Source organism: Diaporthe batatas, assembly GCF_019321695.1.
Source record: "Diaporthe batatas strain CRI 302-4 chromosome Unknown Contig00011, whole genome shotgun sequence".
NCBI lineage: Eukaryota > Fungi > Ascomycota > Sordariomycetes > Diaporthales > Diaporthaceae > Diaporthe > Diaporthe batatas.
In genome coordinates, this window is record NW_025408558.1 from 2,452,406 (window position 1) to 2,655,000 (window position 202,595).

The 202,595-nt window shown below is 51.8% G+C and overlaps 58 protein-coding genes across 58 annotated transcripts; 25 read left to right on the forward strand and 33 right to left on the reverse strand.

Moving 5' to 3' along the window:
* Positions 1 to 5,946: 5,946 nt before the first annotated feature.
* KVR01_009522 (uncharacterized protein) lies at positions 5,947 to 7,008 on the forward strand (the record flags this gene model as incomplete). Its single annotated transcript, XM_044791505.1, has 2 exons — positions 5,947 to 6,010; positions 6,074 to 7,008. The coding sequence occupies 2 exons, from the start codon at positions 5,947 to 5,949 to the stop codon at positions 7,006 to 7,008; spliced, it is 999 nt and encodes a 332-aa protein (XP_044642024.1).
* A 341-nt stretch (positions 7,009 to 7,349) lies between these two features.
* Positions 7,350 to 20,989, reverse strand: KVR01_008940 (uncharacterized protein). Its single transcript, XM_044784563.1, has 2 exons — positions 20,393 to 20,989; positions 7,350 to 20,202 (listed from the first exon to the last, which is right to left on the reverse strand). Exon 2 carries the CDS (start codon positions 20,006 to 20,008, stop codon positions 7,556 to 7,558), a length of 12,453 nt encoding a protein of 4,150 aa, XP_044641442.1. The 5' UTR covers positions 20,009 to 20,202; positions 20,393 to 20,989; the 3' UTR covers positions 7,350 to 7,555.
* Positions 20,990 to 22,234: 1,245 nt separating this feature from the next.
* On the forward strand, positions 22,235 to 22,705 carry KVR01_008903 (uncharacterized protein; the record flags this gene model as incomplete). The annotated part of the gene is made up of 2 exons (XM_044791471.1): positions 22,235 to 22,522; positions 22,619 to 22,705. 2 exons carry the CDS (start codon positions 22,235 to 22,237, stop codon positions 22,703 to 22,705), a joined length of 375 nt encoding a protein of 124 aa, XP_044641405.1.
* A 501-nt stretch (positions 22,706 to 23,206) lies between these two features.
* Positions 23,207 to 24,398, forward strand: KVR01_009052 (uncharacterized protein; the record flags this gene model as incomplete). The annotated part of the gene is made up of 2 exons (XM_044794242.1): positions 23,207 to 23,677; positions 23,772 to 24,398. The coding sequence occupies 2 exons, from the start codon at positions 23,207 to 23,209 to the stop codon at positions 24,396 to 24,398; spliced, it is 1,098 nt and encodes a 365-aa protein (XP_044641554.1).
* Positions 24,399 to 25,212: 814 nt separating this feature from the next.
* KVR01_009165 (uncharacterized protein) lies at positions 25,213 to 27,219 on the reverse strand (the record flags this gene model as incomplete). Its single annotated transcript, XM_044793546.1, has 3 exons — positions 25,213 to 25,227; positions 25,285 to 26,835; positions 27,052 to 27,219. 3 exons carry the CDS (start codon positions 27,217 to 27,219, stop codon positions 25,213 to 25,215), a joined length of 1,734 nt encoding a protein of 577 aa, XP_044641667.1.
* A 1,479-nt stretch (positions 27,220 to 28,698) lies between these two features.
* KVR01_009065 (uncharacterized protein) lies at positions 28,699 to 30,729 on the reverse strand (the record flags this gene model as incomplete). The annotated part of the gene is made up of 4 exons (XM_044789148.1): positions 28,699 to 28,838; positions 28,923 to 29,369; positions 29,530 to 30,113; positions 30,368 to 30,729. The coding sequence occupies 4 exons, from the start codon at positions 30,727 to 30,729 to the stop codon at positions 28,699 to 28,701; spliced, it is 1,533 nt and encodes a 510-aa protein (XP_044641567.1).
* Positions 30,730 to 32,043: 1,314 nt separating this feature from the next.
* Positions 32,044 to 32,787, reverse strand: KVR01_009541 (uncharacterized protein; the record flags this gene model as incomplete). Its single annotated transcript, XM_044790092.1, has 2 exons — positions 32,044 to 32,343; positions 32,569 to 32,787. The coding sequence occupies 2 exons, from the start codon at positions 32,785 to 32,787 to the stop codon at positions 32,044 to 32,046; spliced, it is 519 nt and encodes a 172-aa protein (XP_044642043.1).
* Positions 32,788 to 35,161: 2,374 nt separating this feature from the next.
* On the forward strand, positions 35,162 to 38,591 carry KVR01_009479 (uncharacterized protein; the record flags this gene model as incomplete). The annotated part of the gene is made up of 8 exons (XM_044788497.1): positions 35,162 to 35,252; positions 35,343 to 35,555; positions 35,910 to 36,109; positions 36,248 to 36,790; positions 36,850 to 37,390; positions 37,493 to 37,830; positions 37,955 to 38,132; positions 38,222 to 38,591. The coding sequence occupies 8 exons, from the start codon at positions 35,162 to 35,164 to the stop codon at positions 38,572 to 38,574; spliced, it is 2,457 nt and encodes an 818-aa protein (XP_044641981.1). The 3' UTR covers positions 38,575 to 38,591.
* An 864-nt stretch (positions 38,592 to 39,455) lies between these two features.
* Positions 39,456 to 40,855, reverse strand: KVR01_009188 (uncharacterized protein; the record flags this gene model as incomplete). The annotated part of the gene is made up of 3 exons (XM_044793643.1): positions 39,456 to 39,734; positions 39,911 to 40,674; positions 40,747 to 40,855. The coding sequence occupies 3 exons, from the start codon at positions 40,853 to 40,855 to the stop codon at positions 39,456 to 39,458; spliced, it is 1,152 nt and encodes a 383-aa protein (XP_044641690.1).
* Positions 40,856 to 42,364: 1,509 nt separating this feature from the next.
* On the forward strand, positions 42,365 to 43,744 carry KVR01_009626 (uncharacterized protein; the record flags this gene model as incomplete). Its single annotated transcript, XM_044781771.1, has 3 exons — positions 42,365 to 42,451; positions 42,755 to 43,394; positions 43,515 to 43,744. The coding sequence occupies 3 exons, from the start codon at positions 42,365 to 42,367 to the stop codon at positions 43,742 to 43,744; spliced, it is 957 nt and encodes a 318-aa protein (XP_044642128.1).
* A 2,904-nt stretch (positions 43,745 to 46,648) lies between these two features.
* On the reverse strand, positions 46,649 to 48,272 carry KVR01_009416 (uncharacterized protein). Its single transcript, XM_044781257.1, has 3 exons — positions 48,022 to 48,272; positions 47,421 to 47,903; positions 46,649 to 47,359 (listed from the first exon to the last, which is right to left on the reverse strand). Exons 2-3 carry the CDS (start codon positions 47,879 to 47,881, stop codon positions 46,915 to 46,917), a joined length of 906 nt encoding a protein of 301 aa, XP_044641918.1. The 5' UTR covers positions 47,882 to 47,903; positions 48,022 to 48,272; the 3' UTR covers positions 46,649 to 46,914.
* A 230-nt stretch (positions 48,273 to 48,502) lies between these two features.
* Positions 48,503 to 50,171, forward strand: KVR01_009353 (uncharacterized protein). Its single transcript, XM_044787652.1, has 3 exons — positions 48,503 to 48,563; positions 48,639 to 49,008; positions 49,309 to 50,171. The coding sequence occupies exons 2-3, from the start codon at positions 48,753 to 48,755 to the stop codon at positions 49,863 to 49,865; spliced, it is 813 nt and encodes a 270-aa protein (XP_044641855.1). The 5' UTR covers positions 48,503 to 48,563; positions 48,639 to 48,752; the 3' UTR covers positions 49,866 to 50,171.
* Positions 50,172 to 50,604: 433 nt separating this feature from the next.
* On the forward strand, positions 50,605 to 52,490 carry KVR01_009263 (uncharacterized protein; the record flags this gene model as incomplete). Its single annotated transcript, XM_044784813.1, has 5 exons — positions 50,605 to 50,924; positions 50,980 to 51,265; positions 51,333 to 51,718; positions 51,778 to 52,401; positions 52,454 to 52,490. The coding sequence occupies 5 exons, from the start codon at positions 50,605 to 50,607 to the stop codon at positions 52,488 to 52,490; spliced, it is 1,653 nt and encodes a 550-aa protein (XP_044641765.1).
* A 569-nt stretch (positions 52,491 to 53,059) lies between these two features.
* On the forward strand, positions 53,060 to 55,102 carry KVR01_009608 (uncharacterized protein; the record flags this gene model as incomplete). Its single annotated transcript, XM_044782633.1, has 3 exons — positions 53,060 to 53,420; positions 53,489 to 53,680; positions 53,745 to 55,102. The coding sequence occupies 3 exons, from the start codon at positions 53,060 to 53,062 to the stop codon at positions 55,100 to 55,102; spliced, it is 1,911 nt and encodes a 636-aa protein (XP_044642110.1).
* A 300-nt stretch (positions 55,103 to 55,402) lies between these two features.
* On the reverse strand, positions 55,403 to 57,397 carry KVR01_009073 (uncharacterized protein). The gene is made up of 3 exons (XM_044786366.1): positions 56,637 to 57,397; positions 56,070 to 56,551; positions 55,403 to 55,983 (listed from the first exon to the last, which is right to left on the reverse strand). Exons 1-3 carry the CDS (start codon positions 56,805 to 56,807, stop codon positions 55,476 to 55,478), a joined length of 1,161 nt encoding a protein of 386 aa, XP_044641575.1. The 5' UTR covers positions 56,808 to 57,397; the 3' UTR covers positions 55,403 to 55,475.
* A 1,299-nt stretch (positions 57,398 to 58,696) lies between these two features.
* KVR01_009161 (uncharacterized protein) lies at positions 58,697 to 60,348 on the reverse strand (the record flags this gene model as incomplete). Its single annotated transcript, XM_044785263.1, has 2 exons — positions 58,697 to 59,382; positions 59,457 to 60,348. 2 exons carry the CDS (start codon positions 60,346 to 60,348, stop codon positions 58,697 to 58,699), a joined length of 1,578 nt encoding a protein of 525 aa, XP_044641663.1.
* Positions 60,349 to 61,768: 1,420 nt separating this feature from the next.
* Positions 61,769 to 62,446, forward strand: KVR01_009402 (uncharacterized protein; the record flags this gene model as incomplete). Its single annotated transcript, XM_044784681.1, has 2 exons — positions 61,769 to 62,191; positions 62,261 to 62,446. The coding sequence occupies 2 exons, from the start codon at positions 61,769 to 61,771 to the stop codon at positions 62,444 to 62,446; spliced, it is 609 nt and encodes a 202-aa protein (XP_044641904.1).
* A 150-nt stretch (positions 62,447 to 62,596) lies between these two features.
* On the reverse strand, positions 62,597 to 64,366 carry KVR01_008953 (uncharacterized protein; the record flags this gene model as incomplete). The annotated part of the gene is made up of 4 exons (XM_044794960.1): positions 62,597 to 63,148; positions 63,205 to 63,792; positions 63,827 to 63,964; positions 64,142 to 64,366. 4 exons carry the CDS (start codon positions 64,364 to 64,366, stop codon positions 62,597 to 62,599), a joined length of 1,503 nt encoding a protein of 500 aa, XP_044641455.1.
* Positions 64,367 to 68,231: 3,865 nt separating this feature from the next.
* On the reverse strand, positions 68,232 to 68,666 carry KVR01_009356 (uncharacterized protein; the record flags this gene model as incomplete). The annotated part of the gene is made up of 2 exons (XM_044785987.1): positions 68,232 to 68,539; positions 68,567 to 68,666. 2 exons carry the CDS (start codon positions 68,664 to 68,666, stop codon positions 68,232 to 68,234), a joined length of 408 nt encoding a protein of 135 aa, XP_044641858.1.
* A 2,260-nt stretch (positions 68,667 to 70,926) lies between these two features.
* Positions 70,927 to 74,790, reverse strand: KVR01_009262 (uncharacterized protein). Its single transcript, XM_044790422.1, has 2 exons — positions 74,316 to 74,790; positions 70,927 to 74,239 (listed from the first exon to the last, which is right to left on the reverse strand). Exon 2 carries the CDS (start codon positions 74,121 to 74,123, stop codon positions 72,273 to 72,275), a length of 1,851 nt encoding a protein of 616 aa, XP_044641764.1. The 5' UTR covers positions 74,124 to 74,239; positions 74,316 to 74,790; the 3' UTR covers positions 70,927 to 72,272.
* On the forward strand, positions 71,092 to 71,799 carry KVR01_009374 (uncharacterized protein; the record flags this gene model as incomplete). Its single annotated transcript, XM_044791484.1, has 1 exon — positions 71,092 to 71,799. One exon carries the CDS (start codon positions 71,092 to 71,094, stop codon positions 71,797 to 71,799), a length of 708 nt encoding a protein of 235 aa, XP_044641876.1.
* Positions 74,791 to 80,013: 5,223 nt separating the features above from the next.
* On the reverse strand, positions 80,014 to 81,582 carry KVR01_009602 (uncharacterized protein). The gene has a single exon (XM_044792903.1). It carries the CDS (start codon positions 80,988 to 80,990, stop codon positions 80,016 to 80,018), a length of 975 nt encoding a protein of 324 aa, XP_044642104.1. The 5' UTR covers positions 80,991 to 81,582; the 3' UTR covers positions 80,014 to 80,015.
* A 3,809-nt stretch (positions 81,583 to 85,391) lies between these two features.
* Positions 85,392 to 85,712, forward strand: KVR01_008906 (uncharacterized protein; the record flags this gene model as incomplete). Its single annotated transcript, XM_044786035.1, has 2 exons — positions 85,392 to 85,544; positions 85,629 to 85,712. The coding sequence occupies 2 exons, from the start codon at positions 85,392 to 85,394 to the stop codon at positions 85,710 to 85,712; spliced, it is 237 nt and encodes a 78-aa protein (XP_044641408.1).
* Positions 85,713 to 86,641: 929 nt separating this feature from the next.
* KVR01_009174 (uncharacterized protein) lies at positions 86,642 to 87,508 on the reverse strand (the record flags this gene model as incomplete). Its single annotated transcript, XM_044788658.1, has 1 exon — positions 86,642 to 87,508. The coding sequence occupies one exon, from the start codon at positions 87,506 to 87,508 to the stop codon at positions 86,642 to 86,644; it is 867 nt and encodes a 288-aa protein (XP_044641676.1).
* A 1,379-nt stretch (positions 87,509 to 88,887) lies between these two features.
* KVR01_009162 (uncharacterized protein) lies at positions 88,888 to 90,860 on the forward strand. Its single transcript, XM_044789269.1, has 4 exons — positions 88,888 to 89,741; positions 89,807 to 89,870; positions 89,923 to 90,544; positions 90,625 to 90,860. The coding sequence occupies exons 1-3, from the start codon at positions 88,963 to 88,965 to the stop codon at positions 90,211 to 90,213; spliced, it is 1,134 nt and encodes a 377-aa protein (XP_044641664.1). The 5' UTR covers positions 88,888 to 88,962; the 3' UTR covers positions 90,214 to 90,544; positions 90,625 to 90,860.
* A 5,196-nt stretch (positions 90,861 to 96,056) lies between these two features.
* KVR01_009335 (uncharacterized protein) lies at positions 96,057 to 97,271 on the forward strand (the record flags this gene model as incomplete). Its single annotated transcript, XM_044793396.1, has 1 exon — positions 96,057 to 97,271. The coding sequence occupies one exon, from the start codon at positions 96,057 to 96,059 to the stop codon at positions 97,269 to 97,271; it is 1,215 nt and encodes a 404-aa protein (XP_044641837.1).
* Positions 97,272 to 97,390: 119 nt separating this feature from the next.
* On the reverse strand, positions 97,391 to 99,340 carry KVR01_009147 (uncharacterized protein; the record flags this gene model as incomplete). Its single annotated transcript, XM_044788569.1, has 4 exons — positions 97,391 to 97,564; positions 97,648 to 98,523; positions 98,580 to 98,985; positions 99,051 to 99,340. The coding sequence occupies 4 exons, from the start codon at positions 99,338 to 99,340 to the stop codon at positions 97,391 to 97,393; spliced, it is 1,746 nt and encodes a 581-aa protein (XP_044641649.1).
* A 572-nt stretch (positions 99,341 to 99,912) lies between these two features.
* On the reverse strand, positions 99,913 to 101,039 carry KVR01_008975 (uncharacterized protein; the record flags this gene model as incomplete). Its single annotated transcript, XM_044784269.1, has 2 exons — positions 100,929 to 101,039; positions 99,913 to 100,837 (listed from the first exon to the last, which is right to left on the reverse strand). The coding sequence occupies exons 1-2, from the start codon at positions 100,964 to 100,966 to the stop codon at positions 99,913 to 99,915; spliced, it is 963 nt and encodes a 320-aa protein (XP_044641477.1). The 5' UTR covers positions 100,967 to 101,039.
* A 1,528-nt stretch (positions 101,040 to 102,567) lies between these two features.
* Positions 102,568 to 104,214, reverse strand: KVR01_009085 (uncharacterized protein; the record flags this gene model as incomplete). Its single annotated transcript, XM_044787827.1, has 5 exons — positions 103,790 to 104,214; positions 103,385 to 103,725; positions 103,041 to 103,204; positions 102,822 to 102,981; positions 102,568 to 102,764 (listed from the first exon to the last, which is right to left on the reverse strand). Exons 1-5 carry the CDS (start codon positions 104,119 to 104,121, stop codon positions 102,568 to 102,570), a joined length of 1,194 nt encoding a protein of 397 aa, XP_044641587.1. The 5' UTR covers positions 104,122 to 104,214.
* A 473-nt stretch (positions 104,215 to 104,687) lies between these two features.
* Positions 104,688 to 106,739, reverse strand: KVR01_009105 (uncharacterized protein; the record flags this gene model as incomplete). The annotated part of the gene is made up of 1 exon (XM_044782306.1): positions 104,688 to 106,739. One exon carries the CDS (start codon positions 106,737 to 106,739, stop codon positions 104,688 to 104,690), a length of 2,052 nt encoding a protein of 683 aa, XP_044641607.1.
* Positions 106,740 to 107,767: 1,028 nt separating this feature from the next.
* On the forward strand, positions 107,768 to 108,211 carry KVR01_009444 (uncharacterized protein; the record flags this gene model as incomplete). The annotated part of the gene is made up of 2 exons (XM_044788883.1): positions 107,768 to 107,999; positions 108,081 to 108,211. 2 exons carry the CDS (start codon positions 107,768 to 107,770, stop codon positions 108,209 to 108,211), a joined length of 363 nt encoding a protein of 120 aa, XP_044641946.1.
* Positions 108,212 to 108,436: 225 nt separating this feature from the next.
* KVR01_009548 (uncharacterized protein) lies at positions 108,437 to 109,231 on the reverse strand (the record flags this gene model as incomplete). The annotated part of the gene is made up of 2 exons (XM_044787587.1): positions 108,437 to 109,117; positions 109,181 to 109,231. 2 exons carry the CDS (start codon positions 109,229 to 109,231, stop codon positions 108,437 to 108,439), a joined length of 732 nt encoding a protein of 243 aa, XP_044642050.1.
* An 812-nt stretch (positions 109,232 to 110,043) lies between these two features.
* Positions 110,044 to 110,903, reverse strand: KVR01_008936 (uncharacterized protein; the record flags this gene model as incomplete). Its single annotated transcript, XM_044790672.1, has 2 exons — positions 110,431 to 110,903; positions 110,044 to 110,376 (listed from the first exon to the last, which is right to left on the reverse strand). Exons 1-2 carry the CDS (start codon positions 110,845 to 110,847, stop codon positions 110,044 to 110,046), a joined length of 750 nt encoding a protein of 249 aa, XP_044641438.1. The 5' UTR covers positions 110,848 to 110,903.
* A 1,266-nt stretch (positions 110,904 to 112,169) lies between these two features.
* KVR01_009283 (uncharacterized protein) lies at positions 112,170 to 114,781 on the reverse strand (the record flags this gene model as incomplete). The annotated part of the gene is made up of 4 exons (XM_044793222.1): positions 114,338 to 114,781; positions 113,545 to 114,236; positions 112,782 to 113,484; positions 112,170 to 112,715 (listed from the first exon to the last, which is right to left on the reverse strand). The coding sequence occupies exons 2-4, from the start codon at positions 113,931 to 113,933 to the stop codon at positions 112,170 to 112,172; spliced, it is 1,638 nt and encodes a 545-aa protein (XP_044641785.1). The 5' UTR covers positions 113,934 to 114,236; positions 114,338 to 114,781.
* A 2,160-nt stretch (positions 114,782 to 116,941) lies between these two features.
* On the reverse strand, positions 116,942 to 117,724 carry KVR01_009180 (uncharacterized protein; the record flags this gene model as incomplete). Its single annotated transcript, XM_044793967.1, has 1 exon — positions 116,942 to 117,724. The coding sequence occupies one exon, from the start codon at positions 117,722 to 117,724 to the stop codon at positions 116,942 to 116,944; it is 783 nt and encodes a 260-aa protein (XP_044641682.1).
* Positions 117,725 to 119,486: 1,762 nt separating this feature from the next.
* KVR01_009502 (uncharacterized protein) lies at positions 119,487 to 121,361 on the forward strand (the record flags this gene model as incomplete). Its single annotated transcript, XM_044783671.1, has 4 exons — positions 119,487 to 119,666; positions 119,741 to 120,237; positions 120,300 to 120,414; positions 121,329 to 121,361. The coding sequence occupies 4 exons, from the start codon at positions 119,487 to 119,489 to the stop codon at positions 121,359 to 121,361; spliced, it is 825 nt and encodes a 274-aa protein (XP_044642004.1).
* Positions 121,362 to 122,293: 932 nt separating this feature from the next.
* KVR01_009002 (uncharacterized protein) lies at positions 122,294 to 123,743 on the reverse strand. Its single transcript, XM_044791101.1, has 3 exons — positions 123,525 to 123,743; positions 123,078 to 123,401; positions 122,294 to 123,002 (listed from the first exon to the last, which is right to left on the reverse strand). Exons 1-3 carry the CDS (start codon positions 123,545 to 123,547, stop codon positions 122,660 to 122,662), a joined length of 690 nt encoding a protein of 229 aa, XP_044641504.1. The 5' UTR covers positions 123,548 to 123,743; the 3' UTR covers positions 122,294 to 122,659.
* A 1,664-nt stretch (positions 123,744 to 125,407) lies between these two features.
* On the forward strand, positions 125,408 to 128,307 carry KVR01_009588 (uncharacterized protein; the record flags this gene model as incomplete). The annotated part of the gene is made up of 5 exons (XM_044793878.1): positions 125,408 to 125,614; positions 125,712 to 126,075; positions 126,147 to 126,264; positions 126,355 to 126,810; positions 127,191 to 128,307. Exons 1-5 carry the CDS (start codon positions 125,429 to 125,431, stop codon positions 128,305 to 128,307), a joined length of 2,241 nt encoding a protein of 746 aa, XP_044642090.1. The 5' UTR covers positions 125,408 to 125,428.
* Positions 128,308 to 128,781: 474 nt separating this feature from the next.
* KVR01_009551 (uncharacterized protein) lies at positions 128,782 to 130,821 on the reverse strand. The gene has a single exon (XM_044790090.1). The coding sequence runs from the start codon at positions 130,542 to 130,544 to the stop codon at positions 129,108 to 129,110; it is 1,437 nt and encodes a 478-aa protein (XP_044642053.1). The 5' UTR covers positions 130,545 to 130,821; the 3' UTR covers positions 128,782 to 129,107.
* A 225-nt stretch (positions 130,822 to 131,046) lies between these two features.
* Positions 131,047 to 133,146, reverse strand: KVR01_009446 (uncharacterized protein). Its single transcript, XM_044793174.1, has 2 exons — positions 132,913 to 133,146; positions 131,047 to 132,847 (listed from the first exon to the last, which is right to left on the reverse strand). Exon 2 carries the CDS (start codon positions 132,709 to 132,711, stop codon positions 131,473 to 131,475), a length of 1,239 nt encoding a protein of 412 aa, XP_044641948.1. The 5' UTR covers positions 132,712 to 132,847; positions 132,913 to 133,146; the 3' UTR covers positions 131,047 to 131,472.
* Positions 133,147 to 133,876: 730 nt separating this feature from the next.
* Positions 133,877 to 135,546, forward strand: KVR01_008910 (uncharacterized protein; the record flags this gene model as incomplete). The annotated part of the gene is made up of 2 exons (XM_044788154.1): positions 133,877 to 134,030; positions 134,177 to 135,546. 2 exons carry the CDS (start codon positions 133,877 to 133,879, stop codon positions 135,544 to 135,546), a joined length of 1,524 nt encoding a protein of 507 aa, XP_044641412.1.
* A 42-nt stretch (positions 135,547 to 135,588) lies between these two features.
* Positions 135,589 to 139,377, forward strand: KVR01_008905 (uncharacterized protein). The gene is made up of 5 exons (XM_044794763.1): positions 135,589 to 136,176; positions 136,268 to 136,871; positions 136,930 to 137,030; positions 137,089 to 138,702; positions 138,773 to 139,377. The coding sequence occupies exons 1-4, from the start codon at positions 135,773 to 135,775 to the stop codon at positions 138,407 to 138,409; spliced, it is 2,430 nt and encodes an 809-aa protein (XP_044641407.1). The 5' UTR covers positions 135,589 to 135,772; the 3' UTR covers positions 138,410 to 138,702; positions 138,773 to 139,377.
* Positions 139,378 to 141,479: 2,102 nt separating this feature from the next.
* Positions 141,480 to 146,787, forward strand: KVR01_009468 (uncharacterized protein). The gene is made up of 6 exons (XM_044785012.1): positions 141,480 to 143,445; positions 143,653 to 144,396; positions 144,464 to 144,613; positions 144,713 to 145,483; positions 145,567 to 146,211; positions 146,277 to 146,787. Exons 1-5 carry the CDS (start codon positions 143,386 to 143,388, stop codon positions 145,798 to 145,800), a joined length of 1,959 nt encoding a protein of 652 aa, XP_044641970.1. The 5' UTR covers positions 141,480 to 143,385; the 3' UTR covers positions 145,801 to 146,211; positions 146,277 to 146,787.
* A 675-nt stretch (positions 146,788 to 147,462) lies between these two features.
* Positions 147,463 to 148,785, reverse strand: KVR01_009231 (uncharacterized protein; the record flags this gene model as incomplete). The annotated part of the gene is made up of 2 exons (XM_044793858.1): positions 147,463 to 148,382; positions 148,467 to 148,785. 2 exons carry the CDS (start codon positions 148,783 to 148,785, stop codon positions 147,463 to 147,465), a joined length of 1,239 nt encoding a protein of 412 aa, XP_044641733.1.
* A 2,239-nt stretch (positions 148,786 to 151,024) lies between these two features.
* On the forward strand, positions 151,025 to 151,903 carry KVR01_009115 (uncharacterized protein; the record flags this gene model as incomplete). Its single annotated transcript, XM_044794892.1, has 1 exon — positions 151,025 to 151,903. The coding sequence occupies one exon, from the start codon at positions 151,025 to 151,027 to the stop codon at positions 151,901 to 151,903; it is 879 nt and encodes a 292-aa protein (XP_044641617.1).
* A 122-nt stretch (positions 151,904 to 152,025) lies between these two features.
* KVR01_008971 (uncharacterized protein) lies at positions 152,026 to 152,790 on the reverse strand (the record flags this gene model as incomplete). The annotated part of the gene is made up of 1 exon (XM_044794865.1): positions 152,026 to 152,790. The coding sequence occupies one exon, from the start codon at positions 152,788 to 152,790 to the stop codon at positions 152,026 to 152,028; it is 765 nt and encodes a 254-aa protein (XP_044641473.1).
* Positions 152,791 to 154,073: 1,283 nt separating this feature from the next.
* On the reverse strand, positions 154,074 to 156,078 carry KVR01_008912 (glutamate--tRNA ligase GUS1; the record flags this gene model as incomplete). Its single annotated transcript, XM_044784349.1, has 2 exons — positions 154,074 to 155,601; positions 155,690 to 156,078. 2 exons carry the CDS (start codon positions 156,076 to 156,078, stop codon positions 154,074 to 154,076), a joined length of 1,917 nt encoding a protein of 638 aa, XP_044641414.1.
* A 124-nt stretch (positions 156,079 to 156,202) lies between these two features.
* Positions 156,203 to 157,985, forward strand: KVR01_009357 (mitochondrial 54S ribosomal protein MRPL1). The gene is made up of 2 exons (XM_044787224.1): positions 156,203 to 156,732; positions 156,806 to 157,985. The coding sequence occupies exons 1-2, from the start codon at positions 156,482 to 156,484 to the stop codon at positions 157,467 to 157,469; spliced, it is 915 nt and encodes a 304-aa protein (XP_044641859.1). The 5' UTR covers positions 156,203 to 156,481; the 3' UTR covers positions 157,470 to 157,985.
* Positions 157,632 to 158,861, reverse strand: KVR01_009013 (uncharacterized protein; the record flags this gene model as incomplete). The annotated part of the gene is made up of 1 exon (XM_044794051.1): positions 157,632 to 158,861. Exon 1 carries the CDS (start codon positions 158,607 to 158,609, stop codon positions 157,632 to 157,634), a length of 978 nt encoding a protein of 325 aa, XP_044641515.1. The 5' UTR covers positions 158,610 to 158,861.
* Positions 158,862 to 159,306: 445 nt separating this feature from the next.
* KVR01_009510 (uncharacterized protein) lies at positions 159,307 to 162,886 on the reverse strand (the record flags this gene model as incomplete). Its single annotated transcript, XM_044794666.1, has 6 exons — positions 159,307 to 159,719; positions 160,569 to 160,739; positions 161,189 to 161,288; positions 161,358 to 161,699; positions 161,871 to 162,384; positions 162,450 to 162,886. 6 exons carry the CDS (start codon positions 162,884 to 162,886, stop codon positions 159,307 to 159,309), a joined length of 1,977 nt encoding a protein of 658 aa, XP_044642012.1.
* A 4,393-nt stretch (positions 162,887 to 167,279) lies between these two features.
* Positions 167,280 to 172,317, reverse strand: KVR01_008974 (uncharacterized protein). The gene is made up of 3 exons (XM_044783578.1): positions 170,474 to 172,317; positions 168,576 to 170,383; positions 167,280 to 168,519 (listed from the first exon to the last, which is right to left on the reverse strand). The coding sequence occupies exons 1-3, from the start codon at positions 172,129 to 172,131 to the stop codon at positions 167,684 to 167,686; spliced, it is 4,302 nt and encodes a 1,433-aa protein (XP_044641476.1). The 5' UTR covers positions 172,132 to 172,317; the 3' UTR covers positions 167,280 to 167,683.
* Positions 172,318 to 172,503: 186 nt separating this feature from the next.
* KVR01_009514 (uncharacterized protein) lies at positions 172,504 to 175,365 on the forward strand. The gene is made up of 4 exons (XM_044785752.1): positions 172,504 to 172,967; positions 173,031 to 173,088; positions 173,229 to 173,758; positions 173,832 to 175,365. Exons 1-4 carry the CDS (start codon positions 172,635 to 172,637, stop codon positions 174,876 to 174,878), a joined length of 1,968 nt encoding a protein of 655 aa, XP_044642016.1. The 5' UTR covers positions 172,504 to 172,634; the 3' UTR covers positions 174,879 to 175,365.
* Positions 175,366 to 176,641: 1,276 nt separating this feature from the next.
* KVR01_009277 (uncharacterized protein) lies at positions 176,642 to 178,483 on the reverse strand (the record flags this gene model as incomplete). Its single annotated transcript, XM_044788552.1, has 5 exons — positions 176,642 to 176,828; positions 176,891 to 177,272; positions 177,337 to 177,565; positions 177,769 to 178,082; positions 178,390 to 178,483. 5 exons carry the CDS (start codon positions 178,481 to 178,483, stop codon positions 176,642 to 176,644), a joined length of 1,206 nt encoding a protein of 401 aa, XP_044641779.1.
* A 5,034-nt stretch (positions 178,484 to 183,517) lies between these two features.
* KVR01_009431 (uncharacterized protein) lies at positions 183,518 to 191,310 on the reverse strand (the record flags this gene model as incomplete). The annotated part of the gene is made up of 6 exons (XM_044793393.1): positions 183,518 to 184,642; positions 184,679 to 184,827; positions 184,932 to 189,896; positions 189,961 to 190,446; positions 190,505 to 191,134; positions 191,190 to 191,310. 6 exons carry the CDS (start codon positions 191,308 to 191,310, stop codon positions 183,518 to 183,520), a joined length of 7,476 nt encoding a protein of 2,491 aa, XP_044641933.1.
* A 1,490-nt stretch (positions 191,311 to 192,800) lies between these two features.
* KVR01_009044 (uncharacterized protein) lies at positions 192,801 to 193,391 on the forward strand (the record flags this gene model as incomplete). The annotated part of the gene is made up of 1 exon (XM_044785882.1): positions 192,801 to 193,391. One exon carries the CDS (start codon positions 192,801 to 192,803, stop codon positions 193,389 to 193,391), a length of 591 nt encoding a protein of 196 aa, XP_044641546.1.
* An 804-nt stretch (positions 193,392 to 194,195) lies between these two features.
* On the reverse strand, positions 194,196 to 195,243 carry KVR01_008891 (uncharacterized protein; the record flags this gene model as incomplete). The annotated part of the gene is made up of 3 exons (XM_044790681.1): positions 194,196 to 194,441; positions 194,499 to 195,005; positions 195,157 to 195,243. The coding sequence occupies 3 exons, from the start codon at positions 195,241 to 195,243 to the stop codon at positions 194,196 to 194,198; spliced, it is 840 nt and encodes a 279-aa protein (XP_044641393.1).
* An 837-nt stretch (positions 195,244 to 196,080) lies between these two features.
* KVR01_009331 (uncharacterized protein) lies at positions 196,081 to 197,394 on the forward strand (the record flags this gene model as incomplete). The annotated part of the gene is made up of 3 exons (XM_044789829.1): positions 196,081 to 196,409; positions 196,470 to 196,814; positions 196,944 to 197,394. The coding sequence occupies 3 exons, from the start codon at positions 196,081 to 196,083 to the stop codon at positions 197,392 to 197,394; spliced, it is 1,125 nt and encodes a 374-aa protein (XP_044641833.1).
* Positions 197,395 to 199,654: 2,260 nt separating this feature from the next.
* Positions 199,655 to 200,549, forward strand: KVR01_009251 (uncharacterized protein; the record flags this gene model as incomplete). Its single annotated transcript, XM_044783515.1, has 2 exons — positions 199,655 to 199,916; positions 200,155 to 200,549. The coding sequence occupies 2 exons, from the start codon at positions 199,655 to 199,657 to the stop codon at positions 200,547 to 200,549; spliced, it is 657 nt and encodes a 218-aa protein (XP_044641753.1).
* Positions 200,550 to 202,595: the final 2,046 nt, after the last annotated feature.

A 202,595-nucleotide genomic window follows, 5' to 3' on the forward strand; every position in this document is an offset into this window, starting at 1 on the left:
TTAAACTTATAGGCTTTATTATTATAAATCTAATATATTCTAATATTTATAAATATTTTTATTAATTATATTAATAGATATTACTTAAAATATAGGGGGTACAAACTTATTATAGTTATATAGTTACTAAACGATTTTAATATTCATTTTAGCCTTATATTTAATAGCCTTTTAATTTTATTAAATTTTATTTTATATATTTTTATTATATTTTATAAATATTTTATTAGCTATAACTACTTTTTTTAAAAATATTTTATTTTAATATTATAATTTAAAGCTAGTTATTTTATAATATAAAAGGAAAGCTTTTTCTAAAAGTCTTTAACTAGCTCCTTATTTATTTAGTTAAGTTTATAAAGTAATTAATTATAGCTATAAATTATATATTATAGGGAGTTAATACTAATAATAAAGTAATTTAATATAAGTTATTTAAATTACTAATTAAAAATATATTATTAGCTAATATTTTTATTTTAAAATATATTTTTTAATTAAGTTTTTTAATTTGCCTAGCTACTTATATTAACTATATAAAAATTAATTTTAGCAGCTATTTTTAAAAAGGCTGCCAAACCTTTTAATATATTTAAAGCTAGTTTAAATAATATATTTAAAAAAAAGCAAGTATTATTAAAGTATTTTAAATAATTTATAATATTTTTATTTATAAAGAGTTTAAGTTTAAAATTATAAAAGTTTACTTAAATAGGTAAAGACTATTATACTCTTATAATAGACACTTATTTAAATAGTTATAATATAGGCTATAACAAATTGCTATTATTAAAGTTATTTTATTAATAATTATTTTCTAATATTAATAGTACTAAAAGTATTAAAATTAAAAGTATTAACTATTTAGGTAACCTTAATAAGCTTTAGCCTGAATTTACTATTATTATAGGTAGAAAATTACTAATAGTATTTTAAAAAAAGGAATTAAATTACCTATATTAATTTTAACCTTTTTTAAGTACTAAATTACATATATATATATAAATATTTATATAATAGCTTATTTATTAATAAAATAAAGAGTAAATAAATTTATTTAAAGTAAATTTCGTGTTAATTAACCTACCTAATAGTTTTATATAAGTAAAATAAGGTTAGCATTTTAATTAAGTTTATAGTTTTAGTATTTTATATTTATAAAGCATATTATAAGCCCCTTATTACTTAAATATTACTACTTTTAAATTTTTTAATAAAAGGTTTTATTTTTTAATTATTTTATGCTAAAATAGGTAAAAAATTACTTTACCTTTTTTTTAAAGTTTACTAGATTTTTATTTAAAAGCGCTTTAAAATTTTTTAGTATTTTAAATATTTTTTTATACTAATAAATTATTTTTTTTTATATTAAAATAGCAACTACTATTTTTAGTTAATAATTACTTTTAAATTTTTAAAAAGCTTGCTTTAATTTTCTTAATATATATAAGTAAAGCTATATATATAATTAGGTTATAAAAATAAGCTTTTTATTAATAGCTATTAAAAGACCCATAATTAGAAACCCATTTTTAATAGTTAGAATATCTAGTAAATATAGCTGTTAAGTATAAACGCATATATAAACTAGATTTTCTTTTTATATAAAAGGTTTTTTTATAGTTGTTTACCAATAAATTAAAGTATAAGTAGGCTAGTTAAACGCCTAACTATAGGCCCAAAAAAGCGCTTACGCGAAATAAAGGGAGATAGTAAAAATCTCTTAATTTAGACGTATTTAAAAGAGAAATAAAAAAGGATTGAATTCTTTTAACTACCTAAAAGAGGGGTAGGTAGGTATTTTTTATATAGGGTGTTTATAGGTATAAAGGCCCTTATTAACTTAATATAAATAACTAAAAAATAAATTATTAAATAACTATAATTAATAAACTTTATAAATAAAGTTAGTTTACCTTTTAATTAATAAAATAAAAATTAACTTACTTTAAATTTACTATTCCTCTCCTTATTTATATATTTATAACTTCTCCTTTTAAGAGCTTCTATAAATACTTAAAAAGTTAAAACTTTAAGGTAATATTTTATTACTTAGCCCTTATAAAAGTAATTTAATAATATCTTTATATAATATATTATTAATAAAAAGGCTAAATAATATTAAAAGTTTAAATATTATTTAAAACTATATATTATTACCTTTTACTTTAAAGCCTTAAAGTATCTACTATTAAACCTTTAATAATAAATTATTAAATAAATTAATAAAATAAAATAATAAAAAACTATAATAAACCTACTTTTATAAAGTTAATATTTAAACCTTTAAATACCTTTATAAAAATAATACTTTATAAGGATTATTTATATAAACCTTTAATAAAATATAACTTTAAAAGTAAGTTAATTTCTTTATAAATTATATAGTTATTTATTAAAATCTTTAAAAAGAAAGTTAAATAACTTTATAGTAACTTTAAAAGACCCTTTAATTAATAAGAGTCTTATTACTAAGAATTTCTTTTAATAAAAGTAATAATAAATAAATTACTAATTATTAACTTTAATAACTAATATTAAATTAAATAGATCCTTTAAAAATACTTCTTTATTAACTTTTATTAAACTAACCTATAAAATAACTAATTTAACTACCTTAAATAATTATAAGAGTATTTTTATAATATCTTATAAATATTAAAAGCTTATAGTAATAAAAATCTATTTATAAAGACCCTTTTAATAAAACTAATAAAAATAAAGATTTATAAAGTTATTATAATTAATATACTAATTATTATATCTATTATTAAATTAAATATAATTATATATATATAATTAATTAATTTATAACTTTATACTTTAAAATTCTTATTATTAATACTTTATAATTAATTAATTATAATACTTTTATACCTATACTTTATAAATAATTAATAGTTTAATAAACTACTCTATTAGCTTTTAAGAAGTAAATAATATAAATAACACTTATAATACTCTTTTTAAAGAGTAAATTAACTTTTAATACCCTCTTTAATAACTAATTAATTAATAATAACTTAAATATATAGATTAAATATATCCTTAATATAACAACTATATCTTTATTCTCTATATTATAAACTATTAATTATCTATAAATTAATCTAATAATAATAGTATTAATTTACTTCCCTTTACTAATAAATAAAAAAACTATATATAAACTTAATAATATATTTAAAGTTATATTTAATATAACCTCTTTTTAACTATAATTAATCTCTAATAATAATTATTAAAGAGAATATTAAAATAGACTTAATATTATAATAAATATTATATATTTTATTTAAAGGGGTATAGCTAACTAAAGACCCCTTATTGGGGTTATAGGAAAAGTAGGTAGTAGAGGATATAAGAAAGGTTAGAGAAAAGGTGTAAAAAAGCTTAATACATCTTGGCATAGAATAGGGGCCGCTTCCGGAATTGGCGATACGCTATTACCACGGTCAGTCCAGCCCTGGAAACGCCGTGCACACTGTCACAGGATTCTGTGAGAAGCCTGGGACAAAAAGCCCTGCGTTTTTATTTACTAACGTAATAGTTTGCAGACAACTATTACGGTGTCCCGAGGTGTCCCACATTTCGCCCTCCACAAGTCCATCCATGTTCACCTTTCAATACCCAAAGCGTCTTGTTTGGTGAAGTTTTGATCTTCCCGATAACAACAGGAACTGAGCACCCAACGAGTACTGCAATACGGTCTCCCACCTATGTCCCGACTGGTACAAATCCCAGAGACATTTCCGTTGTCGCAAACTTCCTGCTGTTTGATAACATAGGAAAGATAGAGTTGGACAGATGATTCTAAGCTTGACCCTTTGGTTTCCGCTTGTTGTGCTTGTGTCTGGCTTGATGATCTGTCGGAGGCCGTCCAAGTCGTCTGATATGTGACAGACTCTACCATTAACGATTCTCCTGTTACCTGTGACAGCCTTGACAAAGTTACATCCAAACTGGCCATCACTATTCATACCAATCTCCTTGATTCCTGGCAGATCCATCCATTCTTGCAAAGGCAGTTCGATTTTCGCGACGCTGGCATTGCAGAGGATCGTGCCTGTCTGCCCAACAGTTGGGCAAACTCGAGGTTATGAATATAACGGCATATGATGTCCAGCAAGCCACTGCTTCTCATGATATGAAGAACGGCTTGGCTGTATAGTTCTGTGACTGTGTTGTCGCTCGAGTAGTATGGTTTCCAATCAGGTCCGTCCATATCGCTGGCCATAGATAGGAACGCTAAAATGCCATCCCTAGGAACACAGGACCCAAAGGGAGAGAATTTGTCGAGCAGCATCTTAAGAATGAGAGCGTCAGCCTCAACCCTTCCTGACGCCTCGTAGACTTCCCAGAGGGTATCGATATTGTCTATGAGATCGAGAACCAGCGCGGGAAAGCAGTGCAGACAGGCTTCGGGGTTGTCGATAAACTCTCGACATATATTATCCTCATGTTCGTCCTTGCTTACATGGAGAGAATTTAATAATTATATATAATTATGTTAATTATTAAATAATAGATTTATATTGTTTTTAATTAGTAGCTTGAATTTTCGGTACACCTTCCTAATGTTCCATAGGCTGTGGAAGTGGTCACTTCTGTCGTCTCGCGAGGGCTGCTGTTGATGACGGCAATGTGTCAACTATTGTAGAGACTGTGGTACGGGACCATGCGCGCAACAACAAACTTTCATATCTAATAGTTCGCAGAGTGTTATCATCGGCCATCACAATGACACTATACCTCAATTGGGATCTATGAACTCATGTCAAATCACCGAGGGAGCAATTGAGGCTTAAGTCAAATTCTTCCTTGTCAATGGCATCGGAGCTATTTTTGGGCATCGCCTGCCGAAATCATTATTCTCACAGCCGTTCCCTTCGGGCCGGTCGGCCTGCAAGATGGACATCTCTTGTGCTCTGTGCATTGAATTTCGCACACCCACTCCAAAGGCATTGTTGCTCGTTGCCGCTGGTCTTTGCCCGAGCTACCCTGAACAATATGATTGTTTGATTCCTGGATACACCCAGTCCGTCAGATTCATGAGTTTCTGAAATCTTTAAAAGGCCTGCTGATTCGCACAGGAGAGATTGATTCGGATTCGACACACCGGCATCACTGGTAACCAATCATCCTCACTGGTAATCAATCATCACCACTGAAGACTACCAAACACCACTGGTCCGCCTGCTGATACAGCACACAGAGATGGGGAACCTAACGTCAAGAAGCTGGGCCGAATGGGCCGAGCATCGAGAGCGCCATCTGAACTCGACGATAACTGCCGACCGTTTCGATTTCCTGGGTCTGCCAGTTGAGATACAAGTGATGATCGTGGGTTTTCTCTGTCCAAGTTGCGCTTTTGGCATTGGTGAGATCCCATCGGCAGGTGAAGCACTGGCGCTTCAGCGCGACGTGGGCAACCTAGCACGTTCCAGCCGGCACCTACGCGCGGTCGCAGATGACCACCGCTTCCATTCATTCATCAACACCCCCGACCCAGGCTTCCGCGGCCGTCCTACTTGGCCCAGTGACGACCGTTCGAGGGACATCGCATTGGCCCATTCCTTCAACAACAAGGCCTTCATCGACTTGTTGGAAGCTTTGTTGAACTCTGAACAGCTCAGAAAGAATCTGAGATTCCTCTCTCTTCGGGACTTTACCCTCAGATTCAAAGCAGGGGTGAATAAAACAAGACTACGTCTTCTCATCGACGGCAGCCGGTCGTTCAATCTCCCCGTACCTAGCTTCGTTCCCGAGTTGCTAGATCTACCTGAACACTCCACAGAAAACCCCCCGGCTGTGCACAACCGCTCATACTGGTTGGATGGAGAACTGTGGCTTGCGGGCACTCGACCCGGAGAACGGTCAATGGACTTCGACATCTGGCTGGTCAGGCTACTTGTTTTCAAGCTAGCCCATCGGGTTGAACGTTTGATGATGGACTCAGAGTTGGCCGCGGAAACCTTCAACAGTGGCCCTTCTGCAGGAATTCTCTCCTGTGTGTCAACCTTGGGCTTGGGGATAGTAGCGGCGCCCAACGGGGGAAGAATGAGAACCTCAGCAAGCGGATCCGTCGCATTCGACATGGAGACGCTGCTCTTGAGCTTCCCCAACCTCTGGGCATTCCAGAACAACGAGGCGGCCCTCACGTGGTACCAAGCCCTCAATATCCCTGCCAACTCGCCACCGCTGGGCCCAAACATCCGTAGGTTGGTCCTGTCATCACACCAACCCAGACAGCTGGAATACATCACCCGCATGCTGCGCGAGTTTCCCAACCTCGAGTGGTTCTACTTTGACCGGAAGCCCCCGCGTGAGATACTGACGCAGTGGCAGCCAGACGACGAGTTTTCGAACGCAGACGTGTTCGGTGCCCTACATGACAGCCTGCGCGTCCTGAGGTACACCGGTACCGTGGTCACACAGCATGTCAACGGCGGCCCAGGCAACCGCCCCTGGGTCGCAATCGATTCCTTTTCAGAGTCACACCTGTCCGATGTGCCCCGGTTTCGGGGCTTCCGCAGGCTCGAGCGCCTGTCCGTTGACCAGGTGCTCCTGGGCCGCATGGCAACACTTACGGATTACAAGGACTGGCCCGTCGGCCCACATTTTCCGGACCTGGACTGGAGGCTGCCCGAGTCCCTCCACAGGCTCACGATCAGGTACGTACATGACTGGCCGACGCTCGCGGGGCAGCTTGTCCCTCTCGCCATCGCAAAGCGCGCTGGGGGCCAGTTTCCGATGCTCAAGGATATCTTCGTCGTCATCGTGGATAGCACCACCGTTGAGAGCACTGGCACCTGGCCGCTTGAGATCCCGCTGCGTGGCAGCTACGAGCCGGTGATCGTATCAACAGGTCTCCTCTTGAGGGAGGCCGGCATCAAGCTCTCGGTCAGCACCGAGCAGATAGGGCCCGATGTCCTGGACGAGTTTGACGAAGACCCTGCGGATTTGGGAACTCCCATCGAGATCGTCTGCTTCCAGTCTGAATTTTAAAATCCTCGTGCGCAAGGACCTGAATCTCGGTCCTGGAGTTTGTTTTGAGCTTTCCCCGGTTGTTGCCAGTGTTTTTCTGTAGATTGGAATTCGTAATTAGTCTCAGCTTTTATAGAGTGTCTGAACATATTGTCCATCCCGACTTCTCAAATGTTGCAGTAACCCTATACTTTTACACCTTTAACTTATCCCCTATGGTCTTGAGCATTTACCACGGTGTCAGGGCGCCGTATATGTCCTCGGACGTATACGGAATGGAAGCAAAAGCACATTGTTTAAGGGAAATTTCCCATATGAACAACCTCGCGTCCGTACTTTCAAGTACAACCAAGGACATGAGCTTACTTTATAACATATGATAATATATTGTACATGATAATAAGAGTGCTTACCACCGTATGAAGCCGCCATGTATGTCCTCGGACGTATACGGAATAGAAGCGAAACCACACATAACAACAGAAACCAACCTAACCGATGCCTCTACCCTATAACGCCCCAGCTGATGCTTAATATTTTACAAAGACATGAAACAAGAAACCACAAGCTAACACCAATCCCGCAACAAGAGCAGCTGCGCACCCATGGTAGGAGCCCGCAGCAGCTCCTCCAGGTCAAGAAAGACCCCGAGGTCCTCATAGATACCCATGAGCTCCACAGCAACGAGATTATCATCCCACACGTCGAACATGGAACAAGCCGCCCCCAGGGCGACACGCACGCCCGGGTGGGCCTTCAGCAGCCGGCCCCAGGCCTCGCCAACCACAGAGCCCTCCAGCTGTCCCGGGGACGGGGACGGGGACGGGGCCGCAGGATCAGTATCACCATCATCACCACCACCACCACCACCACACCCTCCCGACTCACCACCGCACGGCAGCACCGGCGCGTCCCCCACACACTCAACCACAGTCCGCGGCAGAGGCCCCCCACAGCCCCAGCCGCGCCCGAGCTCCCGCACCGCGACGCAGAGGCCCCGCAGCAGGGCGTGGGCGACGTGGGCGGGGACGGCGTGGCGCGCGTAGTACAGCTCGACGCCGAGGACGCCGTCGCGCGTGGGGCTGGGGGTGGTGATGACCCAGACGGCGGCGGCGTTGGCGTTGCGGCCCTGGGCGCCGAGGTCGAAGGGCAGCAGCCCACCGCCGCCGCCACCGCCCTCAGCCCCGGAGGACAGGGCCCCCAGCGACTGCGCCATCACGGCCGCCTGGTGCTGGACGACGGACGCGCCGGCAAAGTCTGTGCGGGCGGGCCAGGCGGTACACTGCGAGATGATGCGCCGCAGCCCAACGTGCTCGTGCTCCATGCTGTCGACGTGCTGCGCGTGCGCGGCGGCGACGAGGTCCCGCGTCGTCATGTCCGGCGCGACCCTGACGCGGACGGGCACGATATTCACGCACGGCCCGACGACGGCGTCGGCGCCCGGCACGACGGGCATGCGCCCGGACACCATGCAGCCGAAGGTGACGTCGGCCTCGCGGGCGTGCTGGGCCAGGACGACGGCCCAAGCGGCCTTGAGCACGGCCGGGAAGGTCAGGCCGCCGGCGCCGAGGTCGGGCGCGGGGATCTCGGCCGTCAGGAGGCCCTCGTCGCCCTCGTTGGCGGCCCTCGCCGCGGGGGTGACGACGGGCGTGAGCGCCGACCCGGACAGCAGGGCGCGCCAGTAGGCGAGGGAGCGGCTGCTGGGGAGGACCTGGGCGGTGAGGCTGAAGTCGGAGAAGGACAGCTCGGGCGCGGGCGCGGGGGGTCCTGCTCCTCCTCCCTGCTGGTGGTGGTGTCTGTCGGGGTTATTACTAGTACTGGTATCCGAGAGGCTGCTGGCCAGCGTGTCGAGGACGCGCGGGAACGACAGGCCGTCGTAGTGGGTGTGCGCGAGCCGCAGGACCACGCACGAGACGGGCCCCGGCGCCGGCGCACCGGCGGGCAGGCCGGCGAAGAACTTGACGGGCTGCTGGGCGCGGGCGCCGAGGCGGCGGGCCTCGTCCATCTCGACGATGCGCCCGGGCAGGGCGTCGTCGCTTATCACCCCCCCGATACTATCACCACCAGCCCGGTAGACCTCGACCACGGGCGCCGCGGCGGCGGGCGGGGCGACGACCTGCCACAGGCGGCCGTTGGCGATCCGCAGCTCCGTCCGCAGGATCGAGTACCGCAGCAGGAGGGCCGTGGCGGCGGCGTGCACGCGGCCGAGCCCGACGGGCACGCGCAGGCGCAGGACGAAGTAGTTGACGAAGCCGCGGCGGCGCAGGTGGGCGTACTCGAAGGCGAGGGCCTGGAAGTCGGTGGCCGGGGCGACGCGGGCCTGGCCCAGGGTGCTGGCGCCGTTGCTGATGTCGATGCTGAGGCTGATGTTGTACGTGTCGTCGTCGGTGAGGGGCGTGAGGGAGGGGGACTTGGAAGGGGTGGCGCTGCCTGGAGTTGATAGTCTTGTGCTGTTGCTGTTGCTGTTGATGCCACTCCCGAGTAGTCCGATGTCCCGAGAACTGTCACTGCCCTCGACCGACGACGGTGGTGACGGAGAGGGGTGGTCCGTATCACCAGGGGAAGGAGGGTGAGAGATAACAGGCAGTGTCTCGTGCGCACCACCGGCCTCTTCCACCGGGTCCTGCCCCAGTCCCACCCCCATATCTCCCTCCATATCCGGCCGACACTCGGGCTCCGGCAGCCTCTCGCAGAGCTCAGCCAGCACGGGCGTCCGGAAGACATCCGAAACACGCAGCGACGTGAAGCCCAGCGCGGCGGCGACGGGGACGAGGCGCATGGCGAGGATGCTCTCCCCGCCGAGGTGGAAGAAGCTGTCATGGACGCCGACCTCTGCCGGCTGGGCGCCCAACACCCGCACCCACGCCGCGTGCATGAGCCTCTCGGAGCGTGTCCGCGGCGGCTCCCTGGCGGCCTGGGCGTTCTGGAGGCGCTCCAGGTCGGCGGCTGTTAATCCCGCCGCGACGGCGGCCAGCACGCGGCGGTCCGTCTTGCCCGAGGGCGTCAGGGGCAGTCTGGTCATGGGGACGAGCAGGCTCGGGACCATGTACGAGGGGAGGACCTGGCCCATCTCGGCAGCCTTGTCGGCCCACGAGGCGACGAGCCGTGTGGCGGCGTCGTCGGTGGCGAGGGAGGGGGCTGTGGTGTTGTTGTTGTTGTTAGGCTCTGCCCCTTTTCCAGTCCCACGCCCCGGCGCCACAAACGCAACAACAGCCCGCGAGTCGCCCGCCCCCCGCTGAGGGAGGCCCACCACGTCGGCGGCCACATCGCACTCAGACAACAGCCGGCGCAGGTGGTGCTCGACCTCGCCCAGCTCGATGCGCAGCCCCCGCAGCTTGACCTGCGTGTCCTTGCGGCCCATGAAGACCAGCGCCCCGTCCGGGTCGTACCGCACCAGGTCCCCGGTCTTGTAGAACCTCCTCGTCCTCCCCGCCGTCCGTCCTGCTGCTGCTGTTGTTGTTGTGCCGTAGAAATCCGGCCGGGGCATGTCCCTCGCCCACGCGGGGTCCTCGACGAAGACTTCTGCAGTCTTGTCGTGCTGGTTGAGGTACCCCCTCGCGAGACAAGGCCCCTCGATCAGTAACTCCCCCGGCGCACCAATAGGGGCCAGCCGGTCGTGGTCGTCCGGGTCCACAACCCAGGTGATGGCGCCGACGCCCCTCCCGATCCGGCCGGGCCGGTGGTCGCGGGCCTCGAGGACACACACGACGGCACACTCGGTCGGCCCGTAGCCATTGCTCACGCGGCGGCCACCGCCCCACCGCTGTATATCAGCCGGGTGCACCGTCTCTGCGCCGAGGGCAACCGCCGTGACGGCCGGGAGGGCAGCCGGGTCGAGCAGCGACGCCACACGCGGCGTGAGGGCAACGAAGGTGACGCCGTACCTCCTCGCCGCGGCGTTGAGGTCGGCGCCGCACTCGTCGCGCGACGGGACGCACACGCACGCTCCTGATAGGAGCGACCCCAGCACCTCGAGCACGCTAGCGTCGAAGGTGTAGGCCGCGAACTGGAGGACGCGGCTGGCGGGCGTGATGCCCATCGCGGGGCCGTGGGCGAGGAGGCTCGAGGCCGCCGCGGCGTGGGGGACCAGCACGCCCTTGGGCACGCCGGTGCTGCCGCTCGTGAAGACGACATAAGCCAGCGCGTCGCCGGGGTCGCTGCCGTCGGCCCTCGGGAGGCGAGGCGGCGGCCGGGCCATCTCGTCCGGGCCGAGGACCAGGTCCGGCGGGCACAGCACGCTGGCCGCCCGCACGTCGTCGTTGATACCAGCACCGGCCAGGGAGGTCGTCGTGACGAGGACCCGCACGCCGGCCTCCTTGGCGATGAGCCGCAGCCGCGGCGCCGGCTGGGCCGGGTCGAGGGCCACGAAGGCGCCGCCCGCCTTGAGGACCGCCAGCACCGCCACGGGCACCCACTTGGACTTGTCGAGGCTGAGGGCCACGATGGCGCCGCGGAGGTGCTCCTCGCCGACCGCTACTGCTGCTGCCTCTCCCTGGCTGCCGGCGCCGGCGCCGACGCCGACGCCGCACGCCCGCAGGCGGTGGGCGAGGCCGTTGGAGAGGTACTCGAGCTCGCGGAAGGTCAGGTCGCCGTCCCACGCGCTGACGGCGGGGGCGGAGGGGCGCGAGGCGGCGTGGCGCGAGACCAGGTCGTGGATGGGCTCGCGGACGGCCCGCACGGCGGTGTTGTTGTTGGTGGTGTTGTTCCAGGTGAGGATCTGCGCCATGTCCTCGGGCCCGGCGAGGCTGATCCGAGCCAGGGGCTTGTCGGCGCTGCTGCTGCTGGTGCTGGTGTCTTCATACAGCAGCCTCGCCGCGTGGGCCACCTGCGACAGGATGCGCCGGGCCTGCACGCCGTCGAGGACCTGCTCGTCAAACGTCGCCGTCAGGCGCAGCTCGCCGCCGCCAGACACGCTGGCCTCGATGCCGAGGGCGTACGTCTGGGCTGGTGCTCCTCCTACCCCTTCTTCTTCTTCCTCCTCCTCCCCCTCCTCCTTGCCCTGGACGTGTCGAGACCGCACCGCAACCTCACGACCCTCCCCAAACAGCCTGCTCACGGCACCGCCCTCACCGTCCCCGGCGGGCTGGACCACAAACAGGCTCTGAAACCGGCACGCCTCGCCGCCGCCGCCATTGTCGAGCGCGGCAATGCGCTGCAGGCCAAACTGCTCGTGCGGCATCATCGCCCCGGCGTCCACCTGCACCCGGCGCAGCAGCCCCCGCGGCGAGGTATCCTCCCCCCACCGCACGCGCACCGGCACCGTGGCGATGGTCGGCCCCGTCATGGCCTCGACGCCGGCGACGGGGGCGCTGCGGCCGCTGAGCGTCGTGCCGAAGACGACGTCCCTGGACCCCGTGTGCGCGCCGACGACGAGGGCGTACGCCGTGCGCAGGACGGTCGACACGGCCACGTCGGCGGCCGCCCCGCTGCTGCTGCTGTTCAAGTTGTCGTCGTCGTCGTCGTCACGGTCCCCCCACAGGCGGTAGGCGGCCTCGACGGCGCTGGTTGCGCGGTAGCTCCTCGCGAGGCCGTCTGCGCGGGCTGTTGGTGTTGCTGGGAAGGGGGAGGGTGTTGCGCCGTCGAGGTAGGTGGTCCAGAAGGCGTGGGCGGCTGGTTTGTCGGATGAGGCTAGGTGGTTTATGAAGCGGTTGAACGGGGGGGATGGGACGAGCTCGTGGGTTGTGTTGGGGCTGGCTGTGATGGCCTCGTATGCCTCCGCGACGGCTTCCTTGAGGATGGGCATCGTCCACCCGTCGTAGATGGCGTGGTGGATGGTCCAGACGAGGACTAATGTTGCATCATCTCCTGCTCGGCTGTTGTTGTTGTTGTTGTTGTTGTTCTCGTTCTTACCCGTGTCATCCGAGACCAACGCGAGCCGGCACAGGGGCGAGCCCAGCTCCCCGATCCCGCCGCCCTCCTTCTCATCCGCAGCGAGGTACTCACTCAGGGTGCCCATCCCCGCCCGAGCTGTCTCCCCCCCGCGCCACCAGAGCCCTGCCTGGCCGGGGCTCAAGACGGCCTGGTAAAGAGCCCCTGGCCCGCCGCCCTCGCCGCCCTCGCCGCCCGGGCCCAGCTGCAGGTGGACGACCCGCGTGCGCAGGATCGGGTGGGCCCTGACGGTCTGGTCCCACGCACGGCAGAGCGCCCGGGTGCTTATTGTTCCCGTGCTGCCCAGGCGGAACACCTGCCGCATGACATACGAGCCGCTGCCCTCCTTTGCCGTGAGCGAGACCAGGCCCTGCTGGAGCGGCGTGCACGGGTACAGGTCCTCGACCGCGTCGGGGGCCACGCCGCACTGCCTTGCTGCCTCTTCCCGGGCCTTGTCGATGTCGACCGTACCAGCTGCGCCGGGGAGCAGTGCGAACGGGGGTATGGCGTCGGGGTCGGGGTCGGCTCGGGCAGGCTGGGGGCGACTGTCACGGACAATATCACGGGAAATGTCTGCAGGCTTGGGGTCTGTCTGGGCTGGACTCTCCGCGGCCTCGCCCCTGCTGCCGCATAACTCGCCCAGGACCGGCGTCTGGAAGATCCTCGCGACGGTCAGGTCGTCGATGCCCCGCGCCCTCGCCGCGGCCACGAGCTTCATGGCCGAGATCGAGTCGCCCCCGAGCCGGAAGAAGTTATCCTCGACCCCGATGTCCTCGTCGTCCAGCCGCAGGACGCTTGCCCACGCGGCTCGCATCGCCCGCTCGGCCTCGTTGCTGGGGGCCTTCTTGATGCTGTCGTTATTATTACCTTCCCGGCTGCCCTTCAAGTTCTCAGCACCAGCAGCATCATCCGCCACCGCCACCGCCTGGCCCCGGCCCCAGCGCAAGACCTCCAGGTCCCGCGCCGTAAGCCTCGAGGCCATCTCCCGCAGCCGCAGCCGGTCCGTCTTGCCCGACACGGTGAGCGGCATCCGGGCCACGGGCACGAACAGGGACGGGACCATGTACGACGGCACCGCCCTGGTCAGCGCGGCGGCCGCGGCCTGCGTGGCCTCTCTGAACTGGACCAGTCCCGATGACGATGATGATAACAGCCCTTCAGCTTCCTCCCCACCAACCGCAGCACCGCACCCGGGGAGGACGACAAACGCCGCCAGGGCGGCCACCTCGCCAGAACTTGAACCCTTGGCTCTGCCCTGCGGCGGGAGGTTGACGACCTCGGACCGCACCTCTGCGCCCGCGGGGAGGGCGAGCCGCAGGTGGTGGTCGACCTCGGCGAGCTCGACGCGCTGGCCGCGGAGTTTGACCTGCGTGTCCTTGCGGCCGATATAGGTAAGGCTACCGTCCTCGTCGGGTGTATATCGGACAAGGTCTCCCGTCTTGTAGAAGCGACGTGGGGGGCCTCCTGAGGAGCGTGCCCACGCAGGGTCGTATATAAACGAGGCTGCCGTGCGCCCCGGGTCCCCCATATAGCCGCGGGCCAGGCTGGGGCCCTCGATGAGGAGCTCGCCCGCCGCGCCTGTCGGCAGGAGGACGTCGTGGTCGTCCGGGTCGACCACCCACGCGCGGCACCCCACGGCCTGCCCGATGACGCCGCCGTGCCGCAGGTCCCTGTTGACGACGCACACGACGGTGCACTCGGTCGGCCCGTAGCCGTTGAGGAGCCTGCGGCCCGCCTGGCCATCACCATCACCATCACCCTCGCCCCGCCACCGCCTGATATCGCCATCGGTAACCTGCTCGGCGATAAAAATAACACTCCGCACGCCAGGAATAGCCTCAGGGTCAATCAGCGCCAGCACGGACGGCGTGAGCATGACCGTGTTGACGCCCAGGTTGTTGATGGCACCGGCCAGGTCGTCAACCCGCCCCGCGTCCGAGGGGATGCAGACGCAGCCCCCCGCCGCCAGCGTCGTGAAGATCTCAAAGACGCACGCGTCGAACGTCAGCGACGAGAACTGCAGCGTGCGGCTGGCGGCGGACACGCCAAACGCCGCCCCGTGGGCGACGACGCTGGCCGCCGCCGCGCCGTGCTCGATCATCACGCCCTTCGGCACGCCCGTGCTGCCGCTCGTGAAGATGATGTACGCGAGGTCGCCGGGCCGCGGCGGGGGGGCCGGCAGGATCCGCTGGGGCTGGTCGCAGCTGTCGTCGGGGGAGGGGGAGGGGGCGGCCAGCTCGGCGGCGCAGGCGATGCGCAGCGGGGTGGGAGAGGAGGAGGAGGAGCTCAGGCTGCGGGACAGGTCTTCCAGGCGCGCCGAGAGCCTCGGGGACGTCAGGAGGACCCTGGCGCCCGACAGCCGCATGATGCTCAGCAGCCGGTCGTCGGGCTGGGCCGGGTCGAGGGCGACGAACGCGGCCCCGGCCTGCAGGACGGCCAGCATCGAGACGATGGCCCAGCGGGACCGCTCGAGGCAGAGCAGGACGACTTTCTCCTCCCCGCCCCCGTCTCCCCCGCCCCCGTGTCCCTTGCCGACGTCCATCTGGCCCAGGCGCCGGGCGACCCTCGCGGCCGCACCGGCCAGCTCGGCGAACGACATGTCGCCGTCCCAGGCGCAGACGGCCGGGCGGTCGGGATACGCCGCCGCCGCCCCCGCCATCAGGTCCTGGAGGGTCCTGGGGGGTGGGCTGATGTCGCTGGCGCCGTTCCACTGCGCCATCCTGGCCGTGTCGTGGGCGCTGACGAGGCTCAGGTCCGCCACTGGGGTATCCAGGGCTGCTGGCCGTGTGCTTTTCTTCTTCATGTCGACGTCGTCGTCCTCCTCCCCCGCGAGGGCCACGAGCTGCGCCAGGATGTGCTGGAACCGCGCCAGCAGGGACGCCGCCCGGGGGTGTGAGACCACGCTGGAGTCGTAGCTCATGTGGATGTCGACGGGGGCGTCCGCCGCGCGGCCGAGGGTGCACTCGACCAGGAGGGCCTGCGTGGTCTCGCGCGCGCGGTCGCCCACCTCGGGGCCGCTGTTCCCGTCCAGGGGACGCATGAGCCCGTCGTTATAAAATTCGTCGTCGTCGTCGTCGGCGGGCTGCACGACGAAGAGGGCCTGGAACCGGCACGCGGAACGGGCGTCGTCGCTAGCACGGGCTATGTGCTGCAGGCCCGTCTGCTCGAAGGGGATCACCCCGGCCGCCTGCCGCTGGACGCCGTCGAGGAGCTCCCGGATGGTGGTGGGGGTGGCGGTGTCGTTGTCGTTGTCGTTGTCGCCGCCACGTTCCCGCCACGACACCCTCACCGGGACCGTCGCGATGGTCGGGCCGGACATGTCCTCGACCCCCGGGACAGGAGCATTCCGGCCCGTCACCGTGGTCCCGAACGTGACGTCCGACACGCCCGTGTAGCTGCGCGTCAGCAGCGCCCAGGCCGTCCGGAGCACCGTCGCGGGGGTGGCGCCGGCCACGGCGCGGACGGGGAAGTCTGTCCGGGCCGTGAGGGAGCTGTCTGGCTGCGCGGCACCGTCCTCCTCCTCCCCCCCGGGCGCCGCGGGGAACATGCTCGTCGGCCCGGCGAGGTACCGGGACCAGAACCCCGCCGCCGGCGCTGGGTCCTGGCGCGAGAGGTGGCTGATGAAGCGGCTGAAGGGCGGGACGGGAAGGGGCTGGAGGAGGCCGTCGTAGGCGCGGCGCAGGTCCCGCAGGACCAGCGGCAGCGACCAGCCGTCGTAGATGCAGTGGTGGAGGGTCCAGACGAAGATGTACCGGCCGCCGTGGTGCGGGATCATGGCAAACCGTGTCATGGGCGCGCCAACCTCCACAAGCCTGGACTCGTCCCGCCGCAGGTACGCCTCCAGGTCGGTGGCGGTCTCCCACGGGAGCCGCGGCCTCGTCACGGCCTGCAGGAGCCTCGGGTTGCTGTTGCTGTTGCTGTTACTGTCGCTGTCGGTGACGGCCAGGCTCACGATGCGCGTGCGCAGGATGGCGTGCGCCTCGACGACGCGGTCCCACGCCGCGTGGAAACCCGCCAGGTCGACGTCCCCCGCGAGCTCGAAGGCGAGCCTGGCGACGTACGACCCGGGCCGCCGGGACGAGAGCGCCAGCAGGCCCTCCTGCAGCGGCGTGCACGGGTACATGTCCTCGATGTCTGCCGCCTGGCGCAGGCCGCACTGCTCTGCCGCCTCCCGCCGCAGGGCCTCGATGCTGGTCTGCTCGTGGTTGCTGTCGAGGCCGAGGAGGGAGAAGGGGGCGACGTCGAGGTCGTGCTCCGCCCCCTCGCCCTCGTCTCTCCTGCGGCTGAGGGTGTCACTATTCCCGGCACCATCATGATATGGTCCAGCTGCCGCTGCCGCCGCCGCCAGGTTGTGCAGCTCCGGGGCGCGGAACACCTCGGCGACCGAGATCTGCAGTCCTACTTTCCGGCACAGCGGGACCAGCTTCATGGCCGCCAGGGAGTCGCCCCCGACGCGGAAGAAGTTATCGCCACGGCTGATAGACCCCGCAGGAACGCCGAGGACCTGGGCCCACGCATCCCGCATCTGCCGCTCAGCCTCGGTCCACAGGCCAGCCTTGTGTTCCCTGTTGCCGGCGTCAGCGTCCTCAGGATCACTCCGGCCCTGCAGCATGGCGACCTGGTCGGGCCGCAGGCCCTGGGCGAGCGCGCGCAGCTTCCGGCGGTCCGTCTTGGCCGATACCGTCAGCGGCATGGCGGATATCGGGATGAATATCGACGGCACCATGTAGCCGGGCAGGGACCGGGCCAGGTCCTGGACCAGCCTGGGCCTCATCGCGAGGAGGCGGTCCACCGCCGCCGGGCTGAGGTCTATCGATGCGGTGGCCGCAGACGGCATATCGAGTCCGTCCTGTGCTGGGAGGACGATGAACGCAGCAAGCGTGGCCTGGGACGGGCCCGACGCGCCGGCCCCGTCGTCGCCGGCATGATCGTGATATAGGCTCCGCATCACCGGCACCTCGGCGGCGACGCGGCAGTCCGGCAGGGCCCGGCTCAGCTGGTGCTCGACCTCGCCGAGCTCGACGCGCTGGCCTCTTAGTTTCACCTGCGAGTCCTTGCGCCCGACATACATGACGGCGCCCTCGTCGTTGTAGCGCACGATATCGCCCGTCTTGTAGAAGCGCCGCCCTCCTCCTGCGCCGCCAGCATCCACAGACCAGCGAGGGTCGACAATAAACGACCTGGCTGTCCGCTCAGCATCCCCCAGGTACCCACGCGCCAGCCCGGGCCCCTCGATGAGCAGCTCGCCCGGTGCTCCAACAGGGGCGAGGCGGTGGTGGTCGTCCGGGTCGGCGACCCACAGCCTGCAGCCCACGCCCCTCCCGATCGGGGGCTCCTCGAGCGGGTCACGGCCATTCAGCGGGATGAGCGTCGACGTGACGGACGCCTCGGTGCACCCGTACGAGTTCATGAGGGCCGTCGTGGCAGGCCAGCGGGCCACATCGCTGCCGTGCGACCGGTCGCCGCCCAGGATGATGGTCTTGAGATCAGGGACCTCCCCCGGGACCAGCAGCGACGCCACCTTGGGGTTGAGCTCGGCCCAGTCGGCCCGCGTGCGTCGTAATACTCCAGCCAGGTCGTTGACGCGCGCCTCCTCAGACGGTACATGTAATGTTGCCCCCGCCATGAGCGCGCAGAATATCTCCTCGAGGCTCGTGTCGAAGCTGTACGACGCGAACTGCAGCACCTGTCTGTCTGCGTGCATCCCCGCCTCCTTGCCGAACGCGGCCATGCTCGAGCAGAAGGCCTGGTGCGAGGTGACGCAGCCCTTGGGCGTCCCCGTCGAGCCCGACGTGAAGATGACATACATGGCGTTGTCGGGCCCGAGGCCGGGCGGGGGGAGCAGCGCCTGGCCGCCATCACCCCCCCGCTCAGAAGGCGATGGCCACGACCGCACGGCCTCGTCGCATATCAGGATCGTATCCACACACCCAGGCGGCATAAGAGCCGCCGCGGACGCCGACGCCACGGCGACGCCCGCGCCCAGCTGCGCCGCGATGGCCTCCTTGCGCCCCGCCGGGTGCGCCGGGTCGAGCACGGCAAAGGCGCCGCCCGCCTTCAGCACGCCCAGCATGGCCACGACGGCCCACAGCGACTTGCCAAAGGAGATGGGCACCAGGGTCTCGGGGCCGACGCCGAGCCGCCGCAGGCGCAGCGCCAGCCGGCCCGCCGCGCCGTCCAGCTCCGCGTAGGTCATCGCCCCGTCCCAGGCGCTCACCGCCGTGTGGCCGGGCCGCCGGAGCGCCTGCTGCCGCACCCGCTCGTGCGCGAGGTCGCGGGCCACTGCTGGCTCGTGGGCGTTCCATGCCTCGATCTCCGCCCTGTCGGGTGCTGATAGCAGTGGCAGGGAGGATACGGGCTGCTCGAGGCTGGCTGGGTCGCTTAGGAGGCGGACGACCCGCTCCAGCTGCGTCATCACGCGCCGGGCGTGGGCCTGGCTTAGGGCTCGCTGGTCGAAGCGGGCTGTGACGCGCAGCCGGTAGGATGATGGCATGTCCGAATCGTCGTCCTTGTCGGGCACGCCTTCGGTGATGGGGAGGTAGGAGCACTGTAGAGAGAGGGCACGTGCGGCTCCGTTGTCTCCTCCTTCGTGCTCATCTTGTTGTCCAATATCCTGCTCTTCATGTCCTCCGTCAGGGCCGGGCCCGACCGCGAACACGCAGGTGAACTGGCACGCGGCAGCGGCGTCCTCGCTGGCCCGGGCAATGGCCTCGAGCCCGACCGGCTCGGGCGCGGCGCCGTCGTCATCCTGCGCCCGCACGGAGCCGACGAGGTCCCGCACTGTGGTCTCGGGCGCCCAGCGGACACGGGTGGGTACGACGACTGCACGAGACTCGGGCCCACCACCCGGCTTGGCAGTGCTTAGCCTGCTGCCAAATATAACGTCTTTCGACCCCGAGTACGTGCCGGCCACGACGGCCCATGACGAGCGCAGCAGCGTGGCGAGGTTCTGGTTCTGGGAGCGGTTCTGCCGCACGTCAAACTCCCTGACATGGCTTGTGGGCTGTGGGGGTCCTTCTAGGTGTGCTGTTGTCGCGGGGAAGAACGAGAGGTCGGGCCCCTCGAGGTAGGAGGACCAGTGCGCGGCGGCGGCGGCCGGCATGTCGGGGGGTGATGCTGGCGCGAGTTGCGTGGTTTGTGTCTTGTTGTCCATGGTGGTATTTGGTAGATGAGGTTGGGGTTGTTGTAAAGAAGGGACAGGGGAATTAAACCAGTGACGAACAAAGTTACTTGAAGTACCAGGGGACAAGTCTGAAAATTGGAGGAAGGTGGGTGCTTTTATTGCTCAGAGTCTCACAGCACGGTCTCGGTCTTCATGTGTTGTTGTGATGAGTTGCGGCCGCGGACCTGGAAGACTGCTTGTCACTATGAAGAACCTCTCTTTGGTGTGAGCAGGTGAGACCCAGCTTCGGTCGACCCATCAGACGCATCAGGGGGAGATTGGATTCATGTACACTACCTAGGCACGCCCAGGAATGAAACAATCCCGGATCCCATCTAGGAGAAGCTCAGACCACAAGAAAAGGTTCAAACTGACCATCCATCTTGCAACACCTCTGCAAGGTCAAGGCAGCCCTCGGCGATTCGGCGCTGATTCTGTACCCGGGAGGAAGGTGAGCCTCTACCAGATGTCGTGATGTCGGTTGTCATCCGATCCACGCCGTGTGGGGATCTGACTAGCATCAGACAAAGACATGTGCAGCCCTAATCACGATGGTGGGAAGGAGAAGTGGGACGCAGGCACAACAGTACCGGTGCTGCCGATTCGCTGGGGCGGGACCAGTTGACGAGACTCCTACAAGTCCCTTGGATGCGAGGGCGTATCCATCCTGTCGGAGCCATCGAGTTCGACACCGGCCACGAGCTCCACGCCCTGCAGCTCGGCCTGATTCAGACGCACGAAAAGACACTTGATTAGCATGGAGCGCTGGGGATGTCGTGTCCGAGGTCAGCAACTCCCCTGTCCATCATGGCCATCTCGGGCAACCAGACGTTGAATCAAGAGAAGAAACACATACAGTGCATCCTGCCATTGGCGGGGCCAGCGGATACAGGACGCAAAAGGAAAAAAAGTGGCATCACCGTGCGTTGGCCGAGCGAGCACGCGGCTTGGGCACAACGTGCTCGAGGCCACGGTGCTGTGTGGTCCGCGTTTAGAAACAAGCTTTTAGAGCCTCGGAGGCCCGGGACAGCGGGATCGGGGCGGGGCGTTCATGCAAGGTCAGCACCCCACAGGGCCAGGGTGGGTACATGCCGTGCATTGCCCTACGCACAGTATTAACCATTGTGGAGATGCCGGGCCCAAATGACAAACTCAATTCTTGGTGGTACCAGTTGCTTACCTGCCCAGGTGGGTTCCTCTACGGTGCCCAGGCCCTGCTTGGGTGATTAACCTTGTATCTGTCTGTCTTCCCTTCTATTCCGCATTGCCCGGGGACATGCATGGCGCTTTCATACAGTGCTAAACCTTTTACTCAGGACCGATGCAAAATACAGAGAATCGCTTATTCCATTGCCAACCAGGCGACCGAGTTCAACGTGTTACCCTGGTGCCCTATATACCAGAGCATCTATTCATCTCAATTATCCCATTTGATTTTCTTTAATGAGATTTAAAAATGGTTGAGATAACATCGTGTTAAAGGTTCTACTTTGAATTGCATAGAGTAATATAAATGTTGCGAAATAGGTCCCAAGGCGCATTTTTGGTTCAGAAATACATCTCACCTTGAGGATCTGCCCCATGACTACCTAGGTAGATACGCGGGTTTACACACATATTTAGGTACATAGGACTGTAATCTGTCGTCTGCCTCACATCAAACACTGGCCTGCCTGACTACACGCAAACTATTTCTCTTCCCAGCACCCATGACCGACCTGGACTCTTGCTTACCCACTTCCCATCTTACTCAAACAGGCAGTCCTCAAACGACGCGTCCCGGCAAGTCAGGCTTATCCGTGCCTTGAACTGAAGGGTGCACGCCATCCGGCATGCGCGGGTTTGCCACACGGACGACGTCCACCTAGAACAACCCGCGATATCATGAATCTGCGGTGCATTCGTGTCTGTCCTTGGCATTGTATTTTTAACCGCCGGGCCTTGAGGTAGATTTCAACCGCTGGGCCTTGAGCGTGGACCACTGTAGAAGGCGCCCACATACGTTTTATATGTATGGGCATTAGAAACGAGAACCACCCCCCATGTTCTGTCACCTCCTCGCAAACCCCACGGCACGCCTCCCTCCCAGACTGGTCTCTGGAGTCAAACCTGCCTGCCCTCCCGGACACCCCATCCCACAGCACAACCCCTGAGCCGGCCCACCGCCTCGTGTACACAGCAAAAGCTGCCCGCACATACCCCCCATCCGACCCAACCATGGCAGCAAACGACGATGTCGAGTACAAGTCGGAACGGCGCAGCGGCGGCCACATCGACGAGGACGACGCACGGTGGCTGCAGATGGACGTCTACCAGAAGCCGGAGACCCCCAAGGACGCTGAGGACGTCGGTCCGGCTCCCCCGGTGACGTTCGACGGTGTCGAGGACGACATCCCCGCGCCGCCTGCGGCGCCGGCCGCGCAGCCGGGGACGTTCTTGGGGATGCCGTCCTCGACATGGGCCACGTCCCTCGGTCTCGCTGTTGCGATCCTTCTTATCGGCCTGGTATGTGGGCTCCGGCCCGTCCGGGTCCATCTCGCGGTTCCGTCTGTGCATCTGAAGCTCCGGGCTGACCTGACATCCCCTGCTGCTTTGTTCTAGGACGCCACGATTGTGAGTGTTGCTACGCCGCAGATTACCGACGACCTCGGCGGTCTTGACGATGTCGGCTGGTTCGGCTCCGTGTAGTACGTCGAAGATACCTTTTTCCGACTTTCCTCCATCCTCGATGCCGTTCGTGTCTAGGCATATCTAGGCGAGGCTCAAGCTACGCACCTGCCCAGGTGTTTGTAATGCTGACGGCGAGATGAATACAGCTTTTTCGCCGCGGCCACGTCTCAGCTTATATTTGGGCCACTGAATCAAGTCGTACCCCACAAGATTGTATTCATTGTTGGGCTTTTTCTCTTTGAGCTCGGCTGCCTCCTCTCCGGACTTGCGAATACGATGGCCATGTGTCTCGTGGGCAGAGTGTTTACAGGACTAGGCTGCTCAGGGGTTGTGTCAACAGCTATGGTGTAAGACCCCCCCCCCCTTTGCCGTTCTCCTTTTCTTCCAAACACAACATGGCACCTCGGCGCCCCCTCACTTCCCTCCCAATGTGCATGTTTCCCTATGTGATGTTGACCACGAGATACGTCAACCAGTCTCGCGACACAAATCATCCCCCCGAATCGTCTCGGTATGATGATGGCGTTCATGGGTGCGATGGAGCTCATCGGCCAGCTCATCGGGCCCATCATCGGCGGGAGCCTCACGGACAACGTGTCCTGGCGTTGGTGTTTCCTGCTCAACGTACCCATCGGCGCCGTCTGCGGCCTCGTGCTCGCGTTCCTCATCCGCACCAACAGGCAGCCTTGGGTCGAGATCTTGCACCGGCTCAGGGGCCTTGATTATCTCGGGATCGTTATCCTGTGTCCCGCAGTCATCTTCGTCCTCTTTGTCGTGAACACGGGCGGCACATCATACGCGTGGAACAGCGCCCTCATCATAGCAATGATTGTCCTGGCCGTTGTCCTCATGGCGGCTTTTCTCATCTGGGAGAAGCGCAAGGCGGACAGCGCCTTGATACCGTTCCGACTGATAAGGAATCGCAACATTGTCTGCGCCGCCATCTTTGCTTTTAGCAATGGTGTGGCGGTAGCAGTGTATGACTACTACGTATGTGCCCCCTTCTATCGCCCTCCCAATAAATCATGTTCCGTCTCCCAGGCGTCTGTCACTCCGTGCTAACGATGGCCCCGCCACGCCTCAGATCCCATTATGGTATCAGACCATCAAAGGCTACACTGCCGGCGACTCAGGTGTACTGCTCCTGCCGCTCAACGCCTGCACCGCCGGGGGCATTATCCTCGGGGGCATAATAGTGGACAAGATCGGCTTCTTCAATCCCATAATGATGCTCGGCGGCACTTTAACCTCCGTCGCTTCAGGCGTCCTGACTACTATTAGCCTGTCGACAAGCAAATCACGCCTGATGGGCTATTCCGCCCTCGCAGGGCTCGGTGGCCTGGCCCTGCAGCAGCCACTGACCGCAGCACATAATGCTGTCGGGAAGGGCCCGCTGTCACCGTCGGCCATGTCCCTTATGCTCTTTAGCAACATGGTTGGGAGTTCTGCCGGCCTCGCCATCGCCCAGGCCATCTTCATGGGCCAGCTCAAGGCCACGTTGTCGTCTGTGCCGGGCGTCCGGGCGGAGGACATTATCAACAGCGGCGCGTCGGAGCTGCGGGACTTGGTGGATCCTCAGCAGCTGCCCAGGGTGATGCGGCTCTACAACAAGTCCCTTACCAAGGTCTTCTTCATAGGTGTGGGCACTGCCATTTGCATGTTTGGGGCGGGATTGTTCGCGAGATGGCACCGCACGACGAACAAGAAATGAGTAGGCCAAGTACACGGAGACAAATCCCCCAAACCCGAATCGATAGAAAATGGAAGCTTTTGGGCCTTTCTCATCATCAAAGTCGCAACTTGGCGTCCTACAATGTCAGGTCACCCAGACCTGAGGGCATCATCTACGCCAATGCAGCACCTTCCACTGCCGCATGTTATTCAATTTCAAGTTAATCATTTAGAGCATGAGACACGCATGTAACGTAAATGGTTTCGCAAGCAATATTATATGGTACCTCCATACAGTGCATGTAATTCCAAGCTGTTGAGGATGGGAATCAGACATACACAAGGGTTTTTACTGGGCAATTCCACTAAATGGGATTACGTAGGGAGCAGGAGAGTCGACGTATACATGGTTACACATGCCGCTTGCCTCTTCATGATATTGAAAAGAAATCTCACTTGCTACACGTGTTGTTTGACTACAGCTCTTAGGATAAATGGAGTGGGATTCAACTATGAAAACGAGTAGGAGAAAGAATGTTTTATAAAGACAGTTGTAAATATCTCAAGAAATGAGATGTGGTGATATATGATATGTGACTGCAGCTCTGCACTTCGGCAGGGACAATCTTTCAGCTGCCAGTGCCGCTACTCCTTGAAACAGGCACTAAATATGAAGCCAAACAATAGAAACCAACCAAATATGTCACGAGAATTTCATTAGATATCACACCTCACGCTCAAGCCCCAACCGGCTGTGACCTTCTGGCCCCGGCGGGAAGACTCACACTCTTTCGCGTTGGTTCCCGCTGCGTCGAGGGCAGACGAGCTCGATAGAGGTGCTGTAGGGTTTGGAATTAGCAGGTATATTCCTAGATAAACCCAACAAACGATTCTGGTTCGCTATCGCATTCAAGTGAAGTGCTTACCATGATTGCGGCTAAGACGGCGGAAGCCTGGGCGCTCTCGCTGTTCGAATTGACTCCGAACCCCCAAAACACTTCTCCGTCAGACGAGCAGGTGGCAAGTGCGCCGATTTGACCCGATCCGAGGTGAGAAGAGCGGAGCGGCTGCTCGTGGTTGATCGTAGGTACAGAAGCATGCAGTCCCTGGGCGAGTGGGAGCCCCGCAAGCACGGCAGAGGGTATGTCGTCCCCAAAACCGTCCAGGGGGATCATTATGCTCCCGTCCGGTCGGACAGTGCCCGAGACGTGGTATCTGGTCCCAACGCGAGAGACAACCATGGCGGGCGTCCTTGCATCCGCGAGACCAGCGGCCGCGCCAGCGGTCGGGGAATAGCTGGAGACAAAGAGATCAAGTACCTCCCGGTGGCTGATCTCCCTCGCGAGCGCCTCGCAGAGGCCTTGCACACGCTTTCCAAAGTCAACCTGCAGCTCGGGAGGAATCTCGAGTCCCCAGCGCCGGCTTAGCACCCACGCCGCCGCTGCCTTGCCGCTCTGCGAGTTGACGCGGATGATCTCGTCGAGGGGTAGTCCTATGTCCTCTGGATCGAGAGGAAGATATGGGATGTCCCAGAGGATATTCTCCCCAGCCTGTGCCGCCTCGACGCGGCGAGCAATGCCTTTGCGGATGATGTTCTGGTGGCTGCCACTGAACGCTTGCAGGGCGAATTCGCCGGCGTATGGTGCTCGTTGCGGCACGGTAAGCCCGGTGAACTCCTCGAACTTCTTCTTGACCTCGGGGAGTCGGGAGAAGTCCAGGCCAGGGCTGACTCCTCGTGAGTAGAGGTTGAGCGCCAGCGTGACCAGGTCGGCGTTGCCGCAGCGCTCGCCGTTGGAAAAGAGGCAGCCCTCAACCATGTCAGCGCCGGCGAGCATGCCCAGCTCGGCCGAGGCCACGGCTCCGCTTCTATCGTTGTGCGTGTGGATGGAGATGAGGACCTTCTCCGGCTCCGACAGTGACCTCTTGAATAGCTCGACCTGGTCGGCGAACACGTTGGGGGTGGCCACCTCGGTGCTGGACGCGATGACCGCCACCATGGGCTCCTCGGCCGTGGGCTCCCAGGCGTCCTTGACAGCCTCGGTGATCAAGGTCGCAAAGTCTAAATCGGCCTCGTTGAAGGACTCCAGGCCGAACGCCATGCTCCACTTGGTCTCCGCGGCGGCTTCAGGGTCATCCTTGGTGATGGACCGAAGAAAGCGTACCGAGTCGACGGCCTGGTCGACGGCCTGCTGGCGGGTGAAGCCCTGGTACTTGAGCTGCTTGTCGCTGATACAGATGTAGGTGCACACTGAGGCGGTCTTGGCCCCGCGCAACGCGGCCACTGTCCTGGCCAAGAAGTCGCGCCGGGTAGGGCTCAGCCCTCTGAGGCGAACCCCGTCCGGCACTGCCCCAGGCGTCTCGACGAGGCGGCGAGTAAAGTTGAACTCTACTTGAGACGCGGCCGGGAAGCATACCTCGAGTTCAGTGTAACCAATAGCCACAAGCATTTGGAAGAAATCCCACTTCTGCTCGAGAGTCTAGTTCCAGAGCAAGCGGCAGAATGTCAGCAAGGTTGTTCCTTGATGCTGTGGTGGGGGCGAAATTGAGAGCAGGACCCAAAGACAACACTCTTTTCATTTTCGTTACTTCCCACCTGGGCATGTAAATGTTTTTTCTTTCTCCTCCTTTCCCATTCCTGACCCTTTCTCAACATACTTGAGGTGAAAAAAAGAAAGAAAAAAAAGAAGACTTACCATAGGATTTACAAGTGACTGGTTACCATCTCGAAGATCCGTAGACAACCAGATTGGAGGTTTTGTGAGTGCTTTGTCTGGCCACTGGCGGTTGGGGTTATGAAAGCGCCGCAGCGGCGTGTACTTCAGCTCCGGTCTGGCAAGCCTGTTTGGGTCGTCTATTAGCATCACTCTTGGGGTCTGGCATGTGACAAAAATGCCGAGCTGGTGCGTATTTGATGTCTTCGCAATCAATCCCAAGGCGACAAAAGTTTGGGCAGACCCAGGGAGTTGTGATTGGGCTGGGTGAGGGGACTACTAACATGTTGGTGGTTATTCACTCGTATCGTGTATCACTCTGGCTGCTGGCACAGTTGGTACAGATCGATGCAATATCTCGAATTCTTGTTCAACGATGTCCGAACCTTGGTTATGTTGTCGCTTCTTAAAGGAGCAGCGTCGCGGTGTGGCCTGCCCGGGAGATCCAGCTCGAACACCATCAATCTTTCGAATTGTGTCGCGATATCTTCATGTTGCACCTACCCCTGCCTCCTCCCCACACACCCATCGTTGTTTGCCCCTGCTATGGTGACGGCACCCCTAGAGTGCCACACTCGGCGCCACCGTCGCCGACTTCAGCCCCTGTGCACCGTATACTGCACACCTGGGCATCTAAGCACTGAATCCACCATCGCGTCATAGCAACTCGAAGTTTGCTGACCTTGCATATAGACCCACACTCTGCCCTACCTGTGGGTCTACCTGCAAGGCCCCGATTGACTCGTCTTTTTCGGGTGCGACACTGCACAGTGTACAACTCCACAGTGGTAGGTAGTAAACCATAAATGTTCAATTCTCCGCCCGAAGTCACTTTTACTGTGGGGATTGGCGAAGTGTGACCTGGTGGGTCAAACTGACCGATGAAAAAGATTACCACCTTGTTTAAGGTTTAGTTCCCCTTGCATAGGTACCTAGGTGTTCGCAACGAATGGCGTGTCCGGGCCGGGCTCGCGATCCGGGGCCCCGGAAGCTAGTAGGCAGCCGCCTTGCAGGACGTCGAACATGATGCCCTCGTCGGTTCCAGTCCGATGCATTCTGCGTTCCCGTAGATCCAGACTCCACGATCAGAGACGACTCAGTTGGAGCCCAGGTCGCTTACATCGAGCCGACGCCTCCGGAGTGGCCCGTCAATTCATTCTTTGTGGGCAGCTGAACAACATCCACGATGTCAGCAAATTAGTGTTTTTTTTTTTTTTTGATATTTGAAGTTGAATTTATAACACGGTTGATTGATGTGCGACTCCCACTACAAAATCAATAGAACCAATCATACAAGAAAAAGACACGGGAAGTGTTTTAGCACGGAGGTCAGAAATTGATTCGGGATATTAGTGAATCCAGTCATCGACAATTCACTTCAGTCGCTCAGGAACAATAGTCTAAGTAATTGATGAAATTAAGCATTGTTTTGATTCTAACGGAATAACGGACATATCTGCGGAAAAGACCAGAGAACTAATATACATTTGATACCAATTAAGAAACACGATGACATATGAAATTATGTTGTACATTTTTCAAAACTAAGAGCCCAAAATTATTCCCGGGTATTTTAGAGTGCTGCAGTGACTTCAGATTTGCGTCTGGTACGTTATGTGAGTTCCATATTCACAGGGCGGCCACAACAGGCTTAACTGTAACATATATCTCGTCCTCCAAAGTGCCAGGGGAGTGACGACCGTACGTCTCCGGACGAGCGACCTCAAAAGTGAAGTTGGACGACATGACAGAGAGCATGTAGTTGAAGACTAGTAGAGTGTAAAGCGGGACTTAGTAAAGCAGCCTTCAGGTTTTGAGCACTATGGTAGAGCTTGATAGGTCTTTAAACTTACAGTAATAAGTCAACTGCATGCCGATGCAGGCCCTTGGTCCCGTGACAAATGACCAGAGAGGCGGCATGTCGCGCCTCTCCTTGCCATCAGCGTCAAGCCAGCGCTCTGGAACCCAGCTGTCTGGCTGTTCCCAGACTTCAGGGTTACGGTGAAGGAGCCACTGGAAGCAGTTGACTCGCGTGCCTGGAGGGATGCCGTCAACGCCGGCGATGCTGACTTCCCGGTCATGTGGAGTAATTCTGGGGAGAGGAGTGCTGTTTGGGCGCATCCGAAGTGATTCCTTGATCACTGCCTGCAGGTAATCGAGTGACTGCAGTACGTCCGGCGGTGGAAGCGCATCCTCGCTGTCGTCAAGATGCTCCCCGAGGACAGAGACCTCTTGTCGGAGTCGATCCTGCTGCTCCGGGTGCTGAGCTAGATAGTAGATCATGTATGCGAATACCATGCCTAGCAACTCGGTGTCAGTACGCCATAACAGATATGTGAAGAATTATATTGATGATAAGAGACTCACCAAATACCTCTCGGGCGCCAGCTATCCGTGTACGAGAGAGAATTATTAGCCATGAGTCTAAGCCTGAAAAGTCGGATGGGGCCCTGAACGTACACATGTGGTCGAAAAGCTCGCTCGCAATCGATTTCTGGATCAGATCCTTCGTCAAAGGTCTTCCGAGGAATTTTCCGTCCTTCGCCCGTGCCATGGAAGTTCTGATTTGCTGATAGACAGATGGAAAGTCCTCTATCTCGGGCTCATCACCTTGTTCGATCTTCAGACACACCTCTTCCGCCTTCCTGCAGTGCTCGAGCATCCAGTTCTCAATCCACTCTGTTGACTCGTAATGATAGCGCGGCATGACATCGAGGCCAAGGCGTTGCAGTCCGCGCGCCACAGATGGCATCTCCTGCAACCAGAAGGATTCTTTGCAGTAGCGGTTCTCGTAGTGGTTCAACCATGCCTCGAGAAGCTGTGGGTTTTGCGTGAAGTTGGGCCCGCTGGAAACGCCAAAGATGTAGCAGTTGAGGGCATCTAGGCTGATGGCATAGCACAGCCGGAGGAGTTCTACCGGTTGCCCGAGGTTCGCGGCGTTCTGAAGCTCTGGTACCAGGCGTTCGAATAGCATCTTCTCCGTGGTTCGCTTGAGCTGCTTGGAAGCGAATAAAGTGGTCTTGGAATAGCACGAAGACACTCGCCTGCGGCATGCAGAATGCTCTGCCGCGCTTTGGCTTGCGAAGGAGTTTACTTCACTAATCCGAACATATGGTAAGCCAGGGATTAAGAGAGTTGAAGAAGGAAGATGAAACAAGCAAAAAAGGGAGAAGTCATGAACAAGGGAGTAAGCGGCGAGAGTAGTAAGAGCAGTAGACAAGAAACGTGATATGAGATTCAGCTTCACATTCCTCATCTTTTGGTCAAATTAGACAGGCGAATGAAATCAAGGACTCACCCATAATACTGGTAAAAGTTGAAGTAGTGTGGCTTCTCAAAGCCAGCGTTGTAAACTTGGCGGACTCCGGTCTGATAGTCGCTTATGCTGAGATCCTGAGGACCTACGCGAACGATGGTTCCCAGCTTCTGGTGGGCTTCCCTGATAGCTTTCAACTCGTTGCCATTGTAGCGCTGCCACAAAATCCAGAAGGGACTGAACGAACAAGACCAATGAGCAGAGGGGACCTTGGCTAGGCGGTCAAAGAAAATGGCACGAAAGAGGTGGTATGCAAAGAAGACAATGAGAAACAGGATGACTCCACGACGCAGAGCATCTGGCGCCAACACCTGCGAAACGATCGTTTCCTGAACCTTCGACATGTTGCAACGTATGGACGCGGACCTTCTCGAGAATCGATCTGCTTTCCGCAGGACACACTTTGTACAGGTAAGCAACACTGCGATGCAACCCTGCTCCTTAAGGCCAAAATCAACGAGGAGATATCGATTCGAATTCATAAATAAATAGAGTTGCTGACCTTGCATCCACCTCCATTTCACACACTCAAGCTGACTCTGGCTAACACCTGGGGCCAACTACTCGTTCGTGCCCACCAAAGTCTTCGCATCGTGTTCTTGTTCCAGATTGTCATCGCCTCACGAAGAGGATATCCGATTCAGTCAATGGGACCATTATGGACGTGGAACCAATACGTGTGCTGATCCCAACATAGACACTGTGGTACAAGCCCCCTGGAGTTGTACCTGCATGACAGGTGTTCCTGGCCTGTGCGTGGTGGCGGAGCTCCCAGCAGCGAGTACCTTTTCACTGCCACATTCTGGGAGGGAGACAGAAATGCCCCATAAATTCCGACCCGCACGGTACATTACAACCCACAATGGCGGTAAACTTGCAAACTCCGCACAAACACAGTACCGAAGGCAAGGGTCATGGCATCATAGAGCAAGCGTGCGACGATGCCATCAAACATACGACGTTGCCCTTGACGGCCCCTGGGAATTTATCCGCAAGGGGTCTTTGGCGAGGCCGAATTCCGACGGTCTTTTTTGGCCTTCAGCAAGATCACTTGCGTGAAGGATACAACCCACTGGCACGCGCCGGGATCTTACAGAGAGCTATGCCGACAATCCCATACGCGTGGCATTACTGAACATGCTTCTGGAGCCTGTTTTACTTGGAAATGGTTGAGAGGAAGATGATGAGGCTTTGATGAACTTTACTTTCAATACGTATGCCGTGGCTCATCGAAAATCAATGAACATCGTGCAACTTATTGTTGTTATCAATTTTAACCTGTTGGTTAACCGCCCGGGTGGTCTTTAGAGTAATGAGAACAGATCCGATCAACAAGTTTTTGTGATCATGTATAGATCGACGTGCAGTAGATGTTCCCACTTGCCTGCATGGAACGTTGAGGAACCATATGCTTCCTGTGCATCATGTTGAGCCGTGTTCAGCCTTGTGGATCACAACAATCGTGTTCAATGCATCTCTGGGTCCCAGGACCAGTATGTGAGCGATGCAACGCTGAATTGGCGCATCAACAAGATAGAATCATAAACAATGATTGAGTTTCGATTGTACAGATATATCATCCCTAAAAGCTATTTTTCGTGCTCCCCCACCACAGATATTTACAGTGGAACAGGCAATTCTTGCATAACTAGCCATCGTCATCGCAGCCTTGCGCCGTGTGATAGCAACCTTTCTACCATGGCATTGTTGCCGGTCTCTGCGGCACGGTAGAGCGGCGTGCACCCATCCGCGTCCAGCGAGTCGACATCGGCCCCATTCTTTAAAAGCTCCTCCATAACCTCCGTGTGGCCGTTCCTCGTTGCGTAATGCAGCGGTGATAGGCCGGCCTTGTCGACGGCATTGACATCTGCCCTGTGCCGTACCAGTGTTTGTGTCACTGTCATGTGCCCCAATGCTGCCGCTATATGTAACGGCGTCCCTTGGACGGGTTTGTATAACTGCGATCAGTGGAGTTAGCAACGGGCCATGATGTTATCAGTGATAACTGTGGGGACCTATGGTGGTTGTGATTATGATACATGCGAGCTGGTGTAAGGATACATGTACATCAATGATGTCTCATGAGATCAGTTGGAATGGTAAGGGATTGCAGTCTCGGCAAGTGACAGGATGCAGTCAAGAGAGATCGAGAAAAGGCTTTGGGGAAGAAGTTGAATACGAACCTTCTGATTCATCCCAATCTCAATACTCGACTTGCACACCTCCCCTTGGACATCGCTGGCGGACGACATGTCTAGCCCGCTATCTGGAGACCAGAGGCCAAATTGTTTGTATGACAGCCCGTAGTCAATTTCTGCCGGATGCACGGCTTCACCAAATCTTGGGTTGGGGTGGTACTCTGGAGTGCATGAGGCTTGTTCGTTGATCTCTGCCGCATACATGTTGCCTTGTAGGCCGGCAGGTGAGCTGAGCCTCTGCCCTGCCGCAGCGTGATTGTTCAGGGCCCCGTGTCCGTTGGGTGTGCTGTTTATATGAGTGTGGCCAGCTGGATATGTTGGCACAGCCACTGGTGGCGATGACGTGTTCTGCGTAGTGTTTTGCATATTGTCTCGAGGCGTGCTAGTCAACTGGACGTTGCTGTAGCAGCTGCCGGGCAGTGTACCGTTTGACTGCAGATCATCCAAGTCAGACATAGGTTTAAGCAAACAGCAAGCTTCTTTGCCCGCGGCTCTGATGGGTTCGGCTGGAGAGGCAAACCTTACCCGGGTTCTTGGTAGCCTTGTGGTGGCTTGAGTGGCTGAGGCGGTGGCTTCCGATTGATTAAACGCGGCAGCCTTCTTCTGCTTCGCCCCTAAACTCTAGCTGATTAGGGCCCGGCCAAGCAACTGTGGTGATACAAGTTGACAAAGACAAGAAACGATAATTCTGAAGAGCTCATCGATAGGTGAATACTCAGAAGGGTATGGATGTGGAACTAGATGCTGTGTAGATATGCAACGGAATCACTAGACGTGAATACATACGGGACCTTCGCTTGGCCAGCCGGTTTTGTGCTTGCCTCACTTCCTTCCGACCGACGCTTCCTAACTCGCAGAAATACATTTCGGGACGATCTATATTGTGGCCTGGCAAGGGATCGTGTCCTGACTGCCGCGAGCGATACCCGCGCTCGCGTTCGTGAGTCCGAGTCCTTTCTCAGGGTTAGAATACGACCATGGTCAGCACTCGTGTGGGCTGACCGGAGCGACATATGCAGGATACTGAAAAATTGGGGAGAGTGGTAACGGTCGCATGAGATCGAAACTTTGTGTAAGGGGTAGATGTTGAAGGAATCGAATTTGGAGGACAGTCTCAAAGACAGTCTGGAAGACGAAGCCGCTTCGAGGGAAGACAGTCGAGCGACCCACCTCCTGAGATCCCCACTGACCCGACCCATACCCCGGTTTTCACCACTTTCCTATTTGGCAGTCCGCAGGAACACGAAACTACCGGGGGCAGGGAGGTAAATTGAGTTCATAGCGTCATCATTTTAGTAAGATAACGGCGACATTCTATTAACATAACTGCAGCATGTGAACTGGTGTCCGTCGTATGATGCATTCACCGCTGACATGTTGTCAAGCCCTGACAGGAGGGTGAAACCCGTTACTCTTTAAGCTCCTTAAAATTTAGAGATGTAGTTTTAATCAGTTGAAACGCTATGGTAAAAGTCGACAGATTTATTACTTTCTAATCCTCGGCAACGTAGAGTACGGTTTCTTTGTCCAAGTAGCCCTACCCTAGGGTAGCCAAATTTCACCAGAACTTGAAGTCCCTTTAAGACTCCACTTAAATGTACAATCGTCACGAATCAAGGCACCTGCAATTAGATCGGGTTTCCTCAAAACAGAAGGTCCTCGGCCAGGTCAGCATCAAACGCCGAAATGGTACCCGGTGGACACGTAGGACATCTGGATCTCAGCCCCACACCGGTATCTCTATCCCCAGTACTTCTTGTTCTTTCCCATCCCTCATACCAGAGGAAGTGCATTTTTAGAGTTCTCGGATGCAATCGCTTTCCCGTCCCCACCTGCTTTGTTCCCGCTGGGATCATGGACGTACCTTTCCATGCAAATCGTTTGCTTGATAGGGACTAGGTGGGTATGGGTGGGGACACTCTCCCGCTACTATGTAGTACAAAATGATCTGCGGTTTGCACGTGCGCTGCCGCGGCGTCCGTCATCAGCCGCCACGTCTTGTTCACTGATCTCATCGGGTGCCTACATGTACCCGGTGGTGGTGTACGCGAAGAATAATACGGTACTGTGTGGCTGACTCGGGCTAGTCATTCAAAAAATCGAGGGAATACGGCACAGCTGTGACCTGCAGGCCCTTGAGTAATGTTGGAATGGCGTGAAGTGGGGACATGAGCGGTGTATGTGCGCATGCAAACAAGGGATCGTAAAGCTTATCCAAGTCTACCAATTCGGTGTTTTCCCTTCCGTCCGAGGACTCTTAATTCAGAAGGACGAGCGAGTGGGGGTAGTTTGCAGTGGTCGTTGTGGGTCTCATTTTTGTTAAACCTATCATTGTGTATTTATTTCCCATCTTGTGCCACATATCTTTCACGTCTAGGTGATGAAATAGATGAGTTGTGATCGTCTCACACAAAGACCTGGTGATAGACACAGAGATTTGGGTATTTTCCAACACGAAGAAGTTGTTCCCTGCAACAAGAAAGAAGGGGGAGAGAGAATAACACCCAGCTTTGCAAGTGTCGTCGACCTTCCTGATTCTCTTTACTCCCTGAAAGACCCGCCAGATTTTTCAGACACCATGGCGGTGACCACCTTCTCATCCCAGCTCCATGAGGTCCTGAGGACCGTCCGCCCAGCTCGGCATCAGGTGGAGTCGGCCACTGAACGAGGTTTGTTTCAGATCTTCTGAATGTGCAACCGTACCATTGTAATGTTGGAGTAGCATCACTACAGTGGTGTACTGACTCAGGCTACGACAGAATCCGACACCATATCCGAAAAGCACCCCCTCACGGCTTTGTCGGCTCTTGCGGCTCAGCTTCAGCACCGAGGTCGAGAGAGCGAGGCCAACGTTCTGCTGCAGGTAGTCAGCATTGCAACTGCATCTCCGGACTACGGTGGAATGGCACTTGCCTGGGGACAGTCTGTACCGGAGGAAAGCCAGAAAGACCTGCTCCTACTGGCATCTGCATGTGAGTCGGACCCGAATGCTTGATTATCTATGTTTCCGGCTCTTGAGCGCGGGAATTGACCCTGCCGCCAAGACGGATGCCCACTCCAGCCCTACCTAGGTCCAGACCTACACACCCCTGGATTCTGGGCCTCATCCTTGTCAAAGTCGCTCTTGGCGCCGGGAGCGGGCCGTCCTATTTGCGGACGTCACATTTTATTCCCGCCCGTCCCCACACTTAAACCCCCCCCCCCCCCCAAAAAAAAGAAAGAAAATGAATGCATAGAAAAAGAGAAAAGCCCAACGTCTTGGGAAGGTGTCCAGATTCGTGTCCTGAAAGATCCTGCCTTGCTGACCTCTACCCATCTGCACGTAGGGCTCGAGTCTTTGAATTCTGCTGAGAGATGCGGCAAACCTCTGACACTGCTAAAGACGAAGCCGGCAACACGGCGTCCTATGAATGTCACCGAGAAGATTTTCTCTCTACATGATGTTACCCACCAGGGCTCTGTGTCCACTGGAGACACCATCAGAGTATCTGTGGACTGGATCATGGCTAGTGAGGCTAGCTGGCATGTAAGAGAACATCACTGCTGCCTCCCACTCTTCCCCAACTTCGTCCGCAACCAACGGCGATGGAAACCCATGAACCTGTGTCTGTATTAGTGACCATTCTCGCTAACAGCAGCCGCATTTGATTTGCCGTTGGAACAGGGTATGCTCCAGGTCTACAACAAGCTTGGCGACCCAGGAATCTTCCGCAATGACCGATTCTGGCTGGCAGGGGATCACGTCGTGGACCCTCGGCTGATGGACACGCCGCTGGTGCAGAAGCTGGTCGGCGAGATGGACGTGGCTCGGAAACGGTTCAAAATGACCCAGTTCCAGGGCAACAACTACACCATCATGCACACAGAGTTCCACAGGGAGCGAGCCGAGCCCGGCCAGATCATCATCGGGTCCGACTCCCACACATGCAGCGCCGGCGCCGACGGGTGCCTGGCAATCGGCCTGGGAGCCACTGAGGTCACCATGGCCCTCGTCACCGGCGAGATCTGGTTCAAGGTGCCCGAGGTGGTCGAGATCCGCCTCGTGGGCCGCCCTGCGCGTGGAATCGGCGGCAAAGACACCATCCTGTACATCCTCAAGGAGCTGAAGCGCAACACCGTCGCCAGCGATCGCGTGGTCGAGTACACCGGCCCCGGCTGCCGTTGGTTGAGCGCAGACGCGCGTTTTGCCATCGCCAACATGACTACCGTAAGTGCGGGCCATTCCCGCATTATCAGTTTGCGTCAGTATGATTGACTGGCCATCAGGAATTCGGCGGTATCACTGGCATCTTCGTGCCAGATGGCGTGACAGAGCAGTTTGTCAACTCTCGCAAGACAAGCCACCACCGATCCAACTCACGATACTTCCGCCCCGACCCAGGCTGCAGCTATGCGGCATCGCACACGATCGACCTCTCCAAGGTAGAGCCTTTTGTTGCGAAGTATCCCAGTCCCGACGACGTGGTGCCCGTGTCCGAGGTGGCCGGCGTCCATCTGGACGGTGTCTTCATCGGCGCGTGCACCACGGCCGAGGAGGACCTGGTGGTGGGAGCTCTCGTTCTGCAGGCTGGGCTGGACGCGGGGCTGAAGCCTAGCTCGCGAGGCCACCGCCGTGTTGTCCCCGGGAGCAGACCCATCGCGGACTTCCTGCGCCGCACTGGGCTTGCCGATGTCTACGAGCGCGCGGGATTCACCATAGGCCTTCCCGGGTGTAGCTACTGTGTCGGCATGGGCGCCGACATGGCTGCCCCCGGCGAGGTCTGGCTAAGCAGCCAGAACCGCAACTTTGAGAACCGCATGGGCAAGGGTGAGTCCAAGACTTTAAACATATTTCTTCTTACCAGTGCCTCCTTTCTTCCCCGCCAGTTGAATCCTGAGATTGCTATGTGCTCACTTCTGTCTGCTGCAGGATCTTTCGGCAGTCTGGCTTCTGCTGCTACTGTTGCAGCCTCTTCGTTTGATATGACCATCACGTCTCCAGATTTCCTGGTTTCCCTTATCTCCGATTCTGTCTGGGAGAAGGCAAAAGGTAAAGGGTCATTGCGTGACAGCATTTCGCCCCCTGACCCTCACTGGGTTGAGCCTCCAGGGCTTGATGCTGATGAGGGACGCCAACTCGATTCATTCCAGGCTTCTGAGGGGCCTGATGGACCCGAGAATGGAGATGAGCCTGCTTCTGGGACAGCTTCGTTGGGAACCATCAAGAGCAAAGTTTATCGGCTGGGAGACTTCGTCGACACAGATGCGGTAAGTAAAGGAACCACACGCGCCTCGCTCCCCCTCTCTCCACACCTCCAACCCTACCAAAGCAAACAAGCGCGTGCGAAAACCTTCGAAGGCCCAAGTTGCTGACGATGATCAACCCTCATAGCTTGCACCAGCGCAGTTCCTCCTGACGTCCAAGGACAACCAGGAACTCGGTGAGCACTGCCTCGAGCGCACAAACCCCGAGTTCCGGCAGCTCGCCAAGGAAGGGCATAAGGTCATTGTCGGTGGCCACGCCTTTGGCTGCGGGTCTAGTAGACAAGAAGCTGTTCAGGCCCTGCTTGGTGAGTACCATTGACTAGGACATCTTCAACCGGTAACGCAGAAGATCACCTTTGACTGACGTACGGGCTTTTGTCCATGACAAAAACAGGCATCGGCGTTGAATGCGTCATTGCTCAGAGCTTTGCCTTCATCTACAGCCGTAACCAGCCGTCGCTGGGGCTGTGGGGGCTCACCCTACAAGACCCGCGCTTCTACGAGCTGGCTGAGACCGGCGCCGCCATCGAAATCGACCTTGACGCCAACGAGGTCCGGATAGGCGGTGAAATCTTCCCCTTCACCCTGTCAAAGATGGAGAAGAGCCTGACCCGCCTCGGCGGGATGACCAGCGCCTTCAACAAATTTGGCAAGCGTGTCTACGATGTCCTGACGAGCGGTAGTGGAGCAAGACCCAGGGCCAGAACTGCGAAATTGTCTAATAAGGCTGACAACTTAGCCTGGTAGTTTCGTTGAGATGGGAAGGGGCGTCCGGGAGTGGCTAGTACCTAGATACTGATCTATCATTCTAACGCAACTGAATATGCTAGATAGACGGTATAATATTTCATTGTTTCATTCACGAATTTCAGTTCAATTTGCAGTTTGTATTTGAGTTTCACCCCAATTCTATTCTTCTGTATTTTCAATGTGCACTCTTCTTGCATTACCCGCCTCGAGCTTTATACATTGAATTGCGTGGCCACGCTAGGGTGGTTTCGTTTTTAATCCCCATACATATAAAATGTACGTGGCGCCTTCATTCAGTGCGTGGCCACGCTAAGAATATCTTGTCATGGACAAACCGTTGGCCATTTATACGAATCCTTGTGCTTTCATGTAAATAGCTGAATGCATGCCCTGATATTTCACCAAGTCCTCTTGCTTCGATTCTCTTTGGATTCCCATCTTCTGCTACCACCTCCGAGACCAAATGAGGGTACACCAGGTCTCAGAAAAAAGCAGACTGATTCACGGCCTGCAAGTACTACAGCGAGAATAGCCAAGAGGAGACCTTATGAGTTTATCTAGTGGATGAAGTCTCTTGTACACCATCCTTCTGTCTAGGTTGTTTGGACATTATATTGAGTGGCCAAATTCTCTTCAACCTTTCTCATTTAATGTGAGAGACAACATTGAAATACAGTATTGTACTTGGGACCATTTTGGTTTATCAATACAAAGAGCGCGTACCAACACATGAACCTTGGAAGGCGTCATGCATGTCCTCGGACATATACAAAACCACTTATCAATACAAAGTTCTCCTTTCTCTACACAGATGTGAATAACCCTTGCTCTATATCCTCATTTGCTTCCCGCCGTCTTCAAAACATCTAGTTATTACATCAGTCATGGCTCTTACGCGCCACGCCCTTTGCATCGGTCAACAGGGTATCCTGGTCAATGGTCTCCAGCCAGCCCCACGGCTCTGGATAGATACTCCGCTTGATTCCCTCTAGCCTGTCCATCAACTTGTAACAGGCCGAGTCCGGAGAATTCTGGTTGACATTGTACTGGAAGTTCTCGCCTGTGGACTCACGTGTGATCTCGCGCACGGTGACAAGCGACGAGGCCGTCCCGACAGTGAAGACTTCGGAGAACTCAGCCAACTCAGTGACCGGAATCTGTGGCAAAGGCGAGGGGAGTTAGTGTTACTGGCCAATGAACCGTGTGTTCGACACACTGAGCACTAATCGGGGTATATATGTGCAGAGTGATATGCAGAGGGACAGACAGAAGAAGAAGCCATAAGCAAAAACAGGGGAGGCACAGATTGGAACAGAGCTAAAGAAAGATTTACCTGTCGACGCTCGACCTTCCATCCCAGCGACGTCGCTATCACAGCTGTGCTGTCGACAGTGATACTCGGCAGGATGTCCGAGTCCTTGGGAATAACGACTACATGAGAGCCATCCTGCTCACGGCGGATGCCGATGAAGCCGCTGGCGGAGAACTCGTGGATGAAGCTGTTGGTGGAGGAGTCGAGATGCAGGGTGAGGTTGTACCCCCTCTTGCGGGCCCGGTGCATGATGGGCAGCGTGGCACCATAGTTGCCCCCAACCTTGACGGCGCCGGTGCCGCGGGGCGCGGTGCGCCCGAAGTCATCAATGACGAGGGCCCGCAGGCCAACGGGGCTGTAAAGCCTGGAGACGGGCGTCACGAAGACGCAGAAGACGAAGTGGTCGGGCGCATGCATGTTCATGATGGGGCCCGGTGCGTATGCGAGCGGGCGCACGTACATGGAGCAGCCGCCCTCGAACGGCGGCACGAACTCGCTGTTGACCGCGACGGCGAGGCGCACCGCCCGCGCGAACAGCGCCGCCGGGACGTTGGGTATGTCAACCGCAGAGGTCGACCGCGCGAACCGGGCTGCGTGCGCTGCCATGCGGAACAGCCTGATCCGCCCGGACTGGTCGCGATGGACGCGGAGGCCCTCGAAGGCCTGCTGCCCGTAGTTGAGCGAGGGCGACAGCCCGTGGACCTTGACATGGGCATCTGCCACCACCACCGGCTCGCCCCAGGCGCCTGACTTCGCGTGATATTGGCACTCAATGTGCCCGTTGACTGTGAGACATTTGGGATGAGTCATGGCTGGATGTACATGGCTTTTGAGGGGACAACGTCGGCGAAACTTACCTTCGGAGGGTGTGAAGCCCATAGTCTCCCAAGCCACACCTGGTTTCGGCGCTTGAAGCTCGTATATCGGGATGCCTTCTGTTTGGGGGAGACCATCTACTGAACCCATTGTTGATGATTTGATTGTAACACCGAGACTCTTAAGTGTGGAGAGGCAGGAGAAGCTATCCGTCGAGATTTCGTGAAATACTTTTGAAAGGTTTATAAGTAGTAAGCTGGTGGGTCCTTGCGTCCACAGCTAGCTCAAGGTAGAATAAATGTAGCAGAAATGATCGACGACTGGTTTGCTGAACAAGTCAATGAGGTAAACTCGAAAAGCCAGACGAACATAGATGTCTGCGTGTGTGTGATAAGCTTTTTAACAACCAACTACACGTACGATATTCAAACGAGACTGAGAATCAGTAGGCTGTTTAAATACAAGGCACAGGAGGCTTCTGGGAGCCCACGGAAGCCACTTCGTTGCACACCCCTCCGAGTCACCGTCCGCAAGCCTACTAGTAGTCCACGACGGATTCGACTCCAGCCCAAATGATAAAATCACGCCGGACTATCCGGGCTTGTCACAAGAAGCACTTTTCCACCTCTTGTAGAGCCTGGTGGAAGACTAGAACGCGCGCAGTTTGTCACTGCTTAACCACACGACGTCGTGAACCTAGACCCTTGCAAGCGAAACCGGCCACCTGGGTCAGTCAGTTGACTCGGAGAGTTTACTGAGAAGCGGGCCGAAAGTAGAAGCATAATATGTGGAGAACAATCCCGGCACCCGGCTTGCCCCTGCATGTATACAGTGCAAATGTTTTCACTCTAGACGTATACTGCGTACATTGTGGCGGGCGCAACCGAGATCTGATTGATCTACAGGGGCAATATTCGGCGCCAGGAGATGGTCAGAATGCGCGAACACGGCAGGGCTCATTTAAGCTTTGTGCCTGATTAAGGGGTCATGCAAGGTCAGCAAGCACGTGGGGAACAGACAGGGTCGATGCTATTAATCTGATAACGAGGGCTGACCCTCAGTTTCACCGGTTTCTCGGGTCAGCATATGCGAGTCAACGAAGGCCACAATCCCTTGAGTGCAGAATGCCGTTGTACATCCGGGTCCTCACTACGGGCCCCACATTCCGCCGGGATCCCGGAGTGTTTGTCTCGGGATGTCACGGTGGAGAGCTCCCAGGGAATATGGCTTGCCATGAACCAACAGGTTAGAGGGCAGGGCAGGACATGGTCAGGCCGGTCTTTTTTCCACATCCGAGGCCGACACAGACACAAAGAAGTCGGCAGGGGTGAAGACATGCCAGTGGCTTACGATTCAAGGCTATCGTGCTGGCGCGCGCCTGCACTCTGCCTCTGGGTTGGAAAAGTGTGCCGCAAGGTCAGGTCCCAGACGTATAAATCAGATTATCCAATGCGCTGTGCTTGATACGCAACCAGAGTGTCTCTTAACGTCCGTATTTGGCTGAAAAACAAAGACAAGATGGGTGTAGAGTTGGACATTGTTGTTTTCCCTGGAGACTGTGCCGGCCCTGAGGTGTGTTTGGTTTCCTTTCTACAGCTGCTGAACTCGTAGCAATCGGTTGCGGCCTGCAGCTTTCTCACCGAATTTTATTCTTAGGTCATGGCAGAGGGCCTAAAGGTCCTCGATGCAGCTTCGCGTCGATATCCTGATGTGCGACTCAACACAACAACATATCCGATTGGCGGGGTGAGTTTAATTCCGCACCTGTTGCCACCTGCCCAGGAGAGGCACCTCGCCTGGTAGAAATGGACATCGTGGTTAGCAGTCTGCACAGTGACTAACTAAAAGGCTCTCTGTGTTGGAAATATTAGACGTGTTTCGATCGTTACGGCGTCGCCGTTCAACCCGAGGCACTGGAACATGCGAAAAGGGCCGATGCTGTCCTCTTGGGCGCAGTCGGCGGTCCGGTATGAAAGTCCTCCATCTTCATCGAATCTTCCATCTGCTTGATCCACTTCAAACTATGTACTAACCAAGACGATCATATAGAAATGGGCGGGCCAGACACCGTCGGTTGAGGTGGCTAGCCTGGGTGCCCTGCGCCGAGGGCTTGAGGCGTTTGGCAACCTGCGCCCCGTCAGCTTTGCCGCGCCGTCGCTGGCCCTGACGTCGCCCATGAAGCCAGAAGTCTGCGCCGGAACCAACATCATGGTCGTGCGTGAGCTCACCGGCGGCATCTACTTCGGCGCGCACAAGAGCGACGCTCGGTCGGCCAGCGACGTGGACCAGTACACGTACGACGAGGTCGCGCGGGCTGCGAGGCTGGCCGGCGTCTTGGCCACTCAGGGCCGCGGCTCCAACCCACTCCCCATCATCAGCCTCGACAAGAGCAACGTGCTGTCGGCCTGCGGCACTTTCTGGAGGCGCGTGGTGAGCGAGGTCCTGGCGGCCGAGTTCCCGGGTGTGCCGCTGCGCCACATGCTCATCGACAGTGCCGCCATGACGCTCGCCTGCAGCCCTGCCAAGCTCAACGGCGTCGTGCTCACCAGCAACCTGTTCGGCGACATCATCAGCGACCAGTGCAGCGCCATAGTCGGCAGCATCGGTATGCTCCCCAGCGCGAGCCTGCGCGGTGTTCCCGATGTCGCGGACCGCGGTGCAACCAAGGGTCTGTACGAACCCGTCCACGGTGAGCCTCCCTGACCCCTCCACATAAGCTAAGGGTTCACATTGGATTGCATTGCGTCCTCGTCCGCTGGCTTGAATGAATACCTGCCATTGGGGACTTGCTGATAAATCTTGTCCTCAGGCTCGGCCCCCGACATTGCCGGTGAACAATTGGTAAATCCTATCGGCATGATACTCTCCGTGGCCATGATGTTCCGTTATTCCCTCGGCATGCCTGATGCGGCGCAGCGGATTGACCAGGCTGTGAGCCAGACTATAGAGGCTGGGATCCGTACGCCTGACCTTGGAGGGTCCGCAACAACAAGCGAGGTCGGAACTGCCGTAGCAAAAGCTTTGGAAACCCTGGTCTGAATAGTCTTCCGGGTTGTTAGCATATGTCATATAGGTAATAGACTCGTGAACCGTGGCTGGTATAAGAGTGTTTCGCTTCAGCTTTCGCACTTATTTGAAAGGACCACGGCGGCATCAATTAAAGGTCCAGCCTCGAGGACCCGCGACCCGCGTCTCGGTCTCGGCCGGGCGGTCGCGGCTTCGGCGGAACATGTTCCTCAGTCTCTCAGAGCTGCGCTGGAAGACGTTAGGCCGACGACCCTTACCCTGCCCTCCCCAGTCCGGTGCTGGTGGCTCGGGCGCACGATCTTCTGAATCGATGATATAAAGCTGTAGCCCGAAGAGGAGCTCTGGCTGGCGCGGCCACAACAACGGCGGCCGCTGCCTCTTCAGCCAACCTTGCCTATCGCTTAACTTGCCTCCCGTCTTGCCAGATTTGGGTACGAGTACCTAGGCAATGAACAATCATGTGACCAAAGTCAGATCGTAGTCCGTGACATTTCGAGGACAGTCGATTCTCTGCCGTGTGTCCTTACGACCGAGGCACAACTGCAGGCAGGGAAGACTTAGATGCCCACCGCAAACGGTCAAAAGTATATGGTCATGGCCGATGGTATTCTCGTGTCTAGGAAAACCACCCTTTGACTCCCCATTCTCTTGCCAATACCTTGCGAGGACTCTCGAAAAGCGTCGGAATTAGGAGAGCTGCAATAAAGTCGAATCCTTCCTCATTATACTCAATGATGCCATTGAACTAGGACGGCAAGATTGATGTCCTTTGTCTTCAAGCCGGGTTTCTTTCAAGTTTCTTCATTCTGAGGTAGAGATCGGTAATCAAATGTATAACAATGTCTTTGTGCTCTCTTGTGCAAAAGGCCACGGATTCAATGATCCCTCAGTGACTCGCAACACATTGGGCTATAAATATCATCGAGCTGTTCACGTGCTATGTGTGTTAAGCTCCTAAGCGATTTCACCCATTTGCAACAGATAAAGGGCCCAGAAGAAAGCAGAAACTTACGCAACCAACAACATATGCATAACTTCAACATGGGCAATACTGAGTCCCAAAGCTCGACAGTCGGAGTGGCCGGAGACAGCATCCCCAGTCCCCAATATCTTGGGCGTCCCAGTCTCCCACGTGAGTTGCATATACTCATTGCCTCTCATCTCTGTCCACACTGTGCAGAAGCAGATAGTTTCCCGCGACCTGACGCTGCGGAGGAGTTACAACTAGACTTGGGATGCCTGGCTGCCACGTCAAGATATCTACGAAATGTTGCGGATCAACACCGGTTCCACTCCTTCATCCTCCCGGCCAGTCATGGTGACAGTCCCACGTTGTTGGGCTTCGCGCACCAGGCGAACATCAGATCGGCATATCGGCTCAAAACCGCGGCGATTCCCAAGCTCATCGAACGGCTCATCCAGTATAAGCAGCTGCGTCAGGAATTGCGGTATCTTTCTATCAACAACTTCACGCTGGCGTACAAGGCTGGCGTTACAAAAAAGCGGCTCCAGCTTTTCATAGAGGCGAGCTCATGCCACGGCGTCCCGGTACCCCCCTTTGTCCCCGATCTACTTCAAGCACCGACTACCACCATGGAACGGATAGACTTTGAAACGGGCACTACTTTCTGGGTCGAAGAAGAGCTCTGGTTCAGGTCTGCGAGTTTTGATGCGTGGCTCCTCAGATTGCTCTTTGGTTTAGCTCCGCGCCTGGAAAAGCTCCGGATCGATCCAGTTATTGCCGAACAGGTCTTCATGGGGCAATTGTCGACCCTATTTACAGTCCCTTCGGTGGCAAGCCTATTTGTGCCACGAATACCATCGCATCTGCCTGAAATGAGAGCACTCTCGCCTCTATTTCGCACAGAGGCCCTACTCCCCAGCTTTCCCAACCTGCGTCGCTTCCAGACTCATGACCCTGCTCTAATTGCATTCCCTGTTGACACGAATGCTAGACTACCGCCTCCGTCGTTTCCCACAATCAGAAAGCTCACTCTGGTAGCCAGTCAGGCTGAACGGCTGCAACACGTTACGGAGATACTCTGGGAGTGTTCCCAACTACAGGAACTGGTTTACCACCGCTCTCCGGCCCACAGCTCGCTCGGAAGCGGCGGTGACCTCGACTTTTCAAATGCCAATCTGTTTGATGGTGTACACCACTGCCTGCGGAAACTGACCTACTCCAGCACCATGGTCAACGTCTCTTGGGCAAAGAGTTTTACGAGTGAATTCTATCGGATCTCGATTCGCTCATATGCCCAGCGTCGATTCTCTGATGTGCCGCACTTTGGAGGGTTTCAAGCCTTAGAGCATCTGAGCATCGATCAAGCCCTAATGGGTCGCCTCTCACCTGTAACGGAGTACCCCGAGCCGCAAATCGGTCCCAAGTTTCCGGAACTTTCATGGAACCTTCCACAGTCTCTCCGCAGTCTACATGTTCGCTACGTCTACGACACGGACCAGTTGGCAGCCCAGCTCATATCAGTTGCCCGGGCGAAAGTTAAAGAGGGCCACTTCCCTCACCTGAGTCACATCTACATCACACGCGTAGAAGATGGCACGCACGTTTTTGACCAGGATTGGCTACCCCAAATTCCACTCCTCCCCACAAATTATGTGATACAGCAGGCCGAGAAAGTGATGATGGAAGCTGGCGTCAGCCTTAGGTCTGTAGGCGCAAAGATAGCGCCGCATCCTGGTGAGGCTGACCCGTACCCGCATAGACCCATTCAAGCAGGTACCCCTATCAAGTTTTCCGTTGAGCAGCATTTCTTCCATGGACTGTAAGAAGGTCTACAACCAAGGACATTTCAGTGTATTTCGACTCTAAATAAAACTGTCTGAGATTTAATTCAGACGATTTGTCACCTCGTAAAGTGCATTCTTGTGTGTGTATAGTAACTAAATATCTGGACCGCTGTATGAAGGCGCTGTGTATGACATCGGGCGTAAATTGAATAGAAATGAAACCAGGTATAGTAACTAACTGTTCGACATTATTTGAGCTTGACTAAAGGGACGGAAGCTCATGGATTCCCTCATGTGCCTGATCCCACCTGATGTCATATTCAATCGTTTTCGTGTCCGATGACATCTGGGCTCCCAGCCAGTACTCCTCACCACCCGTATCACAGTTTCCAACGCGCTATTGTGGCGTCATCAAACTGGTACCTCAGGGCACGTCATGCACGAACAGCACGCCTCTCCTGCGTCCAAGCCGCCCTGGCAGCCCGCTTGGCCTGCTTCCTTTCTTTCCAAGCTTCCCACTGCATAGCCTTCTCTGCCTCTCTAGGATCCCGGCTCTTCGTTTCCTCTACTGCCGAGCACCTCACTTTCTCCTGAACTTGTATCATGGTTGAATCTGGGTTGTTGAGGGGCTGGCGAGGAGTCGTGATGGGACTCGAGCTTGAGTCATCGACTTCGGTCAGGTTGAGTTGCACTATGCTTTGCTCGGCTTCTTCCAGGGCATGTTCCGAGCCATACAGTGGTCGTTCATCTTGATATTCGTCTATGATTTGACACAACGGTGGAGAGTGATCATCATTTACTTGGCTGACCACAACTAGAACCGCGTGGGTGACCTTCGATTGATCAGGGGGTGTTACAGAGTGATTGACGTTTGGTTCGCTGCACAGACATTAGCACAAAGAGTCCAAGCTGAACTATAATATGAAGCATCTCCACTAACTGTAATCGGTCTCCACCAAACATTTGGACGTTGTGCAATAAGAGGCTTAATTTCATCTTGAGTGAGTCGAAGGAGGCGTGCCTCGCCGCGAACTTCGGCTTTTGCAACAGCCATTTGGCAATTTGCTTGATATCCGATGTGCTTTCTCGTTGGCCGTCACCCCTAAGCGGGGCCAGGTTCCGCTCTAGGTCTTCAATCTCGTACCTGCACAGCTCCAGGACCTCGGCAAGCACATCCCGGGTGTCTTCATTTAGTTCGCGAGACGAGCGCTTGCCTTCCACCAGCTTGACTTCGATGTCCCTCAGAATGATAGCGACGGTCTTTATGTCAACAGCAATCGACATGATCTGTGCACTCGCCGTTCCGAGATCGTCTGCAACGGTTGATATCTTTCTGGCCACATGGAACCCGGCAGCCGCCAGGGGGGCGATGGAGGAGACCAGACCTAGTGACTCGGCCATTTTTGAGTGTTGATGATGAGGCCTTGTGGAAGCGTTAGGCACGAGAACGACTGAACACTGCTATCGTCCGCACCCTGAAGTGATGGGAAGGCCATCAGTTATATCAGACGGCGAACTGGGCAGTGCTGCGTCACACTTACACAAATCAGAAGCTTTTTCGATGCCGAAGGCAAGGTAGCTCTATCGGCCTGAGAGCCGATGTTTCGTGACCCCATGAGTCGCGACAAGGGCCCTTGTGAAACAAGCCAGTCAACAGCCTCAAGCGGGCCGAGCCTGGGATGCCTTGTGAACCTGACATGGTTCCTGCAATCGCACCGAATGGTTTCCCTCGGCACCTGTGAGTTGACTAGCGGGGAGCTAAAAGTGTGCACAGACTTGACACAGTGCCGCGTTTCTCCTAAGGGATAGCTGCCAGTATTATGGATTTGCCGTGTGGTGGAGTGACGCGCTATTCACAAAAGCTTGAGCAAGCAGTGCTCTGTTCGATCTCATTGGCAGGCCTTATGAGAGCTCGGTGTAACACCATCTAGCCCTTTTGGGGCTCGGCCTCCGCCTCACATCTGCCATCGAACTGGCAGGCAGGTCTTGTGCACATACCAGATCTAGTGTACTGCTTAAGACGTAGCGTAGCCTGGATCGCATCATCACTGGTGATTGGTCTTGACTGGCCCAACATACTCAGGTAAGATTGTGCTGGCACGCGTCGGGAGTCACGTCGATCTCACAGCTCCAGAGCTTACCATGTAGTAACGTGCAGCTCCGTTAGGAACCGTGCTGACTGCTCGGTGTATCATCTGAGACGATCTGATAACCACCCAAGCTGCACTGAATAAACCTTGGCAGCAGCACTGGCAGTGCCCATCACGCCGCTATGACGAACAGAATCCAATCCCCGAGAGCAACACTTTCGATCTCGGCAGAGGCTGCTGCCGCATCGGCTTACCCGCCCGATGCCCTGCCAGGTGGTCGCGATGTCGAGACTTTCTACGGCTCTATGCGAGTCTACGAATGGGGGCCGTTGGATGGGAGCAAGGTTCTCTTCGTTCACGGAGATGCCACTCCTTGTCTGGTATTTTCTAAGATTGCTCAAGGCCTGACGGATGCCGGATACCGGGTGATGCTTTTCGGTGAGTCAAGGGTGATCCCGGGGCAGCCGGAGACGTTCTTTTCTCAACTAAGCTGACAAGACCACACGTGACAAGATCTCTGGGGTCGGGGATATAGCGACACTCCACTCGATTGTCCACATGATGTTCGGTTGTTTGCAACCCAAATTCTCCTGGCAGTCACGACTTCCCCCATTTCCTGGTTGGGAAATGGCACAGCCTTCTCAATCATCGCGTTCTCTCTGGGCGCACCAATCGCGTTTGCATTTGCCGCTGCTTACCCCTCATCGATACAATCTTTGGTGCTTCTCGGTCCAGCAGGACTTCTTCGCAGGCTTCCGGATGGCTATGACGACCAACTGATGCATCATCCCGAGCTTGCGCCATCGCGAGAAGCCATCCGCGAAAAGATTCGAGAAATCCTTGGGGTTGCTCCTTCTGGCCCAGCACTGGACATCACACGGGATGAGAGGGGATCGGTAACAGCACGGAAAGCGCCTTCTCGTGTTGAAACGACCTTTGATATGGCGGCCCTTCTTCAGTGGCAGTTCGACCATCATCAGGGCCACGTTCATTCGTTCCAGGACACCATCCGTCACGGCCCAATACAGGCATTGGGGCTGTGGAGAAAGGTTTGCGATATGATTGCCGGTCGAACACCACTAGACACACCCCTGTGCAACTCCAAGTTGCTTGTCTTCTTTGGCGAGGACGATGGCGTCGTGGTGGGGAAGGAGACTACTGAAGACATCCTGACGCTGCTGCCTTCCAGTCTTTTGCAGACTGAATATCTAATTGGAGGGCACGGGTTCCCTTACCCGAACAGCGAGAAGATTACGCACGCCATTCTTTCGTTTTGGAGCCCTGGGCACTCGTAGCTGCACATGTGAGGATGATGACGATTCCGGGAGAAACACACCCTACCTCTCTCATCGCAACAGAAGTCCCGATGTGGTGACACACTACTACGTCCGTCACTGTATTCGCAGAGAATGAACGGGTATGTGGCAGCAAGACAACTCTACGAAACACTAGGGAAAGTAGCAATGATGGTCGTGTCCACGTGTCAAGAAAGGCAGGCACATAGCTCGATGGCTCAAGATGAGATCCCCGGCAAGTGACATAAAGGCGAGCACAAGAACTTCTAGTCATTATCACCAATTCAAATTATATAGACTACCACGTAGATCATCCTTATCAATATGAATGCTATCTGTCTCCTTAACAGACGGAAGTCGCCCTGGCCGGAGCGGTGGAGTTTGGCTGGGAGACGATCTTCCGATCCACGTCATCACTCTCGCCCTCCTGCTTCCAATTTCACTGAACCTCGACTCGCCTAATGTGTCACACTTGCCCCTTCTTTTTAAGGACAACAATTCTCCAGACTGAGCACCGAGCAATGACGTTACCGCGGGGAAGGTGTCAGGGGTGCACCCCACGACGGCTGACAAGAAGGGGATCCCCAGTTCATGAGCATCAGACTGAACATTGTGACGACCCTCGGTCTGAATCCTAGCACAAACCTTATATCCCGAGCTGCCTTGGGCTACACCATCCTCCACCCCTGTCAAGCATATCAAGCTCTCTGGTTGAATCCGAGCACCGCGACCGACAACAATGGAAGCCGACCACCAGATCCCCGGGCATTCTGACCCAGCCAGACTCGAGAAACAGATAGCGTCGGAACACGCATCCACTGCACCGTCACTCCGCTACGCCGCCGGCGAGGCTCCTACCGGCGGAGAGCGACCAACAGTGCCCGACGAACGAAACCTCCTCTCCGAGGCAGAGGCCATCCAGCAGGCAAGGCAACATCCTGACGACGAGCGACCCATCTTCCTCACCTACTCGTTCAACGACAAAGATAACCCGCGAAACTGGCCAGCATGGAGGAAGTGGTACATCACATGTTTTGTCAGCATGTTCAATGTTCTGACGTACGTAACGAATCTACACTCTATCAAGAATTATCTAACCAAGAGCCATGAACAGGTGCCTTTGTGCCGGGGGTTACAGCTCTGGCAAGGAACAACTCACGGCGCATTTTGATGTCTCCCCTTTGATTGGCACGGTTGGTCTGTCCATGTACATTCTCGGATTCGCCGTGGGACCGCTTCTGCTTGCCCCAATGTCCGAGTTCTACGGCCGCAACCCTGTCTACATTCTGTCATGGTTTCTACTGGTCATCTTCCAGATCCCGCTGGCACTTGCGCCGAACATCGCCACCGTCATCGCATGCCGTCTGCTCCAAGGCTTCTTTGGCAGTGCGCCATTGACTGTGAGCTGTTTCTTCATTCCCATCTACCGACAACCCAAGGCGTGGAGGCTGATAATGCACATCACAGAACACAGGCGGTACCATCAGCGACTTGTGGGCAAGAGACGAATGTGGTCCACCCATGGCCGTCTACGGCCTCTCCAGCACCGGCGGTCCACCCCTAGCCTTGGTCGTCAGCGGCTTTGTCGCAACCTACATGGGATGGAGGTGGCTCTTTTGGGTGTACATGGCCATCCTTGGTGGCTTCTGGGTCCTGCTCATCTTCACTGTTCCCGAGACCCGCCATACCACTATTCTTGACAAAAAGACCAAACGTGTTCGCAAGCTCCTCCGATCCGAAGGACTTGCTGCCGCGCGAACAATACTGGACGCTAATTCCGATGAGAAAGAAGGGCTGGCCACTCTCTTCTCCGTGGCGCTGACTCGGCCCTTTCGGTTCTTGTTTACTGAGCCGTGAGTATTCCACACCACGTCCCGTTGTTGGTCCATCACTGAACCACATCATTTCCTAGGATCACGATGGCCGCAGCGGCCTACAATGGCTTCATTTACGGAATCGTCTATCTCTTCAACGAAGCCTTTCCTCTCGTCTTCGGACACGGCGGACACGGATTTAACGCGGGGGAGTGGGGTGCTGCGTTTGTCGGCCTGCTTTTCGGGAGTCTCGTCGCCGCCATCTTCCACCCAGTTCAGGAATCGTACTACTTGAAACAGGTCTCTCACAATGACGGCAAGGGTGTGCCAGAGGCCCGCATGTTTTTGGCCAGGTTCGGGACCTTCTTCATCCCCATTTCGCTTTTCTGGTTTGCATGGACGAGCTTCCACAGCATCCACTGGGTCGTTCCCATCATCGCTAGCACGTTCTTTGGGGCCGGCATTTACATCATCATCCTGGCCGTCCTCAACTACATCGTGGATTCATACCAGTCATACGCCGCTTCTGCCTTGGCTGGGGTTATCCTGATCCGGAACTTGGTCGGCGCTGGTTTTCCCTTGTTTGGCGTGCAGATGTACGAGTATCTCGGGTTGGAGTGGGCCAGCAGTCTGCTCGCGTTTCTGAGCTTGCCTCTGTGCGCCATTCCGTTTCTCTACTTCTATAAAGGAGAATACCTGCGGCTCAAAAGCCCGTGGGCTAGGTATGCACTCTTCCTTGATGCCTGTGGCACACAATACTCATTCAGACCCCAGGGAGCATTTCGCACAGGATGAAGATAGTCCTCACTGAGGAATGGATTCAACCTTTGGCCTGTATCTTGGAAGCCTGGACGATGATGTAAGCTTGGACTGCATCTCAATCGGCGGAAGTAGAAGCTGCTGTGGATTTGTGCGATCAACGAGCCGTTGTCAAGCGGCTTATAGTTAATAATCTGCTGTAACTATGCATCCCTTCAGCCACCTCAGTGAACCCACTGCTTCGGATTGTAACGTGAATCCTGTCCATCACCTCTACAATGAATCTCGGGAAGAGACGCCAGTGTGGCACCGTACTACGTTTGTTTCTACAGGCAAACGGTGAAGCCTGTTTATCTCTATGTTCTCGTGTTTACATACCAATGTGAAGGATGATACATTCACTTCCTGGTTCCCCAACACCACTTGGCCACCTTAAAAGGTGTCCATCCAACCTCATCCACATCGAATCCAATCCTCACCATCCTCACCATCCTGCATTGCCAGTTCTTTCTGCTCTGGCGATCTCTGGCTTCCTTACCCTCATAAGGAAAGCCCTTGCTATCCTCGTACAAATTACACATCTCAAAATCGATCCAGCGCCTCCCTTCGAAGCCATTCGCCATGCCGCCCAACAGCGACCCTCGACACCGCGTTTGGAGTGTCCATCGCCAAATTCTTGGATACCAGCTCGTCGAGAAATACAACCTGTCTGATCCCCAACTGGGCATCACCACCAAGGATGTCGAAACTGTATTGACCGACATCATACGAGGGTTGGCTCAGGGCTGGGACCAGAAGACGTTGCGCAAAGAGCTGACTCCCCCGGTTTGCCTGCCCTTGCACCGTGATATCCTCACGGATCTCAGCAGTTGGGTATTCGCGACTCAGGGTGTTTTGTCCCACATTTACCAGCCTATCTTCACCCCGTCTGCTGCAGAGGCAGGCCTTGGCGCTCTACAGCGGAGTGGCGTCGTCGCTCAGTGTATGTCTCTCTACCTCTCCGACCTCTACTCACCCCAAGTATTCATTGCTCTGGCTGACTGAAAACAGTGGACGACCAGAACTGGGGCCCTCCCACGTCTCAGAGTTCCTCCCTTCTTCAGCTACCGAACGAGTTGTTCGACAAAGTCCTGAAATATCTGCCAGCTGAAGATGCAAACGACTTGCGCTTGACCTGCAGGGAGTCCCGACAGAAGTCCTTCGACTGCTGGTCCAAGACTTTCTTTGGAGAGCGACAATTCAGTAAGTAGTTGTAGTAGACTACTATATCAGGACATCCACCAGACTGACTATGCTTGTGAACTAGTGATCGATGCTTACAGCCTTCAAACGCTTCTCGATATCTCCCGCCACCCAGTGCTCCGCTCCGTCCTCACCCACCTCATCATCGGCGTGGACGAGATCAATACAAAGGACACACTAGCCGTCATCCACCGCTCGTACGATAGAAACGCAGGTAGAGCTACCGCGATGTTTCGGTACTGGCGAGACGCTGCAGCTTCCCAAGAAGCGCTGCTACGAACAGGAAGGGCCATCGAGCTGTTGTCAGAAGCCCTTTCAAACCTTACAGAGCTTCAGGTTGTCAGCGTCACCGGATCCACGATCCCGCGCGACGCTCCTGACTACCCGCGCGCGGTTTACTACCCGGATCTGGGTTTGCACAGCTACGGGGCTACGGCGTACCAGATGCAGCCCAGGGACGGACAGTATCTCAAGCCGAATTCCAAGGGCTTTCCGGACAAGGTCTTCAGCTGCGTCCTGAACTCGGTGGTGCGATCCTCGCCCCCAAAGCTGGTCGGCCTGCAGACGTACCTGGACAATCACGGTTTCCTTCCACACTTGAAGGATGAGGCGTTCTACCTGCCTCCCTTGGTACCTCCCTTCCCGGGGAGGCTCACCTTTCTCGACAGCCTTACCGACCTGCACCTCGATGTGAACTTGGAGTCGAAGTCAATGCGCAGGATCGTGTGGCGTGCCGACCATCAGCACTCCTACGACCCCTGCAACGCCAGCCTTCGACAGCTCCTGTGTGCTTGTTACAACCTGGAGAACGTCACGTTGAGCGTTTTCATGACGCCCAAGTTTGTCAATCATTGTGACTTCACAGCTTGGCTCGCTGAGACCGACAACACTCAGGGCGACCCCCTGGTGCGCTGGCCCTCCCTGCGCAGGCTCGTGCTCAGGGGAATGTACATGTCACCCACCACACTGCGAAAGATCTTCGTCAAGTTTGATACCCTGAAGTCGGCCGCACTTGACTGCATTGTCCTTAGGGAGTGCTTTGAGGACCACCCGATCGTCCAGGAGGACTCGCAGGAGCCATTGAAGAACCACTGGGCAACCTTCTTCCGCGAGTCTGGACATAACGCCCTGCTGTCGAACCTGGAGAGCCTCAATTTGAAGAACCTGGAGGTCGGGAGATATCGGAAGCATTCCCTTGTGTTTGTGCAGCAGACCGACGATGATACCGACGGGGTTGTCTTCGTTCTCCAGGCGCCACAGCCGGGCGACGAGGTCCCAGTCGCACTGGAGGTGACCGACTTCCGCAAGGAGGCGCTGGAGACTGTGGCGGAGCAGACCTGGTTTCTCAGTCATTGGAAGTTGGCCAGAGACCCCCCGGAGGATCCTGCAGAGCCATCGGAGTCAGAGGCGATTGAGGATTGAGCTCTTATCCCGGTCACGTTGGGCGAACAGGAGCAGGGGCACTGTCAGCACTTTCTGGTCACACTGGCCGCTGAAGACCTTGGGTTGACTTCCACACAGTCTACCTAGGTAGAGCTGCTCGGGTGCCCGCTCCCTACGCAACCACGGTATCTCCTCCCTGCCCCCCTACACAACACTATGCTATGGAATAACGCTCTTTAGAGTCTGTCACACAGATTACTGAGGTATCAAGTGGTCCAGCCAGACCTCGGTACACTCTGCTATGGGGTGTTGTCATGTTGAGGGTGCGGCGGTGATACGGTAATAGTATATTTTATTAGACCCGGTCTTTTAGAGACAGGACCAAGTTGGACCTTTGAGGTAGCTAGTCTAGCTAGCCAATCATGCTTGACGTCCTCCGATCATAGTTCACAGTGATGGTCTCCATCTTGACGATGCCACCCGCAGCTCCCACAGCAGCCCTGTCCACATGAGCCCCAAAGGCGTCGCCCTCGACGTCCACGGACTCGGAGCTGCTGCGGCTCGCCCATCCCAGGTCCGCGAGCTTCGTGCGCCCGCGCTTGCTGCTCGCCTTGCGGACCATGTCGTTCCCGCCGCTCGTGATGGTCGTCGTGGTCGCCATCATGGTCATCTTGGACCGCTGTTGCTGCTGGTTGAGCACGCCTCGCCCATCGAACGTCCCGTCTGCGGATGAGATGTGGTATCGTGAGTGCGCCCTGACCATGGTCTTCGTCCACAGCCGGAGCATGGGTATCGACGCAGCTATTATTGTCGTGGCGATCTCGGCCGCTGACCATATTGAAAGCTGGCCTGATTCGGATGTGAAATCGTCGGTCATGAGGGGTATCGTTACGCAGCGCATTATTGATGTTGCTCCGGCGCTGGAGGGGGGTGTTAGCCCGTCTGATGTTTGACTGACATGTCCGTGCTGAAAGTTTGTTGGACTGGGATGGATGATTTCACTTACACTATCCCTAGGCTCATACAAATGCCAACACCGATCTTTTCCTTTAAATTCATCTGCATATTCCAGATGAGCACCCACGGGATGATGGCCAACGCAAAGTCCGCAGCGGCAGAGTACGCCCCGCCGAAAACGGTCAGCGTCAGCACCACCGTGCGGTCCCAACAGTTACCATCGACCCGGGGGTCAAATCTCTTGCCCACCGGCGTGCACGAGAACAACGGCAGAAAGGCGGTGAAGGTGAGGAAGATGTTGAGCGAGATGATTATGAACCAGACCAGGTAGCGTACGTGCGAGGCGACGGTCAGCCGCAGCAGCGTCACGGCGAAGGAGGTCTTTGACCAGGCGGCGCCGAGGATGGACAGTGTCTGGGCCACCGTACTGAGAATCATCGTCCGGATGAGCGTATCGCCTGGCACGCTGTGTTTTCCAAGGCCGGCGTCGACGGCCACGGTGGTGACGATTACATCTGCTAGGAGCATGACCTACAGTCTCTCGGCATCAGTGACCCAATTCACGCAACACTTCCTTCGAATCCAAATTCACTCTCAAGGACAGGCTCATGCTCACCCAAGCCGCAATTACGATGTAGTCGTCCCACCACAGACCCTTACGGGCAGATAACTTGGCCCATATCCGAGCACCAACAACGATGCCTGCCAGGGACAAGAGCAGCCATCCGATGGCGTTGATGTATGCTCCGAACCCTTCATCGTTGGGCCGAGACGGCTGTGGATCCATGATTGGCGATCCTGAACCAAGATCGGACTCGCTTCTGCGAGTGTCGGGCAGAGTCGCCGTTGAGAACAAGTCGGGGTGGATACGGCGATCCGCGGCCCCAGGCCAAGGCGGACAGAAAAGGCACTGATAGGAGTTTTTAATTGTTGATCCTTTAGAGGCGGACCGAGGAAGAATTGAAGAAAAAGAAGTCTATTCAACTCGGGAGGGCCGGAAATAGGAACGAAGTTTACTCAGAAGAAAGCCAGCCCGACATGCCAGGGAACGAACGGCAAGGGCATCGAGAAGAAGCTTATCCACAGCCAGAGCGACGGGCACCTGGGGCCCATGGCACTTTGTCGCCTGTCAACCTCGGGTTTCTGATACAACAAGCGGGCTGTAATTGTAAAACAACCAGTGGTGTGCCTGGCATCATACGGGCCACATGCACGACACCACGCGACCGGTTTCCTTTTTTCCCCCGTCAGCCGGGGCCTGGGGAACCGTGTCGAACAAAGGGGACGACGGGGTTTGGGCTTCTCGAAGCGGAGAGCAGCTCGCATAGCGAGTCTGCTATGTGCTGTTTGCACATGAGAGCCAGCCGGGGGCCCAGGGTATATGATGGACCAGGTATACCGGGTAATTTACCTGACGGGCGCCAATGGCGTTGCAAGTGCCGTCCACTGCCCCCTCGTAGGGTGGGTTTGCGCCGAAACCTTGGAACCAGACTGGGATCAGCCGGAAATAAAAGCCGGCCTATTGGTCGGGCGGCCGGCTGGGATGGGCGGATCGAAGATCTAGAAGGGCTGGAAGGCCTGTCTTCTGGGGGGGCTGTGGAGCCCGGCAGACTGCGCGCGCACCCAGCTGGCGCATGAATAAGGGTCCCTCGAACTGAAACAGAAGGGCGGCCACGGGTGTGGAGAATTGCGTGTTGCAGAGGGCACACGCAAGAGGCACCAGTCAGAAACCCGAATGACCCAGGACTGCCACGCTGCCGCACAGCCTGCACTGCTACGTCTACGCTGCTACGCTGCTAATAACGGTTCGTACATGACATCGCAGGGCGGTGGGCGGATCATCCAGGGGCGCAGGGGCGACGACACTAAGCACTAGACCAGATAGTTCACCGCGGAATGGTTGGTTAGCTGTCGATCATATGGCTCGAGGGCCTCAGGCCTTCGACGGAAAGCTCCGCGATGATCACCGCCGTCGGTCGCACTGATTTCCTAATACATGTTCTGTTTTTCTCTCTACCTTGAGGGCGCAGCTGGACGGGCCGACGGGGCAAACGACGTCAAGCTCGCCCTCGCTACCTACTTCGGGGATGTGACCGATCCCGGAGACCCAGGGACTGCCTGCAAAACAAATCCTAGTTGCCTATTTCCCCTCAGACAATCTCGCTACATCCTGTCATTCGGATCTTTCTGTCAGACCCCGCGTTGATCTCGTACCCCATAATCTGACGGCGAGGCGCCCTTGGACCCGGGAGTAACTATCAACCTAATTCGATAGGTCGTTTCCAGAAGAGGGAAGACGTGGTCGCGGACCCGGAATTTCAGAAGAATCGTCCAGGCCATATCGTTGTGGCAAGGATCTCTGGCCGGCATCGAGGTGCCCGTTCGCTGGACCGACGTTCGGCAGTGCCTCCGAGCCGGGGCGATGTCAGCTGCGTCGCTGGCTGGAGGATGGCAGTGCCGTGGCGCGCGGTGGTCCAAAACAGTGAGGCTTCTCGTGCTCCGGCAGCATCTCGAACACCGTCTCGCTTCCCCGAGTCGAAAACATTCACGCAGTAGTGAAAGTTCACCCTGCCACCGTTTTCGATCCGTGCCGATAACAGATACACGTGGTTGTTGCGATGGAGTGACAACTGCTGACGGTATCATAATTACCGAGGCATCCCTCCAAGCTTCATGCTAGTCCATGCTCGAGTCTGCTCGAGCCGCTTCCTCTCCAACTTCAAGTTGCTTGGATCGATCAGCAAGGGTGAAGACCTTGTTCTGGCGGTAATGCTCAATGTGGTAGCAGACGTCGACCTTGTCGATATGGGGAAATTCGACGAGGAGAGTAGCTGCGAGCTCTTGCATGAATTCTCTGGTTGTCCCCTCGACGCCGGACTTCCTCGTAAATTGCTTTGCCAGCCTCTCCTTGCATGCCGAATGGAGAAGCAGAATGACACGGCGTAACGAACCGGGAAGAATTGCCGTCGCCTGTTGGATAAGGCGGTTCTCTCCCTCTGTGAAGTAGGCGAAGAAGTCCAGTGGCACCACCAGAGTTTGGAGCTTCGGCAACGCAGAGAGGTCTACCGTCTTGTGCCATCCCGTCGTGGCTGCGCTGAACCTCCCAGATCCGAGTCTGAAGGGATAATTGTCAAACACGAATGTGTGCAAGTTGTCCGATCGCATCAGAGGATTGAATGCCTCCTTCGGGAGTCGTATAACCCACATACGAAATATTATATCGCTAGATATGTAGCAATCATCTTCGATCGTGAGAGCCTCCATTGAGGGAAAGGCTCTTGTGAGGGCCTCAATGTTGTCGGCTACGATTTCAATGCCTCGAAGATTGATCTTCTTCACACTCGCGGACACCTGGTTAAATTCTACAGGAAAAGTTTGGAGTTAGAATGAAGCCAGGGAAGAATTCCTGGAGACCCCGTTATGAGGGCCGACTTACCAGGTCGTGCCACGAGTAAATCTACTGTGTTGCTCGTGAGCAGAGGGGCGTCCCAGAATTTAGTCGTCATCCAGCTGGGGTCTCGAGTCAACCCGACCCAGGACACTTCAACCAGATTAGGAGACCGGAGCAAGCTCTGAAAAACCCGGATCAGGTCCTCAAATACCAACGACTTTCGGAGGACCGACCCACCACCCAAGATTCCCACCGTCTTGAGGCGAGGTAGCTTGGAAATTGAAGTGTCCAAACGCAGCCCATCCAACTGCTTAGAGAGGTCAAGACTGCCCCGGGTGACTCTTTGATCGGCATGGGGAGCGTAGCCATGGGGGTAATCCCCAGGAAGTCTGATGTACACAGCCTGCAGCGCCGGCGTTCGTGACAGGGTCTTGTAGAGCAAGTTGTAGACCATCTTGTCCCCGGTGATGGCTGGCATCTCCACCCTAGCTAGATCCCCGCCTGTTGTCCAGTATGCGAAGTCGGGATCGTTCAAGGAACGCAGGGGTGTCAGGTCGACGAACAGGCTGTCCTTACGCGTCGGTTTCTGAGAAGGGAACAACAAGATGGACTTGACATGGCCTGTGAGCTGTGGATTCGTCAAGAGCATCGCAAAGATGCGAATGGCACGGTCGATGCTGTACATGCGGAGGTCGCTGTACAGCTCCCCTCTGGCAAGCGCGTCCATCTTCTTGGAGACCAGGCAGAGGTTGCGCAGAGCAGCCCTGTGCGCCTGGTGGTCTTTGGTGTATTTGAGGGTAAAATGGGCTGGGGCCAGGTGTTTGAAGACCTCCAGGTGGATTTCGCTGGGTAGCAGCTCAAGGAGACTCTCTCCCGGCGGGAAGGCTGCGATGGTATTCATGCTCGCGCGCTTCGGAGTACAGCGTCGCTTGGCCATGATGCCTTGAGTGGTATTCAACTTTGAAGCAACAACCGCGTGTCAAGAAGGCTGGCAGCTGTGCAAAAAAAAGGTGGTGGGGTCGCTGCGAGGGGGACGTAAAATCGCGTTTGTTGTGAAGCCACCAAACAACTACGACTTCACCAGGCTCAGACCACGTGCCCACCCATCTCAAGCGGTGGCGCAGGGGGAGTGAATGGCGTCCAAGGTTCTCGCCGTGCCGCCGAGGCAATGGAAATTCCATACCTACCTAGGTACCTAGGTACCCTACCTCCTCCTTCCTCTTCTCCCCCCCCCCTCCCATTTACATCTAGACTCACTACATCACACTGATGACACCAAGTGTACTGGGCGGCAACACTGCTCAGGCATCGACATCAGTCAGAGGCAAGCTGTAATGACCTCTACATTCCTCAATGCCAGTGGTGTCCAGATTGCAGACTTCGAAGGCGTCGCAAGTCTTGCCACTTTACTCCCGCCCGGGGACCTACGACGATCGCATGACCGACCTGCACACCGTCTTGCAAAATAATTTTACCGTGCAGCCCGATGATACACACACTGCAGAGACAACACTTCAAATCGGACAGCTTTGCTTTGACGATGCGCGTGTCCAGGCCGTCCACCCTGGGCAGGCGACGGAGCCGCAAAGCATCAATCCCGTCCCCTTTACCACTTAGAATTCGAGGGTTAGATATTGGAGGAAGCCAACGCGGACTACGATCCAATTGCGGAGTGTGTGCAGCTAGGTGACAACTTGCAGGACGGGCTGTTCCCAGAACGGATTGCCCTAATCAGTGCTGACGAGCTTAGGAGCAACCATTCCTCGAATTTGACGGCTGCGGTACATTACTATGAGACTGGTGGTTTTGCTGTGGATGGAAGTGGCAAGGGGCTTCAGCCATCGAATCTGAATGCACCATAATTCCGATTGATTGCCGGGATAACAGGCAATTAGGCGAGTGAACCTTTAAAGCTGGCCAGATAGCGGAGAAGGACTCCGTTTATGAGCCTCAGACGTTCTCCACTTCATTGACCTTCCCGTTTCTCCCCTGTCTGACGAATGTGCAATATCCGCCGAAGGACATCACAGGGACGTAAAGATAAGCAAGAAAAGGCTTGGTACTTTTGACTCTCTGGACTGGAGCACTTTTCGTGTGATCGATGCTCCGAACATAGTAAATAAGCTCGCTGGCGCGATAGCGAAGGAATCGAGGCTAATGTAAAGCCACAGTTTGGTCGAGTCACACTGCTTATCGTGCCTCATCCCCGACTTTGTGACTCATCCATATCTTCCAACCCTGTGTCATACGAACTCGACAAATATTCACCAAGCCGATTACTGTTGATAAAGAGGGTCTCGTCACGGCACGCAAAGCTCCCGGTCAGCCATTCGTTACCCCTCTCACAACTTGCAAGCATGTCGTCTGCACACGCCGCTTCGGCGGCCTCCGGCTTCGCAATCACCACCCCCCGCTTGACAATCCGGACCGCAGTCCCACCCGACGGCGAGGCTCTCGTGGCCTACTTCAGCAACCCAGCCAACTTCCCATGGCCGGCGGAGAAAGACTTGACCCTCGAAAAGATACTGCCACGGATAGATAAATGGGCAGACGCCACAGCGGCCGGTAGAAGCGCTTTCATGGTCATTGTGGTCCGGGAAACGGACCAGCTTATCGGTTTCGGCGGGTTCAACAGTTTGCCGCGGACAGAGCCGCTGGGAGGCAAGCCCACGTGGGCGATCAGGAAAAGCGAGGGTGAGGGAGAGGAAACGGTCCTAGTGGCCGATATTGGTGTCAGTATTGATCACCAGCACCAACGGCGGGGTTATGCCCGGGAGGCAGTCTGTGCTGTCGTGGAGTACGGATTCGAGCATCTGGGCTGTGGCTATGCGCATCTTGATACGCAACAGTCGAATGATCCCATGAAGGCGTTGCTGGCTGGTCTTGGAGTGAAGGGCATTGAGGGCGACGGTAGCGAGCCCCTGCCAGATGCTGCTTTCAGTTTTGCATCCAAGTCGATTAATTACGACGTCGACAGGGCAGGCTGGGCAGGTTTGAGAGACGAGTTGAAAAGGAAAGGCGCTTGGCCTTTATGAATGAGGACACGCTTGTTGGAGATTTCACCTCATGCTGAACTAAAGTACATAGACTGCGAGTCAGAGAAGAGTGGGAAAGAAACACGGGGGTGTATTCGAGGAGCTCTCCTGACGTCTCAGACATAACTTTACCTAGGCAGCTTGATGAGCTCAATCTCCAAATTCCTTCACAAGCTGCTCTTGTATTTTCTCCCACGCTCCCTTCAGCTTGTACGCAGACGTCCAATAGTTGCCCAAACTATCTTTACCCAGAACGAAAAAGCCATCTACCGGCTTGATAGGCCCGTGATTCTCTTGCGCGTATACAGGCTTGCAAGGCCGCGGCATCGCATCCTGTCCCTCGTCTTTCCCCTTGCGAGCGGGCGCAAAATCAAGATCAAACAAGCCCGCCTTCGACAAATTCGAGAAACCAACTTGGGCCATCCCACCGTCACCAAACACCACGATGGGCAGTCCCGTGCCCGAGGCCTTGACCAGGGCGTAATACGCCTCATGTTGTGCGCGTGTCCCTTGCGTATTGATGGCGCGCCGGACATGGCGCGCGAGCCAGCTCAGTGGGTTCGAAGTGACATCTCCAGCTCGGACGAGGACGTGTGCCCATCCGAAGGCATTCCCTACATAAGGGTGGTGCGTGGACAAGGGAATTAGGCCATCCGCTCCCTCAAAGGCCTTCCGGAGGGACATGGCAATAGAGCCGTTTACCTTTCACCAATGTTTAGCGGAGAGGGCCTCCTATATGGAACCGCAGAAACACATACCAGCTGATCAGGATCCATAGACGCCGCAGAAACAACACATCGCAGGATGAAGGCAGTGATGATATCGTTCTCGGTCAGGAACACCTTGGCCGGGTCCTCTCCCTTCTCGACAGCCTCTCGGCGCAACTCCGTCATGGCCCGTTCCAGCTGCGGCTGCCAGTACGACGCCGGCACGCACATCATGCCATTTTCCTTTGCGCGCAGCGCCGTATCGATGCCATACCCGAGCCCCCACATAGCGATACCGAAAATCCCAACCCTCCTGTCCGCAAGAACGTGCTGCTCACCCGTCGCTGGGGGCAAGCCCTGCGCCAGAGTCATGCCAAAGGGGTCGCTGCCATCGCTGCCTTCTTGTCCGCCGAGCGGCGTGGGGATATCGTCGGGCCCGCTGCGCCCCCAGAGCATGGCGCTCCAGGCCTCGAGCACGTACTTCAGCCCCAGCGCGTCGAAAGCGACATGTTGCCACTGAAGGGCGACGAGGGTCGCGTCGTGGAAGGTGTGCACACGAAGGCCCAGTACGGGGGCGTCTGTGTCGATGTAGTCTTTTGATGCCGTTGGGGCGGTAGCCGTCCGCCCAGACCAGGTCGGCTAGGTCGTCTGGGTCTGCGACGACGGCAGGCACGGTGCTTGGTTTAGGAATACGGGAGGCGGCCGGGTGGGCTGCGATGGGCATGTCGTGGGCTACGTGGGAATATGTGAGTGCTGGCCTGGATGGTGTGAACTCGGAGGGGATGTGCCACTCGATTTTGCCCGTGGACGCCTGGTGGCCAGACAACGTCGCGTGCGTTAGTGGTGAAGCAATACATCAATGGATGATAAATATCAGTTGTATGCTCTCATGGGGCTTCAGGTAGCAGACTCATCGTCGGAACCAGATATTCCAAGAAAATCCGCTGGAGGGAAACCACAAGAGGCCAAAGAAAGCATGGATGCTTACATTCCTTTTCAGCCGTCCTCCAAGCCTCTCCCACCCTGGCCGCTTGACCACACCCTCCAATGCCTCCCGAAGCACTTCTGGATCGAGCACCTCGTCGAACACCGCTAAACCAGACATGTTGTTACCTTGCACGAGCAGATTGTTCTCGAAAAAGTGCAGTGGCCGCACCCGATCACCTGGTATCGTCTCCGCTGCTGGCTTTCGCCCACCAAAGAGATAGTCCATCTTCAAGCTACCAAACCACAGGCCTTTTTTGTTTTGGGCGAGGCGATCAAAAATGAAAAATGAAAAGCTGCTCTGTCATGTCTCACTTTCCGGACATATCTCACCTCCGATGCGTCAGCTGACGGTGGGCCCACTAGGTTGGAGACTTCGAAGCCAATAGACACCAACTTAAGTGGAACGACACCAGTGTGAACACCCCTGAAAGTGAAAGAATCGTAGAGGTAATGCCCTGCGTGGCACTCGAGTTGCGTCAAACAAGAATCAAATATGACGAGACCGCGGTCTGATATCTGGCATGATCTGTTTGTCTGCTAGATTAGATGGGGCCTTCATTCTAAGGTTGTCTTGAGGCCTTCTATCTATTTTCCGAAGCCTTACACACCAAGTGTCTATTGGCTCAAGATAAGCTGGACATGTGGAGTGCAGGTACTCCTCTGACCCCTGTGAGAAATCGAGCCTCGGCCTGCAAGGTAATGAATCCTCTGTGCTGACTGGCGTGAGATACCTCGCATCTGGGCTTACTAGATCGATGCATATTGACACAGTCCTGAAGTCACACGCAACCAGCTAGACACTAGAAAGGCAGTTGACACTGGCTTCGGAATTGATAAGCGTTCAACGTTGCAGACGCTATTAATGCGCATTTGAACCTTTAGACAGCTTGTATCCGGGATTATAATGTGCGCGAATGTCCCCACAAGCACAGGTGGAACTATTCTAGCCCACAATTGGTGCCTATTTGAATCATCAGTCATTAATTACTGCTGGCTATTTATACGGCGTCCTCTTGAACACCCCCCACTGGGCAGACATCCTCGAGCACCACACAAGCTGGTTTGTCGAGTAGAGGGCAGCCACAATGTTTGAGTTTCTGTCGTAATACTTGAAGCTCATCTTCAATCATCTGGATGTCATCAATAACCGCCGGATCTTCAGCTGAAACATCCGTCCCGCGCCAGCGTGGGGTCCGCCATGGTTGTGGTACATTCTGACCTTCACGTCCCAAGTAACAACAGGTCGGAAGATGAAGGGCACCCGACTGATCAAAGGCGAAGAACCGCAGGACTGCTTCCATCTCGGCCAAATAGTGGCCTGGTGGTGGCGAAATCCTCTCCCAGAGTTGTGGCAACTGAGAGACTGCGTCATAAATGTCCCCAAATCGATGATAGCATTCAACACCATGGAGCCCTTTGAGAAACACTGTCACAGGTCGACAACCCCCACTTGAACAAATGCAAGAACAAGAATCTCGCCATGCACTCTCATCCGACGACAACTGGGTCAGACAGGGCTTGTCGCAGGGGACCTTCGAGACTTCATATCGGAAATATGCTCCAGGATATTGAAGCCTATGAGCATAATGGTGTAAGCCAGAACCTCCTGTGGAGGCATACTTGGAGAACAGCGAAGCCCCTTTAGCTAGCATCCAATGCAAGATGCCGAAGTCTGCGTTAAACCAGGCATCTAATATCGGCGATAGTGCAATACCCAAACCTCTTGTATCGTATGGGACCTCAAGTTCCTGAAACCCGCCCACCCAGAGTTGATCGGCTATGGTTATTGATAAGCGAATTAATGCATCCCCATTTGCAGTTTGATAGTGTCCTCTGCTGCCGAACTCTAGTGCGGTCGGGTATTCATGACCTTGACGACGTATTCCCTTGGCAATTTCAGGTACTAGTGACAGCTGAAGTTTTCCTGGGATTAACGATTTCATAATTTTAGATGACCGCGGAAGGACGGATGAAGCAAATTTCAGGAGCCGTGTATGGCGATTAACCAGGGCTCGGACGATGCAAACTGATATCTGATGTCGGAGATCCAAGTCTCGAAGTCCTAGAGACTGTTGGAGCAGGCTTTGGTACGAGCCTGCGACTGAGAGAGTGCAATTTGCCTCTATCAGTAATCGAACAGACTCTTCTGATCCCAAAGCCACAGCTAGCTGTATTGGTCTTCGACAAAGGTGATCTGGTATGTCGATGTCTGCGCCAGCTAAAATCAGCCGCTGTAGTGCTGCAGGCCAGCTCACTGCAAAGTGAATAGCACATAGGCCATTTGCAGGAGATCTGTGATTGATATCACAATGGTTCAGAGCTTTCTGTAAGCTGGCTTCGCATTGCCGCAAGATTGCATAGACCAAGCCATTGTACTCGCAAACTGGGTCACGTATAGATCGAGTCAGAGAAAAGCTTTCTTCATGAAATATTGAGAATACTCACGGTCAAGCTGTTCTGGAAACAGAGCTAACGCCCGGAGCTCTCTTTGAAAGTCACGGCAGATGCAATGCGGGTGTATGAACTTGTTGACTCTCGCAGGGCGCGAGAATTCGCCACCGGCCGCAATAATCTTGTCACGAACAATATCTCCGCCCGTAGGACGTCCGAGGACAGTGACTGATGAAGACAGTTCTCCTGCAAACATATCCATCGCCGTCCCTGCTACCCTTGTGAATTCTGATTCGATGATGAGTATGTCAGGGTTTGAGCAGAGGACATTGGGGTTGGATCCCGTCTCGAGGAGAAAACATATTAGCGACACAAACTCCGCATTGTTATCCCCCAGTCGCTGGGTGAAAAATGATTGATTAGCATCTCCCGACCCCAGCGACATGTACAGAGCAAGGACTGTCTGAACGCGAGTCAATACGTTGAACGGTCTGCCACAGCTACAGCCGGAGATATAATTGCCTTACATGAAGAATGGTCGTGCCAATATCGTCCTCATCCAGTGGAGAGCTGAGACCGTTGTCGAAAAGGTCTCTCAACGACCCCTCTAGGTCGCTCACCATTTCGGGAGCACGGCTAGTGTCAACGTCACCATCACATTCCCAACGAGCCTTTTCTTTGAGTTCGCGGTAGTCGTCCTCAAAATTTTGAAGTAGTTGAAAAGCAGGTGATTTCCGCTTATCGATGATACGGCTCATACCCAAGACCATTGGTGCAATGGAAAAGCTACCGTTGATAGCTCTGGTATCGATTGACAATCCAATATGAATAGCATAAGCCAGCAGCCGCCTAGGCGGGACGAATCTCATCATGTACTCAAGGCGGTGCTCAGATGTTTTCGACTTCGGACAGCTAGCAAAGTGTCTTCGTCGGAACACTCGATGAAAGCGCAGAATATGCAGGGGCCTGTATTCAGTGCTGCGCCTGTAAGGTCTGCAGGTGCATTCGTGGCGTGATGCAGCACTTTGAAGGAGGTGCATGTCCTCCTTCGGGCCCAAATGGATTCTCTGAAGTGACTGGCACATGTTGCGGACACTAGGTTCTCCCGCCGGTAGGGATTTATCGTGAGCGACAGCACGGGAAATGGCATCTGAAAGATCTGGGTTCGAGCTCAGGAGGGCGTTAAACTGTGCAAGCTATAATGACCAGTGGTAAGCCCATTTCCCCGCTCACAAGAAAACAAAAGAAACCTGGAGCATACCGAAGTCCCCAGCCTTTGCCATTCGTCGATTAAGTGCCTGATGTCAAGGCTCGTCTCGCGGGCGAACGCCAAGGTGTCTTGCGTTTCTGAACACATCCTTACGGCTATCGACCTTGTCGCTGAAGCGTTATCCTCGATAAAACTGACCCGGCGCTCAATTCCGTCCAGCCGGGACCATAAATCCCCCGGCCTCAGGATGACGCGGGCTGTGGCAGCTGCTAAATTCAACGAGCTGTTGCAAACTACTTCGTTAATACCATCCAATATGCTTCGCATCTCTACTGTGGCAGTGTCGAGCTTCTTGGACAGACTCGTGTTTGTATTTACACCAGTTGTCACGATATCCTTGATTTGAGTTGACAGTGTACTTTGGGGCGCGGTTAGTAAAGGAGACAACCCGAGGTCTGTTGTTGGATGGGCTGGGTGAAAATTCGATCGCTTACAGATTGGTGTTTGCAAGGCATGACGAGAGCAGACTCGCTTTGGCCTGGATCTGCTCGCAGACGAACTCCATCTCTTTCTTCTTGTCGATCGCTCGTATGCCATTCCAAGCACGACGAAAGATGCCGTCGCCGGGTAGATTTGTGACAGAATTGATGAGATCGAGAAGACACTCCATAGCTTGGCGCTGATCTTTGAGGATTGTTTCCAACAGGGCCTCGGAGTTGCCACCTAGGGCGACAGATCCCCCTAGGATCGAGGCCTGTATACGGGACGCCACCTCGATTTGTTGCTTGACATGAACTTCTAGCATCATAAGTTTATAGGGCACACCGTGCACTTCATTGCAGAAGGCGTGCAATTTGAGGCAAAGACGTAAGCCTATATCGACGAATTGCGCCACGGCAGCGGAGATGCCCAATGCTTCGGCCATGTTCAAGACGGTCTCTGGTATTGGAACAACAAGAGCTTAACAAGAGGTATGGCATGGACAGTGAACGGAAGTAAGGACTGAGACGATAGGAGCTGAAAATCGACGCCCCAGAGGAAATTACCTGGTACAGTGTAGGAAGGAGGCGTCTCGATTTTACCAGCAGTATTTGACGTCAGTGGAAATAAAGGAAGCACATCCTCGCATGAACCCCCGCAGCCTGTGTGTGCCCGGAATATGGGCCTAAATGGATGCCTAACCGTTGTGTCGCGAGGGTCAAGTGGCTGCAGCTAACCGTGAGAAGGTTACTCATGTGATCATTCTCTCAGGGCTGTCGTGTGTCGTGCCCATCGACAAACAAACACTGTATCCCACCATCTCGAATTTTAAGCAGGATAACTTTCTATGTGAATACCGGTACAGATACGCCAGTCAGAATCGGAAGGCCGCATGCTATCATGTCGATTTATTTCTCAAATAAATGAGCCGGAATATCTGATCGGCCTGAACACGGAGTCAAAGGGATTGGGAACTGGTGTGGTCCCTCAGAGTCCTGCGCACGTGTATCCACGCCTGGTGAGTTGTTGAGTGGATGCAACGTGAATATCAGGCAACCAGTGAGAACCATTATCCTGGCCGGCACATACAGTATGGTTGTACAGAGGAGTAGAGTCGGGGTATGCCGTACTGAGCATACCTAGGTACCCTAGGGTACCGTAGCAGTACTATAAGACACCCTATAACTATTACACACCTGCACAACAGTTACGTGATGTGTAAGACTTAGTACCCTATACAACGAATAAGCATTTTTAGGTGTAAAAACTACATGATAACTCGAAGAAGTTATTTATTTACTTTAGCGTAAAGAATAGCTGAGGAGAAATTTATTTTTAACGCTATTTTAACCTCTCCCTCTCTTCCTCTCCCTCTCTCTCTTCCTCTCCCTCTCTCTCTTCCTCTCCCTCTCTCTCCTAAAAGTCTATAAGCTAATTTAATATCTAGCTTAACGTCTAACTAAGTCCTAGTTACCTCTTTATAATTATCTCTTCTTAATTACTTTTATAACTATTTTTATAATAAATCTTAAATTTATACTATTATATTAATTAAAGTTTTATTATATAACTTTTACATTTAAATTAAATAATTATTATATATAATATAATTATTACTTATAATTTTATTTTTATTTTATATATATTTAAATATTTATATATTACTTTTAAATTATAATAAGTATTTTAAACTAAAGTTTAAAAAATATTATATTAATAATTATAATTATAATATGTAAATAAAATTAAAAGTAATATTTTAATAATATTATTAATTAAAAACTATAAAGAATTATATAATAAAATTATATTTAAAAATAAATATTATAGCTTTTATTTAAATATATTATTATTAATTTTACAAACTTAAAATAAAAATTATATTTATAATATAATATTTTTAAAACTTTTATAAAAATCTTAAAAAAGTTATAAAAGTTTTAAAAAAATATAATAAACTTATCTTTTTCTTTCAATTTATACTTTTATTATTAATAATTACTAACTTATTAATAATATAAAAAAGTATAATAAAAATAAAAGAAAGAAGGGATTTAAAGTTCCTTTATAAGAGAATATAATTATTATATTACACTATAGAAACATCACCTAGATAGCTAAACGCTTCTCGACCTCTACACCCATCTTTAACGCGGCTTCGTCAAGCCTCTGCTCGGGCTTAGGAATGGGCCGCCATACTACCTCCTAGTCCTTCATTCACTTTTCATTTTCTTTCTCTTACTATATATACCGTAATAGGACTTATAGGCACACTATAAGGCTTAGATAAGTGTAATAGTTATATATTAAATAATTTAAATTTAATATTTTATAAATAATATATTTATTTTAAATTAAGTTTTAATAAAAATAGAATTCTTATTTAAATTTATTCTAATTTATTTTTATTTAAAAGCTTATTTAAAATTTAGTTTAGTATTTCATTAAGGTCTAGCTACCTCTTTATTAATGTTATCATACACTACACTACGCACTAAACCCTTCAATGTGACGCGCTTGCGTATAAGCGCCTCCCACTGGAAAACCCTAGGGGGGTGTGTTGGTGCATGCCTAAAATTGAGGGGCGGGGAACAGAGTGATGCGGGCAGGCAGTGTGTGCACCATTATTTTTAGAAAGGCCGCGAAGAGAGCGATTTCTCAACATTGGCGCACCGTCTTTTTCGAGGGGCCAATCGTTCATAGCAGATCAACTTGTGTTTCTTTTCAACCATTTCGCAGAGACTTCTTAGAGCACAAATGCTCAGACCCAGTTGAATGCTCTACGCTATAACCTCAGGATTCATTTCAAGGCCAAGAACCAAATCTCCCAGCTCTGATTTCGCCAGCATCCAATCTCCGCCGGCGTCGCGATGCCTGAAAAGCAAGCGACACAGGAGGAAGGGTGTTTTGCGGTCACATTTGAGAGAAAATACTACCACCGTGGAGGATCCTTCATCAAGAGAACCTTGAGGCCCAGGGAGTTCCGCACCGGGCATCGAGGTCTTCATATACCTCGCTTTCGGAAGGAGAGCGTTATGAATGAAGCAGAGTCATTGCGGTATATTCGCCAAAACACCAACATTCCAGTCCCGACGGTATACTGCGACTTCGAGGACGACGATGCTTATTACCTGGTCACGGAGTACGTCGAGGGTGTGAGCATGTCGGACCTGACAGAGGACCAGAAGGCCGTCGTGCGTGAGGAGCTCCGGGGCCATCTCGCGACGCTCCGGACCCTCAGGTCCAACAGGCTTGGTGGGCCGTTGGGGATCGTGATCCCCCCGTATCGAGTCCTGCGGCACACAGAGACGGACCGCTGGCGCTTGAAACCCTCCGATCATGACGAATATGTGTTCTGCCACAACGACTTGTCCCAGCAGAACGTCATTGTCGACCCGGAAATGTTGAGGATTAATGCCATCATCGACTGGGAGTACGCGGGGTTCTACCCGGCTCGCTTCGAGTGGCCGTTTTACACTAGACTTGGCCCTTCTGTTGCTGGGAAGGACGAAGTTGATGATTCCATAGAGCTGCTTGATTTCCTCAAATCACAAAGCGAAAATAGAGACGGGGTCTGAATCAAGATCCAAGCGAGTTTAATCTAAGTTGAACGGAGCGAGACATTCCTGTCATATGGTCTAGCTTTTAGGAAGCAATGAGAGCCAGATGTCAATCGATATTATGTATGAGAGTTCAGCAGTTGGCCATGAATTTGGTGAGACTGTTTAACACAGACGACAGCTTAGAGCAGTGCGTGCATGGATGAGTTGAACCCCGCTTGATAATATTAAAGTTCGCCTAGTAAAGAGCAAAGACCGGGGACGGAGCGAGAAACACTACATGTATTCATACCGAAGAAACACACTAGTAGCAGACGTGTCAAAGCTCGCATATTCTAGAACGGGTCTCCCAATGCAGGTTCTCACGACACTTCCCGGCACTGAATCAAGTATCGTCCGAGCCCTGTCGCGAACCAAATAACCAACAAGCCTCTGCTCCACTCCCCCACACCTGCGTCGAAGCACCCAACTAGCCCCTACGACGTCCCTCCTCAGTCCCAGATGATCTCCATACCGGGGGCCCCAGGCGGCGTGACGCCGTCCGTGCTGCCGCTGCCGCCGCTGCCGCCGCTGCCGCCGCTCTGCACGCTCGACCCAGTGTGGTGGGACGTCGCGGGCGAGAACTCGGTCGGCGTGGTCAGGTTGCTCGGCTTGGGCGCCGCGGGAGGGGACGCCGGCAGGTCGCCCCCACCACCACCAGACCGCAGCGAGGCGCCGTCACTCCCAGCATCATCCCCGTCCTCATCCTCGTCGCCACGATGATCAGGGAACCCGGCGTCGAACAGCCGCTGATAGGCCTCCATGCTGTGGAACCCGGGCGGCATCATGGGAGGGGCGCCGCCCAGGCAGTTGTAGGCGGACGAGGGCAGGCCCCGCGGGGACTGGGGCGGGGACGAGATCTCCAGCGGGTAGGGGTCGATGGCCTGCGCCACCGGCGGGGGCGGCGGTGGTGGCGGCGGGGGCAAAATGCCCTGGGGCATGGGGAAGTGTTCGAAGGGAGGCAGGCCGAAGGGGGGGTGGTGGTGTCCTGTCAGGCCTACGCACGGCGGGGGAGGAGGGGGAGGAGGAGGAGGCATGAAGCGTCCCGGGGTTGGGGCGTAGCACGGCCCCGGCGTGGGGCAGTAGTATGCGGTGGGCGTAGGCGGCAATGGCGGGAGGCCGCCTATGCCCAACGGCAGGGGCACGAAGGGGTTGAGGGGAGGACGGCCGTTCCTGACTGGTGAATAGGCTGGGCTCCGCCGGCGATACATGTACGGGCTCCGGCTGCGGCTGCGGCTGCGGCTGCGGCTGCGGCTGCTCGGCCTGCCGCGCTCGCGCTCGACGATGAGCGGTCGCCGTCCCAGGTCGTGGTCACGGTTGTTGTCCTGGAAACGGGGCTGTGACGGCTCCCCGTAGGGATCGTACGCGGGCGACGGCGATCTCCTCCTGGGCCTGGGGACCGGGTCGTCGCCGAGGTACCCCTTGCCGTACTTCCTGGCGCCCCTGGCGCGCTCGCGCGCGATCCTCTCCTCCTCGTCGACCCTCGACCACGGGTTGTCGAACTCGCGCGGCTGGTGCAGGACCTTGTCGGCGGCGGCGACCTTGCCCTCGGCGCCCCTGAGGACGAAAAAGTACTCGACGCGGCGGGCGTCGCCCCTGCCCCTGAAGAGGCCGCCCTTCCTCTTCTTCTTGCTCACCTCCTCGGGCGCCGCGCTCGCGAACCGGTAGCGGTACTGCTCGCGCATCACGGCGACGGTCCAGTCGCGGCGGCGGAAGCGGCTGGAGGTGGCCTCCTCGCGGTTGCGGAGCAGGGCGTTGAGGTTGAACTGGAGGGCGGCGGGGAGCCTGCGCAGGCGCGCGTCCAGGTCCTGCTCGTACGTCTTGGGGGTCCCGCGGAGGAGGCGCGCCGCGAACCCGCGCCTGTGGTCGGCGCCGTAGCTGGCGGCGGCGGCGAGGGCCATGTCGCTCAGCTCCTGCTGGTCGTGCGTCGCCGTGCTGGTGACCACGAAGGGCCGCTCCTCGTCGTGGGTGGAGAGGATGTCGATGCCGCACGAGGTCAGCTTCGTGACCTCGTAATCCGTGTCGTGCGACAGGCTCAGGACCCAGGCCTCGTAGACGGGCTGGGAGGGGCCCTGGGACCTGCGGACGCGGTATGACGGGAGCTGCTCGCGGTGGGTGAACGAGTCGTAGGACTCATACGAGGACCCGCTGGTCCAGCTGCGGGCATCGTCGTTGTAGGCGTCGTCCCCCGGCAGTGTGTGCTCGTCCGAGAAGTAGCTGCTCCCAGAGTACGCAGAGTATGCGTCGTCATCCTGGGCAGGGGGTGGTGTAATAGCCCCCTTGGGCTCTGGCATGGGCGACATTGCGCGACCTGTTCACAAGGACCAGATGCCTCTTTCTCGGGCAGGAGAGCCGACGAGGATGTGCTGGTTCGGGGGAAGGATGGCGGAGGGTAGAGAAGGGGGGGAGCCAGAAAGTGCTTTTGACGTGAGAACTGTCAGCCTTAAGTACAGGAAGCAGAAGTACCAGTGCCGGATGAGGCTCTGCTCACACACCCCCGTCTTGTCAGTCGCCAACATCTCGACCGGATGCAACCAACCTCCCTCCCTCCTCCCATGCTCCCATGGTGAGCCAAGCCGCAGGGAAGATCGAGGCTGCCCATGCAGCTCGTCGAACACGGCAGCTCTAGCGCTGTGAATAGGCAGAACTCGGCGTGGAAGGCCGGCCCCAGGGCGACCCAAGAGGCCAATGGGCTACCCCAGGGTGGTATTCGTCCAGGCAGTACTGCTGGCCACGGGAGGATGGGCGTTTCTGCCTGGAATGCCTTGCGCCAAGCCCCGGGGGGCCGGTGCAACAGCCCTGCAGCCCTCGCATTGGCCGTGCTACGCATCCGAGTGCTCGAGTGGTGGCCCGAGTATGACGGAGGGGGCACAGCGGGCAGTGGCTTGCTGGTAGGGGTCCCGTTGGGATCCCTCCTTGCCCCGGGTGGCCCTCTCGGAGCCTCCTCCCCCCTCCCACCCCTCACTCTCGTCATGCAGGCTGCCGGCGCAGCAGAACTTTAGAACCCACAAGCAGGCGGGAGGGTGGGATATGAGTGGGCGGCCGTGGGCTCGCGTGGCCCCGCCATGTCAGCAATCATCTGCCGCCAACCGACGCATTGTGAGGCATGCTCTCCCACGGTACAGCCTCTTGATTGGGACGATTGCGTGCATTGGTATCGCCTGCTGCGTGGCTGGGGCTGCTTCTCATTGGGGGCGTGTCGGGTCTGCGGCGCAGCCTGCATTCAGCTTGCATGCAGCTTGCATCTTCCCAGGCTTTCCCCACGCCCGGGAGATGTGGGCGTGTCACCTCTTGTCACATGCCTGCTGGCCTCAATCGACGACCACAGGCCCGCGCAGCCAAGGGCAGCCATCAGCTCTCGTCGTGCAGTATGTGCACAAAGGCCATGTGATTATTCGCTAATTGAGCGGTCAGCTTTGGCCATATCTTGGAACTGTATTGGCCGGCCGGCCCATCGATGCACCCTGCACAAAACTGACGGGTGCCATAAGATGGAAATCATATTCTTTGCAGATACTTATGCCGACTGTTCAGCGTGGACCAACGTATGGGCATATCGCATACTCCAGTATGCGTTCAGATGTGCACGATTTGAGACCGAAGCCAAATAAATAGAAACTCAGAAGCGTATGCATCGCGGTAACGCAGGGAGGACTGGCTGGAAGGACTACCGAAAAGATCAAAAGTCTGTCTTGTACATCCCGTCTCAGGCCATCAGACTGTCTCGGATTGTGCCAGTCTCATGTTGTCCCTAATAACTAGTCAATTCAACTTCGCATATTGAGAAATCAATGTTAGGGCAGCTACTTAAGTACACTTAATGGCTTGCTCGATCGACTACCTAGGCAAAGACCTGCCGGAAGACACTGTATATTGCGGGTGCCTGATAGCGATATAAGAACATCAATATCATTAGCCCAAGAGGGATACTATCTTCGCAGGCACTAAACACTTCATGCGTCGTTCATATCAACCTGACCCGTTCCAACCTCACCGCCGTCACTAGCTGTTCGAAGCGCTGACACGCTGCTACGGCCCAGAATGGGTACTAGATTATCTCCAACACGAATGCCTCGTGGTAAAAGACCAACGTCACCCCTTGCGCACAGTGGTACGACCCACCTGGTCTCGCACTTGATGGCAGCTCTATGCACAGTCTTGACCATATCCTCGGAGTGCTCATCCTTCATCTGATATCCAGTGTGCCGGCTATCAATCATGATTTAGAGTTCCTGCCACCTATCGTATTTTAACCATTGTTATAGACATCATATGCCCAGGTGTTTTTTAAACGCTAGGTTTTAAGCGTTCATTGCCGTATCAGGGCGCAATGTATGTCCTCGGACCTATGCGGAATAGAAGCGAAAACAGTTAGACTTGCGGTAGAGCTTCAAGCGCTGGGGCGGGCGGCTCGGCTGGGATCCAGTTTTCTCTGAGGTCCAAGCATGAGGATGGCAAATGGCCTCGTAGTAGTTTTAGTATGCTATGCGGACTCGGATATACAGCTTTCTTCCTAATGTCTGGAAGCGGATATGATCCGGAACAAGTCCCCTCAAGCCAGAGATCAGTCCTCGGTTGGGTCAAACCGGAAAATCGCCTGCATGGCGGTGACCTTGAGCCCATAAACCCGCAATATATTATCTTGGTCACTTGTCTCTGGCGAAACCTTCCAGTGTGCATAACCTGATATCAATGTAATCGTGAGACGCGGTACGGATCAGTTAGGCACCCGTGTAGGCCTCCAGTTAGCCTCACCATGCACTGACTTCGGAGTTCCCTAGAAAGCTCAAGATGCACGCTGTATTTCAGAATCTGGAAGCATGCATCATCGCGATACATGAGAACCTGGGCAAGACTCCCTAGCTTGGCAATATTCCCTGAGCAAAATCTTTGTCAAAGTTAGGGACCGTGCCAAGCGCGCCGGACAGCTTGCCTCTCGGGTCCACAGGACTGCATAGCTTGCCCTGTGTCGACCGGGAGCAGGTACGAAGCCAACGCGCATAAATAATGCGTCTATAGGCTGAGATTGCAAACGCTGATTCTCTCCCCTCTGAGGATCCGATCTGTCGTCGTCTTCATCAAAATCTATGATCGATTCCGTTTCCTCCAAAGCACAAATCGCAGTCCGCAACACCTTCCGAGGCAACTGTAAATCTCCCACCATAATCACAGCATCAATAGACGATTTTGGGCGATTTTGGGGGCGATAGGGGGCATAATGGACGGCTGGGCGGATGTGCAGTGCCTGACTTACTTGATGGAACAGGATGCGAGACTATAGATTTGGTCGGTTACTTCGACCTGCTTTGTGTGTTTCCTGATTTCTTCCAGCTTTATTCATCTTGAATCGATCTATAAGACGCGAGTTGTGTCGCTTAGCGCAGTTGTCGGAAGGCGGAGAGCAGATTGGGACTTGTTGGGAGGTGGTAGTCCGGGTCGTCTTCCCCGATCCGACCGCTGTCTAGAAGGTGAATCATGGTGTCTCGTTCGTTTCGGCAGCCTCAAATGTAAACGATTAAAGCCTCGTAACGTGGAATGTTGTTGGAGTGGAGGGGGAGGCGTAGTTAGACCTGTGTTTGCATGTCATGTGAGGGCTTGCCGGGCAACGAATGCAGCAGACAGATGAATTTCTTCTCGGCTCTGATTCAGCAGCTTCCATTTATACATTAGTACATTTTCGAATGCAGGTCTCATATACTATTGATGTTCTCGAGAGCAGCGGCTCTAATCCAGATAGGGGAGGATATTCGCATAACGTTAATTGTCGTGATTAGTGGGACGTCACGCATCTTTTGCTTCTTAAACAGCGCTGTAGGTTTAAACTTTATCAGAGACCCTCTGTGGTTCTGTTTGGAACTCTTCACGGGTATCCCATGATAAATTAAGTCTGGTCCCGGGCCGCACATGTGGACGATCTGCTGTAGTCAAAGCAGGCAGCTGGAAAAAAGAAAATAGGGCTGGTTAGGGCGACACTCAACGGACGGCAGTTACATGACTTTGATCGACAAGCCCACCATGCAGATCTCGGTCCGGAACAAGAGCTCCAGGAGTTTATTTCGGAGCTTATTTCTAATCAAAACCCAATCCCGATACTCACACTACGTTTACGTTTTCCCTTGAAGCTCTTCAAGGATAGTCGAACCATAGGCCCACACGCCCGTTCTCACTTTGTCCATGATTCAGGTGCCGGACCCTGGCCCTTTCGGGAATTAGATAATACTAGTGAAGCTCTTGATTCGAGCTAGACAATTGAGAGGAGAGACGCATACTATAGGGCTTAAATTGGAACTCTATCCCGGTACTAGGGGGAGGGGCAAAGTAGAAATAGGGGGCCAGTGGATTTTGTTTTCATTATTTGTAAGTTTTGTGATAGGTTCTTTCAACATCGAACTGCACTGTTGAGGGAGATAGAAGAATAAGGAGGATGTTTCCGACACTATTTTCCGGACCTAGACTGGGAGCTACAACTTCTTCTTTTTGCTATCTTTGCCTGTTCAGGCATACAGGGCCAACGTACGCTAGGAACCTTGGGAGGCTGAATTGGTGACGAAGAAACAACAAGGCGATTCATTTCCCACCCCCATTGCAGTCGCTTTCTACCTAGGTATGTCCACGCTCTTGTAGCGCAAAGTCAATGAGGACAAGGTGTAGGCTCATGCTTCCCCATTATTCTCCCCGGACCTCAATCATCCCCCCTGGCCTGGCCAACCCAAATTCAGCTTTACTGCAGGATCACGGGAAAATTGCAATAAATACGCGATGTTACTGGGACCCCAGGCTCGGCAGCCTGGGCAATATAAGCAATCAGAGCTCGTACACAGGTATACGAAGGACTTGACCTCGGGAACCCAGTTCCGCTTCCCGTCCGGAGCCGAACCCCACAGCCGAGCCCCACAGTCAAGATCACGGAAACATCTGGTCCCCGTTCCGGCGGATGTTAAAAGAGAGACAGACAGTATTTGTGTCGGCCAAGATGATGCCTGCGGATCCTGAGCATCTCGCTTGGACCCCCTCTTTCAGGCACTGTGGCTGATGTAGATCACCGTCGCCAATGACCTTGGGCCTCAAGAATAGACGCCCCCCACATGCCCGACTGTCGATCGACATGCAAAAGAAGGTTGGCCAGTCCCGATCCCGACGGCCAAATCATCCGTATCTGCATCGTGACATGACACGCTAGGATGGCAAATTCCAGTTCCCGAGTGGAAAGACATCGTGCACAATCCCTGCGACAGTCTTCTGAGGTACCCATTCGAGGGGTGTATACCGGTCCTCTATTGGAAGGGGAACACGGGATCACCTCGGCCCATCCGTCGACATTGAGATCCACGCGCGATCTAGCTCCGCCTTTGTGGGTCTCATGGACAATATTGCGGTGGCCCTTCGTCATTAACCGTCGCCCCGGGAGGATTTCGGCGCCGGCAGGCTGGATGATGGGTTGCAATGCACACCACAGTTGCATTGCCGGACGGGAGCACACATGCCCAGATGCTCACATGTGCAATGTACACGTGTATATAGCTGGAACTGGCATGCTGACGGTTGAGACATCATCTCGTTGGGTGACACTGCCCGTGCCACATGCTTGCATGCTGACAGGTCTCCACGTGGGGTGGCCCAAGGTACCGGTGGATGCTGTGCGACCGGTTAACATCGTTCATTCAGTATGGAAGACATCGAGGTACCTGTATCGCAAACCACAGGAAATTGGCCCGCATCGTGTCCAGGACGACAATCGAGGCACGCTCACCCTGAGAAAATTTATTTTGGGAGCTGAAAAATTCCCGGGGCCACCTCACCGTGGGCCCCAGTGCCCCGGCTGCTAAGTCCCAATGGGAACTTCCGGCATTGGTTTTTCAATAGCCTGCTTACTGCCTGGATAGCGCCAAATCTGCCCGACGTCTGTAGGGCCGATTCGATGCTGCAGGGACGACTATTCGCTTATCGTCGTCAGTAGCGGATTCGGTGTGTAGAAACACATTTGTGACCTCAGTGCAGGCTCGAGTCGCGCACAAAAAGAATTATTGAAAATACAGCTGGGTATTACCTGCAGAAAATGAAGCCGCCTAAGTTAATGATGATGATGTGATGATGATCGATGCGCCGTGTACAATGAACCCCCCCCCCGTTCCCACGATGACTCCCGATAATACAATGTACAGACATGAGCGTAATATGATACCCTCAATTATCCCTCACTCCGCCTGTGAAATAGACACCGAAACGCTCTCTGTGACGGTGATGTTCTGAAAGTCAGGCCAGGGGCGGTCGTCTCTCTTGATCCATCCCATATCTTCATCTCTATCCCCATTGCACACGACATACAGCCTGAGCTTGTCTCCGACGTAGTGTGGCTCGACCGCCGTTGGGCTGTACAGATTCTCCTTGACGACCGAGGTCGTCGTGGTGATCTTGTCGCCGTCCTTCTTCAGGTCTATCCGCCAGAGCCAGTCGTTGATCACGCTGGCGGTCCACACGGCGCTCGCGTCGGCGGCGAGGGCGAGCCCGTCGCAGTGCTCCACGGTGTCGCAGATGGTCTCCACCGGGCCCGTCGCCTTGACCTCGCGGCCCTCGACCGAGACGGGGAAGCGGCACAGGGTGCCCGCGCTGGTGTTGGTGAACCACACGAAGCCGACGGCGATGCGCAGGCGGTTCAGGCCGAACGGCGCCCCGTCCACGGCCGCCATGCTGGGGTCCTCCATCAGCACCTTGCTGGTCCCCGTGGCGATGTCCAGCGCGCAGATGCAGTTGCGGAACGTGTCGGCTATCAGGAGGGTGTGTTCGCTGGCCGGCATGACGCCTATCGAGAACTTGTATTCACTCAGGTCCGCTATCTTGGTGACGGTGACGTCGGTTGTGGAGCTGAATGCGACGCGCCATAGTATGTAGTTTGTCTGGTTAAAATGCATTGCGTCTAAGTCCGGCGTGCCGCTGATGACAGCATACTCGTCGTGTCGGCCCATGATCGGACATATCTGGATTAGGCCTGTGGCGTCGGCGAATGTGTGAACCTCCTGCGGCTCGGCTGACCTGTCCTCGGCATCGAAAGTGTAAAGGATCGGCTCGTCCAGCCGCGACACTAATATGTAGCCATTGGGCCGGATGGCAAATCCCTCGAACCACGCATTCTGCGGGAGCTGGGTGACGAGATGGATGTCTTCTTCAGACATGTCGAACCGGTGTCCGTGTCTGTGGTATGGCGATGTGATGCTCTAGATTGCCCTGGGGGCTGCAAGGTGCATATGCTGCGGTCAAGCGTCCTGGATCCGAGCTTGCGCAGCCCTTTCTTTGTTGGGTGAGACGGATCACAACCTGGAATGCGTGCTAGTGAGCGTGGAGCACACGAGAAGGTCCCCGGGGTTCTGTTTCAACAAGCCGCTATCGTATAGACCGTGAGGGTTCCTGTTGATGTCATTCTAGTCGCAGAAGTAGACAAGGCAACGGCGCAAGGCTTTCACGCTCTGGCTGGTGATATGAGATGGAGAACAGAACAGCAAACTTGAGATGAGGTGAGGTGAGGTGAAGTGAAGTGAAGTGAACCTTGGAAGCCAGGCGGAAGCCAGCGGAGAACAGACCACGGTCTACCCTGCGTTGCTCGGGCACCAGTGGGAGATTACCCAGGGAGCAAAGACCGCAGACGAGCGGATCGGAGAGGAGGGCGCGAACGGAGCGGCAGGATTTTCCTGGGCTTGTCAAGCTTGGAAGCTCTACCCTGTGCCGGGAATCCTTTCCGCCAGGTCGCTCCCCTCCCCCCCTTTCTGCCGTGTGCATCCCCACTGAAAGGAATTCAAGGTTCCAAGCCAGCATCAAACGATACTAGCCTAATCCAAACTTCACCTCCCGGACCCACATCCGTTGCACCGGTAGCTTCCGCGACGTGTGGATGTCAGGGCTGTCAAGCCGTCCTGGCTGTCGCGGCTGTTGATGGTGCCTGTGGTGTCCTTCTTGGCACCCTTCTTGGCTGCAAGTACCCTACTCCGTACGCATTGTGCACACGTACAGTAACGCCTCTCTCCCCGCCTTTACATACTGTGGTGGGCTACCACTGGTAGCTGTCCCAGCACAGTACCCGCCGAGGTGGTTGGCCCGCGCAGATCGGCCTGGCCGTATGGCGACTTCAGGTGCGATGTAACGCTGCAGATGTGCCACGTACAATTCCGCGGGACTTCCAGGAACTTATCCACTCTGTCGGTATTCGGTCCATACCCTTTGAAGCCACGTACGTTACCGACAGGTTGTCATGTTTGTGGTTCGATGGGTGGCTGAAAGTACCTGTTCGTGGGGTCGATCAATGTCATAGAATTGCAGCCAATGCAGGTGGGATTGAAGAAGAGCAGGATGCAGCCATGAGGAGTAATAAAAGAGAAGAATTATGCGCATCGGTACTTGCAAGGCCGGGAACATGGGTGCGTCGGATAAGCTTCTTTGCCAGACTAATGTAATGAGGAACGTGGCTCTCCAGCATTATCATGCTCAATTATTACCTGCACTGTCCCTGGAATCCTGTCACCCTCTGTCGTCCATTGTTACATCCTCCAGCCATCATTTCTACCAGGCGAAGCTTTTCTTTTCCTTATCTTTGGTTGGGCAATCCTTGTCCAGCCACGTGTGACTTCGGTTGAATTATATGGCGAGTATACGATAAGGTGTAGCGTTTTATTCATACAATGCGACTGACACCTGCCCTTCTAACTCTTCTTTGACTCCGGAACCGATGATCATATGCAACCTATCGGAATTGGAGGACATTTGAGTCATGTCATTGTATATGTGGCTATTGGTTGCATACATGGGCGAGTCCCGAGGATGCACCATCGCCACATTGCCCAGGTGGCCCTTGGAAATGTATCAAGAGACAGACAGCTCTGTTTGAGATGCTGGGGTACCAATACAACATTGACCGTATCCACATTTATCACCCAAACGGTAAAGATCCAGACACACACATACAGGGTTCAGTAACGTCAGTGACTGGCCCGCTAACTCACCAGTTTACTTCTTTACAACACTATAAATACAGAGTGGTTTCGTTTTTAATCCCCATACATATAAAATATATATAACACCTTTATATAGTAGTAAACACTTAAAATTTAACGTTTAAAAAATATAATATTAATAATAATAGAAAGAAAATATAATATATCTATAAGTATATAATTAAGCCTTATACTATATAAATAAGGTTAGAAGGTATTACTTTTAATAATACTATATTAGAAAGTTAATAAAGTAGTTATATAATAAGATTAAAATAGTTTTAAAATAGCCTCTATAAGAAGAAGAATTCTATAATATAAGACTTAATAAGCTAACTCTTCCCTATTAATATATTTATTATATAACTATTTAAATCTACCCTTACTAAATAAGCTAAATATATTATAATCCTTATTTTAAATATATAGCTATTAATAGAATAATAATATTATAATAATAAACTTATTTAAAAGCCTTTTATATAAATTTTATAAAAGATTAAAACCTTTTAAAAGTTAAATAAAGTTTATTTACTATATATTAAATAAATATTATATAAAGAAAGTAGAAGTCTAAATATTTAAAAACCAAATTTTCTTTCTTTAAATATATTACTTTATTATTAAACATTTATTTACTTTTATATAATATATAAAAAATATAATAGAAAAAGAAGCCTTATAAGGAAAGCTAATAACTCTATATATAAATAAGTTTAAGGGTATATATTAAGTAATTATTAACTTTATACTTAAGGTATAAGCTAATAGCTAGTCTAAAAGCTGAGAAGATAACGAATAGATAAATAGTTAAACAAAAAAATACAATGTGGCCAAAGCCCGCTGCAAATGCAGTTGCTCTCGAGACAAGGCTGAAATTGCGACGCTTAAATGCTCCTCCCCCCCCTCGTTCCACAAATTCACCGCCTGGCCCAAGAGGCCCAGGCCAGTGAGCCTGCCAAGAGGATTGCCTCCCGGGTCCGGAACTAAGTTACGGTACTCGGGCATTTATACGAATCCGCACTAGGCTCCTTGTAACCCGCGTGTTGATCACCGCAGCTGGAGTCCAGATGTCTCGGTTGAAGCCATTGCCGGGTCATGGACGGGGTTGTTACATCGCGACATGTCTGTGTAGGTGATTGCGCGAATCCGTATGTTCCACAGGCCCGCATGATCGACCACAAAGTTTGAGTCTGGTTGTGGGGGTGGATTGCTTGACAGCCCTGGAGAAAGTGCCTATGCACCAAATACCCAGTAGCCAACCATCCCGAGGTCTAATAACCATCACCGGGCCGGTGGAATCATGTGAGCTGATATAGACTCCAAGTGCATGGGATGGTTTGTAATTGGGAATGCACCAGCATCCACACGTACCCAGCGTGTCCTCCGATGTTCTATTATAACGCCCTGGAGGGAAACATACAGCTCAGACAGCGACCGTGCATCGGAAGCCCAACGCATTCAGTTGTTATACTTGGGCATAAACCCCCGTACAAGCCACAAAGTCGATGTTGATACCCGATGCGGCAAAGCATCTTAGCTCGCCGGCACCACTTCAAGTTGTGCCAGATTCCAGGGACGCTATAGCATTTGAGATGGCCAGTAATAAGCCAGTACCCCTATCGGCTATTACCCTCCGACAGCCTGTCACCCCCCTTCCTGTCCGCGGATGCTGTCAGGCTGTTTCCGCTACCCTGTTAGCAGATACCCGAGCGTCGTATCCTCGGCAGTGGCATCATGGATGTCGCACATTGCCCATTGGACGCCCCGTCCGACTGCCACCCACCCCCGAGTATTTTCAGGCGTTCCGATATGCATTTCACAATCCGAACTGCTACATTGCAGCAGATGGGCACGCCCGTGCTAATTGTGGGTATAGCATTCTTACTCGATCCCGGCAAATCTTGACTTCTTTCAAGGATCATGAGGGCTCCCGAGCCGTGATTCGCGGGCTTTCAGGACTGTAGTCAAACCATGAGGGTTCTGACCCATGACTTGAATTTGCCGCCTACATCTGGACAAGAGGCTTTAATTGTGTGTGGTTTCGCTTCTATTCCGTATACGTCCGAGGACATACATGGCGCCTTTAATTGTGTGCACGTCATTATCCCTTCAGCCATGTCTTTCCAGATGGTCACATTACTGTACACGCCAACTCATTTTCACCATCCCTCATGTCTCGCGGATGCGGACCCTGTTGTGCTTCAAAGGTCCTGTCAATAACCTTTAAGCGACTTAGCGGCCATAAGCCATTCTTCAATTATCTTGAATCATACGAACAAAGGACGTTATAAAATGATTGTACAGCATTTGAAAGGTACAAAAGTACGAAGAGCCTGACAAACAATTGTTGTTGGCCAGCACGACACAACACAAAGACAACATTGTTCTCTCAAGTCAGCTCTATTGTTCACAGTTCCTGGTGGGACCGAGACCTTTGTTGAGACCACGAAGTAAACATTATATAAGACCTGACGTCCAGCTCTGTAGACCACTCTCCTCATCTGCATTCATCAACACACACACACACGGTTCAGTGCCACTCAACCGAGAAAAGAAGAAGCAACTAGTAACTGACACCAAAACCGCAAAATGGCCCAGAATCCTCAGAAGTCTCTGAACAACCAGGCCATTCCCAGCCAACCTTCGCCATATTCTCCGGAATTCGACGAGGCGGTTGTGCAGTGTCGGAGGGCGGCAAAGGACTCTATCCAGCAACTGCAGGCCAAGGCTGCCAAGGCGGATGTGCAAGAGAAATCGGAATACAACCTTCGAGCGAAGGCGGTTGAGATTCTCCTAGCTCGTCTTGAAGGCCTCTGTGGGGGGAAGCGCAGTGATATGCCCACCGAGGAGGAGGTTGAATGGGCGAACAAGCTAGTTGCTGAGAGAAAGCAAATGGGCATGGATACGTAGGATAGTCCTGCTGTGACGGGGAGTAGTAAACATTACCTGGTACCTGTCTAAACCTATCCAGGCAGCAATGCGTTGGCGTCTCATTCCTGGAAGCTTCGACTCCAGCATCTCAGATTGCTTAAAAAATATGGTGTTCCTGCCCATAGCATTTTCAATAACTCATTCATTCTAAATTGATAGTTTCTCAATATCATCACTCGTTCTATTTAATATGCAGGCCCAGAGGGCTTTTCCTATACTCGACTGATGAACCCTACTTCGAATCAAGAAAATTCCAAGTTGACATTCATTTCAATCCACACCGACCGTGGCAGCAGTTTCCCTTGAAAGGTTCCCATAGTAGGTTGACATGGGCAACGAAGCAAATTAAACAGGGTCATGGTGTTGAACTTGGGTGTCTACACCGCGTCACATGATTACAGCACGAAGAATGCTGGAACAGAGGAGCTTAAATCCTAGGTACGACATTCTCAGATGGGCGAAACACTAGTAATGTGGCGATGAGTCTCTCATACGACGAGGCATATCAACCTCGGCAGCCCTCTTAAGGACAAGATCCCAACGGGATTCCGCGTCGACGGAAAGACTCTGAGCTCAAGGTCCAGGCGCGGTACCATGTATCAGACGCTGCTGGGGCACAGTGATCAGGCACCGCAGTGGGAGTTATCAAGCAGGCTTCGAGCACTCTCTTCATCGCACTTCAGAAATCCAGCCCTGAATTCCACCTCACAGTCTGTAAGCGATACATCTACCTCTGAGGCGAGGACCTTCTCGTACATCTCCACCGGGCTGAGCTGGTACGCAGTTCCGATCAGCTGTAAGGCTTCCTCGCTGCCTGGCGGCGATCCTCTTGAATTTCGATTACATCGACTAAGAAATGATCTTATGCTGTTTGCATTCAACGAAATCTATCTATCTCTAGCTCTGCCTTACTTAGTGGCGACGGCAATGTTCGCTATGAACTTGAGCTCGCTTCTGCCACCCTCCACCTCGCGATATCCATCCGTTCTCCTCAGCTCCCGGATAATCACCTCTATAGCCTTGTCCCAATTCTCCTCGTCGGATTGAAGCCAGCCAATAGGAGTGGTTCCTCCAATAAAGCTCCATAGCATATTCGCGTAGTGGTGTATGTCTGTTACCGTAGTATACACCTCTTGCTGGTGTACTTTTATCTGTTTAAAACCCCCCTCACTTATTACTTGGCTTAGGAAGTCTGCCTTTGTCCACTTTTCGAGACCGGCACGTGGAAGCGGGCTCCATTCTGGGCGAGTCTCTTTGGTAGCCACCTCTAGCAATGGTATCGTAGGCACCAAGGCCCAGGTGTTGAAGACAGCCACACCTCCAGGCTTCAGGGTGCGGTACACCTCCTTGATGGCAGCAATACTATCGGGAAGCACAAACAGTAGCGCATTCCCAACAGTGATATCAAAGGTGCTGGTATCAAAGCCCAGATGATTGGAGTCCATGTTTACACCCTCGGCGGACCATCCGCCCTCCTCGGAACGCTTCCGATAGATGATAAGCGCATCCTCGTTGATGTCGTTGCCCTTTATCGTCACACTCGTCGGGCTGCGTTCGGGGAGTAGGGAGTCGACCACAGCTGCTGTCGCGGCTCCGGTGCCACAGCCGTTATCATTAATAATAGCCCCATCGGGGATGCGAATCAAAGCCAGGGACGCCTTGGCGAGGTTTTCCATGCCGTCGGATACGAGCTCATCGTACAACTGGGGTGATGGGGCCAGAGCCTGTTTGGGGACGAATTTGACCTCCCCCTCGGGGGCGTTCATGGCGGCCATCTCGCGTGAGCTTTGGCTATAGAAATAGCATGAATACGGGCAGGGAAAATCGAAAAGAGCAAACTGACTGGTTTCCTAATTATGGGTAGTGAGCGAGAGAAGCCCGTATCTATAGACAATAGAGCGGTTGAATAGTGGAGCCCGTGCTCGTGAAAAAAGGATGTCTGACGAGGTAAGTTGAGATGGCGGAGGATGTGACGGATTAAGGCCCGGGTTTCCTGCGTTTTCCCAAGTAGGGTGCCAAGTTGTCATAATATAAGCGCTATGATTGATAGGGAAGAGCTGGCTTGCTAGATCTTACATTGTAGGATTCTTCTTCTTATAGGGGCTATTTTAAGAGAATATTTCAGCCTCGCCGCATGACTGCTTTCCTTGCTTTCTAGTAAGCGGCATTGTCGGAAGTAATGCCTCCCAGCCTTGTCTATTCGGTACAAGGCTGAGCTACGTGCCTATAGACGTATTGTATTCTCTTTCTACTATTATTAGTACTATATTTCTTTAAACGCTGGGTCTTGAGTGTTTACTACTATATGAAGGCGCCGCATACATTTTATATGTATGAGGATTAAAAACGAGACCACTGATTCGTGACGCAAGTCCACCCTTTGCTTGAGGGCTAATCATCGGCCGATTAGTCGTGATTCCTGGAGGGTGAAAAGCACAAAACTGCCACGGTCCCAGTATTAGAGCAGTGGAAGCCTATTAGACTGCATGTGTCCCAGGTGATCTCCTCAGCATTGAGAGTGATCGGTTGCTTTGGTAGTCAACCTGGGAGGTTTGAACCTACGATAACCGCTTACAGGTACAAATGGGCCGAGATCCGGACACCCGGACTGTCTTTCACTTCCATGAGCCACCAACACCGTTTTGTGAGCTGTTCCCTCGAAGAGAAGCGCGGAATTGGTAAGCAAGGATGTGAGAGGAATTTGACCTGAGGTGTTTATCTACATGGAACTGACGGCGGCAGGCGGGCCACCTGAAGGCTGCACAGCTCAAGCCATGCTGTGCGTTGGCGATGCTTACTATAAGGTCCTTGTACCCTGTTACCCCGCCCCCTGAGTGGACAGGTGTAGGCCTGCTTTGTGTGGTATGGTGGCATGCGTGACACAGAGCCGATATGCAGTCAGCAATTGAGGCGCCAATATAGAATGACTGCCACTGCTCGGCAGCCGCAATAGGAAAGATTTTGTGCGAATGATCCATGCTCTATTGTGAGGTATCACTCGCTCTCGTTAGAATGCAGCCAGCCGTGCTTACACAGCATTGGGGGAACATGAATATGAACTCACATATAACTGCAGTGCATACTATCGCTGGTAAGGATATGTATAAGAAGGGGCAGGGACCAGATCATAACTCAGGGCAGACTCCCTCGATCAATGAATGATTATTCTCACGTAGCTGAGTAGTTACTAGCACTACGGTTAAAGATTGCTGCATTTCTTTCGCTCACTATGGCGGAACTAGATTTACCCCAGTCTACATTCTCGGCATGGATGAAGGTCGTCGCCACGATTCTCCTGCTCTATTATTGTATATCAAATCTATACTCCTGGAGGAGGCTTCGACATGTCCCAGGCCCTTTCATGGCAGGCGTCACATCACTGTGGGAAATGTCAGTTACCGCTACTGGCCAAGAACCATGGGTCTACAACAAATTGGCGAAGAAGCACGGTCATCTCGTAAGGATCAGCCCGAACACGATCCTCACAGATGACCCAGAGGTCCTGCGTAAGATATCGGGTGTCCGGAAATCATACGTCAAAGACGCCTTCTATAGCGCGACGCTCAAGCATCCAGATCACGATACAATGTTCTCGACCATCGACACGCCACTCCACGATGAAATGAAGGCAAGGCTAGCAGGTGCATACGGCGGTCGTGAAACATTAGCCATGGAACCAATTGTGGACGATCTGATCGAGGCCCTTATCCAGCACATTCGAGACGAGACTTCCTTGGGATTGGGCAGAAAGGGAATCATCGATTTCGCCATTACCACCAACTCTTTTACCATGGATGTTATTACTCGGGTCTCGTTCGGCAAGGAGCTGGGATTTTTGAGGACCCATTCTGACGTATATGGCCTCATGGCCGCAGTACGAGACTCTATGAGGACATACACTATTCCTATGGCCATTCCCTGGCTGCGATCTATAACTACCTCGCGATTTTTCCTCCGCCAATTTGGCCCAAAGAAAACGGATAAGGTCGGGCCCGGTGTGGTGATTGGGTAAGACTTGACCTCTATCCAATGGTAAAATGGTTACAATTCATTGACACGGGATCTTGTAACAGAGCACTGGAAGAAACAATTCAGAAGCGATGCGACCAAGGCGCACTTGAAGACAAAGACTTACTAGTGAGTGAGCACCTCGTCTATGTTGTGCGTAAACAGCTTCTGATTGTCCTAGGGAGCATTCATCCGAAGCGGACTCTCTCCAGGAGAATGTATGAGTGAGGCCTTGTTCTCCATGGTCGCTGGGTCAGACACAACTGCAGCTGCAATACGCGCCACAATGCTGTATCTTATCACAACTCCGCGCGTTTATCAGAAGATGAAGCAAGTAGTTGAAGAGGCTGTCCACTCCGGACGTGTTTCAAACCCAATCAAGCAAGCAGAGGCCAAAGAGATTCCCTACCTTCAGGTTGGTAGCCCAAAACCGACACCCTCCCGTGGATGTGGCAGGACCGCAAGCTCTTGATGTTCGCCAGGCTGTCCTATATGAAGGTCTGCGTATGCGGCCACCGGCACCCATCAAATTCTACAAGGTAGTCCCGCACCCAGGTGATGAGATTGACGGCAAGTTCATCCCTGGCGGCACAGCCATTGGATGGAACCAGATTCCGATGATGCGCTCGACTCAACACTGGGGCCACGACGCCGAGGTATTCCGGCCCGATCGCTTTTCGGAGGCAGACGAGGAAACGCGCCTATCTATGGAGCGACTGGTTGAGCTGGTCTTTGGTCACGGTCGGTTTGGATGTGCTGGGAAGCCCCTTGCGTTCATGGAGCTGAGCAAGGTCTACTTTGAGGTGAGTTCTCTGCCTTTGTAATCACTGGGAAAAGCGGCTGGAGAGCCGGGAGGCGCTTCAAGTTATTGACTGCTTGATAGCTTTTCCGGCATTTTGATTTTCAGATTGTCAATCCGTTGAAACCGTGGGAATCTGAGCTTTACAGTGTGTGGATGGATGAGAAGTTTCTGGTGCAAGTCACGGAAGCTGCCATAGTTTGAGAGAAGCGGAATAATCTTGTCATTATTAACCTGGACCTGGAATACACAGGGTTCATATGTACCCGGCGGCTATTCCACAGATCCCGGGCAATCGAATCCGAGGCTTTCTCGCCCACTGCCATAGCCTTGTTCCAGAAACCTGTGTAGATCCATTGGAGTTTTAGCTGTCTGGATGCATTCACCTTCATATTCTTATTTCTGCAGCCGGCGCAAACTCTTATCCTCACCTCACTTACCAGGCCTATCTGACGGGGTGATACTGGAGGTATGCGATCTGGCAAGGCCGCGGTAGGTATCTGTAGCAGCCCTTGGACTGACAGATTAGCTTGTATGCTTTGGGTCGTCTACCCTCTACTCTTCCAGCAGCGAAGGGCAAGACTGACGGGATCGAATTTCTGTAATTTGTCCCGTTCGGTCTTTGCTAGTGCTTGCTGAAGCGCGAGGTTGATCGAGACGACGTTGCGCATTCTAGAGTGACTGCTCCTCTCTGCCTCGGCACTGTGTTCGCCCAGGTGGCCTGGGGTAAATCCGGGGTTCCACTTCAGAAACTCGACTTGCCGAGTCAGACAAGGTAGGATGGGGCCGGGTAAAATGGTCAAGCCTCCGCTGCGAGGGTAGTATTGATCGATGTTACCTACAACGCCCTCATTGGATTCAGAAAAATTCCAAGGTTATAAAGGCGGTGTTGTCAGATATTGACATAAACGTCACCCGGGATTTGTTCGTTGGAGAACAAGGGGCGGGGTGCCATATATCCTCCATACATCTAGAGCTGGAGAATAGCGAAGGCCTGCGGAACCAGCAAGACTCGCTCCTCATGATGCTCACTAATTATAGGAGGTCCTCAGCCTTTCGAAGGCGGCTTGACGGCGAGGGGTTGACCGGCCGCGCCATCTCGGCGCGATACTGTTGTCCGAGGGTTTTGATGCCTTGAACAGCATCTTCATCAGTGACCGGAACAGGCCGAAGAGACAACGACTGTATGGAGAGCAGGGGTGCCGCTGCTAAGCACCGGGGCCCACATGCTTACACGTACCCAGGGGTCAGACCTTCGGTTGCCCCCTACACCTCCCGGCGTAGGGGGTGCCAAAACCCCCACACAACCAAAACCCCCACACACTTAAGAAGAATAAAACACTATACTTAAATTAGTCTAACTTACTTAAATAAAAATAGTATAATATAAAAAAAAAATTTTTATAAACCTTATTTTTTAAGGAATTTAAATAAAATAAATATAAAATTCTAGGGTTAAAGTTTAACTAGATTTTATTACTTCTTTATATTTATATTATTATAAATATTAACTTTAATTAATTTTATATAAATATAAAAAATATATTATTATAATCTTTATTAAATAAAAATATTTATAAAATAAGAAATAAATTCTAGGGTTAGAGTTTTATAACTTATATAAAGTATATAAAGTAAAGAAAATAAATAAAGTAAATAAAATAATAATTTTATTTATTAATTTTATTTATTAATTTTATTTATTAATTTTATTTATTTATTTATTTTATTTTATTTATTAATTTTATTTAATAATTTTATTTAATAATTTTATTTTATAATTTTATATAATAATTTAAATATTAATATTTTATTTTATTATTTTAATTTAAAATTAAACTTAGTTTTAAATTAATAAATTTTATTTATTTATTAATTAATTATTATATTTATTAAATAAACTATTTATTTATTATATTTTAAAAATTAAAAGTATTTATTATATAAATATAATAAAACTTTATTTTATAAATTATTTTATAAATTTAATTATATATATGTAATATACTTATATATATATAATATATTTTATATATATAATATATTTTATATATATAATATTACTTTTCATATTTATATTAATTATTTTATTTTATTTTCTTAATTAAAATTATAAAATATAATAAATTAATTTTAAAATTAAATTAATTAATAAATATATTTAAAATTAATATATTTATATATTAAAGTTATATTATAAGTTATATAATAAAATTAAGTTTAAATATAATTTATTTTTAAATTACTTCAGTTTTTAAAAGTATTTATTTTTATTTAATATTAAATAATAAATAAGAAAAGTATATAAAAATAATATAATATATTTTTAAAAGTTTACTATAAAACTTTAACTTTAATTTTTTTAATTATTTTATAAATACTTATTATATTATAAAGATTATAATAAAATAATTTTTATATTAATATAAAATTATTTATTTTAATTTAATATTAAATAATAAGTAAAATAATATATAAAAATAATATAATATATTTTTCTTAAAAGTTTATTATAAAGTTAAAATTTAAATTTTTTTATTATTTTATATATATTCTTTATCCTATAAGGATTATAATAATATATTTTTTATATTTATATAAAATTATTTAAAGTTAATATTTATAATAATATAAATATAAAAAAGTAATAAAATTTAGTTAAACCCTAACCCTAGAATTTTATACTTATTTTATTTAAATTTCTTAAAAATAAGGTTTATAAACCCACTTTTTTTATATTATACTATTTTTATTTAAGTAAGTTAGACTAATTTAAGTATAGTGTTTTATTCTTCTTAAGTGTGTGGGGGTTTTAGCCGTACAGGGGTTGTGGCACCCACTGCGCCAGCAGTGGGTTCCTTAGAGCGAGAGCGATCCCACGGGTAAGTACTTAGACCGCTCTACACACATCCCCACCAACATATACAAGGATTTCAGACACCCTTAAGATCACCACCTAACTTTAGACTTAAATTTTTTAATAACTATAAATACTATTTTAAAGTTAATAATAATATTTTAATCCTTAAAACTCTAATTATAATATAATTTAATTTTATAACTATATTTCTATTATTTAATTTATTTTTATTTTTAACTTTATCTTAATTTTTATAAAATATTTTATTAATACCCTATTTTTCAAATTATTATTATATTAATAAATATTCTATTTAAATAAAAAGAACTCTTTAAGATTTTTAGGTTTTCTAATAATTAAGGTATTAATAAAAGTATTCCTTTTAGTTTTAATAGTAAAAATATATTAATAATTTATTTAAAGTCTTTATTAATTTTTAAAAAAGATATACTATAAATAATTAAAAGCTCTTTTAAACTTATATAATTTAAATTTAATTTTATATATTTAATAAGTTAAATAAAGAGTTTTTAATACTATTAGTATTAAGTTTTATTAATAAAGTTAATTTTTTTAATTAATAATATTAACAATAATAATATTATTATTTTATATTAACTTTAAGTTAAGGACTTTTTATTTATTTTTAAGTTAGATTTTAATTTTTAGTTACCTCTTTTAATATATTTAGCTATAAAGGTCTTTTTTAAGCTTTTTAATAAATATATAAAAGAATTCTTATAGGTATTTTTATATTATATATTATAATAAGTTATTTTAATTATTAATAATATTAATATTTTAAATATAAAAATACTTTAATATTAAATAATTAAAGTATATAGAAAGTATATATTAAAAGAAAAATAAATTAAATTTAATAAAAAAGTATTTTTATATAAAGTTTTTAATTATATAGAATTTATAATTATTAAAGATTAGAACTTATTATTATTTAAGATTATTAGAGTAAGTAGAGAGTTTATATATTATTTTTAACTATTATAAATTAATATTATTATTAATTTAGTTTATATTTAATATTATAAAATTTTAATTTTTAAATTAATTTAGTTTTTATAAAAGATAATTAAAGAAAGGAGTAACTTACTAATAGCTATATAATACTTAATTATAATTAATTAAATATAATTTATAATAGTTTTTAATAATAGATTTCTTTTAAAAACTTAATAACTAAACTATTATTATTATTATCTTTCTAAAAGTTAATCTTATTAATATTACTTTAAAGTTAAAAGGGATATTAAAGACCTTTAGTATATTTAACTAATTAAAGAAATTAATTATATATTTAAGTATAATATTATTTATATATTTAAAGTTAATTTATATAACTTTAAGGGTTTTAACTTTAAGATTCCTCTTTAAAAACTTATATATTTAATATCTTTTAATAAAAATAAAGGAGTATTAATTAAATAGTTATTATTAATAATTTAATAGGTAAAACATTAAAGGAGCTTATATATAGGTAGATAGAAAAGATAGCTTTAAGTAAGGACTTAATTAACTAAAAGTATTTTCTATATTAATAATAGCTTTTAATAAGTAGAATTAATATCCTTATAAATTAAATTACTTATTATATAATATTAAAATAAATATTAAGAAATTTAATATATTTTATATACTTTATTTTTATTAGTATTAATTTAATAGTTAGTTTTAATAGTTAAAAATTTAGTTTTAAGGAAGAGAGATATATTGTTATATAAAAAAAGAAATAAATTAATTAGTATAATTTTTATATTTATATAACTTAAAATACCTTTACTAAATACGTATATATTCAAGTAATTCTAATTATAAGGATATAGATAACTTGTATATATTGGTAGGGATGTGCGTAGAGCGGTCCAAGTACTTATTTAAAGCCTAGCTGATCTCAGAAAACAAAGCTTTTGGCCAAAGGTGTGTAATAGTACAATGTTCGCGGGCAGAGTATAGCCGCTCACGTTATGGATATCATCGGTGTTCCCAAGGCAAGAAAAGTGGTTTCGTTTCTAATTGTGAGAGACATTTGACTACTTCAGAAGGAATACCAGAATGGTTGCAACTCTCTCAATTGCCAAAAGTTCCGCAGTAGCCGATAAGCCTTCAGTTTTTCCTTTCGTTCTCAGGCACCATCTGGGGCGTATTTAAGCTTGTTTTAGGGACGCGATCGATGCGGATTGAATCTCAGTGCCGGTAGCTTGGCGCCACTGACTTGTTGGACTTATTGAATCAAACGTAGAGGGGAAAACGAACAATGTGACCTGACGTACCTAGGTAGTTAGGCATAGACTCAGGGGGCAGGGATTGAGTACTGTCCTAACCGGGTTTGGCCAGTTATCGGAGATGAGTATATGCAATCCAAGACCTATTCCGGCTTGTCAGTCCACTTAGAATACCCCAGTGCATGCAACCTTTAACAGATCTTGTGGTTCACGATATCCACATGTCCGGAAAAGCCGGCGGCGACAACATGTGGGATGGAAATCCCGACTGTGACGATTGTTGCCCCGTACGCTTGGTAGATTAAGAATGATGGGATCCTCCATATTTGACAGGTAAGTTGATCACTGCCTGCATTCATTTTTCGGGACCACCCCTCTGGTGAATTCACTCGTTCTCAATTCATCACTGAGTCACCATGCAGCTCTCCGCTCTCACCACCCTCCTAGGGTTTTCTGCCTCGGCCGTCGCCACAATTCCTTACCCTCCCGGCCGGACACCTCTTCGTCGCCAGGCATCGGCCGATGCTACTTCGTCTCTTTGGGTGTCTGAGGTGCCGTCTTCACCTCGGCCCTATGCTGTCCGCCACTACGGCATTCCTGGTCTTGTCCTCGGGGGGCAGACATACCGTTTCCCAGTGACAGGGCCCAGCTCCGACTATGCATTCACACTGATCTCGACTGCATCGCCTGGGTCGGGCTCCCTGGGCGTCCTGCCTCACACTCATCTGATCCACTATGAGAACTTCTTCTGCCTCAAGGGCCGCTTCCAGCTCTGGACATCTACCGCTGAGACGTTTGAGAACGAAGAGGCCCGCCTCCTGACCCCTGGAGACTACGGCGCCGTCCCACACAACACGACCCACACCTTCCAGGTCCAGGACCCAGACACCGACATGGTCGGCGTCATCCAGCCTGGCGGTTTCGAAGACCTCTTCTACGCCCTGGCCAACGCAAACTACACCTCGCCCCTGCAGAGCCCCTACGACATCAACGACGCGAGCCCCTACAACGCCACCAGCGGCGCGCCGCCACCCGAGGTCATCGGGGCCCTGCAGTCCTTCGACGTCTACGCCCAGCTGAACTTCACGCCCTCTCGCGGGCTCGTGAACGGCTCGTACTCGGCCGCCAAGGGGGCTGGGGACGTGACCGGCTGGCACACCGCCGCGGCTGAGCTCGCCGCCGACGAGAAGACGCCGTACTTCGTGGCCAAGGACTTCGGGCCCAAGTGGCTCAGCGACGAGGCTGGGTTCTACCAGATCGTCCAGCCCCTCGTCACGCCCACCCAGTCTGCCGGCAACTTCACACTCGCTACTATCATCATGTCTGAGAAGCTCTCCAACGAGTCGGCGATGAGCGTCCCTGGCACTAGCGCTAGTGGCAGCACGGCTTTGACTGGGCACTCTGCGTTTGAAGTGCTGGAGGGCCTGCTGAGCTTTGAGGTCGACGGGGAGACCATTCAGTTGGCGACTGGGGACGTGGTTTTTGTCCCTGCTGGTACTGCGTTCCAGTACTCTAGTGTCGTGCCCTTCACCAAGGTCTACTACATCTCACAGGGCGCGGATGGCCTGGACACGAGGCTGATGGCGAATGGTGTCAGCGGATGGGAGTACCCTGCCTGGCCATCTTCTTGATCGATACCCTAGGGTAATTCGGCGGAGCAGCTGCACATATCAACCAAATTGTACATATGCTGCCACACAACTAAGGCATTGATCCATCGAGTCCGATCCAAACTAGATCTTGCTTGTGCTCAAGCGCTCTTGCATAGCTTCGTTCCATAGTCGATGACTTCCCAGTCTTCTGTTCCCGGTGTAGCAATGGCGTAGAAGACCCCGTTCGGATCCCATTTCTTCCGAATGTCTAGAAGACGAGGGTAGCTTGTCCCATAGAAGTCATCCCGCCAGGTAGGTGAATTTGAGTCACCCTTTACATTTGGCGTATCTCATGTCAGCCCCATAATCGGCGTAGCACAACTGGACAATTACATTTGGGTGGTTTCACACTTACCTCGTTCACATAGCCGAACCCAGCTGGACCAGCCTCCTTCATTTTCTGGTTCACGTCAAAAGTCAACGTCCTCTCTGCCGCCATCTTTTGCTCCCACGGGGCAGTCCCTGAAATAGACATGGCGGCGATGACATGGACGCTCGCATCTCGAAACCTCGGATTCAGGGCATTATTCGCGTTCGACATGGCATACCCCGGGTTCCACATATGCCCGATGATACTCGCCCCTTTGTTCTGCATATTCTTGAATGAGTTGATAATGTTGGTGTTGTTCTGTGAGATATCGCGGTGTGCGAAAACCCAGCCACCCGTCAGCGCCGAGATTCCTGCTCCTTCGGGCTCGAAGAGATCATTGTAGAGAGCTAGGAATGTGTCGTACTGCCTCGTAGAGGTGCTGAAGCGGAGCCCGATGGCGTTCAGGTCACGGAGCACAGGGGCAATAATATTGTCAAGCTGTTCGGTGGTCTGGCCGATGGCAACAAAAGGTCGGACATGAAGGCCGTTGGCACTAGCCTCAAAATAAACATAGAGCCCGTTGTCGACGAAATGGTTGGCGTAGCCGTGGAATATTGTTATGGCTTCCCACATAAGTGTCTGGTTGCTTGTGTGGCTGCGGTTTATGTCGAGGCTGGCACCGGCAGAAGGGACGTCAGTAAAGGTTTGGAATGTCGCCGAGAGGACAACGCCAAATGCTGAGGGGCCTCCACCCCTGAGCGCCCAGAACAGGTCTGGATTTGTGTTGGCGTTCGCAGTCACTATGTCCCCCGCGGCTGTCACAACCTCGAGCTCGAGCACCGTGTCTGCGGCCATCCCTTTCACGGTTGTCACGGGGCCATGGCCGCCTCCCTGCATGAAGCCGCCAGCTGTGCCGACAGTCTAGATCTGATGAGCAAAAAAGAAATGTGTAGAGTCGATTCTGGGCATGTACATACCGCGCATTCTCCCACCACAACCGTCACGGGCGGGCTCTGGGCACTGCCCAGCTTCAGCAGCTCAAGCCCCTGTATTCCAGCGCCGACAGTGACTGCTGACCCATGGTAGTCCCCCGGCCCCTCATAGGACTTTGTGAAAGTTGCGTTCTTGAAGCTATGGGTATTGATGATCAGTGCGCCCCATCCAGTGCTCCTACCCAGGAAGTCGTGGCCGGTGTTGCGGATGACCAGGCGCAGATCGTGAGTACGAGCGAAGTCAACGCCTGCTTTTACGTGATCATATCTTTTTGCAGAGATCACGTAGACGCCATAGTAGCCCAATGTGCACGGCGCGTTTCGATCTGTGGTAGGTCGGCAGGTCTCGTTGGTATAGTAGGTCCACAACGCTGCCCCCGGTTGATCGATTCTGCAATGTGATCACGGCATGTTAAATTACTGTCAGACGGAGGTTTGGATTGAAATTCCACTCACGTCCACTGTGCGCTGTTGAAATTGGCCCGCGCATTCGAGCATGCAGCCTCATTGTACGTCGTGATATTTCCAAGTGGCCCCTGCAGGGTGTTGTGGCAAAAGGCGCCCGGGGGAACATGGATGGCAAGGTTGCCGTTCAATGTGGTGTTCAGAGTAGACCATTCTTCGGATTTGGGCCAGCATTCGTCTCCAGGATAGCACTTGCAATCGAAGGCGCGCCCGTTCCAGGTGGTGGGCACGAGTGCCGTCGCGAGCCCAGTGAGCCCAGCTGCCGCTAATATTGCCAGCATTATTGGAATCGTGTAAAGGCGTCAACTGATAGTATGAGTGCCTCGTTGGTTTGCAGAGTGGACATTCAAACTTCTGACGAGAATTTCTACAACGCTTGGGAGACTCGCTTCATTGTAGATTATACATCTTCTGCGGGATAATGAGATTGCTCGCGGGCACAATTTGTCCTATTCGCCTCATCTGGCCTACACCCCCGCTCGGAAAATTTGATACAGTATGACCACGCGGGGATTAAATAAGGAACTCATCTGCCGTAAGATCTGGGCATGCGCTGGGCATGCGATCGAGGATGCAATAGCGGGTACCGGGGAAGCCAAGGTCAGCTTTGGATCAATGGCTATTTAGCCGATAATAAGTACTGGAGCTATGAAGCACAGGCTGCACACTCTGTGTTTCACCGCATTGTTTACGCTCTGGTCGATTTCACGTCCTGCGATTCCATATATGACTGCAGCCAGCCCAATATGGAGGACACCCTCCTTAAAGATGAGTGGGTTTAATTGCACCGGCCTTAGCGAGCTTGGAGCAAACGCTGGAGAGAATACAATACGGCTTTCTCAGCTTTCCATGGTCACAGACTCGGTGAAGTCCGGAATGGTAGTGTCCGATGTAATCTGCTGACAATAGTGTCGTAGTCCTTCTCGTTGTCACCAGTGATGAGTCCGTGCCTGATGAAAAAGTCCAGCATGACCATCGCACAGCTCGGCTTAAAGTCGCCCCGGCGCAGACACTCCTTCACCTCGTCGGCCCCCATCAGCGAGAAGCTCTCAATGTCGCCTTCCACCGGTTCAAACACGACGTCTTCCCCGACCTGCAAGTCATAGACATACAGAATACCCGGGTTCATCAACCCAGGCTCACCGCCGGCCTTTGCGTCCGAGATGTTGAACCACGTGACAGTCCCTGCAGCCACCACATTCTCCCTCACCATGTCCGCAGAGAGTGCCGCCTCCTCACCTGCCTCGCGGACTATACACTCCAGTGGCGATTCGCCTCTTGCAACACCCCCGGCAACGGCCTGGTCCAGCATGCCCGGATAGGTCGACTTGGTGGCACTGCGCCGTGGGATCCAGAACTTGAGGCCCTGCTCGGTGCGGACGTAGACGGTCATGTGGGCGCCTCGGCCGATGATTCCAAACAAGCTGAATGCTGAGCGCTCGATGCCGATGTCGAACTTTGCGCCGACTATGGGGAACTGTTCATCCGTCTTTTTCCCCAGCCGGGGGAATACTTTTCGCTCGCGAGCCAGGTCGACTAGTCTTTGAATCGCCTCATCGCAGTCGTTTTGCCAGTTCTCAGTGCCCTCGCGCTTGAGTAAGTGTACCTGCTTTCGCGGCTCGGTTGTGAGGCGGAAGTCGGACGTCCACGGCATTCGCTCCACCACCGAGTCGATCAGACAGCCGTGAGGGTGCGGGTCGCCTGGAAGATAGAACAGCCATAGAGATTCAACCATGTGATCATATGCTTCACATCTGAGAAATTCATGCTGCGGAAAGCTGGAAGAGGGCGTTAGCCTTACTACCGCCTCCAGCGCAGGGTCCACGATGTTGCGTAGTGTTTGCTCGTGACTGGGCTGGTGAAACTTACTTGTCACACAACTCGATTATGTCCAGGAACCTTGACATATCGAATTTGAAATTCCGTGTGTGATTTTATTCAAGTTTTGTCTGAAGAATCTCAGGCAGTTGCGGCAGCGTGGATGGAATAGTTGTGGACTGTCGTCGGCAGGAGCTAAGACAACCAGGGCAAACAGCTTCTTCGGCCAGCATAAACATTTTGAGTTTGCCAAACACCAATGAGTAAGCTGGACCCTAACCCCTGATGAGATAACTCCTAGGCATAGCCTATCCATAGCACACACAGAGCCTAAGCCTGTGTTTTTTTAAATTAAATATTTCTAAGTTAGGAATAAAGAATTTATAATATATTTTTATTTTATTATAAATATGATATAGGAAATTTAATTTATAAAGAATGTAAAAGTAATTATAATATTAAGTTTTATTTATATTTTTATAATTAAATTAATTATTAATTAAATTATTATAATTTTATTTTTATTTTATATATTTTTAAAGATATATATAACGCCTTTATATAATAATAAGTGTTTAAAACTTAGTATTTAAAAAGAATATAATATTAAAAATATTAATTATAATATAATAAATATATTTTTTAATTAATATTTATATTAAAATAATTTTAATTTTAATTAAAATATATTTATATATTTAAATTAAATTAAACTTAAAGTTTAAAATAAATTTTAATAAATAAATACTAACTTTATAATTAAAATATAAGTTATTAACTATATAAAAGTAAAAAGGATAATAAATAAATATTTATTTAAATAAAAAGAACAACATAGCTTAAGCTTAAAAAGGAAGGTCGTACGCGGATTCGAACCGCGGTCACCGGAAAGATGATGATTAATGAATCAGAATCCGATGTGATAACCAACTACACTATACAACCGTAGGTATTTCATGGATTTCACAGCGAGCCTGGCTGAATCAAGTATAGAAAGAAACGTGACAGAAGAAACACCCGGGCCCGGGGGCCCGGAATGAGGACTTATGGTCGAGCATCTCGTGTGAACTTGGCTTCTGTGAACGTGTTGATATTCTACAATGGATGAACGTGGCAGACCGCTGGGACGAAACAGCTTTGGCGAATGCTCGTAATTTTCGTGCATTCAAGCTGGAACAACTGCTACGGACGATACAACGAGGGAAGGGGCTATGAGTCCAGGCAAAGGTTTATGAGAAGAAACTGTTACATCATTCGTCTTTATGGTGTAGTTTGGGTCACGCTTTAATGCGTGATGAAGCATAAATCTATCTAGTGAACATATGAGATGCTCCCAGCTAGGTAGTGTTGTTCGGGGTTACATGATGGACGTAGGAGTTTTCCTAGCCTACTACCAGACAGTGTCTGAGCCCAGATTCATAGTTAGTTCTATGTTCGTTATTGATCTACCAGAGGAAAAGTAAATGAATTGGTGCTTTTGAAGTGAAGAGAAGGAAATGCGTAGAAATATGAAGACACGGCTTACAACGGCCGCAAGGGTCGTAGGAGGAGAGAGCTCCCGATTGGGTAGTACAGAGACATGCGCATTTCATGGTTCGGAGATGCTTGTGCTAAAGTAGGGGACATGCCATTCCGTTAATAAACTGCAGCAATGGTTTCACGTGGCATTGGCAAAATATATGTGTTAATCTTACGACTGTGCCGCAAAGTAGGCCTGCATGAGAAAATCATGGCAAGCCAATTCCTCGGCTGTTGGCCTCTCTTCTGGCACCCAGCACAGGACGCTGCGAACAAAATCGAGCAGCAGCTCTTTGTCCTCGCCTTCGACTTGGGTGATCCGGTCTTCGAAGGACTGGTTGGGAATTGGAATAGAACCTTTCCAATTGCCTATCGGAAGATGTTAGTCAGTGTAAGTGAATCATGCTGGGATAGGGCAATGCTCACCCATATCGTTGAAGAATCTCGCAGAAATTTTGCTGCGCCGTAGAAACTCGGGCGGTGGGTTGCCCATTAGAGACACCATCTCCGCCAAGTGTTGTTCATCATTGAGGACGCCATCCTTCTTCGCAGAAAAGAGTCGCGTTCCTTCAAAAAGATCCCAAATCTAACTTTATATTAGCGTACTACTGCCAGCCATTCTACGGGGCAAACAAAAAACTTTACCATCAGGCCAACCGACCATAGGTCAACTTTGGAGGACCACTCCATGCCTAGAATAATCTCTGGAGCTCTGTAGACATCGGGCATAACATCGCCCGTGAATGTCTCCTGGCCAAATCTGGCCGAGCCCAAATCGGATAGCACAAGCTGTCCGTTGGTTAGAGGTACTGGACGCGACATATAGATTGTTCTGTCAGGGAGGATCTTCCTTGCGACGGGTCGCGCCTGCTCTTCTTTCTCTAGCCGAGAGAAAGCCGTATTATCCGTTGCGCCAATAAGTAAATTGTTGGGAGAAATATCTACTTCAGTTAGCATTGTAGGTACCGCGCTTGAAAATACACACTGACCGGTATGAACAACGTTATTCTTGTGAAGATAGTCCATCGCGATCAGGAGTAGCTGGACAGTATTTTGCAGCAACCGCTTGGGTAACTTGTTCTCCGGCAAATAATCGCGGAATTCCGTCAAGGTCATTCCTTGAGGTGCATAGACAAGACAAGTATGAGTCCCATGAGAACAATTTATAGGGAAGGAGTCCAAAACTGTGCGTACGTTGGACTTTGCCGGATGCTCCTGGACAGGAGCTGTCTTGAGGTACTCAGCCACGGCGATCTCTTGAGTGGCTTGTGCTGGAATTGCACCGCGTGAGGACCGAGTGCAGACTTTGAGGGCTCGATATTGGGAATTTCTGGATACACAGTTAGCAAAGTGACCTGGGATTCCGAGTTCAATGGAGCTCAGGCTTGTCAGACTTGACATCTTTGGCCAGCCAAACCGTCGAGCCAACGCCACTGCCAAGTTTGCAGATGATGCGATACCGCGAGTCCAGCATCTGGCCTGTTGTGACCGGGTAGTAGTTCTCTGCCTTGTACCCAGGAAGAAGCTCTTCTTCAATGAGGGTGGCGTCTGGCACGCGGTGGAAGTTTTCCTTTGCCGAAGGAGTCATCAAACTCCGCCGTCGCGATGCTGACGGCGGTGCCCCACATAGTCGGCCACGATTATGAGAGCAGACCAGAGCGGCTGATCGTTGCAGGTGGAACAATATGCGAGGGCGGCTTTGAAGGCCAGGGAGTGTTGGCTTCATTGCGGGATGCAGGGGGGTTGGGACGAGCGGTAGAGCGAGATTGGCGTGGTCCTCGCAGGTGTACTGCAAACATGTACGGCTTCTGAGTTTGCGAAGTGCAGGCGGCAGCAATGCGTGTAGGGGTAAGTTGGCCGGGTGCTTCAGAGCCCTGGAGTTTAATTCTGCACCTGAGTGAGGCACAGCAGGCCGATGACGCCCCACTAAAGCGGCCCAAGCAGGTAGACCCCCGGGGACTTTCCCTCCGCATTGGCAGTACATCGTCGTCACTCGATATCGGCGATTTGATTTCGCAGATCAGTTTTAATATGCACGCCTCTAGCAAGACCTTCCCACAAGATATCAGATTAAACTTTACATTCTTGCCAAGGTACTAGTTATCTAGGGATTACTTGCATCTTTTGATATCCTCTATTTCTTAAAGTGTCCCATGAGAGCAAGGGGCAATATATCCCTCCCACTCCCCCTCCAGGAGCAAGGTACAATACGTCTCAGGATGCAAGACTTCAAACAGTCACTTCTTAATCTATTTTCGTCACTATTTTTAATTTGTCGACTGAGCCTTTTCATCATCGTAAAAGAATTTCTTCCTCGCGCAGTGCCCCTTTTCTCATCATGTCCAAAGCTTCCCCATCCATGTATCCGTGCACATAGGCTGTTCCTACGAGACAATATGTCCTGCACCCAGCGTGACTTTCTCGCTCGCGCAGAACCAAGGGAACTTTGGCTCCCTCGGCGGAAACAATGATGTCTCCAGCTATTGAATCTCGGACCATTGTGTACAGGCCGTTATCCGTCACCGAGAAGGTCCAGAACTGGTAATTCCGACACCACATCGTCGATACCTTTTCCGGCATACTTTCCCAAAGACGAAGCAAAGTCTCGGTAGCCATCTTATTGCCCCCACCCATGGGAAGATGCTCGTCAGGCCGTTTTGCAGCTATCGACCTTTCATGGGTTTGCTTCGATGTTGCACATTCCACCTTGTCCTTGTCCACCAAAAAGTCGAGGACATTGTTAAAAGCGAGATCGTTTTCTAGTATCTCAGCATCTGTAAGTCGTGTGATCGGGTACCCACCGCAATCCATGACAAGAGTTCGCCAGTATGCTCTCATTGCTGTCTCTCCAGTTTTCATATATCGAGTCTCACCCGATAACATGCAGGTTCCGAGTCCGGAAGTCTTGAGCCATGTGAGGGGTGCTCCGAATACCTGCCAAGTCAGGGAATCTTTCTGGGAAGCCTTATCTACCTGCCACGTGCGAAAGTCTCCGACCGAAGTGAACCCTCGGATATGACGAGTGGTTTGCACGGTTTCGTCACCCTGCAAGCAACCGAGGACCACTACTTTGAGGGGCAGGAAGTGATTATCGATGACATGACACGGAGCGTTGAGATGTGCCCTGCCAGCGGCATAGATACCACGCTGCGCGAACAGAATTGCCCGGTGTGCGTCGGGATAGAAGCTGCTGGAGAAGTCAGGCACCCAGCTGGGCAGCCCATGCGGATTCTCGGAGCGATAACGAGTCATCAAGGCCGTCTGGCAAAGAATGTCGAGGTCTTGCGAGGCATGTATGACGGAGGTCACTGTATCCATGAAGAGCTGTTTGGTTGATATAGTGTAGTCAACGACAATGCCGTGCTGACCTGTAACCAGGCCCAGGAGGCCATATACACAGTCCCTCGGGTCACTGGCTCCATTCCGCTGGAACCGGGCCAGGGTGTCCAGAAGATTTGACCGGTAGTTTCCGTCGGCAAAAGCCAGCCGTTGGTCGTACACCCTCACGACTCCTGAAAAGAAGAGATCAAGCGCCCTGCCACTCCCTCGATGGCCGAAGGCCGCGTGGAAAGCGTCCGCATAGGGTCTGTCCCCGAGGAACGCGGCCACCACGGCCCAGTCTAGTTCATGGGGGCCCGCCACCAGCCTCACCTGCGGGGCGCATGCGAGTTCCTGCATGGTCCATATGCGAGACCAGATGCCCGCGCCGCCAAAAGCCACGGTGAGTGCCATTTGTTCCTCAACACCCAGCAGGAAGGCCCCACTCTCAGCCCTTTTATTGCTGTGCCCATGGGGTCCATCATGCATCTCGGCCAGGGTCTCTGCATCCTTGAAACTGATTCTCTTCATCAGCTCGAAGGCTTGGTGGATTTTGCCAACCTCCCACGAAAACCGGCTCGGCTCTGCGGAGGTCGGCAGCCAGGCGAGGTCGACGGTACAATGACTGTAGATGTCTTTCATTAAAAGAACCTGTTGGCTACGCTCCACGAGGTCAGACTGGTGGATGCACAACGCGTCAACCCAGAGTGTGCGCTCCGCAGATGGGCGCCTCAAATGACGCAAGGCCAAATCCAGATTTGGAGTGATGAAGTACTGCTCATTGTTCAGGGTGATCTCGGCTGTAAATCTCGGCTCCCCCCATACGTATGACAAGGCTTCGTACTCATGAGAGTTGCCGTAAAGAGGTCGGTGAACCAGCCGGCACTCTAGCGGTGCGTCAAAATTTGCTGCGGGCAGCAACTCCAGGACGCGGATCTCGGGCAAGAGTGGATCGAGAGCTGTATGGGTGGCATTCGAGTTATTAGGCGAAGAAGAGGCCCCAGGCGCGTCCCCTACCACCTCCATTGCGAATCGTAACTTGCCAACACAGAAGAAAGTGGCTGCGTACCTAGCTAACCAGGTAATGTGTGGGTCTGGCCACATCGCGAGAAGCCCAAAACTATCACGAAGGATTCAAGGAGGCGCAGCCAAATGCGGGGCTCCAAGGCCGACTGATTTGACAGTAGCAACCCCGTCCATTCCATCCTCTGCACTTTGCGGTGCAACGGATCACATCCTGCCGGCGTCAATTCAACTGAAACCTGGCTTCAGCTCTTGGAGAATTGTCGTAAACGAGCTAGATAATAATGATAATATTAACTGGGTTCCTTCTTATTCCGTATATGTTTGAAGCCATATGCACCCCCGACGACCTGCGCGGTTCCTTTGACACAAGGTGTATTTGAGGCTCATTCGCGGGAGCAGGTAGTATGCGCCGAAATGTACAGAAATTTGATCACTGCAGAGGTACGAACTGCGTCATTGAAGCGCGACTTCGTCGTGTAATACGGAGTAAGCCTCTTATCGCGATGTTGTCAGACTGGCAAGTTCCGCAGATTCTAATGGCGTTTCGTGCCATCGAGAAGTTGCCCCGATGCAAAAGTAATGAGCAGGTGAATAATGTAGAGACGTTACAGGGGCTGGACATGGCGTGTATTTCTTCTCTGGAGTGTTATCGACTTTTATCTCTTTCGGCGGTCCGCGGTTCTTTGTCGAAGTGAATGCAACTCGATAAGGTCGTAGGTCGTTGCCAAGAACTCGACCTCGGGCAGCAGCAGGGTGCAACCGGCAGGTCGAACCCCATTTTGGGAATCACCTTCTTCTCTGGGAAGATGCGCCCGCCTGCCGGCACGACGTACGCGTAACTGCTACGTGTCGGAAGAGCCGGTGTTACTGTCGTAATATTGTCATCCCTCGGAATGTGTTGGCTGCAATGCTTCTACGTCTGCTTATATCTTTAGCCAAGACCCGGACATCGCCTCCTCGCCGGTCCGCCAGAGACAGACAACCGTCTAGCAACCTTGGAATTCATTTGCCTTGAAACATTATTCAACATGGTGCAACTCAACGCCGACATCGTGGCTGCCACGGCTGCCGCCCTCAACCTCACCCAGGTGGTGTTCACGCCCCCTCTGAATTGGCTTGCCGGAAGCTCCTTGTTCCCGTCCCAGGTCATTGCGGGCTATCATGCTGAGGTGGCCGAGTATACCGCGGAGTCCTGGTCGGCCTATATGCTAGACGCCTGCGAGAGCTTCACGGATTGCACGTCGTTTGATGGCTTCCAAGGTATGTCTAGCATCCACTAACCTGAGGCCCCCTATATAGCCTCACCGCCGTCTGTGGGTTGAGGCTAACAGCCGAGAGTAGCAACGAACAGCGGCAGCACGGGTGGACGGTACTGGTTTGGATATGTCTATCGGGGCGGTGCCACGGACGAGTCATTCTACGTCCGTACCGACGGAGTGACCGATTCTTTTGCGTGGACTATCGAGTCGTAAAAGTGCGATATACCAGTGAACGGTGAAGCCCGTGTGTCTATTGGTAGATCGTTGTCACATGGTTGCATTCACACTCTGAGAGGAAACTGTCAGGGGGACTTGGATGGGTCAGGAAGATGAAGGTCCATGTTGCTTTATGATTTATCCTACACTCTATTATTACCTTGCAGTAACTACTCTGTCAAGAAAGCATAACCAAAGTCAATGCTGATAATACAAGGCAAGCTAAATGTTCAATATCGCAGCAGCACCACCCAGCAACGCCCCAATGACCACAGCCCCAGTTGGATGCGCAGCCTCGCCTACCGTCACAACCGGCCTCGTCGTCGTCGGCCGGCCACTTGGCCCCGGCCCGGTCTGACTTGCCCGGCTCGTCCGCTGGGTCTCCGAGGGCTTGTTGGTCGGGATCAGCGGAGGCTCTGTCTGGGTGGGGGTCTTGGGTGGTTCCTTTGACGGTTCCTTCGGCGGCGGCGGAGGTGGCTGGACTATGGTCTGAGTTTCCCCTGGCTTGGACTCCGTGACAGTCTTGGTTGTCTCTTTCCCGGGCTCGGTAACCGTCTTCGGCGGGGGCGGCGGGGGCGGTGGTGGTGGTGGGGGCGTCGGCTTTGGGGGCTCCTTTTCGGTGAAGCTGACCGTGACTGTTTGTCCAATGGTGACAGTGCGCGTCTGGCCCTCGGTTGTCTCGATAGAGATGATCGTCTCTGTTGTAATGGATGTCTTATCCTTTGGAGGCTTGGGTTCCTTTGGCGGTTCCTTTGGCGGCTCCTTACAAAGCTCTTTATGCAAGAGACAGAGATTGTCGGACGGAGGCAAAGCGCTGCCGTCGGCTCCAACTGGAACAGGAGCGGGCGTAGTCGCCGGTGCAGCCGGGTCCGGAGGCGGCGCAGCTGGGTCTTGAGCCTGAGCCTATGGTTCTATCAGCTTCGTTTCTCTCACGTGCCCGAATCATGAAGTATCATTTGGACTTACAGTGGCCAGACCGCCGAGGAGCAGGATGAACCGAAGAGCTTGAGTACGCATTGTGGGAAAACGAGTGTAAAGGGACTATTTTTGCCCGGCCGTCCAGATGTCGTTCCTGAATGTCGTGGGCGAGACAAGTTGTTGTGTATAGAGGACTAATCACTATCCTTATACACAACAGGCCAAAAGCCAATTGCTTTCGTCCGGACGCATATCAAGCATCTCGGTATCCAAAACCCAGGGCTTGTGACAGCAGCCAAGCCGTCCAACTCGCAGCTTGGCAAACTGCGATCGTGTTCCATCTTCGACGGGATGAATGCAAAGTTATGATGCCGATAAGGATATCTGAGGCAGAACCGCAGTCGATCTTGCGGCTCTGGAGACAAGTGGCGCAGCGCTTTATGCGATTCAACCTCGCTGCGAGAAAGCTAATATCGAAACCGTGCGTGTTCGCTCTCATTATTTCCACATTGAGCGATTGAACTGCGATATCAAACCGGGCTAGACCGCAGCTGTTCATCTGATGTGGGCAAAAGGTCGTATTCGCGGGACCCAGACGAGATGGGAATTGCGACAAAGCCCCCCTGTTTCGCAATGGCCGCACATGTTGGGCTGTCGATGAAGGCAGCGCTAGTGTCCGCATGGGCACTCCGAACAGAGAATAGCGCAGCGCCGTTCGTAGTATAGCAGCATGTCGCACGGTCTCATGCTTAATGTTGCGATGAACTTCAGCTTGATGGATGGAGGTGTAGCTTATACCTTTGGCTGATCTCGACTGTGCGATTTTCTGTTCATTCGCCTCGGTCTCGGTAATTTATCCCTGTGCAACTCTTCCAATGACGCCGTGACTATCGAGCGAGCATCTGGCGGCCTCAAGTCCTCTCAACGACCCCCCAAATGATCTTGCTCACTGTCTCTGGTATTGTCAAAAATGGAGAGTGTCCTGACTGTACTTTTATGACTTCTTCATACCCACCGACTCCAATGAAGTAGGCCTGGTACTCAGTGGGGAGCGCGACGTCATTTTCGCAGAAGACATATGTCTTGGGGACTGTCATTTCCTGATCGACGAACTTGGGACGACTGTTCCAGTTCATCAGACTATGCGTCTTGCACATCATTGGCCATACCTCCTCAACTTTCTCTTTTGAGAGGTCGTTGTAGAAGGTAGGCTTGGCGCTATCAAGCAGGTGTATGATTCCGTCCTGTGGCTCTCATCAGCTACATGCTTTTCATCAACCTCGTTTCCAAGACTTTACCTCAACGTAATGGAACTCTTGCAATGGCGACTCGTACTCATTTCCCAGGAAGTTCTTTCCCGGCCTCGGATACGCCAAGCCGCAGACATTGATATAATGTAGGATCCCACCTTTCAGGCCACACTCTGCTCTCTCAGCCACCGACTCGCCTTCTACACAATGGCTTGCAGGGAGAGTTCCCGAACTGTGGGCCACTATGACAACTTCTCTGCCGTCGTCAAGAAGTGGATGCAGTATCTCGTTGATGACATCGACGTCATCCACGTACGTGAGCCCGGGATTCGTCCCTGTTGTCGGCAGCACCGGGATTTCGACCGTGAATCCTCCCTCTCTGAGCTTATCTGCGACCTCCTGATAATGAGCCGGCTGATAGAATGCCCCGTGTATGAGTAGGATGACGGGCTTGTCTGCAGCCATGTCTACGTTTGTGTTCCTCGAGTCGCTAGAGAGGCATAAAAAACCAGAAAGATAGGGGTCAACCGGTCTCGAAGTGCGAGATAAATGGTGTGTTAATAACCGTCCACGATGAAACTCGGCGTACTTGGAAGTGGGCGTGTCGTTGCCTGTTTTTGTGTTACATAAACCTGACACACGGATAAGGCGGCACGATCCGGGGTCGGTGCATGGCGAGCTCGACGCTCAGCCGCCGCGACGAGGCGGTCCACCCTAACACGTGCTGCCCCGTAGTCTTCACTAGTCGGTATCGAGATCAGATATAAAGCGCCAATTCCAGAGAGACCAACCTACAACATGACAGCTGTACTAGTAGTGACTTCCTGATGCTCTTGCGCGAAATACCACGTGAGTGGGTATAGTGTGGGTATGAATTCCTGCACGCACGGTGCTGTGTACGCATGAGATTACTGCTCAGGCAAACGGACGACCCCGGAAGAGCGCACCAAGCTTCCTCCCTTCAATTCTCCTGCCATACCTGGGCCAGTCAGCCCTCTTCTTATAGTCACCTACTCCTCCCCGCAACCGTGCCTCGAATTGCGGCTAACTCGCGCTCTTGCGCGGTTGTGTCGCAGCAGTGATGAATCATAATGAGGGTACTCTGGAGCGGTGAATGACAGGTCAGAACCTCGTTGGGGGACAACCTGGCGCAGGTCATCCACCAAGAGCAGACGAGAGCTGAAAAATGAAAAAGTTTGCGGCTGGCATCACAAGGACACGCAGCTTACTCTCAGCCCGATTGCGACCTGACGCGGCCCTCCATGTCCCCGGGGCCTTTGAGTGCGTGTACCGATGGATCTATGTCGCACGCAATGGCTTGGGTCATTCGGAACCGCCTCATACCACTGGTACGCCCCAATATGTGTGAAGAGCCTGGGTCACACATGTGTCTAACTGAGCACTCCACGTCTCCTGCTGATGCACGGTGGGATTTTCGATGCTGTCGTGCTTATGCTGCGCGTACTACCGACACAAAAATTGCTCGTTTTTACTTCACAGCTGCTGAGATGCGCCGCAGCCACGAGGGCGCAGGGCGCCACTGCTTGGACTTAGGTGTTTTGATTTAGTCTCAGCTCTCAATGCTGTCATTACTATGAAGGTGCCCCAGGGTGGTTGTGATGGACAAGTATCCCGAGATCAGGCTTATTCTGTCGACATTGATTCTACCTAGGTAGACCAAGTGCTCATTTGCCTTGTCCACCCAACACCATCGCCGGTTCTTGAGCGTCTACCACCGTATGAAGGCACCATTTATGTCCTTGGACGTATACGGAATAGAAACGAAACTAGATATGTCCGAAGCACCCTCCCCTGAAATGATATTGTGGTGCTGCAGATATGTGGTGATTCTGTTCCGAGTTCTGGGCAGCCTGATCCAAAGCCGAGTCACCGTCTGTGAATGAAGACACATCCATGAAATCGTCCAATGAGATCATCTCTGCGTCTCGATATTCATGAGTGGCAATAGAGCCATCGGCTGTATCCAAGTTGGTCCTGTTCGATGTGCTGCCAGATTCACAGTTGTTCTCACTATCAGAAGAATATCGCACAGCTAGACTTTTGAGCATTTCGCCTGGTTTGGTTCTGGGGACTGGATCAGTGCAGCCAGACCACGTGCCGTCATTGTTTCCTTGAAAGCCGATCCGTTGAAGCTGGAGAGTTTCAGATGTAGCCCACTCGAGGTATGTGTATTCTTGGTACTTCCGACGCTTATAAAGGCACGTGAAAATCGGTTCGATGATGAAGGATGTGATTATGATGAAAATTCCTGTGGTGTAAGTGAAATAGAGCCCGAAGAGACTGAAAGATACGTGTCTCGTACTCCGGATCTTCTATAATTCAGTTTCCGCCAAATTAGCTCGTCATCCTCGGATCCATGCCCGAGGCAGGTTACGTACTTGATTCTTGCACATGGAATGTAAATCAGAGTTGTATGGTGGAATTTTATACGGATCCAGCGCCGGATCAACAGATGCAAGAGCTGTTCCCACTACTCCAGCCTGGAGGGAAGCCAGAAATATAGCCCACCAGTTTTGGACATCAACTTGCCACTGCGCATCCGGCAGAGGTCCCATCAAGCCATTGATGAGATACTTGGGGGAGACGAGGGAATCGGGTCCAAGCGTATTGATGATTGTTGCGACATGCACTGCTGCCTCGTTCATCATCATTACCAACCACTGGTAGCGGGAGATCATAGTTCCATTCGGTTGGGATGTGCTCTCATACTCTGCTGTTGACATCCCAAAGAGAGGAGCTGACTCGGTCATTGCGTCGGCGATGCTAGCTAGAGGCCCGCATTTATTCATAGACAGAGAGGTGTTGCAATACTGAAATTGTGAAGTGCAACCCATTGGGGAAGAAGCCTCGTCTGGTTGATACACCGTGATGGACGGCCCATCGGCACCAGATAAGCTAACATTACTGCCTGGGACAGTTGCATGGTACCATGGGTCATTGGTCTCCTGGAAGAATTCGATGCCGTTGCCAGTGAGAAAAACCAGGATAGTGTCAGCATCAGGAGTAAAGAGAGCCGGTATAGCGCGAATGACGGTATTGTCCTCTGAGCCCTTGCGCTTATACACACCGGCTTTTCTTGCACTACCAAGAGCCAAGCTTGTGAGAAACTAGCAGCGAGACAGAAGGAGACTAAATGCTCACCCCAGAACGAAGCCATTTCCTTCACCGCGGAACGGGTTTCCGCTCTCCCTTTTGTACTGCGAGTCCAAGCTTTTGATCATGTAGGTGTAATTCCATGTAGTATCCGGGAATGCCCCGTAGTGGTAGGTGACGAAGTCTTCCATCGGCAAATGTACCGATTGTTGATAACCTCGGGTCTTTAGTGGAGCACAATGTAACACGGTTCTAAGGAGTATATCTTGGTCTGGAGGGGCGTTCGAGCCTAAGTCATTGGCGAGACTGAGATATCCAGTATCCAGTCGTATGTTAGAATTGTTGCTTCGGCAAATATTATCACCAAATGGACAAGAAGCTTGGTTATCCACAGTACTGAAGAGGTGGTCCTTGACGAAATGCTTGCATTCGAACATGCCAGCCGAGTTCGAGGGGGCATCGGGCGAGTAACATTGCTGTGCATAGTTTGCAGCTGAGTGGGCCGACTGAGAGAAGTACGGTCCAGTTTCAGAGTCAAATATTGGTGAATAAATGATGCCGCAGTTGGTACCGTTGAGCAGTACCTCGTCGAGACGAGGAGAAACCGCCGGCGACGGTGAAGGCGCAGAGGCAAAATACAGCCGTCAACAAAGCGGGAAGGACTTGAACAATACAGCGCTCGGCAACGTTATGCCATGCCCAAATCAGCTGTGTGGAAGTCCAGATAGCAGAGATTGTAGCTGCAGTGGAGTAGATTAGCTTGGGTCGATCACAATTGGTAAGACTGGGCCTCCATGTGTCATATGGGCTCGAAGGTCTAGATGCATTGGGAGTAACTGACATGAAGAGTTGCGTAGAACTGCTTGCTGCTGGTGATAAAGTCCATCACTATCTTTAGGGGATGAACGGCATCTGTAAAAGACTCTGTTGCGCCAATCAATAGTTTTCGCGCGTAGGTCCTAGCAAGGTTCTCCGATTGTTGATGACCGGAAGAGGTTGTCTCCGCTCTGATTCCGACATTGACATAAGATTTAGAAAAAAGAGGGCATGACCAACATGCAAGCAATCCGCCAAAAGCGTTCAGTCACGATACCAACGAAGATGGCAGTGAAAGCGATAAGTAGGCTTCCGTCAACTCGATTCAGAGTCAGTGTTGTTCCCATAACGCGTCCTCTGGACCAGTTAATCCAGGTCCCCAAATAGACGTCATTGTCCGCAGCTGAGGCCGCACTTGTCCATGCTGCCTGGTTCGTCATCGCCAGTACGTAGGTAGATTTAGTGGTGAGGGAGAATTACTCGATAGGCAGATATGACATGATTCAGACGCTTGGCCGCCAGGTACTACTGAAGTTTTGAAACACCTGTGCAGACAGAAGCACTTAAAAGGGGAGACGAAACAGCCAAACCCTTGTCTTTATAGGCCCTCGTTGATGGACATAAACCCCTCCAGAAGTAGAATTCAGGAGACCCCCAGGGCTCATTGTGTGGATAGAGTAGTCTGATATGATTATTAGACGTTGCCAGAACTTTCAATCAAGGCTGCACATTATTTCCGGAAATCTGCCTCGCCGGACATCAGCGGGCAGACATCGTCGATGCACTGCGTTGTGCCGCTTGGAATCCCTTGGTGGGTTGCATTTCAACACGGGATGCAGCCCTAACTCAGTCATGTGTAGTACATCAATATCATGTCTCTACCAACCAAAGACGACTTAGGAAGTGTCGGGGGCGAGTGCAGATCAAAGGTAGTGAGAAATTGCGGGCCAGACTGGCCGCTTCGGGCCGCAAACAGGAATTTTTGTACACCCACTGATAGCAATTTGCTCACATGGACCATCAGATTGGCCGGAATGCTCATGCGAGGGGCCCCTTTCAGCTATTTTCGCCCCTTCTTGAGCTAAGTCGAGGTCGTCGTACCAATTTCAGCCGCTGTCGATCATGTGGGGGCCACGATAGCTTGATCTAATAGTCACAGAAGCTGAATTCGACGAGCTGCCAGTCAGCCCCCGCGCCATGAGAGTAGAAGTGCGTTTGAAAAAAGACAGAGCGCGAGGTACATAGATAGCGATTCCTTTTAGAACACAAAGCCTGTATTTATAGTCTTTAACCTCATCTCAAAATCACCAATGAGTGCATGAACTGATGACGTTTCTGGGGCCTGCGCCCATCCATAGGCGAACTGAGAGAGAAAGAAAACATTCCAGAGAAAATTGAAGAAAATAAAACGCCCAAAACAAGTGCTCGTTGTATTGAAATATCATTATAAGCATGGGGGCGATGAGAAACGAGCCGCTCGCCAATGATTGCCATGGCGACCTTCACAGCTTGCCTGGCCCCCAAAGACATCTTGCCTTCTGCACGCAGCATCTGTCACACGAAAATCAGCGTGACAGACCGCCGCGGTCAGACCGACCGGCTTGGTTGCTTTAATCGGCTCATTTCAACCAACCAGCCAGCCGCTAGCCCGGACGGCCAAGAAACAGATCACTCATCTGGAACATATAGCTAGGCAGCTCCTCCTAGCAAGTCGGGAGCCCTTTTCTAGGTAAATATACTCCGTTATCTTTTTTCTGAACCAGAACCCTGAATCATACTAGGCCATCATAGCGGAGGTAAAAGCTACGTTCTTAGCTTACAATGATATAACTTCCGACTATATAGCGAGTCTTGAATATTCTTTTACGTGACTGTAAGAAACCCTTTATCTATACCAGAATACCATAGATGGACTTCCATGGATAAGCCTAGGCGCTGGTGTGGACGCGATATACCTACCTAGGTAGGTACGTCCCGCTACTGGTTGTCCAGTATAACTCCATGGTTCTTGACTCCGCTAACCAACTTCTCTTCTCCCTCTATGTCAGACAAACCACAACTCTGGGTCCATTTCCCTCCCATGGGAGGCAAGTAGTATGAGTGTGTTCTTGTGACGCATAACAGACCTGCTGATCGGGGCTAAAATCGACAAGAGCTGAGTAAGATCAAACGGGTTGAATGTGTCGTGCAACTGAGACGACGTGTCCAAGTTAATCTATTAAATTTTACAGTCGCTTGTCCTCTATATTTCCTCCAGTAGCGTCTAAAATTCACATAGCTGATCCCGTGGAATGCAGTGAAAGGCCTGATCTACCTTATGATATATCGGACCATGCCAACCCCACTCCGCTGAACGTCGATGATACCAGCGGGTTCCTCCACTCCATCATTTCATCGGCCCATGACGGTACTTCAATTTGATGCCGCTCTATCCATGTCACCTTTCAATCCATGATACGGTCTCCAGCTCTGTTCTCAAAGCGATGTCCGCCTCCAATATCACAAGCAATGATCACGGCCCCGCGAAGGACATGGCCACCTGCCACCCGCCCTCCGGCCATTCTATAGATCCCCCTGATGTCATCTTAATACTCGATTGTCAACTGCCATGCGAGACGTTCCGTCCAAACTAGGCAGCGAGGCCGCCGTCGACCATCAAGATCTGTCCGGTGATGTAAGACGCCTTCGAGGAGGCCAGGAAGGCGACTGCCTCGGCGATTTCGGAAGCCTCGCCCCAGCGCTTAAGCGGCGTCACGGCGGTGGCGCCCTCCAGCAGGGCTCGCGTGGGCGTCTCCATCATGGGCAGGACCATACCGGCGTTGATGACGCCTGGCCCCACAGCGTTGGCGCGGATGCCATACGCAGCCTCCTCGGTGGCGAGCTGGCGCACCATCATGGTGACCGCCGCCTTGGGCGTGGCCGAGAGCGCATCGCACGGCACGGTGCGGTTCACGGCGCTGGTGACCAGGGCGACGAACGAGCCGCCCTTTCCCTCCCGCAGCACCGGCACTCCGGCCTTGACGATGTTGTAGAAGCCGTAGACGTCCGTCTCGATGACGCCGCGGAAGGCCTCGTCCGTGAACTGGGCCAGGGGTCCCGTCTCGAAGACCAGGCCGCCGGCGGACACGACCGTGTGCACGCGCTTGTATGTGTCCACGGCGTGCTTGAAGACTGCCTCGACCGCCTTGAGGTCGGTGACGTCGCAGGCCATAGCGCTCGCCTCGCGCCCGAGCTTGCGCACCTCCTCCACCAGGGACTCGGCCTCGGCGCGCTTGGACTTGTAGGTGACGACGATGTTGGAGCCGCGCTCTGCGATCAGGCCGGCGCTCGCGCGGCCGAGGCCGCCTGAGCCGCCGAAGACAACGGCACAGCCTTCGGCCGCGAAGTCGGATGTGGTGACGCCAAAAGTCATTTTACTGTTGTTCCTTGATGGGTGGATAATCGGGGACTGTGACTTTGATGAACGTTGCAGAGAGGACCGTGAGTGACAGGCACGCTCTCCGTTCCCTCCGGTATGAATATTTATACCGACAGTCCCAGTGTGGGCCTACGATAATACTGATAACGCATGCCCCGTCGATACGATTGAGTTCTTTAAGCGCAAGCGTCAATGCGGCGTGGAAGGGGACGCGTGGCCGGGCTGGACCTCAGCTGTCATGACGGGGAAGTTTTCCGGAGGCATTTGCGGTGGGATGGTATGAGCCAGCGGCCATCTTGACTGTCTACGGGTGGGTGGCCGGCAGATCATGAGGTGTGGAAAGTTGTCAGTTCGTGCGACTCAGAATGCCTGTACCAACAATCCTTGGTATCCATAGAACACTTCGCTACCCTAGGGTACCACAAAGGGCAAAAAGAGGGACTCTTCGAATGATGGAAAGGGACGCTCATGCGGATTTAGAGTCCGCAGGTCATCCGAAATCATATCTGAACACAATGCTTATGTCTCCAGGGGCTGATCTCGCGTTTCTGGGAAGCACTTCGTAGGGAGCAGTCCTCGAAGAAGCTGACCACCTGGGCAGTCGGTACGCTTGAGCGGAGCCGCAATAAGCATTGCCGGTATCCACACCTTGCTGCAAGTGTGGGTTGCGTATCATCCACCTGGTTCTCGAACCCTGAACGTTGGTGGGCCAGAGCTGTCAAATCGCCAACACGAGACTAATGATCTGTGGGCCCGGTAAGGAGTGCTCGGACTGAAGGCGCTTCCTTGCATATCACATATCACATTTTGCGCTCTATCTCGTGACGAGAACAAGCTGCACCCTCTTCTGCTCCCAGGTGTGCTGGATCACGGTTCACCGGCACATCTGGCTCAAATACAATTCATAGGTAAGTTATGTAGTTCACCAGACTTCAACTGAATTCTAGAAAGCCAATGGGACCATGAGGTCTAGACTTCAGCTGATCAAAAGCGGTCATATTTTCTTTCACACCCTTCCTACGACATCCCACCAACATTCGTCCACGGGCGTTTTATTTGTGCAAAGTGCCTTGATATTTCCCTGATTCGTTGTTCTATACGTGATTTTCTACTCATCCCTAGCGCATAAGTTTCGGCGCCTGCCTAGGTGTTTAAGTCGATTTCTTTCCGCTAACCTTCATTTCATATTAACCTCAAATATGTCCTTCATATGGATTCTTCCTCAGCCATGTGTAGACGATCGGGGCTCCACTACGAAAAATGAGCCCAGCAACTAACTTGGGAAACAGTTATTTTGTAAATTCTACAACGTGACCTCTGGGCGGTAAAATTCAGGTCTGCATGCAAGTGTGTCTTCGATGATCGGTACCAGACCCGCTCTCGCCACTAGTGTCATGGGCAGAGAGAGCCTACAATGTCATAGATAGTGAAACAGGTGTTCATTACTCGTCGCGCCCCTGTGGAGAGACGACTACCCACGGGACTGAAATTGTCATCAAGGCACCAGGAAGAGAACTGCTCCTGAACCCACTTCGGATACCACTTTTCACCTGAGGCAGTACATTATGAACGATAGATCGACCCCTTATTACAGTGTATAACAACCGGGTCGAATCCAATACCGCCGCGCCAGACCTGAGAGCCCCGAGCTCACCCGCGAACCGAACCGCTGCCACGAAGGCTGCCAAGTTTTCCCCACGATCATCCACGGATCACCACACGTTGATCAGCGAGTCCTGGATAGGCGCTGCCCGCCATGGTGTATGTGTTCCCAATTGAGCGTGGCAGCCAGAAGGCTATCATCGCCGGCGCAGTCATCTTCTCGCTGCTGCCTGCGACTGCCGTTCTCCTACGACTGGTGGCGCGGTCGAGAATCAGGGGCCTCACCATCCGGGAAACTCTTGACCTCAGCGACTGGCTCATCGTCTTGGCATGTGTAGGTGTCTTTCCCACCCGGGCGTTCCCACGTCTCTACTGGAATCCTCTTAACAGATCTCTTTTTTCCGTCAGGTGGTCGCAGTCGCGTACCAATTACTCGCAGTCGCCTGTGCCGTGGTTGGGGGGATGGGATACCACACGACCGAGGTCCTTGCCATGGGAGGGCCGGAGTCCTTCACCCTTCTCATGGAGCTTGTGACCGTGGTAGTGCTCTTCTGGTCCCTCAGTCTCGGGTTGACGAAGCTCTCTATCCTCGCCTTATACGCCAAGATCTTCGACGTTGGGAAATTCGTCCTGATCAGTAAGGCCTGTGCCCTGTTCGTCATTATCTGGGCCATGATCCTCTTTGTCGGTGCCTTTACCATGTGTTCGCCAGTTGAGTATAATTGGGACAAATTTACAGTCGCGGGAACCTGTGGCGACGTCAGGATGTTGTGGTCTGTAACTGGAGGGCTCAATATCTTCACCGACCTGGTTGTCATGCTCCTGCCGATGCCCTATATCTACGGCCTGTCGCTACAGACGTACAAGAAGGTCGGGTTGATGGTGACTTTTGGGATCGGCCTTGCGTAAGTGACCAATTGCTACTCCCCATCTTCTCACTGCGCTCACTAATACATGATGAATGCAGGGTCTGCATTGTAAGCGCGGTCCGACTCGGCGAGATTATCAAGATTGACATGGCCGACTTCCCATATACCGGGGGCATCGCGCTCATGTTCAGTGCGCTGGAACCATGTCTGCTGGTAACGGCAGCATGCATCCCGCTTCTCCGCCCACTAGTATCTCGAAGGTCGACGGACAAGGGTAACAGCTACGCCACGGGCAATACTCAGAACAAGGTCGGAGCTTCCTCTACCGCTTGGGCGGGTGCCAGTGGTTTTGCAGAGCTTCCTGACGACGACGGCTCAACGAAGCAACTACACGTCGACTCTCAGTATGGTGCGGATGGCCATCACGCCAACATCCCATTGAAAAGTATCACGGTGAAAAGAGACTGGAGAGTTGAAGAGTCCGCTGTCTGAGCTGGTTCAAACCGTGTGGGAGTCATATGACCGTGGAGACTTTCGTGACGACCGGGTTAGAAGACATGCATGGTGCGTCTGGTGGCACAGCTTCAATTATTTTCAGAACCATTCGTGATGAGCTTCTGTTTACTTAGAGACACGATAATAAAGCCAGACGACAGTACCGCTGGACGACTGTCGCTTGAGCCCAACCCATGCCGCATGAATCACTCCAGCCAAGCAGACTTGATTGCTACCCCGAGGTGGTGGCGCCTGTAAAAATTAATGCACATGCCAAGGCTTTGCGTCGACTCAAATATAGGAGACTCCATGACTGCACTTCCTTCTAGATGCCAAGCTTGCCCATCCCGTCGATGCCGCTTGGTGTATTGAAACCACCATGCTGAAAGCTACGAGACCCAAACAGATTGTGTACATAATTTTATACACATCATCTGCGGCTGGGCCTGCAATGAGAGGGCTCGAAGCCAGCATGGCCACGCTGACAATGTACAATATACTCGCAATGAGAGAAAAAACGGTGCGTAGGGCATAAATCCGAGAGGGCGTGGAGATCCTGCCAATGATAGACCTCGGAGAGAATTTGATAGTCCAGTAGCTGTGGCCGTGGCTCAGTAAAGCTTCACCGAAAGCGTGGCAGGAGGTATTTTGGGATTCTCACGTAGGATCTCGAATTGGTATGGCAAGCAACAAGGTTCGAACCAGACTGAAAACGCATGCCACTGTGAGGATATACGTCCACGAATACAGGACTCGACACTGAGAGTGAAAATGTCTGTATGTCTGCTCATCTCCTCTCCAAAGGTCGTCAGGTTCTGCGATATAGTTGGACCCGCAGGTAACGTCATCATCACTGGGAGAAATGTTAGACTTGGAGCATAGCGACACCCCGTTATTGCACATACTCATCACGTAGGTCGTCCATTGCGAGCAACGCGAACGCCATTACCACTCCTGCAACCACGAACATAATCCAGACAGTAACATTGGCGATGAGCAAGTTCACTCGCAGGGCTTTATTTGGTAGTTCTCGCGGCGCTGATGTTTGAGATGGGTATGTCCCATGCTGGCAAGTGACCTGCAGGGCTTCGAGACGTTCCGTGGAAGTGCGCTCTTTTGCGACGGCCATGGCGTGCGTTCAGTCGGGGAGAAATGGCATCATCCAACAGCTTCCATCCGCGTGCTGGTCTTCACAAGGTTGGCGCACAGTCTGCACGCTTCTACTTCCAACCATCACTCCGCGTCGCTGAGGCGAAGCGGCAGGATTCCCGAGTCGAGTCAGCTGAAGCACCTAGATGGGCTGAACAAAGGATCGTCCAAGTCGAGAGCCTAGGCTAGCCACAATCAAACTAGCCCAGGGCATTCTGGCAGCTTGACGCCCATCTAAAGCGGACTATTGCGCCACAATCCTGTTTTGGATAGATCCCAGCAATCACTCAGCGGCGCCCGGGCTTGAAACCCTTGGAAGTCGGGCACTGCACATGATAGCCGAGAAAAGGAGGCTATATCAGGTAGTGGCTTGCCAATTTTGCACGTATATCAGAGCTTGGCTGTGCTAGATATGCATATACACATGCATGCTTTCATCACCTGTATAGCGCGACTTAATATTCCAGAGAGTGTGTGGCCAACGTTTGTGTGTGGGACTGACGACAACAACTCGCCCAACCTGCCTGTCAACCTGTAGGCGACTAGGTAGTGGGATGGGAAAACGCATACGTAACCTCCTTGTAGTTCCTGAAACGATTGCACGCAAAGAACGACGTGGGATCTGTACTTCAGGGGAATGGGAATCTGCTTGTTTTCTTGGGCACAACCATTGGGCCAAACTCTTCATTTTGATGTTTGTAACTCATAGTGGCATTTTCATCTAACCCGAGACCATCTAGAAAGACTCGCGTGCTTGGTGCCGTCCACGACACCACGCAAAGGAGCTACCCATAGAAGCAACAGCTTGCTTCATCTATTTCCCAGCAGTAGCCTTCTCCTTGGCCAGGGGGGTGAAGCGCAGGTACGGCTTGACGATGCGGAAGTCTGGGAATAGCTCCTTGGCCTGCTCGTTCTTAACGGCAGGGTGTACAATAACGTCGTCACCAGGGACCCAGTTAACAGGCGTGGTAATCTTGTTCTTGTCGCCCGTCTGCAGCGAGTCAACAATACGCAGGATTTCAGCCGAATTACGGCCAGTTGAGGCTGGGTAGGATAGAATAGTGCGAATAGTCTTCTTAGGGTCGATAAAAAAGACGGAGCGGATTGTAAAGGCGATGCCCTTCTCGTCAACGTTGGTTGTGTCTTGATAGTCGAGCCTGTGGGGGAAGGCAGCAAGCATAATTAGTAATCCGCCTGGAGGTGCGAACGTGAGGGCGGGGGAAAGTTCATACATGTCGTACGCGAAGGCAACCTTGCGCTCCTTATCTGCCACAATGGGGAAGTTGAGGGTGTTGCCGCTGATCTCCTTGATATCAGCAGCCCAGCCCTCGTGGCTATCAACAGTGTTGGCGCTCAGGCCCAGCAGCTTAACACCACGCTTGGTAAACTCGGGTTCAAGGCGCGCCATCTCGCCCAGCTCGGTGGTACAGACGGGGGTGAAGTCCTCCGGGTGCGAGAAGAAGACAAGCCAGTTGTCGCCAATGTACTCGTGCAGGTCGATGGGGCCCTTGGTGGTGTCGGCCTTGAAGTTAGGGGCAACGGTACCCAGGCGGAGGCTATGGCGAGGCATTGGTGCGTTAGTCAATAGGAGGCGATGCGGATGATGAATCCTCTGTTGGAATTGAAGAGTCTTTTGCAGTCTTTTGCCACTGAAGAGGCAAACGAAGGGGGGCACTCACGGAGGGGGACGCTGGTCAGCCATTGTGTCTGTGATGGGAACCCTTTCAAAAAAAAAATAGAGTAGTGAGGCTAGAGTTGAGTCGTGAGAATGGGATGCGAGACGGAATGTTCAGGATGGCGGGGGAGGGGCAAGATATATACACAAGGGCCAAAGGTTTCTCATGCAGGTAAGACAAGACAGTCAGCGACCAACGTCTTTTTGGCTTCGTGCACTTCCCGTTCCAGAGGCACGCGCCCGTAACTGTCTATGTGGGTCCGAAGCGGCCCCACAACATACTGCGTAACCCGTCCATGACATGTTTAATTCTATTTAGTGAACCCTAGATAGTTCATGGTTACAAGTCAGTTGATAGATCAAATACATATCAATATCAAAAAGAGACGGCACCATTCATTCCAATGGCTGACATTAATTCCGTTCGTTGGCAGTGCCACCACTTAAGCGATGAGCAGGGTATTCCTCAAAATCCTCAGAAAGGCGCATCCCACTCAGATTGTTCAAAGCCGCCAAGACTGTGGCAGGATTTCCAACAAGGCCATCGCAGATTTCGGGCCCACAATAAAGGGTTCATGATTGGCCACCGGCCCTGCAAAGTACTTTCAAAAGAGGATTCACGAGCCTTGGAAGTGCCACTCCGCATGCAGGTGTCCAATATATCACCCTATTTTCGTCCTGTTGAAGGAATTGGTGACATGGATGGAAGAACCCGGACCTGCGCATATCCTGCAGTTTTTGCACATAAACAGTGGTCCCTCCGGGACACCTCCACTCTAGACTTCCTTCATCAACGCAACGGATTCCACGTTCAACACGTCCACTGGCCGTGCGTTGTACTTCCAAATCTACAGCTGTCACCAGAGTAAATACTGTGGTGTTGCCTGTAGGTTCGTCTGGATTCCCACAGAGCAGATGGTTACATGCCGAACTAAAAGCTATAGTGTGGGTGCACCGTACTGTGCTGGTGTATGATTAAAAGGGTTTCTATGAATGACTATGTCCTATTTGGCTACCTCTGAATTCGTATAGCTTCTGGTAGGTGCTGGGTTAGATTCCTGAGATCTGAATATATAGTTAGATCTAGATCTGTAGATGCTGGTGATTCTAGCTGACTGCCCATTTGAAAGAGGAAGGTGGAGAACTTGGTGTTGGACTGAAGGAAGGGAGGATGGATGGAAGGATGGAAGGAAGATTTGTACTTATTTTACGTTCCGTCGTGAGGACGGCGTTTCCCGAAGAGGACCGGGGAGTTGGTCCTGTTTTATGTCCTGTCCCTGGGTCAGGGAGGAAAGGGGAAGTCCCCCCTCCCCTTTGGATGAGGGAAGATGCAAAGGCTTCTTTGCAATCATTTATCCTCTAAACAATCCTCTTTCACGAGGCTGTTTGACCATAGAGAAACAACAAAACATCTAAAAGATGGCCCATGTTATAAGGCTGCTGTTTGCTTCCAATCCATTGAAACCCAGCTTCAGAGGGAGGATAGTCAAATAGGTAAATGAGAGTCATAGTGACCATCCCTAGTGCCCACCAAAGCACGGTATGGTATCACCGGCCTACCTAGGTAGGTAATAGCACAGGGCCTGTCAAACTGAATAGCTTCGGGTTTGTTGGTTGTTGTTCCTTATCTTGGAGCCTTATCTGGTTGAGCAGAAGGATCAATACTGCGTCTCAAGTTGTACACAAGAAGGAAGGAATAAGCAGCCACAATGCCCAGAGGCGGCCGAATGCCCGGGTGCTCTCTGCGGCGCAGAACTCGGGCGCAGAACTCAGGCCCCTCCACTGACAGTATTGAATATATAGCGTGGTATGCGGGGAACAGTTTGAGTTCGTGACACGGTCGGAACCGTTTCTTGGAAATCACCATACCATCCACGCCACTATTAGTAACATTGCAGAGCTCGAGAAATGGACCTCTTCGTCCAACCCAGGGCCGCTGGGTTTCTTCCTGGTCCGAATGAGAGCTCATATTCCATTGCTGCTACCACTACCTCCCTTATACTTGCTACAGCATTCGTCGCAGTCCGTTTCTGGGCCCGCAATGTTCGAGGAGCCGCATGTGGCGCGGATGATTGGGTGCTCCTTTCTGCACTGGTGGGTCTAAGTTAACAGCCGCAGAGAGTGCCGCATTATATTTGACTTCCCCTGCAAAGGAAAGTTAGCAAAACTAATCGCCATTATCTTCATGCAGCTTATGGTCTACGTTGTTGGTGGGTTCAACTATGGTGAAGTCTCCCACGGCCTCGGACGCATGGCCGTCCACGTACCCCTCCACCAGCAAGCACAATTGTCAAAAACGCTCTTCGCTATGGAGTTCGCATACGTTACGACGATTGTCCTCATCAAGCTCAGTATTCTGCTGATGTACATACGGATCTTCCCACGTGAGAGAAAATTGAGAATCACCGCATACATTGTTGCTGCCGTCGTCGTCGCGTGGGGCATCGCGCTTTATTTCGTCTTTCTCTTCCAATGCAGCCCCGTTCGAAAGGCCTGGACGCCCTCTGTGGAAGGCCACTGCATCGAGTACAATTGGATTCAGATAGGAAACGCTGGTGAGGATGTTGCTTGTGCTCCATGGTCTCTCCTACATTGAAATCGCTACTAATGCAAACCCTTTCCGTAGTGCCCAATATCATAACCGACGTTGTGATACTCTGCATGCCTATTCCCCTGGTATTGAAGTTGCATATCACAGTGTATCAAAAGTTTGCGCTCTGTCTAACCTTCTCGCTCGGAGCTTTGTGAGTTCACGTATCCATCTCTATCTATGTATCTATCTACCTTGTTTGCCGTTCGCCACTGACCAGAGCTCGCCACCTTCTCGTGCGCAGTGTTCTCGGGGCCAGCATCTACCGATTCACTGTTCTCTTCCACTACGATCCAAAGAATCCAACATGTAAGCCCTCAAACACTGCGCTTGAGCAAGCCTGCTGGATGTCTGTGTCTAATTCTTGCAAAGGGACGTTGTTGAAACCCTGCACCTGGTGTGTGATCGAAGTGTCTTCTGGTGTCATCAGCGCCTGCTTGCCGACTTTTGGCCCGCTTCTCTTCCGAGCCGTACATGCTATTACCGAACGAAACAAGTCCTCACAAAAGCCATCACGGGACATTGTCACCATTGGGGGGAGTGGGAGGGGATTTGGCGGAGGTAGTGAGCATCAGCGTTCCAGGCAGAGGTTTGGAAAACTTGACTCTGACGTGGAGGAATTTGGGCTTGGTAATATCCAAGTCACGACCGAGTACAGGGTTGATGCTGCCAATGCTCCGGTGGGGGCACTGAATGGGAGGTAGTTAGAGGCTACTTTCAAGGTTGAGTGAATTGAGAGTATTGATGATTCAGAGAGAAGTGGGTGAATCAGTGGCGTGCAGAAACGGGATCTGATGGGCAGACCAACAGGGTGAGCCAACCACGAAGCTGCCTGGCGCACGCCCGACGTCAGGCTTCCACGTCTATTTATTGGCATTACCCCGCGTATCTTGTTTCCTTCGCAGGCTGAAAACCATCACTACAACATATCGAGAAAAACATCCAAGCCAGTCGTACCTGCTCTGTTACCGGGCCTTCTTCAGCTTTACAACTTCTTGATGTCTTTTCCGTCTCCGCGCTTTTTCTCTTTCTCTCGATTGTGAAACCACTTTTGATCTCACCCACCTCTTGTTCTGCCAGAGGCTTCTGCCTTGAGCTTGAGCCTCGGCACAGGCAAATCTTCCCCCTTGCCGACATGCCTTCCGTCCGATTTTTCATCTCCGGGACACTTTGTCACCGGGACGAAGACCGGCATGAACTTGACCTTTATGTTCGACACAACGGCCGCCTGTTCTTCCTTGAGTACCATACGGACTACTTCGTTCGCTCGCCCGCCATCCGAGCCACCTACCTCAAGTACCTTCAAGAAATCAGGGATGATGAGGTTTATTGGAACGATCCTGATCCTTTAGGATGGCTTCTCAAACCATTTGAGGACCTGATCTTGAAGCTCGCCCCACCAGTCTCCCGGACTCAGCCTCCGACGTTGTCGCAATATGCATTCCCTGAATTCTTCTCATGCCGGCTTTACAGTGAGGACGAGAAGTTCTACCCAAAGCAGCTCGATAAATGGAAAGCCTGGACAGGTCCACCGGGTCTTGAAATCTCAAAGGACCTGTTTCAGGGCCTGCAATCATGGACCCGTGCTTACGATCCGTCCGAGGTTATCCTGTGCTATGATAGATCAGAAGACGTCCTAGCTAAGCCGCCAAGGCGTGTACAGCTGAGTAATGGGCCCGGAGAGGACAACAGTAGCTATTTCCTCAAATCCTTCATTGACCATGGCGCACGCTACCAGCTGCAGCGAGAGCTGGCAACCTTCAAACAGATCACAGAATCAAAGATCAACCCTGCAGCACACATAACTCGCCTCCGCGGCGTAGTCACATCCAAGGACGGCCGAGTCCTGGGATTGCTACTCAACTGGATCGATGATCCAGTTGGCTCCTTAGCGTACCAGTATTGGAGGCGCTCATTACAGTCAAGACTGCAGTGGGCTGCACAAATTCGGCAAACTATTTCAGAGTTGCACAAAAACGGGGTGGTATGGGGAGACGCAAAATTGGAGAACATACTGTTGGATCGGAGCGATACCCCTTGGATCATCGACTTTGGCGGCGGCTGCACTCCGAACTGGGTGGATCGCAATAAGGCAGAGACTTTAGAAGGCGATTTACAGGGCCTTGAGAAGATTGTTGAGACGCTTTCTCGCCCTACGCCTGCGAACAGCGTTTCAAGTGCAACAAACTCGAAGTGAAAATCATGCCCCCTTCTACCGTGGGTCTTGCATTTAAGACCAGCGCATCCAGACTTTGGATTGGAGGATATCAGGCGTCAAGAGCTGCACAGACCCAGCTACTACGGGCATGAGCAGTGCTCGCTTGTGTTCATAAGCCTAGGTAGCAGAGGAATAATGGCATGGAGTTATGATTATCAGCACTGCGGGCAGGAAGCCAGTTAACCTTGTAGGCTTCTACAATGCATTTGGCGAACACACTGCCGATTGTGCCTGTAGTACTACGATCGGCGGGGTGTGGGACAAGAACAACACATGGCCAGTGTGGGCATACATAGAATTCCTCGGGCATTGGCTCTAACAAAATGAACAGAGAGACTATGAGCTCCTCAGCACCCAGACTTCATTCATATGGTCCACGAGTTGGATTAACATCTGGCAGGGCACCCTGGAGGTTATCAAGCACCTACGTACTACACGCGATGTAAACTCGTACTTGGAATGCGAAGATCGATTTGTTCTATTTTACATGTGCACCCCCAAGGCATGTCAGCACCAACCTCAAATGCCGTGATCGCCTGATATATTGACCGAACGCCTTTAAAACTCCGGAAAGAAACCTTTGAAGTCAGTAAAGAATTTGTGTCAGTTCAAACATTGTCCGTTACAATTAGATGCTTGAATTCGAGAGGTAAGTGCCACGAGCAGTGGTAAAAGATAGGACTATCTATGTATTTACTTGGAGTTCCTCCGTTAGTCCGTAACACATATCCGACGTGCCTCACGAGCCACGGCGTCTGTCTCATCGATTGAATCTCGACCTAGGGAGATTTTGGCCACACCTCCCAGTCGATAACATCTTCCCATCTTAGAATTTCAACTTCGCTGTCCTCTTCATATTCTTTTGGCTTTGGGACGAGTCGTTCCTTGCGGGTCTTCTGTCGCTTTTTAAGTGCCTTGCGTGCCTGAGCCGCAGAAAAGGCCTCGCGCTTCTCCGCAAGCCAGATATTGTACGTGCTTGGCTGTTCCAGGCAGCATAGTACCACTTCTCGAGAGGCCAGTGCATCCTCCGAGGCATCGTGGGCCTTGCTGCTTCCCACAGGGCCGTTCTGACGTATATTGAGGCCAAGCAGTCCGCTGCAGATATCCTTGAGGCCGAGCCCCCAACAAGAGGACTTCGTATTCGTTCCGCTGGAAACGGCATCGGACACCAATATCTGCGAATCAACAACCCGGGCGGGTTGAACGTGCAGCACAGCGAGGTCATGGTGGAGGGCGTGCCCCACAAGGACCGTGTCCTCGTCGACATGCTTGAACAGCTCGTTCCTCGCGCTCTGCCATCCATCAAGGGTCTGGCCTTTGGCGCGAGCCATCGCCATCACAGCCGGCGAGATGCCGTGGATGTTTGTCCTCCAGTCGCGTACGGGCTTCCGCGGCTTGACCAGGGAGTTGATGACCTGCTCGCCTGTGAGGAAGTCGATGACCGACAGGGAGACGAGCTCGCTTGCTCCGCCGGCCACGCCCACCATCTCACAGTCTATCGCGACGGCCTTTCGAGTGCTGCGGGAACAATCCTTTTCGGGCAACGGCAGGATGTCCCCGTCCATGTCTCGAGTCAGCGTCATAGGACCATGTTGTTGTTGGCTTCCACCAGGTTGCAGAGTTTTGTAGCCGTGTCGCCGTAGACTGCCTGTGGAATGGCACTGGGAGAGTAGCTTCTCTAGGACAGTAATACGGTCTTTCTGTGGTATAAACCGATATTCATTCCCTCTGCAACTGATGGAAGTTTTCTGTTGCGGAGACGGTGTGCTTATTTTCGTGCCCTGGCGAGTTGATCCCTTGCAAGCGAGCGTTTTCTCGTGCGCTTCTAACGCTTGTTTTGTGCCGAAGAGTCGAAGACAGGGCTCACAACATCGGTCTTCAGCATGTCCGAGATGAAGGCAGTGTTCTGCAAGTTGGGCATTGGTCTCGAAGGATCGATGGCAAATGGTGCATTCTGGTTTTCGGGGCGTGACCGGAGGCGACGATGAATGGGAGATCTTTGGAGGGTTTTGGGCCGGCCCAAGGCGAACAGATGGTGTTTTGATGTGGATCGAGGACTTCGAATGTGTTTCCAGGCTTTCTGGGGTTCCGAAAATGCGAGAGCATGGTACACAACACCGATCCGCCCCATGGTTACTGCTCACACTGTGTTTCACAAGCTGAGCATTTGTCTGGAAGGACTTCTGGCAAATCTTGCATTGCGGTCGCTTGGGCATTTTTGTTATCGTAAACGCCGTAGCCTTCGAAGTTGACTGTTGACGTAAGCCTTATCTTTTTCCTTTTCCAGATAATTTTGAGTGGATAGCGAATTGAGTTGATTTTCCCTGTAATGGCCAAGTAACAAAGTCGAAATATGTGAACGGAATCGACCAGCAGTCGCAGTGTTTTATAAACGGGCTCGACGCTGGTATGGATTTCGATCAGGCAGCGCTCGCCGACAGGCTTCGGATGGGTGGAGGTGCTGCACATCGGTATAGGTAGGCAGCCTACGCACGAAGCACATGTTGGTTGGCTGTGCAAGACTTCTGCGCCAACCAAAACCTCGCTACAGTACGATAAACCCACCTTTTCTGACCGGTGGTCGCAGTTATGGGCCGCCGGCCCAACGCAGACCTGGAGGCCTCCTGAGCCACCCAGGGCGAATCTGAAGTAGAATAACAACAGGCCCCTTGTTCGGGCCCGCTGGCATGTTTCGTAATTACTAACTTCTCAACTAAAGAAGATTTCTATCGAAAATTGACACACTGGAGTCTGGTTTCAAATGCAGCATCTACAATTAGTTGGCGCAATAAAAAAGTTTCATGTTATTAGTGCACGATTATTGGGACACGAGGGGTTTCTAATCTGTGAGCCTGATGGCACGGGTATCAGGTACTCAAGGACTGGGGGCCGAATTCTGCTTGCCAAGCCTCAGTTTTACGTGTTCTCGCCATTGGGCATTATACACTGGTCGCAATAACCTTAACAACTGTTCCATTCTTATATTATCAACATGCGTTTTGTCTCGAATGTAAGTCTGGGTAGGGCATACGAAGGAGCATCCATGGCACGAATCTGCTATGATGAAACAATATTTAATGTCTCACATACTGCTACAATGAGGCATGCCCAGCTTTGACAATATCCATTGAAACCTGCGTAATCTCAAAACGACCACAGCTCGTCTTCAAGGTCATCCTTCCATAATTGAGGACATGGTTTCATAGCGTCCATCTCCTTCCAAGACGATGTTTCAGACGCGATGCGCATGTAGAGAATGGCGCCAGGGCCAACAAGGACGGATAGCTGGAAAAGCATACTCATGCACAGCCATGAAACAGACAGCACGCCCACGATAAATAACAAAAAGAGCATCAATGTCTCCAACAAGTTCAAAGACTCACTTTGATTCGTTCCGTTGTCGTTGAAGTTCGTGATAGGAGCTGGCGGTACTTGTTCCGATGGTTGTTCGCCTGAAGTAGGATCTCTAGCCACTGCGATCTGGTGATCCCCATTGTCGGTGTTCATAAGCCGCCGTAGTGAATCAATCCCAAGTACGCAGTAGATGGATGAAAGCCAGCATATATGCCCGGACCATAAAATCCTCAGGACCGTCCAGATACCGTTCCGCCCTGGCGTTATGACCCAAAATTGGGCGTAACCGCCTGCCAACTCGTAAAGAACCGTTCTAGAGATCGGTGCAATGTTATGACCAAAAACAGCAATAGTGCCTTCTTTATGGGGTAGCCCTTGTTCTTGCTTGAGAGAAGTACACTCGTTGAGGCTGCAAAGGGGTTCTGTGCATGGCTGAACCTGACTCTGTAGCGTCCACGTCACATTCAGCAACGAGATGGTTATGGACTGAAACAGACCGACCAGACCCGAGAAAACCAACAAAAGCATGGCGTAATCCACTCCGGCCTCTGTGCCGGAGAGAAAGCGGCGGACGAGCAATACAGCAGCTTGAGAGTACTGCCCAAGCAAGACAAGCAGGATAAGCAAACGGCCGGCCCACTTGAGATCCCGCTCGAGTGCAGTTGTTTCGAGGTGGTGAGGGCTGATGGCTGCAACAGTGAGACCACAATTGCAGAGTCTCGCAAACCGATACCTCAGAGATATCTCCGTCTTCCAAGGCCCCGGGCTGATCCTGAGGAGATCTATGAAACCATACCAAAACTGCGCTGTCGTGAATGTGAAGACTGGCGCCAGTGGGTTTATGACAACCTCGACCGCACGCACTAGGTCACGTCTCCAGGAAAGGGAGCCATGCAGGGAACTTAAGTGACCATGTACCCCCACTGTTGTTACAGTAGCGGCGAAAAGCTTCACAAGAGCTCCAGTCGATGTTCTGCGTGAAGCCTCAGGACATGCAGTCTGGTATTCCTCTATCCCAGGCAGAGCCATATAATGTTCCTCTAGACCTCGAAAAGCAAAGATGATGGCCAATGTGCTGCTCAGCAATGGAATATAAATCGATGTCGGGCGGCACAATTCTCGAGTCTTGTTCCTCACAAATGCAACAACCCGCTTGAGAGAGAATCTGCCCACTTGCTGATCAGCTGACGGCTGTTGGTCCGCTGCATGTGTAAGAGGGTTTTTTCCCACAAGCATGTAGCCAATCATCAGGACCCCATAGCCGGAGACTGATACGACTGCGATGCGGATGCCTCGAATCAAAGAGTTGATTAGTTTTCGCACGTAACGTACAAAGAAATTGTGGGCGGCCATTTTTCAATTGGCCGCGTTGGTCAAAACAACACAAAGTCATGTAAGTTCCCAGCAAATGAAGGCCGTAAGTTCATAATATACGCAGTCAGAATGTGGGAAACCTGTAAATGCAGGCACTGCGCCTCAATATGAGACGGGAAAAAAGACTAGACCAGCACGCGGACCCTCGGGGAGTGGATTTGTATGGAACACATGGAGGTGGCGCAGCACAATCCTGAATGGCAAGCAGAAGAAGCAGTCTATTGTGGCTGCGCCCAATACGTGCCACACTGACCCAGGTAGGCATTTAGCTGCCTCTTCAAAGGCGCCAAACCCAGATATACCTAGGGCAATTTTACCATGCGGGGGCAAGTCACTTCGTGGGGGCTCTACAGGACAGGTCGAAGGGCGTAATCAACATGCATTAGCGCGTCGCGGAGAGTATCATCGTCCAGTCGAACCCGGCGCCTCTTCAATCGCGGCTTTAGCCAGAATTTTAAGCTAGCGAGGCTAGTATCGAGATCGTAGGCAGAAGAGCTTGTGTTACTTGCGAAAGGCGTCGTCGGTTGGTCAGTCGTCTGGCACAGCATTGCGGCAAGTTGACTGAGGAATCACCATGTCCTGAACAGGAAATTAGGGTTAGTGAACAATTGGGGACGGTATAGTGAGTACGACATAAGGGTTGACTAGGTTCAACGTGGATGAGAGAGGGGCTACAACGCCGTTCCAGGCATATATAGTAGTGTTCTCTTGCCGCGACCATTTGTATCTCGAGGAACGATGAAACAATATCCTCCGAGTGCCCCATTTTCGAAGTTCCACACGCCATATCAAGTGATCTCATCAGCCAACAGCCAGCAAGATGCCTTCTTACGAAACGATCAGCCTTCATCCGCAGGACCACCTCCTATCACAACTCAAGTCGACGACATTCGACGTGATTTGTATCGGCTCAGGGTGGGCGGGCCGCGTCTTGGCCGCACGCATTGTCAAGGCTGGTCTCACGGCCGTCATAAGTAAGTAAATGGTGTTTGGACTCCACCCCTTTTCCCGTGTCCATTTGATCCTCCTCGACTTAGACAGGGAGTCTTTCCTGATATGGCAGCTTCTTTGGTTTGCACGCAACCTTGATCTTCCCATACTGATGATGTACACTCGTTAGTCGAAGAACAGCTCGTGGGCGGTGACTGTCCTTTCTGGGCATGTGTCCCAAGTAAAGCCCTCCTGCGCCCGCAGGAGGCGTTAGCTGAAGCTCAGGCTGTCTCTGGTGTCCGGGAGCTGCAAGGCGAGAGGTCTTCGCTGGATGCGGACACAGTGTTCAAGAGGAGAGATGCATTCACTAGTTCCTGGAACGACGGTGACGTCCTGATACCCATGGTAGAGAATAGCGGGGCGGTCCTTGTCCGCGGCAGGGGAGAGCTCGTTGGCGTCAAGCGAGTCGCCGTCACCCACGAAAATGGCGAGCGAGCTGAGCTCGAGGCCAAGCATGCGGTGGCCATCTGTACTGGCAGTGATCCAGTCATTCCCAACATTCCAGGGCTGAAGGAGAGCAACCCGTGGGGCCCGCGGCAGGCAACATCTTCCAGCGAAGTCCCGAAACATTTGCTCGTTTTGGGAGCTGGAGCTGTTGGCACGGAGATGGCAACAGTATACGCTTCTCTCGGAGGTCAGGTCAGTCTGGTGTCAAGGAGTGCAGAGCTTCTTCCAAAAATCGATCCGGAAGCCGGGAAGCTCGTGAGAGAAGGCCTAGAGTCTCAAGGAGTCCGCGTCTATGTGTCCACCTCCGTCCAGGCGGTCTCAAGGGAAGAAGGGACTGAGGGCCTACTGACAGTACAGCTGTCAGATGGCTCCACTGTCACAGGCGTCACCCAAATCCTGGCTGCAACAGGCAGAAAGGCCAAAACGAGCGGTATCGGTCTCGAGAATGTCGGGGTCAAGATGGACGGCTCGCCTATCGCCGTGAGCGAGTCCCTTGATGTGCCAGCAGTACCCGGCGGGTGGCTCTATGCCCTCGGAGACGTCAACGGCCGGGCACCCATGTCTCATTCGAGCAAGTATCACGGCAGAATTGCGGCCAACGCCATTATCGCCCGGTCTCAGCAGGACGGGGCCGACGTTCCGGGGTCTAACACGCCCTGGTCCAAAGTCTCAGCCACAAACGACGTTCTGGCACAGCCGCAGGTTGTTTTCACGCGTCCTACTGTCGGGAGTGTTGGTATGACCCGGACCGGGGCCGAAGCCGCCGGGCTGGCCGACAAGATTCGAATTGTCATTGCTCCGGGTGCCACGCTGGGAGCCAGGCTGCACCAGGAAGGATACAAGGATGGGTGGGCACAGTGGATCATCGATCGCGAAAGCAACAAGCTCGTCGGGGCGACATTTGCGGGAGACGGTGTGGCAGAGCTGTTGCATGCTTCGACTGTGGCTATTGTGGGTGGAATGACTGTCGACAGGCTTGCGCACGCTGTTCCTCCGTTTCCTACCATGAGTGAGGTCTACCTCAACCTGTTGGAGGCTGCGGAGGGGTTGTAGTGGATGCCTACGTGGCTCATGCGGACTGCATATTGTGCGGCTGTGCAACAGGTGTACTCCAATCAAAACAAGTGTGTATCCTGACTGGTGTGACCAGCTGCGCCCAGCTCCAAAGGGCAGGCTTGAAGTAGATAAATGGAGGACCTCCTTTAGGTGATCGCTTACTTCTTTTTCTCTGTCACTATTCTTCCCCTCCCCACCTCATTCAGCAAAGACTTCAAGCGTCATGGCCGAACTCATAGGTGCCATTTCTGCAGGCATAGGTATTGCCAGCTTTGCTCTCCAGGTGGGGAAAGGTATCAATAATGTCCAAAAAGCAATCAGGTACAATCGGCACCATGCTTCGGCGGACTTCGAATCCCTCGAATCAGACTTGAACAATCTGTACAGACTGATCGAGGACCTGCGAGGTTCCCAGGACAGCGCCCTGGTATCATCGGCCGTCGCAAATTGTCAACATGCGTATACCGAACTAGAGCCGGACTTAGACCGATTGACAGAAGCTTTTGGACATGTCCAGTCTTCTAAGAGTTCATTGAGATCTTTGAAGAGGCGCCTGACCCTTCACGCTGAAGAACATGTCAAGAAATTGCGGGCTAAAGTGCGCCAGATTGAGCAGTTATTGATTCTGTGAGTACCTCGCATTGCTATCTCGATACCTGTCACTACATGGCTTTGCAAAGAATTCTGGGGACAACACTAATTCCAGATATCCCCCAAGGATAACCATACTGGTAAAACTTGAACAACTTGACATGAGTCACATGATTGCAGCAGTTCAACGAGGTCCCACGTCTTCAGTGATTCCAGACGTCGTACCTGCGATTGGGCCTACGCCCACTCCTATCATGATTGCTTCAGAAGCAGGGTCACCCGTCCCCGACAACACAGTGGTCACGCAAAGGAGCAGACTTCGTGTGAGCCCCATTGACACATGTTACCACAAAGAGACAACCTGCGCACATGGGCGATTCTGGTGGCTAGAACTCACCTCGACCCCGGGCTTCTGGCACAAGTGCAGTCCGCGGTGCCCGGCGAGGTGCGAGTGGAACGCCAAACTGCGCCTGGCCCTCACGTGGCTCAATATCCCCTTCGCCGTGACTGCAAGCCTTGGCATCGCCTCCAGCAACGGGCAGTATGCACTCCGGCCAGCCCTGTCCATCCAACATGTTGTCAGGAACACGTCTCCGGGATTCCTGGCGATTGAGCTTTGCAAAATAAATGCCCTTAGTGTGGAAGAGAGCAAGCAGAGACTCCGGGATCTCAGCCAAACCGACAAGCACTTCCGAGACCATGTCAATCCCGAGGGGAAGGGCTATCTCCGCGTAAGTGCAAGAAAATGCAACGTGGGTACTTGAAACGAGTATTTCTGAATCTTAGCAGCATCTTGTTAGCTACCCGTGGTGGAACCAGAAGCTGCAGTTCAGCCTACTGGATTTCCTCCTTGTGGAAATTGGTCTGGATTTCTCCTCTGAAGACCCTAGGTTAGCTGTCATACCCTTTCCGAATTCTTGACGTGTTGCTAAAAATACCGCGGCCCAGGTTCTTGATCGAGTGCTCGAAGTGGTTCGGAGAAGGCCGACACTTAGATTTGCTTGATACCGTCTTGGAACACGGTTTCTCGCCCAATGGAATCGACGCTCCAGCAGCGGATCAATGGCCCGAACCTTGCAACCCCGACTGGAGCATCGAACTGTACACCCCTGATCCTTTCTTTCTAGAGTACTTCACATCGATAGTGCGCTTTGAGCCTGGATTCGCCGGGGTTACGGAGCTTCAGAAGCACATCTTGATGGATACATTCCATACCCTATTGGATGCAGGCGGGGACCTCCCCGAGAAGGACCGACTTTTTGCCACAGTCAACTTTTTAGGACAGTCGTCGCTACATCTAGCGGTTCGCAACATACACACGGTGAAGAAGTTGGTGGAGCTGGGCCACAACTTGAACGTTACCGACCGGTGGGGTACCACACCGTTGATGTATGCCGCAGCTATGGGGTGCGAGGATGTGACCATTCATCTTCTTCTGGAGGGTGCCCTTTCAGAAAACGGTCTGTATGAGACAAGATTTGGCCGCACCTTTCTTGAGTTTGCTATCGTCCGTGGTCACTGGAACCTGGTTCACAAAACACTGTCCACCATACGAGAGATACCGCCTGAAGACACTCACCATGGATTTGCACAACGCACGTTGTGGTACGCAATGACATCAAGCTTCTTTGTTGTCGACGATGATACAAGGAGGCAGCACATACCCTTGTTGATTCAGCAGTGCGAAGATGTCAACTTCACTTTCGACGATCGTTACGAATCCGTTACCGGCAATAACTTAATGCACTATGTGCGCTCAATAGAGGAGGCGGAAGCTCTTGTAGCTCGTGGTTTCAACCTGTTCAACACGCCCAATAGTGCTGGCAGGCTTTCGATACACTCTTGGACGTTCGACTCGGACCCGGCGCTGATGGGGTTCTGCGTTAAGCATGGAACCAGGATCGACCATGTTGACTCCAATGGTCAAACATTACTATTCATCTTGTTATCGAAGCTCGGAGATTTTGATTTTGAGCACCGCAGGAATATGCTCCGGCTGATACGGCACGCCCTTCATCTGGGTGCAGATGCAAGCCATTCGGACGGCTGTAGATGCCCTTGTAGCCCTGGTGGGTGCTCCTCATCGGCCTTCTTCGCAACTGGCTTCGACAGTATTCCATGGTTCGAATTTACATCGCGGGGACCAAGCGCCGATTTATTCTGGATCTTTGAGTGGCAATCCATCCTTCGCGACTTCCACGGCGAAGATGCAGTCAAGACTTTTTGCTCTCTTTTATTCGCCGGGTCGAGTTTGACGAACTGGGCATGACACACGTCTGTTGCCATGAGGGTTTAGGAATACCTCATGAAACCTGGGTACACCAGTCGTGGCCGAAAAGGTTAGATGACGAGGATTTGCGTGACATCCTGGAAGAAGAAGAGGAACTCGTCAATATCCTTGATGAGACCATGCGCGAGCTGGCCCCTAAGTCGGTGAACAAGTTGCAACTGTATCTCTTGGATTTCTTCAAGAAGAGACATGCGCAGCATCTGCAACGAAACGCAGAAAAGAGGGCCAAAGAATTACGGGAGACCATGGCAAGTTCGTGGAAACACAAAAGCGTATGTGAAACTCTGTCGCCGCTTAATGGCCCATGATGGCCCATGATCACGCGCTGACACGCAGAGATAGGGATGGCATGTTGATTATAAGAACGATACATGCAGGCGGCAGTTCAATGTTTCGTGTCCCTCTTCGCCAATCGACTACTCTATTCCGAGAAGACTCGCTACGTACATTGTGTACATCGACTTGGAAGAATCTTGTCTGATACACGATTCGGTGCCACAGGTGTCTCAGAAGGATGGATGGTACTCTACACGTATTCACATGGTTAAAGAGGTTACAGAAGCGTTCGAGCTGCCGGTTGGTAAAGTGATTGCGTGTGTAGACGACGCAATCGCTTCCGCCGGAATCGAAATGGACGACAATGCAAGAAAGAGGATCAAGGATCGAGTGATCACCTTCTTCCAAGCAGAAGGGCAACCATCGCATGATGCTAGGAGAGCATAATCAGAACATGGTCAAGCAATTGGGGGAAAAGTGAGAAGTGACGTTCTCGAGCCTTCGGAAAATGTCTGGGATGCTCATTGTATCTAACACGTGATTACATTGTTCTACGACATCTTTCTGAGATACATGGTTTTCCCACAAGGCGCACAACGCTCTCATCGGTTTTTTTGTCAGTTGGAAACTTTTTACATAGTTTCGTACGTCAAATAGATTTTTTTGTTGATATCTCGGGTTCATTTGGGTCAATGCATGTGGGATGTTCGGCCCTAGGAGCGCCCGTTCTGTATTGCCGTGTTCCGCATCGTAGTGTCACAGGTTCTATGAATAGTGCCTGGAGATAGAAGAGGTCCAAGGGTCCATCACCTGAGCAGAAAAGGTTGCCTCGCAAATGATAATAATCATTCACCAGCAAGGAAGTAACAGGCTTTTAATTATAGATTGGGCAGCAAACATACAATACCCACTAAGCTGCATGGACTGCCTGACTCGAATTTATTATGAACGACGCTTATTATGGATGTGAGCGTACGCTAAAAAATGCTAAATCCTGCCAAGTTGGCTACAGTTATGGGTATCGATTTTGTAGACGAGTGTGTGCTGGATGCCTTCAGCAGATATACGCGTCAGACTCGAGTGCTCTGAACCTAACCACATTCGGAACATCCTAAGACAACTTTGGAGGTGTCTGTCTCAACCAATGCCCTCAAATTGAGGTCGTTGGTATCGCCCTGGTGATGGCAATCCCAATCGAGAACTCAGGAGACAAGGATCAATTCGCGTCATAGATTGGCAATAGATTGGCAACGCGGGGCTGTCAACAGCTCGGTCATGTTCCCGGTTCCAGCAGTGACGCTCCCGGGTGGAGCTTTCGGAATGGTTCGCAGGGCCACCGGTAATTATGTATTTGCTGATCCGTACGGGTCCACCGGCTTCTATAGATAGGGTTTGAGATCGCGGTTATTTGTGCAGAGTACCCTAGGTATGGGGGTACTAGTCATGACCACGGCTGGACCGGGCCATTCCAAGTTTGACAAGCAAACATCATCAGTAGAGCTGTTCCCAGTACTCCGTACGTCTGTGCTAGCGGCTGACTTCTTGGCTCTCCGAAGCGAAGAACCCGATCTACTATGCATGTCATGCCGCTCAGGTGGGTGGCTATGCCCTGCATAAGCCCGAAATCTCAGTCCCCAGTGGACAGTTGGGGCGAGTGTCACGCTAGCGACGGGCGGTTAAAGGCTCTGATTAGGAAAGTCATGGAGATTTGAAGCAACGGGTCATGCACCATCAGTTAGTGGGGTGTCGCATAGGGCTGATGGAGGATGGGACGGTGCTCTTGCTGCCCTCGGGGACCCAAGAGGATCTACGCCCATCCGGGCTGGTATACTGCAGCCTGGATCGTAGAATCCCTAGGGAAGTCTGGGAAGAAGGAGAGAGAGGACGAGTCAGGGCCGCTCAAAAAGAGCTACAAATGCCGGGCGCCAGCCGTCCCAGCCAGCCGGCCACCTGGGCAGAGAGCCGATCTTGGCAACATTGAACGGAGTAAGTCCAACTTTGCCGAACGATCGGATGCTCTGATGAGCAAATAGACTCGAGCCATGCACGTACCTTTGAAACGTTGCCCTTGTAAATCCGGGCGGCCGGCGGGCCCGTTTTGGGGTGTTTTGTTTGAACCAAACTATGTCGCCTGCTTGACCTTGACTTCCAAGGAAGGTTGTTCGACTGGCTTTGACTGGCCAAGACCTGACACACTCAGCCGCAGCGGTCCATTGGCAGATCGGGCGCCGAACATTTTGCATCTTGTTCAATGGCAGTTGCCGCAACAGTACCTAGGTAGCAATCGGATCGATGTCTATCTAGATCATGACATTGGAGAGCGCGCACGCCCAGACGCGCCCTACAGATGCCATGCAACAAGAGGTCGTACTCGCACGAACCAACTGCTGGCGGCTGGGCTCCGTAACTCGTTAGACCCTGCGAATCGCAAAAGTTCGGACGGGCTTCCTCTGGTTTGTATCCTCGCTGGTTGTCCGGCCGTCAGGGTACATGTGGCAGGGGGTTGGAAATGAAATGACGGAGCTGCGCCGCAGATCATCAGATCATTCCATAACAATAAGCATAAAAGCGCCAACACCGGCGGTTCAAGACCTGAAAGACCAGAACAAAACTTGGGAGGACATGCAGGACAGGCTGAAGATCGTGGCGTCCCCGGGCAGGGCGATGCCGTGTTGGAATCTGGATGGTTTCTGGCGCGCGCTGGGAAGCTGAGAGAGGGCAACAAGAAACTGTGGAGATGTTCCAAGACTTTACTCCATTCGGGGAGGACGGGGGCCCGGCAGGGATGAGACTGCCAGGGAGATAACAGAACAAGACGCCGGCGTACCGTACCCTACCCAGACTGGCCAGACCCATACGTAGTCAAGGTAGTCCACAAGCCCATCCCCATCCCCATGCCCCATCAGACCCAGGCCAACAAGGCCCAGACTGGGCCCAGATGGAGAAGGCGAGAGACCGGAACTGTCCATCGTCCATCGTCCATCCTGCCGCATGCACGTGGGAATAGCTTGTCCCCCTCTGCCCTCACTCCGCCCATCACTCCGACCCTACGCTCTACCTAAATTCCCATTCTCATACTAGTATTGTATCCGAGCCCCTCATTCACGAGCCGCGCGCGCAGTCTCTCCTACACTGCTCCGACTATTACCACCCACACGGAGAGCTCTTCTCCTGGGCCTGCACTGCCCAGCTGCCCGCTACTCCGTAGTGCCACCGCACGCACAGTCTCAGGTCGATACCAGTACAACATTGGCATGGCCCGAGGGGGGGACACTCAGACTCAGACTCAGACTCACAATCACAATCACAATCTCACTCCCGCTCTCACTACTCATATCCGAGTGCTCGCTCCCGCCAGAATCGAGCCCCCTTGCGCTTCATATGTCAGCGACCGTGGAGCCGGGCAATCTGCAGAGCGAAATTACGGTTCACGTTGCAGCGCATCTGACTTCCTTGCTCGAACAAGCGGACAACGTCGGCACGCCGTGAAGTGGGCGCGAAGAAACCCGCCAGCCAGCCAGCCAGCACACGCAAACGCACACTGAACCCACCCCTCCCCTCCCCTCTTCCCCCCCACACGGACCGAAACGCAGCTGCAGCCGCAGCAAGGCATTTACCTACTCTGCCCTGCCTGTCCTGCACCGCCTTCCGCCTTGCACTGGGCCAAACTCTCTCTCATTGTTTGTCACGGTTTGCATGTGCATGACTGTGCCTTGTCCTTTTTGGCCGCGCAGTCGCCGACCATTGGATCGTGCTCGCTTCAACGGTCAGATCTGATCCGCCGCGGCCAGGCCCTTGAATCAGGGAGTTTGCCAGGCCTGGAAGTTTACATTTGGCTTCCCCGGTTTTACCCAGCAACCGAGCGAGACCTTTGGGGTGACATCATCTTCTCCCACCGTTGTCCGGGCGTCTCCTGAAGCGAAGTACATTGCCTACATTGCCTGATCCTCCCAGGGGCCCACGGACAAGAGGACCAGACGACAGAAGAAAGACAGGGACAGAGCAGAACAGAGACGAAAGCCAGAGGCGGGCGGACCGCCAGCCAACCAGCCACACCCGGGGCACAGACATACAGCACACATAGAGAGAGAGAGAGAGAGAGAGAGAGAGATACACATACTCGCCCTCTGTCATTCTCTGTGTCGTCTCCAGCCACCTGCCGCATCCATCTATTTACTCCGTACATACACATCTATCCCGTACTTGGTACACACGTGCTGTGCTGTACACACACCTGCAGATCCCGCCCCCTTTCGCGCCCTCAAAGCAACACCAGACAGCTAGCATTACATCCGCGACGGAGCCCAGCGCCCGCCCAGAGACGAGCCGAGTCGAGTCAAGCCGTCCACTGACCCCATACTCCGTACTCCTCTCACTGTCTGGACCACGAGGGGTTACTGCCGCCCGGCAAACCGCGCGGGAACCGCTCGAGATCCACACGCCGCCCGCGTGGAACGGGCTGGCCCGCCCTCAATCCGCCAAGCAGTTCCCAGACACTGACTGAGTCGGCGACTACTGACGACAGCGGCCACCTCACGACGACATATTCGCGCCCACACACACGCGCCTACTGCGCACCACTCACCATCCACGTTGGTTGCGGCGCCAAGAAAAGGCCGGAAAGCCATTGAGACTTCTTTTTTCCCCTTTCTGAGTTACCCTGTTCGGGCCTCCTCACAATGGTCAACACAGGGAAGCCTTCGCCGGGCTGTTTTGCCTGCAGGTCAAGGCGGATCAAGGTGAGTGAGTTCTCGTAGTCATTGTCGCATTCACCTGTCTCCCGCGAATCCCACCCTGCGGCATTCGATGATCAGTCTATGCCCGACGACCTGCCACTGCCTTGATTGACCACGAGATAACCCTCTTGGCCACCCTACCCACATCTTTTCTCTCTTTTCGTCGCAGCCCCCGCCCCAGCACGCACACCCATATTGACGCCCCAGCAGTGTGACACCACACGGCCCGAGTGCAGGAAATGCCGAAAGAGGGGCTGGAAATGCCCGGGCTACCGGGACCTCAACGCCCTCAGGATCGTGGACGAGACCCAGAAGCAGTTCACCCGCTTCTCGGGCGACAAGGACGGGGCCGACGACGGGCCGGGCATGTCGCCCAACAAGGACATCATCATCCGGCAGTACGTACCGCCGGGCGAGCGGTCGTCGCCGTCGAGCGCCACCACCACCACCAGCTTCAGCAACTTCACCCACAGCAGCCCCGGCAGCAGCAGCAGCAGCAGCAGCGTCGACCACTCGTACCCCTCGCCCGTGTCGCAGGCGGCCGACACGCCGCCGCAGCCGGGGAGCCCTGCGGCGGCGGCGCCGCTCAGCTACGCGTCGCAGTGGTCGATGGAGATCCCGCGGTGCATCGGGACGCCCGTCGGCGAGCAGGTCTACAGCTACTTCCTGTCCAACTTCGTGCAGGGCACGTCGCTGCGCAACCACGGCTACCTCGACTTCCTGTTCCCGCTGCTGGCCAACGAGCCCCCCGGCAGGGACCACCCCCTGCCCCTCGCCTTCTCCGCCACCGCCATGATCGCCTTTGCCGCCCGCCAGAAGGTCCCGGACTTACTGCCGCGGGCGGAGGCGACGTACCTGCGCGCCCTCGAGGCCACGTTCCAGGCTATCGGGGACCCCAAGAAGGCGCGGGACAACTCGACTCTTGCCTGCGTGACGCTGTTGACTACTTTTGAGGTATGATATAGCCCCCCCCCAAGGACTTTTGGTGTAGGATGGATGCTGATGAAAGGTTCCCGCATAGCAATTGAGGCCTTCCCGGCCGTCATATCAGAAAGCAGAGGCGTTCGGCTCTCATCTCGACGGCGCAGTGGCCCTGCTGAAGATGCGAGGCAAAGATGTCTTCCAGACCGTCGTCGGCCGCAAAATCTTCCTCATCCTGAGGTCGTTACTCGTACGTGTCTCATTACCCACCCCATAATATCACTTACTCTATAACCATATATCACCAACCGTCACAGTCACTCACTCACCAATGCACCACCACCAACAGGTCTCAAGAAGCATATGCTACGCCACCCCCCTCGAGCCCGAACTCTACAACCTAACCGACTCGTTCGAGCAAGACCCCGCCCAGCACCGCTTCGCCGAGCTCTCCCTGCGCGCGGCCGACCTGCGCGTCAGCGTGGAGCGGCTCCTGGGCGGCTGGGGCCTGGGCCACGCGCCCCTGGCGCACCCTCCGCCGCGCGAGACGGTCGAGGCCCTGCTGGCCGACGCCGACGCCCTCGAGGCCGACTACGCGGCGCACATCGCGAGCCTGCCGATCGCGTGGAAGGGCATGACGGTGCGCCTGATGACGCCCGAGGACCCGGCCATCATGGGCGGGATCGCCTACGTGGGGCGTGTCGACGCCTACATCGACATGTTCATCTGCTACATCCTCAACTGGGCGCGCGCCGCGCGGCTGTACGTGCGCAACACGGCCATGCGGTGCCGCGCGTGGCTGCTCGGGCCCGAGGGCGACTACCGCGAGGGCGGCGAGTACGCGGCCTCGCGGGCGCTGTGCGAGGCGCTCATCGCCGACATCGCCGCGTCGGTGCCGTATGTCTTTGGCGCCGGCAGGGCCGCGTCCGCGGCGGGCTATGCTGCGGACGCCGGGCAGAGGTATCAGCCGCCCAGCCTGGCGGGCGTGTTCTGCATGTGGCCCGTGTTCGCGGCGTCGAGCTCCGACTTTGCCACCGAGACGCAGAGGACGTTCATGAAGAGGACGCTGAGGTACATCTCGGAGGAGATGGGCATCGGGCAGGCTGCCATCCTCGCGACGGTGGGTGACGTCTTTTCTTTTTCTTTTCTTAAGCTCCCAGCCCCCCCGGCGACCAGTGTGCTGACAGCATTACGACATCTCAGTATAACCTCCGCTCGCCGTCCATGCCCATCGCCTTCACGCGCATGAAGCAGTTCGAGCAGCTGGGCAAGCCCCTCCACGGCGTCGCGTCGGGCGCGGCGGCCGGGTCGACGATGGCCTCGGGCCTCAGGGACATCTTCAAGGCGACGGGCAGCATTATCTACTCGCCGCCGCAGTCGCACTGCCGCCCACGGGTGGTGCCCTTACACATACACGAGCAGCCCGATCTGGACTGAGAAGAGGAGCTGGGTTGGGGCTTGGGGGTTGGGGGATACATACATGCCATGTCCTCTCATGTCCCCGGCGAGGAGGAAGGGAGGACCCGCTCCATCGCTTGGACCTCGCGTGGGAGGGAGGGCGGCTGGCAGCGTGGGAGAGGGGCTGGCAGATCGTTGTCAGTCTACTCATGTCGAGCGAGCAGAACCCGAGCACCCCCGCCTAGTACCAGCGCCCCATTCTGGGTTGGTCCAGCGAGGTCGGGATTTGAAATTTCCATCTAGCGAGCAAAAAGGGCGTCCGTGGGTGGCGGGCTTTGGATTGATTCCGAGCATAGCCCGGGCGTGTTACGCACACCAGATGTGTAGGGAGGTTTGCATCCAAAAAGCCTTCGAGTTCTTGTGTGTTTTCCCAACCACGGCAGACAGTACGTACGTACGGACAGACAGATATCAAGACACGAATTTAACTGCATATACTCATTACAGTGTGACAGTACACACAATCACACAATCACACAGGCACACAGGCACACAGGCACACAGCCGTGGACAGATACGTCCACGTGCGTGAATAACTTCAAGGTACGCGGCTATGAGTAGTCAGAATCATCCTACTTGCATCACATGCCAACCACTGTGCTCAATGCCGATCGGACACTTCTCTCCCCTTTCCCCTCATCAGCCAGCCGCCGCTCCCAAACTGGCCCATGGGCGGGGAATCAGGGCAGGATTGTCACCCACCGGGTAAGCTCACGGCGCCGGCTGGCCGGTTCATGTCAAAATCGCTAGCGCTCAAGCTACTTGTCTTCACCACCGGCTTGCCTATTTGGACCGTTTGAGCAGGTGTGGCCGCCCGGCGCAGAGGCCAGCATGTGCAAGTGCCGAGTCGGATCACTTCCGGGTTTATTACGCACGACTCTAAAGCCGTCTAGTCTGTTGTGGGGTTGCGAATTAGTTGGGGGTTCTGAGGGTGTCGCCCCAACCAAGTCAAGTCGTAGTCATGGAATCGTACCTAGGGACGCATTTGTGTCCTCATGATAGACACAGGAGCGATGCAGGCAAAAAGACTGCTATTCACTAACTTTTATTTTAGAGAACATAGCAGCGTGTACCTCAGGCTATGAACTAAAGATCTATATCAATAATAAATATGTGTGCTTTTTATAATTACACTGCCATCTTGTGGTGATCAAGCCAGGAGCTCTCTCGGAGAACCACCTCCCCATCGCCTTTCTTTGTCTCTGACACATGGATCTTTTGGGGGGCCCTGCCCTCATACTCCAGGTATAAGGATACCCGCCCCGGCGGTGTAAATGTGGTGACAAGATGTGGCCATAACGCCTTGCTTTTATAAGAAAGAAGAAAAGAGAGAAGAATCAAGAAGGGGGAAAGAGCAAGACAAAAGAGAAGCCAATAAGAGAAGACGGGGACAGAAATAATCGTGTATCCAATAGAATCGAAACTTTTTTTTCACCCGCCCCCAATCAATTTCATCGCACTCACACACGAATTCAGAATCAAAGTAGCCACCTTCCAGACCGGTAAACACAAACCTGTCGGATCTAGCAGCGTTCAGCCCCGATCGCAACAGCAACCTGCCCAGTCCAGCCCCGTCAGAGAGCACAACCTGTGGCAAGCGGCCCCAGCGACGAAACCATCCGTCTCCCGCGTGAGTTTGACTCAAGAAGTCCCAGCCGACGGGCGCCGGCGGAGCACGTCGCCGTTCCACTCATAGGGGCGCGAGTTAAGGTGGACAAAAGGGCCCCGCACATAATGGCGGTCATTCCAAGGCCCATCGCTGTGCGAGTCCGAGTCCGAGTCCTCGACCTCATCGCCGTCCGAAGAAGAGGTGGGCTCGACGGGCTCGACCGAGACGACCACATTGTCCTTGTCCGCCCCGAACGCGAAGACCTTGTCCCCGCCCTGCTGCTGCTGGTGCACCTCGAAGACGCCGCCCGTCTGCGGCCCGGGGACACCCGAGGCCCTGTTGCGGTTGCGCCGGGGCTTGAGGCTGTTTCTCGGCCTGCCCTTGCGCTCGGCCTTGTCGTGCACGGGGCCTACCATGTCCTTGAGGGCGTCCTTGAGCGAGGACATGCTGAACGTGCGCGCCAGAGCCCCCCGCTTGCCGCCGCCGCCGCCGGCGGCCCTGCCCTCCTCCCTTTCGTGGGGGAACAGCCACTCCGGGCGCGGCACCGATACCGTAAACGAGCCGGTACCGTGGAAAAGGCTGCTCCGCCTAGACGTGGGGCGGGACCCGTCCGGCTGGGGGCCGGGGAAGGGCGAGGTGTGAGCCCGTCTGGACCTGTTACTAGAGCTGCCGCCACCCGCGGTGGGCTCCAGCTTCTCGCGCCAGTCCGTCTTGTCAAACTCGTCCGGGTCGTACAGCTTGAAGTCGTACGTGACCTGCCACTGCCGCTGCTCGTGGGCGGAGGGCGCGAGGCCGTGGGCGGGATGCCTGGCCGGGCCCTCCCCCGCGGCCTGGAGAGGCGTTGACGTTGACCCCTCTGGGCACGGCGCCAGGAGGATGTCGTACCCCCCCGTGCCGGCGCCGGCGCCGGCGTTGTTGAGCTCCGGTAGGTCCAGCAGCGGCCCCGTGTACTCTGTCATCGTACGGCAGTCGTACTGACAAGAATCATAGTACTTCGAGTGTCTGTGGGTCCGATGCCACCACAAGAACGAGCGACGGGCAGCCAGCCTGGACTGTCTGGTCTCTGGGTCGCCGGACTTGCCCTTGGGGAGCCGCGGGCACATGGCCAGGTCGATTGAGTCCCTGAGCTTGCCACCCTCTATGGCGTCGCTGAGGGTCCCCGGCTCGGGGTGCGGCACGTTCTTGAGGATGTGGACGCTGATACTGCTGGCGCTGGCGCTGGCGCCGCCCACGCCGTCGCTGATGCTGCCGTTGTCGTTGAGGGGCATGACTTGAGGGGGGTCAGGGACGACGATCCAGTCAAAGTCCTCGGCCAGGATGCCAGAATGTGTGTTGTTGTTATTTGAAGTGCTCATGACCGCGGTCTCTCTCTCTACCCCGGCTGTCGGAACTCCTGAAAGAGGTGAAAAGAAAAAAAGGAGGGGAAAGAAACTCCTCCGTTGAGCTTGGAGAGGGGATGCCTTTTTATGTCCAGTCCCTAATGCGCATAACATAAAGGTGTGTGCCACGCCGCCCTTGCATTGGTGTCCGGTGCGCACGTTGAGGAGGACCAGGAACGGGAATTTAATTGGTTCTGGGATGGCAGGGCGGTGCTCGAGGTTGAAAGGCTGGGGAGCTTTAAACTTGCTGGCAGGTTTGACAGCTGACGGCCCTGGGGCTAAGATCCTGACTTGTGACGATGGTGTGGTGATGTAGACACCGTCAGGTCGACGCCGCCTTAGCCTACATGCCTAGGCAAGTAACTACCTAGGTTGTTTTTGACACATGGTTCGTAGGAGCTTTGACTGAAATCTTATTCATCGCGACAACATGACGGACGTGGAGCTACATATACTGGTTCTGGGCACTACTAGTAATAAACAACTATATTCTCAGCCTGACGTCGAACACCTGGCATATCTTCAGCGCAGCCCTTAGCCGAGGTTGACCCGGTCACAAGCTAGATAGATATAATAGCTGTTCCCCAGTAAGATGGAAATTCGCGCAACCCAGGCCATTGAAGTCCCGGAAACTCATGGCCGCCACACTGCCGTCATCGTCGCTACGGTATTACGGTACCTCCTGCGTTGTATCGCCAGCCTCGCCGGCAAGACAGACCACCCCGAGAGGATCGACCTCTCTCCCCCACCCTACACTTGCCCACATTCAGGCACGCTCCTCCACCCGACCCTGCCCGCACTGTTCTCTCCTGCTCGGGGGCTTTTCCCTCGTGATATTGCTCCTATCCACGAGGACGCGTGTCACGTCAATAACCGATCCTGCCCGTGCTGGGCGATGATGGGAAAAAGTGGCCTCAGCCACGAGGGCCACAGCGCTCCCACGACATCAATGATGCCATGCGGCCGCGGGCCCAACAGAAACTAGACAGCTCTGCTGTAGGCTGAACCAGCCCCAGGTCACCTGACCACGCAGCAGTAGCAACAGCTCAAGCCCGGCTGTTTGTTTGTCCCAACCCACCCACTCCCCAAGCCCATATGCCCGGGGGGCTTTTCTCTACGAACATCACCAGACCAGAACCGTGTTCTTCGTAGTAGGCGCGCGGAGTACGTACCCTGGGTTAAGAAAGGAAGGAGGATGATAAATACTGACGACGGGGGATTGATTGCCCGAGCAGGCTGGACAGACACAGCCCGGCGGTGTTCTCGGCGTAACTATCCGCTATGTCCTAGTCAACAGCGGTGGATCAACGCGGCATCGTGCGATGTACCCGGGTGCGCGAGCCAGCAGATGCACTTCTTACACCGGGGTGCGAGTCCTTTGACGTTGTTTGAGTCATAGTCGCTTGCGCCCGCCCGCCCCCGACATGTCCCCCAATCGTGTCAGACAGCATGAGACGAGGCCTGGGGCACGCGGGCTGTTTGTTCCGCTACAGACTTCCAGCGCTCGGTCGTCGTGGCGCCCAGCTTGGACAAATGGCTGTCCCAACTCGCCGTCCTGACGTCTCAGTTCCGCATTGGCTGCCTGCTGTATAATGGCACCTTCCTCCATATCACGTGAACAGCTTTGGTGAGTGGAGGGGCCAGTTCTAAGCGGTCATGGATCACGGGTGAGTGAGGCTTGCGAGGCCGAATGAGAGGATGGGTGCTGGTCGTGGGCTACCGGCACGGGACTACTGATGATATTTGGTTGCAGGATCATATCTTCTCAACAATTTGAGACGACGGTTGAGAATGGCAAGAGTGGCCCGGAAGAAGTCGTGGTGTCTCAGTGCCCAGGTGGTGGTTGTGAGGGCTCACGACTTGACGTTGCTCGACATGTGCCGATTGGTCTCCCGTACTATACTCCCGCTTCCCCTATAGTGCTTGCGTCATTGGCTCGGCTTGATTCCGCGAATCGAACGGATATTCAATGGCGCACCAACGCATATCGACATGCGCTTTCTGCACAGATGTCGACTCATTTCTCCTGTTCCTGTTCAACTGCTTCTCACCCACAGACCCCACAACCGCGAGTACGACTAGCTGCAAGGCTATGTACTAGTCAACTCACCCTATCTCCGAGACTAACCCACAACAATCCGAGGCTCGAGCACCACATACCGGTACACCATCCAACAGTAAACATCACCCACCACCACACACACCACCCACAACAATGCCACCCCCCTGGCCCCACGGCGCAAGGTGCGCCATCTCCTTCACGATGGACAACCTCGGCGAGGCGCAGGCGGTCCACAACAAGACCTGGCCCGCCGGCAAGCCCACGGGCCAGGACCCCTCCGTCCTGCAGACCCTCCCGCGCATCCTGGACATCCTGGCCAAGACCACCACCACAGGCAAAGGAGGTGTCAGGGCGACCTACTTCGCCGAGGCGTGGAGCCTCGCCACCTACCCCGCCGCAGTGGCCTCCCTCCAGCGGGCGGGCCACGAGGTCGCCTGGCACGGCTTCCAGCACGAGGTGTGGCACGCCCTGTCCCCCGGGGACGAGCAGGCCAGCTTCGAGAGGAGCTTCGCCGCCGCGCGGGAGGCGGGGGTGGTGTATCGTGGGTTCAGGCCGCCCGGGGGCCGGATCAACGGGGTTAGGACGGTGGGGCTTTGTGGGAGGCTTGGGGTGGAGTATGTCTCGCCGCTGGGGGAGTTTGGTATCCTCCCCGGCGGCGGGGACGGGGACGGGGACGGGGCTGGTGATGTGGTGGTGCTCCCGTTTGAGTGGGAGGCCGTGGATGCGTTCTGGTACATGGACAAGTTCGCGGGGACGCGGCGGGAGCACGGGGTCCAGGGGGAAGGGGAAGGGGAGGGCGCGCCTGGCCCGGCCGAGTTCCGGGCGTGGCTGCTGAGGCGCATCGGGGAGACCAAGGCGGAGGGCGGGTACATGTCCATCTTGTTCCACCCCTTCCTCACGACCGACGAGGAGAAGATGGGGCTGCTGGAGGAGGTTGTCGGGCTGCTCGGGCGGGATGATGAGGTCTGGTGTGCGCCGTGCGGCGAGGTCGCGGGCTGGGTGAGGGAGCACAGGGCCGAGTTTGGGTTTTGATATATATGTCATATATCTGCCAGTGACTTTGACTCTTGAGGTACGCCTGCCATATATCTTAATCCCCAACGCCGCTGAACTCCCATTCATTTATTTATTGCGTCCCATCATCCACCTACCCATCACCCCCTCGGCAACCTCCCCAAAGCAGCCCTCAGCTCCCCAGGACCAGCATCAAGCAGCCCCTCAACGCTCCCATACGGCGCCTTGACAACCCCGAACCCATCCTCCCCATCCTCCACGACCTCCCCCCCATCATCCCGCACCCCAAAAGGAATAAACCCCAAAGTCCGCTCAAAATCCACCGCCATGTCCTCGCTCTCCCGCGCGCTGAGCACGCTCTCGATGTTCACGAGGTCCACCCTCTCCACGTCCCGGATGTGCCGCCCGGGGCCCAGCAGGCGCGCCGCCACCGCGTCCAGGGCGGCGTTGAGCTTCTTCTCGCCCCCGCCGCTGGGATCTTTATTAGAGGGGGAGGCGGGGGCCGCCGCGGCAGAAGAGAGCGCCCGCACCTCCCCCCGCAGCAGCGCCAGGTCCCGCTGCCTCTGCTGCGCCGTGGCGTTGCCCTGCGCCGCGCGGGTGGCTGTCCCTGGGTAGATGAAGAGTTCCATTGCTACCAGGTGGCGGGCTAGCTCCCATGCGAGGCGGGAGGCGAGGGCGGCGCGCTGGTGGTGGTGGTGGTGGCCGTCTTTTGGGGGGTTGCTTGGTGTGGTTGTGGTTGCTGTGGTGGTAGGTGATGATGGTGATGGTGATGGTGATGGGGATGGCGACGGGGACGGCGGGGTCATCAGCCTGGCGAGGAGGCGCTCGAGCAGGCGGTGGTCGCTCTTGACCGCGTCTGAGATGTAGCGGATCCCTATTGTTGGGCTTTTCGGTGGGGACGGCATGTTTCCTTTATTGTGTTGACTGCTTTTCTTTTCTCTGGTCTTTTCTCTGGTCTTTCTCAATGGCTGGGTTGATGTTGAGTACGCGTGTTGTATGCTTCGATGTTCGAGGGTGAGTAGTGGTGGTGATGAGATTCTGGTGCTATGTGATCGCTGCTCCGTCTGGGTGGTGGTTGTGACAGCTCTTTGTTGTGCTCAGACACGTCGGGCGGGCCTAATAACCTTAATACTCCCCCGCGTCATTGCCTGCCTGTGCCCCTTTCAGGTCAGGTCAGGTCAGGTCAGGTTAGGCCAGGCCGTCGAAACGGTCGTTTGACAGCGGTGGTACCTCTTCCCACGGCGAGACATGTCAATCCCAGCCCTGGTCGGTCGGTCAGGGTGGTCAGACGCAGGCTGGCAGGTCGAGGCGGCGGGCCGTACGGTATGGTATTCGTTCGGACTTGCTTGTTGGTCCAACGGCGTCGTGCAGATCTTTGCAGTTCACTGCTACAAGCGAACAAGATGTGGCGGTGTCTTGCCTCCTTCAGGCTCATCTGAGAGGACCTCAGGTACAACAACGGTGATGGCGTGGCTTCCCTATTATATACCCGCCGACCCTCCCAAGACAGACTCACACCAGACGGACCGTCGACTCGGGCCACGAACACTTGCATCATCATGAATGTGTCTGCTGCTCCTGGGTGCGACCGAGCTTCCCTGTCGGAATGACGTTGCGATTACCTTTCGGCCTGCTTCAGCTCAGCTCCTATTCCTGTCGACATCTGTCCGTTGGGCCGACGGGCTGCCTGCCAGGGAGGGCGGCCGGCCCACGTCCCGCCCGCCCAAGGATCAATTGTTTCCGAAACGGCCCCCAAGGTGGCTTGCCCGTGCCGTTCCTTGCCGCCAGCACGGTAGGACAGACGCCAGCCGACCAGGAAGAACCTACCACTCGCTTCGCCCTGTGCCAAGGAACCCCCTGATCAGGTTAAAATGGGCGTGACTATCCCATCCAGCTTCTCTTTAGGAGTACCTATGATATCAGCGCGGTCGCGTGGGACAGTTCTGACAGTCAGTCCGGACCATCAAACCTACTGCGGTACTGTACCCTTACCTTGTATAAGGGTCGTGCACATTACATGCATGTGATATGCACACGCTGCATCTGGGCGTTTCTCGGCGCCACCGCAACAGTCACAATGCTCTAATCCGCTCGTAATCCTGACATTTCATAAATCTCTGATTTCTTTTTCGATCCGCCCTAGCCGGTCGGGTCACACATCTCTCTCTCTCTCTCTCTCTCTCTCTCTCTACTTGGAGGGCCGCGCCTCGCCCGTCTTGCCCGTCGGGATGTTGAACAGCACCACCTTCCTCTCCTCGCCCTCCTTGTAGTCCGCCAGCCCCTTGTCGACGCGGTAGTAGCCCTTCCTCTCGAGCTGGACGATGTCGTCCCGCCTGAGGGCGGCGACGTTCTCGTCGCACCACGCCTCCTCCATCGAGCTCGTGTCGGGGTTGAGGAAGTCCTCCAGGTTGTCGTCCTCCTCGAGCTTGTCCTTGGTGATGAGGTAGTCAAAGTCCCACAGCTCGGCGGCCACGAGCGTCGTGCCCTTGGTCGACAGCCACGTCACCTTCTTCTCCGTCTTCTTGACGTCGCCGGCCAGGTTGAGCTCGACCGTCGCCGTCTTGATGGGCGACGAGCCGTCGGTGCTGCGCACGAAGGCGTTGCCCCACGTCATGAGCGTGATCTCCTCGTCGGTCTTCATGGCCGCCAGGTCGGCCTGCTCGAGCAGCAGCTCGTCCGAGAAGACGACGTTCTTGTTGCCGATGTCCTTGTTCTTGGGGTGCTTGGGCTTGCTCTCGGTCACGGGGCCGGCTGGGGCGTCGGCGCCCTTGACGGTGACCTTGACGGCGTCCTTCTTCAGGATGGCCGTGAACCGGGGCGCGATCGGGTCGATGACCTTCTTGTTGTTGGCCCAGAACACGGTCCAGTCCATCGTAGTAACGTTCCGGCTGGGGCCCTGCTTGACGATAAAGTCGCGCAGTGCCTCTACGGTCATCCCCCGCCGGCGCACGCCACGGATGGTGGGCATGCGCGGGTCGTCCCAGCCCCAGACCTTGCCGGTGTCGACGAGCTTGGCCAGCTTCCGCTTGGACAGGAAGGTCTTGACAAAGTTCATGCGGGCAAAGTCCCACATGTGGACCTGGCGCAGCTTGAGCGTGTCGATGAACCACTGGTACTGGGGGTTGCGGTCGGTGTACTCGGTCGATCGCAAGGCGTGGGTGACGCCCTCGTGGCTGTCGATGACGGGGCAGGCAAAGTCGTACATGGGGTACGCCTTCCATGTCGTCCCGGTCCGGTGGTGGGCATCCTCGATGTTGCACCGGTAGATGACGGGGTCTCTCATGGCCTTGTTCGGGTTGTCATAGGACACCTTGGCGCGGATGCACCACTTGATACCCTCCTCGGACCCCTTGTACATCTCGTCGAAGATGCGCAGCGTCTCCTCGATGGGCATGTCCCGGTGCTTGGAGGGGATGCCCTTCCACCGCTCGTCTCGCATCTGCTCGGTGCCCGTGTCGTCGGCGTATGCGTGGCCCTCGGAGATGAGCCTCTTGCACATATCGAAGAGGTACTGGAAGTAGTCGGATGTGTAGGAGAGGTGGTCGGGGGTGATGCCCATCAGGGCGAGGTCCTCGATGATGGCATCCTGGTACTCCCCCTTCTCCTTGGAGGGGTTGGTGTCGTCGAGACGCAGGCGCAGCTTTCCTTGGTAGGCGACATGGCCAAAGTAGTCGGCGAGAAGGGCGGCTTTGGCGTGTCCGATGTGCAGGTAACCTCTGGAGGAGGTGGACGTCAGCGTTTTTTCTTGCAATGCCCTGGCAGGCCATTCGTTGGCCAATGATATATGTAGACGGGGGCACTTACGACGGCTCGGGCAGGAACCTGGTGACGACGCCGTTGGCGGTGTCCTGAAGGGCGAGGTTGAAGTTGCCTCCAGCCTTACTGGCAGCAGCAGTCTTCTTCCTCTTCTCGGCCTCGTCGGCCTTGATAGACTCCTGGATCTCGGGGTGTGTGGCGTCGACAAAGGCGTACCAACGGAGCAGGTTGGGGAGGGACCCCTTGAGGATGTAGGAAGCACCCGCACGGTTTGTGCGCAGGGCAGTCCAGATGGCCTTGTCGTTATCGCCGAGCTGGTAGCCGTCGAGGTAGGTTCGCAGGATCAGGTGCTTGTCGAGGGCGATCAAATGCGGCTCGATGGTCTTGAAATCCTTGCCCAGGTCGGGCGTGATCGCCTTGAGCTCGTCTGCCTTCATGGTTGTGTTGTGTCCCTCGAGGATTGGGTGGGGAGAAGGATGACACTGGTCGAGGGAAAAGTCGAGCTTAAAGAGAAAAGGTCGTCTCGTGAGTCAACCGGCAAAAGGTGGGTGGGAGGGAGGGACAAGCGGGCAGCAACAGGAGAGAGAGCTGGGCAGATAGATGGAGATGGTGGGGTGAAATTTCGAGGAGGGGTTCAGTCATACCGGGCTGAATTGGCCACCCCCATGCTCCGATTGAGTGCCCCCCACCCCTGCACCCCCAACCCTGGTACTTCCACCTTGACGAAATTTGAGCTGATGCTGGACTGACTGCTTGTGACTATCAGGACGTGAGCTCCATTCCCACACAGGCAGAACGACGGACGCGCATCCGCACCGTCGCAGCACATCACCGCCCAGCATGGCCTCAATAAACCAATGCCTGGCCTCAATGGCAAGGCTCAGCCTCACGACAGCATCCAGACCAACAATACAAGCAGCGATACCACGGTATCTCGCCCCATCAGTCGTCGCAGTCGCACAACAAACACGAAATGCATCGGGACGGCCAAGCGGCGCGAGGAAGAAGGAGAAGAAGAGGAAGCAGCACAAGGGATTCAGGGTTGACAGGCTGGACAAGATGCAGCAGTTCTCGCTGTGTGATGCCATCCGGTATGCGACAGACGACCTTTTATCCTCCCCTCTATAAACACAAACTGACAAGCCGCCTGCTGGCTGGACACAGGTACGCCCGCGCGTTCGAGGTGGGCCAGGACCCCGTCAGCACCAAGTACGACCTGGCGGTGAACCTCAAGACGCTCAAGTCCGGGCCCGTGATCAAGAGCCGCATCCGGCTGCCGCACCCGGTCTCGTCGAACCGCCGCATCGGCGTCGTGTGCAAGGAAGGGTCGGCCCTGGCCATCCAGGCGCGGGCGGCGGGCGCCGCGGCCGTGGGCGAGGAGACGCTGTTCCAGGCGCTGCGCGACGGCACGGTCGAGCTGAACAGCCTCATCTGCGACAAGGGCTCCGCCGACACGCTGGCCAAGGCCAACATGGGCCGCGTGCTGGGGCCCAAGGGCCTGATGCCGTCCGTGCGCATGAAGACCATCACCAGCAACGTGCTGGGCCTGCTCAAGGAGATGGCCGGCGCCGACAACTACCGCGAGAAGGATGGCGTCATCCGTCTGGCCGTCGGGCAGCTCGCCTTCACGCCCGAGATGCTGGCCGCCAACGTCAAGGCGGTCGTGGCGCAGGTCAAGGACGACTGCGCGTCGGTCGAGGGCAACTTTACCAAGGAGGTGCACGAGATTGTCATGAGCACCACGCACGGGCCGGGCTTCAGCCTGAACGGCGGGTTCAACCCTACCGAGCCGGGGCTGACGCCTCAGATGCTGACCAGCCCGATGTGAGGGCGGCTGGGAGCAAGTAGTGTGTGCGGTCGGAAAGACATCTTGGACCGGGATATATCTGTACAATCAATTCATGAAGACACGGTGTATATTGGAGACGTCCAATGTTGATTTGCGCATAATGGGGTATCATATTGTGGCACTGCTGAAGAACGTAGCCGCTCACTTCTCCTTGAGCGTCTTGACTCCCTCCGAATATGCCCCCAGCACTCGGTAAAGCCCCAGTAGCCTCATGGTCCTCTCGTGCTGGCCTGCCCTCCGCGCTTCTCTCAACGACGCCCCCAGGTCAACGAGCAGCGTATTCCTGCACCTCGTGATCCTCTCCTCCATCTTCCTGACATACGGCAGGTCTCGCCCCAAGGCATTGGCCAGCCTGACGATAGCATTGTATTCCCTGACCATCTCAACAAGCCTCTCCTCCCCATCCCCCTCGCTGTCATCATCATCATCGTCCTCTTTCCCCTCCCCATCCTCCCTAGCACCACCACCACCCGCCTCCAACCGCCCAAGCAAAACCCCACACCGCTCATCAAGCTCAACCATCCGCCTCCCAACCTCCACCTCCCCACGGACGGCCCTCAGCTCCCCAGAGGCCCGCACGACGTCCTCCCGCCGCGCCCGCACGCGCCCCGCCACGTCCTCGACCTGCCGCCGGAACCCGAGCAGCGCGACCCGCACGTCGCCCGCGCGCTCGCCGCCGCCCCGCAGGCCGTCGCCCAGCCCCAGGAAGGCGGCGTAGTTGCCGTTGACGAGCTCCAGCAGCTCGGCGCTGATGGCGGAGCTGCGCTCGCGCAGCTCGGAGCGCAGGTCCTCGAGGGTCTGGTGCCGGTGGTGAAGGTGGGGTGTTGTGGTGGTTGAGGTGGTGGAGTCGGAGGGGAACAGGGACGAGAGGTAGGTCGCTGCGTTGAAGTCTGGGGCTAGGAAGTCGTGCCGCGAGAGGGCTGTTGGGAAGGGGAGGGGCGCGTCGGGGTCGAAGGCGTCTTCGTCGTCGTCTTCGTCGTCGTTGTTTGGGTGTGGGGGTCTCGTCGGGTCGGGGTCTGCGGAGCTCGAGGAGGAGCTGCTTGGGAGTTGGAATTTGGACCTGGAGCCGCTTGTTGAGGGGCGCGAGGCCGTGTTCATTATGCCGAGGCCGCTTGCCATGGCTGTGGGAGTGGCTGTCGCGGTTGGTGGTCTGGCTTCGTTGCGGATCTGGCCTTGGATGGGAACCGTCCCTGCAGCGAGGAATTGCCGGTGGGCTGCTTCAAAGACGGCCTGGTTTGCGCCCTCTCAGCGGCTAAGAAGTCCAACCGCGCGGGTGGGTTGTGATCAATCTTTTTTTGGAGCTGTTCCTGTCTGTCAATGCGTGTTCAATTGCCAGCAATTCTAGGAAATATCAAAACGGCTGGACAAAAAGTTGCCAAGTTGAAGTTCCAGGTTGGTCACCTAATGGAAGCTTAGGTCCGGTGGGTACGTACCTAGGCACCTCGGGTGCAGCTCCTACTGGGGCAATGCAACCTCGGAACCCACCAACACTGTTGTTGTGCCTTGCTAGCAACAGGTCCGCCATTGCAAATCCATCTCGGAACTACATGTCTTCGTATCCATCGATCAATGAGGTGAAAATTACGAATAGCATACCTAGGTATCTAGGTGTCTTACTGTATACATACTGTAATGGTCATTACCTTTTTAAATGTTCTCTTGTCTGAGCATTCAACCACCACCGCATTTGAAGGCCATTTATGCTAGTGGTTGTTAAAATCGCATTTGAATTCAAAACCAGACACCCAGTGTAGCAAGAGGTAGTCATTGCGGATGTATACAGCTCCATGGGTAAACTGGACTGGTAAGTCAAACCCTACGGCACCTCGGAAACCCGGCATGGTTCCTCAGGCCACGAGTCCCTGTACTCTGGGCAGATCTTGTCCAACTCGTACAGCCAGTGCTCCAGATCACCCTCGTCATACGGGTTATCCACCTTCACCGGCGGCGGCGGCCGCTGAGGACCCCAGCGGTATATCTCGTTTTCTTGCGTGCCTCTCTCCCCCGCTTCTTTTAATTCCATCTCGTGCAGTTTGGCAACCTCCTCATCCACCCGAACTTTCCAGCACATGGGCCAGAAGTCGGAGAATGAGCCCTGGCTACTTTCGGAGTCTGTTCCCAAATAATCAAGGGCCTTCTCTTCGTACCAAAGCACCAGATCTTCGAGTATCTCCAAGAGAGCGGCTTCCTCCTCATTGATAGCCTCGATGTCATTGGCATCTCTCTCCACTCGTTCACCCCCATTTTGTGCTAGATCCCACGCATTGCAGCACGTGTGGGTGATGTTGAGAGCAGTGAAAGTTGCGTATCGAATTGCCGCCTTATACGTGAGAGTTGTTAGCTCGGGTCCGCACAGCGTGTAATGAGATTCGAGACAGTAGACAATTCCAAAGGAGGATGAGGGGGCTAGATCCGGAGTATCGCGTAACGAATGGCTCCCTTTCATCATCCACGTAAACGGGGTACATCCGTCCACGGTGCAATGGCATTGGCACCCATCTGTGAGGCCTTGACAAAATATCGCTGTTGTGGGTTCCATGTATGCATCCCAAGAATCTTTGCTCGGTCGTGCTGACCGGTATCGGTGTTCCTCGCCGGAAAGTTTGAGTTGGATAAAGTAAAAGGCAAAGTGTGCACCGAACAAGCCACAATTCGGAGAAGTTTCGAGAAAGTCTGGCCCTTTGGGTGATCGAGAACGTACATCAACCCCGTGAGATATGAGCCAGTCAAGATAAGCCAAGTTGATACGATCTTCTGGTCGCAAGTGAATCAAATGTGATGGGTGCGGTTGGAAGCCATGGCGATAGAATAGCGCTCCAAGGTGTGGGTCCTGAATTTCGTGGAAAATCCAACTCATGTCGTCTGCTGCTCCAGACTCAGGGGTAGGAGAAAGTTCCCGTGGATCTGGTGGTTGACCCGTTCGGGATCTTTTCATCTGATGGACATATTTGCGCCTAGCAAGCTCTGATGCATGTTCAAGAACCGACCGTAAACTGGGCGCGTCCTGGTAGCTGTATTCATCCGTTCCATGCATTCGTACACTGCACCCGGCAGCGAATAACAGATCTATGCACTGACAACAGTTGCAAGTGTCATCGTAGCACCTCTGGATACGCTTTCCATTGATGCACAGGTCGGAGCTGCGTATCATCGCAAACTCGAGCGCGGTGAAGTAGCACACATCGCGATACTCAAGCAGGGTCAGGTCTCCAGTTCTTAAGAGAATGTCCAGTATTTCGGGACTCGTAGCTGCGAGATGAAGAGGGCTTTGCCCAAAAAGATTTATCTCGGTCAATGCTGCAGGGTTGCTACTCAGAATCTGGTTTACTGCCACTGTATTGTTCTGGAGTACCGCTATACTCAATGGGCCACACTCGCAAGCTTTGCAAGGTTAGCAGACGTGGCAGTGCCAGGAGGATGGATTTCGGGGCACATCTGTAACTTACCTTCAGGATGTCGGTAGAATATTTCGTAACGCGACGACATCAAATAGGGCGCACTAGTAGACGGCAAAGCATTGCGAGCCGAGGATCCATCCAAAGCTACTGGTTGACTTTCCACATTCGCTTGAAATAAAATACCTACAACAGGGTAGTCGATACTCCGGATTGAAATAGTATAATGGGATCCCATAAGTGGTGATCGTCCTGCGATTACCTGTCAGCTCTGCTCAAAGTTGTCTAGACACTGTGACTGACCCCGGAGGTCATAGGTGAACGGCGCAACGCCGTACGCAAGGAGAGTGCGGACAAGTTCAACCGAGAGACCCATTGTATTAAGACCATGAACAGAGCTGAACTTATTCGACCGACGGAGCTATGAAAAGATCAGGCTTGCAATTATCACATCAATCATCGAGAAACTCACTGCGGGGATGGCATAGTGCATTAAGCTCCGGTTCCGTTGGTCTACAGCTGTCGGGCAAACCTTTCCGTCATCAAAAAGCTGGATCAGCCGTTTCATGCAAGCGGTTATCAGAGTATCAAGACCGTTTTCGAGTCTAAGAGATCCCTCTCCAAGGAGGTCCAAGATGCGAAAGGCGGGATCCAACCGGCTGTCAACAGTCGGGTTACAGGTGAAACTCGGGCTAATACTGAAGCCACCGGCACCATACGTCAATGCGAAAGACATGTTAATGGCGGTCTTCAAAATGCGAGTAAGTCCGGTGTAGTTGAACCCTACTACCACTCGTCGCTTCTTTTTGGACGCCTTTGACAGTGGACAAGCGGGCCAGTGGGCTTGCGTTTCCCAATCGCCGAAGAAGGAGGAATTGCCAAGCTGCATCCGCCTTCGTTCTCTCACATTTTGTGGACGCTGACGAGGGCAGATGCAAATTCTTCCCAGAGTCGACTGCAAAGTGGGGGGTTTGACTGAGGTTGCGACCCGAGCTGCATTCGATAGAGGCTTGGTGGGCACGCTGAGGGGCACCGGTTCATCTTGTCCATGTTCTAATGACTGGATTGCGTTGCTGGCCTCCTTCAGCAATGCCGGCTTGGAAGCTAGTCTGCGGACCAGAGCACCCGGGACGTGATCCGGCCCATAGTTGTGTCGTGTTTGCTCAGCAAGACGTTCGATAGTCTTCATTATCTCTTGATTCTGCTTCGAATGGCGTTCCTCCAAGTGTTGCAGAAGGTTGGCTGTTTCCTGGAGCTTTCCCAAAAAGACTTGGTTGTTCTCTTGAGCTTGATATGAGATAGCCCCATATTGAGAAACTAGGAGCTGAGAGAAGGTGTTGACGGCCTCATGTGTCGTAGAAAGTTGATCTTGGATGTCAACGATAGGTGCCTCAACTGCCGCCAGGCCTGACCGAATGAGCTGCGTTTCAGACGATAGACCACGGAAAGAGACTTCCATAGTGGCCAGTGTCTCTGTGTGATACTGCTTCGACACTCGCCTGAGTACTCATGCGTCAGAACCATAGATCATGTGCCATATCAGAAGATAATATTAACAACTGACATTTCTAAGGCATTCAGAGTAAGCTGCAGAGTGCCGCGGGCCTTTTCTAATTGTTGACCAAGTTGCTGGACTTTCGACCGATTGAAAGGGTATGTGAACCTCTTTCTCCGATTATCTAGTCGCGATGTCCAACTCTTACCGCCAGAGTCAACGAGCTCGGGGTACAACTTCTCTATCCTGTCAAGCGCCCCCTCGAACGACTGCATGCTCCCAGAGACTGCAGCGGCGACCTCTGGGGATGATCCGGGGGCGACTACATACTCTTCGATGGCTTGAAGGCTGGTCCTGAGCGCCTCATTTTGTTGTTTGACGAAGGCGAGGTCATCTTGACGACTCTCGAAGGCATCTAAGTACTTGACGATGCCGCCAGTAACTTGCAAGCCCAGCGAAACGAGACCTGCGACGGAGGCGGCCAAGCCCACACTCTCAGCCACCATGTTGTTCTAACTTACACAAGCCTTGGGAGATGTTTTGACTGGAGATAGATGAGAAAGAACTTGGTCACTAGGTAAGTTTGCCTGGCGTGCGGTTGAAGAAAAGTGAATCATATGGGAAAGCGGGGAGGAACAGATGAGAGGCAAATTCCGCCTCGATAGGTCTGCTGCGGTCTGCCTTGGGCGCGCTGCATTAGACCTAGGCCTGTCTGACCGTAAGCAATAAGGCAGGCAGGCGGTGCTAATAAACGAGTGTTGTACAGAGGTGCGCGTATCTAGGTATGAAGAAGAGCCCAGAGGACATTCTAACTGGCCAACCGAGTCCAGGGATGCTGCGCCATGATGCACTTCGCCCTACAATAGTGGCTCGGAGGAGGGGCGTGTTACTGTCTTGGAAAAACGAGAATTGGCCCCCCCCCTGCAAAATACCCCCTATTCCTCGGCTAAACCAAAACTTTGCTGGTAAGGTAGAAAACCCAACATTTTTACTAAAACACCTATATTAACCTTATTAATGCTAGCAATAAGTTATTTTTATTACCCAATTAGATAAAAATAATACCATACCAGTCTTATATAGTTAATTTAAGCCCGGCCTATAAAAATACATATAACCTACTTGCCCTAATATAAGGTAATATTAATCTAACTAATATTATAAATAACGCATTTTAATTAATCTATTAAGCCCAAACTATTTAATATTTACTATATAAAACCCGCTTAAAAAGTTAAATTATATAATTTATTAATAAAAATATTATACCACCTAAATAATTATATACTTAAAAGCTAATTATTAAGGCAATTAAGGCCTAATAAATTACTTAAAAGTACTTATAAGCACCCTTAAAAACCGCCTAAAATAAGGCTATTATAATAAACCAAGCAATTTAAAGGGCATAAAAAAATACTATTAAAGTTAATAATAAAAAAAATATATTTAATAATAAAAAAAAGAAGGCTCTAAAAGGTACTAATAATAAAAACCCCTTTGCTAATAAGATAAGGTTCTTAGCAAATAATAATAGCAATAATATTAAACATTTTAAAAGTTGCCTAATTAACCCCCTAATATAAGCACACTTAGGCAAACTAGCCCTAACTTTATTTATTAAAATTTATAACTTAAAAGCCAATATTACTTTTACTATATAACCCAAAAAATAAACTATTATATTAAAAAAGAAAAATAAAGGTTAAAAGATTTAGGGCCTTTTATTAAATTATATTAATTTATTTAAAAACTTAATTAAAAAAAAATATAAAAATTATTTAAATATAATTATTAAGCTAAAAAACATTTTTATTAAAACTAATTAGCTTATAAGCTAAAAATCTTTAACTTTATAATTAAAAACTATAAAAAAAAATATTAATAAAAAAATTAAAATACTTAACTATAATAATATTATAAATATACTTTTAAATTTTAAAACCCTTTTTTAATTTTATATAACTATAAGGTTATATTACTAATATAAAAGTTATAAATATTTATATTATAAAATAATTACTTAACTAGACACCTACTAATTAAGGTCTTTTAGCTATTACTAACTATTTAATAAATAACTACCCTAAAAATAATTTACTAATAATTAAATAAATAGCAAACTTAAATATACCTAATAAAAATTTAAACCTTAAAACTCCTTAATTTATATTAATAACTATTAAATAAAAAGTTAAAATAAAAGTAAAAACAAATCCTATATAAAAAAGTATAAATAACTAATAAAAATATAGCTATATTTTTTAAATAATTATTATAAGGCTAATTATTACTATTAAAATAAAAGAATTCCCTATAATAATAATATTTTATTAGGCAAAATAGTATATATATTAACTTATTTAATAAAAATTTAAAAACTAATTTAATACAATTATAATAAATAATACTATAATTAAATACCTACTAAAAGTCCTTTTTAATTATTAAATAGCTTAAATAAAGCCTAATAAAAAAAGCCTAATAGTAATAAAATTAGCCTTATTCCTCTTAAAAAAAAGTAATAAAAATAAAAATAAAAAAAAAGTAATATTAATATAATTATTAATCTATTATTTAATATTAATTTACCTAAAATTAAATATAGCCAAATAGCCTTAATAGGGCCGCTATTATTACTACTATTATTAGCTTCTTTTTATAAATTTAATAAAACCCTACTACTACTAATAGCAATAATAATAGCGCCTAAAAGCCTATTATAAAAATAAAGGCTACTAATTATTTTTTTATTATTACTACTATAAATAAAAGAAAATAAAATAATTTTATATTAAAAATTTATTATAAAAGTGCTTTAAAAACATTTTAAAAACCTATTAAAAAGGGCTTAATTTAAACAACTTATAAAAGTTATAAGGTATAAAAAGCTTAACCTTTATAGGCTCCACAAAAAGGAGAATATTTAATTTAATAGGTATAATCTAAAAGCTATTTTATTAATTAAAATGCTAGTTAAGCCATACCTAAAAGGAAAAAAGAATTTTACTAATTTCTTTAATAATAATAATAATAATAAAAACTTATTATTATAATAAAAGCTATTAAATAGCCATTTAATAAACTACTAAGCAAATATTAAAAGTATATATTTTATAAAACTTATAAAAATTATCTAACTAACTAATTAGCTTTATTTAATATTAGACCTTATAATTAGGTTAGCTATTTAATAAAAAAATTAAAAGCCTATTAAAATAATTCTTTATATTTAATAAGGTAGAAAAATTATATAATAAATTTTAAAAAACTTTTTAAATAAAGAAAGTAATAATTAAGCATATAAAAAGATATAGTTAGTAATAAAAAATAATTAAAAAAAAAAGTTAATTATTTTAAACAAATAAAGTAAATTAGGTGCCTAATATTAGGCAACTAATTAATTAAATAAATTTGCCTATAGCTAATTTATCTACCTTAACTCTAACTACTAACCTAACTATTTAACTTGCAAATAATACTTTTCTACCCACATAACTACACTCAACTAAAATTTTATCAATCTTAGTCCTTATAACTTTTAATTAATACTATTATATTTACTTTATTTTATACTTTTTTCTAATATTTATATATAATAAAAATATCCTTAAATAGCTTTAGCCCTAAACTTAATCTTTTAAATATAAAAAAATAAAAATTAAATAAAATCCTCATTTAAATTATAATTTAATAATTTATACTAGTACTAATAATATAAATAATACTTTAAGTTACTAAAATATACTTTAATAAAATTAAAATTAAAAATATAAAGATAAATACTTATACTTTATACCTTTTATATTTATTACCTTAATTATCTTTATACTATAATACTATAAAGTATTATCCATTATAAAAATTAACCTTAAGCTTAAATATAAGTTTATTTTTAATAAAACACTCTTTATTAGCCACTATAAAAAGTACTTTTTTATTATATAACCTTTATACACTATAATAGCAAATAAACTATCAAATATAATTATAAGAAAAATATAAAAGTAAGCCCCTTACTTAAAAAAATTTTTAACCTATAAAATATACTTAATAAATACCTAACCTATTCTCCTTATACTATCCCGCTTATTAAAACCAAACTTATTAATAAAAACAAATATTTTCATTATATAGCCTAGCTAATATACCCATTAAAGGTAATAATTATAAAACTTCTTATTATATTAGCAAGCTAATATATATATTTATTTATTACTTTATATATAAACTTTAAAAATATTATTTATTATTTTTATAATAATATTAATTTAAAACTACTTAATAAAAAGTATTATATTTTATTAAAATATAGGTTTAACTTATTAAATAAAAAATTTTTAACTTTTAGCCTATATAATCTATATATTAATTAAGCTTTATAAACTTATTATAAAAAAGCAGGTTAATAAACCTTTAAAGCTTATTATTTTAATTTAATTATATTTAATAATAATAATAATAATATACTTAGAGCAACTATATAAATAATAGCAACCCTTTAATAATATCTCTAAATTATAATATAGCTAATTTAAAACTTGGCTTATAGCTACTTATTTAATAAAAATAAATTAAAATATAAATAAAACTTTAACTATTAAAGTTTATAACTTAATAGATAATAGCTTACTATTATTAGCCTTTTTTTTTCCTTTTTTAAAGTATAAGTAGCATTAAGTATAATATTTTATTAAAAATATTAGGTTTTTTGCCCTATTAGCAAAGTTTTGGTTTAGCCGAGAAATAGGGGGTATTTTATAGGGGGGGGGCCAATTCTTGTTTTTCCGAGACAGCAGCTTGCTTAGCTACAAATCAGAGACCAATTCATTCGGTTTCCACGGACCGCATGAACATAAGAGGGGTGGGGGCGTGTCAACTGGTACTAATCACAAAAGCCAACTTGGATGAAGGGCGGAACTCGGCCTAGGCGGGCCAATACATTGCTGCATCATCTTCAAATGTCGTTCTTAGTTCGCATACATCTGAAGGCGCGTCAAGCCCTCCATACAGCACTGTGATATAAACATCGAAGAATTTATTAGTGTTTCTGCATCTTATCAGCTGCCAGTATTGCCAGCCAACCCCATCTAGATCAACCAGCAACTTCCGTTTTACACTTGCCCCTTCTTTTACCTTTCCCGCATTTCTTTTCGGGTCCCTTTCTCTCCTCGATACCGATGTTTCAAGAAACTAACAAGGGACAGGGCAACCTGAATGAACTCCATGAAGCCACCGTATTGAAAGCCGTGGATTCAATTCGCTAGTGATATTAGGGACACTATGGTGAAATCTAACGGTACACTTTACCCAATAACCCCACAGCTCAGGTAGCCCTTCCTTGTCCAGTCGAGACCACTACGGATGGGCACGCTGAACAGCTTGTCGCTGTCCACAAACTGGCCTCTAAGCATCTTCCAGACGGGCACTTCTCTTTTTAAATCCGAGGCTTTGCTGTCCGCTTCAGGGTCCCAGGCCCTCCATCCATCATTATGTGCGATCTTCCACCGGAGCACAACCGGAGGGCTCGCCTGGCCCAGTTCCGGAGCCCCGGTGTCACCCCCCTCGTCATTTTTCGAGGTGGAGCTATCTGTAGTCTTTTCGCCGCTTTCAACTCCATCAGCGTGCTTGGAACCGTCGGAAGGAACTAGTCTATCCAACACGAGGTACAGACGTCCTTCGGCCTTCACGTCGCTCTGCCCCTCGTTGCGGTACATGAGGCGGGCTTGTCGAATCGGGGTTGATGTCGGGAAGTATATCGCACTTTGCAAGGTCAGGATGTTGTTCCCACCTGCACATCTGTCGTCATCTGGGCCCGGGACAGGTAAATCTGGCAAAGCGGAAAGCATAAGCTTGAGTATCTTGGGGTCGCACGTCAGTGGTGGCAATGCGACGATGACTTCCGTATCGCTCCAGTGCGTTAATGCCAGCGGCAAGGGGACGTCGGCGAGGGTCTCGCCGAATGAGTATGTGCATTCCTGAGGAGGGCACTCTCTGAACAGGGTGTCATCGGTGGTTCCTTCGTGGTTGAAGCTGAACGTTGTTAGGGTCACGCGTGCTTCCGTGCTGGCTGTTTCCCTCCGAGGGACGAAGGCGATGGAAAGGAAGTGGAGGTAATTTCCGCAGGGTGAGAATCGAAGTTCTTAGTACACCTATGTTAGCAATTGTCTTCGTGCACGTGCTGCCGCAACTTCATACCTCTCAGACTTGCCAGGGGAGCATCTTGGAGATCCGCTAGATCCGGGAGGTGCTTTGTCTTCCGGGTTCCTGCAACTGTGTCGATGACCTCTAATTGACGCGCCGTGTGTGACACTGCTAAAAGAGGCAGAGTTGGATGTGCTGCGCAGCCTATCCGTGCCCAGATCTGCCTTGTACCAGACCATGGGTACCATGAGGGATCATCCTCCGAGGGCATCAATACCAGGCAGTCTGTAATCTGCCCTGAATCTGTATCGGACTCGCTGTCTGTATACGATGCCTCATCCGCTGTTTCCGTCGTTCGACTGCGCGTGGTTGTAGATTCATCATCCGAATCGTCGTCTGAATCATCGTCTGACATAGACTCAGGACTCGCTGGAGATGGACTGTCTTCTTCCTCCTCTGACTCGCCGGACGATGAGTCGCTATCGCGATCCTGCTCAAAAAGTCCTGTCATATTCGAGTCCGCCACATGCTTTTTCGATTTCCATGTGAAATGCACGACCTGCATCAGCCCATTGCTCTCACCATCGGACTCGAAACTCTGCGTAGACTGAACCTCCCATGACCCTTTTCTTTTTCCATCACCCGTGCTCGAGAACGCAAGAGGAACCCTGTGTTGTTTGCTTTTATCATCCAATATCCGTCGAATACTCAAATCAAGAGCATCCGCTTTCCAGGCCTCGATGATGTGCTTTCCCTTTTCGCCTGTCACACTCATTGTCCAGCCGAGGAGGTCTCCATCTGGGAGGCGGGCGCTGTGGGAGCTCTGTATGATACTCTTCTTCTTGCTGAACAGCGGTATCTGAAGGCGCTGGTAAATTCCATTCACCTGGTGAGATATTACGTCTACCCACAGTGTTGTTCCATGGAATGCAACGCGCAGTATCTGGAAGTCCTTGGCATCAAGCTTCCCAGAAGGACTCAGATGTTTACACTGGTCTTCCAGATAAGCCACGGTTACATGCTTGTGGCCCTTGAGTCGATCCAGATGACAAGAGTTCTCAAGTTTCGTCAGCGGGAGACAAGAATCCAGACTGTCTGGGTGTTGAATGAGGACCTCGCGCCACTCGCTAATGAAATGGCACAGTGACCTGTCGAGAGTCCACCCATGCGAGGAGACTTTGTCAAGCCACTGTGGTAGAGGCACCCCGAATGAATCACTGCCACGGAGTCTCGAGCCCTTAACGCACATTCTGAACGCTAGCCCGTTTCTCCTGTCGACGTATCGTCCGAATAGGTAGGGGCCGACATGTGCTTGTACCTCCAGACAGCTTGGTAGAGTAGGGCTTTGGAGAAATTTCAAAACTGCATGAACAATCTTCTCTGCGGGATGCTGCCCTATCCCGTCACAATGCTGTGCCCAGAACGTAGCGGCGTAGGGAAGAAAAGCGTGTTCCTTCGGGATGGGTTTTGAGAGGATGGCACCGATCTTGGGAGTTGGGCTCTGATATCGCTTGTACTGCAAGTAAGTCACGCAGTCCATGGCCATTGCTTCGTTGGCTTCTTGATGATTCACAAAGTACTTCCACAGGCCTGACTTAGGATCCAAACTGAGGGTGTCAGGATTTTGCAGGAAGAAGTCTTCAACTGTCTTGTGGCATAGCTTCAACAGTGGGTTGTCTTCGGCATCGCCCCCCCTCGGCTTTCCAAACGTGATAAGAGGGCTGCAAAGGTTCTCGATATTTTTCGTGTACGGCACTCGCCTAGGGTCGTGGTCTTCGGCGCCGGGAACGACAGCTAGTGCGTTGCGCATCTCATCCAGTGAGATTGACTGAGCTGCCGCTATCAAAATCAAGAAGGCTCTCCTAGCAATTGTAGAGTATTAGCTTTGGGATCAAGAATGACCCGCCCCCCCCCCCCACACCAAAACAAAAATTGACCAGCGGCAGACTCACCTGGCCAGCTCCTGTTGCTGCTCCGTTTTCATGCAAAGCTTTTCCAACACCCGCATGTAGTAGCCGTTCAAGTTCTTCGGGTACCTGTTCAATGCTTCTTCAATCTCTGCATCCGTGGTGAGTCCCTCACCCCTAAGCGTATCGCATATCAACTTAGAGTAGAGGAAGTTATCTTCATCTTCAGTCCATTCCTCGATGCAGCTTTGGCAGGTGATGTACTTGCTGAAGTAAGTGTGGATATCGTTGGAAACGGATGCCGTTGGCGCCTCGACTTCAATTGCTTGACAATCTTCCATTACTGATCTGATCTTAGGAGAGTTCCGACTGGTGAAGAGCCACTTCACGAGTCCATATGTTGGCATCTTCAGTAGATGTTGAAGTGTTGCCAGTAACACATCATCATCTAGACACTCGTCGATTCCGTCGACCACAACAAATGTCTCTGGACATTGTGTAAGTAAGTCGTGGACAACATGTGACACCGAGTGGATGCTCTCAAGGCCATCGGCGCTGCTGTCGAATTCATCCTTATACCGCTGGACAACCTTGTCGGGGATGTCCGGTACAAATTTGTTCAGCAGCTGCAGAGCTAAAGATCGCAACCCGCTTATCGCAAACTTCCGTTGAGGGCTGTTAAAGGAGTAGAAGAAGTATGCCACTTTCTTGTCTCGGGTCCTTAGATGGTCAACAATTGTGGCCGCGTATACAGTCTTGCCGGACCCAGGTTTGGCGTTGTACCACAGGGCGGTGTTGTCCATGACATCGAACCATTTCTGGAAGCGTTTGTCCTCGAAGAGCCAATTGCAGGTTCCCTCAGCCCGGAGTGCAAGTTGCTCGTCAATGATGGGCGTGATGTCAACATGCGAGCCACTCTTGATCCAATCAATCACGCCCTGTTTCAATGTCGCCTCCTTTGTGTGGATGGCTTGCTCAGCTGTTGTGGCTTGGGCAAGTGCTATGACATTTGACCTGTCACGATCCAGACCTTCCAGCGCCGTTTTGATCTCCCTATCCATAGACCTTGTGGTGCTCCGTATGACAGTCTTTAAGCTATGGCGAGATAGTACGCGACATGCCTTGTACCAAAACGTCACGATATTTTTGTAGGAACTGACGAGAAGATCCTGCACCTCTTCTGTATTCGGGAATGCCTTTGCGAACTTTTCGTAGCACTTGAGGCTGATGCCTATCTGCACCATTGCGTCGACAATGCTCTCAAGGCAGCTGTGCATTTGCATGGCAAGCTTCAGAACGACCCGAGCGCCGGAAAATGCGACACTGACACCGAAAGGGGCAGCGTTCAACACACTTTCGCATAGTCCCATGACCCTGGAGAGACTGTCGATGAATGGATCGAGACGGGCGAGCAACCTCGGGCCGCGACCTGAACTTTTCTGGGTTTGGAGGTCATCCATAAAACCTCTGAGCTTAGCCGCCGCAGCCTGAGTCTCTGCTTTGCAGCCCGGGTTGTTGGCCAGTTCTCGGCGGGTTGCCCTGAGCTCTGCGAGAAATGGATTTCTGGAATCATCTTCGGCATTCAGCTCCTTAAGGAAATCGTCGATTGCTCGTGAAAACGGGGTGTGAATGGGAGTACCATCTTCAAAAGGGCTCGAACTTGGTAATTGAATTCGCTCCGAGTCTGTCACAAAAGGGGCCATTTCGTCGGTCGACGTCTGATGTTATGGAACTCCAATATGTCCGCTGACAGAGCAGATGAGAAGACGAATGCCTCTAATAGAGTAGTAACACATCAAATCACTCTGACAGCTTCTTGGGCCTTCAGCAAAGACCGTGTCTCCGTTGTCGAGGGGTGACAGGCCCAGGACAAGTCTTCTCCAACCGGTGAAGCCAGAACGGCAGCCTGCATATTTTCGTGGCGCGATGATGCAGTGCCCGCACCTAATATTAATTTCGTGCTGACGTGAGATTGCGCCACACCAATGGAATCCTGGCCCTCTTGATAAGCCTTGTTGAGTATTGCATGGTGGCGTCGCTAGTGACCGAAAAGAAATGAGGCTCCGGTTTCCAACGTCTTTGGTTTCTCTTATCAGCGTATTTAGAGCCTGAAGATTAAAAGATTGAACACTTTCTTTCCATCCCTTTGGTTGTGCAACCCTCTCGGAGTGCGATATTCAAGCACGACGAGGTAGGAACTCGCAAGATGTCAAACAACCTGACCACAGCCAGCACAGGTGGCAGGAACTGCCAATTCAGAACATATCACACGAGTCCAAAGAAAGGTGGCGGGCTCGTAACAGAGCTAAAGACAGAGCCTTTTGCAAGACTACAAGATGACACAGATGGCCAATACGCCCTGGTAATTCGACGGAAATTTACCGACAGACAAGAGCTCGAATCCACGACACTCCGAGTCAACTCGCCTCATTTGCTCGGTGTCTTTCGAGATGTGGTCGGATCAGGGTACACTACCGTTGCTTCAGACTTTAAGTCCCCATTCGATCTTACTGCACCATTTCAGATACTTCTGCATTATGTAAGCAATAAGAAGTAACCTCTCTAGTATGCGGTATTAAGCGTGGACGCTGACTTTTGATAGTGGGATGAGCTAGAGCAGGTCTGCAAGACAACGGAAGACAAAGAGGTTCGCCAGCACTGTAAGTATTCCAGGAAAACCCGATTTGCCGTCATGTACCTCTGCAGCACTGTCCCCTCCTGTGTATTGTATTCTATCACATATAATTAGGAGATCTAGGTTGTGTCAACTCTATTAATCATGCCTCTGACGAATCTCTAGTGAGGCTACTGTTCGACTTCATGAGTAATGAAATGGGGCCTGAACGGGATAATGTTCTCAGAATGATTTCAAAAGGGCAGATCTCTTATCTTCAAGCGTGGGTGCTATTCAGACCGGGAGATCTGGTGTACACCTCTCTCATGGGCCACCCGTGGCTCCTGCGGTGCCACAAGACTGCATATGAGGAGAGCACGGTTGCAGGTCCATATATCGTGGTCACTTGTTCCTATACTGACCACGATGGCACGCTCGAGGGATCTGCCACTCACAAGTTCGTCATCCACCAGAAACGATGGTTCGGGTCCGAAAACCCGGCTTTCATTACAGATCTTCCTGTTTATCCTCGACGTTTAGTACGAGGAGAAGATGATCTCGAAGGTCTATTAGAAGAAAGAGGCCGTAAATTTCTCGCCAGAAAGGCGGTATGCACTCAGGCGTATGACGGAATTGCGCAGTACTTGAAGGAACCTCCTGATTCCTTTTTCGATCCTGACATGGCCAGTTTCGAAGGGGTGTGGCTTCCATTCACTGTGAGTTCACACGAGTTCCCACATGGAATTTTTCTCAGCGTGTTGTATTGCTCGAGTACTGAATATCCAACAGGAGACTGGCAGGGTTATTCTCGACCGAAAGACCTTCCATGACGACCAATATGGAAACCAGGTCCCGATAAAGGTCCAGAAACCAGACCCGCTCCTCTGTCCGCCATACGCTTACGGATACTCACTCAGCCGCAAAGACTGGTGCCGCTTCTTTGTTGACCGCATGGATGACGTGAAGTGGAAGCAAGGCGTATGGGACTCATTGATACTAGCTCCGGAGCAGAAGCGCGTTTTACAAGCGCTCGTGACCTCCCATGAGTTTCCCGACAATGCGAGGAATGAGGCGGAGCAGAAAGGCAAAGGGCTCGTCGTGCTCTTGCATGGAACGCCTGGCTCAGGGAAGACGCTCACCGCCGAGACAGCCGCCGAGGGGGCACAGAAAGCGCTAATCTCTGCTTCACTTGGAGAGCTGAACCGCTACAATAGCGCGCGGGCCTTCGAGATACTGCTGAAACAGGTCCTGACCTATGCAACGATGTGGAAAGCTGTCGTTCTCCTGGATGAGGCTGACGTATTCCTCGAAGCCCGTCAGGAATCCCTTGGTGATGGTTCTCGCAACGCTCTTGTCGCAGTGTTCTTGAAGGAGCTAGAATACTTTTCTGGCATCGTCTTCCTTACCACCAACCGTATCGAGACCTTTGACCAGGCTATGAAATCCCGCATTCACCTGGCGCTGGAATATTCGCCACCAGACATCGAGATTCGCAGGCAAGTCTGGATGAAACTGCTCGGCGACGTCCCAAAAGATGTGATGGGTATAGAAGATGTGGACGACGCCGTGGAGAACATCCTCATGGAGAAGCTCAACGGAAGAGAGATTTCCAATGCACTGAACACAGCCCGCACTCTGGCAAGATTCGAGCAAGAAAAGCTTGGCCTGAACCACATCGAAAGAGTACTGCAGGTGAGGCATGACTTTGATAAGAGTATACAGAGGAAGGCAAGACAGATGACCTCGAAATTGACAGACCTCAGCACTAGTGCTACAGGGGGTCTGGTCAGGCAAAGCTCGATTGGTATGGCTGATATTGAGGAATATAAATCCTGAGCATCAGAAGGAAGAGTTTCCGGATATTAGATAGAATCCACGAGGATGAGTTGAGGTTGATGATGAGGGGAGATTTTCACTGCAAGTATCTCATAAACCGTGCCTCAAATCATTCATTCAGTCAACACGAGCGCGACCCGCGGGAAATGGCATCGAGTCTACTAATGAGGCCCCAGCTGACAGATTGAACACTAGAGGTTTAGCGGGGCTCGACCCCTGGCATCCTGATCTCGAAACCTGACTTCCTGGGCTCTTGAGACGGATCCGTAGAGTGGTACGCTACAGGCGTCCCGGCCAAAAGACCACAATTCCAAGTTACCTCACAACTTGGAATCTACCACTTATAAGCCCGTACCACCGTATGAAGGCGCCATGTATGTCCTCGGACGTATACGGAATAGAAGCGAAACCACATAAGCCCGTACCGTCACAGCTCTACTATTTACACCACATAGAGATATTTTACATGCGACCTACCCTATTATAGATAAGTTAGTTAGCTATCTATTTTTAATCTTACTATACTTAATTAACACTTTATAATAGTTAAAAATAACTTACTCTTTTATTTAAATCTTATATTATAAAATTCTTTTTCTTAAATAAATTATTTTATAATTATTTTAATTTTATTATATAACTATTTTATTAAATCTTTAAAAGGTAATATTATTAGAAATAATACCTTTTATTTTTATATATATAATATAAAATTAAATTATATACTTATATATTATATTTTTTTTATTATAATTAGAACTCCTTTTTTAAATACTAGGTCCTAGTTATTTATTATTATATAACCGTGCTATATATATATTATATATATAGTAATTAAAAATGAAACTATAAAGTACTACACCCCTTTAGGTTAAACTAGAATCGACTCACGATCAAGGCACATGTCACTGCTGCTCTATAGGATGAAGCCCATTGACTTTTTGATCCACTCGCGGAACTTAATGATGCTATGGGTTACTCGTCGCCGCTACATTAGCGTCCTCTGCCGTGGCAGTGGGGGATAAATGACGGCGCATTACTATGATACGTGAGGGCTGTCTTCGGTTCAAAAGTGGGCAGGCTTCAATCCATAGTCTGACTTATGCCAATCACCGTTCCTCGGGACTTCAGCCGTATCGCCTGAACTCCATGATATCTAAAACTTGCGCCTCTAACCTCCGATCTCCGGAAGAGCTTCCACTTATAAATAACGTACCGCATACTTGAACTTACATTATTAGAAAAGCCGTCTTAACTCCAAAGGTACTGTCGTAGCAATCCGGCTTACTAACTATATCCTTTACACCGAATAATTATCCCCTCACTTCAAATCCTCACCTGAATCGATGCACCAACATTAACTTAGTATACCCACGTCATTATAGTGGGTGTCTGTATCCCAGACCTTGAAGTTAATACCCCAATCAGAATCTGTCGATATTCCCACGTGCCCATTTGATTTCACAATTGGACCAGTCGTCGGGGGGTGTCCCGGATAGTAGTGTTCCGGCGCGGTTGTTTTCTCGATGGCCTGTGCGAACAGACCGTGGATGTAAGTGGCCGAGGAGTAAACATCCTGGATCGTCCTCAAAACCATCATGAACGTGTTGAGTCTGTTGAGACTCAGTTGCTTCTGCAGGGGGTCGGAAGACTTGGCGTCCACAAGGTGCCCCGTCATAGCTGGCACAAGCACAGGCACTCTAGAAGAGGTTAGCATTGGCCATGATCACAAGCAGGAGAAATAAGGAAACGGGCTCCTGCACCTACATCATTGGTCCTATGTAACTGATTAGTCGCTTGCTGATGATCGATTCTAGCACGTTGTTCGTGTTTATGGCGGCGGTCTGGATCTTCTGCCTCACGTGCCCGATCCAGGCATGTTCCTTATCTGCCGGGACATCTGTGGTGACCTTGTTGCAATGCGGTCTCCACAGGGCAATAGTAGCAGCACTGCTCAAGAAGGTTCAGTGCACAGACTCGTCGAAGACAAGGGCAGGGGTGGAGTTTCTTACTTGTAATGAAGTTGTAGGTGATGGTAGGAGTAGGACAAAACGGGGCTGCTACTTGCAGGCTGTTCGCCAGCTTCTGCGATGGCCCGGTCGAGTTCCTCTTCAGTTGCCTCGACCCAGGTTCGTGAGGGCAGCTGTCTGGTGGGACTGTAGTTCTCGTACAAGATGCTACCCAGCGTCTTGCTGAGGTGCAGGAGGACTATCCACTGTTCGGCGAGCTGGTTGAAGTCCGGAGGTATGTACGTCGTCTTGATCCGCTGCGGCAAATCGTTGATGTCGTCGGTCAGGTCTTCAGCTGAAGGCATGGGGACATCGCAATCCCAGGCGTGGATTCGCATGGGCCGACCCATGGCGAAGCTGAGCCAGCGATCACGGTAGAAGCAGCCTAGAGCGTTGATTGTCAGATGATTATTTACGTAAATCCCGAGGAGATACACACGGGCGCTTACTCCACCAGATACGCCGCCATAACTGGCGTTGCCGGTCTGAAAGACTCTTGTTGTAATGTCTACTGTCAGGATCGCGGTAGAGCCCGAGCGTCTGGCATAAGCTGATGGCAATACCCATCCAATGCCATGAGTCTGTGCGCTCCGCCAAGTCCGAGTACCAGAAAGCCAAAAGGCTGACGGACTGGATGGTGATAATGCGGTCTTTCTCGCATCCATTATCATAGAAGCACTAAGAATAGAGAAAGCTGTTAGTTGATCACAACTGGCCGTTGTTATAGGACGATCCCAAAGACTCGCCTTGGCGCGCGTGAACATAGATTTCTTCATCTCCTTGTGAGACTGATACCCTGCTTGGTAAACCACCTCCTTATCAACGTGCTGTGGCATCTGGTTAGCGCGGGATGCGTCGCTATGGGGAAGAGCCCGACTTACGCTAGCTGCTACAGAGAACATGCTCCACAGGAGGAGCAAGTTGATAGCGGAGGGGCCTCCACTACGGAATGTAGTGAGTACAGCTACGGCATCGACGACCGGTAATATCGGATGGACGTGGTGGAAGTATGCTTTCAACAGTGCCTCGCACACCTGATCACTCGGCAGTGAGAAGACGCCTTTAGAACGGACATAGGCCACATCTTGGGGCATCATTTGATCAGTGCCGGCCATGTATGGGAGACCATAATGTTTTGAGGCCACGCTTGGCTCGCCGACGATATCGAGAATATAACCGATTCCTTGCTGGTCACCTTTGCACATGTATTGTTAGCGGAAAGTTCACTGAAAGGGGGAAAGGAAGAAGAATTCATGCAGAAACCAGTGGAGACTAGTTGTTGGTCTTACATGACCGGGGTTAAAGTGCTGTTGAAAACAATCGTTTCCCAAGTAGCATAGCTTGACTCTTCAGGGAGCTTAATACATTCCCTGGAGGTCTTTGTCTCTCCACTTGGTTTTGGGGGCTATCTATCCTGGGATAGCCAATGTGGAAGTGAACTCTATGAGTTCCCCGAGGGATGTCAAGTACGAAAGTGCTCGGGTGCACACTCATTTGCTTACCTGTATAGAAAGTCTCCGTTGTAGCCTCGGCCGTACCCCCCATAATAAGGGAGGTGGCCAAAGACTCGATTGCATAGTCCTCTGGTCCTGGCATAAGGGGATCCAGACTTAAAGTGTTGATACTGCTACATTTATCCATCGCATTCTCGTAAACATCGTCATCACGTGTGCTTGCAGAACGCGCGAAGTGTGTTGAGTGTGCTGAATGAGTGGAGTGCGTGGAGTGTGTTGCAATAGGCACAGCCTGACGTGCAGAGGGACTTGTGTGCGGAGGCGGAGGCGGAAAGGCGGGCGAGAGGTCGTCGTCTGGCGAACAACTTGACCTGGTGTATGACTGTGGCTGACTGTATCAATATGTCAGCCGTCACTCAAGTGTATTACATGCAAAAACCTGATTAATGACGGACAATGGAACCCAAAACTTACGCGCGAACCTTGCGTCCCCTTACCTGGCACTCTTGCCCGTCGCGCACGCAATTCTGACAAGGTACACCGACTGAGGCGACGTCACACTTAACCTTGCGTCGCCGACACACATTGCAGGCTGTCGGTGCTCTGGTCCGTTTGTTGGCCCGAGAGTCGAAGGGCGCCACAGGAGACAGTGATTCACGAGGTTGTGCGTCTTCCATGGTCGTGGTTGTCGTAGAGACCTCGAGGTACAGCGATCGGGCACGGCTATAACTGCTGAGATGGTTGAATTGTAGAACGAATCCTGCAGATAGTATATATATAATATTGGCTCACTAGCGGTTTGACGCTGACTGGAGTACGAGATCAGCGGTCACGGTGTTTCGGTGGCTCATTGCTCCGCTCCTGCCGTGGCGCTCCATCGAGCTCGTTGAGATATACAACGTGCCATTCTGACCCCTGTTTCGAGGAATTCAATGACGTGAAACCACTAGTAGGGCAAGTACTCCTAATTGAAAGAGATGGTCTGTTGGGGCGGAGGCGGCGGGCCCCGAAGTAGCCAAGCGAAGCTCATAGGGCCGTTGAGAGTGTGATTATAGAGGGAAGTTAGTATAGTATGATAATTAAATAGATAATATCCTAGTAAGAATATTATATTAATAAGAGGTATTTTATTAATTTACTAGAGCTTTTATTTCTAAATGAAATTTCTAACTAATATTAAGTTATATTAAAGTTTAATATATATTATTCTAATTATAAATTATAATTAATTATTAGTTTTATTTTTAATTTAAGTATATTTAAAAATATAAATAATATTTTTAAATAATATTAAATATTTAAAATTTAAAACTTTAAAAGAATATTATTATTAATTATAATAAATATATTATAAGTTTATAAAATTTAATATAATAATAATACTTTTTAAATAATTTTATAATTTTATATATTTTTATAATAATAAGACTTTCTTATAACTTTAAATATAAAAGTATTTTTAATTAATTTTTAAAATGTATTTAATAGATTTTAATATATATTATTTCTATTATATTTTAAAATATTAAGTTATATTTAAATATTAAAATAAGTTATATTACTTAATAAATAAATTAATAATAAATTAATATTTCTTATTTATTTTAATTATTTTCTTTAATTAATTAACTTAATTAATTTATTTAATTATTACTTCTATATAATTATTTACTTATAATAAATCTAATTATTATTTTAATAAATCTAGTTATTATTTTAATAAATCTAGTTATTATTTTAATAAATCTAGTTATATATAAATAAAAGATATAAATAAGGTTGCTTTATAAGGGCTTAAGGTGTATTAAGTTCCCTCTATAACCATACTACAAGCATGACTCAAGTTCTCGAGGATCAGCTAGGTACCCCTCATGTCCCCCAGAAGGGTGACATGATGTGCTTTCCTCGCGGCGAAATTCCAAGTCTCACTTACAGATCATATTTTGCAAGGCTAATCACGGAGATTTCCATACAGCATTGAGATAGTCGTAGCGGTGTTGTTAATATTCAAGATGTTATCTTCGATGAATCTCTCTTAATATTGCCTCCAAGTCTAAGGGATGGAGAATGCACTCGTGACTTCAGCAGTATCTTACGGCTTGCACGCGTCTATCCTGTGCAGCGTTGCCATCCCTTGGCGGTACACTGCCTCCTCCAAGGGCCAAGTCGGACATCTATCTCTTGGGGGTGTTTCGCCGTCTGGCCGTTCAGGCCTGATGGGGAGATCGCGCGCAAGAGCGGTGCGGTGTGGCGCCTAGGACCTCCACCTTCTTAAAGTCCGAGCATGCGTTGGTACTCGGCAGGCACACGTGTACCGTCCTGGTTCCCCACCGTGGCGGGCGTTGCCTAATATAACCATGGGGCCGGCCTGGAGTGATCTCCACCACGCCATCTGGGCCAAGCAATTATTCTGCAAACCCATACGGCCCTTTGGACCCCAATCATAATTCAGACCCAAGCATAAGTGTTTGATTTTGATGATCTTACAAGACTGTTGCAGTCTATTGCTGTATTGGAGAAATGGCTCTGGGGGCTACGTTTTCCTGATCCCGGTACAGAGGTCCCACGGGGCGCTCTTCTTTTGTATTTTGCCCACCTCCCCAGACGGGATCAGCCAGGGGAATCTTGGTCGGTTCCCGCCCAGCCAGGATCAGGCATATACTGTACGCATCGTAGTCTAAAATGTCGTACGATTTGTACCCTAAGCGCGCAACGGGCACTGTGCCTCCTACATCCGCGGTAGAATCCTAGATCTCCGCTTCTTGAGCCTAGCGCTGAGTGCAGTGTTTGATAAACAATCCCGGGGGTGGTTGGCAGTCTATCTTCGGGATCTTCGGGGCAGGGACTCGAAAACAAGAAGATGAACGTCGACACTCGGGGGCCAAATTCGCGCTTGGGCCAGCGGATAAGCCCGTACCCGCGCCGACACAGGGGGCCAGAGGGGATCATGACTAGAGCGCCCGTACGGTACTTATATACGGCTAGGAATAACCAATTGGCAGATTGGTTACTATGTATCATGACCATTTGGACGGGCGGTCGACGCGTGTGGCCAGCGGTCGCGCCTCCCGTTGCAACTAGACCTATACATAGGATTTTCCCTCATATTTTATTAGCATGAGTATATAAGGTATAAAGTATTACTTTATTAAATAATTAGAATATAGTATTTTAAAGTTAAAATAATAGCTTTATTCTAAGAGTTTAAATAACTATTTTATTATTATAGGTATATTAAAAGTTAGTTATTTATACCTTAAATAATTGTATTCACTTATACTCTAATAGAGAGTGAGAGAAAACAATAACCCTATCACTAATAGGGTAGAAGTACCTTTTTTTCAATCTCATTACAGGGGAAAACCTTGCAGTATACTACTTGCATTACTGATAACTCTATTTTGTGGAACACTATGGCTCGCCGCTCCATCTGTTGAGCCTCTGCTTTGTTCAGCCTGCCTGCCCAGCCCGACGATCCCTTCGCCCGTGATGCTGTATTACCATGTATATAAACACTGCCGTTACATCTGGTGCCACTGTCGTATCCGTGATGCGTATCATAGGCCAAGGTTCCTCACCAAACCCGTTGTTGTTTCCAGACTTGGGAAGACGGAATAAGGACGTCATCTGAACTCCTTCGTCTATTCATGGGCATTAAGCCCTCAGGGCTTTTGCGTTCCGGCAACACGCAGGGGCAGTCGCGTGCCCTTGCTATCAAGCCTGCAGGTGTTGTTGGACCGCCTTTGGACCGCCACGCTCTGCTGATGAATCGGACAGATCCGCTCTCGCCCCCCTGAACCACACAAACGCCCCGTTGGGCCTCAGCCCGTTGCTGCCCCTGGAACTTCCCGAAGCGGCATGCGAAGACCCCACAGGGCCCGCAATGGATCCGCGATCGAGGTTTGATCACGGGAGAGAGTCATTGTCAGAAACCTTGTGTGATTTTAACTTCGTTGCCAAGCCGCTTGTGTGCGAGGGCAAGATAAGTCACTCGCCAGTTGTACCCCCGTAGGGCTGTCCTTCTCGGGGATCTCGGTGGCTTCCCCTTGCACGAACCTCCACACCGGCCTCTGCCAGTTGGCCAGTGTGTAGATTGAGAAAGAGTCGTTACGAGCAATGGGGTTGTGATGATATTTGCTAGAAGCATTTGAGGTGAATGTCAATGCCTAGAGGGCACAGTGGAGGAGAAATTGCGGTGGAGTAGAGGGTATATACTGAAACCCAGGCAGACATGTTTGAACCCCAGAATGCAACAGTCCCGTTTCTTGGGAGCGAGGCTTCGCAGGGCAGAAATCGACTATTGTGGTAAGTAGAAGCGACGAGAATTCTAGTGGGGGAAAGTAGAAGCGACTATGGTAGCAAATGATATGTAGTTATTAATGACCGCTTGTTTCCGTTTAGTATAGGAAGCCTAGAGTGTAAATTAAGGTCTGCGCATCAGGGTAACATCCTATGGCATGGTTTCTGCCCTGTGAATCCTCGCTCCCCATTGTTTTGCAGTGAAAACGCATGACCAATTAGGAATAGCGCCTCTAATTTATTTACTACACAGCACTGGCCCTCCCTCCTTGATTACGGCGTGAGGTAGGAGTCGACCCCGAATCCCTTATCTATGAGGCCAGGTCTCTGGGTTTGTTCCTAAAGAATCCTTGGTACTATTAGCCAGGTCCTACTTGAACCTAGCTCTTTCCGAATCCCCGGGATTGCGACCAGGATATGTGTCTATTCAATGAAGTAAAACTGACTGATGAGCTGCCCCGGTTTTGTTCTTATTTTGTACACATCCCGAACATTTGAATGCATATGCCATCCTTGCACGAAAGACCCAGCCGTGAGAAGAAAGAACAAAAAAAAGAAAAGAAGGGATTCACTAAAAAAGAAAGACCAACGTCGATAGAGTGTCAACATAGTAAGTAGGCATATAGCCTCAGCCTCGTGATGCACAAACAAGGCTAGGTAGCGTAACTTCTAACGGAGCCTTTATGCATCAACAAATGTAGCCCAAGCGGTCAGAGCCGGGAAAGCAGTCACAAATAATTCTGAAAAGTCATTTTCACGCCGACTACGTATTGAAGAATATGAAATCTATGGCCATGTACAGTTACACAACAACGCTCATGACAATAAATGTAAAAAAAAAAAAAAAGAAAAAAAAGAAAACAGAAATCTAACACCCTCAAGAGCGGCCCGCGAGTATCTTCTCCGCAAGAGATTTGGCAGTGAGCACAGGACCCATGAAGTCAGAGGCAGGAATATCCACACCAAAGGTCGAGAAGCACCAGTTGCGCAGCGCCGTGCCGATCATGCTGTCCATGCCGTAGCCCACGAGGGCCTTGAGGGGATCAACATCATCCGCGGGGATCATGAACGTCTTGGCGAACTTGTCCACGGTGGCCTCGAGGATGGCCGGCAGGTCGAGGACCGCGCCGGCGCCGCCGGCTGCCCCGCCTCGCCCCGAGCCCTCGCTCCGGCGCTGGATGGCGGTCAGCAGGGGCCCGACCCGGGGCTGCGACCAGAAGCGGAAGCCGTGCACGTCGAGGTCCTCGGCCAGCTTGGCCGGCTCCAGGCCGCTGACGAGGAAGTTCCTGGCGCCGGGGTCGATGCGCCAGTCGCCGACGCGCCCGGGCCTCATGGCCTGCTCCATCAGCAGGAGGAAGTCCCTCTCCGTGATGCCGTGGATGCCGGAGCGCGAGATGCCCTGCTCGATGGCCAGGTTCTGCGACACGAAGCCCACCTCCAGGACCATGCTGAGGCCCACCGTCGTGGCCGGCAGGCCCTGGCCCGCACGGTAGCGGGCGAAGAAGTCCAGGAACGTGTTTCCGGCGCAGTAGTTGCTCTGGGTCGGCGCACCCGTCATGGCGGAGATGGAGGAGAGCATGACGAAGAAGTCCAGCGGCTGCCCGGCGAGGCACTCGTGCAGGTTCCACGTCCCCCTGACCTTGGGGTCGATCGGGTACTGCCAGCCGGAGAGGTCGAGCTTGCTGAACAGCTTGTCCTCGAGCGCCATGGCGCCCTGGACCATGCCGTAGACGGGGACGCCGGCCGCGGCGACCGCCCTCGCGACGTCGTGCTTGTTGGCCACGTCGCCGCGCACGACGTGGACCGCACAGCCTCGCGCCCGCAGGCTCTCGACCATGGCGGCGGCGTCCTTGCCGTCAGCACCCGAGCGGCCCAGGAAGGTCAGGTGGCGCGCGCCGCGCTCGACCATGAAGCGGGCGAGGGTCCGGCCGAGACCGCCCAGGCAGCCGACGAGCACGTAGGTCCCGTCCGGCCTGAACCTGACGGCGTTCTTGTGCTCTCGCTTGACGGGGAGGGCAGAGTCGGCGTCGAAGGACACGACGACCTTTCCGATCCTGTGCGGGTTGGCGAACTCTGCAAATGCTGCTGCGGCCTCGGCGGCAGGGAAGACGGCGAGTGGCTGGAGGGGCCGGATCTTGCCCTCCCGCAGGTACTTCATAACATCCTTCATGACATCCGCGACAGTTTCTAGGTAGGAACATGTTAGCATTTCTCTCTCTGTCTATATATATATATATATATATATATATATATATATATATTTGAGTAACTTGTAAGCGATCGTGACTCACGTGGCTGATCGTCAGCAACAACACCAAAGTCAAAGGCGCTGAAGGTCGTGTTGCGCTTGAACACGTTCAGGTCGAGGATACCAAATTCCATGATATCGGTACGTCCGATCTCAATGTGGCGGCCATTGTGGGCCATGACGCTCCACGAGGCCGCAAGCAGCTCGCGGACGAGGGAGTTGAGCGAGACGTCGATGCCGTAGCCGCCGGTGGCAGCCATGATGCCGGCAGCGAACGAGGTGTCCCGCGAGCTGAAGATGTGCTCGTCGTCGAGGCCGTACTCGCGCCTCAGGAACTCGCGCTTCGCCGGCGTGCCGACGGTAGCAAATATCTCGGCGCCGACCATCCTGGCGACCTGGACGGCGGCAAGGCCGACGCCGCCGGTGGCGGAGTGGATCAGGACCTTCTCGCCCTTCTTGAGGCGGCCGAGGTGGAGCAGGCCGTAGACGGCCGTCGCGAAGACCAGCGGCATCCCCGCCATCTCCTCGAAGCTCAGGCCATCCTCCTCGCGGATCTGGTGCAGGTGGATGGCCTTGAAGCGCTCGATGTTGCCGAACAGGCCCTTGCCCATCCAGCAGACCTTGTCTCCCACCTTGACGTCGGTGACGCCCGAGCCAACGCGGCGGACAACACCGGCGCCCTCGTGGCTGAGGGACTCTGAGTGGAAGCTGCCGCGGAAGGTGGCGTACTCCTTCATGTTGAGACCGACTGCCTTGACCTCGACCTCGGCCTCGTCGGCCGCGAGCTCGCGGGAGCGGTCGTCGGCCTTGAAGTGCAGGGTGTCGAGCAGGCCGATCTTCTCGATGTCGAGACGGATGGGCTCACTGGGGTCGTATTTCTCGCCCACCGCCTCCTTGTGGATGATCTCGGCGTACTCCCTGTCCAGGTTGGCGTCCTGGGCCAGCCTGCTGACGTGGAAAACATTGTCCTTGACGATGTACTCCTTGTCGATGCTGTCTGTCTCCTTGGTGAATCGCGCAAGGACTCGTGCCGTCTGGCTGGCCGCCTTGGCCGCATCGCAGTGGTCGAGGTCGATGGTGATGAAGGACAGTTGGACGTTCTCTGTCTGCAGGGCACGGCCCAGGCCTTGGACTATGGCTGCGTTGGGGTCGACCTTTCCAAGCAGATCTCCAGAGGTGAGCCAGAAGACTGCCTGCGCTGACTCGGCCAGGACCTGCAGGTTCTTGAACTCGGTGGCATTCAGGTTGCCGTAGAACAGGCTGGACCCCAGCTCAACGATCGAGACGTAGATGGCACCCGGCTTCACATCGAACTGGTCGTCCGCCAACGAGGCTGACTGGACCTTGTGGCCGCTCTGTGCAAGCTGCGCCGAGAACTCCGAGACAGCAGCAGTGGCACCCCTAGAGAGCACGACAATGTCCCGGGAGGGCTGGGAGCTCTGGGGCGGCTCTGACAGCAATGTCCATCCAGATGGAGAATGATCAGTGATGCAGAGGTCCATATCCAGGTCACCAAAAGCGCTCTTCCATTCGGAGAGCGAGGCATCAGGCTGCACAGAGCCTGGAGCCAGCTCCCGGGACAGGAAGTCAAGCACCTTGCGGTACTGCTCGTTAAGAGCGGTGCGCTTGTTGTTGCTCTGGTGGACCAGGAACCGACCATTCTCGCTCAGCAGGTGATGGAGGCGCCGCAGCCCTTCCTCGGCGGTGATGCTCAAGGAAGAAGCATTCGGCAGGATGATGAGGTCAAAAGTCTCGCCGTCCAGTGCGCCGTAACTGCCGTCCTCGAAAACAGTCGACTTCTCGACGGAGACATCGCGGCCCTCCTGGTAGGTGTTCTCAGCAGCTTCCACGAGACGGTCAGACCCAGCGATGCAGGTAAAAGACCTGTATCTCTTGAGGGAGGAGTCCCCTTGCAGAAGAGCAGGAAGGTTCCGTTCGAGGTCCGCCTCGGAGTTGACGACCTGGAGGATGTTCATTCCAGCGTACTTGTGACCAAGCAAGTCCAGTGTCTGGACCAGAGAGTCCTCCAGGGGCGCCGAGTCGATGGCAACGGGAGCTTCCTCGCCCATCAGAGTAAGCATCATGGAGGTGTAGATGGCCTCCAGCCGGTAGAAGCTGGCATCCAAACCGGCGGCGCTCAGGTCGACACTGGCAGCATCAGGCTGAGCCTCCACCAAGTCATCCAGCCTCAGGGCGGAGATTGCATCCGCCAGGGCTGCGGCAGACGGTGCCTTTGACGTCTGGGCGGCCTTCTGCAGGTTGCGAGCAAACAGGGCAAGGGTGGTCTTCTCCAGAGCAGAGTACGCCCGCCGGCTGCCGGTTGCGGCCCCTGGAAGTGCACCCTTCTCAAGGGTCTCGACATCGGGCTTCCACAGGACCCGAAGGTACGGGTGACGATCCTCGGTGGGGTCCTTGTTCAGGCCCTCGGAGTAGGTGATACAGTTGACATTCTTGGCATGCATCAGCACCCGTCCGTCAGGCGCAAAGAGCTGGATGCCACCGTAGATCGCACGCAAGCTGCTCTGCTTGCCCTGGGCGAGAAGACGCCCGTTGGCCTCAGCCGGGGCTGCGGCTGGCATGTCCGTGCCTTCATAGGAGTAGATGGAAACCTCCTCCCAGTCAACCGGGACAAAAGACCTGGTCAGCCCCGTCAGGGAACCGTGGTGAGCAGCGATCAAAAGTCCCTGCAGAACGGTGTCCATAGTCCCCGGGTGGATGAGGTAGCGAGAATCGTCTGCGGGGACATCAATAGGAAGCATCTTAGTGTCCGCGACACACTCGTTGCCCCACGGGTCAGTCCGGATGTTGCTCAGCCCGTTGAAGGCAGCACCATAGTTGAGCCCGACGCTGGAGAATCCTCTATACCAGGTGTGGGCAGTACGTGGCTCTTGCACCTTGCTCTCGTCGAACAGGGGAGTCGGCGTGTCAACGGGCTTCCTTCCAATGGTGCCGACACAGTGCTCAGTCCATAGTCCCTCAACGACGGACGAGATGGAGAATTCGAGCCACTCTTTCGAAGACACTGCGTTCGAGACGGTCTGGAAGCGCACGCTTGTCATGAGCTCCGTCGGGGTGCCGGAGGGGGTCAGGTTGAGTGCCGACTTGATCGAGACCCGCGGGAAGAAGTACTTGAAGGGACCCTCGATCTGGATCTTGTCGTGGAGGAACTGCCGTGCGGCCTCTACGGCAATCGCGAGGTATCCAGTCGCAGGGAGGACCGGCTGAGGACCCAGCTTATGCTGCTCCAGCCACGGCAGCTCGTGGATGTCCAGCATATTGCGCCACTGCGCCTGGTCCCTGATCGTGCCCGGGAGCAGGCTGCCAAGAAGGTCATGACGGGGGAACTTGCGGTGTTGGAAGTCCAGGTTGATGCGGTGCTTGGCCCGAAGCTCCCCGGCCGAGTAGTTCCAAGAGTATCGCGGGAGGTCGACCAGAGGAAGTCCTTTCCGCAAGGTGATGTTGCCCGACTTGTCGATCTCCTCGATGGCGTTGACACGGCCAAGGTCGACCGGGTATCCCTTAATGAACAGAGCTCCCGCGAGATCGAGAAGGCGGGTGACGGAGTTCTCGCCACGGGCAAGGGTGCCCGAGTACTCAAGGTCCCGCGAGCTGAGGCCCAGCTTCTCGCGGAGCTGGCGGATGGGGCCAGCCAGGGCGGAGTGGGGACCAATCTCGACGATGTGGTTGATGCCCAGCTCCTCCATCCCGACGGCGTAGGTCACGGCCTGCGAGAACCTGACGGGGGATTCCAGGTTCTCCCTCCAGTACTCCGGTCCGGGCTGGAAGTCGGTCTTGGGCACGCCTGTGACCGAGGAGACGAAGATGGGTCGCTGGGCGCCCTTGTCGTGCTCGGGGAACTGCAAAGCGTCCAGGCGGGCGAACCCACGGTTGGCATACTCCTCGTAGATCCCTCCGACCTCCTTCATGTGGTGAGAGTGGTAGGCACGGCCACTGGTCCGCACAGCACGGACGAAGACCTTATCGGCCTCGAGCTTGGCCTGGACCCTCGCAGCGGCGTCCTGGTCACCACTTAGGGTCACGCTCTGGGGCGAGTTGTAGCAGGCGATGCGGATGCCCCGCTCGAGGTAAGGCTCAACCTCCTCGGGCCCCAGACCCACGGCCAGCATGGTGCCCTGCGTGGTCAGCTTGCCGACAGCAACACCACGGAAGTATGCGGCGAGAATGGCCTGTGTCTCGGTGATGGCTCCGGCGGCATAAGCGGCGGCGATCTCGCCAGACGAGTGGCCGACAGTGGCCACCGGGGTGATGCCCCACTGTCGAAGCAGCTTGACGAGTGAGACCTGCACAGCGGTGCAGAGCGGTTGCGACAGGTGGACCTGGTCGATCTGGCTGGTCGCCTTGGGCTCCAGCAGCACCTCCTCGATGCTCCACGCGGGCGCATCCTCTCCGAGGCTCTGCAAGACACGGTCCATGTCCCGGATGCTCTTGAGGTAGCTGGGAACCGTCTCCATCAGCTCCTTTCCCATCTGTGCGGTCTGGGCACCCTGGCCGGTGAAGATGAAGGCGATCTTGGCACCGTTTCCCCTCTTGCCAAAGGTCATCTCCTCCGAGTCAAGGTCGCTCGCAATGCTGTCCGCGGACGCAATGGCATAACCCCGGTTGAAGAAAAACGAGCGCCGGGTAGACAGTGTGAAGGCCAGGTCGAGCAAGTCGTACTGCGATGCCACCTCCCTATGCTTCTCAACGTTGGCCTTGAGACTCGGGAAGTCTGCGGCGGAGAATGGAAGCAGGTAATGTGTCCGCTCGTGGACATTGATCGCACGGCTGCCCTGAATGACGGCCGGGGCTGAGGTGATGGCTTTCGTGGTGTTGCCGCGTCGCTTGAACGACTTGTACCCCGGCAGATACGACTCGGCCGACTCAATGATCGCGTGTGCGTTGGCACCACCATATCCAAACGAGTTTACACTCGAACGTCGGACGTTGTAACCTGCCGGCCATTTTGTTGTGTCGGATACGACCTGGAGGCGGCCATTGGAGAAATCAACTGTGAATTTGTCAGTCAATTCTGGCAGGGGTAGAATGTATGAAGTCAAGATTGGCAGCCTTACTCTTGGGGTTAAACTTCTTGATGCCGATGGTGGCGGGAATAACCCCTGTCTCCATAGCCAGCACCACCTTCATGACACTTGCCATGGCACTGGCGGCCTCGGCATGGCCAACATTGGTCTTGACGGCTCCTACCAAGAGAGAGTCCCGCTTGCTGTTCTTCAGGAACAGGTTGGTGATGCCGGCCAGCTCGATTGGGTCGCCGACGGGGGTGCCAGTTCCGTGACACTCAAAGTAAGACGTGTCATCGGTATTGAGATTGCCAGCGAACTCATAGGCGGCACGCGCAGCGGCTTCCTGGCCGATGGCGCTGGGCTGTGTGATACCGCTGGTCTTGCCATTTGCGTTGACAGCGGTACCTCGGATGACACCTCGGACTGGGTCGCCGTCGCGGATGGCATCCGAGAGCCTCTTCAGGTACAGAGCTCCGACTCCTTCAGCCCGGCCGTATCCATCGGCCGAGGCATCAAAGGTATGGCAGGTCGAGGCTTAATTTACGGGTTAGCATCTTGTGATGGTCATTCATGTTCGGCACAACCAACTTACTGTGTGAAAGGACGCCCATCTTGTCAACCGACATCTGCACTGCCGCATCCAGGATCATGTTCGTACCACCGACCACGGCACCGTTGACCTCACCGCTCGCCAGGGCACGGCAGGCCATGTGGACCGCGTACAGTGAAGATGAGCAAGCCGTGTCGATCGTGAAACTGGGACCGCATAGGTTGAAGACATAGCTGACCCTGTTACTCAGGATCGTCGCACCATGCCCAGTCATGCTGTAAGGCTTGGGGTATTCCATATCCCTCAGGGCCATAATGGCATAGTCGTAAGTAAAGTTGCCAACATACGTCCCAATATTCTTGCCGGACACGCTGTCCAGTGAGATGCCTCCGGACTCGAGGGCCTCGTAAACACACTCGAGCAGTTTCCTTTGCTGGGGGTCCATGGCTACCGCCTCGGTCTGTGTGATCCCAAAGAAAGGTGGGTCGAATTGGTACTGTTCGGAGATAAAGTAACCACCCTTAAGACCAAGTGTTCCAATCCTGGACTTTTCAGAATAAAAGCCGTTGATGTTGTACCTGTTAGAGGGTGGCTCCGAGTACCCGGATCGCTTGTCCACAAGCATCTGCCAGAAGTCGTCCGGCGTGTCTGACTGGCCCGGAAAACGACAGGCTTGCACTCCAAGTTAGCTGTTGTCGTCCACAATGTACCACGGGCAATAACATACCCATGCCCACGATAGCAATCGGCTCAGGCCCACTAAACCCATCCAAGTGCTCATTGGGAGGGCTAGGACTCCTCGAGCTGGAGCTCGAGCGCGCGCTGCTTGCTCCTAGGTAAGGTGCCATTGCGAATGATACTGAACGCTTTGTCGAAGGAACGAGTGATTCAATTACTAAGTACCAAAAATTGATAGGTGGAGCAAGGTAGCTTCAAAGTGGGCAAGGACATGAGGTCTGACCAGAGTGCAGAGACGGGCTGTGACACAATTTTGCGGACGACCAGTCTTATGAGGAAACACTTCAAGTCGTCAACACCACCTGAAGGCCCTGCGATTGGAGTCAGAAAACCATATTGCATGCCTCGGCCATTTGCCATCCACCGAGATTACACCAAAGTTGTTCCTCGGAAATAGTCATGATCGCTGATTCCTGGTGGAAGAAGGTTTGAATGTCCCGGCTCAATGGTAACCATATCTGAGGTGTGGATCTCAGCCTTATCAAGCCGAGAATCGTCCCTGGCTTCATCTCTACCGATACAAAGGCGAAGTCTTGCAGCGGCCCAGATATGTGACCATGCAGAGTCCACAAAATTGAGTTTAAAATTGAGGTGGGTCCCGGCATCCCGCGCCCGTGCAGTCAGCCAGTGGGTTCTACGATGCCAACGGCCGGCAATTACGGATGCCGGGGACGTCGGGTAACACTCCCGAGCTCCTTATACCGAAGAGGACGATTCGGTTGCGGATGGAGTCTCGCCAAGGCCTTCGCCGACAAGAACATGACTTGAGGGCCTGGCAACGCCGAAGATGGTTGACCACAATGAACTCGGATCTACTCAAGCAGGTCTTGGGGTGTTTAACGGCCGTTTGATTTGGTTTTCCCACCCAGGATGTTCAGGGGACTGACTTGGCACGCGTAGGGGTCCATACTGTGTGAGGGTAACGCCATGATTTTTCAACATGATAAATTCAGTTAATATAGACCGTTACTAAAAAGTGTAGTTACAGCGTGAGGTATGTGCCTCTAGTGCTATCTAGGTAAAGACTATAATAGAAAATACCTTTTAATATAAAAGCAGGTCTTAAAAGATAGAGTTAATAATATAAAATTATAAGATTTAACATACTAAACTATCTCACTTAATACTATATAGAAATTCAAGCTTACATACTTTAAATTCTACTAGCTACATAATATCTTAAGTAATTAGTTGTAATATTAATTCTAATGACTGTTATCTTTAAAATATCATGTGTAGGGTTATGTAATTATATTCTTACTGTTATCTTTAATACCTAGGTATGAATCATAGTTGGTGATGGTCACGGTGCCGTCTTTCAGTGTTTCCACGGTGTAACAAAGATTCTGTAATCAAGATACAGAAGCATGGTTCAGAGCTTCATTGCTCAAGATCTATCCGAATGGTGTAATACTAAGCCGTTCATACTAGGTATATATGGCCATTTTCCATCTCATCAATGATGGCTGAGCGAACAAACAAATTCATCCTTTTTCTTCCCTCGCACTCATTCGTTAACATTGCACTGCATCATACTTCCTGAGCCAGCTCCAAAATGAAGTTCCTCTGTCTCCATGGGTACCAACAGTCAGCTGCAATCATGCAGTCCGAAACGCTGTTTTTGAAGCCAATATTCGAGGACATCGCTGGCAACCAAGTCGACTTCTTCTACATCAATGCACCATATCTCTCAGTCCCAACAGCCTCGGGCGAACCAACATATGCATGGTGGGATCCGAAAGACCCCGAGCGAACATTCGACTATCTCTCCAAGGTACTTGACAAGGAGGGACCCTTTGATGGCATCATCGGTTTCTCACAGGGTGCCACGGTTGCCTGCCTGCTTGCCGCGTTCCTGGAGAGGCCCAAGGGCATGCGCCCCTCGACATTCACCACCTTCCACGGCCCGCTGCGGCTAGTCATCTCATACAGTGGCTATCACGAGGACGACGAGCGTCTGCAGAAATACTACAATCCAATCATCAAGACGCCAATTTTCCACTTCATCAGCTCCACAGACCCGGTCGTTGCAGAGGAGAGATGCTTCCGCTTGGTAAAGAGATGCGAGGACGTCAACGACCGGGTTATTGTGTATCGAGGTTCGGGGTTCCACAGGGTGCCCGCCACGAAGATGACAGCGCAGGCGCTGTCGAGAATTCTGGTTGAAGTTTTGGATCCTGATTATTATTGAGAGCGAAGGAGACCGACGCAGCTAGGAGGTGGTGGGCCTGGAGCGACTTGGTGGATGCTGGGAATCGGCCAAGACTTGTTCGTCCGCATCAGCATGTTCCTGTAGCAAGTGTTTGATCCATACTCAGAGCGGGTTCAGATGTGTCGATAATCGAGTCTAATCCAGGGACAGACTGTGACATTATTTATATAACATACTGGGGCATCTTGACTAGAACTTTATCAATCACTCAAGCCCCTCTCTTGCTTTTACTGGAAGGAAGGTCATGATTGTGAACCTGTATTGCGCTGATACGACAAGGCCAGAATCCACCTAGGTTTCCGTCACTACCAGCGAAGCCATGGTATTTATGTAGAGTGGACCATAACGGCTCATGAGTACCGTCTCACTTTCGCAGCCCTCGCTGCACTTAGGATACCCAGCTCTACCCTAGGGTAGGTTCCACTACACGATGAGGTGGTGGGGAAACGCTTTGATTTCACCTGCTCCCCTTAAAACTATTCCTGCCGGGATCAAGGAAAAACAGGTAACAAAGCAGCGATTCCTGGTCTGATGCTCATATTGTCAGGCATTGCATCAACTCGTGCAAAAAACTCTCATTCAGCAGAAGTTTACGTGTGCGATTCAACCGCCTCCTGACATGCAAAACATCACTCCCACTTGATGCAGGCCAGAAGACCTCAGCTGGCTGAACTTGCTCTGCATCGCTTCTGAGTTGTTACCTGGCAATGCATCCAAATCTTGCAACCTCGCTGTCTTTAATAAGCCTCGGGCTATAATTGGCCTACTGGTGTCTTCAACACTTCAATACACAGCAGGGCTGATCCCAAGACGGCCACCATCCGTAACCACAACGTTCCCGTTCAGGTACTTTCCTCCCTTCCCTGCCAGGAACAAGATGGCAGCTGCCATATCCTCTTCATCCCCGACCTTTCCCAGCGGAACCTCCTCTGGAGGGATCGCGATGTTGATGTGATTCCTATTGTTCTCATCCAGCTTTCCCTTTCCAACTGGCATCTCGGATGGGAAGTAGCCTGGAGCAATCACATTCTGGCCACTCTTTAGTACTTCATTCTTACAACAACGCAGAAGGCCAGTGCCACTTACCGATCGAATCCCCCATTGCACAAAGTTCGTCGCCATCATCTTAGCGAGATGGTTCGCAGCCGCCTTGCTGGGGTTGTAGGAGAATGACGTCCCCAAAATCCGGATGAAGGCGCCGACGCTCCCGACTGTGACTATCTGACTCTTCTGCACAACATTATCCTTGGAGTTTCCCTTGTCGAGAAGACCCAGGAAGGCAATACTTGGGAACCATACACCAGAGACATTGGTTCGCAGCACGTTGTCCCAGTCAGAGAACTCATCTTTCCACAAGAAGTCCCGAATTCCCTGGACGGTGCCCAGGTCATCATCAGTCTGGCCGGTGAACTGGGCTGGGAGGCTTTTGTGAGGTGGCGGTCGCGAGATGACGTTGTGCACGCGACCAAGAGTCCCGGCGTTGTTAACCAGCAGATTTATGTAGCCGGTGTCCTCAGTGATTTTGGTCACGGCAGCGTCCAGGGATGCTTTGTCAGTTACATCCGCGACAACAGGTATGATGTTCCCGTGTATCTGACATGGTCAGTAAGTGTCATGACTTCCATCTCCCCGGGACCATGCAACGAGACATACCGCGTTCTGCCTGGCTGCGGTCTTGAGGACCTCCTCACGTCGGCCAAGGATGTAGACTTTTGCACCATTTGTGTTCAAGGGCTCGGGCAACCATCAATCCAATACCAGTCCCACCGCCACTCACGACCGCAACAAGGCCGTTGACGGAAAAAAGGGTCGATGCGTCAAGTGAAGACATGATCAATAGGTTTCAAATTTTGATGAATTTGCAACTCATTTGGCGTGCTTCTACAGATAAGGATAATAGGAATGGATGGCCCTGGGCTCCTGGTAGGGAGCATATATTGTTGGTAATGCACCTCCCAATTGGAAGTATATTTGCCCAATGTTCGTCTAGTATCTTGGAGACACAGAACCTAGGTGCGTACCCAGGCCCGTAGCCCGATCCTCGTAGTACTTCCCGCACTGTGTAACCCCTGAGGATGCAAGTCATTCCCGGCTGCTGCACTAGTCAAGTCAAAATACCGGTTTCGGGACAACGTACTCCGTATAGGCACGAGGTATGGGTAACCTTCTTCCCCGGTTCCCGCCGGTCGGGACAGGGCTGACAACCTTGGAAGACCAAGTGGGTCTGTCCATAACGCGATCTAAAGCACGCCCCGCAGTATCCAGCATATCCCGTGGACTCCACTCGCTATACCCTGGATTTTAGTGTAACCGTGCGCGGGAACAGGTCCCGCACACTCGGTAGGTTTGAAGCTTATTCGGCGCAGCCACCGAAGGTTCGGCAAGATCAAAGTTCAGGTGGGTCAGCCGAACAACCGACATACCGAAGCCCACAGCGACACACGAAACTCCCAACTCCAGCGATCAGTCGAGCATCGTTCGATTCGATGCAATTCGTAGGTGGAAGTTACGTTGTGTCTTTAATGGCGCTGACGAAGACAGAGGCAACGCGGCCAAGAGCCTGGTCGTGTCCTCTATAATCTATAAATGAAGTTTCGTAGGCCGTACAAGTGTTGATTATTTGGACAGCCTCGGCTGAAAATAGCGATTTGCTACAACTTTCGTCAACATGGGATCTCTCAGCTCCGATTCAACGCTCAGTTCATTCGACGGTGTAAATGGAGTCCCACCTCCGTTTCCCGCTGACGTGCCAGTCGCTCACATCTCGAACATCTCCTATCAGAAGGTCCTGGAGGGAGACGTCGATGAGGTTGCCCGAGTGATCAAGTCCGCTAGAGACAATGGCTTCTTCCGTGTTGACCTGACCGACTCAGAAATTGGCCAGAAGTTCCTAGCAGCTGCGAGGAACATGTTTATGCTGGCCCAAGAGACGTTTGACCTCCCCACGGAGGTAAAACTCGATGACAGTATCCTCAAACACGGTGAGGATCTGTTTGGGTGAGTTTGCCGGGACCTACATTACCTGCTCCCTAGGCAAGAGCTGAGCTTCCCTCACAGGTACAAGGGGCTGGGAGCCTCTGTCGTAGACAAAGACGGAACCCCTGATAACAATGAGCAGTACTGGATCAGCTGTGGAGACATTGAAGGCGTCGGAAGACACTCGCGTGCTATCTACAACGACGTTATCAAGGGCAAGAACGCTCAGCTCAAAGAGTTCATCGATCTCGGCAAGGCTGTTACAGACAGATTCTTGGAAGTCTTCTCCGTCGTCCTCGCCATTCCACCCGAGAGTGAGGACCACTTGACAAAGCTGTACAGCCATACCAACGACTGTGGCAGCCACGTACGTCTCCTCAAGTGTCCGCCTAAGCCCCAAAACGTCAAACCTAGTCTTCAGCCACAGTAAGTACAAACCCCATCGCCAAATGTGAATTCTCTCCCTGGAAATCGGAACCCAGTATCCACTTCCTGCGTTCAAGTATCCTCGAGTATGCAAACAAAGGGGGCTTTCAGTTCGCTAATCATCCGAAGCACCGACTGGGGCATGATGACCGTGCTGTTCAACATGCTAGGTGGCCTCCAGATCTACGTCCCGGAGGACCGCGTCGCCCCCGGTGAGGAAGCCGGGTGGAAGTATGTCAAGCCCGAGTCGGGGATGGCCATCTTCAACCTCGGCGACGCGTTCGTCAAGTGGTCAGATGGCGAGCTCAAGAGCAGCATCCACCGTGTCACAAATCCGCCTGGAGAGCAAGCTGACTACACACGGTACAGCCTGGCCTACTTCACTCGTCCTAACAACGAGGCCCTGTTGAAGCCACTGGGCAGGAAAGCTGGGCCCACCAGTGAAGCTAAGAATTATCCCACCTTCTTGGAATGGGCTATGAGGAGGGCCATGGCGGGGAAGACCGATGGCTTCAAGAAGGATGACTGGGAGAGGGGCCAAGGCACAGAAACTGCTTTGAGTGCTCAGGCAAGAGCCTGAGTTGCGCCCTAACGTATTGAAATTGATCAAGCCGTCATAGTTATAGTCATTGCATTCGCAATGTACATCAGGGGATTGGTCTTGTTTTACCATAGTCATGTTCCAGTAATCGAGAATCTCATGCAAGAGGAGATTCCACTCATGATCGTGCTTTTTGAAGGCTCATCTGGCTTAAAGTACTGATTAGGCTGCTTAAATAAACTTACTATCTTATATCCATGCTACCGCTCGCTGTTTTAAACAGACGTGGATACACGCTCATCCTGTGAAACTTGTCGGCATGTTTCTCATACTGTATTATACCTACCTAGGTAGGTAGGATCCAGGGTTCATATAGATGCTCCACATTTTGATACTAATCACAAGTGCATGCGTTCAGGAGGACACTTCAAATGTTGTCAGAGGGCCAGGCATAGTTGATTGGGACGCGCTAATCGCACGAGGTAACCTTATGGGGCAATTTTGAGCTACATTTGATGACACAAGGCTTGCGAAGATAGCCTCTGCAGTAAACGTGCATGTTTCTCTCCACGCTTGAGGGCTGTTGGTTTTGCTCTGTCTGCCATAGGATCCCCTGCCATCAATGATAGGATCTCGAGCCACAGGTTTAGACAGCAACATTTGAACTAGCACCCTGCCCTTCAAAAGAGCCGGTGGTGGGAATTCGTACCACATACTATGCGATTGCGAGGCAAATCAAATTGCGAGAAATCTAGTGTTGATCTAATTTCCATAGCTGGAACTTCCTGCGAAAGAACCAATTCCACGCTGATGCCAATCCAAGACTTTCCAATAACCAGACTACGTTCTTAAACGGCCCGATCCAGTAGGAACGTGGGGGTTTAGATTTCAATACCTGGCTAACAACAGACCGAGCAAAGTCTTCAGTTGGCATTGCCTGAAATCCGTGCTTTGCATGAGTCGTCCGCTGGTCGAAAGCCTCCGCAATCGGCTGATATCTCGAGTCCTGGGGCAGCTGCCTTTCCTTTCTGGTCATCAAGCCGCTGACGATTGGACCAGCTATGATAGTCATCACTCGTACACTGTGTAAAGAATTTCAAAAAGTCAGCATGGGCTTCTTTTCCTCCGTTAGCTCTCTAATCACTCACCTCCATGGGCTCAGCTCTATCCGCAGAGTGTTACCCCATGCAAGCAAAGCTGCCTTGCTAGCGTTATAAGATGATCCAAAAACGTATGGTGCATACGCAGCCAGAGATCCCACGTTCACGATCACTCCCTTACGGTTGATCAAGGACGTTGAGAACGCTTGTGTGACTCGGACAGTCCCAAAGAGATTAACATCAAAGATGCGCTTAAGTTCCTCAAGATCCACGTCCAGAGCCGGCATCACATAATCTAGAGATATTCAGTACTGGGTAAAACCCCGTGCCGTTATAGGATTGACTCTTACTCATGCCTCTGTGTCATCTCGTTAGTATTCCAGCCGGACGGTGCAGGGGCGCATGTCGTGATAAAGCACTCACGCGCAGTTTATCAACACATCTAATCCATCGCCCACGTCTTGGATAACAGCATCTCTAAAGGACTTCACACTTTCCGTGGAGGTCACATCGACATGAAAAGGGACGGCACCCAGTGCTTTGAGCTCCTTGAGCTCCTCCCCCGGTAAGGATGTGATGCAGACCACAAAATCTGGTTTCCAATCAGCCAAGCGAGTTACATGCAAGGGTACCAAGGAATACCTACCATCCCGATCTAGGAACTCTTTTGCCAGAGCCTCCCCAATGGACCCGGAACTACAGCCCGTGATCAATACTCTTTTCTTCTGTTGTCCAATTCCCATGATGCAATCGAGACGCAGGGTGTCGGGGGTCGATACCGTTCCTAGCCGGGCGTTCAAGTATCCAAATGCTGAAATATATGCTCAAATATTATCGACGCTTGGCCGGTGCATTAGGAGCAGAAATAGTGGGCCATCGTGCTCGCACGGCGCCGTGGTTGGCAGATTCGGTAACTATGTGAGAAGTACTGATTCCACCACTTTTTCGGTAGTGGCGAGTCGTGATTCCTTCGGCATCGGCAATTGGTTTGGCATCTCTCGGTAGAGGTGGAGGAGCCTCTGCCCGATTGTAGCGGATTTGGCCTGAACAGCCTAGTGCATTCTTTCATGTCGGGAGGGAGGACTTGTCAAATTGACCCTCTTTTCTTTTCTCCTCACGAACGCCTCGTACACCGTGAGGAGCTATCCAGACCTATCGGGACCACGTTGCAGCCAAGAAATCCTTGCATTGAACCACCAATGGCTCCGGATCCCGCGACGGAACACGAGATTCAAGATCTTGCAGCCAAAAACACTGCCAAGGACCTCAACATCCGAGATCAGACTTTGCGTCACTCACTTGACGTGCAAGAGTATGAGGAGCAGCCTAATAACTATGACCCTAAGTGCGTGCCGCATATCGTCCCTAATGACACGCTCTTGACACTAATCAACGCAGACTGTGGCCCATCGGCCGCAAGTGGCTGGTCATGTCACTGGTTAGCTGGCTCTGCCTGGTCAGGTGAGGATCTCAGTAGGTATTTTATGTTTCTATGCTGAGATGCAGCAGCCCGCTAGCCTCATCTATATTCGCCCCGGCGGTATCTTTGATGAATGCTGAATTCGATAATGATTCTACAACATTGTCCACATTCACGGTTTCATTCTTCATTTTGGGATACGTGGTCAGTGGGCCTCCTCTGGTAGTGTATACAATCCATCATCTGAAAGCCGGGTGTAGGTCGGCTCTCTCATCGCAGCTCCCTTGAGCGAGCAATTCGGTCGTAAGATAGTAAGTGCCCAAGAGCCATCCTCTGCGTCATATAGATGCCCACTGACCGTCCAGGTCTTGGATATCAGCACGGCTATCTTCGCCATATGGGAACTTGCCTGCGCCCTCGCTCCGAACATCACATCCCTCCTCATATTCCGCATATTCTCTGGGCTTGGTGGCTCTGCATGTCTCTCTATTGGCGGAGGTATAGTATCCGATCTGTTTGATTCCAACGAACGGGGAGTAGCGACTGCAGTATTTGCGCTGGGTCCCTTGCTCGGCCCTGTCATCGGACCAATCGTGGGCGGATTCCTGTCCCAGGAGGCTGGGTGGAGATGGGTAACCACAATTGCACCTGACGGACATTCGGTACGTGACTAACCAATATATTACAGGTATTCTGGTTCCTGTTCATTCTGGGGTTCCTGACACTCCTGCTACAAATATTTGTGAGCAGGGAAACTAACCTGCGTGTCATCATGGCAAGAGAGCGTGCCTTTGAAGGCCGACCTCGACGCTGGTGGCATCATCTGGGTTGGTATGGCCCAGTCGAGCTTCCACATGCGGATGGACGCAGGGACATCAGTATGAGGGAAGCTATCTTACAACCGTGGAAGGTATGACTGCTTCACACTTTCGGGGATTCGACCATCGAGCGTTGCTGACCTGACTGCAGTTTGTCTTCACTTCCCCCATTATTGGCCTCCTCTGCCTTTATTTGGGGTTCGTATATGGGCTTCTGTACCTGCTGTTAACAACATTGACACGAGTATTTACCGAAATCTATGGATGGAGCATCGGACTCTCTGGCCTCTCGTACATTGGACTAGGCATAGGCTTCATGTTGGGAGTGGCCGTGATTGGCAGTACCAGCGACCGCATTATGGCCAAGCACACGAAACAGAACAACAACATCCCTATTCCCGAGGTCAGGCTGAAAGTCTGCGTCTTCTTCTCGTTCCTAATACCATTGTCATTCTTCTGGTACGGATGGTCGGCTGAGAACCACACATTCTGGCTCGCACCGATAACTGGGCTTCTGTGCTTCGGGCTAGGGATGATCGGGATATTTCTTCCTATTCAAACGTACTTGATCGACGCGTTCCCAGAGAACGCAGCAACGGCAACCGCCGCATTGGCATCTTCGAGGAATGTGGTCGGCGCTTTCCTACCCCTGGCTGGCCCAATTCTTTGTAAGTTTATTTCACGCCCCGGCCACTGGGATACTGCGTGCTAACCCTGGGGACTTTAGACGAAGATTTGGGGTTCGGCTGGGGAAATACTGCACTTGGGTTCATCGCCCTGGTGCTGATTCCGGCCCCTTACTTCATCGCCAGGTGGGTTCCTCTGCCTCTCTTTGAAAGCTGTGATTATTGCTGATGAGCATAGATACGGCGACAAACTACGTACGAGAAGAACTAGCAGCAGCTCTGGTAGCTAATAACGGTGGTATCGCGGGAGACTTGGATTGCTTAATTAATCTACTGGGTAAGGCTGTGGTCACTGCCGCATTGGAAACACTGTTTCATTAATTGGTCGTTTCTCACCAAATAAGTCAGTGGCGCCGTCGGGAGCGACGCCTCCCAGCACTTCAAGTTGAGCCTTGTCTGTGCGTCTCGAGGCTGAGGCTACGTGCCCATGTACTGTTTTGTCTCTGTACTATGATTGGCACGATATTTTTTTAACGCTGCGACTTAAGCACTTACTATTTTAATACTATGCTCTATGTGTCTTATATGTACGAGCTTTGTCGGGTGTCCGCTACGCGGCCACGGTAAATTAGAAATAAAAAGTCTTTAAAAATATTTAAAATAATAAAATAATAAAATAAATTAAGTAAATTAAGTAAATTAAGTAAATTAAGTAAATTAAGTAAATTAAGTAAATTAAGTAAATTAAGAAAATTAAATTTAAAATTTAAAAAATATTAAAATTATTTAAATATTATTATAAAATTATAATAAAAATCATTAAATATTTAATTATATAATTAAAATATGTAATAAGAATAATAAAATAATAAAAATAAAATAATAATATAATAAAATAATAAAATAATAAAATAATAAAATAATAAAATAATAAAATAATAAAATAATAATAATAAAATAATAAAATAATAAAATAATAAAATAATAAAATAATAAAATAATAAAATAATAAAATAATAAAATAATAAAATAATAAAATAATAAAATAATAAAATAATAAAATAATAAAATAATAAAATAATAAAATAATAAAATAATAAAATAATAAAATAATAAAATAATAAAATAATAAAATAATAAAATAATAATTCTTTTTAATTATTATCTAATATTATAATTTAATTTAACTTTATTTAAACTTTTTAAAATTATTTTAATATTTTTTAAAAGAAATTAAATTTAAAAAACTTTAAATTAAAGTTTAAAAACTTTATAA

Bases quoted from the DNA above. Each gene is read 5' to 3' on its own strand.
- KVR01_008940 (XM_044784563.1), bottom strand. From the start codon at position 20,008: ATGGACAACAAGACACAAACCACGCAACTCGCGCCAGCATCACCCCCC.
- KVR01_009416 (XM_044781257.1), bottom strand. From the start codon at position 47,881: ATGGCCGAGTCACTAGGTCTGGTCTCCTCCATCGCCCCCCTGGCGGCT. The intron at 47,360-47,420 runs GTTAGTGGAGAT...ATGTCTGTGCAG, and splicing joins TTTGGTGGAGACCGATTACA to CGAACCAAACGTCAATCACT.
- KVR01_009353 (XM_044787652.1), top strand. From the start codon at position 48,753: ATGACGAACAGAATCCAATCCCCGAGAGCAACACTTTCGATCTCGGCA. The intron at 49,009-49,308 runs GTGAGTCAAGGG...TCGGTCCAGCAG, and splicing joins ATACCGGGTGATGCTTTTCG to GACTTCTTCGCAGGCTTCCG.
- KVR01_009073 (XM_044786366.1), bottom strand. From the start codon at position 56,807: ATGGATCCACAGCCGTCTCGGCCCAACGATGAAGGGTTCGGAGCATAC. The intron at 56,552-56,636 runs GTGAGCATGAGC...GAGAGACTGTAG, and splicing joins ACATCGTAATTGCGGCTTGG to GTCATGCTCCTAGCAGATGT. The intron at 55,984-56,069 runs GTAAGTGAAATC...ACCCCCCTCCAG, and splicing joins TGTATGAGCCTAGGGATAGT to CGCCGGAGCAACATCAATAA.
- KVR01_009262 (XM_044790422.1), bottom strand. From the start codon at position 74,123: ATGTCGCCCATGCCAGAGCCCAAGGGGGCTATTACACCACCCCCTGCC.
- KVR01_009602 (XM_044792903.1), bottom strand. From the start codon at position 80,990: ATGTCTGAAGAAGACATCCATCTCGTCACCCAGCTCCCGCAGAATGCG.
- KVR01_009162 (XM_044789269.1), top strand. From the start codon at position 88,963: ATGGCGGAACTAGATTTACCCCAGTCTACATTCTCGGCATGGATGAAG. The intron at 89,742-89,806 runs GTAAGACTTGAC...ATCTTGTAACAG, and splicing joins GGGCCCGGTGTGGTGATTGG to AGCACTGGAAGAAACAATTC. The intron at 89,871-89,922 runs GTGAGTGAGCAC...TGATTGTCCTAG, and splicing joins TTGAAGACAAAGACTTACTA to GGAGCATTCATCCGAAGCGG.
- KVR01_009002 (XM_044791101.1), bottom strand. From the start codon at position 123,547: ATGGCTGACCAGCGTCCCCCTCC. The intron at 123,402-123,524 runs GTGAGTGCCCCC...GCCTCGCCATAG, and splicing joins GCTGACCAGCGTCCCCCTCC to CCTCCGCCTGGGTACCGTTG. The intron at 123,003-123,077 runs GTATGAACTTTC...CTTCCCCCACAG, and splicing joins GTTGCCTTCGCGTACGACAT to GCTCGACTATCAAGACACAA.
- KVR01_009551 (XM_044790090.1), bottom strand. From the start codon at position 130,544: ATGCCCAAGCGACCGCAATGCAAGATTTGCCAGAAGTCCTTCCAGACA.
- KVR01_009446 (XM_044793174.1), bottom strand. From the start codon at position 132,711: ATGGCTCTGCCTGGGATAGAGGAATACCAGACTGCATGTCCTGAGGCT.
- KVR01_008905 (XM_044794763.1), top strand. From the start codon at position 135,773: ATGGCCGAACTCATAGGTGCCATTTCTGCAGGCATAGGTATTGCCAGC. The intron at 136,177-136,267 runs GTGAGTACCTCG...ATATCCCCCAAG, and splicing joins ATTGAGCAGTTATTGATTCT to GATAACCATACTGGTAAAAC. The intron at 136,872-136,929 runs GTAAGTGCAAGA...GAATCTTAGCAG, and splicing joins AGGGGAAGGGCTATCTCCGC to CATCTTGTTAGCTACCCGTG.
- KVR01_009468 (XM_044785012.1), top strand. From the start codon at position 143,386: ATGGTCAACACAGGGAAGCCTTCGCCGGGCTGTTTTGCCTGCAGGTCA. The intron at 143,446-143,652 runs GTGAGTGAGTTC...ACGCCCCAGCAG, and splicing joins GCAGGTCAAGGCGGATCAAG to TGTGACACCACACGGCCCGA. The intron at 144,614-144,712 runs GTACGTGTCTCA...CACCACCAACAG, and splicing joins TCATCCTGAGGTCGTTACTC to GTCTCAAGAAGCATATGCTA.
- KVR01_009357 (XM_044787224.1), top strand. From the start codon at position 156,482: ATGGCCTCAATAAACCAATGCCTGGCCTCAATGGCAAGGCTCAGCCTC. The intron at 156,733-156,805 runs GTATGCGACAGA...GGCTGGACACAG, and splicing joins TCGCTGTGTGATGCCATCCG to GTACGCCCGCGCGTTCGAGG.
- KVR01_008974 (XM_044783578.1), bottom strand. From the start codon at position 172,131: ATGGCCCCTTTTGTGACAGACTCGGAGCGAATTCAATTACCAAGTTCG. The intron at 170,384-170,473 runs GTGAGTCTGCCG...TACAATTGCTAG, and splicing joins CAGCAACAGGAGCTGGCCAG to GAGAGCCTTCTTGATTTTGA. The intron at 168,520-168,575 runs GTATGAAGTTGC...AGGTGTACTAAG, and splicing joins TCCCCTGGCAAGTCTGAGAG to AACTTCGATTCTCACCCTGC.
- KVR01_009514 (XM_044785752.1), top strand. From the start codon at position 172,635: ATGTCAAACAACCTGACCACAGCCAGCACAGGTGGCAGGAACTGCCAA. The intron at 172,968-173,030 runs GTAAGCAATAAG...GACTTTTGATAG, and splicing joins TTCAGATACTTCTGCATTAT to TGGGATGAGCTAGAGCAGGT. The intron at 173,089-173,228 runs GTAAGTATTCCA...ACGAATCTCTAG, and splicing joins CAAAGAGGTTCGCCAGCACT to TGAGGCTACTGTTCGACTTC.